This window comes from Ovis aries, chromosome 9 (assembly GCF_016772045.2).
Source record: "Ovis aries strain OAR_USU_Benz2616 breed Rambouillet chromosome 9, ARS-UI_Ramb_v3.0, whole genome shotgun sequence".
Taxonomy (NCBI): domain Eukaryota; kingdom Metazoa; phylum Chordata; class Mammalia; order Artiodactyla; family Bovidae; genus Ovis; species Ovis aries.
This window is the reverse complement of record NC_056062.1, coordinates 69,316,064-69,604,421: the sequence shown is the minus strand read 5'-3', so window position 1 is coordinate 69,604,421 and position 288,358 is coordinate 69,316,064. Positions and strand designations below refer to the sequence as shown.

Sequence of the window (288,358 nt, the reverse complement as noted above, 5' to 3'; positions counted from 1 at the left end):
ATTCCTAATGAACAATTAGATGATCACTCATAATGCTGATAAATTACGAGTCCCTGGGCAACAATTTAATCAATTGTAATAAGACTCTTTGCGACCTCATGGACTGTAGCCAGCCAGGCTCCTCTGTCCAAGAATTCTTCAGGCAAGAATACTGGAGTGGGTTGCCATTCCCTTCTCCAGGGGATCTTCCTGACCCAGGGATCAAACCTGTGCCTCCTGGATTGGCAGGCAGATTCTTTACCATCTGAGCCACCAGGGTAGCCCTTGAGAAAATTTAACTACATGACAATGATAACTTCTAACCGTAAGATTCAAAGGAAAAAAATCTCTATGCTAATGTTATCTTATTTAATAACTACACTGCTTGTCTCATAGGAGTATTATACTGTTGTCAAAGAAGATACAGGAAGTTAGGCTAAGTAGATAAAAGGTCACCATTTCATTTGATGTAGAAATACCATTTCAAGTTGATTGCTTGGAAACTGAAACATATTTTGCCCTATAAATGTGTTATAAATTGTTATTAAATTCCAAAGTTCATTTGAAATGTCGTTAGTGGGACTACTCTGAAAAAATGGCAACTGGGTATAATCAGCCAAGCTCCAGAGAAGGGCTGTGTGGTGATAGCTGTACATTCAGGCAACTGCAAGTCAATCACAGGTGAAGGTCACACACACAAAAAAAATTATGGACAAAGGCAAACTAGAGTCTTGATGCTGGAAAAGACCTTTGATTTTCTCACAGGATGATGACACATCATGGGCTAATTTCCCTTGGGAATGTAACCAGATGCATTTCAGAGTACTGGACGTAACCCCTTTGAGGGATCTGATTGATAAGTTGTTTTTTTGTTTGTTTTTTTTTTTTTTTCCCAAATGCCAAAGAAGCTAATGAAATGAGATAACTTCCAGTCCTCCCCCAGCAACCCAATCCACATCCTCCTGAGACTGACCGATCAGCCATCCTCATTTTGGACATCTGTATTTCTCTACCAGGAGATCTCAAAAAAACTAACGATAAACACCTTCAAAGATAGTCCCTTTATCTAAGCTCTACAATGAGAAGGAACTTGATTTTGATCTCTTCCTTTGGCCAACAGAACTTGGAAGTTTTGTTAGGGTTAATGATCCCTTTTGCTTTTTCCAGTAAGTAGAGCTTATCCCTCTCCTCTCCTCAAGGGTTTCCTTCAATTAGAATAAAACACGGTGATCCAATGCAAGTTCCACCCTCTCCACAGAACCTCTCCCTTTATTGTATAGGAGGGCTACTTATAAACCTGATGTTTTAAATCAAGGAATACTTGAATTCTACCAGTTCCAAAACACAGAAGGAATGTTATTCTCATTATGAGTGTAGAGTGTATGTGCTCAGCCATGTCCAACTCTTTGCAACTCCATGGGCTTCAGCCTGCCAGGCTCCTCTGTCCATGGGATTTTCCATGCAAGATTACTGGAGTGGGTTGCCATTTCATACTCCAGGGGATCTTCCTGACTCAGGGACTGAATCCATGTCTCCTGTGTCTCCTGCATTGGCAGGTGGTTTCTTTAGCATTTTACTACCTGGGAAGCCCCATTCTGGTTATAGTGGTGGCCATATTGATTTGCAGTGTGTATATATGTGTTCCCATAATGAATCTCTGCTATGAATTTTTCTTGTGATTTGCCCCACTTCTATAAAAATTAAAATTCTGATATAAGAGATTCTATTTGTGTGTTTCAGAGCCAGAGGCAATTTGTTCCAAATAAAAGAGTTATTTTAAATAGGGGTGTGCATGTGTGTGTGTGCATGTGTGTGTGTGTGTGTGTGTTAGTCAACCAGTCATGTCCAACTCTTTGCAACCCCATGGACTGTAGCCTGCCAGGATCCTCTGCCCATGGAATTCTTCAGGCAAGAATACTGGAGTGGGTAGCCATTCACTTCTCTGGAGGTTCTTCCTGACCCAGGGATTGAACCAGGGTCTCTTGCATAGTGAGCAGATTCTTTACCATCTGAGCTACCAGGGAAGTTCTTATATTATGATACCCCTATTTAAAATAACTATTTTATTTGGAAACAATCTGTGGTTTAATTTGAGTTAGGAATTAAAGTAAAATGATGTCACTAAAGCTAGTTTTATCCTACCTACTAGGTTAGATACTTGGCTTTTATTAAAATGATTGTCCTTTCCTCTATTTCCACAGGAACATCTCACACACATCTCCAAATAAAATCTTTTCAGTCCTTCCTGTGCACTGCTGACATCTCAAACACTGTTCCTCCCAGTGTTCCTTATTTCAATCAGTGACACTGCCATCCTCCCAGGTGTTCAAGCAAGAAAGGTTTATAGTCACCTTCAACCTCTCCATCTCAATTAGGAAGTCTTGGTGAGCGAGAAGAATCATGCTTCTTATTTGCCACCATGAACAAGTCACTGTCAATTGGGTTTTAAGTGATTTTGTAATTACCCATCTATTCACTCTTAGGCAAGAGACACTTAACCTTTCCAAACTCCAGTTTCTTCATCAAGAAATTCATATATATGGACTATAGAAATATCTCTGAGGTTCTCTAATACAGTGCTGCAACTGCATTCATACAAAGCTTTCTCAACAAAAAAGTCAATAATTAGTTACCAACACTTTTATATGTAGTTTGCTTATAGGTTGGTTTCCTGTTCCACATGCTTTTCAAGTACCCTGCATTTGATTCTATTATAACATTTATCATTCTCAGGTACAACTTTGTTTGTTATCTATCGTTCCAGTAGATACTGAGATTTCTGAAAATTAAAATTCATACATACAGACTATGACCTTTATCATTTACCTCCCCTTTCTATCAGCGCTTTTCATATAGATCATCCAAAATGGATTTGAAAGCATTTGAATCTCTCCGTTCACACTGGCTACCCCTCCTTCTTCCCCAAGATGACTGACAAGCCTCTTTGTTGTTGTTTAGTCACTAAATCTTGTCAAACTCTTTTGCAACACCATGGACTATAGCCCGCCAGTTTCCTCTGTCCATGGGTTTTCCCAGGCAAGAATACTGGAGTGGGTTGGCACTTCCTTCTCCAGGGATCTTCCTGACCCAGGGATCGAACCCATGCCTCCTGCATTGTTAGGAGGAGTCTTTACCACTGAGCCACCAGGGAATCCCTGAAAAGCCTCTTTAGCTGTCTGCTATCAGTACCCTTGCCTCCTTGTATCCCAAAGAGCAAAGCGATGTGCCTAAAACCCTTCCTTAGCTTACCATTGCATTTGTAAAAGGCTTCAAAGTCCTTCTTGTGGCTTTACAGCTGCCCACTGCCTACTTCACAATCTCAGCTCCTGCCACTCCTGCATTTGTTTATCTGCTGCAGACATACCAGCCTCTTTTCAGTTCCTGTCTCAGTAGCTCTGACCATGCTCTCCTATTGGCCTGGAACCCAGGGACTTAGATCACCTAAAAAGATATATGATATACTTCGAATATAATCTTATTGTATGAAATTGTCTAAAGAAGTAGCACCTTAACCTCTTTTTAAGCTCTTCTCTCCACAGTTGCTTTTCTAAAAATGACTAGAAGTTAACAATGTGATTCAGGAATATGTTTGTCTTCAGTTCAGTTCAGTCACTCAGTCGTGTCCGACTCTTTGCGGCCCCATGAATTGCAGCACGCCAGGCCTCCCTGTCCATCACCAACTCCCAGAGTTCACTCAGACTCACGTCCATCGAGTCCGTGATGCCATCCAGCCATCTCATCCTCAGTCATCCCCTTCTCCTCCTGCCCCCAATCCCTCCCAGCATCAGAGTTTTTTCCAATGAGTCAACCCTTCGCATGAGGTGGCCAAAGTATTGGAGTTTCAGCTTTAGCATCATTCCTTCCAAAGAAATCCCAGGGCTGATCTCCTTTAGAATGGACTGGTTGGATCTCCTTGCAGTCCAAGGGACTCTCAAGAGTCTTCTCCAACACCACAGTTCAAAAGCATCAATTCTTCGGCACTCAGCCTTCTTCACGGTCCAACTCTCACATCCATACATGACCACAGGAAAACCATAGCCTTGACTAGACGGACCTTAGTCGGCAAAGTATTGTCTCTGCTTTTGAATATGCTATCTAGGTTGGTCATAACCTTTCTTCCGAGGAGTAAGCGTCTCTTAATTTCATGGCTGTAGTCACCATCTGCAGTGATTTTGGAGCCCCCAAAAATAAAGTCTGACACTGTTGCCACTGTTTCCCCATCTATTTCCCATCAAGTGATGGGACCGGATGCCATGATCTTCCTTTTCTGGATGTTGAGCTTTAAGCCAACTTTTTCACTCTCTTCTTTCACTTTCATCAAGAGGCTTTTTAGTTCCTCTTCACTTTCTGCCATAAGGGTGGTGTCATCTGCATATCTGAGGTTATTGATATTTCTCCCAACAATCTTGATTCCAGCTTGTGTTCCTTTCAGTCCAGCTTTTCTCATGATGTACTCTGTATAGAAGTTAAATAAGCAGGGTGACGATATACAGCCTTGACACACTCCTTTTCCTATTTGGAACCAGTCTATTGTTCCATGTCCAGTTCTAACTGTTGCTTCCTGACCTGCATACAGATTTCTCAAGAGGCAGGCCAGGTGGTCTGGTATTCCCATCTCTCTCAGAATTTTCCACAGTTTATTGTGATCCACACAGTCAAAGGCTTTGGCATAGTCAATAAAGCAGAAATAGATGTTTTTCTGGAACTCTCTTGCTTTTTCCATGATCCAGCGGATGTTGGCCATTTGATCTCTGGTTCCTCTGCCTTTCCTAAAACCAGCTGGAACATCAGGAGGTTCATGGTTCACATATTGTTGAAGCCTGGCTTGGAGAATTTTGAGCATTACTTTACTAGCGTGTGAGATGAGCGCAATTGTTCGCTAGTTTGAGCATTCTTTGGCCTTTCTTTGGGATTGCCTTTCTTTGGGATTGGAATGAAAACTGACCTTTTCCAGTCCTGTGGCCACTGCTGAGTTTTCCAAATTTGCTGGCATATTGAGTGCAGCACTTTCACAGCATCATCTTTCAGGATCTGAAATGGCTCTACTGGAATTCCATCACCTCCACTAGCTTGTTTGTACTGATGCTTTCTAAGGCCCACTTGACTTCACATTCCAGGATGTCTGGTTCTAGATTAGTGATTACATCATCGTGATTATCCAGGCCGTGAAGATCTTTTTTGTACAGTTCTTCTGTGTATTCTTGCCACCTCTTCTTAATATCTTCTGCTTCTGTTAGGTCCATACCATTTCTGTCCTTTATTGAGCCCTTCTTTGCATGAAATGTTCCCTTGGTATCTCTAATTTTCTTGAAGAGATCTCTAGTCTTTCCCATTCTGTTCTTTTCCTCTATTTCTTTGCATTGATCGCTGAAGAAGGCTTTCTTATTTCTTCTTGCTATTCTTTGGAACTCTGCATTCAGATGCTTATATCTTTCCTTTTCTCCTTTGCTTTTCGCTTCTCTTCTTTTCACAGCTATTTGTAAGTCCTCCCCAGACAGCCATTTTGCTTTTTTGCATTTCTTTTCCATGGGGATGGTCTTGATCCCTGTCTCCTATACAATGTCATGAACCTCATTCCATAGTTCATCAGGCACTCTATCAGATCTAGGCCCTTAAATCTATTTCTCACTTCCACTGTATAATCATAAGGGATTTGATTTAGGTCATACCTAAATGGTCTAGTGGTTTTCCTACTTTCTTCAATTTCAGTCTGAATTTGGCAATAAGGTATTCATAATCTGAGCCACAGTCAGCTCCCGGTCTTGTTTTTGTTGACTGTATAGAGCTTCTCCATCTTTGGCTGCAAAGAATATAATCAATCTGATTTCGGTGTTGACCATCTGATGATGTCCATGTGTAGAGTCTTCTTTTGTGTTGTTGGAAGAGGGTGTTTGCTATGACCAGTGCATTTTCTTGGCAAAACTCTATTAGTCTTTGCCCTGCTTCATTCTGCATTCCAAGGCCAAATTTGCCTGTTACTCCAGGTGTTTCTTGACTTCCTACTTTTGCATTCCAGTCTCCTATAATGAAAAGGACATCCTGCCTGCAATGCAGGTGACTTGATCCCTGAGTTGGGAAGATGCCCTGGAGAAGGGAACAGCTACCCATTCTGGTATTCTTTCCTAGAGAATCCCATGGACAGATAGCCTGGTGGGCTATAGTCCATGGGGTCACCAAGAGTCTGTCAGGAGTGAGTGATTAACACTTTTACTTGGGCTTCCCAGGTAGGCTTCCCAGTCTATCATCAGACTACATAGCAACACCTGCTTTATTACTAAAAGGTAGAAAATTCACACCTAATAAAACAGTGTGACATTCATGGGGAAATTTCTCAGTGATGATTTCAAATATTTCCAAGAAGATAATATCTTAAGGAGAAGAAGCCATTGCTCTGATCTGGTCCTTTCTTGATTTGAAGATTTCAAGAATATGTATTCAGTCCTATAGTTTTAGTAAGTGATTTTCCGCTGCCAATGAAATCATGTTTTGTTTTTTTTTCACTTGCTTAGAAAACCTAAAAATAGCACATACAATACTATCAGTTTGTTTACACTTAAAATCAAGCATCAAGTTTCCCTGATGGTCCAGTGGCTAAGACTTGGCCTTCCAATGCAGTGGGTATGTGTGTGTTCAATCCCTGGTCGGGGAGCTAAGATCCTGCATAATGCATGGCCAGAAAGCCAAAGCAAAACAGAAGTAATGTTGCAACAAATTCATTAAGACTTTAAAAATGGTGCACATCCAAAAAAAGAAAAAAAAAAAAATATATATATATATCAAGCCTTCCCTCATGAAAATCAATGTTATTTTTTACCAAAGCATTCTTGAATTTGGGGGAAGTTATATGAATTAGAGGCTATTGGGTACTTCTCTTTAGGTATTTGTTTCCTATGTTCGTTAAGTACTGACTCCAGAAGGAGGCTCCTGCAATCACTAAATAATAGCAGCTCTTACGTAGGCATAAACAAAGGCCACAGCCCAGACACCAACTGTCAGAGGCTGCCAAATCTGATGTGAATTGTTCTAAACTATGTAGAAACTGAAACAAGCCTTGACCCTTGAAGTACCTGGGAAAGAGGCAGACTTCCTACTAGTCACGCTGGGCCTCTGTGTGCTCTGCCCTGCAAATGCGTTTACACAAGGATTAGTTTTCCTGACAACAATCCGGGTTTTGATTTAGAAACTGAATAGGACTCTGCCACAAAGAGCCACTGGATCACAGACAGTGTGTTCTTTTAATTTACTTCCATAAACAGGCAAAAATTGAAGTCAGCTGTCAGCATAGACCAAATCAAAGAGCAGAGTGTCAGAGCCACAGTTGAATCAAGATGAGTTTTTGAGGCGGGGTGGTGGGAGCTTGGCTTTTTAAGCTTCCAAGGAAGATATGCTGTTAGGTGCAAAGTTAAGACTTTCACTCTGTGGTTTAGATGTACTGTGCATTGTTTACTTTTCAAAAAATTAGATTTAGACTGAAACTAATATCATTCCTAAAAAAACTTTTCTTACTTACGTGATGTACAGGATCTCAAAATGTAATACGATAAATGTGCAAACCATAACTATCCCTAATTATGGCAAATATAGCTCAGTCAGCTAGGCTTGTGGGCTGTGTATCTCCTGGATATTGCTCATCATAAACTCTTAATGCTTCTTTTAATGACTTTAATGATTACTCTAATTCTGTCCTGGTTTTTTTTTTTTTTTTTTTTGCTTCTCTTGCTATCTCACAGTGACCCTGCTTCTATGCCAGTCTGATGAGACAGAACATTGTATTTGTTATTGGTGAAGGAAAGGAAGCAAAATCTCTAACCTGGAACTTTTGATCACTCAGTAAATAATACAGGCATTCATCACATATATTAAGGTAAGTGCAGACATCTATGACTATGTGTGGTGGCCCAAAATTTGGTTAACATCAGTATGAGTGTAATTGGGCAATACGCCCTAGTAGTTAAAGTACATTGGGTATGCAGTCAGATATGGGTCTATTTTCAACTTTGCCATTTATTAATAAGTTAGTGCATTTCCTTGAATTTTACTTTTTTTATTTGTGAAATAAAGATAATATTTCACAAGATTGCTTTGAAAAATGAAGTATGATAACATATACAGTGTACTTATATAAGTTGGGTATATGGAAGGCACTCAATAAAATCGTTATTCTCATTATTTTATTATTAGCTCAATTCAGTAAAAAGATTGTTAAGGCCCATGATGTGTCCAGCCCTGTGGGATACACAGAAGAAGTAAGAAATAGTGTTCCTGTCCTGAAGAAGCTTATAATCTAGTTGTTTGTTTTAATTATGGAAATAAGCTATAGTGTCTGGAAAAAGCAATGTTACTTTTGGGGGAAGCATCTAAATGAGTGAGGGAAAAAAAGAAGAGCTGCAAGAGGATCAGAGCTAGAAGAGGTGACCGTTAACTGAGAGAGTGGAGATACCCTGCGTGGAAGTTGTCAGAATGATGATGAATCTTGAAGAGTGGGCTTTTTGCCTGTGGACTGATTGATTGAAAGGCTACAGAAAGGAAAACAACCTATTTGGGGAATAAGCATCTTCACCACAGCAGTGTTTGTGCTGGAAGGAAGCAAGGATCAGGTTGTAAGGAGTGGCATTGTACACTGTGTTCTAGGAGATGGTGTACTCCTGCTTTATTTGACCATGAAAAAACTCTCTCCCTCTATTCACCTTCCCTGTCCCCCTCCCTGCAGCCCATTTCCTGTTCCTTCTCTTCTTTTCTCCCCTCTCCTTTCCTGTCTTCTCCTCTTTTCCTTTCCCATCTCTTTCCCCTGCTCCTCTTCCTATAGAACTAAGAAGTGGAAACAGTATGGGAAAGGGCTTAGAATAGAAAAATTAAGCACTGGACCCAAGCTTGTCTGTCTTTGGAAGATTTGAGATACAAAGTTTATTATTATATCTGTAAGGATTTTGTCTCCCAACAGCACTGTTCTGTGGATCAGTAGAAAACAGGAAGTAAATTATACTAAAGCATCTAAAAGAATCAAGACAGACACAAAACAAAGGTACACCTATCTTCTGATACCCAGGAACCAAGACATTAAATAAATGTTTGTTGACCCACTGCTCTGGGAACACCCATGTGAACTTGGATGATTGAAAGAATTTAACCTTTTATAGGAGATGTTGCCTATATGTTTGTTTGTTTTTTTCCTTTTAGCCATCAAAAGCATAGATTCAAATGTTAATTGAGTCCAGTCAATTCAGGCATATTTTTAAATGATAGATAAGAGGCTCTTTTAAGTCCAGACTTCATCAAGATGACAAAAGAAAGTAGGTAAGGATGCGTAAACGTCCCTATGGTATGAACTAAACAGTTAATGTAAACACACATACACACATCATAAGTAGTTGTGACCACATTGCACTTCCATTACAAATTCCAATCACACTTTATTAGGATAAGAATGGCTTTAAGAGCCAGTCCTCGTCTTCTCCATAGTAATTTATATGATTGGTCTATTTCTGCATCCTTCATTTGTCCTGACTGACATCCATCTTTATTAATTCTGTCAATAAAAAACTTCTCACTTTTTTATGTGAGAATTATACATAGGCATGTTTTCTTATACATGAGGAAATTCTTAGTTGCTTTGTCTGCAGTTCTTCAAGTAAACAAAATATATATCAACTATTTTTTCAGCATTTGTTATTTCTGTTCCTATGTTGCTACTATACAGATAGCACTGGAAATTCAAGCCCTATCCATTCTGCAAATTATACCCATTGTGTCTGGCCAACTTCTCCAACCTGACTTACTACAAGATGTCTATACTTTAGCAAGAGAGGGCTTATACACCTTTCTACACTTAGACAGCAAAGGTCCCCAAAAGAATTCTACTGTGGGTGCTGACTTCAAAATTTCTTCTCACTTCTTTTCCCCAACATAATATTTTTAATTCAGTTTCTTCCTAGTGATTTCCATTGTGGCACCCTAAAATGTACCCCTGACATCTCCCCAAGCAGCCCTAGCTGCAGATTTAAAATGTGAATACTTTGTTACATGATTGGTTTTTAATCATTTCATGTTTACTCTAGGAAGAAGAGATACATTCATATATACAGTCAATAAAAACCAATAATTAATAACAGCAAACATTACTGAGAGCACTGTGTGGCAGGCACTGTGTTAAGAACTTTGCGACACATTAACCAGTTTAATTTATATACCATTCCCGAGGTTTATCATTCACTTAATGTCTAGAGTCATCTTTTAGAAGACTAAACTGACCCATCGACATGCTTAAAGTATTTTTAAGTGTAAAATTGTTTTATCATAGTCTACGAAGTCCTCCATAATCTCCCCTTTGCCCATCTCCCCAGCCTTATTCTCTTCCTTGTTCATAGCCCTCTTTCCCTTCAGTAGCCAACCTTGTTCCTGACTCACTGCCTTTACATCAGGCTTTCCATCATCCCCTTCCTGGACTTTCCCACAAGGCCTCCTTATTTGTATCATTTAGGTTTCTAGCTCAAGTGTGCTTTCCCTGGAGGGTTCACCTTGGCTCATCCTAACTAAAGCATCATGCCCTCTCCCTTTGCCACTCTTCCTCTATACCATTTCTGTTTTATATTCTTTACAGAACATGGCATGATCTGAATAAGTCTGCTGTATTCATTTGTTTATGTACACCTCTCTGTCCATCCTTGCTCAAATGTTGCTGTTGTTCTTCAGTAACTCAGTCGTGTCTGACTCTTTGTGACCCCATGGACTGCAGCACACCAGGGTTCCCTGTCCATCACCATCTCCCAGAGCTTGCTCAAACTCATGTCCACTGAGTGGTAATGCCATCCAACCATCTCATCCTCTGTCATGCCCTTCTCCTCCTGCCTTCAATCTTTCCCAGCATCAGGGTCTTTTCAAATGAATCAGCTCTTTGCATCAGGTGGCCAGTGTTTTGGAGCTTCAACTTCAGCATCAGTCCTTCCAATGAATATTCAGGATTGATTTCCTTTAGGATAACTGGTTTGATCTCCTTGTAGTCCAAGAGAGTCTCAAGAGTCTTCTCCAACACCACAGTTTGAAAGCATCAATTTTTTGGCCCTCAGCTTTCTTTATGATCTAATTCTCACACCCATAAATGACTATTGGAAAAACTACACCTTTGACTATATGGACTTTTGCTGGCAAAGTAATGCCTCTGCTTTTTACTATGCTGTATAGGTTTGTAATAGCTTTTCTTTCAAGGAGCAAGCATGTTTTAATTTCATGGATGTAGTCACCATCTGCAGTGATTTTGGAGCCCAAGAAAAGACAGTCTGTCACTGTTTCCATTGTTCCCCATCTATTTGCCATGAAGTGTTGGGATCAGATGCCATGATCTTAGTTTTCTGAATGTTGAGCTTTAAGCCAATCTTTTTCGCTCTCCTCTTTCACTTTCATCAAGAAGTTCTTTAGTTCCTCTTCACTTTCTGCCATAAGGGTGGTGTCATCTGCATATCTGAGGTTATTGATATTTCTCCCAACAATCTTGATTCCAGCTTGTGGTTCATCCAGCATGGCATTTCACATTATGTACTCTGCATGTAAGTTAAATAATCAGGGTGACAATATATAGCCTTGACATACTCCTTTCCCAATTTGAAAAACCAGTCTGTTTTTTCATGTCCTGTTCTAACTGTTGCTTCCTGACCTGCATACAGATGTCTCAAGAGGCTGGTCAGGTGGTCTGGTATTCCAACCTCTTTCAGAATTTTCTACAGTTTATTGTGATCCACACAGTCAAAGGGTTTGGCATAGTCAATAAAGCAGAAATAGACGTTTTTCTGGAACTCTCTTGCTTTTTCGATGATCCAGTGGATGTCGGCAATTTGATCTCTGGTTCCTCTGCCTTTTCTAAATCCAGCTTTAACATCTGGAAGTTTATGGTTCATGTATTGAATTTTGAGCATTACTTTACTAGCATGTGAGATGAGTGCATTTGTGTGGTAGTTTGAGCATTCTTTGGCATTGCCTTTCTTTGGGATTGAAATGAAATCTGATATTTCCAGTCCTGTGGCCACTGCTGAGTTTTCCAAATCTTTCAGGATTTGGAATAGCTCAGCTGGAATTCCATCACCTCCACTAGCTTTGTTTGTAGTGGTGCTCCTAAGGCCCACTTGACTTCACACACCAGGATGTCTGGCTCTGTGTGAGTGATCACACCATTGTGATTATCTGGGTCATGAAGATCTTTTTTGTGTAGTTCTTCTGTGTATTCTTGCCACCTCTTCTTAATATCTTCTGCTTCTGTTAGGTCCATACTGTTTCTATACTATATTGTGCCCATCTTTGTATGAAATGTCCCCTTTGTGTCTCTAATTTTCTTGAAGAGATCTCTAGTACATCCTTGCTCAAATGTTAGCCCCAGTGAAAGCAGTATTTTTATGTTTTATTTAGAGCTCTGTCCTTAGAAGAGAAAATATTTTTGACTAAATGAACATTTAGTGATGGCAGTGGTATTAATTTTCTCCCAAATTAGGGAGACATGTTTGTGATAAGTAGTTTATCCACAGTCATTCATATGATGAGTTTGATCTTGGATAAGTCACTTACCCTAACTCAGGACTTCTCATGTTCAAATCCTATGCCTTTAACACCTAGGCTACCCTGTATGAAGTTATAATAGCTCTGTTACTTATAAAAGCTGAACAATTCTGCCTCACTTTCAGTAATAATTGGCTGGGTAAATTGTATAAAAAGAAGGTGTTTTGCTCTCCTACCCTATTCTTATCTGAAAAGAAGAGGACCTAAATACTCAGGATTATCATACAATTTTGCTTCATTAAGGAGAACCTGCCAAAGAAGCCAGGAAAAAGAGGGAAAAGAGTAAACAGAGATATTTTCAGTCCCTGCCTTTTGTGAGCCATGTGGTAAGTGTTATGAAGTGTAACACCTACATGGCTTGTGACAAACACCATTGCACAGATGAAGAAAGGGGATTTAGAGAGTTAAGAAACACACAACTTGGTGATAGTGGAATATGAATCCTGTTCTTTAAAAACCCACGTCCCGTGAATGTCCCACTACCACTGGCTTAATGAGTGGTAGCTATGTAGTTAAGACTAAAATGTGAAGATTTTCACTGTTAACACCACCTACATTTCTTCTTTTTCACTGACATTTGAATATTCCCAGAATATAATATGATATTTTTTATCAAAAAAACCTGACTTCACTCTTGTTCAATAATAACAAAAAGTTATGCCAAATTAAATAAAGCCACATTACTTAAACAGCCTCACCAGAAACAAGCCAAAAAGGCTGGACAGTGCTCAGCAGTGGATGGAATTTTGAATCTCCCAGGCAATTAAGAAATTAATTTTTCCCTGAGGCAATATAAAACATGAGCCATCTTCTCTCTTATAAAATTAAATCAAGACCAATCTGTGTGGCAATTTTGCCTAGAACTCAATGGTCTCAAATCAATCAAGTTCCTTTTAAACTAAAGTCTAAGTTTGATGCTCCTCCTATTTTCCTGGAATGTGAACCAAAGAACTACACACAAATGTCAAATGACCAGCCTAGAACCATCAAAATTTGAAATCAACACTGAAAATTCTACTTGAGGAAACATCCATTTTCCTGGTTTCTCAGAATCCTGAATGAAGGTCCCTGAATTTAGAGATAACTGAGGGCAATTTGGCCTTAGCAATGTTCAGGCTCCCCGTGGAACCAAGACTTTCAGACAGTGGCAAGGTGAAAGTTATTTCAATGCCCTTCCTCAAAATCATGACCATGAACAATGAGATCATAAGAAAGATACTTGCAGTTGACGACATCTCTCCCTGTCGGCAACTTCTCATTTCCCGATGAACCATCCATTCCCCAGTCCTCACGGAAGCATAGCTCTTACTTCATCCACAACATCTATCTTTTGGCAAGCTCCTCACCCTAGAATTAATCTCTTTTGAAACGGTTTCCCTTCTTCCTTGGATTTCCAAATGAGAGTGCTTCCCAGCAAGTGTTCTCCTGGCAGCCTCTGTCTCTTACTTTAGAGACATATTTAGCACTCTGTTCTGGCCAGCAGATCACCCATGACAGTGAGCAGCAAACAAAGCTCAGATGTGAAGGCGTGGAGAGTGATGAAATACCACGCTGTTGGCTGCCTCCCTGCCAGAACCAGCTGTTCCCTCCATACAATCCACATCTGCTCTGAGAGCCAACAGAGAACTCTACAGGGCATTCTGCTGAAAGCCAGGCTCCAGGATTGTCTGGTGCCATGGAGGACCCATCGCACTCCTATTGATTCAGGATTGCTATAAAAACGTAAAACTACCTTCTGCTCTCTGCCCTTTTCAATACAATACTCTTCTTTCTGAGGTTTCCAAACAAAAAGAAAGAAAGAAAGAAAGAAAGAAAGAAAGAAAGAAAATGTCTTAAAAGATCTTGCCTAATAGGAAAACTCAGGGTTTGGTGTCTGGAGAAATGATATGGCTTTGCTGGTATGTCTATAACATCTAGTCTTGATTTTTTTCTTATATAGAGCATGGCATCATTTAGATCCTGAAGCAAAAGAAAATTCCATGGTATTTAATCCCTTCATTATCATCTTTTTCTGGTATGAACTGAAAACTCTCCTCTGGGAAGCTGGTTCCTGACCTCTAAATCAATTGAAAAGAACCTGGAGGACATCCATGGTGGTACAGTGGATCGGAATCTGCCTGCTAATGCAGGGACATGGGTTCAGTCCCTGGTCCAGGAAGAGTCCATATGCCACAGAGCAGCTAAGCCCCTGAGATGCAACTGCTGAAGCCCTCTCACTCCAGGGGCCATGCTCCACAACAAGAGAGGCCACCACAATGATAAGAACCCCGGGCACCACAGTGAGGAGTAGCCCTGGTTCGCCACAACTGGAGAAGGCCCACATGTGGCAACAAAGACCCAGCACAGCCAAAAATAAATAAATACAATTTTTTAAAAAAAGAAAGGCACATGGACCCTTTCTTTATGAACAAATAACCCCTGTGAATCTATCAGCCCTTCCCTCTGATCTTTCATTCAAATGAGCCCTCCTATCCTGGGCTTTCTTAAAAGGTATTGAGCCTTTCTTGGCTCATTCTCTTAAACATTTGTTCTTCTCAGGGGCAAACTAAGGGTGCAGGTTGATCCAGCCACTCTGGCCTTTGGCACAGCTCATCAACAGGTAAACTAGGTTTGTGTATTCTTCTTTGAAAGTAAAAGTTGCTCAGTTGTATCCAACTCTTTGTGACCCCATGGACTATCCAGTCAATGGTATTCTCCAGGCCAGAATACTGGAGTGGGTAGCCTTTCCCTTCTCTAGGGGATCTTCCCAACCCAGTGATCGAACCCAGGTTTCCCACATTGCAGGTGGATTCTTTACCAGCTAAGCCACAAGGGAAGCCCAAGAATACTGGAGTGGGTAGCCTATCCCTTCTCTAGTGGATTTTCCTGACCCAGGAATTGAACTGGAGTCTCCTGCATTACAGGCATATTCTTTACCAACTGAGCTATCAGGGAAGTGTATTTTGTAGTTTTCTGAATTTAGAATTTAAAGTATGTAGTAGACTAGATCATCCAGATCCATGCAGTTGTAAAAAGAGTATGTTCAATCAACAGTATGTGTACTAATGTCAAGTAGTACACACTGAAATATACTAAGTAAAAAAATAAAGTTTCAGAAAATGGAAGTGACTTATCCTACATGTTTATTTCATTTGTGGTAAAAATATACATTTTAATTACAAAAATAGTACACATTCATGGAAAAAAATTCATGAAGGCACACTTCTTAGATGTCCATAGATAGGAGGAAAATTTGTACTTTTCACTTTACACAATTTTGCTTTCCTTGAATTTGTACCATAAGCTGGTATTCTAAAAAAATAAAAGTGAATTAGCAGTAATAATCCTAAACTGGTGGGGGACTTGTCAGATGTCACAGCGAAGTTGGATATAGACTAAAGGAATTTTTAGCTTTGTTTTTTCCTGAATCAGTTGTTGTACCTACTTTCAAAATGTGTTTGTAAGTAGCCCCTTGTGAATAAATGCTGTCCTATTTGTCTCCTTGATCTACTGTGCACTTAGATTAACCACAGAACTTTTTTTCTCCTGCACATTCTAACACAGCATCCATTCTGCACTGAAGATGTTGCCACACTACCCTTACTCTGACTGGTCTATTCCATGTTCCCTCCCTTCTTATGGAAAAGATGGACTTTGCAAGTCAGTTTTATCAACACCCCCTTATTGATCTATGAGCCTCTATGAGGATAAGACAACCAAGGCCCTTTCTTCTTGCCTTTCGTAAACTGTCAGAATGATCATTGATGGGTTTGATGAGACAGACCCTCTGAAACCAAGAGATTCAAAATCTCAGCCTGTAGAAAGAGGCTGTAGTTTGAGGACTGATCCCAGTGGAATGAGTGTCATGATGCTAATTGTAGTAAGCAAACAAAGCAGGTTATCCAGAGGCTCTAGTGACAGCAGACAGTTTGGTCAGTGATAAAACAAAGCAGGGTAAGTAGTGCCAGGAAGTCAGGATCATGGACAATTAGAGGAGGATATTGTGCTGTGGCCATGGGACACGGAGGCAGAAAAATAGAGCCCTGGGCTCAGAGGAGATACCATATTGGCTGATGATTAAGAAAAAGATAGAGATGAGAGGTTAGTTATACAAAGTGGAGTGCAAGCTCAGAGATGCACTTGCAATAGGGCTGACTCATGCTGACTGGCTTCACTGACCAGATACAGGCAGCTTTTAATCCCTCTGACCGAGGAAGGATGTCAGTCCTCTGCCTGCAATGAGACAAGAGTCTTTAGGGTCAAGTGAGCCAAACAGTGAGAGAGCTGAAATTTGCAAGGCAGGTTAGTCAATGCATTATATCAACCAGAGTGGGGGATAAGGGCCAGCTGGAGGCCATATAGCACAAGCCACAAGTGGGGCCAGCAACAGCCGACTGTTGGCATCAATTTGAAAGTTTAGAAAAAGATAAAATCTATTCATTTTGCCTTTCTTCTGCACATTTAGGGGATATTGGAACTTGGAATCAGAATGCATGTCCTGAAAGTCTTAAGCTGTGAAGCAAAACAAATAAAAAATACAACTAAACAAAAAAATAAAAGCAGCAGAATGACATTCTGCAGTCTTTGAAGAGAAAAGTGATGACTTGTATGGAGCCCACCATGAGGACCATCCACAGCATTTAACCCTGGTTGCAATTTTCTTTTTATGTCTGGGTTAGAGGAACACACCCATTTTCTTTAAGTCACATTTAATTTGTTTCTTGGAGGTTCTAACATATTCCAAGAGAGCAAATTCCCGCCATTGCCAAAGTCTCCTCTTGGCCTGATCTTTCTTGTCTCAGGTTTTAAGGCATTGTCCATTTCACGTCTCAAAACATAACACACAACATTACTCACTTCGTCAGATGGCCTAGATAAGGTGCAGTATTTTCCTATTCCAGGACTGAGCTCTTGTTTATTCTCTGAGTCTTTCCAACAGCAGGCTGCTTGTTGGAAAGAGTGAAAGAGTGGGGTGTGGGCAGGAGGTAGTTAGACTATTACATTCTTTCCTTTAGCTGCCAATAAAAGTGTTGAACTATAGACCATCCAAGAGGGCCCTGTTAGAGCAGTTATATTCTGGGACCACACCAAATGGAGCTCGAACTGTTGGTAATATTTAATTCAGGGATACAAATTGCAGATGGAGAAACAAAAAGCAGCTTTGGGCAAATTTAGCAAGCCGTTTCTTGAGGTTTTGGAAAACTGAACACCCAGTGAATCAAAATGGCTCCAATCTAGCCCATATTGGAATTTTAAATAAAACTACTCTCATTTTGAAGAGCACTTAGTACTGAAAGGCCGTCAACCTTCCTATTCAAAATCTGGCTAAATACATTAAGGACTGTCATTCCTATAGTATCCTTGGTCCAAATACTATCCTGACATTACCCCCCAGGACTTTCTTCTGGTGTGTTTCCATGGCTATGAATCTTCAACAAAAATTCCTGGGATATTCCTCCTAACCCTATTCTCATGAGTTATTACTCATGAGCTAAACACATGATGGATCCCTTTCCTACTTAATGAACTTCCTCTTTACTTTTATTGGCTATTATCTACTAAGTCATTTTCTTCATTATCTAAATTTTCACTGCGTGCGCATGCTGCATGCTAAGTCACTTCAGTCGTGTCCAACTCCATGGGACCCTCTGGACTGTAGCCCACCAGGCTCCTCTGTCCAGGCAAGAATACTGGAGTGCGTTACCATGCCTTCCTCCAGGGGATCTTCTTGACCCTAGGATCAAACTCATGTCTCTTACGACTCCTGCATTGGCAGGCAGGTTCTTACCACTAGCACCACCTGGGAAGCCCAGTTCACTCTATAGACATCTATTAACCACTTTGCATGTATGTGTGATCTAGGTGCTTGGAACAGTAAAAACCAAGATGAAAAAGGCAAGAGCATTTTGTGCAAGATAAACACAATGAGCATCTATTGAGTCAATAATTATAGGGAAAGGAATGAAGTGATATCACTAACAGGGAGAAAAGAATAATCAGCTCTTTTTCAATGAGTAAAGGAAGTTTTCAGAGAAAAGATGCTTGAACTTCTTGAAGGATATGTGATTTGACAGACCAACTGTAAAAGTGTTATGGACTCATGAATGTTTGTGTTCTCCCAAAATTCTTATGTTGAAGCCCTAGCATCACCACAACGTGATGATATTTGAAGCTGGGACCTTTGGTAAGTAATTAGGTTTAAATGAGGTCATGAAAGTGGGGCTCCTGTGAGGAGATTTGTGTCTTTACGAGAAGAGGAAGACAGACCGAGAGCTCACTCTCTCTCTTTCATTGCAGTGTGAGGACACTGTAGGAAGGTGGCTGGCAGCAAGACAGGAAGTAGGCTTTCACCTGGAACAAAATCTCCTGGCACCTTGATCTTGGGCTTCCCATCCTCCAGGACTGTGATGAAGAAGTTTCTGTTGTTTGAGCCTTTGCATCTGTGGTATTTTGTTATGGCATCCTGAGCTGATTGAGACAAAAAGTAAAGGAAATGGCATTCCCAACAGTGGTTAGAGTTCAGCATGACATAGTGTAGTGATTTGCAATGGTGCAACCACACCAAGCAAATGGAAACCTTTATGCTGCTCCATCACAGTGGGTGTGGGGAGGTCAAGGGCCACCCCCACCCCGCCATTGAATGTACATCATTCCAGGGGGAGCACCATCTTTTGCCTTCCCTACCATATTTATAATGGGTACTCAAGGTGGTGTTGTGGCCTTCAGATATTTTAAGGTGATTAGTGTTAGTCACTCAGTCGTGTCCAACTCTCTGTGACCCTATGGACTGTAGCCTACTGCTCTTCTGTCCATAGGATTCTCCAGGCAAGAATACTGGAGTGGGTTGCCTTTCCCTACTCCAGGGGATCTTCCTGACCCAGATATCAGACCTGGGTTTCCTGCATTGCAGGTAGATTCTTTACCATCTGAGCTACAACCTGTTGTAGCCATCAGATATTTTAAGGTAATTAATAGATTATTATAAGTGAAGTGAGACAGAGAAAGACAAGTATCATATCGTTTGCATGCTGAATCTAAAAAAAAGAGATACAAATGAACCTACTTACAAAACAGAGAAGACTCAGAGAATAAACATGGGTACCAGGGAGAAAGACTCCAGGGGATGGTGTGGGGAGAAGGGATAGATCGGGAGTCTGAAACTGACCTATACACACTATGATATTTAAACTAGATAACCAACAAGGACCTAAGGTATAGCACAGGGAACTCTGCTCAGTATCCTGTAACAATCTAAATGGGGAAAGAATTTGAAAAGAATAGATACATGTATATATATGACAGAGTCACTTTGATGTACACTGGAAACTAATACAACATTTGTAATCAACTATTCTCCAATATAAAATAAAAATTTTAAATTAAAAAATAAAGACTCTGCTTTACACTTGAAAAGTGGCTCCTACACATTAGCTCATTTGATTTGTTGCCGCAGCTTGGTGTGGTAAGTGACATTATCCCCATTCTTACAAATGAGGAAACTGAGGAGGTAAGTACCTTGTCCAAGACGTGGTAGAGTAATTTGCTTTCACCTCCTTCCTCTCTCCACAGCCTTGATGAGAAATTCTACTATAATTCATGCCTCCCACGGTGCTTTAGAATTCTGTCTTCTTGAGGAAAAGATCCTGCTTCACAAAGGTGAGAACTGTTTCTTACACCCCTTTTTATCACCAGGACTGAATTCTATGACAGAAAAAGATGCTTAGTGAATAACTGAGAAGGGAGGACTAAGTCCTTTCATTCCAAATCCCATGTTTTTCCTCTGATTCCCAGCAGGGTCATCACACCCTAAGTCAGGCCTACTAACTTGACTGCTTCCTGCTCTGTGCACTTGCTCTTTCCTCTGTGCCTCATCAAAGTACTGTTTTCCCTCACCAGTTTATGCATTTCTTCATACTTAGCACAAAGAACTGGCAAGCATCTACTATAAAATTAAATTTACTTTCCACTATGTAATGATTAAAGATAATAACCTAAGGCTAAAACAGTTGCTTATATAGATTTCAGATGTGTTGACAACACCACTTGGAGAGGGTCACTGGGACCCTAGATACCAAGACAAGGTGTTCACAATTTGCTTTGTCCACATCTAGTAGAAATGTAGAGTATAGCTCTTCTGGTTCTGAAATTCACACGTATTCCATATTTCCATAACAGTGCCCAAATGACACTTAAGACTTTATTGACTTTCCTGTTCCAATGCTCTTGATCATCCCAATACGTTTAACTCTGCATAATAGGTACATTTCTGAAAATGTGGATGTAAACCAGATCTCGACTATTTTATACTCTTGGAGGCAACATTTGATTTTAAACATGATTCAATAGATGTAAGATTTTTAAAAATGCTTGTTTTAATTTTTCTTACTTATGAACTACCACCTATGATAATAAACATGTTATTTAAATATGAAATATATTAAAATAAATATGTTGGGTATTACATTAAATATATTTAAAAGGGGAAATTCAGTAATTTTTAATCTCATATCTTTTGTATAAAATGTAAAGTTCTGGAGAGGAAATAGGAAAATATTATACGGTAAAACGTCTGTTTTTCCTGGGGTGAGAGTCTTATAAATTTTTCCAAAAAGCTATTTCTTCCTACATAGATTATGAAGAGAGGATTAAAAAGGCCCACCACACATCTTTAGCAGGCTTAAAATTTAACATACAGATGACCAAAGTATGCTGAAAAATAACTTCTTTATTTTCTTTAATTTTGTTTTACTGATGGCAGAAAAAAAACTCAAACTTGCCACTGAAAGACCACTCTCCCAGGTTTAAAATAGTCTGTTTTCATTGAACTCTGGTTTAGTTTTATAAATATCCAGGCAATTTAAATTTCATACTCCTTACAGGAGCTTAACTAATGTTCACAAGGCTCAGGCCAGTTTTAATTATGCGCAAAAGATAAAAAACAACCCAGAACATTTTGGGTTGCATTGTGTGAAAGTATCCCTTTCTGGCGCTAGGTTTCCCCAACACGGCCACACTGCCCTGTCCCGAGTCACATGGAGTCTCTTCTGTAATCTTCCACTCCCCTGGATCTGGGGCTCTGCGCTCTGGATTCAGACTTCCTGGGTTCCAGTCCTTTTGACTTAGCTTACTGACAGGCTAACTGTAAGTAAATTATCTCAGTCCTCAGCTTCCTTAGTTGTAAAGTAGTCAATTACTTCATTGGAATTAGTGGTGAGAATTAAATTAAGATAACATACATAAGGGACTTTGATGCCACTGCCTTGCAAATCATCTATGGTGAAGTCTGGGGAGATTTTTTAATTCTTTAACAGCTGTGGAAGAGAATGCAATAAAATGCATTATTAGAAATTCTACACACACACACACATAAAGGCAGTATATGTACACAACGTTTTTGTGCTTTTTTTTTCTTTATTTACATGTAAAGGCGAATAAATACACGACAGAAGCTCAAATTACTACAAAGTTTCTGGCCGCTTTAATTTTTGTATTCATCTCATCATCACAGGTAATAGTTGATGGGCTGAGGTCTGCTGGCCACTGTTTGAGAAACAACACCTTACACAATGCCTAGCACAAACGAACACTCACTCATTAAATGTGAACTATATTTGTTGAATCTGTTAGAAAGAGCAGATGGAGAATCAAGCATGTTATCAGTTAATGAATAAGAAATATTCGTTAAAGATGGAGTAAACATGAAAACTTTCAAACCATGACCACACCTCTAACCTCTGTCCATTTATTTTAATTAAAAACAAACAAACAAAACGGTTTGGGATCTCATTTTATAAATGAGAGACCTGGTAAAGAGCTGACTGACTACACATGAGAATCACTTGGGGAGCTTTTAAAAATTACTGCTGCCCAGGTGCCATTCCAGCCAGACAAGTTAAATCAGGGTCTGGTGTTAGCACATGGACATGGAGACTTTTGTAAAGCTCCATGTATAATTCTAATGTGCAGGGCTGGGTTTCTGACAGAACACATTCCTGGACAAGACAGGACTCTGGTGTCTCTACCTACTGTCCACACACTGAATCACTGTTACATTGGAGACCTCCTGCAGGGGGACATTTCTTTTCAGACAATTCAGATGAATCCATTCTGTGGAAATGAAATTTAGGGTAGAAGGGGGGTCAATATTAAACAGCTGACTAATGAAACTTACTCATGACCAACACAAAGGCACCTAACTTGGTGTCTCTAAACGCCTACCTGGGTGTTTTGTGAAGTCCCAGGAAGACACACAGATAAGCCCAATTATTAGTAGAAGGGTAATATGGTGTACTCTACATAACCTTTTAGATTCAGCTGGAAATTCAAGGCACATTTTTTTTTCTTAAATGAAATATCCTATTTCATCCCTATTTCCAGAATTGTAATCAGAACTCTGGCTTTTATGATGTATTATTTTTCTCATTTGGTTTCCCTTGGAAGAGAATGGAAACTTTGAGTCTTGGCCACTCTCCGTCACATTCTGATTTCCCCATTTAGTGGGCCAGAGAGCTTCATGTACTTTCTTTAATATCAATGGAATTAAGCTGCCTTCTGAGGAAAATGTACAATGGAGATTTATAGACTTCAAAAACATAATAAAAATTAAGCTAAATGTTGAAGTTTTCTTAAAGGTAGAGGTACTACATTTGAAGTGCTTGCCAATGTTGAGTTTTGGGAAAAAGCATTTAAACGTTCCAAGGCTGCCTTTATTTTGTTTGTATTCAAAATATTGGTTCCTAGACCTCCCCTGTAGTGTAGAACTCACTCTGAGCCAGTCAGAAAAGTCTTAGGGGGATACGATAATGAGTGGGGTAGATTTGATCACATCACAAGCCAAGTTGTTTGCATAATCTACTACTGCAGAAGATGATAGTGCAACCGAGAATAAATTCTCGGAAGAATTCTGCTGCCCACTTCTTGGTTTGCCTCCCTCAGATTTCTCATTCAGTCCTACCTGAAATCTCACTGTCTTTGAGAGTTCTTCTGTTGCTTCACAAATTAGTTTGAATCTCTGTTATGCTACAGGTTTTTGAAGAAACAAATGACACTTATCACGACTATATTTGCTTGTGTTTTCCCTGCTAGATTATAAGCTCCATGTTTATCTTGTTTTATTTCTAGCACCCCAGTTCCCAACACAGTGCCTGACACTGTGTGGGTCAGTATATTTTGTTGAATGAGTGAATATGCCTCATACCACCATCACTTCCCAATCTCTCCACGCACACATGCACATTGTTTAAGGGATTTTAAGTATTTGCCAGAAGAGTAGAATATACTCATATTAAAACCTTTGTGATGTGTTTAAGTTCTGCTTTATAAAACCCACAGACTACACAAACTTTGTGCCATCATTACAAAATCTGAAACCACATTTGAAGACAGTTAGATGGGCTGAAACCTTAAAACTTGGAATCTGACTTGGGCTAAAATCTTGAGTCTTGCCACTTGCTAGCAATTTACCTAATTTCACAAAGCCTCAGTTTTCACATACATAAAATGGCAAGCAGTAACAACAGTAATGAATAACATACCACAGACCACGGCTGTAAGGGTGGAATAAGATAATATATAATTTAAAAGCTAGCAGAGCTTCTGGCACAGGGTAGGTCCTCAGTTAATGCTTATTGAATTTGAAAACAACAGCAACAACAATGGCCATTTTGGAAGGAAGTTTTCCAGGTAAAAATCCATCTGAAAGTCTCAGATGCCATTCACCCTGACTGCTCCCTGGGGCTCCCGGGCTATGGCTCCTGCAGCACTTTATTCCACCTGTGGTTTCTGGAGCTACATCAGAGTTTGGGGTAATTTCAATTAATATCCCTTCTATAACAATATCAGGTCATCTGAAACTTCTCTAACTCAAAATTATTCTAGAAACTACAGTAGAAATAATATATTGGTATACTACTACTTATGAAATTAGTCCTAAAATGTTTACCTGTTATACAGGAGCTCACAAACTCAGTTTTAAAAGATCTCCTTGATTTATTTCAAAGAGTACTTTTGTACCTACTTTTCCCTATGTAAGTCTTGCTTTTTGCAAAATCAGTAACATTTTGAACTGTTAACTTTTGAAGTTTGTGACCTTAAGTAAATTATTAATACTTTCATGGCATCTGGTCCCATCACTTCATGGGAAATAGATGGGGAAACAGTGGCAGACTTTATTTTTTGGGGCTCCAAAGTCACTGTAGATGGTGATTGCAGCCATGAAATTAAAAGACACTTACTCCTTGGAAGGAAAGTTATGACCAACCTAGATAGCGTATTCAAAAGCAGAGACATTAGCCAACAAAAGTCCGTCTAGTCAAGGTTATGGTTTTTCCAGTGGTCATGTATGGATGTGAGAGTTGGACTGTGAAGAAAGCTGAGCACCAAAGAATTGATGCTTTTGAACTGTGGTGTTGGAGAAGACTCTTAAGAGTCCCTTGGACGGCAAGGAGATCCAACCAGCCCATCCTAAATGAAATCACTTCTGGGTGTTCTTTGGGAGGACTGATGCTAAAGCTGAAACTCCAATACTTTGGCCAACTGATGCGGAGTTGACCCATTGGAAAAGACTCTGATGCTGGGAGGGATTGGGGGCAGGAGGAAAAGGGGACGACAGAGGATGAGATGGCTGGATGGCATCACCGACTCGATGGACATGAGTTTGAATGAACTCCGGAAGTTGGTGATGGACAGGGAGGCCTGGCGTGCTGCGATTCATGGGGTCACAAAGAGTCAGACACGACTGAGCGACTGAACTGAACCTCTTTAGCCAAGTTTCCTTAATTGTTACATGTGAATAATGAGTGCTTATCATTTAGGGTGGTTTTGAACATTAAATATGTCCATTTATGTGAAGCAGATTCATAGTGTCTGGCACCTCATAAGAATTCAATATTTGCTACTTTAATACAACTGAATGGATAGGCTACGCATGCACACACACACATACACACAAAACCATCTTGGGATATATATAGTAATTACTACTTAGAGTGACTATCTGAAAATGTCACCATCTGAGCTTAGTTCATTAAGGTCAGATTGTATATTAAACATATTTTTAATATTATGTTAAACATATTAAATGTTATTTAATATCTTCAAACTTCCATGTAGTTGAGGACCAGTGCATATTGAGCCTTTAAAAATCTCATTACTGCAAGGAAATATTCCTGAGTACTCTGTAAAATAGAGTTTCTCCAATTGTAGTGCACTGACCACCCCCATCAGAATACCTCTGGGGCTTTTAAAGATTGCCTGGGCTGCACGCAATCCTATTGAATGAGAATCTGTGGGTATGGAGCCATGAAATATGCATTTTAAACAAATTCATTAAGCAATCCCTATATATCCTAAAATTTGAAAATAGCTACGAGACTAACAATTTGTTACTTTTTTTTATCACTGTGACTTGTTCACTAAAATGTCAATACCTTCCTGTAATAGGGAATACAAAAAAAATGCAATGTTAGCCTAGGTCATAGAAACCAAGGTCAGTCAACAGTTATTGTATACCTCCATGTATCAGGCACTAAGTGCTGAATGTTTAAAGATATATAAGTCCTGGTGTTGTCCCTGGAGATGCTTATACTGCTTATAGCCTAATTTCAGAAACTACTTCTCCTTGAAATACTCTTTAAAAGACTGTGTCATGTAACCAAGATCCAGACCATCATAGCTCTTGACCAAATGTAATGATTCCTTTATTTAGGGACTATGTTCTATTGTAAATACACAATCAAAGGAAGAGAAATCCATCAGTTAACCAACAAACATATATAATATGCTTGATAGATCACACAGCAGTATGCTGACAAATTTTAAGAAGAAAAATAAAATCTCTCTGGCACGGAAGTAAGGTTAACAACAGCATATAAGCCCATCATGAAATATATGAGGACTCTGACCCATGAAAAAGCTAAACACAGTTCTAGAGGAAGCCTTGTATCCTAGTAGGTACACTCAGTTTTCCCTGGGGTGTGGGATGCTCCTGGGTATTGGCTGTGAAGCCAGTGTGCTTAACACTGAGCTTCCTGCAACCATTTGTAGTAAGATTATAGTTAACACTGAACAGTAAGCTGGAGGGAACTCAGCTCTAACAGAAATCTCTAACATGTTCAAAACATTAGATTCCTCTGGAACCTGAGAGATATTACTGGAGGTCATAGGCACACTAGTTCCTCACCAACAGACCCCTCCCAAAGTTCAAGAAAAGCCTGGAGTCAGTCAATGTGAAGTTTGTCAAGAATAGTATATAAGTGTGTTAGTGTTAGTCACTTCAGTCGTGTTCGACTCTTTGCCACCCCACGGACTGTAGCCTTCCAGGCTCCTCTGTCCATGCAACAGTACTGGAGTGGGTTGCCATTTCCTTCTCCACTGTATATAAAAGGAGCTGAAAAAATGGGGGGAAAAAACTATAACTAAAATAATTCTTTTAAAAGGTCAGGTGGATACAATAGCTTGAAGCAATAATCCTCCGTGCTAGGTTGTCCTAGGAAATCATAAAATTTAAACTCAGCAGAATTCATTTTTATAACACAAATATTGAATGGCTTGACTTTAATAATGAAAAAACTCTCTGATATTTCACTTTTTCTTCTACCCCTCATAAAAAGGTGATTTTCTTCTTACACTGAAATGTAAGAAGAAATTCAAATTCTTATTTGAATTGTTTATTCTTGAACTGTTATTCTCAAATTCTTATTTGTGATTTGTTTAGATACTAAGAGGAACAGGTGGCAAGTGGATAAAAAACAGAAGGCTCATTTTGAGCTTTCTTCAACTTCTAAAATTTCTCTATATTTGAGAAAAAAATAGAAGGCACATTTCATTTGCATTTTCACCCCTAATTGAAGAACCAGTTTCTAATGGAAGAACATGATGCTGAAAAGGCGCCAATGAAATAGCTGGATTTCATCTGCCGTGGGCTGCTTTCTCAGTACAAACAGCATTTGTGGTTTCTAACACAGAGTCTCTGTGGCTGGGTTAAGTGAATAGCAACTCAAATCAAACTTTGTGTAGCTGTTTTGACAAGCAGGAAATGTGTTAACATTTTCAAAGCCACCAAAGACTGTCAGGTAAGGGGAGGACTGCCATGCTTCTTTTCTGCCACCAAGTGTCTCCCTCTTCATTCCTTGCTCGCCTGGTCAGTTTCTTCAATTCAGAATCTAGTCATCTTTCATCTTAGGACTGACCTTAATTTGACATTGTATGCAAACTATAATAAATAACACATAACTATTAAGCAGTCCCATCCCTATTCTGAAGTACTGTTTTAAGGTCACTGAAAAGTCCTTTTAAAAAAGGAAGAATAAAAAGGCAAAAGGAAGAAAAAGAGAGGAGAAACAAGTCGGGAAGGAGAAAGGGGAGGAGGAAGGAAAAAGATACACAAAAAAAGGAAATATCAATGGGATGATAAAGTTTTGGGTTACCCTGTAGAATACCTTTAAATGCTTCCAGTATTAGGGGAGGCTGTTTGCATTAAAGGCAGACTAACTCAGTGACTGAGACAAAACTAAAACTCAGATTTCCAAGTCTCAGTTCCAGGGCTCTTTTTTGCTCCCAGCCATCTCCCACCAGGCCATATACAAGAAAGTGTTTATTTATTGCTCTATTATGACTGAAACCAGCATTATTTGGTGGTTACTTTCCAAAAAATTTAATGTCAAAACTTCAATTTCATGAAACAACGGGTTGGGTCAAAATGTCTTAGGAGTAACTTCTTTTTCTCATGGTATTTCCATGGCTGGTTCTAGCCAAAACCCAAACTGCATACCCAGATGAGAATAAACATAAATCAAAAAAAAAAAAAAAACCATCCAAACCCTCAGAAGTGGTCTGAGCTTAGTGTGAAGAGTGAACGAATGATGACTTAGGTTAGCTCATATTTTATCTGAACTTGATCCTTGACTTTTTTAACTGGTTAGATCAGGATTTCTTTTCATTTCTTGTTGGGGTTTAAATATCCTTGATTTTTATATGAATAAAATTGTTATTGTACTGGTAAAAAGAAATATTCAGAAATTTAGCCTACCCCTCTAAATGTTAGGCAAATTCCGGTGATTGACGACATATTGCAATTATTTCCTCAGTTGTTCCTGGTAGGGGGTCTAATTAGGAATTGAGCTTTCTTTATAAAATAAAACAAAAGGAAACCTTGAGTCTCTAACTTCTCAAATCACTCATTCTTAGGGAAAATATGGTAGCACATTTTGTGAGCTGTACCTTAATGTTAGAAGTAACTGAGTCAGAAGTTCCCTGGGTTCTTTTTTATTAGTTTGTGGACTTGGTGACCTTTCTTTTTTTTTCTAATATGGACCGGATGAAGCACATAAAAGCATTTATTAAAGGACATATTTTTGCCTAAAAACCAGCCCTGTTTCTGCCCCCACAGGATGTTGGTGCTCTCCACAGACCTCGTGTTGATTACCCTCTGTGGGAAGCAGCGGTCAACTCTAATTAACTAATTTACTTTCAACAAGTGTTTAATTAGGGCTTTTGCCCATATGTTGTGCTCTTTTGAAGATTCTGCACAATGTAGGGGCTTTATTAAAATACAAAGAATTAATCTGGCTCTCTGACGTGAGAGGCCTTTGACCACATAGAGAATAATCTGAATCAGTCGACAAGTATTAAACTCAATAAATATATATGAAACAACAGAGGGCATTGAGCCAGCCACCATGGGGATAGAATACTGAGCCTTCAGATGCTGGGCTGAAGAGAAGTACATGGAAACCAAAGGGCCATATTCCAAAGAGGCAGAATTGTGATCACTGCTGGTGGATTGAGAAGAAGAATGAATTGTTTTATGACTCATCACTGTGTGTCAGATACTTTCTTCACTCTATCTCATTTCATGCCCCTAAGAATCCTACAGTCAAAAATCATTCTCATTTTGCAAGTGAAGCAACTGAGATAAGAGAGTTTAAATAACAGGCGAAGGTTACAGTTGGCAAATTGCAAACTTGAGATTCCAACTAGAAGAGTTGGGGATGACAGAGTTACTTTAAAGAGGTGCTTCTCAGATGTTGATGCCCATTAGGACTCACTAGTGTGTGTCTGCTTGTGTGTGTGTGTTCGCTCAATTGCTCAGTCATGTCCAACTCTTTGCAACCCTTATGGACTATAGCCTGCCAGGATCCTGTCCATGGAACTTTACAGGCAAGAATACTGGAGTAGGTTGCCATTTCCTACTCCAGGGGATCTTCCTGACCCAAGGATCGAACTCATGTCTCCAGCATTGGCAGGCAGATTCTTCACCACTGAGCCACCTGGGAAGCTCAGGATTCAGCAGGGAATCTGGTGAAATTAGATTGTAATTCAGTGGGTCACAGGTGGGGTCTGAGATTCTGTGTTTCTAAAAAGCTCCAGGTAGTTCTCATGCTACCAAACTTCTGACCACACTTTCAAAAGCAAAAACTTAAAGGGACCAGTGAAGATTTCAACAAACTAAAATGAGGTAGAGAACATGCCGGCAGCTCTTGAAAGTTAGAGGGCATCAGCAAACTAATTAATGACATAGAGCTAATAAAATTGCAGATGAAGTTCTAAAGCTCAGATCCAGGACCAGGCACTGTGATTAACCCTTTACTCTTTCCCCCAAGCACTAAGACTACGTGATTATAAAATGTGATGTATTGGAAGTAATGACTGCAATTGGAATTTAACAATTAACTGCCTCTCTATGGTGCTGTCACATCTCAAACTGATTCCATCCCAGGTGATCATTGTCCTTGAAGATGGGAACATAGGAGGTAGAGTCAAACTTTTAAACACTGCATTTCAATAAACTGTCCTAACAATGAGTAAAATGGAAGCACCACTGAAATCAGCTGTGCTCTTTCCCCAGAGGAAGCAGATCAAGTAGGCCCTCTGGCTTGAATCCCGGCATTGCCTGCTAGCTGTGTGACCTAGGTTGAGTTGCTTAACTTCCCTGTGCTTCTGTCTGTAAACTGAGGATCATAGTAGCACCCACCTTTCAAGGTTTTTCCAAGTATTAAATATGATATTATTGAAAAGTGCTTGAAATAGCTCTTAAAATGAAATATCTATTAGTTAATGTCAATTTGTTCTGATTTGCAGAAACTAGAATGAGCTCTGACACACCAGTGGGGAAGTGGCAATGGTAAAAAATGAACCAAACTAAGGGAGAAAATAAATTATTAAAGCTTGGCTCTGCTAACTTTGAACAATTCACTAGATTTTCCCGAGCCTTAGTTTTTTCACTTGCAAAAGAAAGGATGTTGAGTAAACTGGATAATTCCAAACATTTCTGCCAGATATAGTAAAGTAAGAATCTATGATTCCATTATGAATGAGAAGGGAGGGGAGGGGCATGGGGATAAAAATATTTGCAGATCTTTGAATAAAGCTGTTCAACCACACTCCACAGACTGCTAGTCACCCCCCAGCTCTGCCAATTTAATAAATATACAGAAATATAGCTGCATTTTAACAAGTACCTCACCCAATTCTCATGTATGTGATCCTTACTCTTTGAGAAATCCTGTCCTAGGTAACAGAGAAAAAAAATCCAGTCTAGAGTTATAGTTTTTGAAAATAATCCTTACATAGGTGATCCAGATGTAGATAATGAAATATAACATCCAAGGTAATGGCAGCTATTTACTGAGCATATACTCTATGCCAGTGCAATAAATATTAGATATTATATGTATGTGTATGGGTATAAGATATCTATTTTTCACAAAATCCCTGTAGCTTTTTTTGAGCTATAATCCAAGTTATCTGAGCCTATTAATTCCCTTTTCACTTAAGCCATGTTGAGTTAGGGTTTTAGCTCCTTGCATCTCAAAATACCTAACTAATTCACATGCTTTATTTCAGGCACTATGGGTTTAAAGTGAGTTTCCCCAAAAAGCTCAGGAGACTCATGAGAGGGGGAAAGGGTGTCAGACTAGCAAAGTTGTGATAAGTTTCAAAACAGATTTATTTAAGAAGCTATGGAAGCGCTGAGGAGGCATAGGAATAGTTTAGGCTCGCCTCTCGCCTTAGAAGGAAGGCCTGAATTAACTGCTGAAAAATGAGCAAACAAAACACATGAGAAGAACGTTGCAGGCAGAGAGACTGACTTGTGTAAAGGCGCAGAAGAGAACATGGGTCTCATGTGCAAGTTGGATAGGGTAGATTATCAGCAGGTCCATTGAGGCAACAAGAAAACATCTCCCCTAGGCACCACGTGGAAGAAGTACCTGGGATGATATTATCTTGAATCTGAGAGATCTGGGATTAAATCTCAGCTTTGCCCTTCCTTAGCTGAGTGATCCTGAGTAAGTTGCTTAACCTCACCAAGCCTCCATTTCCTTGTCTGAAAAGTAGGGTTAATGATGTCTAATTTGCAAGTAAAGTTGAAAAATGAGGCATAAAAAGGGTTTGCACCTATATTTTTGCTATTAATTAGATTATGATTACTATCTTTATGCTAAGAATACAAAGAGAAAAAGACATTGCACCTGCTCTTGAGATGCTTAACACTTAGTTAATATGCAAGCAGATAGTCCTCTGAGAATGGGAATGCACAGGATAAGTATGAGAAGTACACTTTTGAACTTAATAATAAATTTGGTAATAAAGTATTGATTGGAAAATGATATAAACATTTTCATTGTTTTGAATAAAGGTTTTTTCAAATAACCTTTCAAATAAAGGTTTATTGTCTCAAATAAAGGTTTCATTTGAGATCATGGTTTCCAGAGCTGCATGGAGAATTGATTGTCAGTAAAGGCAGCAGATTGGTTAAGAGACTGTTACAGGGAGAGGTGAGGAGAGAGGGTGAGTTAGGGGTTAGCAGTGGAAGACAGAAAGCTAGATAGATTCATGATATATTTAGTAGAATTGACTGGATTTGGATATCATGCCTCAGCTGCAAGTCTGGGACGATGCTCACATTTCTAATTTAGGAATGTTTACTACTGATGTCATTCTCCAGAATCTGGAATGCCAGTGGTAGAGCTAGAATCACCGTCACGTGAAAAGAAAGCAAAAGATGTTTTAAGTTCATGGAAGCAGGTGTCTTTACCTCCAGATTTCTCCATTCAGGCATCAGCTGAATCAAGGCTCTGACCTCTCCCAGTGATGAACACCAGAGAGTCATAATTCTGGGCAATCTAGAGGCTTCTCACTATTCACATCAGTTGACCTGGTTGAGCATCTGTCATGTGGGAAGCTTCAGCAGTGGGCTGGAATAACTTGGATAACTTGAACAGCCCCCCTATGTGTTATCTGTAACTCCCTCATCAAGTTACGGGTCATAAATTGTGGCAGTGATTTCATCAATATACTTATCTCCAAATTCAAGTTGTATACATTTAAACATATACAGCTTTTTATATGTCAATTGTACCTCAATAAAGTGTTCTTTGCTAAAAGCAAAATAGAATCACCATCATTTTCCCATTCTCATTTTCCTCACCTGATTCACCCAGCGCTTAGCTAACAGTTAATTATCCTTCCCCTGCAATCTGTGTTATGCAATTTCAGCACGCTGCCTTCTATCCTGGTACGTTTGCCTAATTTTCAGAGGTTTTCAAAGTTCAGTCCTTAAGCTAGCAACATCAGCATTATATGGGAACTTGTTGGAAATGCAGATCCTTAGGCTGTGTTCCGGAGAAGGCAGTGGCAACCCACTCCAGTACTCTTGCCTGGAAAATCCCATGGATGGAGGAGCCTGGTAGGCTGCAGTCCATGGGGTCGCTAAGAGTCCGGACAGGACTGAGCGACTTCACTTTCACTTTTCACTTTCATGCATTGGAGAAGGAAATGGCAACCCACTCCAGTATTCTTGCCTGGAGAATCCCAGGGATGGGGGAGCCTGGTGGGCTGCCTGAAGCGACTTAGCAGCAGCAGCAACAGGCTGTGTTCCATACTGGCTGGATCAAAAGCTTAGAGGCGGGGCCTTCGCAGGCCAGGTGATTACAATGCACGTTGGGTTTTGTAATCACGGGTCTACAGAAACCATCGGCCTTCGGCCTTCGGTGATAGGTAGCGTCCTGGCGTGCACGACCGGAAGCCTCGCCAGCAGCATTCGGTTAGTTTCCAGGGAGAAAAAGCATGACTTCCCATGGGCAGCAGTGGGGCCCCAAGGATGGAGCCGCCTGACAGCCCTCATGGCAAACACAGGTAAGATTCTGCTGGGAGAATTACGATGAGTTGGGGCAGTTCTGTAACCAGTTTGGCTCAACCTGGGTTTTCTTCCCTATTTAAGGAATATCGAAACTCATCGAGTAGCCATGATCTGTGCTACAGACTACCTTAAGTTTAGTCCAGTATCCATGCCCCCAACTCCCCTCAAAGAAAAAGTGAGGCCCGGTGAAATATAGAGGAAATCAAAAGGAAAAGTGTCCCTCAAACATGCCCCTCCCGCACGCGGGTACATTCCACTATTCTTATGGACAAGACTCCTCAAACTCCAAGAGACAAATATAATAGCCCATCATGCCAGGTCAATGGGTAGAATTTCAAGGGTCAACAAGCCACGGTCTTAAAGGCTCCAATTACAGCTTGACCACCACACAGATGCTCAATTGTCTACTGGCCTCTGTGGCACAACTCTGTGCTTCTTGGGAAATGGGGGAAGGTCCCTTGGCTCTTTCTCAAGGAAAAGGAATTAATCCTATCATGACCTCTAGGTCTCAGCTCCCAACTGCGCATTAACTCTCTGACTAAGTGGCATGCCTGGGTGGGCTGCATGGTTTGCGAATTGCTATGAAATCGCTTCCTATCCATTTCACAGTAAAATCTTAGGTACAGGGGTGTTTCCTTTCTCATTAAATCATTTGTTTCCTCATCCCCAATGAGCTCTTTTGTTGAAATATTGCTGAAAATACTTAAACTGTCCCATCCCTGATGATACACAACTGCAGTTGGAAGAGCTCCTTTCTCTAACGGCGAGAGGCTGTGTTAGACTCTTGAGCTAAATGCGTGCAGCTGCCAACCATCGTGCTGCCTGGTTTCTCACAGTTCAGCTCCTCCCTGACCCTCTTAGCTGATTACACTCGCAGCCCTGCTCGCAGTTAGACATCTAGGGACAGGATCTAGACCTGTAGGACTACCCAGAGGTCAAATGGGAGACTTTTCATCTGTTTGTTTTTCTCCAGTCTTACTAGGAATTGTTAATTGCAAGTAGTCAGACAGCTAATTCTGACCCAGTCCTTAGGGACACCACGTTTCCCTCTACTCACTCTGTCATTCAGTGCTGTTGCAATGAAGACCTCTGGACTCTCAGAATACACTAAACTCTGACTGAGTGACAAGGGTTTAATTAATGCAGTCTTCATTTCCTCATCTGTAAAATGGGGGTAGTTTTGAACATTAAATAGAAGAATGCATACAAAGTGTTGAACCTAGTACATGGTGCTGGAAAAAATGTTAGCGCTGAGATGATGATAATGTGGACTATTTTGGTGCTCCCCAGAAGTACCCTGATATTTTCTGTGTTTTCCCCCAGAGGCTTTTAGCCAATGACTGGTGGGTATAGGAATATGAAAGCCCCAGGACCCACTGGGACCACAAGGTTTCTCTGGAATGAAAGAAAAAGAAGGTGTCACAAAAATGAGAGAAAAGATCCTCCTTGCTTTAACATAATGGCTTTGGCATAGTTTTATGTGGATAATTCTTGACTTTGTGGTCTTCAGCAGTGTCAGTACTCATACCAACGGTGCCAAAGCCAGTGCAAGTGCCAACTTAACCTGATGGAGGAAGCTGTAACTTCATGAGTGGGCCAGCAGCTTCCAGGATATGGTGGGGACTACAGTAGGGGTAAATATTAATAAATCACTGGTAGCCAAGAGAAGTGTGGACGGTTAACAGAAGTTTGAAGGACTTTATTTGTGAGCTCTGAAGGTTCTCCCAAAATAACTAGGGGATCTTTGATAGTAATAATAAATTATTGTCTTTGATAGTAATAATAAATTATCATCTTTGATAGTAGTAATTACTATGTATTAATAGTAAATAGTAAATAAAAAATAGTACCAGAAAAAATTTAATACACTACTGAATCAGGACAAGCTTTTTCCATGACTTTTAAGGTACAAGAATGGCAGCTATAGAGCTTCTGACCTCCCTCCACCTAACCCAGCTGGACCACAGATGAGAAAGCAGGAGGAAGGATTAGGAGTCCAAGGTGGTCTGGCCCAAGAAGAACCACAGGTTCTTTGCCTGGCCCAGATCCTTCCTGTCCAATGTGATGTGGCTCACTAATAACTGATCACCTCTTGCCTTCCACCTCCATTGCAGAATGCTCCTATGCAAATTATCAGGCCTACTAGTGTATGATATTGGGCTTCCCGGGTGGCGCAGTGGTAAAGAATCTACCTGCCAATGCAGGATATGTGAGAGATGCAGGTTCAATCCTTTAGGCCAGGAAGATCCCCTGGAGGAGGAAAAGGCAACCCACTCTAGTATCTTTGTCTGGAAAATTCCATGGACAGAGAGGCCTAACGGACTACAGTCCATGGGGTTGCAAAGAGTCAAACATGACTGAGTATACACACACATACAGTGTATGATATTAGAGTCTATAATAAATTATTATTTATGTTGATAATTTCTTAATTTTTCTAAATCAGTTCGATCAAAGTCAACCCTGCAGAACTCATGGGAAACCCAGTTGCACTTATCTTTTATAGGTCTCTTTCTCTTCCTATGGTTGTATGAGTCTTGGCACTTCCTGGTGATAAATCAAGCTTATGGACTCTGCTCTGCCATTTCTGATTAACCAGACCCTTGTGGCTCCCTGGAAAGTATTTTCCTACAGCAAATCTGGCCTCCATGGCCTTTGACCAGGCTCCCACAGCCGTGGAACTCATACTAGTTCTCATATAGTTCTTAATACAAGTTCCCTAATACTCACATGGTCACCTTATCTAAATTCTTGTCACCTCCAGGGTCCCATGTGTCTCGTAGCTCCAAGTGTCAAGCAATTTCACTCACCCCTCAACGAATGGTTCCATTCTTCTAGTCAGTCCTCAAGAACACCTGATCTAGAAAAATTTAGCTCTAAGATCTTATAATAATAGCATCAGCAATAGCTGACGTTTAGTGAACTTTTTAATATTTCCAGAACTATGGTAAAAGCTAAAATTATACCAGCTTATGTGGTATTAAAGAACTTACCTACTCTCTTGATTTATCCCTCCCTCTCCTCCCCTCTGCTCTGTCCACAAATCTGTTCCTCAGCATTAGAACATATACATTACCATGGATAAAATAGATAGCTAGTTGGGTTGCTGCTGTATAACACAGGGAGCTCAACCTGGTGTTCTGCGACAACCCGGAGGGGTGGGAGGAAGGTTCAAGCAGGAGGGGATATGTATATACTTATGGCTGATTCACGATGTTATGGCAAAAACCAACACAACATTGTAAAGCAATTATCCTCCAATTAAAAAGACCTTCCCTAATTAAAAAACAGAAAAATATATAAAGAACTATAAAATATGGTGCTAAGTTCTGACATTTGTTGTTCAGTCCCTCAGTCGTGTCCAACTCTTTGCATCCCCATGGACTGCAGTATGCCAGTCTTCCCTGTCCTTTGCCATCACCTAGAGCTTGCTCAGACTCCTTTCCATTGAGTCAATGATGCCATCCAGCCATCTCATCCTTCTGTCACCCCCCACTTCTCCTGGAGAGTTCTGACATAGTAAAATTCATATAGCAAAAGAATAAGAGCGTCCGTTTATTGAGAGTTTACGCAGTGTGCCAAGCTATGCATTTATACGATATATACCTTCTTTTATTTTTTCCCCATAACAAACTGTTTTAGGTTCATTTTGAGGTATATGAGGCACAGAGGTTAAGGATCTTGTATAATGTCCTCAGATAGTAAGTGACAGGGCTGAGATTTGAATCCAGATCGACCAGCAAATCCTGCTACACCTTATCCCCTTTCCCACCCCACCATGGGCACATAATGAGAGATATTTAGTCTTGGGGCCTAGGGAGATCTTTCTAGTGGAAAGAATGGAAATTATATTTGAGAAGAGACCAAAAGAGTACCTAGGGGTTGGCCCATGACAAGTGCTGGTCTGTGTACCCATGTTGGCAGTGGAGAAAGGAGGTAAAGAGTTCCCAACAGAGGGGACGGTAAGTGCAAAAGGAACAACAAAGAGCAGCGCTCATTACTGAGATTCTATCTGCTGATACTCTGGAGATGTAAAAGATCGGGAAGTTAAAAAGTTGAGGAGTTTGAACATTGCTTTGAGGGTGATGTGGAGCCAGTGATATATTTTTAAGGTGAGATTAACAAAATAAAATGTAGAAAGATGTCTACATTATGCAATAGGAACTGTAGTTGGACACGTCTGGAAGTGGGGAGGTCTTTCTGAGTCTTCCCTTGAAACATGCATGTATCTTTTGTGTGTTTTAGTGTGTAACTATGGGGATACACTGTATCTTTGTGTTCTACAATTTTTGCTGAATCTATTTATTCAACAAATATTTGCAGAGTGCTCTCAGGTAAGGACATTACAAGGAATGAGGATTACGGAACAATATCCCTCATGAATATAAACACAAAGAATATATACGCAAATCAGACTCAGCAATATTTAAAAGAATAATACATCATGACCAAAGGAGTTTTATTTCTGGGACTTTAGGTCGGATTCGCATTAAAAATAAATAAATTGATGACAGTGACATTATCAAGATAGGTCATTCCTGACTTTCATTCCCCTCAGGAGAAGAACAAATAACATCTATTCAAAAAAAGACACAACTGAGAGAATCCTAGAACACAGATGCAGCTGAAGCAATGCTCTGCAGCACAGAGACCAAGGCAGACTGCATTTGAAGGTAAGAGAAATGGCTACATGTTGATTGCATTGTGCCTCCCCCAGGATAATGCAGCACCACGTGGGGAAGATCTCCCCTGAGCCTCTGACTCCCCTGGTGGAGAAAGAGACCAAGAGGGGTCAACCAGCCTTCTCCAGCTTTTTAGGTCTCTTTACAGCAACTTTTACTGTGACCTCACACCATGGAGATTACAGGGGAATCCAGGAGGCCCAGTCACTGGGAATATGACTGTGACAGAGAAGAGGGGTGGGATTTGCAACAACCAGCACACGGGGTTCGGCAAATGCCCAAGTAGTAATTCCAACCCAACAGCTTTGTTCATCTGCAGAACAAAGTCAGGGGTATACTCTGAACAGGAAACGGTGGCCGTACACTTCTGACTGATTTGAATTCTCAAATAAGGAGTTTTGCTGACCTTAGAGCCCAGTTTGCCCACACCCGGGTGGGGTGCCAAGTCACAGCCCTACCTGCTATGGAGAGTGCCTTTAAGCTTGATCTGACCAGGAGGGCTAGTGACAACTCCTGGAAGGTGTGTGGACAGGTGCACTTGAGCAGAGAAGCAGGCGGTCAAGGCTGTTGTCCTCAGAGCAAAGCCAGTACTGGGCCTGAAGTCATCTCATGCTACATACAGGCAGGGGATTAATTACAGCCAAAGCTTAGGGTACCTCCTGGCCCCTCCCAAACAGAGAGCCTGTTTGGGAGATTGATGGTAGTTTCAGGGTGGTGAGAGAAATAGAGGATGCTAAAGGGATATACAATGAATAAGTCATGGGGATATGATGTCTATATAGGGATTATAGTCAATCATTAACTGGTTTTATTGCAGTGATCATTTCGTATTGTGCTTATCATTTCATAATGTATAAAATATCACATACTATGCTGTGTACCTGAAACTAATATATTATTATAAGTTAATTCTAACTCAATTTTAAAAAGAAAGTGAACCAGTAGCCTAGAGTGGCAGCTCCTCCTCTCTCCCCTGCAAAAAATAACCTAAGATAGTTCCACCTACTGTAGAGTCTTCAAGTCCCATCAGACCTGAAGGACTGACCTGAGTTGTGGCAAATCCTGGGAGCTGTACAATTCACTGGGTGTCAAGCAGAGAGAAAGGCAGACAGAACCAGTAGTTTATAGAGCAAATACAGTGGCCCTATTCACCCAAAAAACTTGGGGAGTGGGTTCTTGGCTTGAGTTGAGACAACAAAGAAAGGGCTTTACTGGTTTCAGAGCTGCTTCTCCAACTGTGCCTGGGCAGGGAATTGAATCATGGTCCTGCTCATCACTGAATATAGCTTTCAGCCTGTTTGATTAGAGAACCTAACTAGAGCACGTAAGAGGCTGCCTAGCCCAATGAACAGCTCTTTGTACAGTGGCACTGGAACTAAGAACATAGCCCAGGGCTTCCCCATCTGTAGAGCAAAACTGGTGGTGTCAGCTGACCAGGTAATTCAGTGCACACTGAGGCCTGATTTGGGCCCCTAAATAATAAGCTGTATAGGCTGCGGACCCTGGCCTACTGCCCTTCCAGGGCATGGGAACTAATTCAGAGCCCTATCTACTACTGAATGTAGTACACAGTCCCAACCATCTAATAAGCCTGACTAGAGAATCCAGGCAACTGTGGAGCCCATTCTGCAGCCTTTTGGGTAGGGAACCGTCTAGTAGTCCTATCCAGTTCTTCTCAACCAGTGGCACACCCCCCAGTCCCTAGCCTCAGAGCTCAAGGAGTTGCCTTGCCCCAAAATAGACCATAATAGCAGGTCCCACCCGCCTAAAAAACACAGCCAGAAACTCAAACTGATGTGACTAATTTGCCAAAACAAATACACAAATTCTGGAAGAGAAGCCCTGTTACTCAAGTGGGCAGATACCAACATAAGGAATCATGAAAAATAAGGTAAATATGACACCACCAAAGGAAACTAATTAAGACCAAATAAGTGACCCTAAAGAAATAAAGATCTATGAGCTGTCAGACAATGAGTTCTGAATAACTTCTTAAAGAAGCTTAGTGAACTACAAGAAAACACAGACAGCTAAACAAAATTAGAGGAAAGGAAATAGCAACCATCTAAAACAAACAGAAATCCTAGAGTTGAAAAATACCGTAACTGAGCTGACTGTGGCTCAGATCATGAACTCCTTATTGCCAAATAAAAATTCAGACCTAAATTGAAGAAAGTTGAAGCTGAAACTTCAACACTTTGGCCACCTGATGCAAAGAGCTGACTCATTTGAAAAGACCCTGATTGAAGGTGGGAGGAGAAGGGGACAACAGAGGATGAGATGATTGGATGGCATCACTGACTCAATAGACATGAGTTTGAGTAGACTCCGAGAGTTGTTGATGGACAGGGAGGCCTGGCGTGCTGCAGTCCATGGGGTTACAAAGAGTCGAACATGACTGAGTGACTGAACTGAACTGCATTGAGCTCCAGGGAAGAACAGAGCACTCATTAGGAATAGCAGTAACCATTTCTACTGGGCCTTGAGTTAGGTCACCTCTGTATTTCTGAGCCGTAATTGAGTCCTTCAGGATATCCCATTGATCATGTACATTTACAACACCACTTTGATAGGATCTAGAAAACAGGAAGTAGCAAGTATTATTGTTGTTTTGTAGGACAAAAGGTAGGAAGTAAATCTACCCCCCACCCCTGCCAAATAAAAGGATTTTGTACCTTGATTAAGTTTCTGGGCATCCATGGCCTGGAGTCTGCATGGATTTTTCTCTCCAAAGTGAAATACAACTTGCTGTACCCAGCAGTCTACATGTTGAAAAGTAATGATATCATTTGTTAGAACTTTTTGGACTTTCGAGATATGACATATTTTGGTTTAGTGTTCTGACTAATATATTAAGTGACCCAAAAGGCTGCTAATTCTGACCAGAACCTGAAGCCAGGGTAAATTCTCTAGCTTGTCTAGGTATAAACTTTGGATGAGATATAGGAAAGGATATCCTCCTAGTGGGCAGAATCTTCCTAATATCCTCTTTGTACAGCACCTTAGGACTGAAAAAATGACGCTGCAAGCTGTAACTGTGAAAAGCGATGTTAATCATCAAGGGGAAAAAGTTCTGTGAACTTTAAAATTTTTTGTCAAACATTAAAAACTCTGTCAATTATAAATTCATAGGCCAATAAAAAGTGACACTAATATTTAAGTAATATTCTGTAATTTAAAGTATTAGAAACATTGAGAATTAGAGTGTTTTATTTCTTTGTTTTAAAAAAAGCTTATCGAGAGTAATTTGAGCAGTGATTGCCTTCTTTTTATATGACTTGCAGTATGGAAAGAGCGTCTTTCTATGCCTTGGTGAATTGCCAAACTCCTTTTTATCCTTCTAACATTTTATTCTTTGCACTTACACTGTCATGAAATATATCTGAGTGTTATCTCTGTGATGTGTTTTTTGTCAGCACCACTTCCTCTGAAATTGTCTTAACCTCTATCACAACCACTTTCCTCGCTTATGTCCATAAGTTTGCCTTCACTAACTTCCTTTGACTACATATCTAGAGTCTCTCAAATGGTAAAAATCTCAAAATTCCTAAGGTTAGCCATTTTTTCCCATAGCTCCAGTTACATTTTATTTGAATTTCCCAGAGTTATCAGTTTTTGTTTCTTTGCTGCACATCCATTTTTGTGGGCCAATTTCCTTTTAGGATTATCCAGTTTTGTAAGTCACACAGGTTTATCACTGGGAGACGAGGAGGCAACAAGTGACATGCTGTGTTGTTTGTGTGAACTGAATAGCAGATGAGAAATGACCATTGATAGACATTGAAAGAAGTGACATGATCAGTCACTGATTATTAGGTGCGTCTGTTGTTTCCTTAGTGATCTGTGGACCAAGAGCTGGCAGTGAAGTTTGTACTTTATGTAGTCTCTCAGGGGAAATAGACCACAGTAACTGAAATTTGAACTGTGTTATTGGGGGATTGTTGTTAAACCGAGATAACTGGAATTTGTGCATGTAGGTTAGGGTCTGCATAGTTTTATGCCACGGGAGGACCACTGGTACTTTTGTTGTTTGCCTTGAAGGATGCATAGTCAAAGGCAAGAGCCTATACTGATCTTTTGGCGTGGTTTGACCATTTAGTCAAAAGCAAGAAATTTTAGCAGATTAGTGACAAAGATGTTTTGGAAAGGATCACATGATGGTCCTCTCAGAATGGGCGCAGAATGAGAGAATAATTGCATCATACGTGTTCACTAAAGGTCCCCTTTGTGAAAGAAGCTTTCGGTAATAACATGAACAAAATGATATACGCCATGTTCATCAAGTCACCCATTCTCAATCCCCCTAATGTTTGATTAATGGATTCCTAAAAGTGCCGTGATGGCAGGAATATATTATATGCAAGGTCAGCAACATAGACTGCTCTCACCAAGCCTAGTCAGATTACCCCCACTCCTGGGTATGCCATATTCTAAAAACAACCAAAAACCGAGTCCCTGGAGAACCAGCCAGTAATTCGGTGAAATGATATTTCAATCCTGCCATCATTGTGTTAGTCTGTTTGCACTGCTATAAACAAACAAACAAACAAACAAAAAAATATATATATATATATCCCCAGACTAGGTAGCTTATAAACAACAGAAATTTATTTCTCACAGTTCTGGAAGCTGCAGGTCTGAGGTTAATTCATGTTCAAGAGAGGGCCCTCTTGCAGGTCACAGATTTCTTGCTGTGTCCTCACACATATAGTGGAAGGGGTTAGGGGACCCCGTGAGGTCTCTTTTATAAGAGAGCTAACCACCTCCCCAGAGCCCCACCTCCTGATGCCATCACCTTGAGAATCAGGATTTCACCATATGAATTTTGAGACAACACTTCCATTAAGACCACAGCAATCATGGAAGAAAAAGTGCTTTGTCTTTATGATATTTCTAAATTTGGGTTTGCCTCCCAAGGAAATGGCAATCCACTCCAGTACTATTGCTTAGAAAATCTCATGGACAGAGGAGACTGGTAGGCTACAGTCCGCGGGGTCACAAAGAGTCAGACATGACTGATCGACCACACACACCCACACACACACACACCCACACACCCACACACACCCACACACACACACCCACACACACACCCACACACACACACACACACACACACCCCCCCACACACACACACACACCCACACACACCCACACACACCCACACCCCATACCTAGGCTAAAAGTTACATCTAAACTTCTCTGTTAGTTACATCTAAACTTCTCTGTTAGTTTTCTTCTCCACAAATATCTTGATCAAGAAACTAATTTTTTCAGCAAAAGAAGTGAGCCTGTAGTCACTAATCATCATGGAGTTCAGGAGTCTTACTGTGTACCTCATTCAGTTCTGTTCAGTCACTCAGTCATGTCCGACTCTTTGCGACCCCATGAATCGCAGCACGTGAGGCCTCCCTGTCCATCACCAACTCCTGGAGTTCACTCAGACTCACATCCATCGAGTCAGTGATGCCATCCAGCCCTCTCATCCTCTGTCATCCCCTTCTCCCCCTGCCCCCAATCCCTCCCAGCATCAGAGTCTTTTCCAATGAGTCAACTCTTCGCATGAGGTGGCCAAAGTACTGGAGTTTCAGCTTTAGCATCATTCCTTCCAAAGAAATCCCAGGGCTGATCTCCTTCAGAATGGACTGGTTGGATCTCTTTGCAGTCCAAGGGACTCTCAAGAGTCTTCTCCAACACCACAGTTCAAAAGCATCAATTCTTCAGTGCTCAGCCTTCTTCACAGTCCAACTCTCACATCCATACATGACCACAGGAAAAACCATAGCCTTGACTAGACAGACCTTAGTTGGCAAAGTAATGTCTCTGCTTTTGAATATGCTATCTAGGTTGTTCATAACTTTTCTTCATATGAAATAAAATTTATCAAAGATTCAGTACAGCATAGTTGGCAATCAGTACCTTGCAAGGCTGGGGCATGGCATATACTCTGAACCAGTGACTGAGATGAGGTGCTGTTACTCTCAGAGTTAGAACACTTGGCTCTGGAAACCCAGGGTTGGATGTGAACATTACACCTCTCATTACTCACCTTATTACTCACTTGCAAAAATTTTCCTCCCAGTCCTCAAACTCTGAGATTTGCTGTTTGGAGAATTTAGCATCCTGAGAGAGAAATATTTCCACAGTGGGGCATAGCAACTGCAGCATTGAACTGGGAACTGCGACTGACCATTGCCACTGGGGATTTTCATGGTATTTGACAAACAGGAAGGAACACGCTATCCTTGTTCTGCCTGGGTAATTGATTCAGATGAGGGGTCTTTACTTTTTCCATAAAGGAACAGGTAATTTTTCTGGTTTTGTGGGGCATATGTTCTCTGTCACAATTACTCAACTCAACTGTGGTATGAAAGTAGTCATAGTCAGTACTTAAATAAATGGCCACAGCCATATCCTTACCAAATACGAACAAGACACAGAACCAAAAGATGCAAGGGTCTCTTCCTTCCCCTAAGTCATCCCCATTTGAAACACAGAAGTATCAGTTATCCTTTCAAATTCTCCATGTTCCTGACAGGGCCAGTAAAATGGGAATTCCTACTCTCTGAGAAGTATTGGAAAGAAATGCTCTCCATTTTTTAATCGATCTTACATTCATATCTTTCTCAAGACTTGAGGAGTAACTGAGCTCAGCTTCCTCTGGGCTTTGCCTTGTGGGGGAAGTTTCAAATATCCATTTTTTTTTCACATATAGTCTTTACTTCTCTGATTGCTTCTCTATAGTAAGGTTAGTGGGGGAAGGTCAGACCCTGCAAGAGAAAATAGGTTTGAAGGATGGGGAATTCTGCAGTTTTGCAACTGCTTTTGCCTGTACCTGGTAGATAAACTTGGAGAAGGCAATGGCAACCCACTCCATTACTCTTGCCTGGAAAATCCCATGGATGGAGGAGCCTGGTAGACTGCAGTCCATGGGGTCACAAAGAGTTGGACATGACTGAACAACTTCACTTTCACTCTTCACTTTCATGCATTGGAGAAAGAAATGGCAACCCACTCCAGTGTTCTTGCCTGGAGAATCCCAGGGACGGGGGAGCCTGGTGGGCTGCAGTCTATGGGGTTTCACAGAGTTGGACACGACTGAAGCGACTTAGCAGCAGCAGCAGCAGCAGCAGCAGCAGCAGCAGCAGCAGCAGCAGCAGCGGATAAACTTAACTTCTTCTTTAATTACCTCAGTCCTTGTGTAAGGCTCACTGTTTTATTCACTGATTCCCCTCCCCTAAACCTCTGCTCTATTCCAGGGTAACCAAAAACAAATTTAAGACTTTTCCTCAAGTGATAGTTTCTATAATACCGAAAGTGTCTTGCTATTGTGAACCATGAGTGTTTATATTGATAATGATCCCCATGAGCATCTCTTAGAGTGAAGATGGGAGAATATAAACTTCCCAGGTAAAAAGAAGGTTAGGGATTTTGGAAGGCCAGGAACCCAACAACAATTTATTAACAACAACAAAAAAAATAGTTCTAGCTATTGATCTAGGCACTTTAGATATATTACCTCATTTAATTATTTAACCATTTAAAACTTAAAACAACCTAAATATCATATCCTCACTTCAGATGAGAATATTCAACACCTCACTACTTAACCAGAAATGTTAAGTAACTTAATATAACCTATGCAAACTGCATGTGTGCCTGCTCAGTTTTTGTGACCCCATGGACTGTAGCCCTCCAGGCTCCTGTGACCTTGGGATTTTCCAGGCAAGAATACTGGAATAGATTGCCATTTCCTGCTTCAAGGGATCTTCCTGACCCAGGGATCAGACCTGCATCTGTTGAATCTCCTGCATTGGCAGGCAGATTCTTTACCCCTGCGCCCCCTGGGAAGCCTCATGTATACAAACTAGTAAGCAACAAACCCAGAATTTAAACATAGGTTTCTTTGACCCTCAAATTTGTACTCCTAATCACTGTGCCATATCAGTGATTAGTGGATGAGAAGCTAAAACAATTAGCCATGATCATTTGGCAGCCAACCCTTCCAAAACAGAGATAATTCTGTGTAGCAGAAACTACCCGAGAAAGACAGGTCGTTCGTCTGTGGCCATTCCTAACTGAAGTTGAGCATTCCAGTAATCAAATATCTTCCTATTTATAGAAACCTGACTTCAGACTCTACTACAAAGCCACAGTCATCAAGACAGTATGGTACTGGCACAAAGACAGACATATAGATCAATGGAACAAAATAGAAAGCCCAGAGATAAATCCACACACATATGGACACCTTATCTTTGACAAAGGAGGCAAGAATATACAATGGAGTAAAGACAATCTCTTTAACAAGTGGTGCTGGGAAAACTGGTCAACCACTTGTAAAAGAATGAAACTAGATCACTTTCTAACACCGCACACAAAAATAAACTCAAAATGGATTAAAGATCTAAATGTAAGATCAGAAACTATAAAACTCCTAGAGGAGAACATAGGCAAAACACTCTCAGACATAAATCATAGCAGGATCCTCTATGATCCACCTCCCAGAATGCTGGAAATAAAAGCAAAAATAAACAAATGGGATCTAATTAAAATTAAAAGCTTCTGCACAACAAAGGAAAATATAAGCAAGGTGAAAAGACAGCCATCTGAATGGGAGAAAATAATAGCAAATGAAGCAACTGACAAACAACTAATCTCAAAAATATACAAGCAACTTCTGCAGCTCAATTCCAGAAAAATAAGCGACCCAATCAAAAATGGGCCAAAGAACTAAATAGACATTTCTCCAAAGAAGACATACGGATGGCTAACAAACACATGAAAAGATGCTCAACATCACTCATTATTAGAGAAATGCAAATCAAAACCACAATGAGGTACCACTTCACACCAGTCAGAATGGCTGCGATCCAAAAATCTGCAAGCAATAAATGCTGGAGAGGGTGTGGAGAAAAGGGAACCCTCCTACACTGTTGGTGGGTATGCAAACTAGTACAGCCACTATGGAGAACAGTGTGGAGATTCCTTAAAAAAGTGCAAATAGAACTACCTTATGACCCAGCAATCCCACTTCTGGGCATACACACCGAGGAAACCAGAATTGAAAGAGACACATGTACCCCAATGTTCATCGCAGCACTGTTTATAATAGCCAGGACATGGAAACAACCTAGATGTCCATCAGCAGATGAATGGATAAGAAAGCTGTGGTACATATACACAATGGAGTATTACTCAGCCGTTAAAAAGAATTCATTTGAATCAGTTCTGATGAGATGGATGAAACTGGAGCCGATTATACAGAGTGAAGTAAGCCAGAAAGAAAAACACCAATACAGTATACTAACACATATATATGGAATTTAGGAAGATGGCAATGACGACCCTGTATGCAAGACAGGGAAAGAGACACAGATGTGTATAACGGACTTTTGGACACAGAGGGAGAGGGAGAGGGTGGGATGATTTGGGAGAATGACATTCTAACATGTATACTATCATGTGAATTGAATCGCCAGTCTATGTCTGACGCAGGATGCAGCATGCTTGGGGCTGGTGCATGGGGATGACCCAGAAAGATGTTATGGGGAGGGAGGTGGGAGGGGGTTCATGTTTGGGAATGCATGTAAGAATTAAAGATTTTAAAATTTAAAAACTAAAAAAAAAAAAAAGAAAGAAATCTGAACGTGGGCATATCCTAATTCACGACTCTTCAGCAGAGTGTCAGTTCCTGACTTTTCCCCATTACAGTGATCCATACATGATGAACACAACCCATTGATAAACTGACAGAATAAAAGAACAACACATAGGATTCTGATATGAAGAAATCCAGTGAGGGAGACCTTTCATGGTCCAACTCATGAGTGTCACATTTTATACTGTCTCTTTCTGCTTTGGTTGTTGGTGTTGTTCAGTTGCTAAGTTGTGTCCGACTCCTTGTGACCCGATGGACTATAGCACAGCAGTCTTCCCTGTCCCTCACTGTCTCCTGGAGTTTGCCCAAGTTTATGTCCATTATGTCAGTGATGCTATCCAAGCATCACATCCTCTGCCACCCTCTTCTTTTGCCTTCAGTTCTTCCCAGCATCAGAGCCTTTTCCATTGAGTCAGCTCTTAACATCAAGTGGCCAAAGCACTGGAGTTTCACTTCAGCATCAGTCCTTCCAACGACACTCCAGGACTGATTTCTCTAGGTTTGAATGGTTGGATCTCCTTGCTGTCAAAGAGACTCGCAAGAGTCTTCTTCAGCACCATAGTTCAAAAGCATCAATTCTTTGGCACTCAGCTTTCTTTAATGGTCCAACTCTCACATCCATACATGACTGCTGGGAAAACCAGAGTGTTGACTAGACGGACCTTTGTCAGCAATGTGAGTTACTTTTTAATACGCTGTTTGAGTTTGTCATAGCTTTTCTTCCAAGGAGCAAACATATTTTACTTTCATGGCTGCAGTTACCATTTGCAGTGATTTTGGAGCCCAAGAAAAGAAGTCTGTCTCTGTTTCCATTGTTTCCCCATCTATTTGCCATGAAGTGATGGAACCGGATGCCAAAAACGTTCTTAGTTTTTTGAACGTTGGGTTTTAAGTCAGTTTTTTTCACTCTCCTCTTTCACTTTCATCAAGAGGCTCTTTAGTTCCTCTTAGCTTTCTGCCATTACAGTGATATCATCTGCATATCTGAGGTTGTTTATATTTCTCCCAGTAATCTTGGTTCCAGTTTGTAACTCATTCAGCCCAGAATTTCACATGATGTACTCTGCACATAAGTTAAATAAACAGGATAACAATATGCAGCCTTGATGTATTCCTTTCCCAATTTTGAACCAGTCTGTTGTTCCACATCTGGTTCTAACTCTTGCTTCTTGACCTGTATACAGATTTTCAGGAGATGGGTAAGATGTTCTGGTATTCCCATCTCTTGAAGAATTTCCATAGTTTGTTGTGATCCACACATTCAAAGGCTTTAGCATAGTCCATGAAACAGAAGTAGGTGTTTTTCTGGAATCCCCTTGCTTTCTCTCTGATCCAATGAACGTCGTCAATTTGATCTCTGATTCCTCTGCCTTTTCTAAACCCAACTTGTTCACTCTGCTAAACTAGGCAGTATTCTCAAAGTCCCCCTTTTCTATAATTCCCATAGTTTTTTTTCTGGAGAAAATTATAGAACCATTCTGATTCACTGAAAATCCATGATACATATAGCTTAGTTGATGTTCTACAATCTTTTTATACTTATTTTATTGGCTCTTAAATACCCTCCTCCACAGCAACTAAACAAAAGGTCCAGTCTCCCCAGATATTTCCACTTAAATAACTCCACCTATTTGTATTGAGAAGGAAGCCATATGACATATTTCCTCATTTCTCTTCTTTGAAGTGTGTCTTGATATCGTACCATGATTGGACTGTCTTTGTAAATACAGAAAGTGAGAACGCAAGGTACACAATAGACAATTACAATGATAGACTGCTTTTATATATAGCTAAAAGTTCATGTAACTGCTCAGCCATCTGGCTTATACATGGAAGAGAGTATACTTACAGAATTGGCTGAGAAACACAAGAGGAATCATCTGGTCATCTAACAAACATAACTTGAGTTCCTAATCTGCCAGGAACTGTACCCAAGATTGAAGATAATAGGTCGGTCCTATGGGGCTCCACACAAGAAAGGCTTTTCCAGTTTGAATTCTCTAACAATCATCTAGTCTATCTTGAAAAACCTATGAATACTCCATTAGCCAACTAGATATCTACTGACCACATCAGATATAGTAAAAATGAGGGGCTTTCTTTTTTCACCCTACTGTAAGAGATAAAAATAATTGAGTTGTTTTTTAGCTCAATATTTGTATGAAATGACAATTCTAGGTCCTTTATCCAGTATTCACTTTATACCCAGCACTGTTTTTATTTTCCCATTGCTTTGAAAATGGACCTATTCTCAGAGTCACCTGTTTGATGATGACTTTTCAGTGGTTTCTTCTAGTCCTGATTATCCCTCTAAGCACTCGTCATGCTGCCTGCTGGATATTTCCAGCTGGTTGTCTTGCTGTCTTTCCAGTTATTTAATCAAATTTGTCCTTAACTCGAAACTAAGTACTATTTCTAAAATTTATATTTCTATCAATAGCACCATTTTATTCTTTCAGTGATTTTGTCACAGAGTTTGGTAGTCACCATTGATGTGCTGTGTCTCTCAAGCCTGAGAAATTATTAATCATTGATCATGTTGGTTCATTATTTCTACTGTTTTCTGATCCACTTAAAGAAATGTTCTACCCACCCTTCCTAGTTGTTGACTCTATTCCTTAGGACGGTTAAAGAGTAGGGTACAGTATCCCTCAGTCTCTCTCTTTCTTTCTATTTCTTCATATAAGCACATCCACACTTTTTATTTTAAAGTTTTGCTGCCTATTAATTATAGTTTTTATCACAATGTAAATTAGTTTTGACCGTATTTCTCTATAGCAACTGAGAGGGAAATTCATTTCTCTCCATTTCAGTAAATAGCTAATAAAATAGAAAAATGGAAGTATACCCCTAAAATATGTAAGTCATTTACAATTCAGAAAAACTGTTTCATTGTTGCTTATTTTTATACATACGAGTCAAATTAGACCACTCTTTACAACATTACTGTCTCCATGGGATTTTTTTTATAACTCTGACTCTGAAAGGCTGGGCCTTACCTGGATGTATAATTTCCATCTCTAGGATTAGCAGAAGATTGACATATGGCTAGTAGTAATCCCATTTTCTTGCACTGATTGATGGTAACTCTTCATTAGACTAGCCTATAAGAACCCTGAAGGATGGGACCTTGTTTTCAAGTATCTGGATTCTTAGATCCTAGCAAAGAGCATTGCATTTAGTGAATTTGTTCGATAAAGAAATACTGATTTTTGCTTTTTGAAGACATTGTTAAAAGAATAAAAAGACAAACCACAGACTTGGGGAAAATAGTGGCAAATGAATTGTTAAGCAATTGTATTCAGACCTCATGAAACAGTCCATAGCGTCGCAAAGAGTCAGACATGACTGAGCAACTGACATAAGACACACATTCAGAAGATACAAAGAACTGCTCAAAACTCACTAATAAGAAAATAATCAATCTAATGTTTTAAATGGGCAAAACAATCAAGCAGACACTTCACTGAAGAAGATATAAAGATGACAAATAAGCACAGGAAAATATGCCAACAGCATACTAGCTAAACCCAATGATATACTACTATACACCTATTAGAATTTCTAAAATGAAGAGAGAGGAAAAAAAAAACAAAAACAAAACCCTGACCGTATCAAGTGTTGGTAAGGATGTAGACCAACTGGATCTCATACACTACTGAGAATGTAAAATAGTAAGATCACTTTAGAAAATAACTGGTCAGTTTTTAAAATCTTAAACCTACCATAATACAGAGCCATTCTACCCTTAGGAATCTATTTAGGGGGAAGAGGGTTTCCTTTGTGGCTCAGCTGGCAAAGAATCCACCTGTAGTGTGGGAGACCTGGGTTTGATCCCTGGAAGATCCCCTGGAGAAAGAAAAGGGTACCCACTCCAGTATTCTGGCCTGGAGAATTCCATGGACTGTATAGTCCATGGGATTGCAAAGAGTTGGACACGACTGAGCAAGTTTCACTAAGCAGTTAAAAAAGCTCACATTCTCACAAAGACTTGCACACAGATGTTTCATGGTAACTTTTTTGGGAATAGCCAAAAGCTGTAAAGGACCCAAATATCAATCAGCTGGTAAATGGACAAATTGTGGTATACTCTTGCAATGAAATTTGTTGCTCAGTTGCTCAGTTAATGTCCAACTGTTTGCAACCCCATGGACTGCAGCTTGCCAGGCTTCCCTGTCCTTCACTATCTCTCAGAGTTTTCTCAAACTCATGTCCATTGAGTGGGTGATGCCATCCAACCATCTCATCCTCTGTCGTCCCCTTCTCCTCCTGCTTCCAATCTTTTCCAGCATCAGGTTTTCCAGTGAATTGGCTAATCACATCAGGTGGCCAAAGTATTGGAGCTTCACTTTCAGCATCAGTCCTTCCAACGAATATTCAGGGTTGATTTCCTTTTGGATTTACTGGTTTGATCTCCTTGCTTTCCAAGGGACTCTCAAGAGTCTTCTCCCACACCACAATTCAAAAGCATCAGTTCTTCAGCGCTCAGCCTTCTTTATGGTCCAGCTATCACATCCATACATGACTGCTGGAAAAACCATAGTTTTGACTATATGGACCTTTGTCAGCAAAGTGATATCTCTGCTTTTTAATGTGCTGTCTAGGTTTGTTATAACATTTCTTCCAAGGAGCAAGCATCTTTTAATTTCATGGCTGCAGTCACCATCCACAGTGATTTTGCAGCCCAAGAAAATAAAGTCTGTCACTGTTTCCATTGTATTTGCAATGAAATACTACTGGGCAAAAAAAAAAAAAAAAAGGACTAGTATAACAACATATATTAAATCCTAAAATAATAATGCTGAGTGAAAGAAACCAGGCATAAAAGAGTACATACTGTATTATTCCATTTATATAGAATTCTAGAAAATTTAAATAATATATAATGACAAAAATCAGGTCATTGGTTGCCTGGGGACAGAGCATTGCCAAGGGGTATAAGTATGCTTTCAGAGGTGATGAATATGTTCATTATCTTCATTGTAGTAATGATTTCATGGATGTATACATATGTCAAATGTTACCAAGTTGTACACTTTAAATATATTCAGTTCTGTGTATGTCAATTATTCCTTCATAAACCTGAGGGAAAAAAAAGGAAAACTCTTACTTTCACTGTATTTGAAGATATCAATCATAAGGGATAAATATGTCACAGAGGGAGACTTGCATTTTTTTAATGAAAATCTGACTAAGGATTATTGCTGCAGATGTAAGATGGACTCATTCAGTCACTTGTGCCATGCTTAGTTTCTCAGTCGTGTCCAACTCTTGTGACCCCATGGACTGTAGCCTGCCAGGCTCCTCTGTCCATGGGATTCTCCAGGCAAGAATACTGGAGTTGCCATTTCCTTCTACAGGGGCTCTTCCCAACCTGGGGATCATACTCAGGTCTCCTGCATTGCAGGCAGATTCTTTACTGTCTGAGCCACCAGGGAACCTATTCACTCATTCACTTAGTATCTACTTATTTAGGACTTATCTTCTAGGTGCTATTCTAGGCACCAGAAATATATCCTTGAATAATGAAGGTAAAGTTCCCACTTTCTTGGAGATTAAACTTTAGGGGTAGGGGAGATGAAATACTTATTGCATAGACAAATTGATTCCCTGTTTTTGTCAGAAAGAGTGCAGCAGGGGAAGCAGATAGACAGGAATGATGTGGGGTTGTAGGGACAGGTTTCTATTTTAATTTGGATGGTCAGGGAAGATCTGACAAGGAACATTTGAGCATACAACCTTTTCCATACATCAATGCTTTTAATTCACAATTTTTCATAATTTTTCATAATTTTATTTTTTGAGATTTTGGATAGGGAAATAATGTTCTGGAGAGTAATTTATAATTCCTTGATCCTTTATGTGACTTACTTCCTCTATCTTAAGAAAGAATTTGGGGGGTTTGGTGGTAGGGGAGTGAGCTACAGAAAGTTAAACAAAATGTATATAAATTAAAGGCCTGTGAGAATTCTAAAAGCCAGACACCAATTAGGGAGCTAGTTTAAAATTAGAATCATCTCTTTAATTACAACTTGGAAAGGAATTACCTTGCTCCCCATAATAGAACATGTAGTTCCCTTTCATTTTGCAGCTGGGCCTAAGCATTCTGTTTTTTATTTACCTTTTCTTGTCTGTACTGACTTTTATGTGATGAAATCAACACGTTCATATCAAGAATGATGAGATCATTTCTGTCTGAGCATATTGGCCCCTCTGGGTTATTGTCTACCATTTACCATCAAGCCAGCATGTACTAAGCCCCTACTATGCTCTGTGCATGAGGCTATGGAAATGAATCATACATAGACCTTGAACTTGAATGGCTAATATTGTCTCCTGTAAATATATGTCTTCTACATATATTTATATTTAAATATATTCACATATAAATATAAATACATTTACATGTATTTTTAGTAGATACATGTAAATAAGTGAGAAATGAAATTGTCAGAGGTGTTGACTTATAAGATAAAGCAGAAGGAGAAAGGGGCTTGTCATGCCCACTATTATGGGTGTGCTTGGTGACCTTTCTGTGAGGTGGAGTTTTCTCCCCCTCACTGTGATACCATGTCTTTAGCTCTTTGGAGCCAAAAAATCTGTTATATCTTTAAATATCTTTCAGGTACTTAAACCTCTTCCAGCTGTTTACCTATAAAGTTGGAGATAGGTAGCAATAAAGAATTAAAATATACAACAAATATAAAGTGTCTTACAGATTAAATGTCCAACCGATGTTACTTTCCCTCATGTTTTGCTCACCCTAAAAATCAAGTCTGATTTTACATTTCAAAGGGTCTACAAAATTATGAAATGTTTCAGATACAAAAGAGTTTAAGGAATAAATCAGTAAACAGCCTCAGAAACAAAATATTATCAATATAGTTGACATCTATGTATCTGACTTTTCCATCTCTCTCCTAATAGTTCGGTCGCTCATTCGTGTCCGACTCTTTGTGACCCTGTGAATCGCAGCACCCCAGGCCTCCCTGTCCATCACCAACTCCCAGAATTCACTCAAACTCATGTCCATCAAGTAGGTGATGCCACCCAGCCATCTCATCCTCTCTCGTCCCCTTTTCCTCCTGCCCCCAATCCCTCCCAGCATCAGGGTCTTTTCCAATGAGTCAACTCTTCACACGAGGTGTCCAAAGTATTGGAGTTTCAGCTTCAGCATCAGTCCTTCCAATGAACACCCAGGACTGATCTCCTTTAAGATGGACTGGTTGGATCTCCTTGTAGTCCAAGGAACTCTCAAGAGTCTTCTCCAACACCACAGTTCAAAAGCATCAATTCCTCAGTGCTAAGCTTTCGTCACAGTCTAGCTTTCACATCCATGCATGACTGCTGGAAAAACCATAGTCTTGACTAGGTGGACCTTTGTTGGCAAGGTAATATCTCTGCTTTTGAATATGCTATCTAGGTTGGTCATAACTTTTCTTCCAAGGTGTAAGTGTCTTTTAATTTTATGGCTGCAATCACCATCTGCAGTGATTCTAGAGCCCCCCAAAATAAAGTGTGACACTGTTTCCACTGTTTTCCCATCTATTTCCCATGAAGTGATGGGACTGTATGCCATGATCTTTGTTTTCTGAATGTTGAGCTTTAAGCCAACTTTTTCACTCTCCTCTTTCACTTTCATCAAGAGGCTTTTTACTTCCTCTTCACTTTCTGCTATAGGGTGGTGTCATCTGCATATCTGAGGTTATTGATGGTTCTCCCAGCAATCTTGATTCCAGCTTGTGCTTCTTCCAGCCGGTGTTTCTCATGATGTACTCTGCATAGAAGTTAAATAAGCAGGGTGACAGTATACAGCCTTGACGTACTACTTTCCCTATTTGGAACCAGTCTGTTATTCCATGTCCGGTTCTAACTGTTGCTTCCTGACCTGCATATAGGTTTCTCAAGAGGCAGGTCAGGTGGTCTGGTATTCCCATCTCTTTCAGAATTTTCCACAGTTTATTGTGATCCACACAGTCAAAGGCTTTGCCATAGTCAGTAAAGCAGAAATAGATGTTTTTCTGGAACTCTCTTGCTTTTTCCATGATCCAGCGGATGTTGGCAATTTAATCTCTGGTTCCTCTGCCTTTTCTAAAACCAGCTTGAACATCAGCAAGTTCACAGTTCACGTATTGCTGAAGTCTGGCTTGGAGAATTTTGAGTATTACTTTACTAGCATGTGAGATGAGTGCAATTGTGTGGTAGTTTGAGCATTCTTTGGGATTGCCTTTCTTTGGGTTTGGAATGAAAACTGACCTTTTCCATTCCTGTGGCCACTGCTGAGTGTTCCAAATTTGCTGGCATATTGAGTGCAGCACTTTCACAGCATCATCTTTCAGGATTTGAAACAGCTCAACTGGAATGTCGTCACCTCCACTAGCTTTGTTCGTAGTGATGCTTTCTAAGGCCCACTTGACTTCACATTCCAGGATGTCTGGCTCTAGATGAGTGATCACACCATCATGATTATCTGGGTTGTGAAGATCTTTTTGTACAGTTCTTCTGTGTATTCTTGCCACCTCTTCTTAATATCTTCTGCTTCTGTTAGGTCCATACCATTTCTGTCCTTTATTGAGGCCTTCTTTGCATGAAATGTTCCCTTGGTATCTCTAATTTTCTTAAAGAGATCTCTAGTCTTTCCCATTCTGTTCTTTTCCTCTATTTCTCTGCATTGATCACTGAGGAAGGCTTTCTTATCTCTCCTTGCTATTCTTTGGAACTCTGCATTCAGATGCTGATATCTTTCCTTTTCTCCTTTTCTTTTCGCGTCTCTTCTTTTTGCAGCTATTTGTAAGGCCTCCTCAAAAACCATTTTGCTTTTTTGCATTTCTTTTCCATGGGGATGATCTTGATCCCTGTCTCCTGTACAATGTCACGAACCTCTGTCCATAGTTCTTCAGGCACTCTGTCTATCAGATCTAGTCCCTTCAATCTATTTCTCACTTCCACTGTATAAGGGATTTGATTTAGGTCATACCTGAATGGTCTAGTGGTTTTCCCACTTTCTTCAATTTAAGTCTGAATTTGGCAATAAGGTATTCATGATCTGAGCCACAGTCAGCTCCCGGTCTTGGTTTTGCTGACTATATAGAGCTTCTTCATCTTTGGCTGCATAGAATACAATCAATCTGATCTCGGTGTTGACCATCTGGTGATGTCCATGTGTAGAGTCTTCTCTTGTGTTGTTGGAAGAGGGTGTTTGCTATGACCAGTGCATTCTTGGCAAAATTCTGTTAGCCTTTGCCCTGCTTTATTCCACTTTCCAAGGCCAAATTTGCCTGTTACTCCAAGGTGTTTCTTGACTTCCTACTTTTTGCATTCCAGTCCCCTATAATGAAAAGGACATCTTTTTTGAGTGTTACTTCTAAAAGGTCTTGTAGGTCTTCATAGAACCATTCAACTTTAGCTTCTTCAGCATTACTGGTTGGAGCATAGGCTTGGATTACTGTGATATTGAATGGTTTGCCTTGGAGACGAACAGAGATCATTCTGTTGTTTTTGAGATTGCATCCAAGTACTGCATTTTGGACTCTTTTGTTGACCATGATGGCTACTCCATTTCTTCTAAGGGATTCTTGCCCACAGTAGTAGATATAATGGTCATCTGAGTTAAATTCACCCATTCCAGTCCATTTTAGTTCGCTGATTCCTAGAATGTCAACAGTCACTCTTGCCATCTCCTGCTTGACCACTTCCAATTTGCGTTGATTCATGGACCTAACATTCCAGGTTTCTATGCAATATTGCTCTTTACAGCATGGAACCTTGCTTCTATCACCAGTGTCATCCACTACTAGGTGTTGTTTTTGCTTTGATTCCATCCCTTCATTCTTTCTGGAGTTATTTCTCCACTGATCTCCAGTAACATATTGGGCACCTACCGACCTGGGGAGTTCCTCTTTCAGTATCCTATCATTTTGCCTTTTCATACTGTTAATGGGGCTCTCAAGGCAAGAATACTGAAGTGGTTTGCCATTCCCTTCTCCAGTGGACCACATTCTGTCAGACCTCTCCACCATGACCCTCCCTTCTTGGGTGGCCCCATGTGGCATGGCTTAGTTTCATTGAGTTAGACAAGGCTGTGGTCCGTGTGATCAGATTGGCTAATTGTCTGTGATTATGGTTTCAGTGTGTCTGCCCTCTGATGCCCTCTCACAACACCTACCATCTTACTCGGGTTTCTCTTACCTTGGACGAGGAGTATCTCCTCACCGTCACCGCTCCTGACCTTGAATGTGGAGTAGTTCCTCTCAGCCTTCCTGCGCCCCTGCAGCCGCCACTCTTTGGACATGGAGTTGCTCCTCTCCTAATAGTAACCCCTTCCAAAAGTAATTTCTATCCAGAATTTGCAGTCTTCAACCCATGCATTTCTTTATATTTTTCCTACTTATGTATACATATATACTGCATGTGTGTACAATGTTGCTTTGTATGTTTGCAAAACTCTACATAAATAGCATCATATTTTAGGTATTCTGAAAACCAAGATTTTCCTGCAAACTTGTCTGTGAGATGCATCCTTGTTGATATATATAGAACTGGTTCAATCACTTCTCTGAGCTCTTCTTTGAAGTTATGTTATGACACACACACACAAATACACAATAGAATATAACCCACAAAAGCAAATAAAGTCAGTGAGTCTATTTCTGTTTTGTAAGTAAGTTCATTTTTAGATTCCTCTTATAAAAAAATCATATAAAATTTGTCTTTCTCTGACTTACTTTACTTAGTATTATAATCTCAGGTCTATCCATGCTGCAAGCGACATTATTTCATTCTTTTTAGTGACTAATATTCCATTGTATATATGTACCAAATCTTCTTTATCCTTTTGTCTGTCGATGGACCTTTAGGTTGCTTCCATGTCTTGGCTGATGTAAAAGTGCTACAGTGAACACTGGGGTGCATGTACTGTTTCGAACCATGTTTCCCTCTGGTATACGCCCAGGAGTAGAATTGCTGTATCATATGGTAGCTCTATTTTAGTTTTCTGAGGAAGCTCCATACTGTTCTCCGTAGGGCTGCTGCTGCTGCTAAGTCGCTTCAGTCGTGTCTGACTCTGTGCGGCCCCATAGGCAGCAGCCCACCAGGCTCCTCTGTCCCTTGGATTCTCCCTTTCCATTCCCACCCACAGTGTAGGAAGGTTTCCTTTTCTCCACACCCTTCCCAGCATTTATTGTTTGTAGATTTTTTGATGGTGGTCATTCTGACTGGTGTGAGGTGATATTTCATTGTAGTTTTGATTTGCATTCCTCTAATAATTAGCAATTTTGAGCATCTTTTCATGTGTTTCTTAACCATCTATCTGTCTTCTTTGGCAAGATGTCTAAGTCTTCTGCCCATTTTTAATTGCGTTGTTTGTTTTTTGGATATTAAGCCACATGAGCTTTTTATAAATTTTGGAGACTAATCCTTTGTCGGTCACATCAAATGCAGATATTTTCCCCCATTCTGTGAGTTGTCTTTTTGTTTTGTTTGTGGTTTTCTTTGCTGTTAAAAATGTTTAAGTTTAATTAGATCCCATTTATTTATTTTTTATTTTATTTCTATTACTCTGGGAGACAGATTGAAAAGATACTGCTGTGATTTATGTCAGAGTGTTTTGCCTATGTTTTCCTCTAAGAGTATTACAGTATCCAGCCTTACATTTAGGGCTTTAATCCATTTTCGTTTATTTTTGTGTATGGTATTGAAGAATGTTAGTTTCATATCTTTTACATGTAGCTGTCCAATCTTCCCAGAACTATCTATTAAAGAGACTATTTTTTCTCCATTGTATGGTCTTCTCCCTTTTGTCATAGAATAATAGACTGTAAGTGTGTAGGTTTCTTTCTGGATGTTCTATCCTGTCCCATTGATTTATATTTCTGTTTTTGTGCCAATACCATATTATTTTTGATGACTAGAGCTTTGTAGTATAGTGTTAAATCAGGGAGCCTGATTCCTCCAGTTCTGTTTTTCTTTCTCACATTTACTTTGGCTATTTTGTGTCTTTTGTGTCTCCAAACAGCTTTTAAATGAGGTGACTTCAGTGGTTAAAAAAAAAAAAGTAAGTGAAATCCTGCCATTGAAAACAACATGAATGGACCAAAAGAGTATAAAGCTATGTGAGATAAATCAGACAGAGAAGACAAATACCATATGCTTTCACTTAGGTGTAGAATCTAAAGATCTAAACAAACGAACATTTACAACAGAACGGAAACAGAGCTGTAGATACAAACAGAGAACAAACAGGTAGTTGCCAGAGGGGAGGAGAGAAATAGGTGAGGGAAGTTAATAGATACAAACTTTCAATTACAAAATAAATGAGTCAGGGTGATGAAATGTACAGTGTGGAAAAAAAACGTTTTCAAATGAAAGAGTGTGAAATGGTAATTCAGTATGGTTTCAACTGACATTTTCCTTTCTACCGGTGGAGCTGAGCATCTTTTCATGGGCTTAGTGGTCATTTGGGTTTCTTCTCATATGAATAATTTTTGCCAGTTTTTTCCATGCGTCTTCATAGCAGAATAGGATGCAATTGAATCTTTTGGAATATATATTTTTAAAAACATAAATGAGGGAGATTCTTTATGCCCTCTCAGTGTCTGTGCTGAGAGCTTTGAACCTTCCTCCTCTCTAATAAATCCTATTCACTTGGTACCATGAATGTTTGCATGTTTGTGGATTCCGTTCTTTGGCTGCGTGAATAAGAACTCAGATTCCTGTTTCATCTTTTGGGAGCTCATCTGGGATTCCTCAGTGCTGACTCAAGCACAGACACTCACTCTCAACTGTGTCATTCTGTAAGTCCTGCCTTTGGGGGGACTCTACCCGGTGTCAGTGTCTATGCCAAGAACTCTATACTTTATTTCTAATAAATCCTATTTGCTTGCTACCATTAAAAAAAATAAAACATAATGAGATTTTTCCTGCCACCTTTATCCCCAACCACCCAGTTTTCCTGTTTATAATTAACTTGTTTTCAAATTTGAAATCTGTAAGCAACACATGGGATTATTGTTTTTACCTGGTGGTTGTTCCATCTGTGCAGTGAGGGGAAATATAGAAAGTAGAGTGAAACTTATGGTACTGTGACAATTTTTCAAGGACCAGAGAGACCAGAGTCAGTCCAAAGGCATTTATTATCCTTGTGCAGAGAGAGACAGGGTGAAAATAAAAGAGAGAGAATGGTCATTGATGGTTGAAAGTCACAGAGAAAATTGAGAATGGAAAGTTTCATCCCACTGGAGAGCTTAGGCTGGAACTGTCCTTGAGTACAGCAGTCCTAGGACCCATCATCTTGGGTATGAACCTGTCTGTCTGAATACAAGGTAAAGAATATTGGGTTGTACAGAGATGAGGGAGTCCATACCTGGTATCCAGAGTTTCTTTACAAAGCCTGTTGAGTCATGCAACATGATGGATGTTGCTTCAAGGTTCTCTGACATTATAATGAATAATATGCCTATGGCTTGTATTTATTAAGTGTTTGTTATATAGGAAATACTTTGGAGACTAGCTCATTGGATTTATCAATACTTCTAACAGATTATTGAACCATTTCACAGATGAAAAACCTGAGGTTCATACTGGGGAATAGTTTACCCATAGTCATAACTGATAGGTTACAGCTTGCCTTGTGATGAAGTCTAGATTCATTTAAAATTCATTGGGAAGGAGAGTTTAGTTATTCTCAAGTTAAAGTTGTTGAATCACCCACCTGCAAGTGAGAATGACCAGTTTATTGGGAAATGGCTGGGTTATTTCACACCACACCTCGCATAGCATTTCTTTACAATGAAGGTATCATATGTACAGAGTATATAAATCTCAGAAGGGTGGATGCCAGGTCACCACTGAGAAAGATCTGACTGGAAACCCAAACAGTTGAATATTTCTAAACATATAGCACTTCTTCCTTAGTGCTATCATCCTCAATCATCTCCCCCTGGATATCAGTAGAGGGAAAAGTTACTCTTATGTCGCAGCTTTCTGGATTTATCATAAAAATGATGAAACCTCAGATGCTGGCAATTTTCAGTTCTGCAAGGAATTTTTAACAACCTAGCTCTATGATCCCACACTTGCATATGCTAGCCAAAATGAACTCCTCCAGGATTTTCTTTCAGGGTTCCCTAAAACATTCCCCACTCTCCCAAGGTCACCTATCTCTGAGGCTGTGAGAAGTACTTGAGTGTGAACTTGAGGGTCTAACTGCCAGTTGTTGTTATTTAGTCACTAAGTTGCGTCCAACACTTTTGCAACCCCATGGACTGTGCAGCTCCTGTCCAGTGGGAGCCTGGCTCTGTCCATGGGGTTTCCCAGGCAAAAATACTGGAATGGGTTGCCATTTCCTTCTCCAAGGGATCTTCCTGACCCAGGAATTGAACCCACGTCTCCTGCATTGGCAGGCAGATTCTTTACCACTGAGCCTCCAGGGAAGCCCTAACTGCCAGTGCTAGAAGGTTAATTACTACTAAAAGAAGTTTCTCAGATGAAAATTCAGTGTCTTTTATGAAAAAAAAAATTAAACATGTGTTTTAAAAGATAATTTGTTCTCCCTGAAACGCTTTGTGCTTTTCAGCAGAATGAATCAAGCCAATTTGGTGGTGGGGGGTGGCAGTGCGTGTTCATCTTTAAAACTCAGGTGGCCGCTAATCCACATAAGGGGTTTACTCCTTTGAAGTTTCCTTTCACTCTGACCTGACAGTCAAATCTGGCTTTAGGAGACCTTCAGAGATTATTCTCTGCCTAGGTTGTGTCCTCTCTGTGTAGTGGTTGAGCCCTTGGCTTAAATTTCAAGGGGAGAACCAAGTTGCTGAAGTACAAGGCAGACTGGGGGAGATTTGTTTCCAGTTCAGGTAAGAGGGTGTGTTTTCAGTTCCAGTAAGAGGGTGTGCGTGCGTGTGGGTGCGCGTCTGTGTGTACGTGTGTGTGCGTGTGTGTGTGCGCATGCTGCTTTGGTTTTACTGGAGTGAACCCAGGAGATATGTATTGAAAAGTTTGTGTGCTTAGTGTTTTCTAAACATTTATGTTTATCAGATCTAGAAATAACTTTGTTTCCAAATGGTAAGGACTATACAATGGTTATTCTCTATATATCATTCTTTCCCCATGAAATTCTTACCTAACTTGAAATAATGATGAAATAATCTCAGTAAATTATCTAATAAAAAGTGTCATGCCAAATTGACGCTGAGCAGCAATGAAAAAGTAGCACATAAAAGTGGTTAAGCGTATTACCCAAAGTTCCCATTACTGTATTCAGCCATCTCGCTTTACAAAGCACTAATATTTCTCTTAAATAGGGTCATGGATCATTAATTCCCTGCCTGGCCTTGCAATCTCTTATTATTAAAAGTGTTACTTAGCAACTTCTAGACATTGAAGTTAATCCAAGCACAAAAAGCCAAAAGGTCTATTGGTCTCTTCACTCTTATTGTGAAAAAACGATTGATGTCCTGTGCTGAAATATTTTTCATTTGCTTTCTTAGAATTATATTGTATTGACTGGGTTAGGGAAAAAAAGGAGTAAAATGTAAGTTTCCTTGGCTCCCATAGATGAGAGAACAAAATCACAAGCATATTAGGTGTTCATCTCATATGTCTGCCTCACTATTCTTCATAAATGAAAATTATTTTCTTCTGTCCTCCAAATGTTGGATTCAGTCTTTAAACAATACATACCATGTAATATCTAGCTGGTAATCCAGCAGGTCCAAATATGCCTATTGCTTTTTCTGCAGGTTTGATTCAGTGTCTTTAATTTTTTTCCTGAAAACAATCAGGTTTATGTTGATTACCATATCCTGACTGCTGGGGCTACTAGAACTGTCCAGAATGAGAACTCCATTTCCACTGCAGGATGTGAATTTAATGCTGCACATGCCTATCTTGAAATTCATATGTTTTCAAGAAGATGATCAACATTTTTTGTTTTGTACAGATCTCCACATGTTATGTAGCTAATCCTGCTTACATGTCTGTCTTCTTACTGGAGTTGAGCTATTGGAGGGAAGAGGTTGGCCAGCTAACCCATGTTGCATGGATCGATTGTTTCATGGAAAGAAGAAAGTTTTGATTACTCATAGTACAACCTGATAATACATTATTTGTTTTAAGTTTTGAACAGAAACTTTTTTTTTCAAGTTGAAGTCTATACCTAAATGATGCAATCAATGTATTTTAAGTATCTCAGTTAGGTTCCTGAAATGCTTTGGGTACCAAGGCATGGAAAATTAAGGATAAAAGACTGTTTTTCTCAAGAGGAAGTTTAGAATTAAATGTGATAGCATAGCTTTCTACCTGAGAGGAGAAAGCATCTTATTATTAAGGTTTTAAAATCTCATTTAGATGGTTATTAAAACTTGTGGATTTAATAACATAACTGCTCTTAAACAGTGGCTATTAGCTATCATCATTCTTTTCTCTGTGCTCTGCATATAAAACATACTTGTATTTGTTACTTTTTTCCTTTCAACTAGATCTCAAAATAGGATATTTTCATGCACTATTGGTAGGAATAAAAATTATGATAAACTTTCTATAATGTAATATGGAATAATAATAAAAGTCTTAAAATATACAAACTCTCAACTGACCAACATTTTAATTCCAGGATTTTCTCCTAAAATGCATTACATCTATAACAGTAAAATATAGGAATAAATAAATAGTTTATTTAAAAATAATATATATTATATTATTTTAATGATTGAGGGCAGTTACAGAATAATTATAAATAAATATAAATTATAAAAGAGTTGTAAAGCCATGCTTAAATTTTTATTATTCCAATATTATTTTTCAAAGCATAAATGCATTCAGTTCAATTCAGTCGCTCATTCGTGTCTGACTCTTTGTGACCCCATGAACTGCAGCACGCCAGGCCTCCCTGTCCATCACCAACTCCCAGAGTTCACCCAAACCCATGTCCATTGAATTGGTGATGCCATCCAACCATCTCATCCTCTGCCATCCCCTTCTCCTCCTGCCCTCAATCTTTCCCAGCATCAGGGTCTTTTCAAATGAGTCAGCACATTAAGAAGTAGAAATAAACATACTAAAATACTAAAAGGAATGCTCTTTTGGAAGAAGGGATTATAGATAATTTTTGTTTTCTTTTTAATTTCTATATTAAAATATAGAATATTTTATAGAAATATATTAAATATATAGAATATATTAAAATGATTGTTACATGTTTTTAAATATTAGTTTTCAACATTTGAGGTTGCCTCCTTCTTTGTTAAAGATGTTAATCTAAAATTATATGCCTGTGTATCAAAGATTGTATTTAAACTACAAAAACCCTTAAGTTATATTTGAATTTTTCAGGAATGGATGTAAACCCCAATGAATCCTTAAATGCAATGATGTTGAATTCGGAAAGGGTTCCCTTATTCCATTCTTTCAAAAAACATTGCCTGAGAATCAGCATCGTGGGCAAACACCAACTGTCCAACTTTGCAAGTCACCTTAACACTGCAGGAAAGCAACAGATATTCCCTGGACTTGGGAAAGAATTTTATAATGATAGATCCATAAGTAAATATGTAAGACTGGGTCTGTTGAACTGGTCTCTTTGCACATGGTGGCAGAACTTTTGTTTTAACAGAGGAATTTATTCACAGCTCATTTTTAACACGTTGCAAAGTGTTCAAGTATCACTTTGCAGGTCTGTTTTCATTGCTAACTTCATGCTGCTTGAGGGCAGGCATGCACCACATATTTTTCACATACCACCCCTCCCAATGCATAGCACAGGCACTGGCAGATAATAAGACACTATATATGTTTTGAGAATGAGTGAGGAATGTGCAAAGGCAAGGCTTATTTATCCTAATGTGGGTCATGTTTCTTAATCTTTGGTGTTCAATAAAGCTTTATAAGTGCTTTTTATATTTAAGTTAAACAGAACTAAGTTTGGGTGTCAAACTTTTGAATAAGATGATGGAAACAGGCCTTAAATTTAGTTATAATAGCTGTTTAGTCCCAGAGGAAACACCTCTACAGTTTCACAGATCATTTGGCTGCCAATTTCAGATTCATTACTGAACAAATGTTAGTTGATAGCCTGGTATAAAAAGAACCATAGATGTAGATAAATTACTCACTCATTCTGTTTCCTGTTGTGTCAAATGGGAATACCACTATTTGCTTGTTGTACCTCACAGTCTTGTAGAGGCCAAATTTTAAAAATAACAAAGCTCTGCAGAAACATTACTTATTATAAGCCCCATGTTAAATGATCTGGGAAAGCAATCCTTTAAACCCCAAATTCCTATCTTCAGGGAATTTATAATCAAATTACAAGTTTGAATTGTTCAGTCTAACAATGGTGGGGGAGTGGTTAACAATGGTGGGGGGCAATTTATTTGTTTTTTTGGATCACAGAGCAGAAGTACCTCCATGATAAATCAATCCATCAAAGCCTCCTATTTCTACTATAAACTTTGTGAACCTGTGCTTTTTAGCTGCTCAGACTTTCAGACAGTTTGAAACCTTAATTTTCGTAATTTTGCACATTTGAAACAATGACAAGAGGCAAAGATTCTTATTGTTCTTTTTGAGTTTTTTCTGCTTTGAATAACATATAATTTCCAACAAAAATCATGGACCATAACTTTTCCTGAATTGTTTTTCTCAAGTTGAGACAGATTATGGGAAAACAGAGGGGCTGGTGGAGTGGGAAAGAAAGAGACAGAAACGGAGAGAGGAAGAAAGAGACAGGGAATATGAGGGGCAGAAAGGGAGGGTGGGAAGCTGATAGAGTAGAATCAGGACTTTCTGCGAAGGTTGCATTAGCATCTTATATTCATCCTCTTATCTCCTAGGCTTGTGAAAAATTTACCATATTTCCTGAATGAGGACACTTGGTAAACATTTTAATATCTTCATATAAAATAATTTTTTAAGTTATAATAAGTTTTCTCAAAATCATTGTCGTCATTGCTACCAGAGGAAGGGAGAGGTTATATTTAAGGAATAAGTCTATACAGTAGTATAGAATTGGCATCACCAAGAAATTCTGTCACTTTAGGTAAACTTGAGCATGTCTAAGATATAAATTGAATCTGCCTTCAATTGGGACAGTTTGAGTTTTACCTGGAAGAACACAGAAGGAATTGCTCAGGTAATAATAGCCCAGAGATTTATGCAGAGCAGATGTGGGATGTGAGGTAGTGGGAAAAAAAAAAAAAACACCACTCCTATCCTTCTTTTATCTGGGCCCCAATTTCCTGTAACTCCATTGTCTAGGGAGTCCAGACCAGTTTCTGGACTCACTATAAACTTTACCCAACCTTCAACTACACTCATTTTTATGTAGTTTTATATTAAATCATCCAAGGCCCTCACAGAATCATAGGGTGAGTTTGTGGTAGCTTTTCCCCCAAATTATTCTGGAATGTGTTTGGATTGGCATTTGAGCACCAGTTTTATTTGTCTCCGAGTGTAAATCAAAGAAATAATCATTTCTGGGTAGAGCCAGATCCAAATATCTCCAACACAGCTGAAGTATACATGCAGTCAGTAGAATGTTATTTATTTTAATTCATTTTTATAAAATACTGTTTGTACATAAAACAAGTTTTAAAAACAAATCATGTCAGCACTTAATCAGTACTGTGAAGTTAAAAAAAAATCATATAATCTGAGAAAATATGTTTAATAATTGGTGCCAATTTTTAGATGGTGGTCTTTTGAATTTTCTAAATTTCCTAATTAGGGTGTAGTAAGTTTAATGACAAAGAACTGCACACAAGCACCTAATTATAGTGGAGCACCACTGATATTGAAAAGCTAAAGAAAGGGTAACTGACATACCATCCATTTTGCCTGTTGCTATTCCGCAAAACACATCAGAGTTCAAAACTATAAGATGAAACACATTCAGCCAGCCTATTTTCAAAAGCTCAATTGCCTGTGTTTTTGAAATGCACTAATTTAAATTTAAAGACACATATTTAATGTTTCCCCTTTGTAGGCTTTTCAGCAGCAAACACACGTGGCATCACCATCTGTTTTCTGCCTGGTTCATTACCAATTCATCCCCTGCTCTGTGTGATCAGATCAAGAGGGTGGACGTAAATTTGGCCACCTGGGCACTGGTGTCATTAATGGGCAGTCCAGCCACACACTCATAAAGTGGTTTTGCTTGGAGCTATAGCTTCGTGGTGCTTCCTTTTTCCATTTGATCAATGTTGAGTTTTGCTCAGTAAGCTCTTAATAGTGTAATTTCAGGACAAACTAAGAACCAAGAGCTTTTCAGGAGTCCTACATATCTAGGAGAAAATAATTAGTGTTTTCAGGGACAAATACAGATTGACAAAACTCGCAGGGGTAGAGTCAGAGAGAGAGTAGAAAGGCAGTGAGAGATACACAAAGACACACAAACGGGAACAGAGAAACATACACAGGGCCTTGTCCCTTTTATTTTAATGAATATGTATATGAAAGAGTTCAGACTATTTCAGTATAATTCTGAGTATGGTTCATGATTGAAAATGGGTGAGTCCATGTTTTTCCTTTGTTGTAATAGAAACCCATAGCTATTCATCCCAAATCACTTAGTTCATCACAAAATAAAGATGTTATATTTAAAACAGATGTTTTACATCCCTAATTAAAGCTTTAACTGACCAAATATCACATTGCAAACTACAGTGAATGGAGAAATAATATGATAAATTATGAAGTCAATTAAGACAGATAAATCACCCTGTTTCCTTTTTTCTACCTCCTTTAAACATTGAGCAAAATCACGGAAACCCAGTTGTCTTAGAGATACGATAGAAAATAATTTATAGTATAGCAATCACAGAAATTTAATATAATTGAAAAATCTTACAATTAATATAAAAATTATAGCCTGTGAATCTCATAAAAACTTTCTTGTGGTTCTGAGAAGTCAGATTTTAATAATCAAAAAATCAAAGCATGTACCATTAACCAAATCCTTTAGTGAAAGCCTACTATGTATGCAATTTTGAGAAATAGAAGGATGAAATATATAGCATGGACTTTCATCTCAAGGATTTACAATCAACTGATGAGATTATTCACTTGAAAAAGTTATATTAACTCTCAAATCATTTTTACAGTGGAAATTCAGAGAAGGAAGGTATTGTAAGTCAGGAAAGTAAGAGTACATGGAGGAAGTGATAAGAATTTTGTGAAGGCTGGTAAATAGTCTTCTAAAGTTACCAAAACAAAATACCATAGACTGGGTGGTTAAATAACAGAAATTTATTTCTCTTAGTTCAGAGGCCAAACGTCTAAGATCAGGTATTGGAAGGTTTGATTTTTCTTTAGACCTCTCCCCTTGGTTCACAGGTAGCTGTCTTCTCATTGTGTCCTCATATGACTTTTCCTCTGTGCATGCATGCTTTTGGTGTTTCTCCTCTTAAAAGAACACCAGTCTTATTGGATTTAGATCCCTCTTATAACTTTATCACCTTCTTAATGGCCTTATCTCCAAATACAGTCACACTGAGGGTTACAGCTTCAATGTATGGATTTTGATGGTGCATAATTCAGTGTGTAATAGCTGGAATTTGGATGGGGATATTTGGTGGGATGAGTGGTCAGTGATGCGATACACGATATGATAAGGCAGTCAAAGATCAGCCTCATTAAAGTAGAATAATTGCAGGCTATTAGTTTCAGTCATTTTTTCCTTTGGCTTTATTGAAGTATAATTGTACATTATTTGATATATATTATGGTATATATTATGAAAAAATTCCCCCCATACATTACCTCACATATTTATCAATTTATTGTGTGACAGAACATTTAAGATCTACACTCAGCAAAATCCAGCTATACAATACAGTGTTATCAACTGAAAATCACCATTAAATACAGATGGTCCTTGTGATTTTCCAGCTTTCCGGTGGTATAAAAGTTCTATGCAGTCACTAGAAACCATGTTTTGAATTTTGATTTTTTCCCTAGCTACTGATATTCAGTACAATTCTCTTTCTGTTTTTCTCTCTCTCATGATGCTGGGCCACAGTAGCTAGCCACAGCTTTCAGTAAACCATGCAATCTTGAGGGTAAATAACTACTCTGCACCCAAACAACCATTCTGTTTTTCACTTTCAGTATAGTATTCAGTAAATTACATCAACTATTTAATACTTTATTATAAAATAGGATTTGTGTTAGATAATTTTGCCCAGCTATAAGCTACTACAAGTGTTCTGAGCACATTTAGGTTAGACTAGGCTTCCCTATGTATGCAGAGTACATCATGAGAAACGCTGGGCTGGAAGAAGCACAAGATGGAATCAAGACTGCCGGGAGAAATATCAATAACCTCAGATATGCAGATGACACCACCCCTGTGGCAGAATGTGAAGAGGAACTAAAGAGCCTCTTGATGAAAGTGAAAGTGGAGAGTGAAAAAGTTGGCTTAAAGCTCAACATTCAGAAAACGAAGATCATGGCATACAGTCCCATCACTTCATGGGAAATAGATGGGGTAACAGTGGAAACAGTGTCAGACTTTATTTTGGGGGGCTCCAAAATCACTGCAGATGGTGACTGCAGTGATGAAATTAAAAGACGCTTACTCCTTGGAAGGAAAGTTATGACCAACCTAGATAGCATATTCAAAAGCAGAGATATTACCTTGCCAACAAAGGTCCATCTAGTCAAGGCTATGGTTTTTCCAGTGGTCATGTATGGATGTGAGAGTTGGACTGTGAAGAAGGCTGAGCACCGAAGAATTGATGCGTTTGAACTGTGGTGCTGGAGAAGACTCTTGAGAGTCCCTTGGACTGAAAGGAAATCCAACCAGTCCATTCTGAAGGAGATCAGCCCTGGGATCTCTTTGGAGGGAATGATGCTGAAGCTAAAACTCCGGTACTTTGGCCACCTCATGTGAAGCGTTGACTCATTGGAAAAGACTCTGATGCTGGGAGGGATTGGGGTCAGGAGGAGAAGGGGACGACAGAGGATGAGATGGCTAGATGGCATCACTGACTCGATGGACGTGAGTCTGAGTGAACTCTGGGAGTTGGTGATGGACAGGGAGGCCTGGCGTGCTGCGATTCATGGGGTCGCAAAGAGTTGGACACGACTGAGCGACCGAACTGAGGCTTCCCTGAAGGTCAGAGAGTAAAGAATTTGCCTTCAATGAGAGAGACTTAGGTTCGATCCCAAGGTCTGGAAGATCCCCTGGAGAAGGGAATGTCCACCCACTCCAGTAACCTTACCTGGCAAATTCCATGGACAAAGAAGCCTGGTGGGGTTGGGAAGAGTTAGACACTACTCAGCAACTAACACTTTCACTCTTTCTCAGGTTAAACTATGTTCGGGTAGGTTAAATGTATTAAATGTATTTTGACAATATTTTCAACTCATAATGGGTTTTTGAGGACCTAATTACGTAAGTCAAGGAATATATTTGGATATTATGCATCATGTAACTAAAAATTTGTACCTTTTTACCAACCATTTCTTTTTCCCCCGCCCCTGGCAACCACTCTTCTACTCTCAGTTTCTCCACTTATAAATGATGCCATGCAGTATTTATCTTCATCTGTCTGGCTTATGTTGCTTAGCATAATGCTCTTCAGATGCATCCATGTTGTTACAAATTACAGAATTTTCTTCTTCTTTTTAAAAAATTTGTTTCTTGTTTTTTTGGCTGTGCTGGGTCTTCATTGCTGCGCTGGCTTTTCTCTAGTTGCAGCAAGTGGGGGCTACTCTCCAGTTGCAATGGCTTCTCAATATAGTGGCTTCCCTTATGCTGAGCATGGGCTCTAGGGCACGTGGCCTTCAATAGTTGTAGTTCCTGGGCTCTAGAGCACAGGCTCAATAGTTGTGGTGCATGGGTTTAGTTGCTTTGCAGCATGTGGGATCTTCCCAGGCCAGAGATCGGACCTGTCTCTCCTGCACTGGCAGGCGAATTCTATACCACTGAACCACCAGAGAAGCCCCACAATTTTTTTCTTTTCTAAGCCTGAATAATATCTCATTATATATAATATATATATATACACATATATATATACACCCACACATATATATATGCATTTTTTCCCATTATCCGTTCATCTGTTGAGGCCCACTTAGGTTACTTTCATACCTTGGCTATTATGAATAATGCTGCAATCAATGTGTATGCATGCTAAGTTGCTTCAGTCGTGTCCAACTCTTTTTTTGACCCTGTGGACTCTAGCCTGCCAGGCTATTCTGTCCATTCTCCAGGCAAGAATATTGGAATGGGTTGCTATGTCCTCCTCCGGGGGATCTTCCCAATCCTGGGTTTGATCCCGGGTCTACTTATTTCTCCTGCATTGGCAGGTGGGTTCTTTAACTCTAAGCATGTTCTCTACCTATAAGCATGTTCTTTACCTCTAAACACCATGGGAGTTTAATTATTTCTTCAAGATAATTATTTCCTTGGAATTTATAACCAGAAGTGTGATTGCTGGATTATATGATAGTTCTATTTTTATTTTCTTGAAGAAGTCTCCATGCTGTTTTCCATAATGGCTATACCAGTTCACTTTATCACCAACACCATATAAGCATTCCTTTCTCAGCTTATCATCTTGATTTTTTGATAACAGCCATCTTAACAGGTGTAAGATGCTATCTTATTGTTGGCCTTTTAGTTTAGTTTTGTTTTGGTAACAAGAATCATTTTAATGGAGATTGGATTCTGGAATAAGTTAATATTAGTTAAGAGTGAGTGTGAAGTGTTGTCTTTTTAATTCACTCTTGGGATTATCATTTTCATTATTCAACATTTTTTATTTTTTCCAGTTTTACTGCATTATAATTGACATATGACATTGCATTAGTTTAAGATATATAACATAATGATTAGATATGTCTACATTGTGAAAGGATTATCTCAATAAGTGTAGTTAATATTCCTCACCTCACAGTTACAATTATACTGTCCTAGTAACTTTATAGTACAGTATTGTTAACTATGGTAATTATGCTATAGACTATATCCCCATAACTTTATTTTATAACTAGAAGTTTATACCTTTTGACCACCTTCATTCATTTCCTCTACTGTCACCCCCCGCCTTTAGCAACCACCAATCTGTTATCTGTTTCTATGAGTTCAGATTTTATCAAATTCCACAATTAAGTGGAATTTGTGTTTCTCTGTCTTATTTACCTCACTTAGCAGAATACTTTCAATTTCCATCAATATAGTCACAAATGACAGAATTCCATCTTTTTTTATAACTGAAAACTATTTCATTGTGAGTATACATACACATATCACATTTTCTTTATCCATTCATCCCTAGATAAACACTTAGGTTGTCCCCATGTCTTAGCTATTTTAAGTAATGCTGCAGTGAACATGGAGACACATGGATGTGGAGATATCTCTTTGAGTAGTAATTTTCCTTTAGTCGAATATTCAGAAGTGGGATTGATGGATCACATAGTTCTTTATTTAATTTTTTGAGGTGATGTCACACAAGTTTTCAGAATACCAGTGAACAGGGGTTCTCTTTTTTCTCTGTCTTCACTAGCATTTGTTATCTGTTACTGGTTTTTTATGACTGCCAGTTTAACAGATGTAAGATTATATCACATTTTGCTTTTGATTTGCATTTTCCTAATGATTAGTGATCTTGAGTATCTTTCCATAAATCTCCTGGTCATCTGTATGTCTTCTTTGGAAAAGTGTTTATTTGGGTCCATTATTCATTTTTTAATTTGGTTATTGTTTTGCTATTGGTTTTTATGTGTTTCTTATGTATTTTGGATATTAACGCCTTATTAGGTGCGTGTTTTGCAAATATTTTCCCCCATTCCACAGGTTGTATTTTCATTTGATTAATGGTTTCCTTTACTGAGCAGAAACTTTGGTTTGATGTAGTCCCATTTGTTTATTTCTGCCTTTGTTGCCTTTGCTTTTAGTTAAATCAAAAAAAAAACAAAAACAAAAACAAAACACCAAAAAAACAAAAAAACCCACTGCCAAAACCAATGTTAAGGAGTTTACTCCATATGTTCTCTTCTAGGAATTTTACAGTTCAGATCTTATTTAAAGTCTTCAATTTATTTTAGGTTTATTTTGATGTATGGTATAATTTAGGGATCTGGTTTCATTCTTTTTCATGTGACAAGTTCCTAACGCATTTATTGAAATGACAACCCTTTTGCATCATATATTCTTGACTTCTTTGTCATAAACTAATTGACCATACATACATGGGTTTATTTCTGGGTTCTCTATTCTGTTGCAGAGAGCTATGTGCTTGTTTTTGTACCTGTGCCATATTGTTTTAGTTAATGTAGCTTTGTAGTTTAGTCTGAAGTCAGGGAAAATGATACATACAGCTCTGTTCTTCTTTCACAATATTGCTTTGGCTATTCAGGGTCTTTTATATTTCTATAAAATTTTAGAATTATTCCTAGTTCTGTGAAAAATACCACTTAATAGGATTATATTAAATCTTACCTGTAGATTGTCTTGAGTAATATCATCATTTTAATAGTATTAATGCTTCCAGTCCATGAACAAAGTATATCTTTCCATCTGTTTGGATCCTCTTCAGTTTCCTTCAGCACTGTTTTATAATTTTCCTTTTACCTCCTTAGATAGATTTATTCCTAGGTATTTTATTCTGTTTTGGTGCAATGGTAAATGGAATTTTTTTTGTTTCTATTTTTGACAGTTCGTTGTTAGTGTGTAAAAATGAAACATTTCTGTATATTAATTTTCTAGGTAGCAACTTTATCAAATACATTGAGCTCTAGTAATTTTTTGGTAGTGTCTTTGGGATTTTCTGTATATAGTATCATGTCATCTGCAAACAATTTGGACACCTTATTATCCTTTTTTTTTTTTTTTTGGTCGTTGGTCTAACTGGGACTTCTACTCCTGTGTTGAATAAAAGTGGTGAAAATAGGCGTTTTTGCCTTGTTCATGATCCTAAAGCTTGCAACTTTTTACTGTTTAGCGTAAGATTGGCTATGGACTTATCATATACAGCCATTTTTATGTTGAGAAAGATTCTACTATACCAAGTTTGTTGAGAATTTTTATCATAAATGGATGCTGAATTTTGTCAAAAAGCTTTCTCTGCACCTGTTGAGATGATCATAGGATTTCTATTCTTCATTTGTTAATGTGGTGTATCACATTCATTGATTAGCAGATATTGAACCAACTTTGCATCCCTGGGTAAATCCCACTTGCTCATGATTCATGATCTTTTTAATGTATTGTTAAATTTGGTTTGCTAATATTTTGTTGATGATTTTTGCATCTTTGTCCTTTTTTATTGGCTTGTAATTTTCTTTTCTGTGATATCTTTGGATTCGATATCAGGGTGATGCTGGCCTTGTAGAATGAGTTTGGAAGTGTTCCTTCCTCTGAAATTTTTGGTAATAGTTTGTGAGGATAGGTGTTAACTCTTCTCTAAATGTTTTGTAGAATTTACTCTCTGGTCATGGACTTTGGAAAATATTCCTCTGTCATCTCATTTTGCCTAATTTGCTGGTTTTTTCCTATGTATCTGGTAGGTTGGTTATGTTTTCTGACTTGGAGTAATCGCCTTTTGTAGAACTGTCCTATGTGTCCCAGTAGCACATTCTACTCTGATCACCAGAGATATGTTCTCTAGGGGTAGCCCCCTGTGGGGTGTGTGGGTACTTCTATTGTGGTGGACTGGCTACTATGGGTTATCTGGTAGACATGGCTGGCCCCTGGTCCAATCGGTTGCCAGACCCTTCCTTGTACAGAGGCTGCCATTTCTAGTTTGCAGGGCTAGGTCATGAGGCAGCTGGCTACAGAAACCCAGGGACACCCAGAGCTACTGTTGGTTCACTGGTGGTAGAGCTGACTCCTGGGGTGGTTATTTTCAGGGTCTGGATTCACAGATCTAGTGTCAGCCTGCTAGTTGGTGGGGCTAGTTGCAGACATGGTTGGCTTTGAGTTCTGAGGTATCCCAAAGCTGGTCTACCGGTGAGTGTGGCTAAGTTTTAGTGTGGCTCATCTCCTTGAAGGAGATCAAGGTGTCTCAGAGCTGTTGTTTGTTGGTAGATGGATCTAAGTCCCAGCCTCTGACTGTAGACTCCTGGAGGTCTCAGAGCTGGTGTCAGCCCATTGGTGTGTGGGGCTGGATCCTAGAGTTGCTGGTGGAGAGACTCAAGTTGTCTGAGAGCTCTTGCAGCCCTGCTGGTAGGCAAGGTTGGGATATGAGGGGTCCCAGGTCTGATGCCATTCTGCTACTGTGTTGACTGTGTTCCAGTAGGCAGGCTGCAGAGGCTCAGGTGATCATGGGGCTGGTGTCCACCCACTGGTGAGAGAAGCTGGGTCCCAGAGCTAGTGCTGGCCCACTTGCAAGTAGAGCCAAATCCTGGGGTCTCTGGTGCAGGGCTTAGGTGTCTCTGAGCTGGCTTAAAACTATTGGTGGGTAGGTCCAAGGCCCAGGGGTTTCTGGGTGTAGTTCAAACTGACTGGTAAACAAAGCTGAGTCCTGGGATCTCTGTCTGCACAGCCCTTAGGGCCAGGAGCTAGTGTAGGCCTGCTGGTAGGTGGACTGTTTCCTGACAGCTTTCTGGGGGTTCTGGGGTGTCCAAGAGCTTGTGTCAGTGTGTGGTAGCTGGGACCAGATCCAGGGTTCCTGACTGAGGGGCCAAGATGTATCAGAACTACTGTTGGCCTGCTGGTGGGTGTGGCTGGTCCCAGGGCAAGGCTTTGGTGGGTGGGGCCAAGGCCCAAGAGGTTGCAGGGCTAATGATAGCTCACTGGTAGATGCAGCCAGGTCTCAAGTTCTCTGGCTACAGGGCCCTGTGTGTCCTAGAGTTGGTGTGTCCGCCCCCTAGTGGTGGGGCTGGGGCCTAGGATTTCCTGAGGTTGGTATTTGCACGCTGGTAGGTGAGACTGGTTCTGAGACTGGAGCTGGATCACTGGGGGTCAGAGCTGAGTCCCAGTGTCTTTGGCTGTAGGATCCTGGGTGTCCTCGGGCCACAGTGCCTACACACTGGTATGTGGGGCCAGGTCCTGGGTGCTTTAGTGATCAGGATTGTATCCCAGCATGATTGTGGGCTTAGGAGGTCTTAAGGCAGCCTGCCTACTGGTAGGTGGGGCTGTGTTGTTGCCCAACTAGTTGCTTAGCCTGAGGTGTCCCAGTGCTGGTGCCAACAGGCTGGTGGGTGGGGCTGGGTCCAGGTGCTAATAAGCTGGAGGGAGTTTTCCAAAATGATGCTTGCCAGCACAGTGTCCATTTGATAGAATGAGCTCTCTATAATGCCTGCCACCAGGGTCTATGTCTGCAACATGAACTGTAGTTTTTCCTTTCTCTGCAGGAGACTTTACAAGAGCAGCAAATGGATCTGACCCTTGCTTCTTTCAAATTATTGCTTCTTCCCTGGGTCTCAGAATGTGTGAAATTTTGTGTGTGCTCTTTAAGAGTGGAGGCTCTATTTCCCACAGCCTTCTGGGTCTCCCCAAAGTAAGCTCCACTGGCTTTCAAAGTCAGACATTTTGGAGACTCAGCTTTGCAATGTAGGATCCTGAAGTTTGGAAGCTCAGTGTGGGGCTCAGGCTCAGCGCTCCTTGAGGAACTCTGCAAGTTTAATTATTCTCCCATTTGTAGGCCACTCATCCTAGGGTATGATGCTTGACTGTACCACAACTTGTTTATATCTTTAGTTATATAAGGTTTTTTTGTTTTGTTTTGTTTTGTTTTGTTTTTTGCTAGATTCTGGTCTTTCTCATCAATAGTTAAAACTTTGGTGTGCCCATGACAGGAAGTAAACTCATGGTCTTCCCACTCTTCCATCTTGGCCTGGACCTCTCTTTATAGTTATATTTAATCTTTATACAACAGTTATAAGTGATTTACCCACACACATTATATGATAGTATTTTGAATTTAACTATATGTTTATATTTACCAGTGAGTTTTATACTGTCATATATTTTCTTGTTACTAAACAACATCCTTTTGTCCCAGCTTGAACAATTCCTTTTAACATTTCCTGTAAGGCCAGTGTAATTGGGATGAACTCCTTCAGCTTTTCCTTGTCTGGGAAATTCTTTATTTTTCCTCTTATTCTGAAGGACAACTTTGCCAGGTAGAGAATTTTAGGTTAATAGCTTTTCTTTTTCCTTTTAGCATTTTGATTATGTCATTCCACTCCCTTATGGCCTACAAAGTTTCTGCTGAAAACTTTCAGAGTCTTATGGGGGTTCCCTTATGCATAACATGTTGCTTTTCTCTTACTGCTTTTAAAATTTTGCTCTTCTCTGTAACTTTTGACAATTTCATTATGTTTCTTGGTGTGTGTCTCTTTAAATTTATCTTATTTGGTTCTCTCTGGGCTTTCTAGATCTGGATATCTGTTTCTTTCCCCAGGTTATGCAATTTTTCAGTCATTAGTTTTTTGAATAAGTTTTTTGCTCTCTCTTACTTCTCCTTCTGACATTGTCTATAATGTATATACATTGGCCCACTTGATAGTGTTCCATAAGTCCTTTAAGCTGTCTTCCTTCTTCTCTCTCTCTCTTTTTTTTCTTTTCTTGACTCTTCTAATTGGATGACTGCCCTGTCTTTGAGTTCACTGATCCTTTATTCTGTTTTACCTTGTCTGCTATTGAACCCCCTCTATTGAATTTTTGTTGTTCAGTTGCGCCGTCGTGTCTGACTCTCTGCAACCCCATAGGATGCAGCACATCAGGCCTCTCTGTCCCTCACCATCTGCCAAAGTTTGCCCAAGTTCTTGTCCATTGCATTGGCGAAGCCATCCAGCCATCTCATCCTCTAATGACCTCTTCTCCTTCTGCCCTCAATCTTTCCCAGCATCAGGAACTTTTCCAATGAGTCAGCTGTTCGCATCAGATGACCAAAATACTGGAGTTTCAACTTCAGCATCTGTCCTTTCAACAATTCACAGTTGATTTCCCTTAAGGTTGACTGCTTTGACCTCCTTGCTGTCCAAGTAACTGTCAGGCGTCTTCTCCAGCACCATAACTCGAAGGCATTAATTCTTTAGTGTGCCACCTTTACAGTCCAGCTCTCACAACTGTACATGACCACTGGGAAGACCATAGCCTTGACTATATGGACCTTTGTTGGCAGAGTAATATCTCTGCTTTTCAGCACACTGTCTAGATTTGTCATAGCTTTCCTGCTAAGAAGCAAATGTCTTATGCTTTCATGGCTGCAGTCACCATCCACAGTGATTTTAGAGCCCAAGAAGAGGAAATCTGTCACTGCTGCCACCTTTTCCCCCTCTATTTGCTATGAAGTAGTAGGCCAAATGCCATGATCTTAGTTTTTTAACATTTAGTTTTAAGCCGGTTCTTTCACTCACCTCCTTCAGCCTCATCAAGAGGTTCTTTAGTTCCTCTTTGCTTTCTGCCCTTAGAGTGATATTATCTGCATATCTGAGGTTGATGTTCCTCCAGCCTATCTTGATTCCAGCATATAATTCATCCAGCCCAGCATTTCTCATGATGTGCTCAGCATAGATTAAACAAACAGGGTGACAGCAGACAGCCCTGTCCTACTCCTTTATCAATCTTGAACCAATCACTTGTTCCATAGAAGGTTCTATATTTTTAGGTTCAGTTATTGTATTTTTCAGCTCTGTGACTTTTGTATGTTTCTATATTTTCTCTTTGTCAAAATTCTTGTTTTGTTTGTAAATTGCTCTCATCTCTTCAGTGAGCATCTTTATATCATTACTTGTTGTTTTAACAGTTAAAATAAAGGGATTTTTTTTTTTCTGAGCCAAATTGAGGATTATAACCTAGGAGACAGATTCTCAGAAAGCTCTGAGAATTGTTCTGCCTGTTAGAAGTCAAAGTTCCAGTTGTATATGTTTTTGAGAGTAAAGATTATATATCAAAATGATATACTAATATTTTACATAACATTCATCAAAATATATTGTCAAGGTAAGCAAAACAAAGTGAGCAATAAAACATTATGACTTTCCTAATTTAGGTTAGCAAAACTATGAGGCTGCACATTACCAAGAGATAAAGAAGCTATTTGAGTAGAAATACTGTTTTAAAAAAAAACTATAGTTAAAAAATTTCCTTAAAAATTGATATAATTTACATCCATATAATTTATTTGTTCTTAACTATCATACATAGATTATTCATGAAAGTTTTATGATACATTAAATAAGTCTTTATTTTAAAGATCTTTTTTTCATTTTGCTGACAAATTTTGTAACAGATAAAAATGAGCCTATTTGATTTTACTTGACATAGATATAATAAATATGCATAATATGCATAATACTGATACCTTTAAAGACATTAATTTCATCAACAGAGTTAAACTAGCTTTTATTTAGCAAAAATAAATTTATTTATAATTTTATTTATATTTTATTATAAAATTATATTTTATTATAAAATTTTTATTTATATTTTTATTTAGCAAAAATAATCCTAGATCATATGAAATTCAAAAATAGTTTGCTTAGCTTTATTATATTTTTTAGAATCTATATTTAATTGTCTAATCAGTATTTTGTGTATATATACAGACATACCTAGATAAAAATAGACACAGGCAGAAATCTCATAGTTTTTATTTAAAACTTTAGGAGTGTTGTTGTTGTTCAGTTGCTCAGTCATGTCCACATCTTTGTGACCCCAGGGACTGCAGCACGCCAAGCTTCCCTGTCCTTCACTATCTCCCAGAGTTTGCTCAAACTCATGCCCATTGAGTTGATGAGGCCATCAAACCATCTCATCCTATGTAGCCCCCTTCTCCTCTTGCCCTCAATCTTTCCCAGAATCAGGGTCGTTTCCAGTGAGTCAGCTCTTCCCATCAGATGGCTACAGTATTGGATCTTCAGCTTCAGCATCAGTCCTTCCAATGAATATTTAGTACTGATTTCCTTTAGGATTGACTGGTTGGATCTCCTTGCAGTCCAAGGGACTCTCAATCGCCAGTCTATGTCTGACGCAGGATGCAGCATGCTTGGGGAATGCACTCTAATGTCGATGCTGGATGTGAATGTCCTACAGTCCAGTTCCTGTCATCCAGGTTAGATTGCCAGTTTTTCTGTGCCACACAAGATCAGACAGGGCTCTTCAATAAACCCTTCAAACTTGAGTCTCCTCCAACACCACAGTTCAAAAGTATCACTCCTTTGATGCTCAGCTTTCTTTATGGTCCAACACTCATATCCATACATGACTACTGGAAAAACCATAGCTTTGACTTTACAGACCTTTGTTGGCAAAGTAATGTCTCTGGTTTTTAACACACTCTATAGGTTTTCTTCTACATCATAGCTTTTATTCTACGGGGCAAGCATCTTTTAATTTCATGGCTGCAATCACCATCTGCTGTGATTTTGGAGCCTAGAAAAATAAAGTCAGCCACTGTTTCCACTGTTTCCCCATCTATTTTCCATGAAGTGATGGGACCAGATGCCATGATCTTCGTTTTCTGAATGCTGAGTTTTAAGCCAGCTTTTTCTGTCTCCTCTTTCACCTTCATCAAGAGGCTCTTTACTTCCTCTTCGCTTTAGGGTGGTGTCATCTGCATATCTGAGGTTATTGATATGTCTCCCTGTGATCTCAATTCCAGCTTGTGCTTCATCCAGCCCGGCATTTCTCACGGTATACTCTGAATGAATATAAGTTAAATAAGCAGGGTGACAATATACAGCCTTGATGTACTCCTTTCCCAATTTTGAACCAGTCTGTTGTTCCATATCTGGTTTTAACTGTTGGTTTTTGACCTGCATACAGGTTTTTCAGGAGGCAGATAAGGTGACCTGGTACTCCTATCTCTTGAAGAACTTTCCAAAGTTTGTTGTGGTCCACATAGTCAAAGGCTTTAGTGTAGTCAATAAAGCAGAAGTAGATATTTTTTCTGGGATTCTCATGCTTTCTCTATGATCCAACAGATGTTGGCAATTTCATCTCTGGTTCCTTTACCTTTTCTAAATCCAGCTTGAATATCTGGGAGTTCTCAGTTCACATACTGTTGAAGCCTAACTTGGAGAATTTTGAGCATTATTTTGCTAGCATGTGAATTGAGTGCAATTGTGTGGTGCTTTTCACATTCTTTGGCATTGGCCTTCTTTGGTATTGGAATGAAAACTGACCCTTTCCAGTCCTGGGGCCACTGCTGAGTTTTCCAAATTTGCTGGCATATTGAGTGCAGCACTTTCACAGCATCATCTTTTAGCATTTGAAATAGCTCAGCTGGAATTCCATCACTTCCACTAGCTCTGTTCATAGTACTGTTTGCCTTGACATGAACTTTTTTAAAATTAATTTTTATTGGAGTATAGTTGCTTTATAATGTTGTTTTAGTTTGTACTGTACAACAAAATAAACCAGCCATATATATATATATATATGTGTGTGTGTGTGTATGTGTGTGTGTATATGTATATGTATATGGGGAATTATGTAGGTAAGCCCTTTCCTGGGAGAACTTGGGGAATAGTCATTTTCACCTGTTCACTCAGTCTGGGCTGGGGTTTTAGCCATCATGGGGAGGGGAAGGAGGTATTCTTCTATACCCACTAAGAATCACTTCTTTGCTGCATTTGTGTGGGATCATGAGTGCCATCCCCATTGGCTCTTAGAGCCAGGAGATCAGAGGCCTGTCCCTCAGGCAGCAGCCGTGAAAGCTGGGGTGTCCGATGTGAGTATGGCTCCCCTCATGGAGATACTTGTTACCTGGAGTGGCCTATGGGGAGAAAATGGAGGAGGTGTCCATCAGCTTCCCTGGTCTCCAAGAACAACAGTTGTCAGCCCCTTAAGTGCATGTTAAGTTAAATGTCTGGCCCTCAGGCAGAAGCTTTTAAAGTATGCAGATTTATTCCTTTCTGGGAGAATAGGAATGGGCATTTTTGCCTCTTCCCTTTGCACTGAACCTTGGGGGATAGCCATTTAGTAACAGTTTTTGTGGGTTTCATGGGTGGAAGCGCTATTGGCTGTCAGAGCCAGCTAATCCAGGGATCCGTTCCTCAAGCGGCAGCACAACAGCAGGGGTGCAGGTATGTCTAGAAGCTCCTTCCGGGGAGATACTAGTGATTTGTAGCCAGCTGCAGGATGACAGGGAGGTGTCTACTGGTGTCTGTGGTCTTCAGGGATGATCACAGACAGCCCCTGGATGTCTGATAAGTTAGGAACATAACCCTCAGATGTGTGTGTTAGTCCCTCAGTTGAGTCTGACTCTTTGCAACCCCATGGACTGTAGCCCACCAGTCTCCTCTGTCCATGGGATTCCCCAGGCAAGAATATGGAGTGGGTTACCATTCCCTTCTCCAGGGCATCTTCCTGACCCCAGGATTTAACCGGGTCTCCTGCACAGCAGGCAGATTCTTTACCATCTGAGTCACCAGGGAGGCCTCAGGTAGCACCTTTCAAACTATGCAGATGGACCTCTCTCAGGTAAAAACTGGGAGATGAGCAGTTTGCTTCTTCTGCTCCCTCTGCACTGAGCCTTGGGCAGATAGCCATAGTGAGAATTTGTACCAGTTAACAACTGCTTCTTTGTTTGCTATAGTCTTGTGGGTCTCATGGACAAGAGCTTCACTGGCTTTCAGAGCTAGGTGTTTTGGGTGCCTGACCCTCTGGTGGGAGTCTTAAAAGCTGAGGTACTAACTTATAGGGTCAAAAATTCTTCCATCTTCAGGAAGAACCTGGGAGTTTGAAGCACCCTCTCAATTGTATGGTGCTATCCTGGGAGTAGGGTTTATGGTAAATGTATGTCTCAGCCTTTCCTATCCATTTCACAGTGGGTATTCTCTCACTTGCCCGATGTGGAGGAGTCATTCCTCTAGTTGATGGATCTCTTTTAGAGCTTTTACTCTGTAGCTGTACATTCAGTGTGTCTGTGGGAGAAGGAGGACTGAAACTCTTGATCAACCCCCACTATTGGCATATTATAGGCTCCCTACACCTGTTGCATAGGGTAGGTGTGTGGAGACAAACTATGGCGATCATGCGTTGCCTTGAATATCTAAGAATATTTTATGAGCCTTTGAGAAAGTATGACAACAAATTATTGCACCATCATTATCAGAATGTCAATCTCTTACATCAAAATGAGACAGTTCACTAAAAGTATATGTCATTGTTCTAATTCTAAACTTACACAAGCTGATTATTTTGGCCAAATATCCTTTTGATTTTTCTGCTTTTGTGTATCTACTGTTTGCTGCTGCTAATTTGCTTTAGTCGCATCCAACTCTGTGCGACCCCATAGACGGCAGCCCACCAGGCTCCCCCGTCCGTGGGATTTTCCAGGCAAGAACACTGGAGTGGAGTGGGTTGCCATTTCCTTCTCCAGTGCATGAAAGTGAAAGTGAAAATGAAGTCGCTCAGTTGTGTCCAACTCCTAACAACCCCATGGACTGCAGCCTACCAGGCCCCTCCGTCCATGGGATTTTCCAGGCAAAAGTACTGGAGTGGGGTGCCATCACCTTCTCCGATCTACTGTTTAGGTTACAACTAATAAGTAAGAGTTTCTTGATCCTAATAAAAAGTGAAACACTACTCTGAAACCAAAGAATTGATGCTTTTGAACTGTGGTGTTGGAGAAGACCCCTGAGAGTCCCTTGGACTGCAAAAAGATCCAACCATTCTATCCTAAAGGAAATCAGTCCTGAATACTCATTGGAAGGACTGATGCTAAAGCTGAAACTCCAGTACTTTGGCCACCTGATTGGAAGAACTGACTCATTGGAAAAGACCCTGTTGCTGGGAAAGATTGAAGGTGGGAGTAGAAGGGGATGACAGGGGATGAGATGGTCAGATGGCATCACTGACTCAATGGACATGAGTTTGAGTTGGTGATGGACAGGGAGGCCTGGTATGCTGCAGTCCATGGGGTCGCAAAGAGTTGGACACAGCTGAGTGACTGAAATGAACTGAACCCTGAAACACTGCATTATACAGAGTAATGTGAGACCATGCAAGGTAACTGATGACTTCAGAATCTCAGTGGATTAATACAATAAAGGTTTATTCCTTGCTTGTGCAAAATCAGAATTAGGTTGACCAACTACCCAAGGCAACTGTTTTTCTGTGCATTGACTCAGAAATCCAGGCTTATTTCATCTTGTGATTCTGCCTTTTTAGTCACAGCCAAAGAAGAAAAGAAATCATGAAGAGCATATATCTGCTTTTAAGTGCCCCAGCCCTGAAATGACACATATAGTTTCCTGCCAAATTTTATTGGTTAAAGTCAATCACAAGACCCCACCTAACTAAGAGGATTGAGAAATAGAATATTCCTTGAAGGTCAGAAGGAGAGAACTGGATATAAGTAAGCACTAGGTTCTCTACCACATTTAGTTTTTCCAGATAGTAGCAATATGTAGGAGAGACTAAACTTAGGAGAAGCGTGTGTGATGGGAAAAAAAGATTAGAAAAGCAAAAGAAAAACACACACAAAAAAATTAGAAACATATTTTTCATTTACAAATGTAATAGAAGGACTTAAAACTTTAGCCATCCTATTTTATACAATGAACACTGAAAAATGTACTCTGACACTTGTCTTGTTTTCCAGTCAAGTACCATGATTATGTATGTGTGTGCAGTACCTAACACTGTTCAGACATGTATGGTCTTACATCAGAAAGCTGTTACAAAAGTGGCCCAATAATTACAAGTTTAAAAAATCCTCACTGTTCAAAATTACAAGCCTAAGGACCTATAATTCTCGGAAGTCTGTTTCTTGCTATTCACTTGATATATTTCATTAAATTTTAAAGAAATTAGAAAATTCTTAGTTGGGTCATTGAAATAATTATTTCGTCATAAGTATAGATGAAATTGGTATAGTAAAATATGGTAACCTGAAATTAAGTATCATTATCACATTTATGTAAATAATTTAATATAGTTTTTAAGAATTTACTTGAGTTCATTCTATATCAATACTGTTTTCAAGGAAAAATAAAACTATTGGTAAGTTTCACTTCTGGAATGTAAAATGAGGGAAAAAAGATTGAAAAGACCAAATTCCTTGATTATTACAAAATTTTCCTAATTGTCCTCCACTTCTTCTGGTGATTTTTCCTAAAATGAAGGGGAAAGGAACAATGTAAGCCTTAAATCCCAGCTCTTGTGGTCTCTCTTAGTGACTGACAGATCCTGGTTTTCATCCCTGGACACTTTCTCACTGTCTTTTACTGGTACTTCCTTTTTTGGTTGATGTCTGAAGGTTGAGTGAGTCTATGTTTCGTTGCTCCTCTTTGTCCATTCATTCTCTGCATCAGCCCACAAAGTTCCTTGGTGCCAAGTGCCATCTATACACTGATACAGCTCACAATTATATCTCTAGCCCTGACCTTTTCCCTAAACTCCATATTTATATCCAGCTGCCTATGTGGTATCTCCATTTAGCTATTTAGCAAGCATTTCAAACTAAGCATGTGAAAAATGGATTTATTTATGCTCCAGTTTTCCTTACTTCTCTATATATCCTGTTGCATAGGGCAAGAAACTTAGGGGACATATTCTGTTCTTTTATCCCATGTTCCTCCTGACTACCCTCTAGCAACTTCTCCCTTTGGTCTATACTTTGATCATGCTGACCCTTTTCGCACCTCAAGACCTTTGCACCTCAAGACACTGGTTGTTTCCAGTGTCTGCGCTACTTCTTTCCCAGATCGGCATACACCCAGGGTCCAGGCTTCATGCCAAAGTCCACCACTTGAGAGAGATCTTCTTGACATTTTTGCCATTATCACATAATCTGTTCTGTTGTCCATAGTAGAAGAGCACAGGATGACACAGTCTAAAAATCACTGAGCAGCCAAAATGAATAAGCCGGAAAACAGGCGCACTACAATCATTGTCTATAAAATTTTGGTTTTAAAAAGACATGGCACATTCGGTTTTCATAGGCTAATACGGTAAATGAAGCCAAACTCTAATGAAAAGAAAAGGCACTAAGATAATGGGGGAATACAATTAAGGAATTATAGTCCCTAGAAGTATAAATAAGCCAATATGTGTAATCAAATAATCATTTTGAAAAGTGTCTTTTGCTGTGTCTAAAATGAGTCCACTTCTATGAGAACAGAGTACACCACTGACATCTGTTACAGAAAAACGATGGGGACGTCTTGATGTTGAAGGGACAGAAGATAAAGTATAGGTATGATTCTCTAAACAGAACACAAGGGCTCCGCTATGCTATAAGATAGCTGCCACAATGAAGTTATAAAGGAGAGAACTTAGAAAAAATAATTTTACTTTTTGAGGTTTTACTATTTCACTTCAGGTTTCGGCCAGAAATATACCAAGAGTCTATGGCCAGTAAGAAATAAAACTAGAATTGGAGTGAGATATCAAGAGTGGAAATATCAATTCTGTACTTATCACCATACACAGAGTGGTTTTAAAATGGCATATGCATTCAGTGTATTTATTGGATGCCTCCAGAGGCAGAGTGTGAAGAGCTGAGGCAGAGTTAGAGGCAGCCTCTCAGAGAGTTTGCAAGGGGAGTCCACGAGCCAACAAGTTATCTTCTGTATCAAGGATTCAGGATAGTCCTGGACCAACAAGGGTCAACAAACCCAGCCTGTGGCTAAATCCAGTCTCCCATTTATTTTTATATAACTGGTGAGCTAACAATTTTACATTTTTTAAATGGGTGCAAAAAAGTCAGAGGAAGAGTAATATATCAGAACATGTGAAAACTGAAATTCATATGTGTTTGTACATAAAATTTTATTGCACTATGCTGCTGCTGCTGCTGCTAAGTCACATAGCCATTTGTTTATATATTGTCTTGTTTTGTGCTACAAGAGCACAGGATTGAGTAGTTGTGACTGAGACATGTGGCTTGTAAAATCTAAAATATTAAATCTCTGGCCCTTTACAGAAAAAAATCTGATAACCTCTCTTCTCCAAAACAGACATAGGGAGGAAGGGTTGTGGTTGAACTTTATATTGATAACTAAAGTAAGAGGGAGAAAGGGAACCAGTAGGAAAGAATTAGAGTTGGATGTGCACCCAGACAGCATGCTGCCATGGAAGCTAAGGTTATAAAACCCATGGAGGAGTGACCTGGTTAAGACACTAGAGAACTTCAGAATACCACCAAAGGGCCACTGCTGAGTTACTTAAAGGGGGATATGCATTTCTTCAAGTATAAGTGACTATGTGCCAAGGAGTATATGAAGCCACAGGACCCATAAGCATGAAACATCATCTTGGAGCATGATTTCACTCCAGGTTTGTGGAGGGGTGGGGGAATGCTAAAGGCTGGGGGAGTGGTTTTATATATAAACATTTTACTGAGTAGAATGCAAAATTTGCATGATGTTTTATATTAAAATGTTTATGTTGCATAAATAATTTGTATATTTAAATCAGGATGCTGAAACACTTCAAATTTTAAATAAGTCGGCTCCATGTTAAAATCCTAGAATTGTAAGTTCACTTTTCTCTGTCTTTAAGGGTACTTTTATGGGAAGGTTTGAAAAACAGGACATGGAATACTCGAGAAGGTATTTCTGAGAGACAACAGTTGCCACCATCTAAGGCTTTAAGTTGACCTGGAAATCAAAACTATTATACCTCCGAAAGGTTATGACTCCTCTGTCAACTCCAGTCTATTGGTAGTGTTTCCTTGGAAGAGCTTCGCTGGGATGGATTCTGAGACTTGTGTTTAGTTCAGCAGTGTTTAGATTAGCAATGTGTTCCAATGCTGGGGGAGGTGATCCATGGCAGTTTGCTTTAATGATTCACTATAGATTAATATGAGAATCTATTTAAATCTTTGACACACTTTTCATACTGTTTAACCGCTTAATCAGAGTTATGTTAAGCATCTACTTTCAAAGCCAGAGTTGCCTTTATGTCTCTGCCTTCATGATTCAGGGGTATCAACAAACATGACAAGCATATCCAAGTTTACCATAAAAGAATCCTTGAAAATTTTACAGTAACTATCATCCCAGTCCATTCTTAATCCCCACAAAATAATAAGAAAATTAAAAGGACACTATATCCCATGTGAACATTTTAAATATTTTATTATACAAGGACAGGATAGCATTTCGGAGAAGGCAATGGCACCCCACTCCAGTACTCTTGCCTGGAAAATCCCATGGGTGGAGGACCCTGGTAGGCTGTAGTCCATGGGGTCGCTAAGAGTTGGACATGACTGAGCGACTTCACTTTTACTTTTCACTTTCATGCATTGGAGAATGAAATGGCAGCCCACTCCAGTGTTCTTGCCTGGAGAATCCCAGGGACGGGGGAGCTTTGTGGGCTGCCATCTATGGGGTCACACAGAGTCAGACAAGACTGAAGTGACTTAGCAGCAGCAGCAGCAGGATAGCATTTGAGAGGCTAGCAGAATAAATGTATTAATAGAAAAATAAATGAAAAGTCAAGTGACATTGGGGCAAGAATATTTAGGATAAAAATAGGAAAGTTCAGAAGAGAGACAAAGAGGATCAAACAGGCTTAAGTGAAGAGGTAGGGAGAAATTCAAGAGATGTTTCTAATGTAGACTCATTAGAATCTAGTAGCAGATTTGATGTATAGAACAATGATAGTAAATGGTGAATACAAGAGTCTTAGCTTAACCAACTAGGTGTGTAAAAATGTCAATTATTAAATGGGGAAAGCAGGAAGAGGAATTGATTTGGGAGGTGGGTAAACCAGTGATTATGCCATAGCATCACAGAGAACTACATTATCCAGGGTCCCTGGTTTCCAAGCAAGTGAAGACAGGTGCTGTTGCAAGACTGGGAGTGAGTGTAGGGAGAAGCTAGGGTATTTCTTAGTCTCTCACTTTGCTTCAGGCAGCATTTCTCCTGGTGACTGGAATCTTTTCCGAGATTTCGCTTCCTATTAGACAAGCTTTCTGTGTTTGGTTCCAGCTTCCCTAGTGGCCATAGCTCTAGCCTCAGCTACAACTCTAGCTCTAGCTGGGTGGCTTTGCCTTCTGGATTTTGGAAACTCCACCTCATCCTGTTACCCCTCTTGATAATGGCTTTCTGCTGTTGCTAATCTGGTTATCTTGTCACCCCAATTTTAGTTTCTCATCTCATTCAACACTGGTATAAGCAATTCCCAATATTAAATTTCCTGTTTGAAATACCTAGACTGTTTTTTTTTTCCTTAACTTAAACCTAAATGATAAAGTAGTAAATTCAGTTCTAGAAATATTGAGCTTCAGATAAGTATGGGGCCCCCTGGTAAAGATATTTAGTGGAGGCTTGGAAATAGTTAACAAAGCCCTGGAGACAGAGATAACAGACCTACAAGCCAACAACTGCAGGTGGTAGTTAAAGCCATAAGATCTGATTTCCCAGGTGGAATGAAGAGGTAGAAAGATTAAACCAAAAGGATTAAGCAGTGGGCTAACCCCTGAAAAGTCAATATTTTTTTCTTTTAAATCAGGAAAGAACTGAAGACTGAAAAGGAGTAACCAGAGAAGTAGAAACCCAGGTTAGGAATGTCACAGAAGCCAAATGAGAAACAAAAGTCCTTAAGGAAAGGGCCCAGTGGAGTCAAATTAGGTGGAAATAGCAGATAGAACACATTAAAGGATTGAGGCAAATAAAGCAAATATTTTCTTTTGTGTCTAGCAAAGGGACTGTATTGCTATGTCTGTCAGAACAATTATAATACAGTGGCGGAAAGAAACAAGATTATGAGTTAAGACACAAATAAGGATAGGAAGAGGTTGACCATGTCAAGGAATGTAGGCTACTTTTTCAGGATTCCTAATGATGAAGACCTTGAAAGAAAGAATACCTTAAGTTGGAGGGAGAGAAAGGCCTGCAACTATGAATGGAGTGGATACTGAAGGTCTCACTGAAGAGGGGATGGGTCAAGAGTAGAAGCAGAATGGTTATCCCTTTTGAAATAAGGAGGATAATATGGGTGGTCAACATGTTCAAGGTTACTAAGTCTACTTTTTGTAACATGGTATTATCAAGAAGTATCCATCGTGCACTGCTGCTGCTGCTAAGTCGCTTCAGTCGTGTCCGACTATGCGACCCCACAGAAGATAGCCCAGCAGGCTCCGCCGTCCCTGGGATTCTCCAGGCAAGAACACTGGACTGGGTTGCCATTGCCATTGTGCACAGATTTCTCTAAAATGAACAGAAGTACCATTCACTTTTGCTCCCCTCTAAATCACAACAAAAATGTAGTCCATTGAAAGAATCATGATCATTTTTATATATAAATCACACCCTTGAGGCTGAGTGTTAACTCTTCTCCAAATGTTTCCACCAAGACATGAAAATTCCACATTTTAAATGGGTGATATGCGCATTATGAGAAAGAATAAAGATATATTCATAAAATTGGCTTTCCTAAGTGCTAATCTGTCAAACTTTTTTCTCTTGTGATGAGGTCATTTAAGATTTACTCTCTTAGGAACTTTCAAATATGCAATATTTTTTTGTGATACAAATCTATTAACTACAGTCACCATGCTGTACATTACATCCCATGACTTATTATATAACTGGAATTTTGTTGCTTTTGACCTCCTTCACCCATTTCACCCATCCCCCACTCACGTTTTTTTTTTTTTTTAATTGAAGTATGCTGCTGCTGCTGCTGCTGCTAAGTCGCTTCAGTCGTGTCCGACTCTGTGCTACCCCATAGATGGCAGCCCACAAGGCTCCCTTGTCCCTGGGATTCTCCAGGCAAGAACACTGGAGTGGGTTGCCATTTCCTTCTACAATGCATGAAAGTGAAAAGTGAAAGTGAAGTTGTTCAGTCGTGTCTGACTCTTTGTGACCCCATGGACTGCAGCCCACCAGGCTCCTCCTTCCATGAGATTTTCCAGGCAAAAGTACTGGAGTGGGGTGCCATTGCCTTCTCCAAATTGAAGTATAGTTCATGTAAAAATATTATGCAAGTTACAGGTGTACAGTATAGTAATTCACATTTTAAAACCTATACTCATTTATATCTATCAAATATTGGCTATATGTCCTGTGTTGTACAATCTATCCTTGTAGATTATTTTTTAATATAGATTTATTTATTTTAATTGGAGGCTAATTACTTTACAATATTGTATTGGTTTTGCCATATATCAACATGAATCTGCCAGGTTATTTTATACATAATAGTTTTTACCTCTTAATCTCCTACCATATTATGTCCCTCCCCTCTTCCTTCTCCCAACTGTACCCACTGATTTGTTCTCTATATCTGTGAGTCTGCTTCTTTTTTTTATGTTCACTAGTTGTATTTTTTAGATTCAGCAAATTAGGAAAACTCAGCAGTGGCCTCAGGGCTGTAAAAGGTCAGTTTTCTTTCCAATCTCAAAGAAAAGCAATGCCAAAACTACCGCACAATTGCACTCATCTCACACACTAGCAAAGTAATGCTCAAACTTCTCCAAGGCAGGCTTCAACAGTATGTGAACTGTGAACTTTCAGATGTTCCAGCTGGATTTAGCAAAGGCAGAGGAACCAAAGATCAAACTGCCCACATCCGTTGGATCATTGAAAAAGCAAGAGAGTTCCAGAAAAACTTCTGCTTTATTGACTATGCCAAAGCCTTTGACTGTGTAGATCACAACAAACTCTGGAAACTTCAAGAGATGGGAAGAGACCATCTGACCTGCCTCTTGAGAAATCTGTATGCAGGTCAGGAAGCAACAGTTAGAACTGGACATGGAGCAACAGACTGGTTCCAAACAGGGAAAGGAGTACATCAAGGTTGTATATTGCCACCCTGCTTATTTAACTTACATGCAGAGTACATCATGAAAATGCTGGACTGGATGAAGCACAAGCTGGAATCAAGATTTCTGGGAGAAACATCAATAACCTCAGATATGCAGAGGATACCACCCTTATGGCAGAAAGCAAAGAGGAACTAAAGAGCCTCTTGATGAAAGTGAAAGAAGAGGGTGAAAATGTTGGCTTAAAACTCAACATTCAGAAAACTAAGATCATGGCATCTGGTCCCATCACTTCACGGAAAATAGATGGGGAAACAGTGGCAGACTTTATTTTGGGGGGGCTCCAAAATCACTGCAGATGGTGACTGCAGCCATGAAATTAAAAGACACTTACTCCTTGGAAGAAAAGTTATGACCAATCTAGACAAAATATTAAAAAGCAGAGACATCACTTTGCCAACAAAGGTCCATCTAGTCAAAGCTATGGTTTTTCTAGTAGTCATGTATGGATGTGAGAGTTGGACTATAAAGTTTAGTGCCAAAGAATTGATGTTTTTGAACTGTAGTGTTGGAGGAGACTCTTGAGAGTCCCTTGGAATACAAGGAGATCAAACCAGCCAATCCTAAAGGAAATCAGTCCTGAATGTTCACTGATGCTGAATATGACTGATGCTAAAGCTGAAACTCCAATACTCTGGCCACCTGATGCAAAGAACTGACTCATTTGAAAAGACCCTGATGCTGGGAAAGATTGAAGGCAGGAGGAGAAGGGGACGACAGAGGATGTGATGGCTGGATGGCATCACCGACTCAATGGACATCAGTTTGAGTAAATTCCAGGAGTTGGTGATGGACAGGGAGGCCTGGCGTGCTGCAGTCCATGGGGTCACAGAGAGTCAGACACTACTGAACGACTGAACTGAACTGATGAACACTGGGGTGGATGTATCTTTTCAAATGACAGTTTTCAAATATATACCCAGGAGTGGAACTGCTGGGTCATATGGTAGTTCTCTTTTTAGTTTTTTGAGGAACATCTATACTATTTTCCACAGTAGCTGTACCAATTTACATTCCCACCAATAATGCATGAGGGTTCCCTTTTCTCCACATCCTCACCACCATTTGTGTTCTTTTTGATGACAGCCATTCTGACACGTGTGAAGTGATAACTCATTATGCTTTTGGTTTGCTTTTCCTTGATGATTAGTGACGTTAATCATCATGTGCTTGTTGGCTATCTGCATTTCTTCTTAAAAAAAAAATGCCTATTCAGGTCTTCTGCCTATTTTACAACTTGAGTATTTTTATGATGTGTTGTATGAGCTATTTATATATTTTGGATATTAACCCTTTGTTGGTCATTTAGTTTGTAAATAGTTTATCCCTTTTGATAGGTTGTCTTTTCAGTATATCAATGATTTCCTTTGCTGTGCAAAAGTTTTTAATTTAATTAGGTCCCATTTGTTTATTTTTGCTTTTATTTCCTTCAGGAAATTATCCTGAAGCTTTAGGAATCAGATACAAAAAGATATTGCTACGATTTATATCAAATAGTGTTCTGCCTATGTTTTCCTCTAAAGGTTTTATGGTTTCTGGTCTTAAATTTAGGTCTTTAATTCATTCTGTGCTTATTTTTTGTACATGATGTTAGAGGATGTTCTAATTCCATTCTTTTACATGTATCTGTCCATCTTTCCCAGCACCACTTGAAGATACTGTCTTTCCACCATGTATATTCTTGCCTGCCTTGTCCTAGATTGGCCAGAAGTCTGTGGGTTTATTTCTAGGCTCTCTATTCTATTCCATTTTTTTCTTTTTTTTAATTCTTATTTTTTAAATGTATTTATTTTAGTAGGAGGCTAATTCTTTACAATATTGTAGTGGTTTTTGCCATACATTGTAATGAATCAGCCATGGGTTTATATGTGTTCCCCATCCTGAACCCCCTCCCACCTCTCTCCCCATCCCATCCCTCTGGGTCATCCCAGTGCACCAGCCCTGAGCACCCTGTCTCATGCATCGAACCTGGACTGGCGATCTGTTTCATATATGATAATATACATGTTTTAATGCTATTCTCTCAGATCATCCCACCCTTGCCTTCTCCCACAGAATCCAAAAGACTGTTCTATACATCTGTGTCTCTTTTGCTGTCTCACATATAGGGTTATCGTTACCATCTTTCTCAATTCCATATACATGTGTTAGTATACTGTATTGGTGTTTTTCTTTCTGGCTTACTTCACCCTGTATAATAGGCTCCAGTTTCATCCACTTCATTAGAACTGATTCAAATATATTATTTTCAATGGCTGAGTAATATTCCATTGTGTATATGTACCACAGCTTTCTTATTCATTCATCTGCTGATGGACATCTAGGTTGCTTCCATGTCCTGGCTATTATAAACAGTGATGCAATGAACATTGGGATACATGTGTCTCTTTCAGTTCTGGTTTCCTTGGTGTATATGCCCAGCAGTGGGATTGCTGGGTCATATGGCAGTTCTATTTCCAGTTTTTTAAGGAATCTCCACACTGTTCTTCATAGTGGCTGTACTAGTTTGCATTCCCACCAACAGTGTTAAGAGGGTTCCCTTTTCTCCACACCCTCTCTAGAATTTATTGCTTGTAGATTTTTGGATCACAGCCATTCTGACTGGTGTGAAATGGTACCTCATTATGGTTTTGACTTGCATTTCTCTGATAATGAGTGATGTTGAGCATCTTTTCATGTGTTTGTTAGTCATCTGTATGTCTTCTTTGGAGAAATGTCTGTTTAGTTCCTTGGCCCATTTTTTTTTTATTGGGTCATTTATTTTTCTGGAATTGAGCTTTATGAGTTGCAACTAAGGTCCATCTAGTCAAGGCTATGGTTCTTCCAGTAGTCATGTATGGATGTGAGAGTTGGACTGTGAAGAAGGCTAAATGCCGAAGAATTGATGCTTTTGAACTGTGGTGTTGGAGAAGACTCTTGAGAGTCCCTTGGACTGCAAGGAGATCCAATAAGTCCATTCTGAAGGAGATCAACCCTGGGATTTCTTTGGAAGGAATGATGCTAAAGCTGAAACTCCAGTACTTTGGCCACCTCATGTGAAGAGTTGACTCATTGGAAAAGACTTTAATGCTGGGAGGGATTGGGGGCAGGAGAAGAAGGGGATGACCGAGGATGAGATGGCTGGATGGCATCACTGACTCGATGGACGTGAGTCTGAGTGAACTCTGGGAGTTGGTGATGGACAGGGAGGCCTGGTGTGCTGCGATTCATGGGGTCACAAAGAGTTGGACACAACTGAGTGGCTGAACTGTATATTTCTGAGATTAATTTTTGTCAGTTGCTTTGTTTACTATTATTTTCTCCTATTCTGAAGGCTGTCTTTTCACTTTGCTTATAGTTTCCTTTGTTGTGCAAAAGGTTTTAAGTTTAATTAGGTCCCATTTGTTTATTTTTGCTTTTATTTCCTTTACTCTGGGAGATGGGTCATAGAGGATCCTGCTGTGATTTATGTCCAAGAGTGTTTTCCCTATGTTTTCCTCTAGGAGTTTTATGGTTTCCAGTCTTATGTTTAGATCTTTAATCCATTTTGAGTTTAATTTTGTGTATGGTGTTAGAAAGTGTTCTGCTGCTGCTGCTGCTAAGTTGCTTCAGTTGTGTCCGACTCTGTGCAACCCCATAGATGGCAGCCCACAAGGCTCCCCCATCCCTGGGATTCTCCAGGCAAGAACACTGGAATGGGTTGCCATTTCCTTCTGCAATGCATGAAAGTGAAAAGTGAAAGTGAAGATGCTCGGTTGTGTCCAACTCTTAGCAACCCCATGGACTGCAGCCCACCAGGCTCCTCCGTCCATGGGATTTTCCAGGCTAGAGTACTGGAGTGGGTTTCCATTGCCTTCTCCTAGAATTGTTCTAGTTTCATTCTTTTACAAGTGGTTGACCAGTTTTCCCAATACCACTTGTTAAAGAGATTGTCTTTCCTCCATTGTATATTCTTGCCTCCTTTGTCAAAGATCAGGTGTCCATAGGTGCATGGATTTATCTCTGGACTTTCTATTTTGTTCCATTGATCTATATGTCTGTCTTTGTGCCGGTACCATACTGTCTTGATGACTGTAGCTTTGTAATAGAGCCTGAAGTCAGGCAGGTTGATTCCTCTGTTCCATTCTTTCTTCTCAAGATTGCTTTGGCTCTTTGAGGTTTTTTGTATTTCCATACAAATTGTGAAATTATTTGTTCTAGTTCTGTGAAAAATACCATTGGTAGCCTGAAAGGGATTGCATTGAATCTATAGATTGCTTTGGGTAGTATACTCATTTTCACTATATTGATTCTTCCGATCCATGAACATGGTATATTTCTCCATCTATTTGTGTCCTCTTTGATTTCTTTCATCCGTGTTTTATAGTTTTCTATGTATAGGTCTTTTGTTTCTTTAGGTAGATATATTCCTAAGTATTTTATTCTTTTCATTGCAATGGTGAATGGAATTTTCCTTAATTTCTTTCTGTTTTCTCATGTTAGTGTATAGGAATGCAAGGGATTTCTGTGTGTTGATTTTATATCCTGAAACTTTACTATATTCATTGATTAGCTCTAGTAATTTTCTGGTAGAGTCTTTAGGGTTTTCTATGTAGAGGATCATGTCATCTGCAAACAGAGTTTTACTTCTTTTCCAATCTGGATTCCTTTTATTTCTTTTTCTGCTCTGATTGCTGTGGCCAAAACTTCCAAAACTATGTTGAATAGTAGTGGTGAGAGTGGGCACCCTTGCCTTGTTCCTTATTTTAGGGGAAATGCTTTCAATTGAGGATAATGTTTGCTGTGGGTTTGTCATATATAGGTTTTATTGTGTTGAGGAATGTTCCTTCTCTTCCTACTTTCTGGAGAGTTTTTATCATAAATGGAAATTAAATTTTGTCAAAGGCTTTTTCTGCATCTATTGAGATAATCATATGGTTTTTATCTTTCAATTTGTTAATGTGGTGTCTTACATTGATTGATTTGTGGACGTTAAAGAATCCTTGCATTCCTGGGATGAAGCCCACTTGATCATGATGTATGATCTTTTTAATATGTTGTTGGATTCTGTTTGCTAGAATTTTGTTAAGGATTTTTGCATCTATGTTTATCAGAGATATTGGCCTGTAGTTTTCTTTTTTGGTGGCATCTTTGTCTGGTTTTGATATCAGGGTGATGGTGGCCTCATAGAATGAGTTTGGAAGTTTACCTTCTTCTGCAGTTTTCTGGAAGAGTTTGAGTAAGATGTGTTAGCTCTTCTCTAAATTTTTGTTAGAATTCAGCTGTGAAGCCATCTGGTCCTGGCCTTTCATTTGCTGGAAGATTTCTGATTACAGTTTCGATTTCCATGCTTGTGATGGGTCTGTTAAGATCTTCTGTTTCTTCCTGATTCAGTTTTGGAAAGTTATACTTTTCTAAGAATTTTTCCATTTCTTCCAAGTTGTCCATTTTATTAGCATATAGTTGCTGATAGTAGTCTCTTATGATCCTTTGTATTTCTGTGTTGTCTGTTGTGATTTCTCCATTTTCATTTCTAATTTTGTTGATTTGATTCTTCTCCCTTTGTTTTTTGATGAGTGTGGCTAATGGCTTTTCAATTTTATTTATCTTCTCAAAAAAACAGCTTTTAGCTTTTTTGATTTTTGCTATGGTCTCTTTTGTTTCTTTTGCATTTATTTCCGCCCTAATTTTTAAGATTTTTTTTCCTTCTACTTTTCCTGGGGTTCTTCATTCCTTCCTTTTCTAGTTGCTCTAGGTGTAGAGTTAGGTTATTTATTTGACTTTTTTCTTGCTTCTTGAGGTAAGCCTGTATTGCTATGAACCTTCCCCTTAGCACTGCTTTTACAGTGTCCCATAGCTTTTAGGCTGTTGTGTTTTCATTTTCATTCATTTATATGCATATTCTAATTTCTTTTTTCAGTTCTTCTTTGAGTTTCTTTTTTATGATTTGTTGGTTATTCAGAAGCTTGTTGTTTAGCCTCCATATGTTGGAATTTTTAATAGTTTTTTTTTTCCTATAATTGAGATCTAATCTTACTGCATTGTGGTCGGAAAAGATGATTGGAATGATTTCAATTTTTTAAAAAATTTACCAAGGCTAGATTTATGGCCCAGGATGTGATCTATCCTGGAGAAGGTTCCATGTGCACTTGGGGAAAAGGTGAAATTCATTGTTTTGTTATGAAATGTCCTATAGATATTAGGTCTAGCTGGTCCATTGTATCATTTAAAATTTGTGTTTCCTTGTTAATTTTCTGTTTAGTTGATCTATCCATAGGTATGAGTGGGATATTAAAGTCTCCCACTGTTATTGTGTTATTGTTAATTTCCCCTTTCATACTTGTTAGCAGTTGCCTTACATATTGTGGTGCTCCTATGTTGGATGCATATATATTTATAATGATCTATGTGTCTGTTTTTGTGCCAGTACTGCTCTGGATTTAATTAGTAGCTTTGTCATATATAGTGTGAAGTCAGAATGGGATTCCTCCATCTCTGTTCTTTCTCAGGATTGTTTTGCCTATTTATAGTCTCTTGTGTGTCCATGAAAATCTTAAACGTTGTCCTAGTTTTTGTGAAAAGTACCATTGCTATTTTGATAGAGATTGGAAAGGAAGATGTAAACTGTCACTCTTTGCAGATAACATAAGATTATACGTAGAAAAATCCCAAAGATGCCACCAAAAAACTACTAGAGCCCAAAGAATTCAATAAAGTTGCAGGATCCAAAATTAATGTACAGAAATATACTGCATTTTATACACTAACAATGAACTACCAGAAAGAGAAATTAACCTCCAATTTAAAGTAAATTAAAAACAACACAAAACAGAAAGTAAACAATCTCATTTACCATCACATCAAAAAGAATAACATATAAAGGAATAAACCTACCCAAGGAGGCAAAAGACCAATAATCAGAAAATCATAAGACACTGATGAAAGAAATTGAAGACAACATAAGCCGATGGAAAGATAGTTTTCTTGGATTGAAAGAAAAATGGCCATACTATTGAAGGCAATCTACAATGCAGTGCAATCCCTATCAAAATACCACTCAAGCTTCTTAATTGAGAAAGTTGTAGTTCCATATTTTGCTTCTACAGATGCTAAGATACCTGAAAATACTAAGAAACCAGTTTCACATGTTCTATTTATATACACTGTATGAAGTATAGGAATGGTATAGCCACTTATGGAAAACCACCAGATCTTCTTTGTATAATTATCCTGAAGCTGTGCATTACACTGTAGTCAGTCAGTCTTTCTTTCTCTGACTCTCTCTCTCTCTCTCTCTCTCTCTCTCTCTCTCTCTCATGAGTGCATGCATGCAGTTTGCTTATAACTGCTGCTGCTAAGTTGCTTCAGTCGTGTCTGACTCTGTGTGACCCCAGAGACGGCAGCCCACCAGGCTCCCCTGTCCCTGGGATTCTCCAGGCAAGAACACTGGAGTGGGTTGCCATTGCCTTCTCCAATGCATAAAAGTGAAAGTGAAGTTCACTTCACTTGCTTATAACTAGAGGCTTAAAAATCAAGTAGCTTTAATCAATTCCTATAGAAGTTTGAGCAAAGAATATCCAGACATCAAAAATAGTTTGAAGGGAATGGATATTTTCACAAATATATTCTAGTGTGTTGATAAGGAAGATAATTTGGGGAATAAATAGCCAAGGACACAGGCAATAAGAGTAGCCAGTAACAACTTGTGTATTGCTTAGTCTATACCATGCTGTACTGACCACACCTTACACAGTTTACCTTAAGACACAACCTTACATGGTAGGTAATACTATTACCTCCATTTTACAGATGACAAAACTGAGACCTGGGAAGACAGTTTGCTCCAGGTTAGACCTCAGGCAGTGTGGCTTTAAAATCCCCACTCTTAATCACTCTTTGTGCATGCTAAGTCTCTTCAGTCATGTCCAACTCCATTGCTGCAATGCAATTTATAGCTAGTTAATCTCCTCAATGTATTTAAAACACAGGTTTTTAAAAGTTGCTTTTTTTTAAAGACCACTATTTGGGGATACAGTTGCTAAAATATTGCTTTCCCCCCCAAATGTATCTCTAAAGAAAAGAATATGTCCACAAAAATAATTTTGAATTTTTTTAATGCACAAAAAGAACATCTCAGAAACAGAACAAGTATTGATTTATTAACGATGAAGCACTATATAAAGAAGCCCCCTCCCCACTTAGTAAATAGGAATATAGTTTAAATAGATGTGAAAGGAAGTGAACACTTTAGGATTAAATGCAAACCCTAAAGTTGTATACAACATTCATATATGGCTTATCTCATAGCAATATTATTTTCATAGTGATGTACATGACATTTATACTTATTGGTAAGATGCTTTTGACTCAAAAGTTAAACAAAAATGCAAAGAGGTAGTTTAGCCAATGCAAGGTGAGAAAAAAGGCTTTTACCTTGCTTTGTTTTTTCCCCTCAAAAAATCTTCAACCATTCCTTTTGGTTCTAATTTTCTTCTGGATCATCCAAGAAAATAATAATGCTTCTGGAAGAAGCATCATTATCAAAACCCTCTAAGAACTGATACCCCCTAGTGGACAACGGTGTTTTTGAAAACAACTACTCTGAAAGTCACCTGGGAAGTCTCCACAGGGTTCCTCTCTCAGTCTTGAATCAGAAATTCTGGTTCAAGGGGGCCCTGTTAAGATCTGACCAGTAATTGTAGGAATTCCTCGTGTTTTCGCCTCCAATTCTATGCATGGTTTCATGAGGTGGTCATTTCAGCACTGACCCAAGAATATTGGTAGGTGCTCTGTCATTGCAAGTCAGGAACTGCTTTAAATAAAAGCTATACATATTGAAGTTTGAAAGTAAAAATTTGAAAAATTCTCTAGCTGGCCTGTGAAACTGCATGAGTAGTAGTATAAGTAACTGCATATAATTGCTCATGCAGTTGTGTTTCATCAAGTCATCACATCTTAAACTCAAAGGCAGTTTTTGGCTTCTGACCTCCAGATGCCTCATGCGTTAGCTATGGTGAGGAGTGGGGAAGGTCTATTGATATTCAAATTGTTTGACAGGAGTCATTTGATCCTATGTACAAACTAGCTTATCCTATCTTTACAATGAGAAATAAGCCCACAGAGAGAAGTTTCAAGGGGCAGCAAAACACTCATCAATTCGCAAAACTAGAACAGTCATTTACGGGACAATGGTTAGAAACCACTAGAAACGGGAGACATAACATTAATTGGGTATGACTTGTGACACAGAAAAAAAGCATAAATATACAGTAAATAAGAGGTTTATATGCAGCCCCAGCAGGGTATGTACACATCCGAGCTGCTGTGAAACTGAGCAGGAATTCCTGCTGCTAAGAGCAGTCTCCGGACACAACAGTTGGAAGGTAACAGATGCTGAGAACAATGTGTGGTAACACTAGGCAGATATCCACATACACTGATGCTTGAAAATGCACAACGTGGGAAACACAGGTCACAAGTGAAACAGCACTTTGCCTGCCAAGGGTCGTCCTTCCATAAATATGCACAAGTCAGTTCTCCAGTCGAGGGGGTGGGGGTTCTGCAGCCTTGCACCTCCGGGCAGGCAGCCTCGCCGCCTCGGGGCACACAGGGAACCCAGTCACACGCTCTACAATTCACTCCTGCTGCCTTGGCTGCAGGTCACAATCGCCCACTTTCACAGTCTCCCGATGCAAATCAAAGCATAAATAACATAGAGCCCACGCTTGCGGGTCCTCCTTTCCCAAGGTTCCTGGGAACAGGTACTGGTCAGAGCAGCACAAATGCCGCCACCACATCCAAAAGTGGAGAGTAGCTGTGTGTACTTTTGCAAAAAAAACACCACCCCCTGCCCTCCACCCAAAACAAAGCAAAACCTCCACCCTCCATGTCTTTTATTTTACTGGTTAGCTCTGTCTGTAGCTAGGAAGACACTGTGTTGCTCCTGGGCTCTTTCTATCAGCTTCCTCTTCTTTTTCTTGTTCTTTTTCTCCTTTGCTTTTGGAGTTCTCTTCCCTACAATAACCGGAAGAGAAAGAAATGAAGACATGTCAGAAAAGGCTCTTGCTCTCAGAAAGAAAACACAAAACATTAAGAGTTTTACACAAAGCCCATCTGGAAAACATCACCTATGGAAAAAGCAGCCTCAAAGAGAAAATTGTTCACATTAATTTTGATGGAATAATAATAATTTACTAAATTGGATATGCTGTCTCAGAGACTGATCTTCCCGTTACAGGGAACTGGCATATTTAAAAACCTCCCAGCGGCCTGATCAGTCTTGCAAATATCATTCTGCCACAAAAATTCCATTTATCCCCTCCTCCTTTTAACAATGCTGCCCTGTGCTAGATATCTTTACATCTTTCTACTGCTCCACATGTCAGTGGGTCAAAAGAAAATAAGCATTTATCTACAGTAAATATACCAGAAGTTTCAAACGCCCCTCTCCCTGTCCCAAGGGAGAAAAAAATGTCTAGCTTTTAACATTATTCCCTCAGTGTTCTCCAAGGCCAATATTTGAAATGACATATGTGGAATACCTCTTTATTTTCTATAAAAAAAAATTCATGGGGACATCATTTATTATGTGGTTTATGGCTTTTTATATAAATCTTCCTAACCAAGGTATTCTTACTGAGAGCAAGAAAAATGCTTGTTTCTGAGGAACTAGTAGGGGTGTGTCTTACTACCAAAAAATAGTCACACCCTGTTATTCCTGTTTCTCCTTTTCACCTTAGCCACTAGGAAGCCCAGACCACAGCTAAATAGTTGAGGTTTTCCTCCATCAGGAGTTTGGGGATGCAGTTTTCCCTTGGTCTCTGCTGTATTTGACTTCTTCCACTTTGTGGTTACCATTTCCAGTCTTCATAAGGTCTCAACATTTCTTTGCAAGTATGTCTACATCGAACTGTGAGAAAAAAGAATAAGGAACATAGATTTTGCTTTAGGTCCTTTGCCCTCTTTGAGTTCTAAGCACATAGGAACCATGGGACTTTGTGAACAGGAAGGAGCTTGAAAGTTCATCTGCATTTGTAGTTTGGTACTGTACACCTTCAGTACAGGAACATTCTTCTTCACAACAGAGTAAAAAGAATCCTCCTGTCAGCTCTTTTTCCCCTTCTACCTGTCCCTACTTCCAATTTTATCATGTAGTTCCACAAAACGTAAGCTTTCTCTTCCTGTGAGGTATAGGTATTTGGTACCACAGATAGAACATCCCATTCTAATCCATGATCTCCATCCTTCCTACGTTTAAGAAATCCAATATTCCTGAGATCCTTTTATTACACAGACATAGCTGGTCAGCTTTTCAATCCAGAGAGTGGAGAAGGTGGCTGATGACACGACCTCTTTCTGATCAGAAATGGTCTGTTTTGTTTGAGAATGGAAAATAGTCTCACTCATGAGATGCTGGCACCTGGTAGGCACATAGTTGGTATTCAATAAGTACAACTTTGCTGAGTTAAAGTTTTTATCACAAGAACAAAGATAGGATGCTATGGTAAAATAATAAGAATATAAGGGTACCCTCATATTAAATTATAAATGTCCTTGAAGTTAACTTCTGGTTCTCATTAAATTCTGGCATTAATGTTATAATGGCATTTTGCCATCTTTAAATGTAGTTAATCCTACCCAGTGAAACTTTAGTGGAAGCCTTCATTAATCAAAGAAACTGTAAAGTTACAACTATTTAGTAACACTGTGTCTAATGATGAGACACACCTAATGAGGGCAGAGAAATATTTAACATAAAATAGTATATTTTAAAAGAAGCTCCACTTATAAAGTTTAATGAAGGTTTTCTTAGTTCTATGTTCTCTCTAAAAAAAAAATATTTCATTAAAACAATTCACTGGTGACTACCATTTAAAAATTCAGTCCATTTCTGTTTCATTTATTTAAAGGCTGGAATTTCTTTTAGAATCAAAACAAAATTAAATGAAAAAATATTTATGCAAACATTCCTAGATTTTAATATTTGTTAAGATATATGCTGAATATACATTATTTAAAGAAAACGTCACAATCATCATTTCAACTCTTCATATAAATTATGTAGTTGAATGTTAAATGTCCCCTACTTTCACTAACAGCAAATCCATGCTTAATGACTGAAAAGAGAAGGTTACTTTCATGTCACTTACCTAATGTATTATTGTGATGTAACTGTAAGTGCCAAGTGTTTTTGTGTTTGCTAGCTGATAGAACACTGTGGGGTAGGGAAGTTATTCAGTATTTGCATAAGGCAGTTCATATTGTGGCAGAAAATTCAGAAATGCTTCTGAAAACTTATTTTATATGATTGTATGATTATCACACTGGTAATAAGTTATATGGTACTGGTTCCAACTAGAGATGTTTCGGGAGATTTTATTGCAACCCTAAAATTTGCCTTAGACCTCTCTCTTAAATGACATCTCTGTGCTATTGGTTCATTGCTGGGCTTTGCTTTTGGTCAGCCCTATTTCTCATGTAGGATATATTGCAAACACCAAAGGCTTAAAGCTGGTTAGCCAAGATTTGACCATGGACAGTCCTAAATGAACTGAAAACATTTTGTGGTCCATAGTAGGTTGTTTTGACTTTAAGCCAACTCTGAGTAATAAACTATTAAAATATAACCTACCATAAGGTATGGAAGGGGTCTTGTACACATTTTCTGAACTCTACTAAGATTTTTAGATATAAAGAATTAGGAAGATTAAACCTAATAAAATATATATATTTGAAGGTAAGTTATATTGGACATGTGAGCATGTTAATTCATTTCCACTTAAGTTCTCAACATCTGTGACTATGAAATTAGACTCAGAGAATAACTTCTGTACTTTCAGATTATTTCACATTATCAAGCACAGTCACCCTAAGCATTTAAGGGCAAATATGATGCCAGTCACCAAAAGAGTAATTCAACTCATGAACCTAACTTTCTTAGTTCACAAGAGAAAAGCAGAAAAGGTTTGAGTTTTATGAGGAGATTGTCAGCCTTCAGGTATGTTCAACTCCAGTGAAAAATTCTGCATATCCTAGGTACTTGAAAGTTGTCTTAAGTCACTATTAGAAGAATCTCTTCAAGGTCAGGCAGAATTTGATCTACAGAGCAAATATTAACAGCCCTGTTATGTAAATGCAAGAAGATGACTGGCCCAGATATTACAATTTTTAAGGAAAACATTGCATTTAATAGAGAAAGGCCCCTCTGGGAGGTAAGAAACCCTGTAGGTAGGCAGTCTTGTAACTGAGTTGTCTAGTAACACATTATGGCTGTGACTTTCAGTTTTGACATTTATAAAATAAAGATACTACAACCATCTTTCCCCTTGAAGCTTATGAGGCATTATGTAAAAAGGTTGTGTTCCTAGGATGAAAAGATGTGTAAAATATCACGAGCGAGACATGATTATCATCAAAATGAACAAAGTTAGAAGGATGCTATCAAAGCTACACTAACCAACATAATGACATTGACTTGCACACATGTGGAAATGGTCCAACAGGATAACCTATCAACTCTTCTACAGAAAAAGGTGAACAGTCCCTTATGGAAATACTCGTAACATCTAGCTGTAGATTGCTGCTATTAGAATCAGAAATAGGATAGATTATTTTGAACCAAGGTATCAGTCAGACTCACAAATTACATGAAGCTGTGAAAATACCGGCTCCACTGCCAGTCAAACATGAATTCCATTCTTTCATAAGCTCCTTAATTCAAGGAAGGTCTTCAAATGATTTTTCCTCTTACTATATTTAGAGTCTTTTCATCATTGGAACAATGGTTCTTGTACATACATTAGTAACATACCGTGGCTGTCTAGGGTCTACATTTTGATTACTAAAGTGCTTTGAGAAAGATTTCCTTATGGTAAATATAATGCCAAAAAAAAATGAAAAATAAATTCAGTAGCTGTGACTATGGAAAAAGATAAAAGCTTCTCTCTGTAGACACACATGTACACACACAACAGGGCAAAGTAAGCCACATTATGCAAATGTAATTGACCATAATTACCATTGTTATAGCCACAACTATGATGAAGAGGCTAATCACCTGAAACCAGTACCAATTTTTACTAAATTTTAATGATAAGTCTGTGAAGTTGACTGGAACCTGGGCTTCACTGTATTTATGAAATTCAGTATGGGGACTTGGAAGTCACCTCCAGTGCTCCTTCAAAGCAGCTGAAACTGAGGACTAGAAGTCTGTAACTACTGACTCAATGAATCTTAGACTTCAGATGGGGTGCTGGATGCATAACATAAGGTTGCTTCAACATCTAAAGCCACAAGGACTGAGATGTAGACAATAAACAGAAATTGAGTTATTTCTCTTTTTTCGTATGAGCAACTTCAGTTTGCCCGATAGCAAACTAAAGCAACTGAGATTTATTTATTCAAGAGTGATTGATAATTCTCTGGAAAAGTGCCAGCTGCTTCCTGAAATACTTTAAAAGCTAAAAATAAACACACAAAAGACAAATATAATTCATAAAGGAAGTAAAATACTATTAAGTATATTTCAAGAATCAAATCTCATAATTAAAACCTCCAACTAGAATGAGTTGTCACTGCAAAAATTCTTAAAATATGTAAAAGCTAGCGAGACTGTGATAAGATAGGCATCAGGATGCATTATGAGAATATAAAATTGATACAGCCTTTTTGAAAAGCCATCTGGCAATGTATACAAAAGCATTAAAAATATTCTTAACTTTTGACTCAGATCTAGAAATCTAGCATAGGAAAGTGACCTAAAGTTGGACAGAGATTTACATGTAAGAGATGTTTACTATTATTCTAGAAAAATTGCAAATTACCTAAATTTTTCATGACTTCTTTTTTTATGATTACAGAAATAATAGTTTGTTTTCAGCTATGAAGTTTTTTGTATTTTAAGGCCATGACAAATTTATTCCTAGGGGTACTACTATAACTTGTCCCTAAAACTTATCATAATGAGTATAAGGAAAAGCCTGTTGTTCAAAAGCATTCATACTGTGGTGGTAAGCATGTTCCTCAGTAGGGGCATCAGTCACAAAAGTATCTAAGCCATGAAACCTTAAGAACTACTACCTAAATATTTTAGACATTAAGCTCACAAAGCTTCTTTTATCTAGAAAGGAGTCCAAAGAGGCAAATATGATGAACATGACTGGGACCTACCCCTCTATATTCTACACAGCCCAAGATTAAAATCTTACCACTGTTCATAATGGTTCAGAACAACATATTGATGGTTATTTATTTACATCAGCTGGAAAGCTAGAGAGAGTGAGCTAGAATAAGTAAAGGAAGTGAGTCTATTTACTCCTTGATAACAGTAGTACAAAGTTCATTAATTGTATTTTTATCTGGTTTTTAAAAAATGCACTCCACTATAAACATTTCACAGAGAGACTGTTGTCTTTTTAAAGGACTAGCAAATTGTTCAATAGTTGTTTGATGACTATGATCCAATTTTCTTTGAGAAAATTTTAGGGACAATCCAATAAACATCATGGTGTTGAAAAATAACAAACCACCTAGTAAGGAAACTTTACTAGACATCTTGAATTTCAAATCATAATTTGAAACTTCCAAGTAGTCACTTAATCTTTTCATCTTTATATATTAAAAAAAGAGCATGTGCTTTTAAAATATGCACACAATCTGGAGATAACTTACTAGTTATCTTGTTCATATTACAAGGCCATTGGTGGAGAGTAACAACCATCCAAAGTAAAAAATAACCAAGAAAATGGGTTTCTCTGAACATATAATGTGAAAATGATTCAGAATTCAGAATACGTACTACCTATGCAGAGTTATACTAACTTGTAAGCACTAATTCAATAAACCAATTCTGTGTATTATCTGTAAAATTTTACTGTTCTTTGTTGCAAAAAGACAGTTACAAAATGGCTTCCTTTCTCTTTGAGGCCTCTCTACTCTTCTCAGAGACAATTTAGTAGGCATGAGGTCTGTTGCCTATTTTGCTGAAAGGGAAGTCCCATTTAGTTTAAAAATCTTATTTCATTGTTCAAACTGATGAGAGTAGAAGAGAAAAAGTAATCCTGAGGTTGACCTAAACCTTTATGAATTAAGTGTATTACCACTAAGATGTCCTGCATGTGGTATTTCAAAATTTCCTCAGTGAGTAGCTCTAGAAAAAATTATTGTTCTTCAGGTATAGGACACAACTTCTATTCCTGATAGAATATTCTATCAGGATATCACAACTATTCCTGAGTCCTTATCAACTCATGTGAAGCAATAGAGATTACAGAAAAGTAACTTGAATAATATCTGAGTTTGTTCTATAAAATATTGATCACTCCAAGTTCTTTGATATCTGGTACCTCAAACAGAAAAGGAAAATCAATTTAGACAAAGTTCCATAGAGTTTAAGATGAGTGAGAATAAACAGAGAGGTGGCTTCAAAAATATCTCAAGTTGTTTTCATAACCACTTTAGATTCACTGTAAAGGACAAAGAGTTTCAGGGTAGAGAAGACTGAAATATCCGGTCCAAAATTTTATTTGTGTGGAAAAACAAATATATAACTCTACCACAAGGGGGCAATAATTCACTTTTACTGTAAGAATATCTCTGGTTTAAAATATACAGGGGAGGTTTTAGGCTCTCACGTCTTAAACACTTTCTTTTAACCCCAACTGAAGGTCTTTTTTTTTGGCTGGCAATGGTAAGCTTTGTAATGGACTAAAGAGTACATAGCATGAGCCAAATGCAGGATGAGGAAAAATACAGTAATTACATTACTATTAAAAAGATGTTTGAAGGTAAAGGAGGTGAAGAAGAAAGAAAACAATTAAGATGAAATCTGCTGAAATTATGCAAACATGGACTTAGGAGGAAAAAACTATTATTCATAAACTCAGGTTTCCACTTTCTTATTAGGAAAGTTAACCTACCTGCAAACAGTAGGCCTTTTTCTCTTCACATCTCTTTATCTAAGAGAATGGAATTGTAAATATAAAAATGATCTTCATTATCTTTTGGTCCAGGAAATGCACGGAGACTTAATATCAAGTACAAAAGCTGATCACTAGGTGATGATTCCTAACCAAGGCTTCTGCTGGTGTTGGCTTCCCAGCCTCAGTCAGTGGGCTGTGTTCAAAACAGTGGAGAGACAGCAAGTATGCCTGACGTCACTACCCTCTGCTCTAGCCCAGCTCTGCTAAATGCTTTAGAAATGAAGCAGGCCAGGCATACAAAACTCAAGTGACCCATCCAAGTTCCTACAGCTAATCAGCAGCAGAGCTGGATTTGGAACCAGCTTTCAGTATTTCTCTCTCAATTTTACAGCTTTAAAAGTCCCTGGATAAGGACACAGCAGTAGTTACTTTTCAAAAGACAGAAAAGCATTAGACAACTAATATTGCTCTGACAGACTTCTAGGAGGAAAGTCCATGACCTCATCTTAACTGAAAACCCTTTATGAACTGGTAAGTACAGCGTACATGACAGCTTATCTGTAACTTAGACTTTCTGTAAATTTATACTGCATTGATTCATTGCTTATTCTTTTCCATACTTTTTATCAAGATGCAATCTATGAAATTTCTTGAGGGGGTAAGTGTATTGGTGAACATTCTGCTCTAGACTACGCATTTTAAGCACTTCATGCACAGTCTCATGTAACTGAACATCATCAAAAAATGTAAGAACCAAACCATTCTGCTGGGATGTCGTACAACCACGCACCCTGTTTACTCAAAATAAATAAAATTTGCAGAAAACCATCACTCTTATTTGCCACTCATAAATTAAGTCAGAAAAACATCAAGTTCTGCAGAGAAAATGATACTGATTTTATTTGATTAGGAGTGATGGGATAAGCAGAGAAGAATTTCAAGTTGCTCCAAAGCTGACTTCATACTGTAACGGAAGGTACCTTTTAAGATAATTCTATTTGAATAAGATGATTTAATCCCTTCATCTTGAACTTCAATCAATAGCCATTAACTAAATGAAAAAAGAAGTCCAAGAAATGATATTTAGGACTATCATCATATGGCAAGCATTTATTTAATTTGGACTCCACACAATTTGGAACTTGAAGACATACCTACAAGTAAAAAGAACAGAAGTACTGGCTTCTATATGGTAGCCACATCAGAGCATGGGTTATCAGTCTAGCCTATGGCACACCTAGGTGTCAGGCCCTACATGAGGACAGTCAACATGGGGTGACATGAGGGGATGGGCGCTCCATAAATGTGTCCCCTCCCCTGTGCCCTTGCAGTACTTTTAACCTCCCTCCCTAAAATATTGGCCACCTTTTGTTGCAATTTTATGTATGCTTGTATTTCATGGCTACTAATTTGTGAATAAGTACAAATAGCCAGAATTTAATGCCAATATGTGTCACAGAATACTGGTTAGAGACTTTCTAAAAATCAGATATTCACTCAAAGTGATCTCAACTGCTATGGTGAGTTAGAGCAAAGATTTTAACACTGAATATGGTCAGGAGCCAAAACCTGACGTCTCTGTCGCCCATCATCAAGTGAACTCTCTTGCTTTTCCTGGGCTCCACAGGGCTTTCGCCATCAACTTCAGTTTACACATGAACTATGAAGAGACCTCTGGCCCTGAAAAAACTCCCTTGACCTTTTAGCTCACCTCCCTCTTACAAAAGCCTCAATCTCTTTTGCCCGAATTACATACTCCCAAGGGAAGAATTCAATGTGCCTTGCTCCCTGTTGAGCTAAAACACAGACAGAGTCATGGATGCCTGGCCAGTCCATGTCCAGCCTGGCAGGGGAGTCCCATGACACTGGATGGGGCATCTAGGACACATGGTTAAGGACATGGGTTTGGGGGTCAGATAATCATAGATTCAAACCAGAGCTCTGCTTCTCCAAAGCTAGTGATCCACTTTTTCTAAGGCTTAGTTTTCTCTTTTCTAGACTGATAATATCAATGGTATCCACCTTGACATTGCTGTAGGGGTAAAGAAAATGTCAAGTTTCAGATACTCTACCTGGCACGTACATGCTAAATCACTTCTAGCGCCAGATGAGGTGCCTCGCGTGTGTTTTCTAATCCTTATGACAGCCTGCGAGGTAAGCATCATTTTCACTTTGCCAATGAGGAAATAGGTTTAGAGAAAGTTAAGTAAATAGCTCAGAATCACACGGCTCAGCAGTGAGTCAAACCAACATCTGGCAGATTCTAAAACCTGTACTCTTTCCACTATACTCTTTGGATCCCTTGTGCCCAGCAAAACGTCTTTGATCTCATAATCATTTAAATGGCTGCTGAACAAACAAATTAATCAGTAAATACTAGACCAAAGAAAGGCATCGACCTCCCCATCCAGTCCCCTGACACATCAGGGTGCTTGTGGGCTGTATTAGCTCCCCAGTGGACCTGGCCTACAATCTCCATTTCTCATATTAATTATTCTCTGGGGTTAAAGGCCTTCAAAGCCTCAGTTTCCTGGGGTCAAGCAACACATTTAGCATTTTGAACTCAGTATCAACAGTGCACCTGTGGTAAAACTCAAGGGAAGATGACACCGGGATGTTTCTTTTTCAGCTGAGAGTTCCAAGAGCTAGATCATGGGCCAGAGACAGTAGAATCCTCCAGGGAGGTGGTTTGTTTTTTTTTCTTAAATGTAGGCTCCCTAGCCATACACTCACTTCTGAATGAAACTTTCAGGAGGGAAAATCCAGAATTTTTGGCTAAGCTTCAGACATGATTCAATGCAAAATCAAGATTATATACAAGTCTAGAACATAAAGCTATGCTGAAAAGGGTGTGGGCAGTAGAGAGAAAGAGCTTTGGAACAGCAGAGAGAAAGGAGAGCTAGTGTGCTCAATTGCTTCAGTCATGTCCAATTCTGCGACCCCATGGACCGTAGCCCACTAGGGTCCTCTGTTCACGGGATTCTCCAGGCAAGAATACTAGAGTGGGTTGCCCTTTCCTCCTGCAGGGGATCTTCCTGACCCAGAAATCAAACGCCTATTCTCCAGGTGAATTCTTTACCACTGAGCAACCAGGAAAAGCCCAAGGAGTGCTAAACATCCCTTTAAAATAAATGGCCTCCTCCTTCCAACTCAGCTGAGAGGTCACTTCCAAATCATGAAATGAGGCAAACCTCTTTGTGCCTGGACTCCCCTCCCAAGGTTCTGCTTGTGGTGATGCTCAAAGAAAGCAGCAGAGATCAAGCTACCAATGTTGGAAGGCATGTTCACACCTTATCTTTTCATTCAAGCTGGGTTATTCATGCTGTAGGTCACTCAGGTTACAGCAGGTTCATTTCTCCTGTGATTATATCCCACAAACTTGCTTCACCCTATAGATGCTATCAATTCACTCAATATATTCTGTTTTGAAAGAATCTATTTGGTTTGCCAAAATTCTAGAGTTGGACAAAAAAAGAAAAAAAATTAAACTTATTATCAACTTTGGAGCTTCTACCTTACTTGGGTACAGATTTGGCACTTTAAACATTGGAAAAACAAGAGAAGTACTCCCTCATACCTGGTGACACAGATACCAGGGGTCTTAAAATGTTATTGGCTGTATCACAGAAAGGAGGAGACATATTACAAATCCTTTTCCTTCTTTCAGAAAGATACTATGAGTTTCCTTCATCTTATTAAATCATCACCACGATGCTATTAGCTGTGTGCCAGGACTAAGTGTTTTATATACGTTATCTCATTTCATACTAAAAATATTCCTATGAAATAGATATTCTCTTTGGTCCGACTTTGCAGAAGATCCAGAAGGTCAGAGAGGTAAGATGACCTCAGGTGACACAGCCAGTAAGTAGGAGAGTCTGGATTTGAACTCAGTCTGGTCCCAAAACTTACCCTCTTATTATCCATTATGCTATACTTTCTCTCATCACCTTTGTGGTGTAATAACTGTGATCTCCTTAGAGGGAAGCAAGTAAGATGGAGTCACTATTACACTCCTCCTTTAATCATAAAGTCCCACAAATCCTATGATTAGGTCATTCAATTAAACAGTTGAACCATTAAATTCCTAAAATGGGGGCTGGGACTATCATTGGTTTGTTACAAGACGATCAAGGGCATATTTTCTTTGTTATTCTTACAAAATAAGCAAAGTAAACAAACACTTGCCAAAATAAATAGTCTCTACAAGTAAAGATCAGACAAATGTTTTGGTCACTGTGAATCTGTGTCAACCACCAGAGTAGCAGCAATGGATTTCATTTAGAAGAAAAATACTTTTCAAGTACTCTAAATAACATTTCACACAATTAATGATGATTAATTAAATCTAAAGAGCATGTTCCACAAATTAATGATGATTAGAGACATCACATTTCTAAGGTTGTAAAAAGTCTGCAACACTTGCTGGGTTATCTTGAATCCTAGTATCTTTGTGATTCAGTTCAGTTCAGTCATTCAGTCGTGTCCGACTCTCTGCGACCCCATGAATCGCAGCACACCAGGCCTCCTTGTCCATCACCAACTCCTGGAGTTCACCCAAACTCATGTCCATCGAGTGGGTAATGCCATCCAGCCATCTCATCCTCTGTCGTCCCCTTCTCCTCCTGCCCCCAATCCCTCCCAGCATCAGAGTCTTTTCCAATGAGTCAACTCTTCGCATTAGGTGGCCAAAGTATAGGAGTTTTGGCTTTAGCATCAGTTCCTCAAATGAACACCCAGGACTGATCTCCTTAAGGATGGACTGGTTGGATCTCCTTGCAGTCCAAGGGACTCTCAAGAGTCTTCTCCAACACCACAGTTCAAACGCATCAATTCTTCAGCACTCAGCTTTCCTCACAGGCCAACTCTCACATCCATACATGACCACTGGAAAAACCTTAGCCTTGACTAGACGGACCTTTGTTGGCAAAGTAATGTCTCTGCTTTTCAATATGCTATCTAGGTTGGTCATAACTTTCCTTGCAAGGAGTAAGTGTCTTTTAGTTTCATGGCTGTAATCACCATTGGCAGTGATTTTGGAGCACCAAAAATTAAAGTCTGACACTGTTTCCACTGTTTCCCAATCTATTTCCCATGAAGTAATGGGACTGGATGCCATGATCTTCGTTTTCTGAATGTTGAGCTTTAAGCCAAGTTTTTCACTCTCCTCTTTCACTTTCATCAAGAGGCTTTTTACTTCCTCTTCACTTTCTGCCATAAGGGTGGTGTCATCTGCATATCTGAGGTTATTGATATTTCTCCTGTCAATCTTGATTCCAGCTTGTGCTTCTTCCAGCCCAGTGTTTCTCATGATGTACTCTGCATAGAAGTTAAATAAGCAGAGTGACAATATACAGCCTTGATGTACTCCTTTTCCTATTTGGAACCAGTCTGTTGGTCCATGTCTAGTTCTAACTGTTGCTTCCTGACCTGCATATAGGTTTCTCAAGAGGCAGGTCAGGTGGTCTGGTATTCCCATCTCTCTCAGAATTTTCCAGTTTGTTGTGATCCACACAGTCAAAGGCTTTGGCATAGTCAATAAAGCAGAAATAGATGTTGTTCTGGAAGTCTCTTGCTTTTCCAATGATCCAGCAGCTGTTGGCAATTTGATCTCTGGTTCCTCTGCCTTTTCTAAAACGAGCTTGAACATCTGGAAGTTCACGGTTCACGTATTGCTAAAGCCTGCTTGGAGAATTTTGAGCATTATTTTACTAGTGTGTGAGATGAGTGCAATTGTGCAGTAGTTTGAGCATTCTTTGGCATTGCCTTTTTTTGGGATTGGAATGAAAACTGACCTTTTCCAGTCCTGTGGCCACTGCTGAGTTTCCCAAATTTGCTGGCATATTGAGTGGAGCACTTTCACAGCATCATCTTTCAGGATTTGAAATAGTTCAACTGGAATTCCATCACCTTCACTAGCGTTGTCCATAGTGATGCTTTCTAAGGCCCACTTGACTTCACATTCCAGGATGTCTGGCTCTAGGTGAGTGATCACACCATCATGATTATCTAGGTCGTGAAGATCTTTTTTGTACAGGTCTTCTGTGTATTCTTGCCACCTCTTCTTATTATCTTCTGCTTCTGTTAGGTCCATACCATTTCTGTCCTTTATTGTGCCCATCTTTGTATGAAATATTCCCTTGGTATCTCTAATTTGATTGAGTTCAGTTCAGTCACTCAGTCGTGTCTGACTCTTTGTGACCCCATGAATTGCAGCATGCCAGGCCTCCCTGTCCATCACCAACTCCCGGAGTTCACTCAGACTCACGTCCATCGAGTCAGTCATGCCATCCAGCCATCTCATCCTCTGTCATCCCCTTCTCCTCCTGCCCCCAATCCCTCTCAGCATCAGAGTCTTTTCCAACTCTTTGCATAATGTGGCCAAAGTACTGGAGTTTCAGCTTTAGTATCATTCCTTCCAAAGAAACCCCAGGGCTGATCTCCTTCAGAATGGACTGGTTGGATCTCCTTGTAGTCCAAAAGACTCTCAAGAGTTTTCTCCAACACAACAGTTCAAAAGCATCAATTCTTCAGCACTCAGCTTTCTTCACAATCCAACTCTCACATCCACACATGACCATTGGAAAAACCATAGCCTTGACTACACGGACCTTAGTCGGCAAAGTAATGTCTCTACTTTTGAGTATGCTATCTAGGTTGGTCATAACTTTTCTTCCAAGGAGTAAGCCTCTTTTAATTTCATGGCTGCAGTCACCATCTGCAGTGATTTTGATTACCAGATATCAAAAGAGCAGAACATAGCTAATTATATTTTCCACAAGTATCTTACTGTTTAATAAAATGAGTTTACTTCCCCACAACTGAAAATGGCATTTCACTCTCCAGAAAGTATACTTAGACTGTTAAATATATAAGCTAAAATCAAAATAAACTACTTCACATACATACACACACATATACACATAAATATCTGTAGTATTTCCCAAGTGCTGCTTATGTTCGTTTGTATCACTATGTTCTAATCAGTTTTATTTGACTTATGTGTTAAATAAAAACATGAGAAATGAAAAGTTTATGTATAACACGAAAAAATTTAATGTAAATGATTTAAAATAAATCATCACTGAACCAGATATATCCAAGAGGAGACTTGCATTCCAAACTACCATAATTTCAGTAAAGACATCACCTGAAATTTAATAAAAACTACATTTCAAAGTCCTGTGTTGAAACTTGACCTAAAGCTTCAATATGAAAATGGTTATTTTAAAAAGGACTTTTGAGAAATACTACAGAGAATCAAAAAAGATGTAAATGGACATAGGATATGTTAACAATTATCTTTTAAAATAGATCTGCTCCTGACCTTTCTACATTGTTGCTAATCAAAAATAGATATTAATACAATTATAGCTACAGAGCTATCATACAACCATGTGAAGTGAAAGTCACTCAGTCATGTCTGACCCTTCGTGACCCCTTGGACTGTACTAGTCCATAAAATTCTCCAGGCCAGAATACTGGAGTGTGTAGACTTTCCCTTCTCCCAGGGGATCTTCCCAACCCAGGGATCAAACCCAGGTCTCCCTCATTGCAGGCAGATTCTTTAACAACTGAGCCACAAGGGAAGCCCAAGAATACTGGAGTGGGTAGCCTATCCCCTCTCGACAGTATCTTCCTGACCCAGGAATTGAACCGGGGTCCTCTTGCATTGCAGGCGGATTCTTTACCAACTGAGCTATCAGGGAATACAACCAAAATAATTTCTTTATCTCTTGAAGTTAGAGAGAACGTTACTGAGAACAGATGTGAAAAGCTTTCTGCTTTACCACTTTTCAAAAATTGGGTTACCATTTTTCAAAAATTAGGTAACCATTTTTCTGACAGTAGCTTAATTAGAACTCAGTTGGAAGACAAGGGATGAATTCAGAAAACTTCTGGAAATCACTTCCCATCAGTTTGATTCTAATACAAAACAGAAATAAATGTGTGGGTGATAAATGTAAGATAGTTACTTATACTTTGATCCTTTTTAGAAGTAATATTAAATTACCCTAATGTGTTTCCACTTGGTTACCTGATGAGAAGAGCTGACTCACTGGAAAAGACCCTGATGCTGGGAAAGATTGAAGGCAGGAGGAGAAGAGGATGACAGAGGATGAGATGGTTGGATGGCATCACTGACTCAATGGACATGAGTCTGAGTAAGTTCTGGGAGACCTTCAGGACAGGGAAGCCTGGCGTGCTGGAATCCATGGGATTGTAAATATAGGACACCACTGAGCAACTGATGTGTTTCCAAGTCTTCTTGTAGAAGAATTTAAAATTCTACCAAAATAATACCATTGAAATATCTTAAATTCTGGTTCACTGAAAGTCTCAGTAGCAATGAGGTATGCAACCAAAATTACCAGGAACAATTTCTCTGAGGTGCGTGTGTGTATTTAAGTGCATGTGTATCCAAAATATATGCTCCTCCATAGACTATCTAAGCATATTAGTTGAGAGGCCAGCTTACTTTCATGGATGTGTGTTCGTCTTACAGCATACAATTGTATATTTTTGGATTATAACCAACAAATTACAAGTTTGTTTTAAAATAACACTAACAAATTCTGGGGAATTTAAAAGTTGTAAACTGAAGAAGGCTTGCAAAATTCCTATGGTAAACGTTTATGACTTGGAGTCATCAATAATCAATGCTATTTTTCTGGCTCTGACAAAGAACATTCTGCACTGAACAGCAAAGTTGCTTTAAGGGGCTAGTTTTCATCCATAAAATACAGGAAAATGATTCCTATTAACTTAGGACAGAGCACAACTTAAGATCTCTCTTCCAGTTCCTGTGCTCATAAATAAAATATGGAAATGACCAAAAATATGGACAAGAGGAAGTTGTGTGGTGACTGGGAAGAAGAGAGGGAGGAAGGAAAGAAAGGGAGAGGAAAATGATTGATCATTATGGCTACCATTCAACTCAAATGCAAATTGGTCTAGGGGACCATTTTAGAAATATTTCCTCATTTAGAAATCAATCACTGATGTAACTCAAAGACAAGGAGACATTTTCATCATGATAGGATATGATTTTTGAAGCCTTACTAAACTACTACTTGTTAGAGCTTATAAGCTTATATAAAGATTGCTTTGTCATAGGTCCTATCCTAAGGATTTCCATTATAGAAACACCAATGAAACTAGATCATAAGGAGGTTCTGAACACATGATCTGCTAGGGAAGTGTTCAAGGAAGATGTTACAGAAACAAAATGGCAACATTTGGGTCATATGCATTTTGTTCTAAGCATTAAAGTAAAAAGGCATATGATGACTATAGTTACTAACACTGTAGTGTGTCTGTGTGCATACTCATGTCTTACTCTTTGCAACCCTATGGACTGTAGCCTGCCAGGCTCCTCTGTCCATGGGATTTTCCTGGCAAGAACACTGGAGTGGGTTGCTGTTTCCTCATCCAAGGGGATCTTCCCAATCCAGGGATCAAATCCATGTCTCCCATATCTCCTGCATTGCAGGCAGATTCTTTAATGCTGAACCACTGGGGAAAATTTGCTAAGAGTAGATTTCATGTGTTCTCATCCAACACACAGAACAGTAGGTATGTGAGAAGACATGTTAATTAGCTAAACTGTACTAATCATTTTGTATATGTAAATCAAATCATCATGTACACGCTGCTGCTAAGTCGCTTCAGTCATGTCCGACTCTGTGCGACCCCATAGACGGCAGCCCACCAGGCTCCCTGCTAAAGATATACAATTCTTATTTAAAAACTAAGGAAAAGAAAATGGCCATTTGATTTGGTCCCTTGGACACCATCAATGACCTTTAAATCAGGAGTTCAGAGATGCTGAATGCAGAAACCAGGCTGGCTGCATTAAGTCAGAAATGAGGGAGTCAAGCAGAGAACATAAAGGCTTCACTAGAAAGCGCTGTTCCAAGAAAGAGATGGAAGGAGCAAGCAAGGGATTCTTCAGAATGGGGAAATCTGAGCTTATTGACACCTGAGGAAGAGAAGCAAACAGCACATTGGAGATGCTTTCTATGGCTATGATGTGTCTGGCCACATTCACACAATCAAAGGGATATAAAAAAGCAAAGAGAAGGGACTCTCTCCAGGCAAAACCGCATTAGCACCTTATCTGGTAATATTAGACTTAAGCAAAGGAAACTATTTAATTCCTGTGTAATTCGCTCTGTATCTGGAGTGCAGGGAAATCCAGAGACCATGGACATGTTTAATAACTTTGGTTCCTGATCCCTTCCTCATACTGTCATTGTTAGATCTCTTTATAAGAGAAAGCCAAAAAATTAATGGTCTTTCCAGCAGGAAAAAATTGAATTAATGTATTCTCTGTGCAAAACTGTGATAATAAAAAGTAAATAAAAGAAAAAGAAAAGTAATATTTGAGCTTAAATCCTTTTCCAAATTCATTTCACGTAACTCTACAAATTGTGCATTACACAAGTTGAGTACACTGATGAAATACTGTGGCTTTTCCATTGAGTAATAAATACTCCCTAATGCCAGCAAAATTCTATTTTATAGGTAGAAATTAGATCAGTTCCCATTAAGGGTTATCTGAATGTATAATGTTATGTAGGTAAAGTGTTTTTTCCCTAAGTGTTACTCCATGGGAATTTTATATACTATCAATTACAACTGGTATGTACCAATAACATGTATACATTCAAAAGTAAGTGCAATAAGTATGAAGTAGATTAAAAAATAATGAAGTATTTACATATATGTCTGGTTTAAGTGTAAAGTAATACAATCCTTCTGAAAGGAGACTTTTACCTGTTTTCTTCTAGGAATTTTACGTCTTCAGGTCCTACATTTTGATCTTTAATCCATTTTGAGTTCATTTCTGTTGATGTAAGATAGGGGCCCAAATTCATTCTTTTGCATATGGATATGTAGATTTCCTACAGCCATTTCCTGAAGAGACTATCCTCCCCACATTGAGCATTCTTGGCTTCTCTGCCAAATATTAGTTGACCTGATGTGTTTGGGTTTACTTCTGTGTGTCTGCTCTTATGCCAGTACTAAACTGTTCTGATTGCTTTGTACCATAGTTTGAAATCAGGAAGTGTGATGCCTCCAGCTCTGTCTTTTCTCAAGATTGCTCTGGCTATTTGGGGTCTTCTATGGTTCCACATGAAAATTAGGATTGTGTTTTCTATTTCTGTGAAAAACAGTGATGGAATTTTGATAAGAGATTACTCTGAATCTATAGATGGCTTTGGGTAGTATCAACATTTTAACAATATTAACTCTTCTGATTCCTGAATTTAGGATATCTTTCCATTTGTGTCTTCTTCAATGTCTTTCGTTACTGTAATTTTTGGTGTGTAGATCATTCACTCCCATGGTTAAATTTATTTCAACAGTATTCCCTTTTACTGTTTTTGATGCTATTGTAAATGGACTTATTTTATTTCTTTTCCCAGTAGTTCATTCTTAGTGTACAGAAGGGTATGTTTGTATGTTGATTTTGTATCCTGAAAGCTTACTAAATTCATTTATAAGGTATAAAAAAATTTTCAGTGGAGTTTTAAATTTTTTCTAGGAACAAGATCATACAATCAGCAAACAGCCAATTTTACTTCTTCCTTCCCAATTTGAATGCCTTTTATTTCTCTTCCTTGTCTAATAGATTGCTCTGGCTAGGAATTCTAGTAATATGTTGAACAGGGGTGGGGCAAGTAAGCACCCTCTCAACCGCATGGTCTTTGGTGATGCTCCAGGAAGAATATCTGCAGTGGCCACAAGGGCAGTTGGGGTTCTCAGAGGTGAGCCCCAGTTCAGAGGCTAGGGACCAAGGCAGGCAGCAGTAGTGGCTGGAGCCTGTTGTGAACACACACTCGGCTGTGGCAGGGGCCAGCTGCAAACACACACACAGTGGTGGGAGCCAGGGCAGGCAACAGGGGCTGCAGCTACAGGTGCACCAGCAACTGTGAGGATTCTGGCTGTCAGTGTGACTGTCCCAGCTGCTGACTCTGGTCTCTAGGGCACAGCAGTGGAGCCTGGTGTCAGGAGTCAGGCTGGTAGCATGTGACATACAGCTGGAGTGACTAGCTGCAGGTGCGCAGTGGTACAGGCCAGTGATAGCAGACAGGGCTAGATCCAGATCCACAAGCAGCTGTAGGGGCCGTGCTATCTGCACATCCTCCTGTGACTGCATGGTCTCTCCCTGGGTGTGCACATAGCAGTAGAGGACAGTGATGGAGGCTGGGCCAGAGGTATGCAGCTGTGCAGCTGGAGGGGCTAGCTGCAGGTGAGTCCACCCAAGTGGTTCAGGCCAGTGACTGGGCCAGATCCAGGACCACAAGCAGCCTTGGAGGTCTTGGCTATCAGCATGCACCTACATGGCTGTAAGACCTTGTCACAGGTGCACACATGGCCATGAAGGCCGATGATGGGCGTGAGACCAGCAGTGTGCAAGTGCACAGCAGGAGGGGCTAGCCTCCAGGTGCCCAGAGAGCACACAGAGCAGAGAGGTCAGCTGGGGGGCTCCAGGCTGGAGTCAGCCAGGCACACAGCCACAGAGGGTCCCCAGCTTTTGCTGGGGTGGGAGGGGCCAGGGGAGTGAGGAGGGACTCGGGTGGCTGGTGTCAGCAAACACGAATACTCTGGGGGTGAGAGCCCAGTGAAATCAGTGGTGACTGTGCAGGCCCCTGGCTCTTCGGTAGCAAAAGCTGCTGTTCTCATCTGCAGGACAGGCCAGTGGGCACCATTCTTTCTTCCTCTGCGGATCTGACACTGGAATACTGGCAGCCGTCTTTACGGGTCACGCCCCAGCTCTGCTGGTCTCTGGTTGGGGAGACTGAAGTGGGTCCTTCAAGTAGTAACCCCGAAGGGCAGGAGAGCTGGTCACTCAGCCCACTCTTCCTCTCCCTGTGGGGGGAACTCTTTCCAGCTGGGGAGTCTCCTTTGGTGCCAAGAATGTGGCCTTGAGGGTCAGGATGATGAAAGCAGAAAAGAAACGTTCTTCCTTCCCTTTTTGTGGGGTTTTCTCAAGTTGTTTTAGTCAACTGAGTTGCTGAAGTTTCTCTGATTCCAGAGCTCTCCCAGCACTGTTTTAGTTTGTGGATAGCTCTCTACTTGATTGATTTTTGTGGAGGGATGGAGGCTGAGGATCTCCTACTCTGCCATCTTAGTGAAATCGCTGATAACTCTCTACTTTATAAACAGAATGGTAGAGCGCAAGGATGACTTTATCATTGTTCTTTAAATTGTACATAGAGGTTACATGCACTTTTCAGTACGTATAGTATTTCTCTAAAAAAATACAAAAATCACCATAAAATATCCCCCCAAAATAGAAAAACAACCCTCAGAAATAACTTGTTAACCAAAAGTGTATGTATCTGTATATACATACACACACACATTCTGTAAACAAAAGTGTTACCATTCATAAATGCCAATCAACCACTTGGTTTCTTACAGTGTTTTGCAATGTTTTTTCAAGAAATGAATACACCGGCATTATATTTTGTAATTGTCATACATTTACGTATATCTCTGTCCTGTCACTACAGTAATCCTCACTATCTGAAGCTAATTCATTTCTGAAAAACAGGCTGGATGGCAAATTTTGGAATAGTGGAAGCCAGTCTTCCATTTTTGAAATGGAAAAAGTAATTTATTTCCAATTTACGAAAATATCCCAATTTCCCAGAATATCTCTAAAATCCTTGAAAATATCTATGTAACAATCCAGCCAAGGCTTTCTGAATCAAAAAAAAAATAAAATAAAATAAACAAGTCATTAGGTTATTTCATAAAATTCAATCAACTCTTTAATGTGTTTGTGTTAACCAAGCAATGATGCTGTATAGTGCTGAGTTCAGTTGTTCAGTTCAGTTGCTCAGTCGTGTCCAACTCTTTGTGACCCCATGGACTGCAGCACACCAGGCTTCCCTGTCTATCACCAACTCCTTTACTCAAACTCATGTCTATCATGTGTAGTGCTGAAAGCATTCTAGACTGGGAAATAAAGTGAGCAGTGAGAAACAGTATAGTGATGTGACCCCAAGAGAGCCGCCATCATTTTCTTCCTTTCTTGTTCCCATATGCCATCCTCTCACCCACAGGAGTCTGATCCTCCACTCCCTTTGAATCTGGGCTTGCATGACAGACACGATATTCTGGGACTTCTTTCACTAGAATCATTACAGCTCCATTCTAGGCCCACCATCCTGTAAGGAAATCCAAGCTAATCATGTGGAGAGACTATGTGGATAAAGAGACATCAGTCAATACTGACTGTTCCACCCACACCAGCCTAGGCGGCAAACACAGGAGTAAGAAGCCTTCAGATGGATGCACCTTCAGGAGTGACTTGATACAGCAGAATGAGCACCCCCAAACGAGAGCCTCCTCGCTGCAACCGGTCTATGCTTGGATCCATGCAAAATTAAACTTCTTGATTGTTAGCTACTAAATTTTGGAATGTTTGTCATGCAGCAATGCACTATCCTATTGAGAAGACTAAGTGAGGTAGGATTGAAAGGCACTGTACCTCTTTCTTGCTTGGAGTCACATCATTGAAATCTTTTTGCCTGGCAAGTGCAAGTGCATCTGAATCCATCACGACAGAGTTTGACTCAAATTTGGAGTAAAACTTTTGCAAGTTACAGAAATATCCCCTTAGTGACAATTCATGATTGTCACTAAGGTAACACAATATGTCAGTAAAGATAACTTAGCTGGGTTACAAGATTATAGGGTTAGATTCTTCATCTTTCAAAATTTAAATGCTATTTCTACTACTTAACAAACAAAACACCAAAACTGGAAGCCTGAGGACAGCTTGACTTTGATTTTTGTCCTTTGGATGTAAAGTACTTTCTTTAGAATTTTCTTTTTATCCTTTTTTCAAAATTAATTTATTTTTTATTGAAGGAAAATTGCTTTACAGAATTTTGTTGTTTTCTGTCAAACCTCAACATGAATCAGTCATGTTTTTGCCAGGCTATGACTATAGGTAGATCTCTCTTTAACATACTAAGTTCTTTGTCTTTATAAAACCGGGCTACTTTTCAACTCAGATTTTTTACTGTTAATATCTATCATCTTTTCCATCACCATTTTTAGCAATTTGTCCTTATCTGCTAAAATTCTATTCACTTCTCAAGTTTTTCCCCTATATAATTATTCTATTTCCCAAATGATCAATTCTGTACCTGACACTCTCCAGTGAACATGTTAATGTGACCATTCTATGTTCAGTTTCTTTCAACTTTTTATCTTGCCTGACCTCTGTTTATCTCAGTCTATTTACTATTACTTTCTAACCTATTTTATGAATATTATGTTTTCCCTGTATCTTTCTGAGGACAAACTTTCCCCCTAATTTTTTCCTCTATCTTATAATACAGTATCAGGAATCTGAACTTTGCTATGTTTTAGAATGATTTCCCTCTTATTTTATAGTAATTATTCCATAAATTCATATTTTCCTCCAAAAAAAGTATAGTCTACTCAGATTTAAGGGATGAATTGGTGGGACTGCCTTTAGAGCTTCTCTTTGCCCATCTTGGTGTTGATTAAATTCCATATTCATCTCAACTCTTGAACAGTACTTGATTTAGCCAGCTCCCAACCTAATCAGCCTTTTGCTGTGCACCAAAGAATTGATGCCTTCAAATGTGCTGCTGGAGGAGACACCTAAGAGTCCCTTGGACTACAAGAAGATCAAGCCAGTCAATCCTAAAGGAAATAAGTTTTGAATATTCATTGGAAGGACTGATGCTGAAGCTGAAGCTTCAGTCCTTTGGTCACCTGTTGCAAAGAGCTGACTCATTGGAAAAGACCCTGATGCTGGTAAAGATTGGAGGCAGGAGGAGAAGAGGACGACAGAGGATGAGATGGGTGGATGGCATCACAGACTCAATGGACATGAGTTTGAGCAAGCTCCAGGAATTGGTGAAGGACAGGGAGGCTTGGTGTGCTGCTGTCCATGGGGTCACAAAGAGTTGGACAAGACTGAGCGACTGAACAACAGCAACCTAGTCTGTGCTTCCCAGGTGGTGCTAGTGATGAAGAATCTGCCTGCCAGTACAAGAGATGCAGAAGACACAGGTTGATCCCTAGGTTGAGAAGATCCCCTGTAAAAGGAAATGGCAACCCATTCCAGTACTCTTGCCTGGAAAATTCCATGGACAGAGGAGACTGGCGGGCTACAGTCCATAGGTCCACAAAGAGTCGTCAGACATGACTGAACACACACACACAACCTAATCCAATGATTAGGCATTTTTTCTCTGCTATGACTATGCTGAACTAAAATGGAACCTTCTCTAAATGACTGTCTAGATTTCAGACACAATAAAGAGAAACACATTAAATTATGATCTTTAACAATCACTCCCATCAGGTTCTTCCTGGCACCCCCTGACTTACAGCAGTTAAAGGAACCACATTTTCCAGGACCCAATGTGCATGCTTATGTAAATGCTTATTTTCTGGGAACTGGTATTTGTAAGAAGAGCAATACCGATAGACTTTAGAGAGAAAGATGAGGGAAAGAAGAATCTGGCTTCATAGGCAGTTTATCCTTGTCACTAGGAGCACAGGCCCTGAAATCAGACAGTGCAGATTCAAATTCTGGCCCCATTAGTCCACTTGCTCAAACCACACAGTTAATGCTGATCATCTCTGTGCCTCTATTTCCTCATCTGGAAATCAAGAACAACAACAGAATCTAACTCACAAAATTATTATACTAATTAAACAAGCTAATGTATTTAATGGACTATTGTAAGTATTTACTATTAGGTATATCACTATTTGTTACAATGATCATTTTGTTGTTATTAAGCTGAGGCCACACAACAAAAGGACATGCCCCCAGTTTTCTAATTGACACGGAACTTTCATTTCTGACCCAGGAGCCAGTCGGTTGCAAGTGCAGAAAGTATTTCTAGCTTTCAGGGAGACATAGTCAGCAGCAGCATAATGTAAATGACCCTCCACTTATGTTTTTTTTTTTTTTAAGAAAGAAAATTTATATTTTATTTATAAAATATATTAGGTCATTTTTGGAGAATACAGTATGTTTACACCTCTAAACAGAGCCTCTTTGTTAAATTATTTTAAATTAAATACCTTTGAGGGTACAATGTGTTTTTTCTTAGGGTCCTGACTGATATCTTGCTGGTGATTTTTATCACCACTCACCCTGGATAAATCATTAAAATGCTATGCATGCTTATTTCTTGACCATTTACCATATCCCATATTCTGCTGATATAAGTGATTTTAAAAGCAAACTCATTTGGGGGAAAATACTAGATTTGGTTTGGGAATTTAATTGATGACTTTTTGAATTAGGCATTTTGTTTTTTAGAAGCATTCCCATTAGATTAAAATGTGTAATGACTCACAGTCACTTAAAATCTGGAAATTAATATTTTATTTGTATATTGTCAATTTTGTAATCAGTAAAAGAGCTAGTAACAATCACAATTATTTATCACAAATAAAATACTTATTAAATCAAGATCTTATCTATGTATATATAGTATATACATTGGTTATCTTTAGGAGATGGGATTATGAGGCTGTTAATATTTTTTCTTTAAATTTTCTAAATTTCAGATTTTTAGAGAACTATTTATTTATTTATTTATTTATTTTACTTTATTTTACTTTACAATACTGTATTCATTTTGCCATACATTGACATGAATCTACCACGGGTGTACATGCGTTCCCAAACATGAACCCCCCTCCCACCTCCCTCCCCATAATATCTCTCTGGGTCATCACCGTGCACCAGCCCCAAGCATGCTGTATCCTGCGTCGGACATAGACTGGCAATTCGATTCTTACATGATAGTATACATGTTACAATGCCATTCTCCCAAATCATCCCACCCTCTCCCTCTCCCTCTGAGTCCAAAAGTCCGTTATACACATCTGTGTCTTTTTTGCTGTCTTGCATACAGGGTCGTCATTGCCATCTTTCTAAATTCCATATATATGTGTTAGTATACTGTATTGGTGTTTCTCTTTCTGGCTTACCTCACTCTGTATAATCGGCTCCAGTTTCATCCATCTCATCAGAACTGATTCAAATGTATTCTTTTTAATGGCTGAGTAATACTCCATCGTGTATATGTACCACAGCTTTCCTATCCATTCATCTGCTGATGGACATCTAGGTTGTTTCCATGTCCTGGCTATTATAAACAGTGCTGCGATGAACATTGGGGTACATGTGTCTCTTTCAATTCTGGTTTCCTCAGTGTGTATGCCCAGCAGTGGGATTGCTGGGTCATAAGGTAGTTCTATTTGCAATTTTTTAAGGAATCTCCACACTGTTCTCCAAAGTGGCTATATTAGTTTGCATTCCCACCAACAGTGTAGGAGGGTTCCCTTTTCTCCACACCCTCTCCAGCATTTATTGCTTGCAGATTTTTGGATCGCAGCCATTCTGACTGGTGTGAAGTGGTACCTCATTGTGGTTTTGATTTGCATTTCTCTAATAATGAGTGATGTTGAGCATCTTTTCATGTGTTTGTTAGCCATCCGTATGTCTTCTTTGGAGAAATGTCTGTTTAGTTCTTTGGCCCATTTTTTGATTGGGTCGTTTATTTTTCTGGAATTGAGCTGCAGGAGTTGCTTGTATATTTTTGAGATGAGTTGTTTGTCAGTTGCTTCATTTGCTATTATTTTCTCCCATTCCGAAGGCTGTCTTTTCACTTTGCTTATATTTTCCTTTGTTGTGCAGAAGCTTTTAATTTTAATTAGATCCCATTTGTTTATTTTTGCTCTTATTTCCAGTATTCTGGGAGGTGGATCATAGAGGATCCTGCTGTGATTTATGTCGGAGAGTGTTTTGCCTATATTCTCCTCTAGGAGTTTTATAGTTTCTGGTCTGACATTTAGATCTTTAATCCATTTTGAGTTTATTTTTGTGTGCAGTGTTAGAAAGTGATCTAGTTTCATTCCTTTACAAGTGGTTGACCAGTTTTCCCAGCACCACTTGTTAAAGAGATTGTCTTTACTCCATTGTATATTCTTGCCTCCTTCGTCAAAGATAAGGTGTCCATATGTGTGTGGATTTATCTCTGGGCTTTCTATTTTGTTCCATTGATCTATATTTCTGTCTTTGTGCCAGTACCATACTGAAGACTGACCGAACGGATACAAAAACAAGACCCCTCTATATGCTGCTTACAACAGACCCACCTCAAAACAAGGGACACATACAGACTTAAAGTGAAGGGCTGGAAAAAGATATTCCATGCAAATAGAGACCAAAAGAAAGCAGGAGTGGCAATACTCATATCCGATAAAATAGACTTTAAAACAAAGGCTGTGAAAAGAGACAAAGAAGGACACTACATAATGATCAAAGGATCAATCCAAGAAGAAGATATAGCAATTATAAATATATATGCACCCAATATAGGAGCACTGCAATATGTAAGACAAATGCTAACAAGTATGAAAGGGGAAATCAACAATAACACAATAATAGTGGGAGACTTTAATACCCCACTCACACCTATGGACAGATCAACTAAACAGAAAATCAACAAAGAAACGCAAACTTTAAATGATACATTAGACCAGTTAGACCTAATTGATATCTATAGGACATTTCACCCAAAACAATGAATTTCACCTTTTTCTCAAGTGCTCATGGAACATTCTCCAGGATAGATCACATCCTGGGCCATAAATCTCAACTTGATAAATTCAAAAAAATCGAAATCATTCCAAGCATCTTTTCTGACCATAATGCATTACGATTAGATCTCAATTACAGGAGAAAAACTATTAAGAATTCCACTTATGTTTTTAAATATAGTCCTTTCGGTTCTTACTGAAACTTCCCTCTGGATTCTGATGACAAGTTGCCGATTGGTTTTAGTTTACAGTGTCATCCATTTCACCCTTATCAGGGTTTTAGGGAGAAGTCAGGAGGGGGGGTCGCAAGGGCAAATCCATCTAGATACCATTCTAAACCAGAGGCCATTGATCACTAATCCTAAATATGTTCAAATGCTAAAACCTCAAGTTTACATGACTAACGACAGCTCTCAAGTCCAACTCTCTTATGTTTACACCAATGGCACATGTCAAATTCTAAAAACCACCTCTCACTAATCAGAATTATTAAATGTGGACCCTAAAAATATCACAGTGCTGGCCAGGACATGGAGAACACATCTGCTCCATCAATCTGCCTGTATCCATTTATCCTGGAAAAAAGCAAATTAGAGACCCAAAGGAATACTTCAGTTCAGTCGCTCAGTCGTGTCCAACTCTTTGCGACCCCATGAATCGCAGCACGCCAGGCCTCCCTGTCCATCACCAACTTCCGGAGTTCACTCAGACTCACGTCCATCGAGTCGGTGATGCCATCAAGCCATCTCATCCTCGGTCATCCCCTTCTCCTCCTGCCCCCAATGCCTCCCAGCATCAGAGTCTTTTCCAGTGAGTCAGCTCTTCGCATGAGGTGGCCAAAGTACTGGAGTTTCAGCTTCAGCATCATTAAAACCTTAAGTACCAAGGAGCTCTTGATTATGTGAATTCCAAGCCTTCTCCTGTGGTTATACAAGTACCGTTTTTCAGAGAGAAAAGTAGTTGGCCACTGGGTTCTGTGTAATCTTTATGTTCTTTAAACCTTATTAGATCATCCTTTACTGCCCTTTTTCTCAAGTATATAGTTAACAGCCGCTTCAAGTGAAGTCACTCAGTCGTGTCCGACTCTTTGCGACCCCATGGACAGTAGCCAACCAGGCTCCTCTGTTCATGGGATTTTCCAGACAAGAATACTGGAGTGGGTTGCCATTTCCTTCTCCAGATAGTTAACAGAGGCACTGCTTAACTGAGAAAGTTTGCATAAATAACTAGACTTATGTAAATACACCCATTCTTCTTTGGAAATGTCTCATTTATCGTAACAAGAAACTAAAAGTTTAGTCTTGCCAAATTATGTAACTATCTCTCCAACACTGTTTCTGGCCTCACCTTTTGATTCCTTTTACTGGAGGTACTTACATTATATAAAAGTAAAGGAACTGGGAGAAATGCCATTCCAAATTTTTACGTATACAGCATTTAAAAGTGGTACGTTCCTAAAGTGGATACTTTCCAACAGTCGACTGAGTTCAGGAAAGCAACATTGCCTAGGAGGTTATCACATGCTCCTTAGAGACTGAGAAACGCAACGTAAATCTGCGCTCTGCCACATTCATTCATCCACAGCCTCATAGCTGGTATCTTCTAAGCCTCAGTTTCCCATTTTTTAAATGTAAGAAATAGTTGTTCCTAGCAGATAAAGTTGGGGTTATGATTAAACAAGGAAATAAAGTTTTAGCCCAGTTCATGGCAAGTACTGGGCTGCCCAGAAAGTTTATTTGGGTTTTTTCATAAGATATTATGGGGGGAAAAAAAAACAAACAACAGAACAAACTCTTTGCCATGCAAACAGTAAGCACTGACTGTATGTTAGTAGTGGTGGTGGTGATGATAATAATAATAACAAAAAGACTATACATGAGACAGATAGGAAGAAATCTCCTTAGCATCCCTTAAACCAGCCACGTGAAACAAGCTGACTCACAGCCAAACCACAGGGGAGGTTTGATCACATGCCCGACACTGCCATAAGCCTGTCAGGGCCCTTCTGTTCCAGCTCGGATGGACTGTTAGCTTTCTGACTTGTGTTAGAAGTTGCTCTTCCTCCCACCTCTGGATGGATGGGAACTGCTGCTTTGAATGGGATTTACGTTACATCCTCTGACTTAAACAGCTTTGCAAAAGTAATTTTTCCTTGTTTTGAGAGGATAAGTAATCCTACAGAAGTACTTGGGTTCAACAAAGTGATGATCATGCAACAAAAGGCAAACACCCAAAGGAAAACAGAAGTGTAGAGGAGATAAACTCACTTCAGGATGGACGACCAGAAAGAGATACATGCACAGTTCCTGCAGCTGGGGCCAACGGCAAGCTACGTGCCCCCTGTCTAGCAGCTGAAATGCAGCCAGGTCCTGCGGCTTGGCTCCCTCACAAACTTTAAATACGCGGACTTGCAGAACCGCACCCAAGGAAGTAAATGACATGCAAACTGCTTTCGGCTAAGAAGAGAGAGAAAAGACAGAAGTTTTTCAGTAACTCCAAGCTTGAAGAGATTATACAGATAAATGGGTTCAGTTTTGCCAAGGTAGAAACATTCAATTAAGTTTTCAAAATCTCTAAAGGATGCCTTAAAACTCTCTTCTCTTGCTTTGTCTCTCCCATCTTACAACTAGCTAAGATGGGTTGTAGGACATTTAGATAAATTTAGTATTTTAAATAGCTGCTTTTTCTTCTACTTTTTTCTACTCACCCAAATAGGTTTCCCTGGTGGCTCAGACGGTAAAGCGTCTTGCTTACAATGCGGGAGACTTGGGTTCGATCCCTGGGCAGGGAAGATCCTCTGGAGAAGGAAATGGCAACCCACTCCAGTACTCTTGCCTGGGAAGTCCCATGGACAGAGGAGCATGGTGGGCTACAGTCCACGGGGTTGCAAAGAGTCGAACGCGACTTCACTTCAAATCGGTTTCCCACTCTGACGGGAAATGCGAAGCAATTCTGTCTATACTATTAACTCTGATATTTTTAAGAAGCTGTAAGGCAGAATATCTACCAGTGAGGAAAATTTTGCCAGTGGGGATTATGTGATCTCTTTTCAGCTAAAGTATTCATAGAAAAAAATCTACGTGTCTATTTTGCTACCTATTTTAAGTCATCTGGTTGATTCTGCTGTGCTCTCCTTATATTGGATCCTCTCTCTAGATGAGTGCCATTAAAATTGTTTTATCTGTCTTCTTTAATTGGACTGATATTACCAATATCCTTATTAGTTAACATCCATGTGAGGTATTATACTACGCCAGGCATTTCACATGTATTGATCCACTTAGTTTTCATTACAACTTTGGAGGTGGGTGTTATCATTTTACAAATGAGTAAACGAAGGACTTGAAGTTGAGCAGCTACAAGTAAAGGAACCAGGACCTAAATTTCAAAGCTTCAACAATATGTCATCATGCCTGGTTAAGTGAAAGTTTCAAGAGTTCGAAATACAGTAGGAGTAGAGAATAGGAAACCAGATCTGAAAGAATAACAAAGAGGATTTCAACTTCCCAGGCTCTGTTAGCCCAATCTCTATCAGTCTAATTGCTGTACTATCCCACTGTCTCCAGTTCTGAAAGACCATGAATCTTTCAATTGCTCAGTTGATGAAAATGGTGAGTCCATCACACATCTGACCTAATAAATGTCCTTCATGACACCATGTTGCCAGCAGGATTTCTCGTGAATGGCAGAAGCAGTCTGAACCACGATGAAGAAAAATACCAAAAATTATGTAGTCTTGGTTTTGTAATGATTTTGAAGAATGTTGCTTCATCCCTAAATAAGTCATCTAACTCATGGCAGGCACTCAACAAAGCCTTATTGAAAACACACAACTCTGATCTCGCACTTGGAGAAACTGCTTCCTGTCAGGGGCCCAAACACCATCCCCTACGTCAACAGCGGAGCCATGCACTGAGGTTGAGCTGTTACCAGATTGGTCCTGACCACTGTGTGACTATGATATGGTTCAAATCCTAACTTAACTAATTGACATGCTAAACTACCAAGTAGGATTTTATCATCTGATTTGCTGCTCATCATTTAGGCAGCTGTTTTAACCAAACTGGGCTAACTTGTTTTAGGACATACATAAAATCCATCATTCCTCTACCCAGGCTAGAAACATAATAGCACTTTGCCAGGGAATAAAAAAAGCTGAGATGGCTCCCATTAAAACCTGTGACACGAAATTAAGCTAACTACAAGATGCAAACTTAAGGCTTAAATTACTTAATAATTCTTATTAATCTTACACTGAAAATTGAAGCTAACAATGGACAAGAGTTACTTTGTGTAAACTCTCTTCAAATTAATGCTACTTCCTTTATAGTAAAAAGAAAAGTTAATATAAAGTAGGTCTTTATTCTTCACATACCCTCCAAATCATAGCTTTGCAACACTTATTGCTCCAAGATAGCCAAAGTCCTGTAATGCCCTTGGTAATTTGAGATCTGTAGTACACTTTTGACACAGCCTCCTTTATTTTCCCTTTAAATGCTGTCAAAACACATGAATGTTATCACTCCACATTACTTATGTTTGGATGCCTGGTGCTCCCAAAATGAATTGAATCATTTTTGGTGTCAAGTTACAGAAACAAATATTGTACCAAAAATAGAAAAGCAAAATAAACCTCACAAAAGTCCAGTTACATAAAACTAGAAACTAACAATGAATATGAAACAAGATGTTGGCTAAAATTTAAGGTGAGGTGATACTAATAGAATAAATGCAACATGTATTTTTTAAAAAAGACTATCATGAAATAATAGTTAATCTAGAAATGTCAGCAACATTTTTAAAATGTGTATATTTGTTTCAAGGTAATACCTGGATGAAATTAGATTCTAATTTCACATACTAAATAGGTACTCTTCTAAAGTTAGAGAGGGGAAAAGACCAGTCAAGAAACTACTAAGGTAGTCAAGGTGGGAAAAACAAAGGAAGAGTGAGACTGAACGAAGACAGGGAGTGCTCAATAAGTTGTTGAGGTGGTAGAATCAAGTAGAAAGTCACTCAGTTGTGTCCGACTCTTTGTGACCCCATGGACTACCGTCCATGAACTTCTCCAGGCCAGAATACTGGAGTGGGTAGCCAGCCGTTCCCTTCTCCAGGGGATCTTCCCGACCCAGGGATTGAACCCAGGTCTCCTGCATTGCAGGCGGATTCTTTACCAACTGAGCCACAGAAGAAGCTCAAATCAAGGAGAATCAGTGACCAAATGAATATGGAAAATAAGGATAACAGAGGAGTTGGAAGATTTCCAGGCCAAAATGAGTCAGGAGGTGATGCCAGTCTCTAAAATAGGACATAGTAGGTGGCATAGTTTATTTGAAAGAAGAATTAGAAGTCATTTTAAATGTTTAAAACTTGAAGTACGTCAATACAAGTAGAAATGTTGGGTCGGGGATTAGGGTAATGAAGTCACTGAGAGGGAAGATATAATAAAGAAAAGGTCATGACAGATAAATAACACCTTGAGGAGAAGGGCCCAGACTCAGAAATCCTGGGGTAGCCGGGAAAGAAAAAGGTTTGTCTTTTTCATGAGAAAAGACAAGTTGAGTAGGTACAGTATTTGAAAACATACACATGGAAAGAAAGGTAAGGAAGTTTAATTGTCTGTCCTAAAGGGAAGATGATGTCATCTGAAGAGTCAAGATTAGGAACCGCTTCTGTAAAAACTGAGAAAGAGCTTAGAGACTAAGAGGTAACAGGGTCTTCCATCTGGGCTGAGGAATTCGCTAGGATTGTGAGGTCTTCTGTACACATGGCTTGTGATTTCCTCAGCCTTAGACTGAATCAGGTTTGGAGGATTCTGAAGGATTAGAAGATGAGGCTAAGTTCCAGCCTATCCTACTGAGCCTGCCATTCAGTCACAGAAAGGCTAACAGCCGTTCTGCAACCTCCTCAGAACACTGCTTCATGGAGTTTCCACTTATATATACGTACGCCTCTCTGATCTGATGCTGAGTTTAAGTGAACATTGTCACTATCAACATGAAAAAGATGGCATCATTTTTCCAGTATTACAACCAAAACCACATACATGTTCAGTCTGCTGTAAAAGTAAACTTAAACTCACATAAAGCAGTCAACTTTTAAAAAGAAACTGGCCAAAGAGACTGCATATTTGTTCATGTGAAATGTTGTTGTTGTTGTTGCTAAGTCATGTCTGACTCTTTGTAACCCCATGGACTGCAGCACTCCAGGCTTCCCTGTCCTCCACTATCTCCCGAAGTTTGCTCAAAATCATGTCCATTGATGCTATTTAACCATCTCATCCTCTGCCATGCATATTTCAAACACATATGAAATATACATTTATTGAAATGATCCATTCTCTTTCCATCAGTGCTCCTTAAAGAAATGCTGGTCTCCAATTTATCACCCATATAAATAATACAAATTGATGTTTAAAAAAAATCGTAAGTACCATCACATGAACAATTCTAAAAAATGTTGAAACCTATGAACAGATTTCTGGGGGAGCACATATGCCAAATTTTACCTCAAAGGAATATTTTAAAATTCGTTTTCTTAAAACAATTTTTCAAAAGAAAAGCTTAATTCTTTTTGTTTTAGCCGCTTAATTTAGCCCCTTAATTCTGTTTGTTTTAACCGGCACTACTCAAGATTTAGAAAGCTTAGAAGACAAGAGCAGAAGCTAAAACTATCATTGTACAACACAAAAGATTAGAAAGTCAACATTTTTATGCAACTTTGTACTCATCTCAATCCATCTAAAAGTTAGAAACTTTATACTTAGACTGGACAATCTATTCATAAATAACCAGCTGTGATCATTTCAAAACTCTTTTCCACTGGTGAAGGTTTTAGACCTTCATCTTAAAAAATAAAATGACCACATAATTCTTTCTATCTCTTTTCTCCTAAGCTTCTTAATAAATACACGTTTGTTGCCTATCATGGGCAAAGGTTCCAAAGACAATTCACAAAAGACGAAGCGCAGCTGGTAAACAAAGGAGTAGAAGAGGGAGCCCCTCATTAACAAATGAATATAATGGAAAACAGATGAAATATTTTTGAAAACATAATTATTTTAAAATAGAACACGTAGTTCTGGCAAGTTGTAGCACAAGGTTAATACTATTTTGCCAATAGCACAATAATACACACAGGTCCTTTGGGAAGACATTTGGCAATATGAATTTGGCTAAAAAAAAAACATTCTTTGATATAGTAATTCTACTACTCAATCTAAGAAAATAGTTCAAAATATTAGTACATTTATAATAATAATCACAAAAATATTTTCTTGTAAAATAACTTTAGGGTATTTTTTCCTGATTATAATACTAAGATAATGTTATTCATGCAAAATTTTAAAAACTTCAAAAAAGTACAAAGGAGGAACATTTTACATAGCTACATTCATTCAGATATTTCCTGACTACCTACTTATATAGGGCTTCCCTGATAGCTCAGTTGGTAAAGAATCTGTCTGCAATGCAGGAGACCCCGGGTTGATTCCTGGGTCAGGAAGATCCACTGGAGAAGGGATAGGCTATCCACTCCAGTATTCTTGGGCTTCCCTGGTGGCTCAGCTGGTTAAAAAAAAAAAAAATCCACCTGCAATGTGAGAGACCTGGGTTTGACCCCTGGGTTGGGAAGATCCCCTGGAGAAGGGAAGAGCTACCCACTCCAGTATTCTGACCTGGATAATTCCATGGAATGTATGGTCCATGGGCTTGCAAAGAGTTGGACACAACTGAGTGACTTTCACTTTAACTAAACACTGAGGACTGAGAAGTGGGTGTGACAATCCTTTCCATCAGAAATATAAACTGTGTTGGCTTATGGTTGATTGGCTAATGCTTCGAGGGATGCTATTGATTTTTTTCATGACAACTCTCTTTTTGTTTAGGAGCCTTGTTGACCAGAAAAATAAACTCTCCCCAAATGCAGGAAAACCTTAGGTGCTCAAATTTATATTTAGATATGGTAAAAAAAAAAAAAAAGGATTTTACCTACAAGGTGTCTTTTTATTCCTATGATTATATCATATCTTCCTAAGATACTTATATATATGTGTAAAGTAATTATATATATAATTTAATATATATTTTATACAATAGACTTTAATATGTATAAAAATGTCCAGATACACAAAAATTATGTACTACTGCAAATCTATAAGCTAGTAATTCTAAAACTAGTTTCAGAAAACATAGTAGTAACACAAAAGCTGCCTATCATATGATAAGGCTTTGAATTTTGCCATCTCATGGCTTCCTGCTGAGTCTTGGATTTGTGGGAAGTCCTTACACCTGTGGGAGGATAGTCAAGATTGGGGGAAACCATGACCAGGTCTGAATTAAAGACAACTGCCCGACTAAGTGAGCAGAATCAGAAGACATAAAGGCATAGGACTGATGCATCAGGGCCACAGAATAGTACTAAATACTTACTCAGTGGCAGAAGGTGCCTGAGGGCCTCATGAATAAATGACCTAGGTTTATGTGTCTAAGAGAAGGAGCTAGGAATCTGGAATAGTATCACTGCTTTCTAGAAGCCGAAACTCTCTAGCATCCTAGCAAGTCATCCAGGGTCGGCTGGAGGAGTTGACAAACCCACACTAACAAACAGTAAACATTGGGAGACACGAGCTATACACAGACACCATGTACTCTCTCTCCCTAAAGCCTGAAAGGTCCCACTTCATGGGTCCAAGGACAAATAGTTAATGAGCGGTAGCCCTGGTGAGACAGTCTCCAGACGTGCAACTGCAAAGCCTTTACTGTCTTTACTCCGCTGCTCTTTCTGCCTCTCATCATTTGAGGGCTGCAAAACATAGAAACAGAAATAGCAGGTGGCCCTACAGTAGAAGCCCAGGTGGTGGTGGCATCAAGGCTGAAAGAGGGTGACACCAACTGGAGATGCAAGGACATCGAGAAGCAAGACGGTTCACAGGTGGGACACCAAAATATTCAGCCCTGGAAATGTAACCTGCAATTCTACATTATGACTTTTCTGGATAGTTTTATCACCAAGCCTTTTAGTAACTGAGTATTTCACTGAATGGATTTGACCCATACTACTGGGAGAGTTCCCCCTCCATGTTTTCAGCAGACCACTTAAGAAAATATACATCTTGGTCACATAGACACATACAGAGGGAATATGAATGAATGAGGTATATAAATACTGATATTTCTTGTATGTTCTCTTAAAATCCTGAACCTGTCCACAATAGGATTCTTGAAATTGCAACCTAGTAGGGCTTTTTCAGGCAACATTCTCGTAACATAAAAATTTAGTGTCCTTTAGAGTTTAAATGTCAAGTTAGAAGAGATTAAGACATTTAATAGACTCAGCAGTTTTATTGCTACAGATAAAAATGTTAGTTTTGCTGCATTTCTTGGCATGTTTATTGAATCAAATATTTGACTTCTGTTGTCAAGTGTATATGAATTCAGAACTTGAATATATTAAGAAATTAAAATTAACCCAGAAAGGTCCAAGTAATTTCATTCTTGTGACAGTTCACAACTACCCACCATTTTTCAAGGCAATGCTCTTGGAACCCTCTTTAAAACACATTATCTTAAACCTTCCAGTTATGAATTCCTGCAGAATTACTTAATGTATTGAAGTGAAAGGTTTTCTTCTCAAAATATACAGTCTCTTTGCCCACAACACTATCAGCACAAAAGGTCATTTATTAAAGCTGTAATATCCCACCCACTTAGTGAAAATAAATAAATACAATAAAACAGACCATAACACCCCAGCCTATTAACCAAATGGATTAAAAATTGGGTAACTCACCTGATTGTGGCTCTAGAAATGTTAAATGTATTTGGAAGCTAAACATGAAGCATGGGCTCAGGAAAAAGGAGCCCCTCCCAGGAGGCATATAGCCTCTGAGGAGACAGGTGACAGATGTGCCTGTGCACCAAAATAAAATAAAGATCTGGCTGACCAAGCTGAGAAGGAATCTAAACACAACAGAAACTCACGTTAGCACATGTTGGTGCCAAATGTATTCTGAAATCTTTGTGAGTAAAGCATTTTGATGAACTGAGGCTGTAAGTCATGGACTTGAAACGAAAACCTTCTAAGCACCTACCCCTGCCTGCCGGCCACAAATGCTCCCCACATTTTGCCATAACACAGGCTAACATTGTACTGTGGCAAGAGATTTGAGGTTCTGCTGTTATTATGTTTTCAATGAATGGTAGGAATCAAAACAAAGCTTTGAAACAGCACAGAATACATGCTGAACACATCTCTCGAAGAGTGAAGCCAGGTCTCAGAAAAGACCAATGTGTCTACAGAAGATGAGGAAACGTGTTGTGGAGAGAGGAAACATGTTTGTGAGCAAAAATAAGATTACAACTCTTGTTATTAACTCTGGCCAAGCCTAAACAAACTTTTTTTTTCTTCTAGTTATTATTGAGTCATATGGCCACCGGCAGGAACTGTTATCACTTCATTTTCTGCAGAATGTTTCAGAAACTTGAAACCTCCCACACTTTCCCCCATGTGAATACTTTGGATTTTTAAACAACCATGAAGTGTTTGCTTCCAAAATTGAATACATTTGATGGCCTGGTAGTACAGCTGATCCCTCACAAACTGTTTAGCAGGGAGAATGAGGCAGCAGAGAAGGTACCTAGAAAGTTACTAGACCAAAGGGCACAATGATTTAAAAGTTATTCTGGGACAGCTACATGGAACAGCAGTTTAATTATGAGCATTAAAACTGTCTTCACTGTGCCTTAGCCTCTGCTTTGCTGTTCAGTCACACAAAACAGAGAACATTTGCTAGAGCACAGCCTGGAACACAAATAAATTTGTTGTAATCTTCCTCGCGTTACTGACCTCTATGAAGCACCTGCTCATCTGTACAGAAACATGAAGATGCCAAGTAAGTTAAATGCCAAGTATTCTGCCTATATCCTATGAACATTAAAAAAAAAAAAAAAAGCTATCTAGAATCTCAAAGGCCAGTGTGGGCTGCTGCTGCTGCTAAGTTGCTTCAGTGTGGGCTACAACCTTGGTAATAAAAAATAAATCAATCCTTGATTTTTCTACAGCTGTTTTAAAAATAAAGTGCCTATTTGGGGTGTTTTTCTCTAAACATCATCTCTCCCCTAAACAAAACAAACTACAATGCTTAATATCATCTTTGAACTAGAGATAACTTTAAGGAAATCTCTGATACCAACAGATCCAAACTGACCTCTCAGAAGTCAACACAGCAGAACACAGCTTCCTCAGCCTCATAGCTTGTAGCCCCCAAACCCTTTTCATTTTGCTATCATAACATCATATTCGATTTCAACCAGTTTGAAAGGCGTCCTGCCTTTTGCCACTGACCTGGCTAAAGAAACCACTTTGTCCCAAGGGGGTTTCCCCTCACGTTGGTCTACCCTTTCCTGAGCTCAGGGCTAGTTCTTAAATTTTCACAGAGGTGGTCGTTTCTGCTTAGAAGGTCAAGTGTTGAATTTTGCCTAAAAGGAACCTGAAATGTGAAACACCAGGTTTCACAGCTCCAGCCAAGTTAAGTATGTGTGCTTTATAACAGATGCTAGCCAGAAATGCAAAGGATTTCTGTTAAGTTTTAATCCTGTTATCAATCCCTTGAGACACACCCCCTTACCCCTGATCTCTCCCCTAGCTATGGTTCTACATTTTTATGGCATGTTTTATAAAAGAAAAATACTAGTAAAGATACCCTAGTTTCTGGTTTAGAAGTCCCAAGAGATGACACCGAGGTGTAGACTTATGGTTTTCTAATTAAAAAGTCAGATGATCTGTTTCTCTGAGAAAAGCTTCAGTTCCCAGTATGTGCCTGTGGGTGTTTTGCTCATGGCCTCTTGGCCCAAAGCCATTTAAGATCTGCCTCAACAAGCCCCTTCCTGAAGTTGGGTCTCTCAAATGGAGAATCAGGATATCCAAGAAGATTTGTATACCTTAAATATGTACTGTTTTATCATAATTTTAAAAAATATATTTTAAAAGAACTTGGAGATCTGAAGAATATAAGCCCAGTTTTGAAAGGAAAGTCATTATATAGAAAAAGCAACTTGAAAAATTTTAACAAATAGATTAAAAGGAATGAAATATACTGAACTGTTTTAGCTATTGATGAAAACACTAATCACACGTCCCTTCTGATAATCTTTTTTTTGGGGGGGGTTAGGGTGGGTGAATTGAAAGAGCACCATTGACATGCATACACTACTTTGTGTAACATAGCTAGCTAGCAGGGAGCTCCCTGAACACAGGGGAGCCTGGGTGGTGGTGGGAGGGAGGCTTAAAAGGGAGGGGATATATATATACTTGTGTTAGTTTCTAACACAACATTGAAAAGCAATTATCCTCCAATTGAAAAAAAGGGTATAATATAACTCCTTTATGAACCTCAAGCAAATTGCCATCAACATTTTTCTATGGTGCCTATTCCCTTCTTTCAGCATTTGGTTCTTGCTTTATAATTTCAGCTGTAGAAGCTTTGTTTGAAATCTTGAATCACATTTTAATACGGCTTGTGGTTTGTAGAATATCCATTATAATAAGAAACCATGCATCTTACCAAAAAAATGCATATTTTATTAATTTCTTTCAAGCCTGTTGATCAACAAACGCTTACACCAAGAAGACAGCAATTGTATTCAGAGTAACTATTTTCAACTCATCTGGAGCTGTGGCGTAGACTACATTCAGAACCCATTAAAGAGCCTGAGACACAGAGCTGCTACAATTCACTGTCTTATATTCTTCATCTAGAAATTATCTTCTGTGGTGGCTTTCTCTAAATCAAACTGCATGGAAGTCTAGGACTTGGGTATACAAAAGCTTCACCAGATCTTTGGTATAGATTGTGGATAACAGTAACAGCTGCAACAACTAAATATGTTAGTCACTCAGTCATGTCCAACTCTTTGCAGTCCCATGGACTATAGCCTGCCAGGCTCCTCTATCCATGGAATTCTCCAGGCAAGAATATTGGAGTGGGTAGCCATTCCCTTCTCCACGGGATCTTCCTGACCCAGGGATTGAACTCCGGTCTCCTGTACTGCAAGAGGATTCTTTACCATCTGAGCCACCAGGAAAACCCACAAGAGCTAAATAAATCAGTACCCCCCCAAAAAAAATCCGTATAATAAAGAGTACATTGAAATCATTTATAGAGGTAATTTCTGCACGTGGTACATAAATAAATATGGAACATTTTTATTTTGTGTTTTGGGGCTACATCTGTAAAATCCACTAAGATAACCCTTGCCAGATAATTCATAAATTACTTAAAATATAAATGCAATGAAATTTACACCACCATAAGATACCACTCTGATAAAGGCTTATTTCCATCAGAATGGGCATCAGTCAGACCACGAGTAAACTTAACAAGTGAGGAGTTGGCATTTAGGTGATCCCATTCTGTTTTTAGTGGCTTCCCTAGTAGTTCAAATGTTCAAGCATCCACCTGCAATGCAGGAGACCTGGGTTTGATCCCTGGGTTGGGAAGATCCCCTGGAGAAGGAAATGGCAACCCACTCCAGTATTCTTGCCAGGAGAATTCCATGGACAGAGGAGTCTGGTGGGCTACAGTCCATGGGGTCTCAAAGAGTCAGACATGGCTGAGCAACTAACACACACATTCTGTTTTTAAATAGAAAAGCAGCTTGGTTTCATAGTTGGCAGAACCCAGTAATTCTGTAACTCTGAAGTGGTCCTTGATTGAACACTCTATAAACAATGTAGTAAAACTAATAAGTGAACTCTTAATAGTTAGTGTGTAATAGATCAGGTAGGTTATGCCCACTGAAAACTGACCCAGGGAAAAAACATGAAAAAGAAAATAATTTGAATTAGGTTATGCAAAAATACAGAAACAGATTATTTTGAAGCAATGTAACGTACGTAACTTTCTTTCGGGGCTATAGAACTGCCTTGAATTATCAACCACCAATTATCTGTCTTCCATTAAACTGCCGCCATCTATAAGCATTTTTTAATTTACAATACTGTATTGGTTTTGCCATACATCAACATGAATCTGCCACGGTTGTACACGTGTTCCCAATCCTGAACCTCCCTCCCCATACCATCTCTCTGGGTCATCCCAGTGCACCAGCCCCAAGCATCCTGTATCCTGCATCAAACCTAGACTGGCAATTAGTTTCTTATATGATTAGTTTCTTATACATGTTTCAATGCCATTCTCCCAAATCATCCCATCCTCTCCCTCTCCCACAGAGTCCAAAAGACTGTTCTATACATCTGTGTCTCTTTTGCTGTCTTGCATACAGGGTTATCGTTACCATCTTTCTAAATTCCATATATATGCGTTAGTATACTGTATTTTGAGTGGGGATGTTCTGTGCCAGACTTTGCAAGTCAAAATTCTAAAATCACTTTAGGGAATCGACTCAAATCAGAAAACTGAGATAAGTATCTCCAAGTGTCCAAAGAGCAGCCCCAGTCGTTTTAAGAATTGATGCGGGTGGCTGCATTGTCCATGGTTACGGAATGAAAGCAGGCTATCTCTTCCAATTCTACAACCAATACACATTAGATTTAGAAGCCTTGGGGACACCAGAAGACTGCTGGCATCCTATGTAAATGGGGAAGATATATTAGCTGAAGAGCTAAATGTCCTATTTCAGACTGTGTGAACATGTTGAAGATCCTATTGTACAATCGTGGCCTAAACCTCTTGAAATTCTAGCATTAGCCTTTGACTGTGTGGATCACAATAAACTGTGGAAAATTCTGAAAGAGATGGGAATACAGACCACCTGACCTGCCTCTTGAGAAATCTGTATGCAGGTCAGGAAGCAACAGTTAGAACTGGACATGGGACAACAGACTGGTTCCAAATAGGAAAAGGAGAATGTCAAGGCTGTATATTGTCACCCTGCTTTTTTAACTTATATGCAGAGTACATCATGACAAATGCTGGGCTGGAAGAAGCACAAGCTGGAATCAAGATTGCTGGGAGAAATATCAATATCCTCAGATATGCAGATGACACCACCCTTATGGCAGAAAGTGAAGAAGAACTAAAAGCCTCTTGATGAAAGTGAAAGAGGAGAGTGAAAAAGTTGGCTTAAAGCTCAACATTCAGAAAACGAAGATCATGGCATCCGGTCCCATCACTTCATGGCAAATAGATGGGGAAAGTGTCAGACTTTATTTTGGGGGGCTCCAAAATCACTGCAGATGGTGGCTGCAGCCATGCAATTAAAAGACGCTTACTCCTTGGAAGGAAAGTTATGACCAACCTAGATAGCGTATTCAAAAGCAGAGATATTACTTTGCCGACTAAGGTCTGTCTAGTCAAGGCTATGGTTTTTCCTGTGGTCATGTATGGATGTGAGAGTTGGACTGTGAAGAAGGCTGAGTGCCGAAGAATTGATGCTTTTGAACTGTGGTGTTGGAGAAGACTCTTGAGAGTCCCTTGGACTGCAAGGAGATCCAACCAGTCCATTCTGAAGGAGATCAGCCCTGGGATTTCTTTGGAAGGAATGATTCTAAAGCTGAAGCTCCAGTACTTTGGCCACCTCATGCGAAGAGTTGACTCATTGGAAAAGACTCTGATGCTGGGAGGGATTGGGGTCAGGAGGAGAAGGGGACGACCGAGGATGAGATGGCTGGATGGCATCACTGACTCGATGGACGTGAGTCTGAGTGAACTCCAGGAGTTGGTGATGGACAGGGAGGCCTGGAATGCTGCAATTCATGGGGTCGCAAAGAGTAGGACATGACTGAGCAACTGAGCTGAACGGAATGATCTCCAAAGAGACACACTGGTCTCCCATTCAAGTACTAACCAGGCCAAACCCTGCTTAGCTTCTGAGATCAGGTGAGATTGGGCATATTCAGAGTGGTATGGCCATAGACTCCAAAGAGAGACATTGGTAACAATGGTATCCCCTAATTTAATCACACAAGAGTTCAGCAAGTTTTATTCCCTCTATGTCATAAGAATCAGAAATTAAGATTTAACTTTAGGAGTCTTTTGACTCCAAAATTCTTTGATTCCTTTATTGTACTGGCTTTGTAGCGTAAAATATCAGTAGGAGGTACAATTTAAAAGTTCAGTTGTTTCCTTGGTTGACAAAAGGGAATATCATCTTGTATTTAATATACAAAATATTTTTGTCCACCTTGGGAAAATCCAGATAATGGGACATGAAACCTTTTTTCATGGTCAACAAGAAAACTATTTCTCTAAGTTCATGGCTGAGGGTAGTTTTGGCTAATAGCTAATTCTGATTTTATCACTATTAAAAGGAATGGATGCTAACACTTTTTAAAAAAGAAGTCTGACTCCACCAGAAAATTACTAGAGCTCATCAATGAATATAGTAAAGTTGCAGGATATAAATCAACACACAGAAATCCCTGGCATTCCTATACACGAATAATGAGAAAGTAGAAAAGAAATTAAGGAAACAATTCCATTCACCATTGCAACGAAAAGAATAAAATACTTAGGAATATATCTACCTAAAGAAACTAAAGACCTATATATAGAAAACTATAAAACACTGATAAAAGAAATCAAAGAGGACACTAATAGATGGAGAAATATACCATGTTCATGGATCGGAAGAATCAATATAGTGAAAATGAGTATACTACCCAAAGCAATTTACAAATTCAATGCAATCCCTATCAAGCTACATTTTTCACAGAACTAGAACAAATAATTTCAAGCTTTGTATGTAATCTTGAGAAAGAAGAATGGAACTGGAGGAATCAACTTGCCTGACTTCAGACTCTACTACAAAGCCACAGTCATCAAGACAGTATGGTACTGGCACAAAGACAGACATATAGATCAATGGAACAAAATAGAAAGCCCAGAGATAAATCCACACATGGACACCTTATCTTTGACAAAGGAGGCAAGAATATACAATGGAGTAAAGACAATCTCTTTAACAAGTGGTGCTGGGAAAACTGGTCAACCACTTGTAAAAGAATGAAACTAGATCACTTTCTAACACCGCACACAAAAATAAACTCAAAATGGATTAAAGATCTAAATGTAAGATCAGAAACTATAAAACTCCTAGAGAGAACATAGGCAAACACTCTCTATGATCCACCTCCCAGAATGCTGGAAATAAAAGCAAAAATAAACAAATGGGATCTAATTAAAATTAAAAGCTTCTGCACAACAAAGGAAAATATAAGCAAGGTGAAAAGACAGCCATCTGAATGGGAGAAATGAAAGAACTAAATAGACATTTCTCCAAAGAAGACATACGGATGGCTAACAAACACATGAAAAGATGCTCAACATCACTCATTAGAGAAATGCAAATCAAAACCACAATGAGGTACCACTTCACACCAGTCAGAATGGCTGCGATCCAAAAATCTGCAAGCAATAAATGCTGGAGAGGGTGTGGAGAAAGGAACCTCCTACACTGTTGGTGGGAATGCAAACTAGTACAGCCACTATGGAGAACAGTGGAGATTCCTTAAAAATTGCAAATAGAACTACCTTATGACCCAGCAATCCCACTGCTGGGCATACACACCGAGAAACCAGAATTGAAAGAGACACATGTACCCCAATGTTCATCGCAGCACTGTTTATAATAGCCAGGACATGGAAACAACCTAGATGTCCATCAGCAGATGAATGGATAAGAAAGCTGTGGTACATATACACAATGGAGTATTACTCAGCCGTTAAAAGAATTCATTTGAATCAGTTCTGATGAGATGGATGAAACTGGAGCCGATTATACAGAGTGAAGTAAGCCAGAAAGAAAAACACCAATACAGTATACTAACGCATATATATGGAATTTAGGGTGGGATGATTTGGGAGAATGACATTCTAACATGTATACTATCATGTGAATTATATTTCATGTTTGGGAATGCACAAAAAAAAAAGAAGTCTGAATGTGTAGACAGTAGTTCTGAAACAAAAGTATAAAATCAACTTCTCCTGTCGTTCCTTTTTGTGTTTGAGCCATCTTTGTTTCCTACAGGGCTTCTATCTCCAGTAGCAGACAAAAGCTCTAATTTTCTCAATATGGAAAATGCCAGCATTAAAGCCAAATAAAGTCGAGTTTAAGATAATTACACTAGATTTCATCAACGCAACTTGGCAGTCATCAAAATTCAATCCCAGTTAGCTGATGCGATTTCATCAGGCTGCTTAAGAAGCAGGGAAATAAACAAAATGGAGAGACAATGAAAACAACGTGACAACTGTCAAACAAAATGCCGAGTGCAATGTTGAACATTTCCCTGAATGCAGCACGGAGGGCACTAGCTCTCAGCCCCACCACGCGCGCACGTAAGTGTGTGTACAAGAAAAAATGACCTCAAGTTTTGAATTTTCAATCCATCTTTCATTGTGCATTCATTGCATAACACTGATTGTGGAATCACTGGTTACCAAATACTAAAAGTTGCATAAGAGATGAACAACTTAAGGACTGTCCGATTGAAAAAAAAAAGGGGGGGTTTAAAATATGGGTGTCTAAGAGGTCACTACCCTTGTTTGAACTCCTTTAAGCAAGTTCTTAATAAATGTAAGCTATTATAAAAGGCATGGTTCAAATTAGGCTACTACCGATGTTATAGTTCTGCAACCAGATATGCTCACATGTCATCCACCTGGTGGAAAATTTCACATAGTGGTTCTTGGGATATACAGGTCTTATGTTTCTGATAAAGCAGAAGCAAACTGGTAACGGCAACACACTGCACTGCTTCAAACAAGGCTACAGAAGTTAGCCAAATAACTCTTAATTCAAAGCATATCTGATGACTGTATTAGGTCAGTCTGTGAGCTTAGAGCTGACAATTACACCAAGTAGAGGAAGATCTGAAATGCTACTGACACTTGACATTTGAAGCAGAAATTACTTTAAATTACTAAGGTTATCAATACCACTCTCAACATGAAAATACAAGAATACTGCAAGAAATCTTTGCACACATGCAAGACATCCGTGTGGTTTCCTCCTATGGTTTTGATGTAAAATGAAAAGAGACGAAAGGAACAGGAGTCTACACGATATACATCTTACAGGAATTAGCATTAGTTACTTTTTACCATTTCATTTCATCAGAGGTTTATTTCCTTTAGAATTTTCAAGAAAGGGATAGTTTGGAAAGTAGGTATTTTTATATACATAGATATTTTTTAAAATAGGCTCTTTGTATCAGCCAAAGTCTGTTGTAAATTTTCTCCAAGATAATAATCAAAGGCTTATTATGAATTCAAGTTTCTAGTTTTTGGTTATTATCTAATAATTAAATCAAGGCTATATCAATGACAAAATGACCATAGGACTTTTTCACCAAAAAGTGAGCAGAAAAGATGTAAGACCTGCCAGGATTTTCCCCTAGGAACAAGGGAAGATAATACCTACTGAGTAAAAATGTTAAAGAGACAGCTCAAGATGAAATGAAGTTGTGTTTGGAGAATATCATGTGCTTGTCCATCTAATACCATATTTAACTCTATGTAATTTGCATACCCAATTAGAAAAACTGTAAACTAGCTAAAGGCAGGGTTGGGACTGTCTTATTGGTCCATCACAGAATCTTGTACAGTCCACCTTAATGAAAAGCACATACTTTATTGAATCAGCCTGAGCTGAGTTTTATACCACTATTTGGAGAGAGAACACTGCCAAAATAAAGTGCCAATCAATACAGGAGATGTATGTATGCAAGAACATGAAAATCCTAGTCATAGCACCTCTGAGGAATTCCCAGAGATAACTATATGCTGAATAGAAAAGAGGCTGTGTGGGTGCTCTGTGATGACCTAGAGGGGTGGGATGGGAGGGAGGCTCAAGCAGGAGGGGATATATATGTACTTACAGCTGATTCACTGTTGTACTGCAGAAACTTAACATAACATTGTAAAGAAACTTGACTCTTTTTTTTTTTTTTTTTTAAAGGAGGCTGTATGGAAGCAAGAGCTCTAGGTTTGGTGTCTAAGCCAGAATCAAGCTTTGCCCTTATCCTCTGTTACCCTGGGGAGTTCACTCATCCTCTCTGTACCTTAGCTTCTGCCATGTAAAGGAAGGGATGTAAATGAATGCAACTTAAACTTTTGTGTTAGAGAGAGACAAGTTCCCCCTACACCAAAGGAAAACACATGAAAAAAAAAAAAACCCAAAACATAAAAAGGAAAAACGTAAAGTTATTCTCCCTCAGCCAGGGTGAGAGACCAGATACTTCCTTGCCGGACCTCCTCCTCACAAGCCATGAAGCAACCCACGTCCTGTGAAAACTTGCAGAGAATCTAGTTTGGCTACTCCTGGATCTATGTCTAGAGACTTCTTCCCTTCTATGGATCCCATCTTCCCCTCAACCTATGGATTTCACTCTCTCAAGATTAAATGACTAATACATAATGGGTTTAAGAAATTGAATTCCCATAGCAAAAATGTCTTTAGGTGCAGTGAAGCGACATGCATTACTGTATCTGTATACATCCACACCCTATACCCATCTTTCTTTCTGAGGATGAGCTTTGAGGCTTGTAAATGAATCATCATAAATCAGCAGAAACTCTCTTCCTTGTGATAATTCTTCAGTTCGTCTCAATTTTTTTCTGGCACCAGTCAATCCATGAGGCTCAATTTGGTAACATTAATTTTGAGGAATTTACTGGGTTCACTTGTTGTCTTTCTATTCATTTTGCCCCAATTTTTCCTTTCTTTGCTTCCTGACACATACATTATATCAAGTAGATGCCCCATATCTACTTATATGGTAGCTATACACATCCATTTTTCATGTTTTTGCTCATTTGATCTTCTCCCTCTACTCAATTTTACTTACTCAAATCCCCCCATGACTCTAGATCTATATTCTGAATGTATCACCTTTTCAGCCACTATTAACCTTTCCTAGTTATACTGAAACCTTCATCTCTTTCAACATTTGAGGCTGGCTCTGTCCTAGACCCTGTGCTAATCAGGACACTCAGTAGCTGTCCCAGCCATTTCTAAAACTGTTTCAGTTTTACCACTGAGATTATACTATGTGTGCACGGATGCTCAATTGCTCAGTTGTGTCTGACTCTGCGATGCTATGGACTGTAGCCCGCCAGGCTCCTCTGTCCATGGGATTATTCTGGAAAGAATACTGGAGTGAGTTGCCAAAATGAGGTTAAAATAGTTTAATGTTGAATATGCTGAAACAACTGTTAACTGGGATGCAAATTAACCTACATTCTCTCTGCCTACCAAAGGATATTACAATCTTCTAGGTAAAGAGAATAAAAAGGCTTTAAGTCGAGTAGAGATGACAGAAATAAAAAGGAACAGTGGAGAAACAGAACTGGATAAGCAGTTATTTTAAAAGGATGAAATAATAACAACCCATATTTTCTGATCCCATACAAAGCAAGGTACGAAAACCCTCTTAGAACTCCTATGCAGCAGGCATCTATTGAAAGGCATCTATTATTATAGTCCAAATATAATACATGCTGGAGTGTAGAAAGATTAAGTAAACTTTTCAAGTTTTCAAACTTTTTAGGTGGCTGAGCAAAGATCTGAGCTTGATTTGTGTGAATGTGAAGAAGAGATTTAAAGGCAGGGCTGAGGTCCTAGGTAAGTGGGAAGCTAGTGATGCCTTTAGAAATGTTAGCCATTCCCAGAAAAACAAGGTTTTGCAAGGATAGTAAGGTAGGTTTCAGCTGTGCTTAGTTTGACGTGCTGGCAGGATATCTAAGGAAGCATCAATGGCCAGATCTGTGGGTTTGGGGCTCAAACAGGAGATGGATGATTCATGTTGAATGAGAGCGTGACTAGGTAAGAGTAAACCCTGGGAAGAATGGAAAATACAGCAGAATTAACAAGGAAATTACAATAAAAAGTAGAGAATAGGAATTCATCAACTTGCATATATGCTCATTTACTCCTCACAACAATCCCTTGACATAATATCCCCAGTTCGTAAATGACTAAGTTTTAGGAAATTAAGTAATTTGACTAATTCCATTCAACCAATATGGGACCAAGACCAGTATAAACCAAATTTACAACTCTTTCCACTAGTTTTTCATACTGCTTTTTTCCAATATACATTCATTCACTACCATTAAAGGTATAAGATAGAAGGTTGATGACTATTTATCAGAGATAGCCAAGTTTGTGTTGGGGACTTGGAGGATTAGAGAATTAGTGGGAATAAATACAACATTACTTTCCATCCCACACCATGAACAGTGCAAATTGATAACTATACAGTTTTCTCCTAAACAGCATTTAACTCAGATTCCTTCTCAACCCAGCATTCCAGGCAGCTGCTAGTAAACAACATGCTAGATAAAACCATCTTAGATTATACGATTGAAATAGGATCCAGAAGAATCAATTCATCCTTGCCCTGAATAATATTTGATTTGCATACTTTAAACTGTCAGAATACTCCAAGATAGCTGGTAAAGGACATCCATTCGAAGAGTAACATCATAAATTAGAAAACTAGGAAAAATACATCCAAGGGTCTTGGTAAGTGGCAAATGGAAGCGGCAGTTAGAAAGCAAATATAGTTCAGTTAAAGTATTAGTCACTTAGTCGTGTCTGACTCTTTGCAATCCCATGGACTATAGCCTGTCAGGTTCCTCTGTCCATGGAATTCTCCAGGCAAGACTATTTGAGTGGGTAGCCATTCCTTTCTCCAGGGGATTTTCCCAACTGAGGGATCGAACTGGGGTCTCCTTGCTTTGCAGGTGGAATGTTTACCATCTGAGCCACCAGGGAGGCCCATAGTTCAGTTAAGATGAATGCAAAATGTGTCTAGATCTTAAAAAAAAAATGCACTAATACAAACTGGGGAATGGCTTGGCCTAGAAAGTTGGCAGAAAAAGATTTAAGGGTCACAGTGGACGGCGAGTCAAGGCAAAATCCTGTGCTCTTTAGAGAAGCAAGCATTACAGAAAAATGCATAAACATCAGAACCCAGAAGTATTCTCTGGGAATTCTCCCAAACTCAGACTCTGCTTGATGCCCTGCCCCAGATCGAGACAGGCGGTTTACCTCCTTCTGTGTGTATGCGCTCAGCTGTGTCTGACTCTCTGCAGCCCCATGTGCTGTAGCCCACCAGGCTCCTCTGTCCATGGGATTTTCCAGGCAAGAATACTGGAGTGGGTTGCCGTGCCCTCCTCCAGCGGATCTTCCCCACCCAGGAATCAAATCCGCATCTCTTGGATCTCCTGCGTTGGCAGGCAGATTCTTTACCGCTAGCCCACCTGGGAAGCCTGCTGCACTGTACCAACACACCCTCAGCCACTCCCACCTTCAGTCAGCGTTCTACCAAAATACTCCCATGCTCAGAAGTCCTCTAGGACTCCCCTTTGTTCAAGATAAAATTCAAAATCCTATTCTTTCCAAACAGGTGCCTCACTCAGTTTACAACTTGTATTTTTGTTGTGAGCTGCTTAACGACTGCCATCCTCAATATCTGAACTTCAGCCAGGCTCTTCTGCTCAGCCTCCCTTGGACACAAGAGGTACTCGTTGGCATCTATATCTTGTTCCTACAATGTTCCATCTCAAATGATCTCCCTATTCAAACATGTTTTTCACCCGCCTCTCCTATATGTTTTGCTCCTCAGGAAACATTCCCTTGAACAACAGCTAAAACAGGATATGTTTCCTATCATTTCAGGGCCTATAATACTACTTATATTTACAAATTCAATTTTATTTCTTTGGTTACTTTACATGTTTCTTTATATTACTTTGTAATGTGCATTTTTTTTCATCCCCAACTAGACTATAGACATTTGTTTCTATCACCTCCCACTCCCAATTTGCCCATTTCTTTAAAACATAAGATTTAAATAGTTCATTTGATGAACCTATGGACATAGCTAGGGGAAAATCACAGACTGCATTCGAAACTCAGCTCCACCTCTCAATACCTGAATTATATAAGGGAAGTAGACCTGAAAGAGGCATTAGAAGGTACCTTGTAACATATTTTAATAAAGTCAATTCAGAATTTCCCTGGTGGTCTAGTGGTTAAGAATCTGCCTTGCAATGCAGGAGACATGGGTTCAATCGCTGGTTGGGAACTCAGATCCCACACGCCATGGGATGACTAAATCTTGATTGATTGTATAGTTCCATAGAGAGAAAAACAGTAAACAAACTAGAGTCCATGCATTGCATGATGCAATGAAGAAGATCCCGCATGCCACAATTAAGACCCAACACAGCCAAATAAATATATTTTTTAAAAGCTTTAAAAATAAAGTCAATTCAACTCAGTAAGAATTTACTCAAGATCCACATGGTTCTCTCATGTCAAACCACTTTTAAAGGTTAAAATAATTGAAGGGCAGGCTTAGAGAACAAATATCACAAAAAGGTATTTAAAATGTTAGGGTGGGGGCTGAGATAATCACCAGAAGTAACTCGGCGTCTAAATACACAACTTCTGAACTTAGTTAAGAACATCTTACCAAGTAGAAAAGACACTTGGCTTATTGAACAAGCTCAAATCATAGTTGATCCTCAGTACAAATGCTCATTTTCTAGATTCTCTGGATACCATGAAGTTCTCAGAGGATTGAATATTCCGACTGTATTCAAATGTAACTGGTAAGTCAGAAAGTCCTGATTCCATGATGCCTGTTCCTCCGTAGACTCATATTTCACTATTAAGCCTTCCCCCTTCACTGAGGTATAAACACTCCCAAGTTGCCCTCCACCTCCAGAAACATACATATGTTTGACATGTGTGTTGTTGAAGACACTGTCTGCCGTACTCCTCCTTGTTCTTGATAGGCTTTCCCACTTGAGAAATCTGTTTAGTGTTTACCTTCTCATGGAACTAGAACATTCCCCTTACTGTGAGAATTATTAGTTTCCTTAATTCTGCAATGTAAGTCTCACCCCCTATGCACACCTTAATGTGTCTGAAGGTGAAGTATACATACATGTCCTGTGTGTGTCATGTATAAATGTGTGAATATGCATATACATTTATATATACATGAACGGAGAAGGTGATGGCACCCCACTCCAGTACTCTTGCCTGGAAAATCCCATGGACAGAGGAACCTGGTGGGCTGCAGTCCATGGGGTCGTGAAGAGTCGGACATGACTGAGCGACTTCACTTTCACTTTTCACTTTCATGCACTGGAGAAGGAAATGGCAACCCCCTCCAGTGTTCTCGCCTGGAGAATCCCAGGATGGGGGAGCCTGATGGGCTGCCATCTCTGGGGTCGCACAAAGTTGGACACGACTGAAGCGACTTAGCAGCATGTGGGCATGTGTATATATTTATGTGTTTGTGTGTAGGTTTGGGTATATATGTGCTGTGTGCATATACATATGTGTACGTGTGGTGATTTTCTCTCCAAAAGCTGTTATTAAATTGACACTATATTTTATAAGCAACCATTTATTTTTAATTAAGATAGAATCATAGCCATGTTTTCCCACTACCTGGTAGGAAATCCAATGTCAAATTTTTGGCCCAGTTATTTCACCCAACACGTATTCGTATGGCCCATTCTCCTTGTCAGTCCTGAGCTCTTATTCTAAGTTTTTCCTAGTTCTGATCTTTAACAATTTGTCTTGTTTTAGCATGTTATCAAATACTTTTTACATTAAGTTATCATTAAATCCTTTGAGTAACAGGCAGGCTGTAGGTTATGACACCAATTATTAACGTCTCTGTACTTACACCAGTTCAAATAATTTTACTCATTTCCAAAGTCCTTAAAAACAAGAAAATAAGCCTGCTACACAGAATATTAGGTCCAAATATTACACAAACAAGTCAACTGTAAAGCAGAATCTACTGCCCTTAACATTTTGAGTTTAAACTGGAATCAAGTTTGCCACCTGAACTTTGCCCCCCTCTGCAGCACAAAGTAATTTTGTCGTCTTAACCACTTCTGTACGATGACAACATGAACCACGCTGGGATTTTTGTAGAACTCTGTCATCATTTCCATGAAAATGTTTTCTTTCTGCGTCCTAATCCTAGAGGAGATCCATGAGTCCAACTGGAGGTCAATCCAGTAGCTGGAGCATTTACAGGAAATCTCACCGAGCGACCCGCCTGTGCTCTTTTTATCAACACCATTTAAAGAGCCCAGAGAGGTGTCTGCTGAGGAAAATAAGTTGTTCCAAGAAACCATTAGGGGATTTATACTTGAGACTCCCTTATCTCATAAGGGAAAAAAAAAAAAAAAGTCTCCTGTAAGAAGGGGAAAAAAAGAAAATCTACCACTGACACCATGTGTGTCCTATTAAAGTTGTTTTTATTTTAGAGTGTTGTAAAAATTGTTTTATATATTTTACATTAAGATCAGAGTAGCTTACTGCTGGGTAGAATTCATAAAAGAAAGCCTCCTCCAAAACGTTCCTATCCTTGCCTTGTTACACATAGACCTTCAGTGGCATACGTAGTTGAGAAATCCTTTTTACGAGCGCCCATAAAAGAGACTAGTACATGTTGCTCCAGACTCTAATTACATGGGGCTCATAGAGATTCCAGACGGGAAGCTGCAGAGAATGGCACAGAGGTGTGGGTTCACTCACTCGCTCCCTGACCCCTCGGGCAAGCAAGCCTGGCCCCAGGACAGGCTCAAAATGCAGCTGGGAGAAGAGGCTGTCTTAAATCCCCTCACTCACTCCATGTGCGGGGCGCTGGTCATGCCCCTGAATTTCTGTGTCTGAGTCCAAGGCTGCACTGCATCTTGCCCTCTCTGGACTTTGCATGAGCTCCCATGCACGGCACACCAGGCCCCACTTTTCTGCTCCCCCATTCCTCAGACCCTTACCTTCTGAAATGTGAGAACTGAAAAATCTGAAGGAAAAAAAAATCATTGCCCCCCATACCCAGAAAAGAGCCCAGACAAGGAAGAATAAAAACCACCACCACTACCCACCACCAGGTGGATAACCAGGTGCCATTGGTTATCCCCTACCCTTTCCCAGAAATAAGTTTAAAAAATGTGAAGATAGTGTGTGGGGGTGGGGACGGCAGCGAGAGGAGATACACCCCAAGACACAGCCTGAAGGCTCATTGTTAATACAAATGAAGCAGGACTTACAGATACTTTACTGAGAGAAATGTTTGGGAAGCAGGTGAATCTTTGTTAAATGTCAATTTTATATGATAAGCATACATTTACATTTAAGAAGTGGCTGCTTATGAGTGACCTCCCCAACTCATAATCAAAATAAACATTACCATTTGCTGCCGTGTGTCCAGAGTACTCTGGAAATAGTATAATTTTCTTAAGGCGACTAGCACAAATCACTGATTTTAAAAGAAACAATTTAGCTTAGCAAACAAAGGGGCAAAAAGAATTCCTGTTTTCTAGATGCTCTCTTCTTCATATAAAAATGTCAATATCTACATTCTTGACAATTCTGAAAGTTTCAAAAGAAAAGAGGTTTTTCTCTTATCCTCTCTCCTCCAAACTACTTTTGAGGTTGGCATGTATAAAACAGACCACATAAATTGCAACTCAAATGTAAACAAAATGTACAGAAATAAAGAACATATGTCTAAAGCATATTTTCTTGACCCCATCTACTGAAAATGTGCTTATTTCCTGCTCTTGGTTTAATCCATCACAATCTACAATCATCTTTGGTTATAGCATCTAATACCTAATCCACATGTTGCTGTCAGTTTATACACAGAAAACAAAAACTAAAGAGGTCTTATTAATATTGCCTTTAAAAAGTAGATGTTTACAAGAGATTCTGGTTCTAGCTTGCTAAATAGTATTTTCTTTTAGATCCTATCAAGTTAAAAGCCAGAGCTTCCCCAGTGGCTCAGCAGTAAAGACTCTGCCTGTAATTCAGGAGATGTGGGTTTGATCCCTGGTGTGGGAAGATGCCCTGGAGAAGGAAATGGCAACTCACTCCAGTGTTCTTGCCTGGGAAATCCAATGGACAGAGGAGCCTGGTGGGCTACCGTCCATGGGGTTGCAAAAGAGTCAGACACCACTTAGTGACTAAAGAACAACAAAGTTAAAAGCCACTTAAAATCACCAAGTAGATGCTGGTCAAATAATGTCACATAAGAGGAGGAGTGAGTTATTTTCAAGTTGAAATCCTAAGAAGTAGCAGTTTTTATATTTAAATTTTAGCACAGTCCTGAGAAAATATGACCTAGGGCTTAAAGCTTGGAGAAGGCAATGGCACCCCACTCCAGTACTCTTGGTTGGAAAATCCCATGGACGGAGGAGCCTGGAAGGCTGCAGTCCATGGGGTCGCTGAGGGTCAGACACGACTGAGCGACTTCACTTTCACTTTTCACTTCCATGCACTGGAGAAGGAAATGGCAACCCACTCCAGTGTTCTTGCCTGGAGAATCCCAGGGACAGGGGAGCCTGGTGGGCTGCCGTCTCTGGGGTCGTACAGAGTCGGACATGACTGAAGTGACTTAGCAGCAGCAGAGCTTAAAGAATTGCTCCATTTGTTACTAACAGCTGCAGTATGGTACGCAGAGGCTGCCATGAGCAAAAAAGACAGAAGGCCATCTGTGCATCTGTCCAAGCATTACCTAAATTACTTTAACCATCTGATTGCTTAGATGTGTCAGAAAGAGAGAAGCCATTCCAGGCACCGAGCTACTAGAAGTGGGGTTGGGTTCAGATCCAGGGCTCCTGGTTAGGCCAGGGAGCAAAGGGTTAGAGCAGAGTGCTCGGCATGGTTCCGTGGGGACAGCCTCAATGGGAGGGTGACCTTGAAAGACTAAGGATGCAAAGAACAATCTTGCACTCGCACTTTCCCCCCCAACAAACGGAGGGCCAATGATACTAAAATCACGGAAGAAGACGGCCTTCTCCTGTAAGGTAGGAACGGCAAAGCCAGTGACTCAACACTTCGCATTTATAAAATGACCTTTGAGGTATGCTTCACTAGCCATCTCAAGCCGGAAGATGTTGGGAGACGATAGTGATGGCAGAGTGTCATGTTTTTAAGAAACATTTAGTAAAACAAAAATAAAATGATGCATTGAGGTGGAGGGAGAAATAGTTTAAAGTCAGCTACTTTGGTGTTAGACAACTATGGGTTTATCTTTGCATTTTATAATAAGGAACAAGGAAAAGGTACAAGTAAACACGAGCTTCCCACTCTTGGCTTTACCATTAATAACTTGCTACATCTCTGGGGCCCAGGAAAAGAATCCTAGATCTCAGTCCCTTGCTCTTCTCTAATAGGTAATGGGAGAATCAATGATGTTCAAAAAACATAGCCATTGAGTCAAGAGCTTTAAAAAAAAAAAGAAGAAGAAGAAAATTTCCCTTAGGTCTTCAAAAGATCTCCTTCATTCGGATTTGTGATCAAATGTTACTCCCTCAATTTCCATGAACACCTGACGTAATACACCCCCAATCCAATCTTTCACTTGCTCCTTACCCTGCTTTGCTTTTCTTCACATGACTCCCACCTCCACATGAAATAAAGCACTCGTCCACTTCTCTAATGCCATGATATCCACTAGGAAAAACACTGTTAGAACTGTGTACCAATGATTTGTACACAGCACTGCTCAATAAACACCTGATGAATAAACTGAAGTTAGTTGTCATGGGACTTTACAGAGAGGACAGACTATTTTAGGTTGAGGTGGCATTGGTCAATCCTGTGAAAAACTACTGTCCCCTCCAAATGACATTTCCCCCCACCATACATGAATGTCTCCCAACTTTGCAGCTGAGCAGCCATGATTTTGTTCTTCCATTTGTCACTTAAATATAATAGCATATTCATATTTTTCTATTAATATATTGCCTAATAATACAACATAGTTCAGAATTTAAATTTATTCCATTTAAAGATGCAGGTTATATATGAATAGGATAACTTGGTCCCAACATGATGAATTCTGTTAGTGAGCTCAGGGTGGGAGGGGGAGAAATGAAGACAGTTACATCTGCTAGGGGCCAAGTCTTCATTTTTAGTAGTCTGTTCTTTTATCCCTTGCTTCCTATACTCATTGTTCAATTTTTTCCCTCTAACTCATTGTCATCCTTTCCCTTTTTCCCATTATCTTTTTATGATCCCCCCTCCTCCTGCTCTCTTTCTCCGTATCTCCCACTAACTAAACTATAAGTCATTTGAAGATTTTACAAGAATCTTGCTCAGTCTTTGAGAGTCTTTGAAAAGGAAGGAGGCGAGAGGAAGAGTGTGAACTACCAGATGGAAAAGGCTGCGCGAATGCACAGTTGTAGCTACTGGAAAAGTGTTCAGTTCTTGGTCATAAAACAATCTTCCTGGGCTTACGATTCTCTTCCTCACCCTTCACATGACAACCACAAAATATATTCATGTTATTTTTGGCAATTAGTCTTAGAATCATTGGATTTTAGAACTGGACTGGATCTTCAAGATTGCCTACCCCAATACCCTCACTTTAAAATAGGAAATAGAGGCCAGGAGAGGTTAAGTGAATTGCCAAGGCTCATAGAATTAATGAGCTGATAGGGTGCAGAGACCCAGATCGTCCGATCACCAGATCAGAATCCTGAAGAAGGAATGTCAGAGGAGTGCAAGGAACTCTACAGATTACATCATCAGAAATGAAGGAGAAGATAACTGATCAAGAAAAGTTTGCAAATGGACGCTTACTTCATGTCATATGTCAGTCCATGACTTAAGATATCTTCAAATATCCTTTCATTGTTTTCGAGCAAATAAGCATTGATAGTTAAGAGAAATAGGCTAAAGTATTACATTGTTGTTTTTAAATCTTACAGCCATTTATTGTTTCATTTGTAATAGTTTTTAGTGTAATATCTTATATATTTACTTAGGACTACTCCATTTCGCTGACCTCTAACTTATGCCTTCCAGTAATGAAAAGCAGCTGATTTTAATGTGTCTGTGCTCTAGTGTGAAGGAGGTTAAGGCTGCGTTTGTGTGCAATCAGGTTAAGACTGGCTCCAACAGGAGGAAAATCCATACATATGTTGAAAAGATCTGAAAAATGCCTGTATTCCCAACCTGATTACGACTTACATTTTTGCATGGTTTGTCAAAGCAGATCACTGAAATCAAGTCAAGATGTAAAATGGGATAAAGTGGTTTTCTTCTCCATTCTTCCATTAATCACCGTGACCTACAGAAGAAAGGAACCTTTTCCTCTCTCACCTGAGGCAAGGTGGGATACTCCACTGAAAGTTATGCCAATTTTTATCAATTGGTGCTCAAGTTCCAAAATTAATTTTCTAGTTTTTGTTTCCTTCATTTGTAAATAGAAGTTATTTTATTACAGTCATTTTTCATTTCTATCAATTTTATGTTAGTTCCTTTTTTTATAAAGCAGAAAACAAATTCCAGTATAACTTTTAAACCTAATAACTTTAAAGGTTACTTAAAATTTTAATTTATTAAGTTGAATATGTTGATACAGGGACTAGAGCAATAGCTTATCTCTGCAAATGTCTATCCTAATAAATAATATTTGGCAAAACCTAAATGTGAATTAAGTAAGAGTTCATTACTGGTTCACTTGTCAAAGAAAATATTAACAGATGATACATAAACTTTTGTTTTGACATGATTTTAATTGCTGACAGTGTCAGGTTATATCTCTTAAGACAGTACATTGCTTTTGGAAGCATAAAAAATGCAATAAGCATTATAGGTTAAAAATCTAGCTGTTATCTACAAAATTCTCAGCAAGACCAGGGCTAAGTCAAAATAGTTTCTGAGGGGAGGGGGGCATTCTGGTTCTTGTTACACATAAGCATGTTTGTTATAGGAGCATTTTCAGGTTAATTTTTGCTATTAACGTAAACCACAATTGGGGGACCATGTTGCTGGAAGAGGAGTGGGGGGTAGTTATATAAACAATATACAACAAAGAAAGCCTTTATTCCCAATACCTGAATACATCGGGTTTGTTTTTAGGCATAAGGTTGAGGTTAAATGCTCTCAGCTATCCAAGAAGTGGCTTATTAGTTTTGTAAGAAAATATTTTCTTATATTTTGACTGAAAAATACCCAGTTTAACTGAACAAAACCATCCTTGTTAGTGCAAAGCAGACCCAAAAAAACTTTGTTTCAAAGACTCAGCAAGGAAAAGCAAAACTAATTCAAGAGGAAAAGCTGCCTTCCTAATAGTAGCTTCTGAATCTGGATCTAATAGTTCTCAAAAGGCCGACTGGAGTCTTCAAGTCTTAAAACTTTTGTCTTCCTCCACGGATCACAGACATTCTCTATGAGGCAGCAGAATATGGATATAAATCCATTCTAAGCAGATACATATTCTTCTCTGGGCTACAGCCACAAAGCTGAAAGCTATGCCCCAACAGCAAGAATGAAGGCAAACGAAAGTTTTGATTGTTTCATAGGGCAATTTTCTACATGCAACTTTCTTTTTTTGCTCTTCTATTTTGTGCACTAGAAAAATCCTAACTTCATTTTTGGCAATGTGGCATCCGCTAGTGATAAAATAAACAGTAACAAGAGATTATGCTTTCAGAAGCACAGCATCAGCGCTAAGAACTGCATTTCAACATACTGACTCGGCTCCAGCCAGCACCTGAGCTATGTACACTTCTCCCAATTTATAAGTGGGCCTAATCCTGTTATTACAGAATAATTACTGCAAATCAGCACAATTACTACAAAGACACAAATAAACATACACATACTAGTAGCTGTTTTCCACAAATTATTATCAAAACAGAGAACCGGCTAATTGTGGCAACATTAAGACAATGTTTATTCCTCCCAGTGTTTGGGCAAGTTTATTTTAAGTTGTCATCTTCAACTAGTAGTGATACAGATGATTTTACGGATTCCATAAACTTTTCTAATCTAAACTCTTCTCAACTGAAAGTTGGCTGCTTCTCTTAGAGCAACATCTGCAAAGGCCTGATTTCATAAGAACTGGCTTTTATGGTACATTAGTGAAAAAAAGAAAAAGAAAAACACTGACACACACATACACACACTTTTAGAAATCTCGTTTTAAAAGTTGATTTGTAAAGTTGTCTTCCAAATTACTTTCAAGGTATCATGAAATTAAACAGTCGTTTTATATTCTTCACAATTTAAGCATTTGTCTCTAAGGAAGTTCGATGTGGAATTTTACCCTCTTGCCAATGTTATTATCAGGTTTCCTTCTTGGATAAATATTCTTTATTGGGAGCAAGGGTGGTTAGGGAGGAGGAAAATCCAGAAAGCACATAGTCCACAATAGGGATTATCTGAACTCACCTCCTGGACAATGCCTCATGGCCATCTTACATCTCCTGGATTCAGCAATGGTTGGACATGGTATCGTGTCTTTTGCTGGCTTTTTAACAATTTGCCGTGTTCTGGTTTCCAGACCCCACTTAAATCCACATGTGCGATTATTTCTGCTACAAGTTCCCCATTCACTCCAGTGGCCAACCTCACATCCTTCTAATAGAGAAAAAACAAACACAGATAACAATTTGGTATACATTTCTCCATTGTTACAAAATTTATATAGCAGTATTTCTCTACTCCTTCACTTTCAGATACCAAAAATTAAGCTGTACAGCCCACAAGACCTATATACACCTTTTGGGAAATTTTGGCATTATGGAGTTACAAGTAGTAGTAAAAAACTGCCACTTAAGAAATTTAAGAACTATTACTTTCTTTTTGTCCTGGTTCCTTTTTTGATGAGATGCTAACTGGTCCATTCTAAAGACATTGAGTATATTATCTTTAAAAGATTCAACAGCTAAAACCTACAGTAAAATATACTGTTTTCATACCATGAAGAGGAGACAAAATTTTACAGGTAAATTCTCCATGCCCCCACTGAATTTCACAAGTGTGTTAGTTTTAGTTAGAAGTAAATATTAATACTTCATGAAAAGGATACGGAGTGTTTTTGCATTTTCTGATTATCTCATTTCCTTTAATAGGTGTCTGAAAACCACAGTAGGTATTTATTCCCTAAATTGATGCTATAGTTTAAAAAGTAAACAAATATCAGATATTTGAAAATGTATGTTTTCCCAGGTATGTAAAAACTTTTAGCATTCTTTTTTAACTTCATATAATGAAAAAGTAGGCTACTCTGCAACTCCCCTGGGATAAAAAGAACAAAAATATACAGAGTTACCCTCATCAAATTTACCATTAAAAGCCCCTAGTGTGATAGCAGAGGAGGACTCAGGCACAGAATCCACACACAGTGAATATTTCTTCATCCAGATCTCATAAGGCGTCATGGTGACTCTTAGGTTTTTCAAAGCTATTTAAGATTTTTATCCAGGGGAATGCATAGGACTGCTGTTAATTTGTTAGGACTACTGTTAATATGTTAATGCTTAAAAGTTTTCTAAGAACTTCCTCTGGACTTCTGTAATTGATTTGGGTCTCACCTCTCAAAAACAAATCCAACATTTTGAATGTGCTCTTTTGGTGACTTTTCTATATTTCTCAATAGAGTGTTGCTTATATGCACGTATTAATTCACACATATATAGGAACATAAGCACACATTTCTCCAAAAGTCTCTCATTTAAATGTGTTCTCTGCAAGCTTTCAAATATAGTTACAGACTACTTTGGTATTTATGCAGGAAAGAAGTTCTCAACTGAAGTCTCCATTTTAAAAAGATGGAAAGTCTCATTCATAATACATTGCTCTGTTGTACACCATTTCAGATATAAAACATGGCAAATAAAATTCCGGCATGGTGGGGGTGGTGAAAATTCCATTACACTTGATTAGATTCGGCCATTTATCAAAATGTAGGTACTGACAGAGCTTTACATTTTAATCAGTGGCATTAAAAAATGCCAAAAGGTTTTTTAAACACAACCCCCCCAAAAATTGGTAAAAATATGTATTCCTAATTATTATTTACAAACAGCATATATGTGCAGATTAAATTATGCATTCTACATACCTAAGTTTAGTAAAATTGTCTTAATGCACTTTGCAACATGCAGTCAATCATCAACAAAGTATATGTGGCACAAAAAAAAAATCTCTTCCTAATTGATTTTTTTATACAAATGTGTGGCTAAGCAAGAAGATACGAAATTAATACACATAATGAAAATGATAGACTAACCACATGACGCTGCTTAAACAGTTTCTTCTAAACAAAATGTTCTTCTCTAACAGTTACTAATAAGATAGTTAAGAAATGGATATATTCCATAGATCATAAAAACATTATTCTCAGCATTTCAGTAGTTCAACCTAATGTTCTATCAGCAAATTTTGTAGCAAAATATAATTTATGATACTACCCAATGGCAGAATGACTAAAGAACTCAATAACATACAACTTCAATAATTTTCGGTTCTAATTAATAACATGAGAACCAATTCGTTTTTAGGATGAATACATCCAGCATGCATTTTTTTCCCCCAAGAAACAGGTGTTAAAATAAAAGTGGAAATTTGAAAGTTACATGAAACACTACTCACCCACACATTCCATGGTTTCATCTAATGGTGCAAAACCATCTGGACATTCCTCAAAGCAACGGCCTCTATGCAAATAAAAGCCTACTTTGCACTTGGTACAAAAGTCTTTGCTAAAGCAAGAATCACAGTTTTCTATTCTGCATCCTAAAAACAATTTTAAAGAGAAAGAAAATTTCAGTCAAACAATTTACTGGTTTTGCAAGTAAAACTTTCATAAACTCACCAGTTAGCTCAATTGGAATTCTAGTGGTCAGAGAAATATGTGTTTAGCTCATTAGTTTCCTGATGCCATCTCCTTCTACATCACTCCTACCTCTTCCAACAGCTCACCACATCAATAAGCTGAGACAAAATTGCAGCCTGGGGCCCTAGGCAGCATGAGACCCTTCAGAAATTTTTGCAACTCTAAATGGGATTAAAATGAAGGTTAAAAAGAAAAATATCCCCACTACAAATGACATTGCTGCTGGGATTGTAGTCTGTTCTGCTCTTCCAAAGACGTACTATGAAAAATGCAATGGAAACTATCTAATCAGTCTCTTCTGTTCCAAGACAGTAAATTAAAATTTTGTAATGCATTTGCTTTCATCAGCGAGCGTCAACCAGGAGGGGGACTTTAGGTCATTTTTTGGAAGACCCACAATGTGCCATACATTTTCACTTCACGACAATCCATCAGGGTGAGTGGTAGTACCCCTATTTTGCAAATAAGAAGCCTGAGACTAAGTCAAGAAGTTGGTAGTGGCTGAGTTGGTGCTGAGAGTCCCTACACAGACTGCCTTCTAAATCTATTCTCTATAACACATTAACTGCATTTCGTTGGAAACAGTTGATGAAAGAGAAGTGCTTTCACGTCTGCCAGGTATGGTTGTGACCTTGACTCCCAGCTCTGACCTTCCCAGTTCTTGACTTTGAACAGCTATTTATACAGGCCTCTCTGAGTCTCTATTTCCTCTGTATAAAACAGGGGTGTCACTAACTTTGTAAGGCTGTTGTGAGGATTTGAAATAACACATGTAAATTGACTAGCTTATAATTGGTGGTCTGCACCAGTGGATTAGAAACATATATTTTTCCATCAAACCATTCACATTACAACAAGGTATAAAAAGAAGCAATAATTTAGACTTGTACTCAAGATCAGATTCCCTGGTATGCCAGTAACATCTGGGCCAGAGGTAATTGGCATGTATAGGTGAAAATAAATAGACTCTAAACTACTCTTCAAGGAGAAGGAAGGAAAGGTTGGAGAACTGGTTAATTGAAAGGTGAGGTTTTCAACAGATTACAGTACATTATTACTTGTAACAGATTTAATTGCTGGCAATTAACAGCACATAAAGCTCTATGAAAACTCCCTGGCAACACTTTTACTCATTTAACAAGCCTCTGAGTAACTGTATTTGGTGATTTAATGATTCAGAAAAGCTTTCAAATCTAGTTTCTGCAACCAAAGATATAATTGAATAAAAAATGTAACCAAAACATGAAATCACTGAATTCCAAAATTTTAAAAATTAAGAAGACAAAGCCAAAATGTGGACTATAAACACTAAAAAAAGCTTCTGTTAATTACAATATAAATAATGACAGTTTCTAGACTTATAAAAAGACAGTGGCAACTCATCACCTTTTAATTTTGAGTCTAAACGGGACTTTATGTATTAAATGACCACCCTGAACCAGCTAATTCAACTTCTAAAATGTTACCCAAATTTACAATTGGAAAACCAACTATGTGTGGGTGAAAGTCCATAGTCAAATTATACTATTGCTCTTTTAGGGGAGGATGGTGGGCATAGAAGAACAATTTATCACCCTATAAAATGTTCATCTGTAGTCTTAAATGCTGTAACCTATATTTTAATAGAACAGTGACCTATTGCTGGTCAGTAGCTTCTTAACCATGGTCAAAATATATGACCATCCTGTCCACAAATTGTTGGCTTTCTTGCTACATTTTTTTTTTTAAGCAAGCCGCCTTTTTTGTTAGCAGTATTATTTTCCAAGAAGTAATGATAAACATTCCAAAGTATAAAAGAGAACTAAAGGGTGAAGAGAACAACGCATTATATTTTTAAAAAGAGAAGACTGTACACGTCATAAATCAGCTTTTTATCTATAAGAGCTGATTTTAACCTGGTCTGCACCAACAAGCCTTGTGGCCAAAAAGTTATAACAGTATGCATTTGGAAATAATTTTACAAGATCCTTTCCTGATCATTACTGTTACCTGTAGGTCCCTTTCCTCATTTCATTCCATGCTCCTAATACCAGTGCATAGAATGATAGGTATTCCAGAAATTCCACATTCTCTCTAAAGTCCCTTTTCCAGGTGTAAATCTGGCTAAAAGAAAGTTTAATTATTTGTTCTCAAATTTAAGTACAATAAAATATAGATGCATTCAAATTGTAAAACACTTAAACCATGAAAAAGCACAAGGTGAATTATAAGCAATGACTGAGAATAAGCTCTAAGCCACATCATTAAATGAAAAAGGCAAGTGCAGGGTATATAGAATACGATGCAATAAAACCACGGCATGAGTGTGTGTGTGTCTGTATGGAGTAGCCTAGAGAAGTTAATTTGGGAATGGGAATGTGGAATTTTGAAATGTTAAAAGTTATATTTCTGAGCTATGAATCTTTTAATTGTAATATATTTATGTACTAAAAGTAAAACAAAAGTGATTTTTCAATACATACTTGTGACCTACTTAAATATACAGAAAATACCACTATATTAACATTCCAAATGAAATTCTTTTGATTTTTTACCAGGCAAGACTGAATAAAAAAATACTATCCTATGCCAATTATTTTTTTCAGATTTGGGAGCATGAAATTATACCCCTTATAAAGTGAAAGTGAAGTCGTTCAGTCATGTCTGACTCTCTGCGTCCCCATGGACTATAGCCCACCAGGCTCCTCCATCCATGGAATTTTCCAGGCAAGAGTACTGGGGTGCCATTTCCTTCTAAAGAGGATCTTTCCCACCCAGGGATCAAACCCGGGCCTCCTGCATTGCAGACAGATGCTTTTAGCATCTGAGCCACGAGGGCAGCTATATATGACAGGGACCTACAGGTAACAGTAACAACAATCAGGAAAGGGTCTTGTATATGATAATGGTAAACCTGCCTTAGCCTTCCAAATAATCATTTGACCATCTCTTGCCAGTGTCCTTTGTTTTCACATGTTCAGTGGTGCTTTCCAAATCATTACGAAAATAGCTAAACATTGTTTATTCATTGAAGCATTTAAATAATACACTTGATTGGTGGTAAAGAATCCACCCTTATGGCAGAAAGTGAAGAGGAAGTAAAAAGCCTCTTCATGAAAGTGAAAGAGGAGAGTGAAAAAGTTGGCTTAAAGCTCAACATTCAGAAAATGAAGATCATGGCATCTGGTCCCATCACTTCATGGCAAATAGATGAGAAAACAGTGGAAACAGTGTCAGACTTTATTTTGTGTGTGTGTGTGGGGGGGGGGCTCCAAAATCACTGCAGATGGTGATTACAGCCATGAAATTAAAAGACGCTTACTCCTTGGAAGAAAGTTATGACCAACCTAGCTAGCATATTAAAAAGCAGAGATATTACTTTGCCAACAAAGGTCCATCTAGTCAAGGCTATGGTTTTTCCAATGGTCATGTTTGGATGTGAGAATTGGACTGTGAAGAAAAATGAGTGCTGAAGAATTGACTTTTGAACTGTGGTGTTGGAGAAGACTGTTGAGAGTCCCTTGGACTGCAAGGAGATCCAACCAGTCCATCCTAAAGGAGATCAGTCCTGGGTGTTCATTGGAAGGACTGATGCTGAAGCTGAAACTCCAGTACTTTGGCCACCTCATGCGAAGAGTTGACTCATTGGAAAAGACCCTGATGCTAGGAAGGATTGGGGGCAGGAGGAGAAGGGGACGACAGAGGGTGAGATGGCTGGATGGCATCACCGACTCGATGGACGTGAGTCTGAGTGAACTCCGGAAGTTGGTGATGGACAGGAAGGCCTGGCATGCTGTGATTCATGGGGTCGCAAAGAATTGGACATGACTGAGTGAGTGAACTGAACTGAAAGAATCCACCTGCAATGAGGGAGATACAGGCTCAGTTCGTAGGTCCAGAAGATCCCCTGGAGAAGGGAATGGCAACCGATTCCAGCATGCTTGCCTGGAGAATCCCATGGACAGAGGAGCCTGGCAGGCTACAGTCCATGAGTTGCAAAAAGTTGCACATGACCGAGGGACTAAGCATGAATCCAGTAACAGCCTTTGCTATAACTACAGGCTTCCCTGGTGGCTAAGATGTTGCATAATCTTCCTGCAATGTAGCAGATTGGGTTCAGTTCCTGGGTAGGGGAAATCCTGTGGAGAAGGAAATAGTTACCTACTCCAGTATCCTTGCCTGGAGAATTCTGTGGACAGAGGACCTTGGCAGGCTGCAGTCCATGAGGAAACAAAGAGCTGGGCATGACTGAATAACTAACACTTTCACTTTTCACTTTTGAATGGTGCCAAGTTGTAATGGTTCCAAATCGGGAAAGGAGTACATCAAGGCTGTATATTGTCACCCTGCTCATTTAACTTATATGCAGAGTACATCATGAGAAATGCTGGGCTGGAAGAAGCACAAGCTGGAATCAAGATTGCCAAGAGAAACATCAATAACCTCAGATAAGCAGATGACACCACCCTTATGGCCGAAAGCAAAGAACTAAACAGCCTCTTGATGAAAGTGAAAGAGGAGAGTGAAAAAGTTGGCTTAAAACTCAACATTCAGAATACTAAGATCAAGGCATCTGGTCCCATCACTTCATGGTAAATAGATAGGAAACAGTGGAAACAGTGACAGACTTGGGGGGCTCCAAAATCACCGCAAATGGTGACTGCAGCCATGAAATTAACAGATGCTTATTCCTTGGAAGAAAAGTTATGACCAACCTAGGCAGCATATAAAAAAGCAGAGACATTACTTTACCAACAAAGGTCCATCTAGTCAAAGCTATGGTTTTTCCAGTAGTCATATATGGATGTGAGAGTTGGACCATAAACAAAGCTGAGCGCCAAAGAATTGATGCTTTTGAACTGTGGTGTTGAAGAAGACTCTTGAGAGTCCCTTGGACTGCAAGGAGATCCAAACAGTCCATCCTAAAGGAGATCAGTCCTGAGTGCTCATTGGAAGGACTGATGCTGAAGCTAAAACTCCAATACTTTGGCCTCCTGATGTGAAGAACTGACTCACTTGAAAAGACTCTGTTGCTGGGAAGGATTGAAGGCGGGAGGAAGGAGAAGGGGACAACAGAGGATGAGATGTTTGGATGGCATCATCGACTCAATGGATATGAGTTTGAGTTAGCTCTAGGAGTTGGTGATGGTATGGAAGCCTGGCATGCTGCAGTCCATGGGGTTGCAAAGAGTCAGACATGACTGAGCTGAACTGAACTGAAGTTGTAATGTGATCCAAAGCTCCTCTGACCTTCATACCTTCCTGTTCTCAGTCCCTCATTGCCATAACATAAAACCAAAGCAGGCCACCTACACACTGAGCAACCTGAACTGACACAAGTAATTTAATCATGAACACCTTGGAATTAAAAGTTTTTTTAAAGCTAACAACTGCATAAAACCACCTACCTGCCAGTATGCTTCCTGACAGACTTCAGCCCCTGAAAGCCTTTGCTCCCTGGCTTCAGGTCCAACCACAACCCTTTGCCCAATTCAGCCACTTCTCTTGAAACTGAAGAGAATTCTAGAAAACCACCATTTGTGCAGCCTCATAGATCTGTCCTTTCCCCTCCAGCCAGAAGCCTGTCCCCAAAATTCTTAAGCTTTAATCAACTAATATTCACATCAACTCTATTAACTCATTTTTATACAAAGGTATATTTGTATATAAAAGTAAAACATCCTCATTACAAATAAAAATTCAAAACAATACAGAAGCTTTTACAGAAAATACAGAAATACTCTTTCTTACCTGAATGACACACCATGTCTACTCCCCAGAAATAGCCACTGTATTAAAACATCAGGAAAATCTATGTCCATTTTATAAACAAGTGAGTTTCAAAATACCAGTGGGATCATTCAGTACACTGGTAAGCTTTATAAAACTTCATACTGCCTAAGAAAATAGGTTTATCAAACTTGACTAAACATAGGTCTTGTCTATAAAAATCTGGGCTTCAAGTCCCTGTTCAGAAATACAAGACCCTGCTTTATCCAATGTACATGTTTATAAATTACAATGCCTCCTCAAAAATGTAATCCCCTGAATGAGGACTGCCAGTTTCAGTTTAAGTAAAATACTGTCCAAGTAAAACTGTGTCCAAATGCTAACTGATAGGGCTGTCATTTGGCAAGGGAGGCTTGCTCCAGCCAAGAAACAGAAAAATAGCCCTGGTATCCCTTCTGTCCTCCCACAGGATCCATACTGGCTCCATTGTAACAGTTCTCAAATTATACTCTAGTTCAGTTCAAACATTCTCAAAAAATGGCAGTATGTGCCAGGTATTGTGCCATTTTATGAGAACATAAAATTATAATACTCGTTCCCTGTCCTGAAGGTGCAAAAGCTAAAGAGAAGGGGCCATGTGGCACTTTCAGGGCATTGCAACATAACTTTAGAGATATTAGAAGCATGTGCTGGGTACATTAGAGGCAGAGAAGAAAGATCCATTTCTCTTCTGCTATTACAAACTTGATTTTTTTTTTTTCAATCTGTGTTTCTAACACAGTGCCGGACACATGGTTGAGTTTTAGAGCTTGCCAAGAGAATGCCATTTAAAAACTCAATTCCTTTATATTTAAAAACTCATTTGAATGTTTAATATGAGATGGCTTGCACATGCACTGTAAATATCTTTAATATAGAAAGAAAAACTATGGTTGCTAGTAAAAGACTACAGATCATATTGGAGGAACAAATAGTCCAACATCTGAAAACTATTATAATGAGAATGTAAATATGGAAGTGTGGCAGGTCATAGGAACTATGGAAGTTGGAACCTGTGCTGAGCAGGTGTGAGACAGAGGGGAGAGAAGAATCCAAAGAGGGCAACCCCATCTATAAAACATACTGGAGATGGTTCCCATGGTGTGTGATGGTCCCTGAGGCAAGAACGAACTGCAGGTTAGATGGAGGGAGTTACTTGAGTTTAGATGAATGTGGGTGGGGAATTTCACCTCTTAGTTTGTTTAGTTTCAAAAAAGGAGGTAAATTGTAAACTATCTCTAGTTTGAGTGGTTTTAAGTGTTTGAATAACAAATGAAGAAAAATGAAGTTCAAGATTAGGTCTTTATCTAACTAGATGTAAGAGGTCCCATAGACTGAGCATGGCTGTTTTATTCCCTCACTTCAACAGATAAGGGCCAGATATCAGGATGGTAGCTAGTGTACGTGTGCTAAATTGCTTCAGTTGTGTCCAACTCTTTGCAACCTAGAGGCATAGATAAAAAAAGCAAAGTTCCTGCACTTCAGGATCTTCTGTCTACTAATAGAAAAGGTACCCAGACAGGCAACAAGAAAACAATGTAGCTATGCTAAAGTTTATATAGGGTGAGCTGGGGAGAGCTTATTTTCAGCTAACCAGGTGGTGCTAGAATTAAAGAACTTACCTGCCAATGCAGGAGACATAAGAGATGCAGGTTCAGTCCCTGGGTCAGGAAGATCCCCTGGAGGAGGGCATGGCAACCCACTCTAGTATTCTTGCCAGGAAAATCCCATGGACAGAGGAGCCTGGCAGGCTACGGTCCATAGGGTCACGAGAAGTCAGACACAACTGAAGCAACTTAGCATGCATGCATACAAGCTTCTTGAAAGCAGGAAGAGAGTGGAGGTAAGGAAAAACCACTGAGAGGCTCATACTCTAAGAGCTAACAGCCACGGAAAAAGGAGTTACAATGAATCAACAGAACCAACAAATGGGGTGGACGAGAAGGTGATCCCCCTCATCCCTCTCCTCTTCCTTTGGTGCCTCATGACTCAAGGCCTTGACACAGCGAGAGGGTTTTATTATCTCCCCAGCAAAACCTAGATGACAACAACCATCTCTTATTTGAATATCACTGTGTGGCTAATAATATAAATAGAAAAATGAAAACCTTAAATAAAAAATCAACCTTTGCTTAACTCAACTGTGGAAATGTAATTCGAATTTCTATAGGTTTCAATCAATTATTGGAGAAAGGAAGGAATCGGTGAGGTAGAGAGGACCTCAGACACACACTGAGGAGTCTTATTTCTTGGTCAGCAGGGCTGTGGGCCTCAGGCTCCTCAGTACGTTGTGAATATCTGATTGCGTATGGTTCTCTAATCATCCTTCAGTGTTGGCACCTCCATTCAGAACCTGGCAGACACACCCCACGCAGAAACAGGGCACGGGGGGTAAGGGCAGTCTTCAGGTTGCCCTTGCAAGGATCAAAGAACAGCAAGTCAACCCCTGGAAAACTAGAAGCTTCTCGGCTCAGCGTATGCTCAACTTTGAACAGAAATTAAAGGAACAGGTTGTTCCAAAAGACATTTGAAATTAGACTGTAAGCAGTTGTTTCACATGGAAAGTACCAGACTGTGCAACTTCACATGAGGTTTCTTAAAATTGTTTAAATATTTTTAGGCTTCTCTAACAACTTCAAATACTGCTGTTTAACATTCCTTCTCAAAACATGCAATGGTTTATAAATATCCCTAAATAAAGTTTTTCAGCTTTATGTTACCCAAGTCATTCCTCTGCAATGTGTGCTACTGCAGTAATCCCATTAGAGTAGGGGCTGATGAAAACTTATGACTTAAAATCTAAAATTACATTTTTTCTGGTAAGGTCTAGTTACACATAGCTCATCAGAAACTTCATTACAGTTCAACCTAAAGGAGAAAAAGGACAGATTCAGAGGTTTCAGCACTCAGTGCTTCATACTTAGAACTGCGCTATCTGAATGATGATGCAGAAACGCAGCATTAATTTCACTAAATGAAGAGAAGATCCAGGAGAGAAGTCTGTGTAAAGCCCACCAGAATGGTTTTAAGTCAAGAGTGTCTTTATTATTTAGGAGAGTTAAAACTGAAATTCAACCATGGCAAGTGCAGAAGAGGACACTTTGAACAAGCACCAAAGGCAGAGAATAAGAACTATGCTGAGAATATAGTGTTCTTGCAAATAATATAGTGGTTAGCAGAGCCGAGGTTACAGTCTTGGCTCCTTTACCATTGTGTGACTGTCAACAAGTCAGTAAAGCTCTCTTTGGCTCAGTATCCTCACCTTTAAAAAGGAGGTAACATCAGGCCCTATCTCAGAGTTGAGAAGAGTCAGAGTTTTAACAGAGGCAAAGGTCTCAGCATAATATCTAAGAAAAGAATGTGAACTATTATAAGTGTAAAAACTTGCCAAGGATAGTCTAAGATGTCATGTGGAAGGAAGCTCAAATAAGGTATCAGGATACTGTGTGTATGGGTATATGTGTATATATTTTAATTATATATCCTATACATTCATATCGGAGAAGGCAATGGCACCCCACTCCAGTACTCTTGCCTGGAAAATCCACAGACAGAGGAGCCTGTTAGGCTGCAGTCCATGGGGTTGCTAAGAGTCGGGCACAACTGAGTGACTTCACTTTGACTTTTCACCTTCATGCATTGGAGAAGGAAATGGCAACCCACTCCAGTATTCTTGCCTGGAGAATCCCAGGGACGGGGGAGCCTGGTGGGCAGCCGTCTATGGGGTCGCACAGAGTCAGACACAACTGAAGCGACTTAGCAGCAGCAGCAGCAGACATTCATATAAATTTTAACTCTATACCTGTGAGTATATATGTATACATATGTACTACTCAAATGAAAGGCATTATCCAAAGACCACTGTCTATAATAAACATAGTATATCCTTACTCTTGTTTAGGTCATATAGCTAAACACACTGAATATGATCATTTGTTGAGTATTGACATGGAAAGTCATCTACTTCAAACATTCAGAGCCAGGATTTAGGAAAATTAAGATCTAAATGTAATTTTGAACTTGGTGGGGGGGAAGTTACATCCTCTTTGTGCCCTAGTTAGTCCCTTCACTGTCAGATACGAGGAGAAAATATCTGACTTACCTATATCAGAGTATCAAGTTAAAGATCAGAACATAAGAAAAGGTTAAAAGATACCACATGAAATCTGTATTACATTCTAGAGCCAAATAAACCTAACCTTCAGCAGATTGCTTCAAATATTCAGCATCCCTTTGTAAGCACTATAAAGATGTTCAGTTTATGAAGTGCATTAAAGATGGCATGGCCTTTGGAGTAGTGACAGGATGGGAAAAATCTTGCCCTGACAGCAATTTTAATCCTCAAATTGCAGTTTGGTAGAATGAATGGATTCAGTCCAAAAATGTATACACTGTTTTTTCAGATAACTACAGAATTCTGTTTTATATGCCAAAGTATGTTGTTAGTTGCTCAGTTGCATCTGACTCTTTGCAACCCCATGAAACTGTAGCCTGCCAGGCTCCTCTGTCCATGGAATTCTCCAGGTAAGAATACTGGAGTGGGTTGCCACTTCCTCCTCCAGGGGATCTTCTCAACCCAAGTCTCCTGCATTGCAGGCAGATTCTTTACCAGCTGAGCCACAGGTGAAGCCCAATATCAGAATTGAAGCCTTATTTCAATTTCAGAGTATATATATGTTGTCAAAAATTGTTTTCTCCTGATTTAAAGTGTTACAACACTTCTTTTGAAAAACCCTCAAATTTGTAAAATATGTTGCTGGTACCTTCACTGCAACATCTGACTATTTAAAAATTATATCTTGCCCACCCACACAAAGAAATCTGAAGAAACATTGAGCCTTGTGTAAAATCATGTGGTCAAATAATAAGGAACTATAAAAGTGTTGGCTTCATTTCTCATATGTTCAAGTGATGGATACTTGAAATAACTCTCAAAACAATGGGAATACAAAGCTAGGTGTTTAAAGGGCTTTTTTTTCCCATTTAAAGAATATGAAAGAAAGGGATGACTACCTCAAAATAAAATAGAAAAGGAATGTGATAACAGTGAAAGAAGTTTCAAAAATTATAAACCAAATTAATATTTCTTTTCAGATTTTAAATTCCTGCCAGTAGCCAATCTCTCATGTAGGTTACTCCTGTGCTTTTCTTTTTTTGGTACCTTGTTACCCTTTTACATTAAGGTGGAACCAAAGCAGTTTAATAAATTTCAGACCTGAGACTTAGTTGAACTCTTCCAAATGTTGGAAAATGCAGATCTCTCCACCCAACTAAATGGAAAAGCATATGTAAGTTAATATATGCCTTGCACACCACTCAACCTCCATCCAAGGAAAACAGGAAGAATCTCTCAATTCCTTCACACTCCGAAAAGGTAAAAGCCTTTCACCTTTTCCTGTGAAAGGCCAGACAGTGGGTATTCCAGGTGTTGTGGGCCCTACAGTCTCTGTCTAAACATGATTAGATTAGATGATTACACATGACTGTTTTCCAATAAAACTTTATTCATGAACCCCAAACCTTACAGTATCATTTTCATGTGTCATAAAATACCATTTTTCTGACTTTCTCCAACCAATAAAAAATCTGAAAATTATTCTCACCTTAAGGGTCCTACCAAAAAGATGACAGGCCTGATTTTGCTGCTGGTCATATGATGCTGACTATGAAAGCTAGAAAATGATGGAAATTCATGGGCACATTAGAAAGGGGAAAAAAATAAAAAGAATTTCATTCTTAAAACACCAAATGAAAGCACTTAAGCTTAGAGAGAGATAGAGATGTCTTATACACACGGGCTGCGTAACACAAATACAGTACCAAACAAATATAAGGATGCTATAATTTAGTTATTTCAGCATGGGACAATATTACTTCTATGTTCAACACACTGTATTGATAAATTTAAAAGGATGACTACTTATCAGTTTGCAACGGGTCAAAATTCCACCCTATTTTATAAGCTTTTACTTTCTCAATTATGTGTGGCATTCATTTGTCAGTGAAGGGGTTGACTGAAGAGGAAGAAAAAGAATACTTTCACAAAACAAGATTTTGGCTAAAACCTGCCTCGTGTTTGCATTTAGTGATCTGATCTGATCTATTTACCCAGCTCTGTTTGTGAAGGTAGCTTTGTCACGTCTGCTAACTCGTTTGATGATAAAAGTAGATTCGGTCTTTGCTCTGCCATGCGGTGGCAGCCCACCCTGAGGCTTGTCAGTGGACTAACCTTGCTCTGTAAGTAGGAATAATACTACCACCATCATAGGATTGTTGAGAACAAATGAAAGAATGTACTGGAAAGCACTTTAAAAATGAGAACATAGGCAAAACACTCTCAGACATAAATCATAGCAGGATCCTCTATGATCCACCTCCCAGAATACTGGAAATAAAAGCAAAAATAAACAAATGGGATCTAATTAAAATTAAAAGCTTCTGCACAACAAAGGAAAATATAAGCAAGGTGAAAAGACAGCCTTCTGAATGGGAGAAAATAATAGCAAATGAAGCAACTGACAAACAACTAATCTCAAAAATATACAAGCAACTTCTGCAGCTCAACTCCAGAAAAATAAACGACCCAATCAAAAAATGGGCCAAAGAACTAAATAGACATTTCTCCAAAGAAGACATACGGATGGCTAACAAACACATGAAAAGATGCTCAACATCACTCATTATTAGAGAAATGCAAATCAAAACCACAATGAGGTACCACTTCACACCAGTCAGAATGGCTGCGATCCAAAAATCTGCAAGCAATAAATGCTGGAGAGGGTGTGGAGAAAAGGGAACCCTCCTACACTGTTGGTGGGAATGCAAACTAGTACAGCCACTATGGAGAACAGTGTGGAGATTCCTTAAAAAATTGCAAATAGAACTACCTTATGACCCAGCAATCCCACTTCTGGGCATACACACCGAGGAAACCAGAATTGAAAGAGACACATGTACCCCAATGTTCATCGCAGCACTGTTTATAATAGCCAGGACATGGAAACAACCTAGATGTCCATCAGCAGATGAATGGATAAGAAAGCTGTGGTACATATACACAATGGAGTATTACTCAGCCGTTAAAAAGAATTCATTTGAATCAGTTCTGATGAGATGGATGAAACTGGAGCCGATTATACAGAGTGAAGTAAGCCAGAAAGAAAAACACCAATACAGTATACTAACACATATATATGGAATTTAGGAAGATGGCAATGACGACCCTGTATGCAAGACAGGGAAAGAGACACAGATGTGTATAATGGACTTTTGGACTCAGAGGGAGAGGGAGAGGGTGGGATGATTTGGGAGAATGACATTCTAACATGTATACTATCATGTGAATTGAATCGCCAGTCTATGTCTGACGCAGGATGCAGCATGCTTGGGGCTGGTGCATGGGGATGACCCAGAAAGATGTTCTGGGGAGGGAGGTGGGAGGGGGGTTCATGTTTGGGAATGCATGTAAGAATTAAAGATTTTAAAATTTAAAAAATAAAAAACTAAAAAAAAAAAAATTTAATTGATCACTTGGGTGGGAAAAAAAAAAAAAGAAAAGAAAGTGTAAAAGAGGTGCCATACACAAAGGGAAATAGTGCAAGGTAGCATCTGTCTTTAACAGAGAATGATATTGTTGGACTTGGGTGTATCCTGAAATAATAGGCTCATTCGAGAGAGCTGCAAAACCCACAAGAAAATTAAATGTAAGCTTGAAAAAGAGCTCTTCTGTTAAGTATCAGGACAGACTCTTTCCTAACCTTGCTACTATACTTTAAAATTTTTAAATATTTTATAAGTAGTATTGAAAATCACATAGCTGTGTTTGCCACAGAGAGGAAGCTCTTAGAATATCTATTTGATGTAATCTGTCTTCCAGATCAAATAGCAAGAAAGAGCACCCTTTGAGTTTTCTCTAGAGGTTATCTGATACAATTAAAGCAGAGTCTTTCTTGCTACAAGTAGTCACAGCATGGCTTCCCTAGGTCGGTATAGTAAACATCTGCAGCGTGAAGGTGAATAACCATAACTGGAGTTGTTAATAGTCTCTCCAATCTGGCCTACATCTTAAATCCTTGATGGTTTAAGCAGACTAGTATTTCAGATCACAACGATCAAACTAAGATTGTTTGACTGCAGCTACCTGAGGACTTCTGTGATCTTTCAAAAACACAAGTTAGTTATGTCATTTTCTTGCTTTAAAATTTTTCAGTGGCTCTCCTTCACTCCTGGAATCAGTTCAAACCTTCAGTTTTCAAACACAAGATCCTTCTTGCTAGACATACCATCGATTAATACTACTTTCATTCATCACCCTGTGTACCTTTCACCCTAGCCATGAAGTTTCCTCAAAACCCCTCAAGTCTCCCAGCACCAAGATACCCATGATGGTAATTCTTCTCATAATTGTTAATAACTATGTTCACTATAATCACCCTATTAAATGGAGAGCCCCGAAGAAGACAGAGCATGTCTTATTCTATTCAGTATTCACAGGGCATGGGTGCTTGACACAACAGATGACAACAGATGTATCTGCTGAATGACTAGCAAATTTAACAGTGAATCTCTTTCAGGTTAGAATCAACACTGAAGCAGAATCCACCTCATGAATTTTAATGCAATAACATGATTTTGTTACAAACAAAAATACTTAAATAATAAAGAGCTCCATTTCCAAATTAGGCATCAATTTATTGCAAACTACACTGAAGCGCCTATGTTTCATTTTTTGTCTTTAAGAAATAAAAGTATGCATATTCATGTAAACCAAAAATATAAGGTTTGAAAGGAGAGACTGAACACAGCAGAAAGTAGACTTAAAATACATATAAAGTCACAGAGAAATCAATATTAGAGAAGTGAATGGCCAATACCAGGTAGTACTCCATTACCAAGTTTTTTATAGATATTTACGAGAATTATGAATTAGAAGTTTGTTATTAGAATTATAAATTAGAAGGTTACTATGAACTAGAAGGTTATTATTTCAGAGTGGGTTACACAATTTGTCTAAGTTTGCAAAGCTACAAACTTACTGCAGAAGCCCAATCAGAGCCCAGGAGTTCCTTGTAATACAGTGTTCTTTTAAAGTGATTTTCCCCAAATTGATTTCTTCTAGAAAAACCAAATGTCTTGCAATTGTTAATGGGATTTAAAACATTTAAACTGACCATTCATTTAAAAGAAAACAGTCAAAGAAACTGATATCTTTCTATAATACTCAGGTTTGTAACTGTGCATAACAGTTTTATCTATATTACATGGTTTATTTTTTTTATATAGTTTTTTATTTTTTAAATTTTAAAATCTTTAATTCTTACATGCGTTCCCAAACATGAACCTCCCTCCCACCTCCCACCTCCCTCCCCACAACATCTCTCTGGGTCATCCCCATGCACCAGCCCCAAGCATGCTGCACCCTGCGTCAGACATGAACCTCCCTCCCACCTCCCACCTCCCTCCCCACAACATCTCTCTGGGTCATCCCCATGCACCAGCCCCAAGCATGCTGCACCCTGCGTCAGACATAGATTGGCGATTCAATTCTTACATGATAGTATACATGTTAGAATGCCATTCTCTCAAATCATCCCACCCTCTCCCTCTCCCTCTGAGTCCAAAAGTCCATTATACACATCTGTGTCTTTTTTCCTGTCTTGCATACAGGGTTTTTAAGGAACAGTATAATGGAAAGAATATTCCATTGGAGTCAGTATCTCAGACACTGAGGCCACTCTGCTACTGACAAATTGTGTGATTTTAGGGAAACACTTCCTTCATAAGCCTCAATATGCACATTTGTGGGGGTTGGGGGGTGAAGGGGGAGAAGGAACAGAATCAATTAGGTTTCTTCCAGATCTATGTGTAGTTTTTAATTAGTTTAAAGGAATTTCTACATGCTTGCCAGAGGCCTTGTAGGGTTGTGGACACACACAGATTACTCAGTGAAAGTGTTTATTAATTGAATAAAACATCTTCTCCTTTAAGAACTATTAGAAATATGCTGTTATTATCTGCTTTCCTCACCACAGTGCAATAAGCTATTGCTTATCTTTATCTGAGCTTTGTTTACAGAATGAAAAGATAGGAAATGTCTTCACAGTATAACCAATTTTAAAAAAAAGATTTAAAAAATGAAAAAAAAATTACTCATAGCTAACAACATATTCAGTGGTGAAAAGGTGAAAGCATTCCTTCTCAAGATCAGAAACAAGACAAAGGTATTTATTCTTGCCACCTTTATTCAACATAGTTTTGTAAACCCTAACCACAACAATCAGAGAAGAAAAAAATAAAAGAAACCCAAACTGGAAAAGAAGTAAAACTGTCATTATTGAGCAGATGACATGATACTATACATAGAAAATTCCTAGAGATGCTACCAGAAAACTACTAAAGTTCATCAATGAATTTGGTAAAGTCACAGGATACAAAGTGAATACACAGAATCTATTGAATTTCTATAAACTAACAAGAGGGATTTCTGAAGGCATTCAGAATCCCAGCATGTTAGAGTTAACTTTTCATAGACTCCCCTGGTTTTTATAGGTAAGGACACTGGAGCTCACAATCTGAGGCTCATCAGTTGTCAAAGAGTAAAGCTATAATACCTGATCCATCTCCATTCTTGTGCCAGCTGTAGACAAGGCCAACAGAAGGCCCCCTCTCTACCTGGGTAGTCAGCATGATCCTGCTTTTCTGCCAGTTAACACTCCCCTGCTCTTCCGTTTAAAGTCTGGTCCAAAATAAAAGTTTACAATGCTTCTTCTGCTGCTGCTGCTAAGTCGCTTCAGTTGTGTCCGACTCTGTGCAACCCCATAGACGGCAGCCCACCAGACTCCCCCGTCCCTGGGATTCTCCAGGCAAGAATACTGGAGTGGGTTGCCATTTCCTTCTCCAATGCTTCTACTAGCGCAGTAAAAGTGAAGGTGTTAGTTGCTCAGTCATGTCCCGCTCTTTGCGACCCCATGCCAGTCTCCTCTATACATAGAATTCTCCAGGCAAGAGTACTGGAGTGGGTTGCCATTTCCTTTTCCAGGGGATCTTCCTGATCCAGGGATCAAACCTGGGTCTTCCCACATAGCAGGCAGATTCTTTACTGTCTGAGTCCCTAGAAGAAGCTACTTTAAATCAGAATCTTTTGTCAGAAACTCTGTCCACAAAATCAAAGCATATGGGAATTAGATTTCTAGATAGCAAAACACAATTATAAATTTGAATACCATATATGCCAGAATACATACACTACTGGAATCGTAGAGAATTAGGAAGAGGGAATTATGACAAAGTGGGGGAGGCAGAGAAGGGAGCCAGCATAGAGTCAGGAGCATTGAAAGCCTGATCTGAAAGTGTATTCCACCATGGTCAACTTAGTAGAATCCACAATCAGATATATGATAATTTATTTTAATACACTGATGATTAATGAGGGATGTGGGGAAGAATACTCATCACAATATCCTTATGTGTTTATGCATATTAAAATGTGTCTTTTACTAAGTGCAAAGCCTTCTCTTCCATAATCAGCGATAGAGACAACATAATTATTATACTGTAGCAGTGATTCCCGAGGCCAGCCACGGCAGCATGACCTGGAAACTCATTGAAAAGGCAAGTTCTAGGGCACCATGTCCAATCTACCTAAGCAGAAAATCTAGGGGAGGACTCTGCAACCCCTGTTTTTATAGGTGATTCTGATGTACATTTCAGTTTAAGAATCACCTCACTTAACTCCTTGCTGCCCCTAGAGAAAATTCAAACAAGTAAACTGCTTGCCCAACTTATGGATCCTCCATCCTCATCTTCCAGGATTCCATTCTCAAACTTTCTCCGACTCTCAGCGGACTCCCGCTGTGAATGCCCTTTTTCCTCTTGCTCTTACTCACCCTACTCCTCCTCTGGGATCATTTCAGACGATACACTCTCCACAAAATCTTAAGACTTACCCACCTCCAGGTGCATGTTAACTGATGTCCATGGGTTCCCTGAGTACCCAGGGCATCCCTATCAAGGTTCTTACCACATCGTATTCCCTTGCATTTTTTTCCTAAAAACACACATTGCCCTTGTATAGTGTATATAAGGTAAGCATCAAGTGTGTGCTACATTTGCACACTTTATTACATAGCCTAAACCAACTCCAGAATTATAGTGTGCCCTCTTTCCTCACCAGATAAATACACACTATTAGCACTAGAAAAGTTACTCAAGTCCTTCCCTTACTATTATGCTTCCTTGACTCTAGCACAGCCTCTACTCCAAAATAATTAGACTATGAGAGACTCCTGTGTATCCCTAATCCATTTGCTAGTTTGCTGAAGATCAAACCCAAAGCAAAACAACTCTAACACAATAGTTGATGTAGGACATTTCTGGTTTCATTTAAGTATATAATCAGAATTTCAGTCCCTAAATTTGAATATTATTTTTAGTTGGAGCTATATCACTTATCACCTCCAGATTTCACATCAAGGTCTCATTACTGGCCCCTTCATACTTCATGCTCATGCATGTCCTCTGAATTCCTCCTAGCTCTTCACTACTGATCTAGCCACCAAGGCTAGATGGTGGCAGGAGAGAATATACCTAAGTCACACAATTTCCAGAGCTTTTCATGACTGATCTCACCTAACCACTGACTTATCCCTTTTCTGTTTCTAAGTTTGCCACCCCATGGACTGTAGTCCACCAGGCTCTCTGTCCATGGGTGTTCCCAAGCAAGAATACTGGAGAGGGTTGCTATTACCTATTCCAGGGGATTTTCCACATTCAGTGATCGAACTCAGGTTGCCTGCATTGCAGGTAGATTCTTTACCACTGTCCCACCTGGGAAGACTTCCTTTCTCTATCCTCTGTTACATTACACACCAACCCTACTTGTCTGTGTGCTTCAGCAGCACTTTAGGTAATGCTAAAGTAGTAGTATATTCCTACTGTCTAATTCTGTATCCGTTTCACATGTGCGGCCCAATTGTATATTCAGTCAGTTTGTAAGTGTTTTCCAAATAAAGATTTTAACTTTATTGCTCCTATAAACCCACAAATACTGAGGTTACAACAGCATATCTGCTAGAGGTCTGCATCTTCACAGATCACTGAACAATTGTAAAGCCTTTATGGTACTCAAAGTAATATCTATATCCCCTTATTTATAGTTCAGTTATCCAGATTTGATAAAATATTCTAACCATATTTCTGTTAATTCTAAATACCTTGACCTTTTTTTCAAATGCATCATTACACTGTATTATTCAAGAATGGCAGGAGTTTCCAAAATGGCTGCAACTTGACAATGTAGTAATTTTTTAAAAATACCTAAATGCTGAGCAGCCTGTGGCACAGATCATGAACTTATTGCCAAATTCAGACTTAAATTGAAGAAAGTAGGGAAAACCACTAGACCATTCAGGTATGACCTCAATCAAATCCCTTATGATTATACAGTGGAAGTGACAAATATATTCAAGGGATTAGATCTGATAGAGTGCCTAAAGAACTATGGGCGGAAGTTCATGACATTGTACAGGAGCAGTGATCAAGACCATTCCCAAGAAAAAGAAATGCAAAAAGGCAAAATGGTTGTCTGAGTAGGCCTTACATATAGGTGAGAAAAGAAGAGACTGGAAAGGCAAAGGAGAAAAGGAAAGATATACCCATTTGAATGCAGAGTTCCAAAGAATAGCAAGGAGAGATAAGAAAGCCTTCCTCAGTGATCAATGCAAAGAAATAGAGGAAAACAATAGAATGGGAAAGACTAGAGATCTCTTCAGGAAAATTAGAGATACCAAGGGAATATTTCATGCAAAGATGAGCACAATAAAGGACAGAAACAGTATGAACCTAACAGAAGCACAAGATATTAAGAAGAGGTGGCAAGAATACACAGAAGAACTGTACAAAAAAGATCTTCACAACCAAGATAATCATGATGGTGTGATCACTCACCTAGAGCCAGACATCCTGGAATGTGAAGTCAAGTGGGCCTTAGAAAGCATCACTACGAACAAAGCTAGTAGAGGTGATCGAATTCCAGTTGAGCTATTTCAAACCCTAAAAGATGATGCTGTAAAAGTGCTATACTCAATATGCCAGCAAATTTGGAAAACTCAGCAGTGGCCTCAGGACTGGAAAAGGTCAGTATTCATTCCAATTTCAAAGAAAGGCAATGCCAAAGAATGCTCAAACTACTGCACAATTGTACTCATCTCACACACTAGCAAAGTAATGCTAAAAATTCTCCAAGCCATGCTTCAACAGTACGTGAACCATAAAATTCCAGATGTTCAAGCTGGATTTAGAAAAGGCAGAGGAACCAGAGATCAAATTGCCAACATCTGCTGGATCATCAAAAAAGCAAGAGAATTTTTAAAAAAAACACACCTACTTCTGCTTTATTGGTTATTCCAAAGCCTTATACTGTGCAGATCACAACAAACTGTGGGAAATGCTTAAAGAGACAGGAATACGAGACCACCTTACCTGTCTCCTGAGAAATTGGTATTCAGGTCAAGAAGCAACAGTTAGAACTGGACACGGAACAACAGACTGGTTCCAAATTGGGAAAGGTGTACGTCAAGGCTGTATATTGTCACCCTGCTTATTTAACTTACATGCAGAGTACATCATGCAAAATTCTGGGCTGGACAAAGCACAAGCTGGAATCAAGATTGCCAGAAGAACTATCAATAACCTCAGATATGGAGATGACACCACCCTTATGGCAGAAAGTGAAGAACTAAAGAGCCTCTTGATGAAAGTGAAAGAGGAGAGTGAAAAAGTTGGCTTAAAGCTCAACATTCAGAAAACGAAGATCATGGCATCCGGTCCCATCACTTCATGGGAAATAGATGGGAAACAGTGGAAACAGTGAAAGACTTTATTTTCTTGGGCTTCAAAATCACTGTAAATGGTGAATGAAACCATGAAATTAAAAGATGCTTGCTTCTTGGAAGAAAAGTTATGACCAACCTAGACAGCATATTAAAAAGCAGAGACATTCCTTTGCCAACAAAGGTCTATAAACAGTCAAAGCTATGGTTTTTGACTGTATGGATGTGAGAGTTGAACTATAAAGAAAGCTGAGCACCAAAGAATTGATGTTTTTGAACTGTAGTGTTGGAGAAGACTCTTGAGAGTCCCTTGGACTGCAAGGAGATCCAACCAGTCCATACTAAAGGAAATCAACCCTGAATATTCATTGGAAGGACTGATGCTGAAGCTGAAACTCCAATACTTTGGCCACCTGATGCAAAGAACTGACTCTTTGGAAAAGACCCTGAGGTTAGGAACACTTTAAGGCAGGAGGAGAAGGGGACAACAGAGGGTAAGGTGGTTGGATGGCATCATTGACTCGATGGACATGAGTTTGAGCAAGCTCCAGGAGTTGGTGGTGGACAGAGAAGCCTGGCATGCTACAGTCCAGGGGTCTCAAAGAGTTGGACCCACTGAGCAACTGAACTGAACTGAAATGCTGACCTTAGGGTTAATCAATTAAGGGATGGAGATCAACCCTGGGATTTCTTTGGAAGGAATGATGCTAAAGCTGAAACTCCAGTACTTTGGCCACCTCATGCGAGGAGCTGACTCATTGGAAAAGACTCTGATGCTGGGAGGGATTGGGGGCAGGAGGAGAAGGGGACAACAGAGGATCAGATGGCTGGATGGCATCACTGACTCGATGGACGTGAATCTGAGTAAACTCTGGGAGTTGGTGACAGACAGGGAGGGCTGACGTGCTGCGATTCATGGGTTCGCAAAGAGTCTGAAGTGACTGAGTGACTGAACTGATACATTCAAAATTACCTGATTTTTAAACTTGTGTCTTCATTTTAGAAACAAACTATAGCATTCTCCCAGCCCATAACATATTTTTCACAAAGCATCAAAACAAGGACAGAATCATAAGATATAACAGTGAAAAAAAAGTAGCCAGTTCACTGGATACAGAAGTATGAAATCTCAATTCAGTAATTTTTTATTTGCAAATGATTTTGTTAAAACATACTGTCCCTGGCAATACAAGCATGTATATTATTTTCTTATACATAAAAAAATATACTAGTCCATTTTCTTTCACTTTGGTGCATTTTTGATCCCCTTCCTTGCACATTAATAAAAATCTTGACTGATATGAGGTAGATAGATTCTTTATAGACTGCTGATTAAACAACTATTCTGTTCAAGGCTATTCCTCACTTAGGTTTTAGATCCTAAATTCTTCTGTCTCTTAAATGATCTTGTTTTCCTTACTCATCCCTTTCTCCATCTCAACTGGCTATATTCTGTTCAAACCTCCCTCCACCTCCCCCCACCCTCAACACACACACCTTCTACTTATCATCAGAGTGTCTTTCTCTACAGGCTTAGTGGTGAGGGGAAAGAGAAAGTGTCCTATAATCGTGGCTCCTCCCTAAGACTCCAGGTCCTCTCTGAAACCATAGTAATCAGGATAGCACTCCAACAATAACAGTGAAACAACCTCCACCAAGGTCAACAACTCTTGTTTAAACAGCACGATTTTGGCATTGACCCCTTGATACTTCAAGTCTCCCTACCTGCTTCTGGGACATCATTCTCTAATTTTCCATTTTCCTGGTATTTCTGTCATAGCCTCCACTACAGGCTTGGCTTTGCTTGCTGTAAGAGTTCCACATTCTTCAGGCTTCAATCTTCAGAACTCTTTCTCTCCGTTGATATTGTTTTCTTCTTGTCAATAATTCAGTTCTTTCTCCTTTGACAGCTCCAGCCCCTGACATCCAAATGCTTATTGGGCATCCTCCCCAGGATGTCTCATCCTTTTTCTCAACCTCCTGCTGCTGCTAAGTCGCTTTAGTCATGTCCGACTCTGTGCAACCCATAGACGGCAGCCCACCAGGCTCTGCCGTCCCTGGGATTCTCCAGGCGAGAACACTGCAGTGGGTTGCCATTTCCTTCTCCAAGCTCAAAGTGCCTGAAATCAACCATCCTCCACCACCATCTTTCTCTCAAGCAGATATGCTCCTCTTCCTATACTGTGTACCTTGATGACTGCAGCCATGAAATTAAAAGACGCTTACTCCTTGGAAGGAAAGTTATGACCAACCTAGATAGTATATTAAGAGCAGAAACATTACTTTGCCAACAAAGGTCCATCTATTCAGTTCAGTTCAGTCGCTCAGTCGAGTACAACTCTTTTGACCCTATGAATCGTAGCATGCCAGGCCTCCCTGTCCATCACCATCTCCCGGATTTCACTCAAACTTATATCCATTGAGTCGGTGATGCCATCCAGCCATCTCATCCTCTGTTGTCCCCTTTTCCTCCTGCCGCCAATCCCTCCCAGCATCAGAGTCTTTTCCAATGAGTCAACTCTACACATGAGGTGGCCAAAGTACTGGAGTTTCAGCTTTAGCATCATTCCTTCCAAAGAACACCCCGTCTAGTCAAGGCTATGGTTTTTCCAGTATTCATGTATGGATGTGAGAGTTGGACTGTGAAGAAAGCTGAGCGCCGAAGAACTGATGCTTTTGAACTGTGGTGTTGGAGAAGACTCTTGAGAGTCCCTTGGACTGCAAGGAGATCCAACCAGTCCATTCTAAAGGAGATCAGCCCTGGGTGTTCTTTGGAAAGAATGATGCTAAAGCTGAAAGCTGTACTTTGGCCACCTCATGTGAAGAGTTGACTCATTGGAAAAGACTCTGGTGCTGAGAGGGAACAGGGGCAGGAGGAGAAGGGGATGAGGGAGGATGAGATGGCTGGATGCCATCACCAACTCAATGGACGTGAGTTTGAGTGAACTGCGGGAGTTTGTGATGGACAGCGAGGCCTGGCGTGCTGCAATTCATGGGGTCGCAAAGAGTTGGACATGACTGAGCGACTAAACTGAACTGATGAATTTTACTCTCCAGCTCTCAAGTCAGAGTCCTAAGAGTAATCTTAATTTCTCCCTTCACCTTTGGCCAACACCCTCCAATTGATTAACAAGTCCTATTGATTCTTCCTCAATATCTCTCTCCACTCCTCCACTTCCACTACAATTGACTTAGGTCATTTATTCATTCAGTCTATTTACTAAACACCCACAATGTGTCAGACACAATTATACATAACATGACCTTGAACAATACAGACTAAAAATCCCTTCTTCATGGAACTTACATACTAGCGGGAGAGGTGAATATAGTAGATAAGTAAAATATACAGTGTGTTAGTTACCCATAAATGCTCAGGAAGGAAGGGAGGGAAAGAATGACTGAAAGAGGGAGCAAAGAAGAGTGGAAGGGATAAAGAAAAGGAAATATTGCAATCAGTTCAGTTACTACGTCGTGTCCGACTCTTTGCGACCCCATGAATCGCAGCACGCCAGGCCTCCCTGTCCATCACCAAATCCTGGAGTTCACTCAGACTCATGTCCATCGAGTCCGTGATGCCATCCAGCCATCTCATCCTCTGTTGTCCCCTTCTCCTCCTGCCCCCAATCCCTCCCAGCATCAGAGTCTTTTCCAATGAGTCAACTCTCCCCATGAGGTGGCCAAAGTACTGGAGCTTCAGCTTTAGCATCATTCCTTCCAAAGAAATCCAAGGGCTGATCTCCTTCAGAATGGACTGGTTGGATCTCCTTGCAGTCCAAGGGACTCTCGAGTCTTCTCCAATACCACAGTTCAAAAGCATCAATTCTTCAGTGCTCAGCCTTCCTCACAGTCCAACTCTCACATCCATACATGACCACAGGAAAAACCATAGCCTTGACTAGACGGACCTTAGTCGGCAAAGTAATGTATCTGCTTTTGAATATGCTGTCTAGGTTGGTCATAACTTTTCTTTCAAGGAGTAAGCGTCTTTTAATTTCATGGCTACAGTCACCATCTGCAGTGATTTTGGAGCCCCCAAAAATAAAGTCTGACACTGTTCCCATCTATTTCCCATGAAGTGATGGGACCAGATGCCATGATCTTCATTTTCTGAATGTTGAGCTTTAGGCCAACTTTTTCACTCTCCACTTTCATCAAGAGGCTTTTCAGTTCCTCCTCACTTTCTGCCATAAGGGTGGTGTCATCTGCACATCTGAGGTTAATGATATTTCTCCTGGCAATCTTGATTCCAGCTTGTGTTTCTTCCACTCCAGCGTTTCTCATGATGTACTCTGCATAGAAGTTAAATAAGCAGGGTGACGATATACAGCCTTGACGTACTCCTCTTCCTAATTGAAACCAGTCTGTTGTTCCATGTCCAGTTCTAACTGTTGCTTCCTGACCTGCATACAGATTTCTCAAAAGGCAGGTCAGGTGCTCTGGTATCCCTTTCAGAATTTTCCACAGTTTATTGTGATACACACAGTCAAAGGCTTTGGCATAGTCAATAAAGCAGAAATAGATGTTTTTCTGGAACTCTCTTGCTTTCTCCACGATCCAGCAGACGTTGGCAATTTGATCTCTGGTTCCTCTGCCTTTTCTAAATCAAGCTTGAACATCTGGAAGTTCACAGTTCACGTATTCCTGAAGCCTGGCTTGGAGAATTTGAGCATTACTTTACTAGCATGTGAGATGACTGCAATTGTGTGGTAGTTTGAGCATTCTTTGGCATTGCCTTTCTTTGGGATTGAAATGAAAACTGATCTTTTCCAGTGCTGTGGCCACTGCTGAGTGTTCCAAATTTGCTGGCATATTGAGTGCAGCACTTTCACAGCATCATCTTTCAGGATTTGAAATAACTTAATAGGAATTCCATCACCTCCACTAGCTTTGTTCATAGTGATGCTTTCTAAGGCCCACTTGACTTCACATTCCAGGATGTGTGGCTCTAGATGAGTGATCACACCATCGTGATTATCTTGGTCGTGAAGATCTTTTTTGTACAGTTCTTCAGTGTATTCTTGCCACCTCTTCTTAATATCTTCTGCTTCTGTTAGGTCCATACCATTTCTGTCCTTTATCGAGCCCATCTTTGCATGAAATGTTCCCTTGGTCTCTCTAATTTTCTTGAAGAGATCGCTAGTCTTTCCCATTCTGTTCTTTTCCTCTGTTTCTTTGCATTGATCACTGAAGAAGGCTTTCTCATCTCTTCTTGCTATTCTTTGGAACTCTGCATTCAGATGCTTATATTTTTCCTTTTCTCCTTTGCTTTTTGCCTCTCTTCTTCTCACAGCTATTTGTAAGCCTCCCCAGACAGCCATTTTGCTTTTTTGCATTTCTTTTCCATGGGGATGGGCTTCATCCCTGTCTCCTGTACAATGTCATGAACCTCATTCCATAGTTCATCAGGCACTCTATCTATCAGATCTAGACCCTTAAATCTATTTCTCACTTCCACTGTATAATCACAAGGGATTTGATTTAGGTCATACCTGAATGGTGTAGCGGTTTTCCCTACTTTCTTCAATTTAAGTCTGAATTTGGTAATAAGGAGTTCATGATCTGAGCCACAGTCAGCTCCTGGTCTTGTTTTTGTTAACTGTATAGAGCTTCTCCATCTTTGGCTGCATACAATATAATCAATCTGATTTTGGTGTTGACCATCTGGTGATGTCCATGTGTAGAGTCTTCTCTTGGGTTGTTGGAAGAGGGTGTTTGCTATGACCAGTGCATTTTTTTTTTTTTTTGGCAAAACTCTATTAGTCTTTGCCCTGCTTCATTCCGCATTCCAAGGCCAAATTTGCCTGTTACTCCAGGTGTTTCTTGACTTCCTACTTTTGCATTCCAGTCCCCTATAATGAAAAGGACATCTTTTTTGGGTGTTAGTTCTAAAAGGTCTTGTAGAACCGTTCAACTTCAGCTTCTTCAGTGTTACTGGTTGGGGCATAGACTTGGATATTACAATAGAGAAGGTTAAATTTTATATAGATTGGCCAGAGTCTAACAAGGATACAGCTGATTTTTTGTTTGTTTGTTTTTAACCCAGATGCTTGATCTTGCTACCTTCATTGCAGACCCTCCTCTAGCCCATTTTCCAAATGAAAGAAAAATATTTCCTCAGATCATAACCTTATCATTCCCTTACTTGTCATGCTTCATTAACAGCCTGTGGCTTTCAGGTTATTTCTACTACCTAAATTTAGCACGTAAGGTCTGCACTGACCTAGCTCCCACCAACATAACTAGCACCATTTCTGGTTTTACAGTAGAAATGTACTCAACCACCTGCATCTTACTTCAAAATGAATGATTTTTTTTTTTTTGGTGCATGTATTTTTCCCCTTTTTTTCTTCCTATAATACTTAATCCTAATAATTCTGAAAACATATAGTCTTTATAAGTGGCATCTCCTTCATTGCTGAAATCCACCCCAAACATTAGAAAGTGTGTTTTACTCAGTTGGTAACCTCATCCATAAATTAGAAACACCATAACCTCCTTTCCACATTTATTTGAAAGGTAAGATGAGAAAAAGTACATCTAATAGCATAGTTGGCACAGGATGGGAGCTAAATAATTAGCAGCCTCTACCACATAATACGCTTTATTAACTATCTGTCTCTCCACTAGACCAGGCTTTCTCAGCCTCACAAGTACTGATATTTGGGGCCCGGTAATTCTTTGTTGCAGGAGGCTGCCCTGCACACTGCAGAGCATTGAGTGGTGCCCATGGCCTCTGTCCACTAGATGCCAGGAGCACCGTCATATCCAAAATGTCTCCAAACACTACTAAAATATTCTCTAGTGGGCAAAAATCATCCCTGGTAGAGAATCACTGCACTACACCATAAACAACTCGAAGGACAGAAACTAATTATTACTCATTATTTTGTCTCTAGGTATCTAGGATTGAAGTCAGCACACAGTAGGTGTTCAATAAATGCATATCTCTAGCACCATAGATTAATTTTACCTATTTTTTGAAAAGCATGTAAATGTACATATTATTTTATAGCCTCTTTCATTCAATGTCAGATTATGGGATGTATTTATGATGCTTATGTTGCAGTTCATCTCCAGTTCTCCATATACTTTTTTAGACACTATTGTTTGGACACTTGAGTTGTTTCCAATTTGTAGCTAGTATAATTAGTGTTGTCATGAATAAGCTTTTGCATGGTTTTTGTTACAAGTCAGGATACCAGTTTTGTTGAAGGAGAAAGGGGAGTAATTGGTAAGGATACAATGAGGGTTCTTGGGAGTGCTGTTAACATTTATTCTCGAGTAGTGGTACCATATGTGTGTCCACTTTGTGGTAATTCATGGAATGCTCCATTTATGATCTGTGAATATATCATTCTCTTTTACACTTCATTTGAAGTTTTTATTTATATTACTAAGGAAACAGTTGTGCAAATAGATGGAAAAAGAAGGCCAATGATTCTGGCAAATATTCTACAATGCCAATATTTATGTGAAAAAATAAATGTTTACCTTCATTTGCATCATCAGTTCAGTTCAGCCGCTCAGTTGTGTCTGACTCTTTGCGACCCCACGAAACGCAGCACACCAGGCCTCCCTGTCCATCACCAACTCCCAGAGTCCACTCAAACCCATGTCCATCGAGTCGGTGATGCCATCCAACCATCTCATCCTCTGTTATCCCCTTCTCCTCCTGCCCTCAATCTTTCCCAGCATCAGAGTCTTTTCCAATGAGTCAGCTCTTCACATCAGGTGGCCAAAGTATTGGAGTTTCAGCTTTAGCATCAGTCCTTCCAGTGAACACCCAGGACTGATCTCCTTTAGGATGGACCAGTTGGATCTCCTTGCAGTCCAAGGGATTCTCAAGAGTCTTCTCCAACACCACAGTTCAAAGCATCAGTTCTGTGCTCAGCTTTCTTTATAGTCCAACTCTCGCATCCATGCATGAGTACTGGAAAAACCATAGCCTTGACTAGATGGACCTTTGTTGGCAAAGTAATATCTCTGCTTTTGAATATGCTATCTAGGTTGGTCATAACTTTCCTTCCAAGTAGTAAGCATCTTTTAATTTCATGGCTGCCATCACCTCTGCAGTGATTTTGGAGCCCAGAAAAATAAAGTCAGCCACTGTTTCCCCATCTATTTGCCATGAAGTGATGGGACCAGATGCCATGATCTTAGTTTTCTGAATGTTGAGCATTTGTATCACAGAAAAGCATATTAAAAGAAAAAAGTGTGTTTTATACTTTTTTTCATTAGTACCCATTGTTGGTGAGAAGCAAGGGAAAATGTCTGCTATCAGTAAATATGTAAACAGGCACAACTTTGCCAGAAGACCATTTGGCAATATATATGAAAAAAAATCTTTGAAATTTGCATTATGCTTGTATCTCAATTATATCTCAATAAAGCTGGGGAAATGTGCTATGTTTAAAAGTTTATCTTATGAAAATAAATCAGAAAAATGCATAATACTACATATGTGTGTATAAACAAAATAATCTGTATACAAGGAAATTCTTCATATAACTGCTTATGATGGTAAAAACTGAAAGCAAATTTTCAATAGATGATTAGCTAGATATATTATTGTCATCTATTCAGTAGAAAACACACACTCATATTTAATGACAAGGAAGAATGTTCATAACGCATCAAGTAAAAACAAATTACAAGACAGGATGAAACATTTGTAAGGAAAGAAAGACATAAATATGCACAGAAACAAAATGTCAAGAAAAGAAGCCAGAATATTAGTCAGCCAGGACTTTTGGACTCTGTGGGAGAGGGAGAGGGTGGGATGATTTGGGAGAATGGCATTGAAACATGTATACTTTCATGTAAGAAACGAATTGCCAGTCTATGTTCAATACAGGATACAGGATGCTTGGGGCTGGTGCACGGGGAAGAACCAGAGAGATGATATGGGGTGGGAGGGGGGCTCAGGATTGGGAATTCATGTACACCCATGGCGGATTCATGTCAATGTATGGCAAAACCAATACAGTATTGTAGAGCAAAATAAAGTAAAAATTAAAATTTAAAAAGAAAAAAAAAAAGAAAAGAACAGAATAATGCCACTTGCAGTAACACGGAAGGCCCTAGAGATTGTCATACTGACTGAAGTCAGACTCAGAAAGACAAATATCATATGATACAGCTTATATGTGGAAACTTAGAAAAGGGTACAAATGAAGTGAGTTACAAACCAGAAGGAGAGTCACAGATGTAGAGAACAAATCCATGGTTACCAGGGGATAAGTAGGGGGAGGAATAAATTCGGAGATTAGGATCAACATATACACACTACTGTATGTAAAATAGATAACTAATAAGAACCTGCTCACAGCACAGGACACTCTTCTCAAAACTGTAATGGCCTATATATGGCAAAAGAATCTAAACAAATAGAGTGGAGTGTATCATCCTCTGTATAAAATATAAATAGCATGCAACATATGCCAAGAACCTATGAAAAAGAGCCAATATTACTAAGAACAAACCATGGTCATCTGAAGTCATATACTGAGAATTAAGAAGTAATCTTCCACTTTCACTTTGCTTCACAGGAGCCTTGTTAATAAGCACTTCCTGCTTGTACCAAATAAGTAATGATTTCTAGATCAGTAAATTGCAACATTGATTGCATTCACTTACAATAAGTATAACCATGGCAAACCCATTTTCACATGGAGATTCTCTTTCTAAGGCTGATTTATAGTCACTGCTCTCCTCTCTGTTTCTGAGAAAAGGGGTCACCTTAGCCAAAATGTATGTGTTAACCCCTGTCTCAGAGTGTCTCTCTAAGGAAGACCCTGTTGATAGCCTGAGATATTGCTGAATGACTACCCATTCCAGTTTTCCCAAGACAGTCCTGGTTTATGCTTCGTGTCCCTGCATAATTGTTAAGAGCAGCCACTTTCAGTCCCCAGTGTCCCAGATGGAGCAAAACATTAATGGCCACCCTCCTGTCCATACCCAGTGTATAGAATGCTAAGCATAGAATGTGGAATAAATGCCGAGCCACCTGAACTTGTCTCATCTTCCCTGTACACTGTTCGTCTAGAATAAGCACCCGCACAGATCATTCATGGGCTCAGATCCCCACCGGCACCACTTAGGTGGTCGAAAGCAATCTGAACGGGAATCCATATCAAGTTGGCCCCATTCTCCTATGGGTGGTTCAAAAACTATGAGAATACACATTATTAGCTACCTCAAATCATACACTTTAAGGATAAGGTACATATTTGAAAAATTTGATCTATGTATTGATACTTTGGGGGAGCTATGTCTGTCTAGTTATTAATCCAAATAATTCTATGAAATGGAAGTATCAATACATGCAAATTTCCTGTAACACTATATATTTCTATCTGTGCTAATGGCAAAACTATTCAGCCAATCACCTTAGCCAGAAACCCTATGATCAAATTTGATTCTCTCTGCACTCTGTGAAATTAGTTAGTTACTAAGTCTCATTGATTCTAAATCTCTGAAATTCACTGCCCACAAACTTCTCATCAGAACAAGATTTCACATCTGCAATTGTTACAGTAGGCTTCTCCAACTCATCTCCTGCACTTCTGCAAGAATTATCTTAAATAAAGCAATTGCTCTAGTTCACAGCCTGCTCAAAACCCTCAGATAACATCCAGACTTCTTAACATGGCACTCAAGAACTTTATTATTTGCACTCAAGCCTCCTTTTTCATCCTCAATTCCAACCATACCTCACACAAAGCACATACTACTCAGTGGTTCTCCTCCAGGGGTGGTACTGCTCCCTAGGAGGTGTTGGGAAATGCCCGGGGATGACTTTTATTCTCATGGTGATTTGGGGGAATGAAGATTATTTAAGGAGCAGAGACTAAGCATGCTCAATGACCAGCAGCGCAGGACTTGTGCCTTGTCAAGATGCCAATAGCACCATAAATGAGACTTCTCATCGCCCAAACACATTATTTTTTCAAACGTGTTGTTTCTTCCTCCCAGATTCCATTTAATCTTCCTCTATTAGTTGTGCCTCCTTCCAAAATAACATTGTCCTTGGACGATAAAACTCAAACACTCTTCTTACCTAAAGACCTCAGCTGATTTAATAGTCATGCACAATGTGTTAGAGGTAATTAAGTCCCTCCCATAACACATTGGTTGCCTGCTGATCTAGTGCTCAGTACATTGAGTTATGATTAAACTTCTTACCCATCTGTCATTTCACTCCATGTTCCGCTTCTCCTTACCCATTCTATCCTCTAAAATTTGAGCTGTTTTAAAAAGAGGATGTTCCTTTGTTCTTGCATTTTTTAAACTCCAATTTCTACCATTTACCTAGAAGTTTAGAATCATGCTATAATGATAAATGATTTTTGAATTTGAAAATTGTACTTGCATTCCTATCCATAGAATGACATTCCCTAATGACCTTTTTGTAGTTGCTAAACTTAAAATACTTTGAAGTAAACTAAGTATCTTCATTACATCTTTTATCAGTAATGGTGCTTTAAATTAATGTATTAAATCACAGATTAGACTAATTTGGGTATTACAAACTTAAGTATAAGAGGAAAAAAAGCCTCAGATACTGTGGTAAAACTCAAGAGGATGTTCCCAGTATAAAGGTGTTTAAAGTCCTTTATTTTTTGGTAAGTGCTAAGCAAGTATGTCTTACAAAGATCTGCCTACCATGTTTGTGTCCAAGACACATGTTATGAAAAAGTACTTATGTAATCTTAAAAGTATATGTACAATATTTGCTGTTGTTTAGTCGCTGAGTCATGTCCAACTCTTTTGCGACCCCATGAACTGTAGCTGCCAGGCTCCTCTGTCCATGGAATTGTCCAGGCAAGAATACTGGAGTGGGTTGCCATTTCCTTCTCCAGGGAATCTTCCCAACCCAGGGATCTAACTCATGTCTCCTGCTTTGCCAGGTGGATTCTCTACCACTGAGCCACCAGGGAAGCCCCATGGACAATACATTTCTATACAAAAGATAAAGTAAAAGTGTTCTTATCCCACCCCACTCATTTTTTTTAAAGTTTAAGCTTAAACTATTTCTGTAGTACATTAAAAACATACTTAATCAAAATTTTCAACTTTTAACTCCCCCTAAGTTGCATAAGCAGTAAAATAGGGTGGACAAAAGTCAACTGCTTACTTGCACATCTGTTCATATCTGGGGCTCGATGTCCGTAGTACCCGGATGGGCAGGAATGCAGACATTCTCCATACTGGCGCATGCCTTCTCTTCGAAGAAAGAAGAATAACTTCTGTTGACATCGGCTACACCCATTGTCCTTTGAACAAGACAAGCAACCCTTGCAAATGGGATTTGATACATAACCAGCTGTAAAAGAAAACAGAATACATGCTTAAATATGAATACGGTCAGACTCTGGTCAGCACAACATGCTGGAAAGACAAGTATCTCTTTTCATTTTGCTATAATCACATAGAAATGCTAAACAAAATAACCTTTGCCATTTAGAAAAAAACAAAAAGGTTAAAACACAACCGAACTTAGCAACAAAGAGGAAACCCAGAGGCAGACTTGAGGCTGAAAGCTCAAACTAAACGGCTGGAGATGTTGAAGCAGACAGAGGCAGACCTCATGTTAGGGTCCTGAGTCCAAACCAAGAAAACATGCGTGGCAAGTCACATTGCTGTAAACACGAACTAACAATATTGTGAGAACTATACTTCAATGTAAATAAGTAAAGAAGTGTGCATGTAAAGAGCTAACATTTGTTTCTGTGTAGAGTGGAGTCATGAAGGCTGTTTGTCCATGAAACAAGTATTAGAAGTCCCACCTCCAACTGGCCAGAGAAAACGTTTCCAACCCTGCATTAGGGGGCATACAGGAGGAGAGAAAAATATAACCCATGAGAAATAACTACACCAAATCTACGAGACATCCGAGTGTGGGATCCAAGTTCAAATCATCAATGTAGTATGGGGTTTCTAAGTCAAGAGGTTAGATCCAGGAATATCCGTAAAGAAAAAAAAAAGTATAAAATGACCCTACAGAAATTTTCTGCAACCCTGACACCTGGGACTTAAGGAAAACCACCTTAACATCAAAATGAACAAATCACATGTGCAGGCAAACCCCCATGAGGAACAATCAGTCTGAGTAAAAGATTTCATACCTAAAGAATAAGAAAGAACAATATGAAAATAACCTTAAAGTGAGTATCTTTAGCATATTGGAAGGGATGGAATGACTAGAAATCACGTGCAGGAAGAAACAGTATCATAAAATATGCAAGTGAGAAAGAAATTAAAACTCTTTATGGACAAATTGAATGGCAGACTGGGAGAGGGACTTAGCTAGACAAGTTTTAAAGAACTGTACCACAAAAGGTAAGAAACATGTCAGAAAAAAATAGCATCTGAAATATATAAACCTCATGAGGTTCACTACAGTTAGTGACAAAAAGGATAATTAAAAGAATGCATTCTGTTTCTAGTCCTGGTATAAAATTAAAAAATGATACAACCTGAAATTCCAGTATAATTTCTAACATATGAAAAATTCATGTAACTTTTAGTTATCCTTATACCAAGCAAGGTCATAAATACAACAAGATATATAAGGCCACACTGACTTCATTTTACTGAGTTAGCCCACAAAAGTCTTAAGAAGGAATAGAAAATTCATCAATTATTGAAACTTTCCACTTTGAGACTACAATCCTATTTGCCCTACATATAATCTTTATTGCATAAGAAATAAACATTCAGTATTCAGACTAGCAGCAATACCACGAAGTATGCTGTATACCACACCCATCCTTTACTTAAAATGTTTCAGTATCCGATATATTTACCTCTACTTGGAGCAGTTCTTCTTAGGTTTCAGTTCCACAAACACTCTCTCCCCACTTCTCCTGGGTTCCCTGATCGTTCTTACAGTCTCTCCTCCAGAGAGATCACCAAAACAAGGGCTTAACCTAACATTTCAGAGAAGGAGCCAAAAAAGAACTAAGGTACTCAGCATCAGAAACCAAGGCCAAGATAACCCTTTGCATTGGCCACTGAGGTCTGCTTCTTCCCATCTATTCTAGGACTTTGTTCTATCAACTGTTCAACTGCTTTTATCTACATAGTGAATCTATTTTATGGACTTTTTCTTGCTTGCAAGCCTATCTATGCTTCCCAACTAATTTCTTATTTACCACTTATTTTCTTTAACCTGCAACTGTGGAGCAAAAAAGAAATCAAATGGAAAGTCACCTCCTCATATAGAATTCTTAATAAAATCATAAACTTTTCAGATACCCCTTTATATATGTACACTTATACAACAGTTATAATATGTAACTGGGATTTTTCGTAACTGTGATCAGACTTTACATGAAGTATGATAACTTGCTCAAATTTCATCAGGTTGTAAGCATCCTCTCCTACCAGTGAACCAGACCAATATCACTCATATTTCTTGGAAGTGTCAGTTTTATCTGTAGCCTCTACCCACCAACACCATTCATTCAAGTATGCCCAACACTGTTTTTATGAGGACCACAACCAGTTTTCAGAGCCTCGATTCAAGACCTCATCCTCAGTTGCTGGTCCTCCCAGCTCCTGTGTCTGGGTCATTACTGAAAGTTTTCTTCCTCTTCTAGCTCCCATGATAATGTCTTCTGAAGATGTAGTCTGAACCCTTACTCTTGTGATTTCCACTAATCTTATAGGTCAGCCCCTTGCTACCTCTAGCTTAGACACCCTAACCACCCTACCTCTGCCCCACCTATCTTTCTCTACTTCTCTCTCCATTCTACTGTAGGGTCAGTTTTTCTGCTTCTATTCTCATCATAAGATTTCTATTATGTCTTACTCTCATGAAATAATCACAATTTATAAAGCATTTTCACTTAGCTGACTGGAAATAAAAAGTGAAAGTGAATGTATTAGTTGCTCAGTCATGTCTGACTCTGGACTGTAGCCCGCCAGGCTCTTCTATCCATGGAATTCTCCAGGCAAGAATAATAGAGTGGGTAGCCTTTCCCTTCTCCAGGGAATCTTCCCGATCCAGGGATCAAACCCAGATGTCCTGTATTGCAGATGGATTCTTTACCATCTGAGCCATCAGTGAAGCCCCTGGAAATAAGCCTAGACTATTTACAATTTTCCCAGATGCCTCTGAAGAGGTTTTTATTCTAAGATTTTGTTATTATTGTTCAGAGCAGGGTGTAAGTAATCAATATATATTTCAAAAACTGGAACACAGACTAACTTCCATGCAAGAAGGAGGTAAAGACAGAGTAGGGTGGGTAGGGTGTAGAACATGAGCAAAGGGAACAGAATCAGAAAGACTCAGCCAGCTCTATGATGGATGAAATGACTTTGGCAGAGGAAGTGGTGACTGGGGAGAACCCAGCTCATTTAATTTTCAGGGCTGTCTAAGAACATAACCCACCTTAAGCAGAAAGACCCTTATGGCATGATATTTGGAGATGTAATTTATGACTCTCATGACTCTCTTGTGGGGGGGGGGGGGAAGGGGGAAGCCTTTAAGTAGGAACAACCAGGAGACTAAGGCAAAGACAGGAGCTGCTGGCTAGAGCTCAGCAAAAGGCAGCCCCACATCACAGAGCGCTCTGCAGTAGTTCACTGGTGTCCTTTGCTCTGCAACTTAACTACAAATATGAACATGTAATATCAAGGTTATCCATATCCCAAACAGCTTCATAAGTAAAAAGAGAATTTGGAAGATTTACATATGTAGCAAAATAGTTTAAGGAGAAGGTTCTCTGGACCACAGTCATCACAAAGTAAAAGTGAAGCTACACTTAAAGTTCAAAAGTTAAACACAGAGCTATCACTATAAATCACACTCCATAGTAAGAAGGATGGAGAAAAGAGAATTACAGAGCTAAGAGAATCATTATAAATTAAAGGCTTTTTGTTTTGTTTTATGTATCAGAAGTCAACTTTCATCTTGACCACAAAGATTTCAGAGTCAACAAAGTGTACTCCACATTTTTAAAAAGGTTTTCTTAAAATCAGTAAATGCATTGCTTTATTTACTTGAACCTTAACTGACAATGAAAATGAAGTAGGGAATACTTACCTGAGTCCATATCTTAGATATCATTATAACCCTACATCCTACATAAGAGGAATCCTCTTAAAACAAAAGTGACGTGAGCCACACCCAGCCGTGAGTGCTCTCTCTTCCTTGCCCCAACCTTCAGCAGTGCTCCTCAAAGCTAAGGATAAGAACACATGTAATTTTTGCAGTTTGAAGCTTCATGGCCCAAACCTCAAACACATTTTTCGGTTTAATTAACCACTGTCCAGTGTCAGCTATCCTGGTCTCCTCTATGTTGTAAATCAGCAGCTAAATTCAACAAGAACTTCTTCATCCATTATATGGTGACTATACCAATCTCCGGGCTTCCCTAGTAGCTCAGATGGTAAAGCATCTATCTGCCTGCAATGCAGGAGGCCTGGGTTCAATCCATGGGTTGGTAAGATCCCCTGGAGGAGGATGTGGCAACCCACTCCAGTACTCTTGCCTGGAGAATTCCATGGACAGAGGAGCCTGGCGGACTACAGTCCATGGGGTCGCAAAGAGTCAGACGTGACTGAGCGACTAACACACACACACATACACCTATCTCTATATATCTAAAGCCAAGCAAAAATTAGACCTTTAAACATGACTAGAGTAATTTATTTTGTCAGGATCTTAATAAGTCAAATGGCTCAGCCTATTTCTATGAGATTTAATTCAAGTGTGCAGGTGAATAAACAGATCTTAATTCCCAGCTTTGAAGACCATGTTTATTTGCTCTCCCCGTAAGCTTCAACTTTTCCAACCCTGAAGCCTGCTGAGATCCAGGGCCTCATCATTCCAAAAAAAACACTTTTATAAATCTAGACCCACCCATTTCATTCTAAGGATGAAATATATCACATAAAACATTAAAAATCCTCTAAAAGGTGTTAGACAGTGGTATTAACACAAATCCACACATATCTCCTTGACGGGAAAAGGAATATACCGGTATAGAAAACAAAAAATCATGAGGCAAAAGCCAGGTAACAATTCCTTATATCTCTAATAAGTACACAAGGAGAAAAAAAAAAAAAAACAGCCTAAGTAAAACTCTTTACTCTTAATTCTAATCACGTGATTTGTATTCCTCTTAAATTGCAAAGTTTGGTTTTTTATGAATCCTGATATTTTAAGTTTGATACTTTGTTAAATCAAACCCAGTTATACACATTTTATCCCATAGAATATTTTATGTAGGTGCTGAATGCCCATCTGTTTCTAATATGCTCCTAATACTTCTTAAAAGTGTTCCCCTGTTTCTGTTGTAAGCCCTGCCAAACAAGAAGAAATCTAAATTCTTACTAGCTGAAAGCATCCATTCCTGACAAAGGGTACAGATTTCTAATCCTGAAAAGAATGAGACTGAACAATAGGTTGTTAGCATAGCATCTTAGCCTCATTCCATAGTTTCAAGTTAAATAATGTCACAAGTTCAACAGCTTTAAAAAAAAAATGAACACTTATTATTAACTTCATTGATCCATCCTATCACAAAATTGCTAATATTTATCTCCACCCAATTCCAAATTTAAGATACATATTTGGAAACAAAAACCCTACCTCTGGCACCAATAATAGAGAACTTGCCTGTCAGGTCCGATACAAATCAAGTTGGGCCTAGATCCTTCCACTAGAACTTGACATCACTGGGATAAAAAAAAAATCCTGTAATCATGTATACTACCAAGCTCAAACTTGACTAAGCCATCAAGATTATGAATGAACAAGCCATGCAAAATTTGACCAAAATGAGAAATAGCTATCTTTCAGAGTACTTTATTTTAAATTTTAAATGTTGATAAAAATGAAATATGTAATCTGATCTTTGATGCAAAGACAACAGATTTTAACATGCTAGATATTCACCATTACAATCATGCCTTAGAAAACAGATGTTAAAATGAACAATTTTAATAAAGCTCTGACAGAGGTAAGTTTCTAAATGTCCACTGAAGTTTTAGGGGAGTTAAAATAACATGAGTCTAGGAAAAAAAAATGTGAAGGGCAAACCTGTGCCAACAATTCAAAAGTTTCATAACCTGTAGAATTGAAACACACCTTCTCACAATCATTTTTTTATCTTTTGTTATGAGTGCTTCAATAGATACCAATATTTTTAGGAAAAAGACTTATGAAACTTTTAGCTTCTCCAAGAAGCTTTGAGAAACCCATATCCATTGGGTGAAAATGTTATTAGTCGATAATTAATAATATTGTTTATCCACCTAAAACATGTCAATTAGGAATGAAAGACTGGATATATCCCTAATTTCAGAAGTATTCCTTAGGAAAACAATACTTCTAAAATTTTATAAGCCTCCCAAAATATTGAACCATCTCTGAAAGTGATGACTTCCCTAACGACTTCCCTGGTGGCTCAGATGGTAAAGCGTCTGCCTACAATGCGGGAGACCCGGGTTCAATCCCTGGGTCAGGAAGATCTCCTGGAGAAGGAAATGGCAACCCACTCCAGTATTCTTGCCTGAAAAATCCCATGGACAGAAAAGCCTGGTAGGCTACAGTTCATGGGGTCGCAATGAGTCCGACACAACTGAGTGACTTCACTCTCACTTTATACTTTCACTTTCTGCAAGAAAGTCATGTCTGACTCTTTGCGATCTCATGGACTGTAGTCTGCCAGGCTCCTCTGTCCATGGAATTCTCCAGGCCAGAACACTGGAGTGGGTAGCCATTCCTTTCTCCAGAGGATCTTCCCAGCCCAGGTCTCCCACATTGCAGGCAGATTCTTTACCATCTGAAACACCCAGAGAAGCCCAGGAATAATGGAGTGGGTAGCCTATCCTTTCTTCAGGGGATCTTCCTGACCCAGGAATTGAATCAAGGTCTCCTACATTGCAGGCAGATTTTTTACCGAGATACCAGGTAATATTCTCAATGACATCAGGATTAAAGGAATTTAATTAGATGATTTTTCTGCTCCTACCACAGTATGTATCTTACTGTACAAAAACTCAAATCTACTAGAAGATTTTAAAATATGGAGGGAGAAAGTTAAGTAGAGTTACACGTTTATTTTAACACATGAAGTGCTAATATCGTCACAAAAAAATGAGGAAAAAGACCACAGCTGTAAGCTCCTAATTCTTCTTGAGTGCTAGCACCACATGAGTCATAATCCTCATAGATTGGCACCTCAGAAATACATTTACAACCAAGATTAGCCATGGCTGTTGTGTGGTTAACCAGATGGGATATTTTTTAAAAAACACATTATAAGAAAGCAGAAAGCTTGTATGAGGCATGTGTCATGCATGATTCAAGTCTGAACTAACTAAGATGTCCCAGGGAAGCCCAGAATACTCAGAATGCAGGTCAAACAAAGATGACGAACTAAGATATGGTTGCAAAATAAATGTGGATGGAATCTTACATGAGTTTGTTTGAGGGCACATGGACCTATTCAGAAAACAATAAACACATTCCCCTTCTAATCTAACAAATCATCATTAATATTCAAAGCAGTCTGCTAAAACTGGAGGAAACTGAAATGTTGCACCAAAGCAGTCACTGCAATCATCAGGAAAAATTACTTTGGTGCAACACATTCTACCTTGAGACAAAGCAGTATCCTTTCAACATGCTGCTGCTGCTAAGTCGCTTCAGTCATGTCCAACTCTGTGCAACCCAAGAGACAGCAGCCCACCAGGCTCCCCCATCCCTGGGATTCTCTAGGCAAGGACACTGGAGTGGGTTGCCATTTCCTTCTCCAATGCATGAAAGTGAAAAGTGAAAGTGAAGTTGCTCAGTTGTGTCCAACTCTTAGCAACCCCATGGACTGCAGCCTGCCAGGCTCCTCCGTCCATGGGATTTTCCAGGCAAGAGTACTGGAGTAGGGTGCCATCGCCTTCTCTGATTGTTTCAACATAGTTCACCGTAAAGTAAGCAGCTGAAGCAGATGCAGGTTACACACCTGGTGATGTAAGCCACAGATTTCCCAAAAGAGCTTCGAAATGCACATGTTACATTGCAATGCAAGGTAACTAAGTGTTTTCTGTTTGTTTGTTTGTTTGTAATCAGTACCCATCAGGTCCTGCTCCTGAGAGTTTGGCACCACTGAGTTCTAGAATCACAGTTATCCAAGTCAATGCCCCAACCAGTAATGCTGAAGAAGCTGAAGTTGAACGGTTTTATGAAGACCTACAAGACCTTTTAGAACTAACACCCGCAAAAGATGTCCTTTTCATTATAGGGGACTGGAATGCAAAAGTAGGAAGTCAAGAAACACCTGGAGTAACAGGCAAATTTGGCCTTGGAATGCGGAATGAAGCAGGGCAAAGACTAATAGAGTTTTGCCAAGAAAATGCACTGGTCATAGCAAACACTCTCTTCCAACAACACAAGAGAAGACTCTACACATGGACATCACCAGATGGTCAACACCAAAATCAGATTGATTATATTCTTTGTAGCCAAAGATGGAGAAGCTCTATACAGTCAACAAAAACAAGACCAGGAGCTGACTGTGGCTCAGATCATGAACTCCTTATTACCAAATTCAGACTCAAATTGAAGAAAATAGGGAAAACCACTAGACCATTCAGTTATGACCTAAATCAAATCCCTTATGATTACACAGTGGAAGTGAGAAATAGATTTAAGGGCCTAGATCTGATAGATAGAGTGCCTGATAAACTATGGAATGAGGTTTGTGACACTGTACAGGATACAGGGATCAAGACCATCCCCATGGAAAAGAAATGCGAAAAAGCAAAATGGCTGTCTGGGGAAGCCTTACAAATAGCCGTGAAAAGAAGAGAGGCGAAAAGCAAAGGAGAAAAGGAAAGATATAAGCATCTGAATGCAGAGTTCTAAAGAATAGCAAGAAGAGATAAGAAAGCCTTCTTCAGCGATCAATGCAAAGAAATAGAGGAAAACAACAGAATGGGAAAGACTAGAGATCTCTTCAAGAAAATTAGAGATACCAAGGGAATATTTCATGCAAAGATGGGCTCGATAAAGGACAGAAATGGTATGGACCTAACAGAAGCAGAAGATATTAAGAAGAGGTGGCAAGAATACACAGAAGAACTGTACAAAAAAGATCTTCACGACCCAGATAATCATGATGATATGATCACTCATCTAGAGCCAGTCATCTTGGAATGTGAAGTCAAGTGGGCCTTAGAAAGCATCACTATGAACAAAGCTAGTGGAAGTGATGGCATTCCAGTTGAGCTGTTTCAAATCCTGAAAGATGATGCTGTGAAAGTGCTGCACTCAATATGCCAGCAAACTTGGAAAACTCAGCAGTGGCCACAGGACTGGAAAAGGTCAGTTTTCATTCCAATCCCAAAGAAAGCCAATGCCAAAGAATGCTCAAACTATCGCACAATTGCAGTCATCTCACATGCTAGTAAAGTAATGCTCAAAATTCTCCAAGCCAGGCTTCAGCAATACGTGAACCACGAACTCCCTGATGTTCAAGCTGGTTTTAGAAAAGGCAGAGGAACCAGAGATCAAATTGCCAATAGCTGCTGGATCATCGAAAAAGCTAGAGAGTTCTAGAAATAATCTATTTCTGCTTTATTGTCTATGCCAAAGCCTTTGACTGTGTGGATCACAAGAAACTGTGGAAAATTCTTCAAGAGATGGGAATACAAGACCACCGAACCTGCCTCTTGAGAAATCTGTATGCAGGCCAGGGAAGCAACAGTTAGAACTGGACAGGGAACAACAGACTGGTTCCAAATAGGAAAAGGAGTATGTCAAGGCTGTATATTGTCACCCTGCTTATTTTTAACTTATATGCAGAGTACATCATGAGAAACGCTGGACTGGAAGAAACACAAGCTGGAATCAAGATTGCCAGGAGAAATATCAATAACCTCAGATATGCAGATGACACCACCCTTATGGCAGAAAGTGAAGAGGAGCTAAAAGCCTCTTGATGAAAGTGAGAGAGGAGAGTGAAAAAGTTGGCTTAAAGCTCAACATTCAGAAAAGGAAGATCATGGCATCTGGTCCCATCACTTCATGGGAAATAGATGGGGAAGCAGTGGAAACAGTGTCAGACTTTATTTTGGGGGGCTCCCAAATCACTGCAGATGGTGACTGCAGCCATGAAATTAAAAGACGCTTACTCCTTGGAAGGAAAGTTATGACCAACCTAGATAGTCTATTCAAAAGCAGAGACATTATTTTGCCGACTAAGGTCCATCTAGTCAAGGCTATGGTTTTTCCTGTGGTCATGTATGGATGTGAGAGTTGGACTGTGAAGAAGGCTGAGCACCGAAGAATTGATGCTTTTGAACTGTGGTGTTGGAGAAGACTCTTGAGAGTCCCTTGGACTGCAAGGAGATCCAACCAGTCCATTCTGAAGGAGATCAACCCTGGGATTTCTTTGGAAGGAATGATGCTAAAGCTGAAACTCCAGTACTTTGGCCACCTCCTGCGAAGAGTTGACTCATTGGAAAAGACTCTGATGCTGGGAGGGATTGGGGGCAGGAGGAGAAGGGGACGACCGAGGATGAGATGGCTGGATGACATCACTGACTCAATGGATGTGAGTCTGAGTGAACTCCAGGAGATGGTGATGGACAGGGAGGCCTGGCGTGCTGCGATTCATGGGGTCGCAAAGAGTCGGACACGACTGAGCAACTGAACTGAACTGAACTGACTGAGTTCTAGAAGCTCAAGGAAGGTTGAAACGAGCACTCTGATGTGCCAGTTCTATGCACTCATCCACTAACCATCAAGCAGAAAGTAAGAATTTGAATAAAGTAAATGAGACCCAGAAACATTTTTCCAAAAACAGTCATTAACACCCAACATCAAGTAAGAAGACCCAAGCAAATATGAAAGTGGCTATGTATAGATGCTAATGAAAAATTAAAATCATGAGCCCTTAAGTAAGCATATACAATTCCCCAAAGAATGAAGTATTTCTCATAATGAACACTCACTGTCGAAGTCAAGCCCTTTAAGAATTATTCCTCTTCCCCTCACTCCCACCACAAACTCTGACACAAAAATCTGAATGCATATTCCCAGGCTAAATGTTAACTCTGACAGATAATGGGGGAAAATGTACAGTTAAGGATCTGAACATGCTTATCCCCAAACTAAACTATTAACATGGGCAAAGGCATAAGCTCTTCGGTTTCTACAACAGCTATGGCCATTAACATTCATTCGGTGATGAAGTCAGAGAACAATATAAGATGCTTTGAGATTGCTCATTTGCCCAAAGTTATATGATGTTTTGAAACAAAGGAAGATATATCTTACATTGTATAAAATAAGCCACCAGCTTGAATCTGGACAGAGGAAAAAAAAAATTACTCCATCAAACTGTTCTAATGCCAGAAGATACGTAAGTTTAAAGTTAGAATGTGTGGGATCCTCTGAGCCGTGCCTAGAAACTGCTGTAGTATAGATTACTCACTTCAAGGGTTGGCTGGGACTTTCTCAACATACTTAAAAGACCCTGTGGAAATGTTGACAGAATGTTGGTGCTAATGGTAACTCAAACATGAACAGATCTAAATATATACATTTATGAAGATTGTGAAACCACCACTTTCACATGAGTCCAAGTTTACACAAGGAGATAATCCAATTATTTAAATTAAAAAAAAAACAAACTGCCCATAAACAGAGCTGGACTTCTATTCCATAAAGTACTTAAATACTTCTTATACTAACAGTATTTAAAAATAAGTTATGCATACTTCCTAAATACTGTAAGCTAAGTGCCATAGTGTCTGACCTACCCAACTGCCTATAGGAAACCGCCCCTTCCAAAGGTTAAATTGGTTTTTTATTTAATTTTTTAAATTTTTTTATTTAATTTTTCGTATATTATTATTTTTTACTTTACAATATTGTATTGGTTTTGCCATACATCAACATGAATCCACCACGTGTGTACATGTGTTCCCAATCCTGAACCCCTCCCACCTCCCTCCCCATACCATCTCTCTGGGTCATCCCAGAAACAAGGTCTGATGGAATTCTCACTGTGTACAAGTTACTCAACTGTCTCTCATGTACCATGTGCTTCCTAGAATAGAAACTGACTCCTGCTTATTTCACAATTTTAATTGTAAGACAATAAATGGCAAGCCAATTGGATAGCTTATTTGGTGTCATAAACACAGCCCTCAAGAACCACCAGTGTCATAACTAACCAGATTAAAGAATCCATGTGTTTTAGATGTGGATTATTCCACTGTGTTTTAAAATTGAGAATGAATACTGTTAGCTACACTGTCCTAGAGAAAGGTCTCTTCAAATGAAGATAATAAAAATAAATTTATATTGTCTTAACGAAAAACACACTAGCAAACCCTTAGGGCTGACAAACACTATTGTATAACAATTACTCAGGAATACACTATGATGCAAAAATGAAAAGTGAAAGCTTTATTACACTCGATCTAGGTCACTGTGGGTGAAATGTCACATAGACTTAATTAAAATTAGAAAGATTCACTATTAAATCTTCAGACCTACACAGGGTTTAGTTCTCAGTAGTTTTAAAATCAATCACCTGCATTTAACATTTATCAAAAATACCTTAGTTTGAAATCTAGCTACTTAATCATTCTTGTTCTAAGAAGTTATGTGTATTCAGAACAAGAAGAAATGAAAATGAGGAAAATCAATGTGGGAGGAGAAGAAAATGAACACAGAGGAACACACTATGTGAGAAATCGCAGGCTATATGCTTTCATCATTTTTGAAAGTAGTGCTTATTACTCATAATTTCTGTTTATCAGAAGGGAATAAACAGATTAGAGAGTTAAGAAACCTTTCCAAAGTCATACACTTTGTTAGTGACAAATTTAAATCCAGCTCTGACCTCTGATTTCAAAAGCCAGGCTTTTAATTTCCTCATTAAAAGATATATGTACAGCACCTAGGGAAAAAATGCATTGTACCAAGATTAAAACTGTGAAAACTTTCTTTCAAATTAGGCTGTACCCTTGTAATTTTCTCACTGCCCCTGTGCTCTGTTTTTAGCTACAAGGAAATAATCAAGCATCCTTTTGATGATTAGTCACTAAGAGTACTAAACTAATTCTTTCCTAACATAACTAGAACTATACTAAGTCCCATAAATCAACAAAATTAGGATGTCATCCCCAAGAACACTTGAGTCAAATTGCTGATATAGCAAGAAGGATAATAGGGGAAACTGCGTTACAGGTTTCTTCTGGCAGAAGTTAAAGAGAAATCCTCAAAATTATACATGTAAAGTCTTTTAACGGTTTGGGCATACAGCAAAAGGCCAGAACTTTTAAAACCGGAATCTCCAATTGACAAGTTCAAAAAAACATCACCCCCAAACCATGCAATTTCCTGCAAACGGGCCACTCTCCTCACTGTCTTTGAAGACAAATCCCGCCCTGGACAAGGAGCCTTTGATGTAACACAGCAAGTGTACCTATGTAATTAGAAAGGCTCTGTGCGCCATCCAAATGAGTCAAACTAGACTTTCAAGATGCACTGCAGTGAAGCGGTACAGACTGACAGAGTGACACAGAGTTCAAGAGCCGTTTGCCTCTGCCCCCAGCCATAATTCTCCTTAACTCGTCCAAGCCTAAGAAGCTAAAAGCAAATTGGACATGCACTGCTGGAAAACTGTCGATAGTAGTTGGTCACTCTCAAAAAGTGGCAAAATCGTATGTGCACATGTTTACAGACATGTGCTCACTCAGTCAGGTCCAACTCCTTGAGACTCCATAGACTGTAGCCCACCAGGCTCCTCTGTCCATGGAATTTTCCAGGCAAAAGTACTGGGGTGGGCTGCACTTTCCTTCTCCAGGATATCTTCCTGACCCAGGGATCGAACCTGTGTCTCTGGCATCTCCTGCATCAACAGGCAGACTCTTTACCACTAGCACCACCTGGGAAGCCCGTTTGCAGATATGTATTTGTATATAGATACCTACATTTATGCCTGTATATATAAATATATTCATATACTGTTTTCTGAACCATTTGAGTACAAGTTGTAGATGTTACATTCTACACTGAAATTACACTCTACACTGAAATTTCAGTGTTCAGTACATATTTCGAAAACAAGATATTGTCTTATAATATCTTCCATATTGATATAATCCAATACTATGTTCTAACCACAGTGCATATTCAGTCATCCCAACACTGTTCCTTTATCTAGTTTTTTCCTAGCCTAGAATTCCATCCGAGATTATGCGTTGCAATAGGCTGTCATACCTATCGGTCTCCCTTATTCTGGAACAGTTCCTCTTTTGTGAGCTTGATGTTTTGGAAAAGAACAGGTCAGTTATTTACAGGATATCTATTTGAGTGACTGATCTCACATTTGGGGGATAACGTGTGAACAGATGTTATGGCCTTTTCTGTGCAGATCAAGAAGCACTTGATGAATTTGGTTGCAATACTGGTAATACTAATTTTGATCCCTTGGCTAAAGTTGTACCTGCCAGGTTTCTATATTATCAGGTCACTATTTTACCCTCTGTAACAGGGGCCCCAACCCCAGGGCTGATACTGGCTCTGGACCTGTTAGGAACTGATCGAAGCTTCATTTGCAGCTCCCTGATGGTAGAGAATCTGCCTGTAATACAGGAGACCCAGGTTCGATCCCTGGGTTAGATCAGGAAGTTCCCCTGGAGAAGGAAATGACAACCCATTCCAGTATTCTTGTCCAGAGAATTCCATGCAGAGGAGCCTGGCAGGCTACAGTTTATGGGTTACAGAGTAGGACACAGCTGAGCAGGCTAATAGCTTCACTTTCACTTTATCGCTCGCATTGCCTGAACCATCACTCATGTTACCTGCACCATCCCCCTCCACATTGCTGGCATTACTGCCTGAACCATCCCACCTCCCCTCACTGGACAAACTGTCTTCCACGAAACCAGTCCCTGGTGCCAAAAAGATTGGGAACTGCTGCTCTAGAAGACATAGTTTTTGAGGAGATAGAGTGAGACTAAGTACCCATCCTGTTCTTCAAACTTCCACACTGGTTTAAAACCTTCCTTGATGAGGAGCCATGAAATTAAAAGATGCTTACTCCTTGGAAGGAAAGTTATGACCAACCTAGAAGCATATTAAAAAGCAGAGGCATTACTTTGCCAACAAAGGTCCGTCTAGTCAAGGCTCTGGTTTTTCCTGTAGTCGTGTATGGATGTGATACTTGGACTATAAAGAAAGCTAAGCACTGAAGAATTGATGCTTTTGAACTGTGGTGTTGGAAAAGACTCTTGAGAGTCTCTTGGACTGCAAGGAGATCCAACCAGTCTATCCTAAAGTAAGTCCTGAATATTCATTGGAAGAACTGATATTGAAGCTGAAACTCCAGTACTTTGGCCACCTGATGAGAAGAGCTGACTCATCAGCTCTGATGATGGGAAAGACCCTGATGCTGGGAAAGACTGAAGGTGGGAGAAGGGGACGACAGAGGATGAGATGGTTGGATGGCATCACCGACTCAATGGACATGAGTTTGGGTAAACTCTTGGAGTTGGTGATGGACAGGGAGGCCTGGCATGCAGCAGTCCATGGGGTCCCAAAGAGTCGGACACGACTGAGTGACTGAACTGAACTAGCTTGATGTGCGTGCCTGTGCAGTCACTAAACTAAGTCGTGTCCAGCTCTTTGGGACCCCATGCACTGTAGCCCACCAGGCTCTTCTGTCCATGGGATTCTCCAGGCAAGAACACTGGAGTGGGTTGCCATTTCCTCCTCCAGGGGATCTTCCTGACCCAGGGACTGAACTCGTGTCTTGGGCATTGCAGGTGGATTCTTTGCCACTGAGCCACCTGTGTAGCCCAATGATTCTTGCCTGAATCAACTATTCTTTGGATGACTCTCGAAGGTGATTCTCTAACTCCATCATTCTCCATTTATCAGGGGGCATTCTGGCGTTGGAATGAGCTTTCCCTTCTCCCTCATTTGTTGGTCTGCTTGTTTGTTTGTATTCATAGGGAATCACAGATTTTGTTCATTGTGCAATCACCTGTTATGTTTGTGCTCAAATTACTCTAGATTTGTTCACAGAGAGTCTTTAAAGGTGTTGTTGTTCATTCACTAAGGTGCTGTGGACTTTAAGCTGTATTTTCGGTGCACACTGCCAAGTGCGTAGGGATAGAGAAGAAAGATTCATCCTAGAGAGCTAAGATACAGGTGGTAAGATGACCTGGGTCTTGAAGAGAGACCAGGAGTTTGCCAGCTGGAGGAGAATATCCAAAGAAGAGAAACAGGACATGCACACAGTTGGAGGAGGCTGGACTCTTTGTGCTAGTATGTCAGATAAACCGTGGCCTACCTTTCAGACAACAGCAGAAACAGCAAAAGGAGACACTCAATACTTAACTGGAACACAAGGAAGCATTTGCTGAGAATTATAATGTTAAGTTCAGTTGCTCAGTCGTGTCCGACTCTTTGTGGCCCCATGAATTGCAGCACGCCAGGCCGCCCTGTCCATCACCAAATCCTGGAGTTCACCCAAACTCATGTGCATCGAAGTCAGTGATGCCATCCAGCCATCTCATCCTCTGTCGTCCCCTTCTCTTCCTGCCCCCAATCCCTCCCAGCATCAGGGCCTTTTCAAATGAGTCAACTCTTCACATGAGGTGGCCAAAATATTGGAGTTTTAGCTTTAGCATCAGTCCTTCCAGTGAACACCCAGGACTGATCTCCTTTAGAATGGGCTGGTTGGATCTCCTTGCAGTCCAAGGGACTCTCAAGAGTCTTCTCCAACACCACAGTTTAAAAGCATCAATTCTTCGGCGCTCAGCCTTCTTCACAGTCCAACTCTCACATCCATACATTACCACTGGAAAAACCATAGCCTTGACTAGATGGACCCTTTATTGCCAAAGTAATGTCTCTGCTTTTGTTTTTTTTTGTTGTTTTTTTTTAATTTTAGTTTTTTATTTTTTAAATTTTAAAATCTTTAATTCTTACATGCATTCCCAAACATGAACCCCCCTCCCACCTCCCTCCCCATAACATCTTTCTGGGTCATCCCCATGCACCAGCCCCAAGCATGCTGCATCCTGCGTCAGACATAGACTGGCGATTCAATTCACATGATAGTATACATGTTAGAATGTCATTCTCCCAAATCATCCCACCCTCTCCCTCTCCCTCTGAGTCCAAAAAGTCCGTTATACACATCTGTGTCTCTTTCCCTGTCTTGCATACAGGGTCGTCATTGCCATCTTCTTAAATTCCATATATATGTGTTAGTATACTGTATTGGTGTTTTTCTTTCTGGCTTACTTCACTCTAATAAACGACCCAATCAAAAAATGGGCCAAAGAACTAAATAGACATTTCTCCAAAGAAGACATACGGATGGCTAACAAACACATGAAAAGATGCTCAACATCACTCATTATTAGAGAAATGCAAATCAAAACCACAATGAGGTACCACTTCACACCAGTCAGAATGGCTGCGATCCAAAAATCTGCAAGCAATAAATGCTGGAGAGGGTGTGGAGAAAAGGGAACCCTCCTACACTGTTGGTGGGAATGCAAACTAGTACAGCCACTATGGAGAACAGTGTGGAGATTCCTTAAAAAATTGCAAATAGAACTGTCTCTGCTTTTGAATATGCTATCTAGGTTGGTCATAACTTTCCTTCCAAGGAGTAAGTGTCTTTTAATTTCATGGCTGCAGTCACCATCTGTAGTAATTTTGGAGCCCCTCAAAATAAAATCTGACACTATTTACACTGTTTCCTCATCTATTTGCCATGAAGTGATGGGACCAGATGCCATGATCTTCATTTTCTGAATGTTGAGCTTTAAGCCAACTTTTTCACTCTTCTCTTTCACTTTCATCAAGAGGCTTTTGAGTTCCTCTTCACTTTCTGCCATAAAGGTGGTGTCATCTCCATATCTGAGGTTATTGATAGTTCTTCTGGCAATCTTGATTCCAGCTTGTGCTTCTTCCAGCCTAGCGTTTCTCATGATGTACTCTACATATAAGTTAAATAAGCAGGGTAACAATATACAGCCTTGACGTACTCCTTTTCCTATTTGGAACCAGTCTGTTGTTCCATGTCCAGTTCTAACTGTTGCTTCCTGACCTGCATATACATTTCTCAAGAGGCAGGCCAGGTGGTCTGGCATTCCCATCTCTTTCAGAATTTTCCACAGTTTATTGTGATCCACACAGTCAAAGGCTTTGGCATAGCCAATAAAGCAGAAATAGATGTTTTTCTGGAACTCTCTTGCTTTTTCCACGATCCAGTGGATGTTGGCAATTTGATCTCTGGTTCCTCTGCCTTTTCTAAAACCAGCTTGAACATCTGGAAGTTCACCGTTCAAGGGTTCATAAGTATAGAATATATAGAAACTGCAACAGTAGAAAAAAATCCAAGACTTTATTCAATAAGGTTTCATAGGAAGTCCTCTGATGAATTTAAACATTTAAGCATCATGTAAAAAAGGATATATTCATGAGAAAAACCGAAAAATCACAGAGAAATGTGAAGAAGGCTAAAGTTTCCTAAGGTTTATGGGAAACATTTTTTAAGAGCAAAATTAACAAGATGACATTGTTAAGCTCAACTTTTAAGATATAATAGTAGATGAAGGAGACAGAAAACTTATTTTCTGCTTCCAGTTTATATTTATTAAAAATAAAGACATGAAAAGAGAAAAATATCACAGATTAATAAAAAATAGTGAATATGGGATAGGCAAGAAGATCCTAGTAAACATATCTTTTTTTAATATTAAGATATTGATTCCTGAAAAAAATGGAGGGCTTTAAAGATGGGACATGAATAAATATCTCATTTTCAGTAAGTTGGGAAAACTGAATTTCAAGAACTCCCAATTCTAGAAGATGCTTTAGGACACTAGCATTATAAGCACTTATAGTTTAAAATAATTAATATAAACACATATCTTGGTATTTATAAGTCACTAAGAACAAGTTATTTCAAAATTAGCCTAATTATTTAAAAACATCATAATATCCCTTGCTTTCTCTCCCTACCTATGCATCTATGTCTCTTTCTATATACACAGAGATCTACAGATAGAAAGATACAAGTTGCAGACACCACAATACTTCACATGCAATTATGCTGCACGTACCTTGGGAGAATAAGAACATTGTCTTACGTATTCACAATATCATTGTCAGACCTCAGAAATTTAGCATGGACAAAACATTATTATTAATATGCTGTCTATATCTATACTTTGTCAGCCATACCCAATGTTCTGTTTTTCCATCTATGCAGAAACTAATTAAGAACTGTGGGCTGCATTTGGTTGTTTCTTTAGTCCTTTTAATTTGGAACACCTCCCCCACTATTTTTTGTTTTTCTTGACATTGAGATTTTTAGAATCCAGGCCAGTTTTCTTATGGAATATCCCTTAAGCTGCATTTAAATGACTATGGCCATATAATTTGGGCTTCCTCCTCGATGGCTCAGAGGGTAAAGAATCTGCCTGCAATGCAGGAGGCACAGGAAATGTAGGTTCAATCCCTGGGCCTGGATGATCTCTGGGAGGCAACCCACTCCAGAATTCTTGCCTGGAAAATTCCATGGACAGAGGAGCCTGGCAGGCGATACAATTAGACATGCCATTTTGCCATCATTGATACAATCATTTAATTCAGGCAGGGACCATCATCAACTAATACCATTAGGTAAAAGTTAATTGGGAAAAAAATATTGCCCAGGAGATTACTTACTAATTCCAAAGGGCGGAGCTGCCTTTATAGTGAAGAGATTTGGTTGAATCCATATTAACAAAGGGATCAAACTGAGTATCACCACCAAAAACAGAACAAGTTGCCTTATGTGCTTCCTGATGTGGTGAAATGAGGAGTCATATTTGTCAAGAATTTTTGTCAACAGGTGATACTTCTTCTGATCACTTTGTAATCACCAAGTCTCCATTTCATTGTCAGGGATGCTCAACTTGATATTGCAGAGACACGTTTCTTCCTCTTTATTCTTTTCATTTTTACTTATAGTACTCTGAGAGCAACGTATTTCAAAAAGGAGTGGCGCCAAAAAGGAAGAGAAGGAGCCAGTAGACAGATGATGAAGGACTGTCTGCTCTCATTAGGAAGCAATTATCAGGCCCATACACACAGGCTCTTGTGCAAACACAGACACATATATGCATGCCCATACACCCCAAGCAAGCGGGCTGGGGTGACATTATCTTTTGGGAAAATCAGTCTATCATTGTGGAATAGAAGCATTTCTAAGGCCACCACATGAAGTCGTACATTACAAAGCTCTGCCGCCGCTGCTGCTGCTGCTAAGTCGCTTCAGTCATGTCCGACTCTAGGGGACACTATTTACGTATAGCAGTTCTGCCTCGAAAGAATATAAAGCAGAGATTCCCACCTGCTGGCCATGAGCCCTAGGCAGACTATAGAAGGACTTTGTTTTCCCCCTAAATTTTTTTACTGGAAATTCAGCTTTCATGTTTTTTCTTGAATAATCAGATGGTATGGGTATCATACCATCATTCCTCCTTAATAACCATCAACTGAGGGATATGGCAGTTGCCTCCCTCAGACATGCCCTGTCCATTTCAGCTCATCACTCTCCATGGTCTAGCACGTGACCAGCTTCACACACAGAGCAGCCAACTGGCCTCAAGGATCACCTTCCATAAAAGAGATAAGACACCCAAGTTCATGCTCTCAGTGATGACATTTTCCTAACATTCGATTCACTTACTCCCTGGGAGATGTACAGCATCTCACAAACCACTGTAACTTCCTCTCTGTGAGTTAATAATCATGAAATGGCAACTTTTTCACTGTAGCCTAGTAGAGACCAGTTGGCATAAAGAAAAATAGTATTATTACATAAGAAATATCAGTGAAAAACAAAATTAGATTCAAGTATTAAACTAGTATAAACATTTAAATGTACCTAAATTTCACACATGTGATAAAAAAAAACACACACACACACACTTTGTAAAACGGCTTGCTGCTGCTGCTAAGTCACTTCAGTCATGTCCAACTCTGTGCGACCCCATAGACAGCCTCCTACCAGGCTCCTCTGTCCCTGGGATTCTCCAGGCAAGAACACTGGAGTGGGTTGCCATTTCCTTCTCCAGTGCATGAAAGTGAAAAGTGAAAGGTAAAATGGCTTATCTATTTTAAAATCTATGTTCACAGAGCAAAAGAATCTCCTGAAAGGCTGTGTGACAAAGTCAGAAATTGCAAAAAAAAAAAAAAAAAGTGCTTATTAACAAAGAAACAAATTGGAAAAAATTATAGCAACACACAGAAAGTACATTTTTTTGTGTATTGAATACTTGTAGATCAACGTGGAGAATGGTTCTCTTAGAAGAGGAAGCAGGGAACTTAAACTGCTAAACATTGATCAAAGAAATGGAAAAATGTACATGAAAATATGTTCAACCTCACTAGTGACAAAAAATGCAAATTAAAACAAGCAGTCAACCTCATGATATATTAAAGTTTAGGAGCTGGCTGATTAAAAACTATCAATAAGCATTTAGAAAATGACCTCATATACTCCTGGTAGTAATGTGAATTAGTACAGATCTTCTAGAGTATAATTTAGCAATACTGTAGTTTTCCTTTGACCCAGCAATGTAACTTTCAGGAATCCTACAGAAAGAAATGGACAAATACATAAAGGTATAAAATTCACATCACAGCATTTGTTTTTATAGTGAAAGGTAGTCAACTGCCAAAATGTCCACCAATAGAATACTGAATAATTTATATTAGATCTAAAATACTGATTTTAAAGATCATTTGTTATATATAGCAATGTTATCATGCAAAGAAGGCTCTTTTGATATAGAAAAATGTGAGAAGGCAAATTATAAAAATGATACAGGACTCATTTGATTTAAAAACACATACATGTGTATAATGGCATTACATTCTGGAGTATAACTGATTTTTTTTTCTTAGTCCTTAGGTTTTTCTTTATTCAAATAAACAAGTGGAATTCACTGGCTCAGGGAAGAGTTTCTCAAAGAAAGAAGTGCAAATACTCAAACTTTAAGTTTCCAAATGAGATTTTAAAACACTTAAAAGAAACAAAACCTTCCCATTCCTTTCATTTCACCACGTTATGAGACACTGGGTTTTGACTTTCAAAAACAGGAGGCAAAATTCACAGAGAACAAAAGTTTCTGTCCTAAATAAGCATGAAAGATTATCAGAGCCAATTACCTGCTTAGACAGGATAAAGACCTCATGAATTGCCAGGTGGGGGAGGAAGAAGAGAACACTCAGTTTAGGCAGAGTGTGTCTCTACCAAGGGTTGTATGCCCTAACCTTAGGGGAATGGCTGCACAAAAGAATATTCACATCCTGTCCAGATAAGCTAGAGAGTCAGACCAGAAGATATATGTGAAACCCAAGAATGCAGGCACATCTAGGGTTGTGCTTCCAAGCTGGACACTTAAGAGCCACAAGATGGAGACATGCGAGTGAGGTATGGAGAGCCTGCGAAGGCCTCTCAAGCCCAAAGCAGTCTAGGAGACCGTCCGAAATTACCTCACATGCCAAGAAGAGCTCAGATGGGGCTGAGAGAGACCACAGGTTAGGGCCAGAGACCTTGCGAGCATGAATTGAGGTCCTGGCAGTAGAGTGCAGGGCTAGCCATGGAAGAGTCAAGACCAACGCTGACCACGCACAGCAGTGCAGAGTGGCGCCAGGATGACGGAGGCCCCCCGCTGCTTTTTCTCCCCAGACAAGCCTGATGCAAACCTTGCTGAGAAGCCAGCGGTGGAGACAGAGGAAAGGGCAGCACTCATCTGGGGATGAAAATGTAAAAACACTTAACTGACAAGTACTCAAATATACCAGGATTAATTTTCCACTACTAAGAAGAACAAGGCTTCGAGACAGACACCAAACTCAAGTGTAGAAAATAAAGCAACTTTGCTGCACCTTTGGGCACGCGTCTTAGGAAATGTCTATATTTTAAATACACACAGAAAAAATATCTTAGAAATACAGATGCAAAAACATTAACAGTGGTTAATGCAAGGAAGTAGAATGAATCCATCATTTTTCTGTATACTCTTCGGCATATCATAAAGTCTTGCAACAAACCCATGTTACCTTAATAGAAAACAAAATTACTTTGGAAATAAAAGTTAAGTGACAATTATTCTGCCTTAAAATGTTTTAAAGAATTGAAAGTAATAATTACGTTTTTAAAATAATTTTGGTAGCAAAATACAATGGACTACTTTTCTCCACTTCTTAGTTTGTACTTTTCATTATCCTACTTTCCCATATGGAGTGGAGGAAAAAAACAGTCCTTAATGTCTGTGATTCATCTACAAGAACAAAGTTGCCCATGTGCCGTTTGCACCATAGGCACTGAACGCACATGCATACCCCAGCAAAGGTCATAATTTTTCAGGGAAGTGTTACTGTCTCTTTAGAAAAAATAAAAATTTTAATTTGCTTAAAATACACACAGAAACCCAAAGGCCTTAATAACCATAATTACAATTTCCTCCAAGTAGAACATTCATAACCCTTAAATCTCTTTACTGAGTTTTATTGCTAGTAATTAGGCAAAGTACACAGAACTAAAGAGTGTGTGTGTGTGTTTGTGTGTGTTTAATTTAATAATATCAAGAAAGATTTGTGTCATTTAGCCCTCACTTTTCAATACTGAATTGAAATATTCAAGAAGGAAAGGGAAGAGAGATGGGAAGAATTCAGAAGAGGTAGAAAAGAAGGACTTTCTAGATTAGTTCAACATCCAAATAAATGTAGTATTTGGACCCTGCTCATATAAGTTATTTGTTTTAATTATTCCCTAAACTTTCCAAAAACATTTAGTGGGAAATCTGAAACCAAGATTGGTTTTTCAAACTACAGTGCTATATTAGCAAGTGGTCCTTTCAAGTCCTGCTCTGCAAAATGTGGTCCTTAGACTCCAGGCAGCAGCATCCTCTGGAAGCAGAATCTCAGGCCTCCCCCTACACCTACTGAATGCAAATCCATTTCCAAACAAGATCCCCGCCTTGACCCCTACACACTACTCTAATGCATTCAGATTCAAGCTTTGAATGTAGCACCTCCCTCCAAAATAAAAGTTATAATAAGGAAAATTAAACTCTGTACCTAAAAACACTAAACCTACCTTTTGTGCTTGCCTACACATAGATTATAATCAATTCAAAGGGGAATTTTATCTATCAGAAAAACCGAAAATCATAATTAAAATAAAATATTTCCATTTTAGTTTTTCAGTCTTAAACTGCAAATTAAAAATGCGTTAATGTGCAAAAGAAAGGTGGGTGTAAGATTTATTTTCCAAGGTTATTTGTTGACCCTATTCAACCCTCAGGATAGGAAACTACTTGGTTACCAGGTACCATCCTCGTCAAATAAAAGCTACATAATAAGAGATCTCAAACAGTTGAAAGGCGAGGTTTAAGAGTATATTATATAAAGAACAATGATTAGGAAATATAGAAGTTAGGATTTTCAAGTTTTCATTCATTGAAATTTACAACCCTCATATTGGAATTTACCCTAAATTTACAACCCACACAAACCTGGCACAGAGTCTACTGGGTCTTGCCACATTGGATCAGACTCATGCTTCTTCCCGTCCAGGATTCTGATGATGGCACCGAGGGACACGCTGTGGGAAGAACGGCTGTTCTTTGATGTCAGCCTCAAAGGTTAGGAGTGTACCCAAAACATCCTAACTCTCTGTAATAACCCATTAGCAAGCTGTCATCCACAAACTCAGTTAATCATTTTTGAGGTTATTTATATTTTCTACCCCTACTTCCTCTTAGAGAAATCAGTTCTGTAAGTTTGTAACTAGTTGGGTAAGGTGATGTTTTCTAGTCCTCAATTCAGTTCAGTTGCTCAGTCGTGTCTGACTCTTTGCGACCCCATGAATCGCAGCACGCCAGGCCTCCCTGTCCATCACCAACTCCCGGAGTTCACTCACACTCGTGTCCATCGAGTCAGTGATGCCACCCAGCCATCTCATCCTCTGTCATCCCCTTCTCCTCCTGCCCCCAATCCCTCCCAGCATCAGAGTCTTTTCCAATGAGTCAACTCTTCGCATGAGGTGGCCAAAGTACTGGAGTTTCAGCTTTAGCATCATTCCTTCCAAAGAAATCCCAGGGTTTACAGCTCAACAAAACAGAATAAGGCAGTGTCCATACTATCAATACTGTTCACATTATCCATGATGTAAAAGGAAAATGGCCACGTGTCCTCACAGCACTTGCGTCCATTGATGCCTATTGTTTTCTTTTCTTTTCTCTCCACGGGCAGGCATTTTCTATTGTGACCATTTTAGACTCCTTGTATCTTCTCCAATTTCATTATAGAGCTTTTGAGGAGAGTATCAGTCTATTACAAGAAACCAGTGTACTGCTAACTTGTTCACGGACAAGAGAATGCTCTCCACTTGATTTCAAAATTCATTTCCTGACAACTTACGACTAAACTCAAATTCTTAGAGATGCTGTAACCCGTCATCAAAATTAGAAGCAAACTAGAAACTTAACTTCCCCACTGATAATTTTCCTTCTTCACTAATTTGTTTGTTGGTTTTTCCTGGTGGCACTGGGGAGCTTCTCTCTTATACTTGCCTACCATTGTGAACATAAGTTCATCCACCTGTTTCTGTTTCTCAGGTAACCTCTTGAGAAATGAGTTAATGTGCAAAAATTTCTCTTCTTGTATGGCTCGACCTCGTAGTATCTGGCAGAGATGAGCATTGGCAGCAAAAAGTAGAACCTGCATACCCTTTAAAAATAGTAAGTTTTATTGACCATCGACTTTTAAGATACCCAGCTTGGCACAGACTTTAAAGTTGAGCCTAGTTCTAAACTAAAGTCTCTTTTATCACAAAGCAAAAGTTCCTAAATAAAATCTGCTTTTTTTTTTTTACCACTTTACTGCCAGTTCTAGTTTTCTTTAACAACCACAAAGGAAAGAAAAAGATACCAAGCACAGGCACCTATGGTAACTTTTAAGGGCTTCTCTCGTGGGCTCAGTCCATAAATAATCTGCCCGCAGTGCAGGAGATCCAGGTTCAATCCCTGGCTTGGGACGATCCCCTGGAGAAGGAAATGACAACTCACTCCAGCATCATGCCTGGAAAATCCCATGGACAGAGGAGCCTGGCGGGCTACAGTCTATGGGGTTGCAAGAGTCGGACACAACTTAGCGACTAAACCATGGTCACTTTTGAAGGTGAGGGTGCAGAAAAAGAAAAGATACCCTTCTCCAAGGGTAGAAGCGCATTCTCCTAACTTCAACCATCCACCCGGGTGCTAGAGAAGAACTCGAGAGGAAAGAAATTAAGAGAGTTAGATACAGTGAGTGCTACCACAGAGCCTAGCCTGAAGTTCAAATATGGGAGTGAGATGGCTATAGAAAGTCTTCAGAAAGTATCCAGAGAATCACCCAAAGCAATCAACTTTGAAGAAGAATAAAAACATTTTCTGACATGTAAGGCCCCCAAAATATATATTGCATTACCTTTTCTCAGTAAGTTACTGAAGGATATGCTCTACAAAAATAGGAAACAGTGAAAGTGTTAGTCACTCAGTTGTGTCTGACTCGTGACCCCATGAACTGTGGCCTGCCAGGCTCCTTGTCCATGGAATTTTCCAGGCAAGAATACTGGAGTGGGTTGCCATTTCCTCCCTCAGGGGATCTTCCTGACCCAGGGATAGAACCCCAGTCTCCTGCATTGCAGGGAGATTCTTTACCGTTTGAGCCACCAGGGAAACCACAAAAACAGGGGAGTAAGGTAAAAAAGGAGAAAGAAAGTAAAAGATGGAATCCAGGAACCAGCACATTAAACACTAATGCAAGGCGGAAGGAATCGCCAGAACAATTACCTGTGAAGCAGCATATATAGCAATCAGTTTAGACTGTACCATATCAGAGACTCCGAAGTTTCTTCAAAGGTTACAATTAGGAAAATAGTTAATATATTCTAACATACTAGGAAGAGATTCAGGCAAGCTGAAGAGAAGAGTTGAATTAGGGATGCATATATAAAGGAAAAACCATCTCCAGAAAAAAACACGTTCTGCAGGAAACATGTAATAAATATATATATACACACATATTATGTGACTCAGCTGTGTTTGCATGGTTATAATAATATAGACACTGGTTACTCATCCTTCTAAAATTATACAATAACCATATGGGAGGATAGGGAGGAGAAGCGAGCTTGTTCATAGTGAGGAAGGGCAGTAAGGAAAGTGAGCTAAATCCTTATCTCCCATAGCGGAATTATGCCCCAGATAGTGCCCCAAACTAATATGAATAGCAGAAACAATGAGAGCACGTTGTGGACAGTTAGGACCATAAACACCCAAAGATTCTAAAGGCGCTGAAATTAGTCAAGAGAGAGTTAGAAGGTGGGAACTGGGACAAGGACAGTAGTTTTTCATAACAACCTTAGTAGAACTATTTGACTCTAAACCATATGTGTGTTTAACTTTGGTAAAAGATGAAAGATGTGGTATTTCCTTGTGATATTAGTAATGGGTGATTTATCTATACTTAGGAATTTTTTAAATGTATGCAATTAAATTAGAAGAAATTACAAGCTAAAGATTTAATTACATAGCACTTACAAAGTCAAAGAGAAATAAATATATAGCTGAATGGTAGTATTTTGTGGGTTGTCAGCAGTCAAAACCACAATATTCAAATTCCCAGATTTGTTCTAACTGCTAGCAAGTAACAAAAAGACTTCAGGACCTCAAGGCTCATTGTACAGTATCTTCCTTCATTCAGCAATTGAACAATTTATTTGATGTAGAGGAAAATATTATTTGCAATAATGTTTTTATTTAATTATGGATAAATTATCCCCTTCATTCACATTTATATTTCCCAACTAAAAGACAAATCTTGGCAGAAAGCAAATCTCAAGATGGACACAAAGTTCATCTCATTCTGTGATGAACCATTTTAGAGGGGGTGTCTCTTATTTTACTCAGAGGGAATGAACCCAGGTTATTGTGTGTGTTCTTATATAAAATATTGGGTTTACAAGGAAAGAATGCCTGTACTAATGACACATGGCATTTGTAATAAATCCTTCTCACACTGTGGTATATTAACCAGTATTTCCCAAAACTCCCTTAGGTCAACACAAGAGGCCTCAAACAGCCAACCAGATTAACTAGGACCACATCAAGTAAAACCAGGCCACACAGGAGTACTTCCCTACATAAGAGACAAAACAATACATGTATGATTTCAATAGTTTCTCAAGCTGTTCCAGTGTTGGCTAAAACTTACATCTTTCCAGACTTAGCAAAAATACAGACATTATCCAGGCCTGAGTTTCATATTCAGTAAGAATTAAGCCTCTTTGTTCCTCTTTGCCAAGATGTCTCAAAGTCTTAAATAGAAATGGAAAGGGGGTAAAGATGTGATAGAAAATCCAGATAAAGCATTAAAAGTAAATGCATGTATCACCAAATGTGAAGTTTTTTCTGTAAAACATGAAGAATCTCAAAGTGCCAGTCTCTGAATTTCATGCCTTTATGATCTTTTAGTGAATTTGGTTTTCAAATTAACAATTCATTCTTTAAAAAAACAAACTTTATGCCAGCCCAAGAAGCGCACATATGCTATTGCATATACGTTTGAAACAGTTTTGAAAACTGACATATGGTGGTAGAGTTAAGTGTAGCCAATACAGTATAAATTATAAATACAAGAGAGGTGTATATAAAAGCAAACTTGATGGAAGATTTATTATTTTATTCCCAGTCTATGGACCTCATAGTCTGTAATATTTTCAAGCCTAACAAAATGAATTCAATTCAAAATGTTACTGTGAACTACCCAACACTGACTCTTGTCATTAAAAAAAAAAAAAAAATATATATATATATATATATATATATATATATAAAACCCATACAAATCTTTTCATTTTATATCTTTATTACATTTTCTACAAAGCTGACCCAAGCTCCACGGTAGCCTTTCCCTTCTGGTGGGCTTCCCTCAGCCTTTTGGTCTGAGCCACATAATAATCATATATTTACATGCTGCTTTTAACATTCGTTTGGAAGGTTTTTTATTTTCTCGGGTTTTTTTTTTTTTTTAACTTTTCATTCAAAGCAAGCTGGGTGACAAAGACCATAATCTCCTCCTTTCTTTTTTGTTTTTCTGTCTTAGGAAGGGTTAGTCCCTGTTGAATGAGTACATGTTAAAAATATGACAGTCACATTTTTCTTGCAAATACTGTAATGCCCCACTGGTACAGGATGTTTTCCTCAAAATGTTCTTCAGAAGAATAGACTTGGTGCTTCTTTGTTTAACACTGACATTAAGAAGACTAACAGGTCACTCACCACCTCTCTGACATTATTAATTAGCTGTTTACCCTTGTTTCAGGATCCCAATTCTCTTTAGGAAGGCAATAGGCTTGGTAAAAAAAAATTTCCTTCCCAGACCTTCTGGTAGTTAGGAGGCATTTGTTACATGGCACATTATGCGTGGGTGCAGGCTAAGTCACTTCAGTCATGTCCAGCTCTTTGCAACTCTATGGACTGCAGCCTGACAGGCTTCTCTGTCCATGGGATTCTCCAGGCAAGAATACTGGAGTGGGTTGCCATGCCCTCTTGCAGGGGGTCTTCCCCACCTAGGAATCGAACCCACATCTCTTATGTCTCATGCTTTGGCAGACAGGTTCTTTATCACCAGCGCCATATCTAGGCAAGGACAAAGGTATATGCCATTCGAGTTTCTCTTATTTTTAATAAGAAACCAACAGCTTTTCCCAGAAGCCCTATCCAGGAGATTTCTGCTTATATCTGAGAGACCAAAACCTTTATCCATCCTAGACACCCATCCCCTCACCACAGTCAGCTACCGATTCCTAATGATCACTTACCACGCATGCATGCTAAGTCACTTCAGTCAGGTCTGACTCTTTGTAACCCTCTGGACTGTAGCCCACCAAGCTCCTCTGTCCATGGGATTCTCCAGGCAAGAATACTGGAGTGGGTTACCATGCCTTCTTCCAGGGGATCTTCCCAACCCAGGGATTGAACGCATCTTTTATGCCTCCTGCATTGGCAAGCAGGTTCTTTACCAACAGCACCACCTGGGAAGCCCAGTCTTTATTTTCCAGTACATCCTGTACTCCGATCCCTCTTCAACATAGCTATTACCATATTTCTAACTGCAGCAGTTGGGCCATTCCAACAGCCTACAAATTTTCAAGCTTCCGCCTCTCACCCGCCTCCATCTAATCCCTTCATGAAACTTTCAGAGGAACTTTTAAAAATTAAAATCCTGTCACTCCACCTGTCTAAAAATCCACTGTGGTCTCCACTACCCAAAGAACAAGTCCAGTTGCATCTCTGAGCTATGCCTCAACCTCCACAAAGCTCCAGTTCCAAACTCTTGAGTTTCTGTTTCCACTCTTCACCATCCACCCCCAGAATACCTTCACCCTCACCATCCGCCGTTATTTTTCTAGTTACTTTATATTTGTTATTCAAGTATTATGTCAGGTTCTATTTGATTCATTAATTCAACAAAATTGACAATAAACTCCCCCCATAAGATGTGGAGTAGAAGACGTGTGCTCATCTTCTCCTGCGAGAACAACAAAATTGCAAGGAACTGGTGAACAGCCATCGACAGGAGAATGTTGGAACCAGCAAAAAAAGATATCCCAAGATAAAGGGCAAAGGAGAAGCCGCAACAAGATGGTAGAGGGGTGCAATCACATTTAAAATCAAACCTCATACCCGCCAGAGATGCTTGGAGGGAACAAACAAAACCTTGTGTATACCCAGACCAAAAGAAAGGAGCAGTGACCCCCACAAGAGGCTGGAACAGAGCCACCCGTGAGCGTCTGAGAGTCTCCTGCAGAGGCATGAGTGAGCGGTAGTCTGGCGCGGGGATAGAGGCTATGGCAACAGCAGTCCTGGGAGGCACCACGTGTGGCCCGAGTCCCCTTGAAGGTCGCCATTAGCCCCACTAGAGAGCTGCTGGGCAGGCAAGTCACAAACTAGAAAACAATTGTACCAAAGAAGTTCTCACACTGCTGTGAAAATTCTAGGCCCCATAACAGACTTCCCAACCTGGGGATCTGGCAAAGGGACCAAGAATCCCCAGGGAACCTGACTCGGAAGGTCATCAGATTTGATTCCAGAACCTCCACAGGACTGGGGAAGCAGAGACTCTTGGAAGCACAAACAAAATCGTGTTCACACCAGGACCCAGGAGAAAGGAGCTGCGACCCCGCAAGAGACTGAGCCAGGCTTGCCTGTGTGCTCTGGGAGTCTCTGGCGGAGGTGTGGGTTGACAGCGGCCTGTCACGGGGTCAGGGACACCGACTACAACATCCTGGGAGGCCCGGCATGCTGGTTTAAGTCCTTTTTCTGAAGGAGGTGACCATTACCGCCATTACCCCCACCACAGTTTGGCCTCAGGCCAAACTACAGAGAGGGAACGCAGCCCTACCCATCAGCAGAAAATTGGATTAAAGACCTACTGAGCATGGCCCTTGCCCACCAGAACAAGACCCAGTTTTCCCCACAGCCAGTCCCTTCCATCAGGAATCTTTCGCAAGCCTCTTACCCTCTTCCATCAGAGGGCAGACAGAATGAAACCACAGTCACAGAAAACTAACCAAGCTGTGAATACATGGTCCACAGTCTTGCCTAACTCAATGAAACTATGAGCCACGGCGCGTAGGGCCACCCAGGACAGATGAGTCATGATGGAGAGTTCTGACAAAACGTGGTCCACTGGAGAAGGGAATGGCAAACCACATCAGCATTCTTGCCTTGAGAACATCATGAACAGTGTGAAAAGTCAAAAAGACACAACAGTGACAGATGAACACTTAGGTTGGTAGCTGTCTAATATACTACTGGAAAACAGTGGAGAAATAGTTCCAGAAGGAATGAAGAGGCTGAGCCAAAGTGGAAACAATGCCTAGTTGTGGATGTGTCTGGTGGTGAAAGTAAAGTCCAATGCTGTAAAGAACATTATTGCATAGGAACCTGGAATGTTAGGTCCATGAATCAAGGTATTGGAAGTGATCAGACAGGAGAGAGCAAGAGTGAACACTGACAGCTTGAGGAATCAGTGAACTAAAATGGACAGGAATGGTCAAATTTAATTCCAATGACCATTATATCTACCACTGTGGGCAAAAATCCCTTGGAAGAAATAGAGTAGTCCTCATAGTCAACAAAAGAGTCCAAAATGAAGTACTTGGGTGCAATCTCAAAAATAACAAAGATCCCAGTTCATTTCAGTGGTAAACCATTCAGTATCAGAGTAATCCAAGTCTATGTGCCAACCATTAACGCTGAAGAAGCTGAAGTTGAACGGTTCTATGAAGACCTAAAAGACTAGAACTAACACCCAAAAAAGAATTCCTTCTCATTATAGGGGACTGGAATGCAAAAGTAGGAAGTCAAGAGATACCCGGTGTGCATCTGCATGCTCAACTGCTTCAGTCGTGTCCAACTCTCTGACTCTATGGACTGCAGCCTGCCAGGCTCCTCTGTCCATGAGGATTCTCCAGGCAAGAATACTGAAGTGGGTTGCCATGAACTCCTCCAGGGGATCTTCCCAACCCAGGGATCGAACCCAAGACTCTTATGTCTCCTAAATTGGCAGGCAGGTTCTTTACCACTAGTGACACCTGGGAAGCCTGAAGAGATACCTGGAGTAACAGGCAAGTTTGGCCTTGGAGTACAAAATAAGGCAGCACAAAGGCTAAAAGAGTTCTGCCAAGAGAATGCGCTAGTCATAGCAAACACCTTCTACCAATAACACGAGATGACTACACTTGAACATCACCAGGTAAATACTGAAATCAGATTGATCATATTCTTTGTAGCTAAAGGTGGAGAAGCTCTATACAGTCAGCAAAAACAAGACTGGGAGCCGACTGTGGCTCAGATCATGAACTCCTTATTGCAAAATTCAGATTTAAATTGAAGAATGTAGGGAAAACTACTAGGCCATTCAGGTATGACCTAAATCAAATCCCTTATAATTATACAGTGGCAGTGACAAATAATTCAAGGGTTTAGATCTGATTGACAGAGTGCCTGAAGAATTATGGATGGAGTTGGAAACATTGTACAGGAGGCAGTGGTCAAAACCATCCCTCAGAAGAGTAAATCCAAAAAGGGAAAATGGTTGTCGGAGGATGCCTTAAAAACAGCTAAAGAAAAGAAGAGAAGTGAAAGGCAAAGGAGAAAAGGAATGATAGATCCATCTGAATGCAGAATTCCAGAGAATAGCAAGGAGGGATAAGGAAGCCTTTTTAAGTGAAAAATGCAAAGAAATGGAGGAAAACAATAGAATGGGAAAGACTAGAGATCTCTTCAAGAAAATCAGAAATGCCAAGGGAATATTTCATGCAAAGATCAGCACAATAAAGGACAGAAACGGTAGGGACCTAACAGAAGCAGAAGATCTTAAGAAGAGGTGGCAAGAATACACAGAACTAGATGTTAATGACCCAGATAACCACAAAGATGTGATCACTCACCTAGAGCCAGACATGCTGGAGTGATGAGATCCACTTAACTCAGGAAGCATCACTACAAACAAAGCTAGTGGAGGTGATGGAATCCTAGCTGAGCTATTTCACGTCCTAAAAGATGATGTTGTTAAAGTGCTGTACTCTATTTGTCAGCAAATTTGGAAAACCAAGCAGTAGCCACAGGACTAGAAAAGGTCAGTTTTCATGCCATTCCCAAAGAAGGGGAATGCCAAAGACTGTTGCAACGACCGCAAATTGCACTCATTTCACATGCTAGCAAAGTAATACCCAAAACCCTTCAAGCTAGGCTTCAAAAGCACACGAACCTCTGGATGTACAAACTGGATTTAGAAAAGGCAGCAGAACCAGAGATCAAATTGCTGACATCTGCTGGATAATAGAAAAAGTTAGAGAATTCCAGAAAAACATCTACTTCTGCTTCATTGACTACACTATAGTCTTTGACTGTATAGATCACAACGAACTATTGAAAATCTTAAAGAGATGAGAATGTCAGACTACCTTACCTGCCTCCTGAGAAACCTGCATGCAGGTCAAGAAGCAACACTTAGAACCGGACATGGAACAATCGACTGGTTCAAAATTGGAGGAGTACAACAAGGCTGTATATTGTCACCCTGCTTACCTAACTTATATGCAGAGTACATCATGTGAAATGCCAGGCTGGATGAAGCACAAGCTGGAATCGAGATGTGAGAAGAAATATCAATAACCTCAGATATGCAGTTGACACCACTGCTATGGCAGAAAGTGAAGAGGAATTAAAGAGCTTCTTGATGAGGGTGAAAGAGGAGAGAGAAAAATCTGGTTTAAAACTCAACATTCAAAAAACTCAATCATGGCATATGGTCCCATCACTTCATGGCAAATAGATGGGAAAAATGGAAACCGTGACAGACTATTTTCTTGGGCTTCAAAATCACTGCAGATGGTGACTGCAGCTATGAAATTAAAAGACGCTTGTTCCTTGAAAGAAAAATACCCAGATAGCGTATTAAAAAGCAGACATTACTTTGCCGATAAAGGTCTGTATAGTCAAAGCTATGGTTTTTCTAGTAGACATGTACAGACGTGAAAGCTGGACAATAAAAAAGGCTGAGTGCTGAAGAACTGATGCCTTCAAACTGGTGCTGGAGAAGACTCTTGAGAGTCCCTTGGACTGCAAGGAGATCCAACTAGCCCATCCTAAAGGAAATCAGTCCTGAAGGACTGATGTTGAAGCTGAAGCTGCAATACCGAGGCCACCTGATGCAAAGAGCTGACTCACTGGAAAAGACCCTCATGCTGGGAAGGATTGAAGGCAGGAGAAGAAGGGGACAACAGAGGATAAGATGGTTGGATGGTATCACCAACTCGAAGGACATTAGTTTGAGCAAGCTCTGGGAGATGGTGAAGGACAGGGAACCCTGACATGCTATAATACATGGGGTTGCAAAGACTCAGACGTGACAGAGCAATGGAAAAACAGCAAATATTTATAATTATTACCTACATCACACACACTAGGGACACAATGATAAGTAAAATAAATTACCATTTCCCAACTGGAAAAGAAACATGCAGCCCCCATCAGGAAGTTGCCTCTGATACCTGAACCACTTTTAAAGGGTTTAAGGGCCACTACAGTTTGCCCTCAGACATGCTGGTCATCTACCACTATGTTTGCAACATTATGACGAAATTAGCCAGCTGTCTATACATCCTCCCCAGTGGAAGGTAAGCTCTTCAAAGGCAGATATCACCTCCTGTACATTCTGACATACTCAGAGTCTACTTTATTTCTTCACATCTAGCACTGCTGTTCAATCACTCAGTCATGTCTGACTCTGCGACCCCATGGACTATAGCACGCCAGCATCCAGCTCCTTCACGCTCTCTCAGAGTTTGCTAAAACCATGTCCAATGAGTCAATGATGCCATCCAACCATCTCATCCTCTGTTGCCCCCTTTTCTTCTTGCCCTGATTCTTCCCCAGCATCAGGGTCTTTTCTGAGTTGGCTCTTCCCATGAGGTGACCAAAGTATTGGAGTTTCAGCATCAGTCCTACCAATGAGTATTCAGGGCTGATTTCCTTTAGGATTGATCTAGCATACATATTTTCTATTATGCAACAACTTAATTCTCAAATGCAGTGTCTTTCAACTAACACATTTCAGTGCATACTCCTTTAGTCAGCTTGTTAGAAAATAAGACTCCGGTTCTCCAGAAACTACTTTCTAATTCAACAGGATATAAATATGTATGTCCCATGGAAAAGAAATGCAAAAAAGCAAAATGGCTGTCTGGGGAGGCCTTACAAATAGCTGTGAAAAGAAGAGAAGCAAAAAGCAAAGGAGAAAAGGAAAGATATAAGCATCTGAATGCAGAGTCCCAAAGAATAGCAAGGAGAGATAAGAAAGCCTTCCTCGGCGATCAATGCAAAGAAATACAGGAAAACAACAGAATGGGGAACACGAGATCTCAAGAAAATCAGAGATACCAAGGGAATATTTCATGCAAAGATGGGCTCAGTAAAGGACAGAAATGATATGGACCTAACAGAAGCAGAAGATATTAAGAAGAGGTGGCAAGAATACACAGATAAACTGTACAAAAAAGATCTTCACAACCAAGATAATCACGATGGTGTGATCACTCACCTAGAGCCACACACCCTGGAATGTGAAGTCAAGTGGGCCTTAGAAAGCATCACTACGAACAAAGCTAGTGGAGGTGACAGAATTCCAGTTGAGCTATTTGAAATTCTGGAAGATGATGCTGTGAAAGTGCTGCACTCAATATGCCAGCACATTTGGAAAGCTCAGCAGTGGCCACAGGACTGGAAAAGGTCAGTTTTCATTCCAATCCCAAAGAAAGGCAATGCCAAAGAATGCTCAAACTACCACACAATTGCACTCATCTCACATGCTAGTAAAGTAATAACCAAAATTCTCCAAGCCAGGCTTCAGCAATACATGAATCGTGAATTTCCAGATGTTCAAGCTGGTTTTAGAAAAGGCAGAGGAACCAGAGATCAAATTGCCAATAGCTGCTTGATTGTGAAAAAAGCAAGAGAGTTCCAGAAAAACATCTATTTCTGCTTTATTGACTATGCCAAAGCCTTTGACTGTGTGGATCACAAGAAACTGGAAAATTCTGAAAGAGATGGGAATGCCAGACCACTTGACCTGCCTCTTGAGAAATCTGTATGCAGGTCAGGAAGCAACAGTTAGAACTGGACATGGAACAACAGACTGGTTCCAAATAGAAAAAGGAGTACGTCAAGGCTGTATATTGTCACCCTGCTTATTTAACTTATATGCAGAGTACATCATGAGAAACCTGGGGCTGGAAGAAGCACAAGCTAAAATCAAGATTGCCAGGAGAAATATCAATAACCTCAGATATGCAGATGACACCACCCTTATGGCAGAAAGTAAAGAGGAACTAAAAAGCCTCTTGATGAAAGTGAAAGAGGAGAGTGAAGAAGTTTGCATAAAGCTCAACATTCAGAAAACGAAGATCATGGCATCTGGTCCCATCACTTCATGGCAAATAGATGGGGAAACAGTGGCAGACTTTATCTTGGGGGGCTCCAAAATCACTGCAGATGGTGACTGCAGCCATGAAACTAAAAGATGCTTACTCTTTGGAAGGAAAGTTATGACCAACCTAGAGAGCATATTCAAAAGCAGAGACATTACTTGGCCAACAAAGGTCCATCTAGTCAAGGCTATGGTTTTTCCAGTGGTCATGTATGGATGTAAGAGTTGGACTGTGAAGAAAGCTGAGCACCAAAGAATTGATGCTTTTGCACTGTGGTGTTGTAGAAGACTCTTGAGAGTCCCTTGGACTGCAAGGAGATCCAACCAGTCCATCCTAAAGGAGATCAGTCCTGGGTGTTCATTGGAAGGACTGATGCTAAAGCTGAAACTCCAGCACTTTGGCCACTTCATGCAAACAGTTGACTCGTTGGAAAAGACTTTGATGCTGGAAGGGATTGGGGGCAGGAGGAAAAGGGGACGACAGAGGATAAGATGGCTGGATGGCATCACTGACTCGATGGACATGAGTTTGGGTGAACTACATAGTTGGTGATGGACAGGGAGGCCTGGTGTGCTGAAATTCATGGAGTCACAGAGAGTCAGACACAACTAAGTGACTGAACTGAGATAATAAGGAGAAAAATCTCTAAGGTTTGGTCTCAATCATTTTGAACAATCTTACAACGGTGTATTATAGATCATGGATTTGAAAAACACATCAGCTGTATGCATCTCTTTTCCAAACAAACTATTAACCCACTTCCTAAGACAGTCTGACTGACTGATATGTAAATAAACCACCCCTCAAACTGGCTGCCATCGTCTGTTGCCCTGAATACTCACTTTCTAGTCGGGTATCAGTTCCCTAGGCATGCTGATCAGAATCCACAAATGAAAGCAAAATAAATTTATTATGGCAGTTCTTGAATTTTTAAGACCTGTTCCTTTTTATTTTAAAAATCAATTTAAATTGAATATGCTGCTGCTGCTGCCAAATTGCTTCAGTCGTGTCTGACTCTGTGCGACCCCAAAGATGGCAGCCCACCAGGCTCCCCCATCCCTGGGATTCTCCAGGCCAGAACACTGGAGTGGGTTGCCATTTCCTTCTCCAATGCATGAAAGCAAAAAGTGAAAGTGAAGTCACTCAGTCGTGTCCGACTCTTAGCGACCCCGCGGACTGCTCCCCACCAGGCTCCTCCATCCATGGGATTTTCCAGGCAAGAGTACTCAAGTGAGGTGCCATTGCCTTCTCCAAAATTGAATATTAAGCCAAAGCCTTTCCTCCATTCCACACAAACAGGCAGGAAAAGTCTAATTCCCCAACATCTATGGTATACAGGGATTGGCTTCATTAACTCCCCATTGAGCTACAGAGGAAAAAGAGCTGTCTTAAAGGATAGGGTTTCATCCCTCTCATTAGCTGGCCTTAGTTGTCTCATTGCTGATGGGCTCAGGATGGAGGAGTGATGAGGCCACCTTCATCAACAGCAACCTTGTCAGGGAGGGCCTCCTGCCCATAGCAACTTCCCTAGGTGTCCCTTTACACACTTCACCAGGCCTTCCGGCTGACACTGTCCACACAGTGTCCCCTCAATGCAAGCCTTACCTAGCCCCCTCCCAACCACGCTGCAAAGGTCCCATCAAGCCCATAATCCTAGTCTCATCCACTAACCAAACATGTAGGCTGCGTCTTCAGCGTTTCCATCTCCCAGTCTCCTTTCTCTTCTTCAGACAGAAAGACGACAATGGTGAAATGTCTAAGCAGCTTCCAGCAGTGGAGGGAGAAGTCATTCTCCTCTTTCTGACAGCAGCAACAAAATTTAGGAATAATTTTCTAAAAGTCCCCACCCTTGTCTTTGGGGAGTCATTGCCCCTTCATCCTCAAGCTCCCAAACTTGAAGAGTTTCTATCTTGTGTGTGTGTGTGTGTGTTAGTCACTCAGCCATGTCCAGCTCTTTGTGACCCCATAGACTGTAGCCCACCAGGCTTCTCTGTCCATGGAATTCTCCAGGCAAGGATACTGGAGTGGAATGCCATTCCCACTTCTCCACAGGAACTTCGTCCTCGAGCTTGCAAACTTTAACAGTTTATTGTGAGGGTACAAATGTATAGAAAATATAAGAAATTGACATAAAATAATAGTTGCATGTACAGAAGGGTAATGAACGGGCACACTGGAGACAAGCTTTTCACTTTGTTTTCTTTCTTCATTTTCTTTTGTCTTTAATAATAAAGATGTATCTATATACAAGTGCAACTAAATGAGGATGAAAGGAGAGAAAGAAGAAAGGAAATGGAGAATAGATTGATTGCTTCCTTATAATGAAATGACTCAATGATCAAATTTTCGAGTTAAACTCTTTTTGTGTTCACATTGCTGTTTATTAATTTACTCTTTAGAAATAGAACAATTCTTCTTTGTGGTTACTGCAAACAAATAAAATCACATCATCTTAATCAAATACAACAAATTCAGAATTAAGGAAAACTTCATAGGATTTGAACATCCCTGAGGAGTACACCACGTTACCTCTAGAGCCCATTCAAACATGAAGCTTAGGAAGCACCAGCTTCTGGTTAAAGTCAATCAACTCAGAAACAACAGCGTCTTTGTCAAGGAAACCCGAGTTCAAGTGCGTGAGGATCACATAAAACACAACACATGGCATCTGAGCTAAAATGCTATGCTTTGATTTTAGATTAGATGTTAAGAAATCAGCAGAATGTGAACCCTTAAGAGAAAGGATGCACAAATAAAATTAAGACTGGCTTCCTCTTAGATGGTGACAGTTGAACAGGAAAATGGTAATAGTAAAAAGTGCTATAGAGCAGCCCTAAAAACATCTTTACTTGTAAATTCACAATGTAGTGAGTTTTACTTAATAAGACATTGTACTATGGTCACAGATAAGAGATATTAGATAACCAAGTGTTTAGAAAGTACACTGTTTGGGAGACTACTGATAATAAAAGAACAACTATTAATTCGGAAAAGCACATGGCCCTGCTTGTGGTCTTTAAGGCCTGTATCCTGTACAAGGAGGAGGAAGTGGTGGATGGAAGGAGTTATGCAGAGTTGTGTCTCAATTACGGCTATAAAACCAGCTCCCCAAATTCTTTTAGAACCTCTCGTTAGAAGCTACTCAGATTACCTAAGATAATAAAAAGCCAGGAAGCATAAGGGCTCTTTTGACCACACATTAAACATGAATTAAATTACTGAAATTTCATGGTGAGTAGTCCCAATACGGTGTGTTTCTGTGTTTAAAAGTAGGAGAATTTAACAATTTTATATACTGAAGATGCTTCCAAAGGAAAAAAAAAAATGTAACTCCAAAATTCTCTTCATCCCAGAAAACTTAGGCAATACTTGGATTAAATTGCTTCAATGAAATAAAAATTATATCAATCTGAAAATATATTTGTACAAAGTTATTCTCTGTAGCATTGTTTTTCCCTGCAAAATACTGGAAACAACCTAATTGTCTACACGCCAAAGAGTAAGTGGATAAATGAGGATACATCCACAGGACACGATAGAGCACATCCATAAAAAAGAGGGAGGGAGAACTCTAAACTTAAATGAAATGATTTCCAGGATGTAGTGATAAGTTAAAAAAAAAAAAGAAAGAAAGAAAGAAAGAAATCAAAGTGCAACAGGGTAACTAATGCATGTTACCTTTTATATCAGGGGAAAGGAGGTAAATAAGAAAAATGTTAAATGTCTACTCACTTGTGCAACATATACATAAGATAAATTAACTAGAAGCTAGTGGAACAGGTCACAGCATTAGATGGGTGAAATGGAGTTAAAAAGATAGGAGAATGTAAGTAGGTTAGAAGGGGTAGGGTATGGGAAAGGCAGACACCTCTTTTATACTGTTCTGACTTTAATAATCATGTTAATATTTGACATACTCAAAAAATAAATGCAAACAGTAAGGATGGGGAAGAGGGACTCCTCCCACTAAAAAAGCCCAATCTAACTGAATTTCAGATGAACAGAACCACACTGAAATGAGAGAACTAACCTAAGTAACTTTTGAACATAATATTTTGACTCCATATCGTTAAGCAAAAGTCAAAGAAAACTGTAAACAAATACTGACTCTGAGTAGGTTGCATTTCCCAGTGGTGTGGGTTAGCATCTCTAAAAGCCTGCTATGCAGATTCTCAAATTGAACAGATGAGTAAATATATTGTGGATGAGAGGTTTTTCATTGCTAGAAATGAGTTCGAAATATGGGAAAAGATCACACTAAAATACATCCTGTAATGCTGGGTTGGAACTAGAGGTTACTGCATCATGAAGCCATTTTTAATATGTTCATAGAGATGGATTATATATGTATATACGGGCATACACACAGGCATACACACAGACACAGAAATACATGCATATGTTTTCTAGCTTTGTTTACTGAGAAATTCTAGGGTTAATGCCATTCCCAATAGCAATGAACACACCAAGTGTCCAGATTCTGTTTTACAATTTCTATTCTCAGTTAAGCTTCCCAGGTAGCTCAGCTGGTAAAGAATCTGCCTGCAATGCAGGAGACCCCGGTTCAATTCCTGGGCTGTGAAGTTCCCCTGGAGAAGGGATAGGCTACCTACTCCAGTATTCTTGGGCTGCCCCAGTGGCTCAGATGGTAAAGAATCTGCCTGCAATGCAGGAGACCTGGGTTTGATCCCTCGATTGGGAAGATCCCCTGGAGGAGGGCATGGCAACCCACTCTAGTATTCTTGCCTGGAGAATCGCTGTGGATAGAGGAGCCTGGTGGTCTATAGTGCATGGGGTCACGAAGAGTCAGACGCAACTGAGTGACTAAGCACAGCACATTCTCAACTAAAAGAAGCTGTAGCCTCCTGGAGAAATGGTTGATTCAAAGGTGAGGTCAGGGAAAGTACAAAATCAGCCTGAGACACCTTGTGCCAGAAAGCAGAGAAGTCTTCAAGGAATGTTGGAAACATGCCCAAAAGTACAGAAGATTAAAAGAGCTCCCAGTGGCCCAATCTAGGACAATTTGAACAACAGAATTATACTTAACAGATTATAATCCATAGAAGAAAACAACAAACCATGAATATACACTGCTAAGAATGAATGAATGAATGAGGGAGAAGAGCTCTTTGTAGAATTCTAACTAAAATAAAATATGTAAGGAGATTTCCCCTACTTGGAAATCACCATAGTAATAATCATTTTAGGCACTAGAGATATCAAGTACATAATTGATGAGTAAAAGATTTTATAGCATCGAAGCATTTCCAACAAAACACTTTTTTCAGAGAGAGAGGTTGTAACTTTACAAGACACCTTAGTGATCAAAACTAGTATCACCAAAAATGGGACAAATCAGTACCAAGTGCTTCTTGACATGATGCACTGAAAAAAAATTACATCATTTCTGTCATAGCCCTGGCAAAAACAGAGAACTTCAATCTAGTCATGAGACCACATCAGACTATCCACATTGGGAATTTTATATAGTATAACCAACCAATACTCTTCAAAAATGTCAAGGTCATGTTGTGAAAAGGCTGAAGAACTGGTCCAGATTAAAAAGCAAATAAACATAAAGTAATGTGTGATCCCAGATTGGATCTGAAACAGACTTCTCTTCTTTTACTACCTAACACAATAGTGGGACAATTGGTAAAGTTTGAATAAGCTCTATAAACTAGGTATCAGTGTATTTCAGTGCTATTTTGTTTTAATAAACGCACTGTTGTAAATTGGGTTTTCATTTTTAAGAATGAAATGATGTCTTTTAAGGAGCTTCATGTCTCTACTTTACTCAGTTTCAGAAAAAATAGATAATATGATATAGCAATTATGAAGTGTGGTAAGATCATACTTAAGGAACCTAGGTAAAGGGTAGATAAGATTTCTTCGTACAATTTTTAATCTTTTCTATAACTCTGAAATTATTTCAAAATAAGTTAAACAATATAAAGATTCAAATTTAGGCAGAAATAGCAATAACCAATTCATTTCAAAATAATTGACATAATAATTACCTATTTAAAAACTATAGCAATTAATACAAAGAAGTTTTATGAAACTACTTCCAGTTTTCCAAGGAACCAGATTTCTATTTCATGTCTATATTCTGGAGTTCTTGAGTAACTCATAAAAACCATCTCTGATATTTCTTAGATAATAAAGCTTATTACTTAAAAAGACTAGAATACTCTAACATTGCAGTTTCCTCTTAGATTTTTCAGTAGCGGGAGTTATGTACCTGATTAATTAACAAATAGTTATTGAATGAGAGACACTTTCTAAATGCTTAAGCAGATAACATCTACATCTAGTTCATCCAGTTCTGGGCCAACAACAAACGACCATACAAGTGTTACCCCGCTGTCTTTGCCAAATGAATTATCAGTCTGGTCAGTCTGGTAGGACTACCACATACCAGCAGAACATTCAATACAGTCATGATAATAAAGCTATTCTTGAATAATAATTTCAAGGAACTTACTAGAAATGCATCCTTCAATGCATTTTTATCTAGGAAAATACAACAGTAGAGAGTTTGCATTTAACAACAATAACAAACAATCCATGAGTTCAATTCACTATAACAATTCATTCCTAATCACAATACATTAGATTTTTTTAATTGTGGTGTAACTGACTTAAAACATTGTGCAAGTTTAAGGTGTCCCATGCATTGATTTTATACATTTATATATTGCAATATAATTACCACCACTGCGTTAGCTAACACCACCATAACATCACATAAACCTCTATCCATTAGAACGGACAGATCAGGATGGATGTAGATTTGGGAAGTGAATTCTAAGTAGCTCTGAACAGGAACAATACAAACGGATCATACAGCTCTTAGAGTTTCATCCTTCTCAAAAATAGAATCCTTCTTGATGTTTCAGTTTACTCTCTAAAATATTCTCATCTAGTTTATATTCAATAGTTTGCAAACTCCTTTCTACATATTTGCCATACTCTAAGATTCAACCCCATATCCTTCAAGAATTCTTCAATGGTTCCTAACATCTACCAATAGTAGCCTTTGACCTCTCACCTTTCATTTTCAGCCTAGTGAGTCCCTTAAGGAAGTAACTGCACGACCTGCCAAAAATGTAGCCATTTCATATATTGTGCATGTGTGCATGGTAAGTCGCTTCCGTCGTGTCTGACTCTTTGCAACCCTATGGACTATAGCCCACCCGGCTCCCCTGTCCGTGTGATTCTCTAGGCAAGAATACTGTTGCCATTTTCTATATATTGTACCATCCAACAGACTTAAGTTTCAAGGGCCTAGCCAGACACTCAAGAGAACAGCCATCCCATTTGTACAGAACTGAGGGGTTTCCTCAGATTCTAGACTTCAAGGTGTCTCAGACAAATCAAGGTGTTACATCATGCTAGCTCTATGACCTAGCAACTGACCTCTAGATATCCCAAGTGCCCCCCCTGCTCTTTATATTCCCTTTCTCTGGCTCATCCTTCCCTGTCATTTCCACATATCCAAGTGAAAATTATTCACATACTTGTCTAAATGCCACCTTCTTGGTCAAACATTTCCTTCTCTCTTATCCTGGAGGTAATTTCTCTTCACTATAAATTTCAAAGCATCTCAACTGTTTTCACCCTTGTGGAGCTTGTATTATGTTGGGGGAGGAAGAGGTGAGTCACTTACTCCCTACATCTGGTGTTCCCTTTCTCAAAGGGTAGGGGGCAGAATATCTTTATATATTGTGCACATTCTCCACCTTTTCACTAATTCTTTACCAAAAAATTAAGAGGAAGTCCTCTGGATGGGGAATTTGGGACAAGAAACCATGTACCTTTGTCCATCTTTCCTCTTTGGAATTGTCTTGCGTTGCCAAAGTGTTCCAACAGGGGGCCTCTTTGCGGAGTCCTGTGGTTGTGTACGCTGCCTGCGTCTAGCCAGATGGACTCATTCAAATCCAAGGTATGGGATTGGGAAATTCATGGTATGGGATTGGGAAGTTCATTTTCACTGAACATCAAAGCCATGCTCTCCAGTAAGCTATACCATTAACAAAATGATATTTAATTTGTCAACTGAAAACCCCAGTCTCTCTTGTTATCATTTATAACTTAGGCAGGTAAAAGGAATGTTATTTATCAACTTCCACCTGCTCTAAACTGTAGGTTCCTGTAACTGGGCCTGTATCATCTCCAAAGCATACTGGACAGTGTCTGGCATGTAGTAGACACTCCTAACCAAATGGGTAGATAATAATCTCTCATTATTAATGTTTTTCACTACTGCCAGAGTGAAGTCAATTTATGCTACAGAGAAAGACAAATACTGTATATCATTATATGTAGAATCTAAAAAGTACAACAGACCGGTGAATACAACGATAGAAAAGCAGACTCACGTATATGGAGAACAAATTAGTAGTTACTAGTTGCAAGAGGGAAGTAGGGAAGGGTCAATTTAGGGAAAGAGGATTAAAAGCTTCAAACTATTAGATATACAATGAGCTATTAGGATACATTGTAAAAACATGAGGAATATGGTCAATATTTAAAATAACTATAAATGGAATATGACCTTTAAAAAATTGTGAACCACTATATTGTATACTAGTAAATTCTATAATATTGTACAGCAACTATCCTTCAATTTAAAAAATCAACAGGATTGGTACTTCTTAGCAAGGTGGTCTTGGGTAAATCTCATCATCAGAGTCCCATTTTTCCTCCCAATTAAGGAGTTGTTACAGAAACTTATTAGCCATAAAGCCTAAAATATTTACTCTTTGGCCCTGTACAGATAAAGTTAGCCAATCCTCCTCTAAGAAATGATGTGAGGATTACAGATCAAATGCTATTTACTAATAGTGCCTAGCATATTTTTGGCTGTTACCAATTTAAATGTCATGGTAATACTTAAAGTAATATTTTTAAAAGAAAATTTCTATGGACATACAATATTAATAGCTCAAACATGCTATAATCAGATTGTCCACACCTAAAAGAGGGGAAAACAGACCATAAGAATCATCATTTTTAATTTGCTACAAATTACGGGGCTCAGGAAGCATTACTGACCACAGAACTCTTACACTGCAAAGCATCTGAAACATTTATCACTGTGTTCCCAAGAACGATGATGACTCAAGAGAAATAGATACACTAAACATTTTTCCCACTAAAAGGGAATCTTGGAATAGAACTTGAGCAACAAGAATATTTACATATTTAATATTCTTTAGTGGATGAGAAGCAAAGGGTACTGATGAGAGTTATTCCAGCTTAGAATAAGTTGTGAAAGCTATTAAGTCTGACCAAGACACTGCAATAACTCTTCCTCCAATTAACTTTGACTTCTTTAACTTTGTGTGAAGTGCCATGGATAGATAGTCCTGGCCCTTGCAGGATTCAAAGTCCAGTGAGGAACACGAACATGCATTTAACAAAGTTATCTAAACTCTCCAAGCTGGAGTTCAGTGCTAAGCTAAGAAAGCACTTTCTCAACTCTGTATTGGTTTTGTTTGGCATCAGGGATGAAAGGGAAGAATTTTGCAAGGGAGGGTCCTAGGACAGGTAAAAAGACAAGACAGCTAAGCTTGTGATGCTGGCCAGCCCCTTGGACTGGATTTTAGTTCCTGAAGTAGGAGAGAAATCCTAGCCAGATGGCTGGCAGAGAAGACTGCGGAGAGACAGTATTCATTTACACGATCAAAGTACAACTTAGGGTTTGGGAGAGTGCCAGTCTCTCTGGCTATGCATGGAAACCAGCATGGCTCCAGAACTCTACAGGTTGGCAACTTGAGATGTTTCAGAAGCAAGTCTTTGGTCCTGCCTGGTACCTGCACTGTCCTAAGCAGTGCCCGTGGTGAGGCTCCTTCAAATGACTTCATAAACCAGACATTGACTAATCCTGTCTACAGGAAGAAAGCCATAATATAGGATGCTATATGGTGATGACCAGTGATGCCCAGAAATAACTGGACAAATTGATAGGGAATGGAACCCACAATCCTTTAGTCACTCCTTCACTGGCTTAAATGTACCTACTCATTTAGGATATATATGAAAATAAAACTAGTACATTGTGCTTAGTGCTATGATAGAGGTCTGCACAAGCTCCTGTGGGAATCCAGAGGAGGGGTTGCAAATTCAACCAGCGGAGGCAAGTCAAAAAGAACTCTGAGGAAGATCAGTTGTGTTCTTAAAAATGTAATAAGGAGAGCCATTGCTTACTGTGAAATGGTTCTCTTTCCACATTTCTATCAGCTATTCAGTTTCCTCTCTTCTAAAGAGAACAGTGTGACAATGGGATATATTTCACCAAGTATATCTTTCATTGAAATCCTTGTATGAGGTCCCTAAAGAATTGGCAAGCACTTTGCCACTGATGATTATACACCTGTGTTAGTATTTTTGAGGCTCAAGATGACTCTTATTGCTCTCTGAGAGACTTAGTGTTTCCCATTTATTGAGTTCTTTCAGACACAACCAATTCCATTGTTAAATTATTCTCGTGTCTCACAGGATATGCATCTAAGTTATATTTTCAAACTGGAACAAGCATAACTTGAACTGGCCTCTTAATAAATCTTTCTTCAAATGATGGCTGTAAAGAGGGTACTTAAAAGATCCAAAAGACCTTGCATCACTAATGGATCACCATTACATGGTGCAGAAAACGTGACTCAGGAAGTTGTAAGAGTCAACAGATGGGGTCCATTATAAGCTTTCCTTTCTTGTGGTGTAACTGAAGGGCCTTATTATGCTACCAAGTTGAAAAAATAAATTGTCGTGTTAATTACTGATTATTAGAAACACCATGCATTTTGAAAAACAGAGAGTAGATTGTCGATCCAAATCTTTAATGTTTGTAAGCACCTTTTCAGAATAAGTGGAATACACGTATTAAGTGTCACCTGGATGAGAATAAGAAATAACAAAAATTGGAGAATAAAAGACCATAATTTTTTACAGTAAAAATTCAAGATCAACCGTGAATGAAAATGTAAAAATATTTACTGACGCTAGGAATGCTAAAAACTGAACCTTTGGTTAGACTTTTGTTTCTGCATTTTTTCCCCTTGCTCTGTAAATGGAAAAGGGAAAAAAAGTGACCTTGACCTTAAACCAAGAGATCCATTAAGCTGCCAAGGTTGTTGACAATCTTTTGTAGACAGAAACTAGTGTCTCCAATTTGGGGCACTAAGAAAAGAAATGTGATAGAATGAAAAAAGGATTGGTGCCCTACACCTCACTCGTAACCCAACTGGCCCAACCACCACGATGGTGGCTTAGACTGGCAGAGACCAGTGAGTGGGAGGGGACAGAGGGAAAGTTGTCACTCCCAGCACCAGCAGCCAGCTTGTACAGGAGGCTGCCCCAGCCCAGGAACTATGCCTAGAGCACAGGCATGAGAACAAATAGAAGTGCTGACCCCAATCCCGCCTCTTCAATAACTTCAGTTGAGTATCTTACACACTCCTGTTCTAACTCTAAAGTTAAGATGTTTTCTAAAGGAAAACAAAAACAGGAGAGAAAGGTAGACAGGATATTATAGAAAAAAACTGGTTTTACCATATCTAGGCCTAATTATACTCAGAAACATTTAACAATTACATGATTCACATGTAGTCTATCCCTCTCCCTACTCATTCATCTTCATTCCTGATCGAGTATGAACTTCTTGGGGCAGACACTCTTAAATTTGTGTCACTGACACCTTAATAAAGTCTCTATTACACGAGGGTTGATCAGATAATCAGTTGATCTATCATGTGTCCTGGTCACACTTCCTAGATATATAGGGAGCATTTCTTCTTGGCTGACTCTGGTTTCAAAGTGAGGGCATCAAAATTAAAGAAAAAAAAAAAATCAAGCCCCTGCATCAATTTTCAGGTTTCTTCTCAAAAACATAGTAAATATATTATTGTGTACTACAACACAAATTCTTGGTCACCCTGTTTTCATTCCTCAGATCCAGTAAGTTACCAAGGTAAAAGTGAAAGTGTCGGTTGCTCAGTTGTATGCCACTCTTTGCAACCCCACAGACTGTAGCCTGCCAGGCTCCTCTATCCATGGGATTCGCCAGGCAAGAATACAGGAGTGGGTAGCCATTCCCTTTTCCAGAGGATCTTCCCAATCCAGGGTTCAAACCTGGGTCTCCCACATAGCAGGCAGATTCTTCACCATCTGAACCATGAAGGAAGCCCACCAAGGTGTAAGGATACTTCTAAACCTTTCTAGCATCTGTTCTCGTGGCCCAATGCTAGGACTCTCATCCAGCTGCTAATTAACTTGTGCTACACCTACATCAAGAGCTTTCAGGTAACCTCCCTGATTCAGCTTCCTCCCCTCCAAACCACCAGTTTTCCCCATGCCCCACTTCCATCCCTCTTGGAAGACAGTTATGCCTGGAAGGCAGGTGCCATGTCTTACCAATTCAGTGTCCCTTTCACATGTTTGCAATAAAAACTTTCAAGTGCTTCATGGACCAGGGTACCACATGAACATCAATGTATTTTCAAAATTAGACTTCTTTGAACTCATTATTTTATGTAGAGTCTTACGAATCTTTGTAATTGCAAGGGAAGAGATCATTTACTTCTTATTAGGAAGCAGCTCCGGAGAAGGCGATGGCACCCCACTCCAGTACTCTTGCCTGGAAAATCCCATGGATGGAGGAGCCTGGTAGGCTGCGGTCCATGGGGTCGCGAAGAGTTGGACACGACTGAGCGACTTCCCTTTCACTCATCACTTTCATGCATTGGAGAAGGAAATGGCAACCCACTACACTGTTCTTGCCTGGAGAATCCCAGGGTCAGGGGAGCCTGGTGGGCTGCCATCTATGGGGTCACACAGGGTCGGACACGACTGAAGTGACTTAGCAGCAGTAGCAGGAAGCAGCTCTTTCTATAGATCATCTATATTCACCTGTATTACCACTCACCTGTGTACTGTGCTTCTCAGACTCTTGTTAAGTCTCAAAAATAAATAAATAAACAAGATGAAGAAAAGGAGGCTGGATGTGCTTGGTGCTGGTGTGGAAAGAAAGGCATGGGGAGCAGAGAAATACAGCACTAAGTTGAACATTCTTTATGCAATTCCATCATAATTGGAGAGCTAAAAATGACAACCCACTGGCAACACCCTTCGCTGAGTCACAGTATTTTGTGTGTGCATTTTTCTACGAGCAATCAAAACGGTAATTGCAGGACTAACTTTAGAATATGAAATCACTGTTTCTGCACCAACATGGAATGCAATGTGAAAAGTAATCTCTCATTAAACCAGAAACTGTGGTTTACAGTGTTTAAAAAGTGCCTTGGGTCGCTCATTCTCAGGGGATAGATCATAGTGCTCCTTAAGGACAGAAAACTTAAAGAAAGTATTAGCTCCTGCCACAAAATACTTAAGAAATCCCATGAGGTTCTGGGTTTTCCCCCCACTTGTTCCAATTATATCAGGAATAAAACGTTCTTCATGCATGTCTTTAGCACTACTCCTAAAAATGTCCTGTTCCCAAACTAGGTTCCCAATTCAAATAAGCAAACTGTAAAAAGCCATTTTTGAAATAATCTGAGAAATTTGATTGCAGTAAGTAATAAATGATGCTGACGAATTGTTAATTTTGTTAACTCAGGAAATGGTACTGTGATTATAAAATAGCCTCATTTTATTAAATGATGAGGTATGTTAAGGTAAATTTTATTTAAAATACTTTATCAGATAAAAAAGAAAAAGAATATATATATATATTAATTAATATTGAGTCTGAGCAATGACTATAGGGGGTATTCCCTATTTTTGGTTTGGTTTGATATGAAAAATTCATAATAAAAATGCTTGTAATGTATACAATAAAAACATTTGTAAAGTTATCTTTCCATTTTGTGTGGGACTCAGAGGAATGACTGCAGTAGCCCAGTGGAGAAGGTGTTAGGCCACAGCAGCATCAAAGCAGAGAAGATTTGGGGTGATCAGGCTGTGGCTAAAGTCATGTGATGATCAGTGCGGGAAGTGTCCTAAACAGAAAGTCTAGGAGAGATGTGCACGTGTTCACAGTAACAATCTTGCGACGACCTCACATGACCAAGCAGACTCCTACACAGAAGAGAAGTGCTATTTTCATGTTTTGAATGAAATCACTAACTTTCCTCCAAGCATTCACTTTGGTTTCCCCCCCAACCATAACACGCATGTGTTTTACACTAAATAATTGAAACCTACTGAAAAGTGCCTCCCGGTAAACACACCCTCCAAGTTTTGACCACTGCTCAGTGGGGAGGGGAAAAAAAGGAGGTGATAGGAAGGGACAAGATTAGATCCTTTTCCAAGAAAATAATAAGGTGGACACAAAAGACCAAATGATTACCCAGGGATCTGGCATTAGCAAGAGAACATGAGAAATCTCAGTCTCTTTTCTGAATGATATTGTTATCTGCAAATCACTGCCTCTTGAAGCTGCTTCCTAGGAAAACGTACCAGATAAGTGGGCTTCCCAGGTGGCACCGGTGGTAAAGAATCCACCTGCCAATGCAGGAGACATAAGAGATGAGGAATTCCATACCTGGGCTGGGAAGATCCCTGGAGAAGGGCAAGGCAACCCACTCCAGTATTCTTGCCTGGAGAATCCCATGGACAGAGGAATGGTGCATAGGGTTGCAAAGAGTCAGACATGGCTGAAGTGACTTAGCATGCATGCCCATGCCAGGTAAGTGCAAGTCAAAGTCTTCTCGATACTTCCTACTGAGTTCCAACTCTGTCTTCTCACTGTGTTTCGTTTCACTTCTGAGTCTTCCTTAGTTTCACAGACACAGTGAGTTGTTTCCATGTCAACAGCACAAGCTCACGGTGACCACTGGCTTCTCCCCCAGTTCTCCAGCACCTGTGACTCCTGGATGCAGAGTCTGAGTTTTTCCTCAGAGAGTCTGCTTCAGTTTATCTGGAAGGAGGCCCAGGCTTCCCCATCATTAAATGCTCCCCGGATGATTCCCACCATTATCAGGTTTAGGAACCACAGACAAAAATCTTTGTAGGGATTGCCTAATATGGAAAACTTTTTCTTGATTTTGTTAAATATATTAAAAAGACAGAGATACAAGGGTATCCTGTGAATATGTGCATACTGCCCTCCAAGTATTAAAAAGTAACTTTTTTAAAAGTTGGTTCTAAAACCAAAGATATTTTATGTAACAACAACAACAACAAAATCCCAGAATATTTGGTATAATTAGCATTCCCTTCATATCAACTAAACCACAACTGGCACTTTGCTGTCCTCACAGACCTTGGTAAAGCAAACAAAACAAAAAATCCCACCTGACATCACTGAGGTCTACAGCAAAAGATGCACTCTGTCCCCTCTGTAAAAGTCTGACCACTTTCAAGACTCAGCTACTCCAACACCATAGAGGCCTATGGCACATCGTATATATCTGTGTCCACAGCACTTAACATTGAGCTGCAGTTATTTAACAGTTTATCCTAAAAAGCTGAGCATCCACAAAATAAAAGCCATGTGTTGCTCATCTTCACACTACCAGCATCTAGAAGTACTGGGTCAATGCTTTGCTCAGTGTCTACTAGTGGTACATAATCATCCATGTTCTAGAATGGTTTAAGTAATTAACTCAGTTGCCTGGTGCCTTGGTGTATCTGACAGTCTCCCTGGTGGCTCAGCTGGTAGAGAATCCACCTGCAATGCAGGAGACCTAGACTCAATCCCTGGGTTGAGAAGATCTCCTGGAGAAGGAATAGGCTATCCACTCCAGTACTGTGGCCTGGAGAAGTCCATGGACTGTATAATCCATGGGGTTGGCAAAGAGCTGGACACAAGTGAGCAGCTTTCACTGCACTCAGTCCCTGGGTGTATATGACAAACCAATACGAGGCTGGATTCCTTAATTTTCTCTGATATTTCCATTCATCTGCTCTTTCACTATGCTCTATATCTTAAGGGATTTTAGATCTTAAGGGTACTTATCCTCATATGTTAAAATCATCTTGTTGCTGTTTAGTCGCCAAGTCATGTCTGACACTTTTCTGACCCCATAGACTGTAGCCTTGTCAGGCTCCTCTGTCCATGGGATTTCCCAGGCAAGAAAACAAGAGTAGGTTGCCACTTCCTTCTCCAGGGGATCTTCCTGACCCAGGGACGGAAACCCTGCCTGCATTGGCAGGCAGATTCTTTACCATCTGAGCCACCAAGGAAGCACTGTGTAGTGCCTTAGCACACTGGAAAAAAATAGATCCATACTAATGTCTATTATCTTGCATTTTCTGAACACTGCCAGCAAAGAGAAAATTCCACTCATTTTCAAAAAGAAAGTACATAGAAACAAATTCTAATATATCCATTGCTTGTACCAATTCCCTCATTGCTTAATAGTAGTAATATTAATTGCCAGCATTTGAGAATATTTTGCCATATTTAATATGTTCTGCATGTATTAACTTATTATTTTTAAGCACATTATGAATAAATTATTATTCCAATTATACAGAGTTAAAGTAAAGCACAGAAAAGGTTATCTATTGGGTTGGCCAAAAAGTTTGTTAGGGTTTTCTGGCAAGATATGACAGAAAAATCCAAACAAACTGTTTGGCCAGCCCAATATCTTGCCCAAGGCCATTCAGTCACTAAGAGATGAAGCCAGGATTCAAACCCAGGCAGCCTGGCTTCAGTGCTTCAAGTGTGTTTTCTTGTGTATTTAAAAACAGATGAATAAAATGAGCATTTCTCATAAGGTTCCTTTCCAAAAGAAAAGAATGAGTTGGTAATGAAGAGGTCTGAGATCGTCCATGCATCCCCACACCGGGCCAGCCCAGCTCCTCTCGCTTCCATCAATCTCAAGAGCCCCAGTAAATACCGAGCTGCCAAGCACATTTACCCTTTCTCACTGCTGGCCAAATAATAAATAGTATAAACAAGGGATTAATCAAGAAACTAATACTGAGCACCTGTTGCTAGAGGACTCTGAGGAACTGGAGAATAGAAGACAGAACTGAAGTCCTTGAAAAGCATCCAGTTTAAAGGGCTGTATGAACAGGCATTCGATCGTCTACCCTACTAACAGGCGCTAAGTGTAACAGAAATTTCCTGCTTTAATCCACTACTTCCTCAACTGGGATGATCACTGAATGCGTCTGAACTGGGTCTGGTGGGCTAGACTTCAAACAGAAGGAAGGTACGAGGAAATAAAGGTATTTTAATTGCCAGAGTAATATTATTTCTGTTTATTAATAAACAGAAAAAAAAACCATGTAAGCAAATGCATGCAAACAATCCATCCTGCAATTCAGCAGAAGCACAAATGGTCTCAGAAGACAGCTGAAAAGGTAGGTTGAGTCCCAACCAGACAGACATGGAATATCACACTGAGTAAGAAAATTAGTGTCCCGACTGATAAGTCCTTAAAAATCTGAGCAGGAAAGTGATATGATCAAAGGGTAGTTAGAGAAGGACTAATCTAGTTTGATGTCTAAAACTTAACAGATGGAGATGGGTGATGAATGGAGACAAGAATCAGTTAAGAGGCTTTTGCAACAATCATGACTAAAACACTGATTTGGGCCAGAGCACTGGCGAGCTGAATTTTGGACTTGATTCATTATGAACTAAAACTAAGAAGGATAACAGATGAGTGTGGAGATCTGAAGGAGACAGAATATTTGAAGATGTAGTCAAAATTTTCAACCTGGGGAAGAGAATGGAGGTATCACTTAAAACAGCAGCAAAGTCAGTGACAAGCTAGGTGAGTACAGTGTGGATTTCATCGGTTTAATTCTGACCAGGGGAGGAGGTACAAAGAGTCCACCTTTTAGGAGAAGTTAAGTTGACCATGAAAATGAAGCTCCCCAGGATGCAAATGAAAACACAGGGCTTGTCTACAGAGAGATTTTAAAGTTATTGAACAGTTTAGGAGGGGAACCCCAAAGCATGAACTAAAATCAGGTCTTTTTCACTCAGTCATGTCCTATTCTTTGTGACCCCATGGACTGTAGCCCTCTAGGCTCCTCTGTCCATGGAATTCTCCAGACAAGAATACTGGAGTTGGTTGCCATTCCCTTCTCCAGGGGATCTTCCCAACCCAGGGACTGAACCTGGGTCTCCCACATTGCACGCATATTCTTTACCCTCTGAGCCCCCTGGGAAGGCACAACATTTTAGAACCAGATAAATCCTGAATGTGTGACAAGAAAGAAGAATCTGACAGGGACCGCAGAAGATTTTTTCCCCAAAGGCTGAACAATGGAAAGAATGCAAAATAAAGTGGCAAAAGGGACCATTTTAAGGATTGTAGAGTCAAAGGTATTTTTATTGTATATGTAATATGGAGGATATCTAAAAACTTTTGATAAGTAAGAGGAGACAGTGTCGAGGAGGAGAGACAGACAGATGAAGATCAAATTTAAGAGATCCTACCGGAGAAAAGCTCCCAAAAGGGAACACAGGGCCAAAAGTACAAGCAGTAGTAGTGAAAGCCACTCAGCCATGTCTGACTCTTGTGACCCCATGGACTGTAGTCCGCCAGGCTCCTCTGTCCATGGATTCTCCAGGCAAGAATACTGGAGTGGGTTGCCACTCATCTGAGATAGGAAAATATATATATGAAAGAATGGGTGACATTTTTAAAAGAAGCTTTTAAGCAGAGTAGGGTATGGTAACAGAAAGGTACAATATGGTGAGAATGAGAGAAAAGATTAGCGAGCTGTCATTGGACAACTCGGATTTTCCTCAGTAAATTAAGTGGTGAGGTTGTTATCTGAGTGATAACAAGAGACTGCATGTGTTAGGGGAAACACTGACCGAAACCCCCACCCTGGCCAGGCACCATAGGAACCATTTGCATGAACTATTTTACAATAGGAGGTCCTAAAGAACATGGAACTAATAAGCTGCCACCAACTGGAAGAGTTCAGGAAAGGTCAAAAGGAGACGCCATGCATCCTACCAACCTTCCAGAGTCCTTCTCACTGGAACCCATCTTGGCTGAGCAATGTGCGCACCCCCAGGAAGGACCCTGAGTCAGAATGATTGGCCAGATACAACCCAGAAACTAATCCCATCACCTTAAAACCCAAGAATGCAAGCATATGGCAGAGCAGTTCTCCTGGGTTCCCTTACCCTATTGCTCTCCACTCAGGCGCCCCTTCCTAATAAAGTCTCTTGCTTTGTTAGCTCGTAGTCTCCTTGGACAGTTCATTTCTGTGTGTTAGACAAGAGCCCACTTTCGGGCCCTGAAAAAGGTCCTCCTTCCTGCAGCACATGGACAAAAAGACCAGGACTGCAGAAAAACATTTGAAAGAGTTACTATTAAAAGAACTGCAATGAAGAGTCCCAAAGGAGTAATGAAGAGGGTTTCCATGGAGTAGGAAATCCCACCTGTGGACAAAGAGCATACCAAATCCCCCATAGCTGCGTGAGATCTGCACCACAAAAAGGCAAAGGGAAAAAGCATTAAGATAATAAAGACAGCATTTTGGAGGGATTGAACGTTTATGTCCTCTCAAAATTCCTATGTTGAAACTGTAATCCCAATATGACAGTATTTGAAGGTAGAGCTTTGTGGGGATAGTAGCGGGGGCGGGGGGCGGGGAGGGCAGTGGTGGTGGATATAAGATCATAAGCGTGCAGCCCTCAAGAATAGGACTGGTGCCCTTAAAAGAAGCAGAGACTTGGCTAGCCTTCTCTCCATCATGTGAGGATACAACAAGAAACACTGGAAGAAGATCCTTGCCAAACCCAATCATGCTGTCACCCTGATCTCAGACCTCCAGCCTCCAGAACTGTGAGAAGTAAATCTCAGTTGCTTATAAGCCACCTTCTCTATGGTATTCTGTTATAGCAGCCCAAATGGACTAAGACAATGACCATAAATCCTGTCAGAATTCTGAGTTTACCAATACGTTGACAGTCCAAGTGAAGTCGCTCAGTCGTGTCCGACTCTTTGCGACCCCATGGACTATAACCTATCAGGCTCCTCTGTCCGTGGGATTTTCCAGGCAATAGCACTGGAGTGGATTGCCATTTCCTTCTCCAGCGGATCTTCCTGACCCAGGGACAGAACCCAGGTCTCCCACATTGTAGACAGACGCTTTACTGTCTGAGCCACCAGGGAAGTCAAATTTTGGACTATTAGCAGTTTTTAGACCTGTGGCTACCAAAGGTCAAAGAACAAGCTCAATTACTTTATGGTAAGGAAAGGTTAAGCTATATAAGTTGTAAGCCAGAGAAGACACAAATTTGAGAACTGGGAGTTAGAAGGGTTTTGAGATGCAGTCACTTTACCAGGTAATTAAGGAGAAAATGAGATCAAGGACAAAACTTCATGGGTTACCAACATGATACCTACTGGTGCTGAATTTAGAGGAACCTCGTAGGATCCCAGTTTGAAGCAGCTAATGAAAGATGGTGAAGGAAGATTCTGAATCTACAGGCATGGTGACAACGTGCAGAAAGCAGCAGAAATGACTGTAGTAGATTACAAAGAAGGAGACTGTTAAATAACCATGGTCAGAAACAGTGGTGAAGATGAAGCACAGAAATGAGAAGCAGGCCTTCCTTTTCCAAGGAAGTCTAGAAAGGCGGAGGAGGGTGGGTCCTCTACAGGAGGCAGGCTCCAGAAAAGAGGCAGTATGCTTTACCCAGATTTCCTTACAGCTCATTAAATGCCGAGTTCACGAATGGCAAGAAGATGCAAGGAGTCATTATAAAGAAACAGAAGCAGCTTCCCTGTTAACATAGCTTTCTCCTGATACCTGGAGAACCAAAGTGACAAAATGGGGAGCACGGAAAAAAGAGATTCTGAGTTCTTAAAGACGATGACTAGCACAGCGGCGGATGCAAGATACACTTCGTGTCTAGGGCAGCAATGATGGATAACAGATGAAGGGAGTAGCAAAGTGGCAGAGCAGGAGGCTGCACAAGATGGGAAATGGGGGGGCGGGGATCAAACACTTTGGAGTCAGGCCCAGCCTCAGATCCTGCTTCCATCACATGTAAGCTTTAAGAACTTCTCTTACCTCTTTGCTCCCTTCAACTCCTAGTCTACGAGTTTCCAAGATCCATTCCAAACTCATGTGGCAACTGCAAGCCATAAATGAAATAATGAGTACTTGTTAAGTACGCAGCTGAAACAAACTACGTACACAAACACAGTAAAAATAAATGACAACTATCATTATGAGAAGGAAAGGAGCACGGAATAGTCTCATACAGAGGCTGTGAAAAGTGAAAACAGCCTTGGGCAGACTGTGGATGAAGGACAGGAGAGGAAGAGAGTGAATGCATGACAGCAAGTGCCTTGATAATCAGAGCTTTTAAACCTTAATGGTGAGTGCACTCAATTTGCAGCGGGGAGTTTGTTTTGATGAAAACCCTTGTTCTGTTTACAGGTAATGTTAATGCTTCATCACCTGAAGATTTTGCACTCTAAAATCCTTCTTGTCTAAGTCTTAGAGAGATTTAGGCAGTGGGTGGTGAGACTGCCACTGATGTCTCTTCTCATTTCAGCAAGGTAAGGATTATGTTTCATCCACTCTGAGTCTCTAATGGTGCCAAATAAGTAATACTATTTCATTCCTATTAAGGAATGAAAGAAAGTATTTAAGTTGTGTCTAAAACACTATGCTACTCTTTTTGCTAAATTACTACAGGAGAATAGCTACTTTTATTTGGTTATACTTTTTACCAAGATACTTTGGTGGGGGTGGGGAGTAGCATCTTGGGAAAAAAATAAAATAGTGTCAGCACCTCACACCCTGAAGCAGGCTAACATTGTCTCATTCCATATTTAATTCAAAAGAAAATTACAGATATACCCATGACATTTTGGCTGAATTTATAACTGTGATAGCAAATCAAGAAGCACAGGCATCCAAAAGCTCTGCAGCCAGCCAGGGTTATCCCAACAGAGGTAAGGACAGGAAAGGAGTTTCTGATGGGCGCGGATGCTCCAGAGAAAAGTGGAATGAAAGAGTCACTGTGCAGGTCATTGCTTTGATAACTAGGAATTTTAAGGGATGTTACAGGGAAAGAACTACATTTGAATTGTTACCAATAGGAGCTTTTAGAGGGAAAATAATGCTTAGATTTCCACTAAAATTTTTTAATATAAAAGCAATGTTTTTACTGACTGACAAAAAATCATTTCTAGCACAACACCTGACACCCAGCAGGAATCCAGAAGAGCTTTTCTCAGTGATTCCATGTCCCGTGGAAGAGTGGATCCATCCTAATGATTACACCACAGTTCTAAAATGGGCTTACGTACTGTCACAAATGTCACTGATTCTGCAGTCCAGAAAAATAAAAACAAAACTCTGGATATTTACAATGTGCTCAAGAAAGAAAAAACTCTGATTTTAGAGGTCAAGAAGTATCACTAGTATCTACACCTCTAATTCCTCAAAAAGCTAATAAAAGATTAATTTTAAACACAAATGTTTCTCGGTCACAAAGCCCATGCGTTAGACACCTGGATTCAAAACATCACAAAATCATCTCAGAACATTACATCATTTTAAATTCCATATACATAACACTTGTATTTCTTTCATCCAATCATATTCACTTTCATTCACATATATAACAATTGACATCAAAAGTACCCCAAGCATTCATTACATCAAATGTTTTGTCTGGCTGCGAGCAGCTGGCACTGTTGGTACTGGGTCAGTTTAGACACAGTAGTAAGCATTGCTGTAGCAAGCAATGTCACACATGTAGCTATGCATCACAGTCATCTTTTCTAGACATTAGAAGATAGCCATCTTGTCTGTGTATGTTACACTGATATATACATCTTAAATAGTAAAAGATCTTTTCAAACTACATCTACTTAAGTGAAGTTGCAAGGGGAAACATGAACAATTTGCTAACTGCTTATTCCACCCAGACCGCCATAGAGTCGGCACTCCAGGATACATAGATATGGTTGGAATTAAGCTGTGTAATATAAAACACAGCTATGTTTTTAATCTGTCCTCCTACTTCACCATCTTTAGTCACTAAAGTGAAGAATCCCTGTATCTCAGGTTCACATAAATCAATATTCAATAAAACATGAAATGCTTCTTATCTTGGAGAAGCAAAAAGCCAATGCAGGTAGAGTTAAATGCTAAATGCCTCCTTTTTCCAGACAGTGTGAATGATGCCAGTGGCTGCTTAAAGAAGGCTCCCCTGCACACATTTCACAGAATATGGAAACCATTTGTTAATGAGAAGCCATAATTTAGGCCTAAGGCCTTATGAAAAGAAAACGTTTATACATTTGCAGAACAGCATAATGAGATCTCACAAATGCAAAGATAAAACGTGCTATCATTTATCTTGGATTAAACTATCTGGGGTTTGACTGCCTTGAGAAAAGTCCAAATCAAGAACTATTATAGATTTTTCTCACACCACATTCACCATGAAACATTTAACAAATACTTCTTTTAGACTACTCAAAAGATTAGAAAGAAAATGGTCTATTCAGTGGCAGTCAAAACCAGTAAGAGGGCAATACAATATGAAGTACAGAAGAAAAACAACGAGAACTGAGACCAGCAGCGAAAAAGATCAGTGGTCAGTGTTTTCACCCTTGCTTTAGGGGAGGACAGTCTTATATCCAGCCATGCAAACTTTTCTCTTGGGTCAAAATTGGCACCTAGGGATAAAAAAACATCATTTGCAAAATACATCTCTTTAGCTTCATGGTTTGTCAGTGACCTGAAACACTGTGTGCTTCCAGCCCATAATTCAAGTCTGGCCCAGTGTGTTAATGCAATTCTGCGAAATTATACATGAAATGGACAAAAACTTTAATATTCATCCTATCAATCCCCTCTCCCAGAACAATTGTCAAGGGAAATACTCATTAACCTTTCTAGAAATAAGCTAAACCATTTGGGTATGCAGACAAAATACTAAGAGACCAAAAAAAAAAAAAAAATTCAAGAAAGGTTAAAAAAAAAGAGGAAAAAAGGAAAATAGCAAAGATGGAGATTGGAAACTGCATGAGTCAGGATCTCAGAGTAGGATGTAGAGACTGAGTGTTCAGCAGGACTCCACCCACAGCCAGAAAGCCATTTCTTTTCCAGTGGTCACCCGTAGAAGCAGGGCAAGCAACTGGTAATAGCTTTAACCACCTTCCTGCTCTCCAGTACTACTTAATATAAACTATAGGCATTATCTAGGACATGAAATATTACTAATGAAGGTGAAATTTAATCATGTACCAGAAAACATCATCTGACGCTTTCCCATATTATAAGTATCTGAATTGTAGTCTTTAATACCGTGCATGACAGAGGCCAGGCCAAGAACATTAAGGGGAATTTTGGGGAATTTGTGACCTCATGTCTTGTCAGCAAAAGTGCTATATCCCAATACCAGTGGGAAATCTGAACGCTCTACTGCGACATGCTCTTCAAAACACCTCAGGAAAATTCTTCAAAGGCAAGTTCTTCTTACTCAGTGAATAACTTGGTAAAATAAAAAAGTGCCTGCAATTAGAGAGGAAGCCTGCAATTCATTGCGTTTATAACATTCACCCAAAGTAATGGGATAGATAAGGGACTGACACCCTAAAGATTTCTTTATTGTAAAAAGAAAATAACTGTATACAAGGGAACTGCTTCTGTGTAGTTGCTAAATATTTCTGCTTAAAATTAATGATAGCCAGAACATTTTTTTGTCCTTACTATGTGCTGGATACTATGTTAAGCACTTTTTAAGTATCGCTATCCAGGCTTTACAATTACCCTAGGGAGGCAGGCACTCTTAATGTCCTTTTAACAGATAGAAAAACTGAGGCCCAAGAGGTTGAACAACTTGAAGACACACAGCTTAGACCCTAGGGTGCTATCCATTAAGCACCCTGCCTCTCTTTACGCGCCTCATGTCAAATTATGAGAAAGAAAATTTTAAAAAAGCAAATTCCTGAGGAACTTTAAGAAAATAAATTCCAGGGCCACTGGGAAAGGGATTGGGACTGACCCATCAACATTTATTCACATTAATATCCCACACTAGGCTTCATGATAACCCAATAGTTAAACTTAGAAATAACAGCCAAAAAAAAAAAAAACCGTGAAATTACAGAAAATCTACTAGAGCCAGGAAAACAGGAAAAAGGACATTGATTTTTCTAAGTTCCAACACTTAAAATAATCATTTTCATTTACTTGGAATCTTGGCTTTCTAAACTGACTTATTCTCTGCTGTACCTTTAAAATCCTAACGTTTAGAAAGAACCATAAAACTCATCCTATTCACATTTTTTTAACCCCAAGCTAGTAATTATAAAGTTTTTTTAAACATCTATCTGGTACATAATTCCATAATCTCAGAATAAAAAAGAAAACACTAGACCACTCACTGTTCTTTTTCTACTACAGTTAGTCAGCACTGGGAAACCTTTAGAACCCTCCAAACCACTTGTGTTTCCAGGATATATTTGTTTTAAATCTATTACATTTTCAAACAATTTCCACAGGCCAGAAAAAAAGGCTTTCCAATGAAAACAAATTGCCTTTTACTTATATATATTGAAGTGCTAGAATGTTTGCTTTCATAAGATTTTGGACTTAAGGTATAGATCTGTTAATCAGAATAATGCTTAAATTTAAGAAGAGTTTATACAAGAGTAAGATCCATCCTTTTGGGTAATTTGCGACTTCTTTCAGAGCATGGAACTAAACAGCTCAATTTATCTATTAAAAATTAGTAACAAAAATATGTATATACAGAAATAATGAAGCAAAGATAACAAAATGGTAACTTTATTTTCATCTGTGGGTATGGAGATGTTTATTTTCCTATTCTTATGTTCCTGATTATTTCCAATTTATCAAAATTAAAAGTGAAAAATAGATTTTTCAAGTAACAAAAGCTATAAGGTGGAATTAATAACATCTCATTTGGAATGAACAAAACAAAGAAGTAAATTGCAAGCATGAATAAATAAAACAAGCTCCAGGGGGAAATGCTGCCACTCCCTGGTCTGTGTTAAGCAGGACCTGAAACCTGGCTGGGCTGATCACCAGTTCCCATCTCATCACCCTCTGTGGCTGGAGAGGGGACCAGCAGCACATACAGTCTATGAGATGAGGGAAGAGAGTACGTTATCTACATCCCCAAGCATGGAAGAATCACCTTTAAAAAAAAAAAAACAAAAAACTGATGCTCTGCTGCTTTGTCCAGGGTTCCTTTTTACTGACTTGAACCTTCAGATTTCTTGCTGGGAGATTAATTACAGTAACAGCTACAGCAACATACCACAAATGAATCAAGAAGTGAAGTACCCTCTTACACCATAAAATCAAAACCACATGGAAGGATGCGTGCAAGAGCTGAAGAAGGCCTTGGGGCTTTCAGCAATGAGCAAGCATCACCAGCCCCACTGCACCACTATGCCACCAAGAATACGCCTGGTGAAGAAAAAGAAAACTCATTGAAATGTGAAAGGAGAGAATCAAACCTGGTAGTTATTTTTTTAAGCTCATCTAAGTACTAAAATAGACGCTGTGACTTGTCTCACTGGCAGTCAACAAGTTGAGAGTGAGCGCTGCAAAAGCAGTTTTAGGGGTGGGAGCAAAAATCAGGACTTCAAATTCTGCCCAGTTGAGATTTGGGTTGAAGGGCTCCATCAGCAGGAAAAAAAAAAACGGCAGAGAAACTTAAGTTTTCTTTTGAAGTGTCTTCATTCACTGGACAGAAAGTATGAGTACTAAGAGATGTCAAATGATTTAAAAGAAATTTTTTAAATACTTACTAGCTGTTGCCTGAAAACCTTGTCAATAGAGATAGCAATGCACAGAGAAAACACATGAATGTTTCAAGACTGGTACAGAAGAGTCTTGATCTCATCAGGACTTGTTTTTAATATGTTAAATATATCTTTTTAAATTTTGTTTTTATTTTCAAGATTTTTTTTAATGTGGACCATGTTTAAAGTCTTTATTGAATTTGTTATAGTATTGCTTCTGTTTTATATTTTGTTTTTTGGGCCATGAGGCATGTGTGATCTTAGCTCCCTGACCAGGGTCAAGTCTGTACCCCTTGCATTGGAAAAGCAATGTCTTAACCACTGGACAATCTCCCCCCCCCCCCCCCCCCCCCCCCCGCCCCAGTGCTTGGGAAGTCCCTTATTAGAACTTTTGAAAGGACAAGTGGAACAGCTGAACTAAGTAAATTTGAATATTATCCCAGTAAATGAAGACAGACAGGGAGTTAAGTCTTAATAGGGAGTTAAGTCTTTAGAGACAAAACATGGAAGAACATGAATCCGCCACAGGTATACGTGTTCCCCATCCTGAACCCCCCTCCCTCCTCCCTTCCCGTAACATCCCTCTGGCGGGTTCATGTTGATGTATGGCAAAACCAATACAATATTGTAATTAACCTCCAATTAAAATAAACAAATTTTTATTTTAAAAAAAAGTCAAAATTCAGCGGTAAAAAAATAAGAGATTTTAAAAGTTTCCAGGGTAGAATTTGGGAGAAGAGATTGTATACAAAACAAATAAACAACCAAACCAATTAAAAAAAAAAAAAAGGTGGAAGAACATTCATGAACTCAAATTCAGTCTTTGCACACAAGGCCCAAAAAGATTCAAGGTCTATAGTCATGGTGAGAGCTGTCGCTGCACTGGAACTCTAACCCAGGACTCCTGACTCTTAAGCCAGTGGTTTTCTACTAAACTGTCTCCGCAGAATTCAAATCACAGGCACATCAGCAAGCTCCGAAACCTATTGTTAGCACAGTGCTTATAACTAACAGCCCTGCATCGTGTGCTTAACAGTTCACTAAGAGGGTCGATCTTATGCTAAGTGCTCTTATCACAAAATAATAACAATAGAGATGGGAGGGAACTTTGGGAGATGATGTGTATCTTTACGGCCTTGATGGTTTCACAACATACATGTCCCCAAGTACAACTTCTCACATGTCAATTATGTCTCAACAAAAAGCTTTTTTTTAAATTACATACACACCCAAGGGGAAGTCAGTCAATTAACTTTTTTTCCTGTATTTTTCTTGGGTATTTTCGTCCTGGTTCTTTGGTAACCTTTATCAAACTAAAAAAATGTACATAAAATAAAAAACATGTTTAAAAAATTTTTAAATGTACATGCTTATGTATAACTTTTAAAAAGTAAAAGTTCCGTTAATATAAAGAAGGAAAATTTTAGCTTTTTCAGCTGGGGAAGTATTTGAAATGTGACTCATTTTCAAATTGAAAAAACTATTTATATAAACTGGATCAAGCAGGAACGAGATCATACAGAAAGCCAGCAAATAAACCACATGCTGACTTAGGGTTCTAGATTAAGGAGTTTCTCTGAACTCGTTACATTTTGAAAGGTGACCTTTGCAGTTTAGCTCACATTTGGTATCTCTAAGCCATGTACATTTTCTGTTCTTCACCAAAATCTGTCAGTTTAAAAGAAAAAGCGCCTTCCTTTGAGAAATTTAAATTGATCTATGATTCTGAACAAACTTCCAATAGGAATGTATTCCTTGAGAATTCATTAGAATGAACTGTTATTATTTCATTTTTTGGTCATAGCTAGCCAATGGTATTTTATTAATTCTTTCTTAGTATCTAGAATGAATTTTTTTAAAGACATCATTTCATGGAGTTTTTCAAAACCATGAATGGAGAATTTGTTAGAGACCTAGGATGGGAGCAAATATGAGCAAAGACACTGAGTAAGCAAGGAGGAAACAGAAACAGCAGCAGCAAGGGCTCACTGCTCACTGCCAGGCTCTTCTCCAAGGGCTCGACATGGACCCTCTAATTCTTACAGCAAAATCATCAGCTAGGTAACTCCCATTTCCTCCTCTTTACAAACAGCAACACTGAGGCAGAGAGATATGAAATATGCTTGATGTTACAAGGTAATTAAGAAATGGAAGAACTGCAAGTGCAAAAATTTGGACCACAGGAAGAATAGAAAAATGAATTTTATTGTTGAAAAGATTCTGGGGACTATTTAGTCTAAATCTTGTATTTTAAATAGGCAGGATGTCTGGTCAAAAGGTAAATTTAAGGTCTGTCTCTTACACACAGAGAGAGTTTGTGGCAGAGCTAGTGAAGAGTTACTTGTCAGGGCTAATTCAGGTACAGAGAGCCCTTCACAACCATTCCCACCAGAGTGTGACTTACCAGTGACTTTAGAATAAAAGTAGGAATAAAAGCCTCCGATTTTATATAGTCTAGTCTTAATTAGGGGCTTCCCCAGTGGCTCAGCAGTAAAGGATTTGCCTGCAATGCAGACAGGTTCAATCCCTGGGTTGGAAGATCCCCTAGAGAAGGAAATGGTAACCCACTTCAGTATTCGTGCCTGGAGAATCCCATGGACAAAGAAACCGAGCAGGCTACAGTCCATAGGGTCACAAGAGTCAGACATGACTTCTTAGCAATGAAACAATGGTCTTAACTCTGGTACAGAGCCTTATACCAGAATCTTCTAATGGCTCATAAATCCTGAGCCATCTACTGCCATCAGTTTATCCTGTTCTCAGGGGCTCGCAGGGTGTGCTTCTTGGTGGAAAGGTGTCCACAGCGAGTGGTACAAAACTCCTTCCATCCCCACCACCTGCCTGGAAACTTCATTAGTAGTAATCATCACTCTCCTCTTACCCATCCTCCTTCACATCCACAATCTCAAGACTTCCCAGAAAATAAAAACACGTTCTCTTCTTAAAAGGGTTTAAAGAAACCCTTAATCTTAACCAAAAATCCTTCCCATTATCAATAGTACAATGCAACACAATGCCCTTCCCCAGAGCCTATAGACATTTCTACAAGGAATGCCACCAGACCCTAACCCTAAACTGGTGTTTATATCACAAGGCAAGCAAAATAATCTATTGAGCCTTTAACACTAAGGAATTTCCCTGCATCAGTAATAAAAGTAGACATTCCTTCTCTGTTGCATTTTAAATTCCTAAAAGTTCAAATATATATTGGGCACGAAAAGTGAAAGTGTTAGCTTCTCAGTCATGCCTAACTCTTTGCGACCCCATGGACTGTATCCCACCAGGCTTCTCTGTCCATGGGATTTTCCAGGCATGAATACTGGAGTGCCTAGCCAATCCCTTCTCCAGGGATCATCTTGACCCAGGGATCAAACCCAGGTCTCCTGCATTGCAGGCAGATTCTTTACCATCTGAGCCATCAGGTATAATCAGTCAGAAATAAAGACAAGAAATTTTCAACATTTTCCAGTCATATTAGATGAAATTATATAAAAATTACATAATGTAATATATAAAAATTATATTTATGTAAAAATGATTAGATATAGTAAGCTGTTAAATTTTGTACTTTTTATGTGAATGTACTGTGCTGTACATTTAAGTTTCCGAAATCTCTATGACTAAGAAATATAAGGACCACTTTATAAATTGTGAATCTTATGTTTAAGATTCCATGAGATCTTTTCCTAGAGCATCATCCATTCCTTCTCTTGTGAACCCAGATGTTTCCCATCTGTATTCTCCTTTCAGCATTCTATCCTGAATTTCTTGTATACTGCTATTGATAGTCTGCATTTGTTCAAAAAACATTTGACACTCACAGCCTAAGCACTGTACTGGGTACTACTGATACAATGTGAACAAGGTCACCACAATTTGGAGCATGCTTCAAAAGCTCTGGTGTGAGTAAGGGAGCTTGTATCAGTTAAGGCAAGAAATGCTAGCCCCTCCCTTTTTTTTTTTCCAGCTTAAAGTATAATTGAAAAATTTGTAATATAAAGTATACAATGTGATATTTGTATACAGTGTGAAAGGATTCCCCCAATCATGTTAATTAACACATTTAATTTGCATGTCTCACATTTACTTTTTTTTTTGGTGAGACTATTTAAGTTCTAGCAAATCTCAGTAACAGTATAGTGTTACCAACTATAGTCACATTACACATTAGCCCCTTAGAACATCACTTTTTTCTCATATTTAGTTTTTTAAAAAATGTTTTACAATGCTGTGTTGGTTTCTGCAGTACAACTCAAATCATCCATAATTAGGCATATATCCCCTTCCTCATGAGCCTCCCTCCCCTCCCCATCCCAGCCCTCTAGCTCTTATTCATCTTAGAGCCGAAAGTTTGAACCCTGTACCAACCTCTCCCTCTTTCCCCCACCCCTCAGGCCCTGGTATCCACTTTTGTACTCTGTTCCTGTGAACCTGATTTTTTCTTTGATTCCACATATAACTGCTACCAGGCAGTCTTGGTCTCTGGCTGATTATTTCACTTAGCATAATACCCTCCAGATTCATCCACGTTGTGTCAAATGTCAAGTCTTGGTGGCTTTAACACAAAAGGAGTTTGTTTCTTGCTGACACGGGGTCGGGTGCAGATGTGCAGTAGAGAGGCTCACAGGGGGTCACTCAAGGACCTAAGCTCCATGCACCTGGTGGTCCCGCCACCCCCTGGGGGCTCCGAGAAGGGGGCTGGGTCCTCTGCACCAAGATGGCCAACTCAAGATGAGAGACAGTCTCTCTGGCAGGAGGCTTGGGGGACAAGTCCAGAGGCAGGAAGAACATCCCTTCTGCGCATTTTCCAGGACAAACTGAGGCCATGGCCACACCCAACTCCAAAGGAGGCTGGAAACCAGAGTCTAGCCAGTGACGCCCAAGAGGCAAAAGAAACAAATGATGAGTGTGGAGTGTTCGCTGCCACAGGAGCAAAGAAAATTCTACTGTGTTTAAGAAGTAAATAGCTGATATAACAGAATAGGGCTGGGACTCAAGTGAGGTGAGCAAGGCTCTGACAGGAGGTGCTGAAAGTCACTCTCTCTCTGTCTCAGGCAAGTACACTCTTTGGATCTATGTTGTGGGCGCCCCTCTTGCCTCACTGTATCCTGCCCCTGATGGTTTAACTGCAGAAAACAGATAACCACGCTGCTTCAGAAACAGTTACTGGAAAGGAATTTGTCACAAAGAGGATGAGAAAAGAACTTGTTCGTCAGAGTACACAGCAAATGCATGGGCCCAAGTCAGGAACCATTGATGCTGTCTGAGAAACAGGAAGAGTCCGACAGGACTGAGATAACAAACGGAGAGCTGGAGAAATAAAAAGTGACCAGCTCACACACAGACATTCCAGCTGAGTCGAATTTGGGTTTTATTTCAAATACAATGGAAATGTACTGAAGCATTTCTATGGCAGAATCAGATGCTCCAACTTTTGTTTTATAAGCAATTGCTCCAACTGCCTGTGGAGAATGGATCACTGGGAGAGGAACTGGAAGGACACCCGTGTGGTTCAGGAGAGAGATGGTGATAGCAAGTGACATAGCAAGAGTGAGAGTCTAACAAGCGGCAAAAGATACAGAAGAAGGATTCAAAATATACTGGAGAGGGGTCAAGAAATCATAAGCATTGCGAGAAGCAAAGAAAAGTTTATGCAACTAAGTGGACATTAATGTTATATGAAGCCAGGGGGAATGAAAGAAAATGTTTTGTCTGTTCTAAATAGTGAGTTTCTTGAGAGGAAGGGAGATGTTTCTTTCTATCCTCAGTTGTAGGACTAATCCAACAAGATTTTTTTAAATTATTTTTAAATTGAAGGATAATTGCTTTACAGCATTGCCAACAAGACGTTTTTTAAAAATAGAGTATCAAAGGCTCAAGGCAGAATGCACACCATCTCCCATCTACAGAATAAGAATCAGTATCATATCCTGGAGAACAACTGGCAATAAGATCACAAGCTTCACCTTTCCATCTTGGTATGTTGCCATGAGTTCCACTGATGCCAGCTCTATTAATGAGTGCTGTAACTTTGGGCAAATTATTTACTCCCCTGTTCATACACATCTGTCCTTTTGTAAAATGGAGAACAACTAGAGCCTATCCTCTCACAAGGTCATTTTGAGGATTAAAGCTAAGATGGAGTATGCACAGAAGATTCATGGGACTGTGCACATAGTAGGTGCTCAATAAATGTCATGGTTAAAGAATTGTTATCACTCATTCTGCAAATGACTCCTAAGGAAAAAGAGTGATGGAAAAAGCCATGTACAAAGATGTTCACTGCAGTAGCAGTTATTTGTAACACAGAAACTTAGAGCTTTTTAACTGTCTAAATTATGGAATGTGATTTTATGTCTTGTTTTAAAGGAGTGTCTGATGATGAGAATGTGATCTAGAACAAGATGTTAATAGTATAAAGACCATATCACCATTGATATAAAACAAGACGTTCAAGGCTCAAGGCAGAATGCACACCATCTCCCATCTACAGAATAAGAATTAGTATCATATCCTGGAGAACAACTGGCAATAAGATCACAAGCTTCACCTTTCCATCTTGTGGTTAAGGGTATGGCTGAGTCAAAATCCCCTGTTCCTGCAACTCTTCCTTTGTAAAATGGAGAGAACAATAGAGCCTACCTCACAAGGTCATTTGAGGATTAAATAAGATAACATGTAGCACGAAGATCTGTGACTGGCACATAGTAGGTGCTCAATAAATGTCATGGTTAAAGAATTGTTATCACTCATTCTGCGAATGACTCCTAAGGAAAAAAGATGCGGAAAAAGATGTACAAAGATGTTCACAGTAGCATTAGTAACACAGAAAACTTAAGTTGTTTAACTGTCTAATTGACAGTATTGAAACATGTATATTACCATATGTAAAATAGATGACCAGTGCAAGTTCAATGCATGAACCAAAGCCCATTCTCTGGGACAACCCAGAGGGACGGCTTGGGGAGGGAGGCGGGAGGTGGGTTCAGGATGGGGGACACATGTACACCTATGGCTGATTCATGTCAATGATGGCAAAACCACCATAATATTGTAAAGTAATTACCCTCCAATTAAAATTAATTAATTTAAAAATAAATAAAATATGAACAATGACTTATGAAATAAACATCATTAAAATAATTATGACTGTGTACTTGATGATATATTAAATTTGAAAGCCTTTTATTTATGTACAAGGTGAGGAAATACCTTGAAGGAGAAAAATCAAAATGTTAACAGTGATTACTGCTAAGTGGAAAGATGACTGGTAGTGTTGTTTCCTTATTGTTTTATTCTCTATTTTCCATATTTCCATCAATAAATTAATGCTAGAATTATATCCATAATAAACTCTGCAGTTAGTGGTTTTTAAATGAATGACTTACATGAACACAGTATAAAGTCTTTCCCAGTTGCTTCCAAGACAAAACACCTCAATATTTCAACAAGATGGGGATTTTGTACCAAAATAAATCTCAAATCTAAATGAAGAAAATGGGACATGAACTACTAGCCCTAATTAGTGAATATAGCTCATTTTTTCCTACTTTACACAGATTGAAGTGAGGCACCTTGCCAGTTCTGTTTCCCTGACTTCCAATATAACCAATTTCTTCAGCTCATAACACTTTCTGCTCTCTTAACACTGTGAAGGCACTTTACTTCTAAAAAAACCACATACCTACCAAGTTGTTTTGCGAGCCACGCTCTAAATGTGTTTATATTCATATTCAAAAAACTTTTTAGCATGCTCTTATCTACTCTTCCCAATAGACATTTGTGGGAGTAAATCTTCAATTTCACTAAATAAAATTAGGGAATGTAGATATTATACTATTTTTCAACAGGTAACACAAAAATGATACCAATGGTAACTTAATAGCAACAAGCTAGGTTTTTAAATGGATAAAGGAAAGATTTCTGTAATTAGCAAGAACTAGCCGCAGCTAATAAGTAGGAGGAATTGTTTTCCTACAACTTTTACTGCCACTTAAGTGCTGAAGACAATCTCTAGATCCTTCCTTCACATACCTTCAAGTTAAAGACTGCACAGCTAAAACTTAGCCGTCAATGGGCATGGGGCGCCCATTCTAAGTGGCATGCAGCCATTCAGGTCAACCTTTGAGGAAACTTTAATCCTTCTCAGGTGACACTACTTCTCTTCTACAATATCCAGTTGATCTCCTCAAATACTTTCCTTCCTCCCCTCCCTAAGCCGTCCAGCAAGTGTTTAAGTAGCACAAAGTACTGTTTTTCTACCCAATGAGTGTCAGATTACACTAGGCTGATGCTACTGTATGTTGACTCACTACCTTCCCTGGAAGCTGTTAACAGAGAACATTATCAGGAGATGTCTAATAGAATTCAGGTTTTCAGAAGGCTTGCATTTCATTTCTGTTAGCAGAAGCCAAAAAAGAGGTGGGTTTTTTGTTTTTTTTTTTTTTAATGTCATCCAGCACTAATGTTTCAGTAAGCAGAAACTACTGGAAGACTTCACCTCCCCATCTGACAGGCCATGGCTGGACACAAATCAAAGCTGACCCATTGGCCAGCCAAACATGCATCAACTCCTCACTCTGAACATTACTCTGCAATTAAAGAGGAAGAATTAAGTACTGCCTGCTCTCTCTAAGAACTGTTGCATAGTTAACAAAATAACTATGGTTGAAAAGGAACAGTTCTTTTATATTGAATTTCATGTAATAATTGTGGAAGGAATAAAAACAGAAGACAAACAAAAAAGTTATTTTACAACCCCTAAAGTAATTGATGCTTCACACAAAGATCAATGGGAGAAACTATTACACGAAAAGTTAATAGGAACCTCAGTATGGAAGAATCGGGCTGTTACCACATGAACCTACTGGTTAACCTTAGCATCACTAAGAATGGGATGTTGCGTGCTTCCTGACACATTATAATATGAGGTCCACAGCAGCAGCTGTAAGCATTCTAGTCAAAAGAGTTGAGCCTGACTGTAATTAAACCTTCAAGGAGAACTTCTAGATTACAAAAACATGGCAGATAAAGGATATCAAATTACCCCCACAAGGAAGTGAAAGGAAAAATCCAAAATGTCAGATATTTTGTAGAAAACAGATCTGACCTTTTCAATAAGTCAGTGATACGGAAAACTGAGTGGGAAGAAAGCACTGCTCTAGAATCAAAGGAACTTGAGGAACATACCAAGTACAGCGAGTGGGTGTTACGTCAATGCCAATTCATGCATATCAGCTGTATAAAGACATTGCTGAGGCAGCTGATGAAGCCTGATGACATTCTGATTATGAGGTGTTACCAAGGAATAAGAAACTTAGTCAAGTACGTTAATAACATCATGGTTTGCTAAGAAAATGTTCGTATTTGTAAGAAATGCATTCAGAAATAGGTAAAATGGTATAATATCTAAGATTTGCTTTATAACATATAGCAATAAAAACATAAGGATATGAAGAATAGATGAAACCAGTGTGATGAAATCTCAATACTTGTTCAACCTAGGTGACAGGCAGTCATTATGCCACCCTCTCTGCTTTTGTGTATGTTTAAAACTTATCACATTCAAAACATGAGAACATTTAAGTATGTTCTTCCTAGCCCTTTATATAGAGCACACAAGTATGAACAGATCCAGCTCCCGTGTGTATGCTCAGTTGCTCAGTCATGTCCCACTCTTTGCAGCACCATGGACTGTAACCTACCAGGCTCCTCTAGCCATGGGATTTCTCAGGCAAGAATACTGGAGTGGTTGCCCCTTCCTGTTCCAGGGGATCTTCCCCACCCAGGGACTGAATCCTCATCTCTTATGTCTCCTGCATTGGCAGGCAGGTTCTTACCACTAGCACCACCTGGGAGGCTCCCAGGTAGTGCCAATATTACATACTACTCAAAATCAGAGGGAACTAATTTAAGATACCTCTAACACCAGAAGTATGTTGACCATGTTGATATTTGAGTAATTGACAACATTACTTCATAAAGGATTCTAACAGCTCCTGGAGTTCTGTAAACTTCAAAAAAAGGCAGCTGAAGAGAATTCTCAGGTTTTTTTTGGCTTCCCTGGTGGCTCAGAGGGGAAAGCATCTGTGTGCAGTGCAGGAGACCTAGGTTCAATCCCTGGGTCGGGAAGACCCCCGGAGAAGAAAATGGCAACCCACTCCAGTATTCTTGCTTGGAGAATCCCATGGATGGAGGAGCCTGGTAGGCTACAGTCCATGGGGCCACAAAGAGTCGGACATGACTGAGCAACCTTACTTTCACTTTCTTTCTCAGTTTTAGCCGAACAAGAAGTCAATTTGATTCATGTATTTATCTGAAAATGTAAATCAACACACTCAGGTGGATTTGTGCAATTTTGTGGAATTTTAGCAGCAAAAAGGAATTTGTGGGTCCCATTTCAAAACCTATACACTTATAAACCATGTCTAAAGCATCCCCATGCCCAGGGCCACTGTGTGCACAAGTCCAGAGGTGTCATTAACATCATGCTTTATATGTAGTACACAGTCTACATACAGTGGTCTAAACTCTAGTTATTAATATTATACTTCTGTTGCCAATATCTTTAATACTATTGTTATGGTATAATTAATAATACTTATTTCAGAGTTTTGAAAATGAGGATTTAAAGAACCTAAAAGGTCTGACACAGTTTAAGACCTATAGGTTGAGTGGTACTCTCCAAAATATGTGCTGAAGTCATATACCCCAGTACCCATGAATGTGAAACATTATCTTTGCAGCTGTAATTAAGCAAATATGGGGTATCCTCCAACATAAATGGAATTGTTGTAAGCAGACATGAGAAACCAAACACAGAGGGATGACAGCCTTGTGAAGATGAAGGAAGTGATTGGAGCTAGGCTGCCGCAAACTAAGGAACAGCTAAGGCTCCCAGGAGCTGGAAGAGACAAGGAAGTGTCCTCCCCTATAGTCTCAAAGTGGGCATAGACCTGCTGACACCTTAATACCATGCTTCTAGCTTCTAGAACTGTAAGAAAATTAATTTTTGCTTTTTAAGTTACCTAGTTTGTGGTACTTTGCTACAGGAGCCCTAGGAAATCAATGCAGTATTATAACGTGTGCTGCCAATTCTGAAAGTAGTGACATTTAGAGAAGGATCCTGGTGTGGGCTGAGGACCTTCACCTACCTCATTCTTTAATGTAAGTAAACATTTCTCTTAATGCAACCAACTCATTTTTGCAACTATATCATTACTATATCCCACTGTCACCTCAGGATCAATCAAAAATGAATGATAACCCCTTCTCTCCAACATCCTTTTCTTCCATAGTCGGTTTCTTCAACTTAAGATCTAAACTCTGTATTTTCTTGGTAAGATTTCATTCAGGGACTCCCTTGGTGGTCCAGCGGCTAAGACTGTGCCCCCAGTGCAGGGGGCCTAGATTCGATCCCCTTCTCAGGGAACTAGATCCCACCTGCTGAACCTAAATTTAGATCCTGCATGCCACAACTAAAAACTGAAGATCTCGAGTACTACAGCTGAGACCTGATTCAGCCAAATTAACCGACCAAATTCAGCCAAATTTTTTAAAAAAGATTTTATTCATAAGTTCCTCCTGCTATTATTCCCAGCCATCAGGATCTTTTTGTACCCAACCAACATTTAATGTCCTCTTCAACTTCATATTATGCAAAAGTGTGGTTGACATGCCATCTGTATTCAACCAAATCATTAAGAAAATACTGTTCCAAACAAGACTGAAGAGAAGTCCTTTATTGTACCAGAATGTGTATCAATCGTTACTCACCACTCTGTCAAATGTAATTCAAGTAAGTAACATAATCTTAATATTGCATAATATGCATGCATCTCTGTGTTCCAAAAGAATTTTTAAGCCTATTATGCTTTCATAAGTGCAAAGTAGTATGATTAATAAATTTTTTGTCAAATGCTTCTTTATCTTCCAGTCTAGTCACCCCATTAAAGAAAGCAAAGTATTTGTATGGTAAAACCCATGCTGGTTATAGCTGCATTGAAATCTGACTTTCTTACAATGAAATGTTCTTGAAACTGACATCATGGTCATGTACCAACTGAGAAATATCTTTTGCTTTTTGAGAATTCAGATTAAACTTCAACATGGATGATATTTATCATTGAAGCTTAGACTCATAACTCAGAGGAATGAGATGCAGAATCTAAAGAATTTTGTTTAGTGTCCTCTATTTAGGAAGGACACAGTTAGGTCTTATAATAATTTGAGTCCAAATAATTGCCAGCACAAATTTCTATTTACACACCTCTTAGATATCAGCAATACGTGAACCGTGAACTTCCTGATGTTCAAGCTGGTTTTAGGAAAGGCAGAGGAACCAGAGATCAAATGGCCAACATCTGCTGGATCATGGAAAAAGCAAGAGAGTTCCAGGAAAACAGCTATTTCTGCTTTATTGACTATGCCAAAGCCTTTGACAGTGTGGATCACAATAAACTGTGGGAAATTCTGAAAGAGATGGGAATACCAGACCACCTGACCTGCCTCCTGAGAAATCTGTATGCAGGCCAGGAAGCAACAGCTGGAACTGGACATGAAACAACAGACTGGTTCCAAATAGGAAAGGAGTGCGGCAAGCCTGTATATTGTCACCCTGCTTATTTAAGTTATATGCAGAGTACATCATGAGAAATGCTGGCTGGATGAAACACAAGCTGGAATCAAGATTGCCGGGAGAAATATCAATCACCTCAGATATGCAGATGACACCACCCTTGTGGCAGAAAGTGAAGAGGAACTAAAAAGCCTCTCGATGAAGGTAAAAGAGGAGAGTGAAAAAGAAGGATCATGGCATCCGGTCCCATCACTTCATGGCAAATAGATGGGGAAACAGTGGAAACAGTGTCAGACTTTATTTTTGGGGGCTCCAAAATCACTGCAGATGGTGACTGTAGCCATGAAATTAAAAGACACTCCTTGGAAGAAAAGTTATGACCAACCTAGATAGCATATTCAAAGGAAGAGACATTACTTTGCCGACTAAGGTCCATCTAGTCAAGGCTATGGTTTTTCCTGTGGTCATGTATGGATGTGAGAGTTGGACTGTGAAGAAGGCTGAGCGCTGAAGAATTGATGCTTCTGAACTGTGGTGTAGGAGAAGACTCTTGAGAGTCCCTTGGACTGCAAGAAGATCCAACCAGTCCATTCTGAAGGAGATCAGCCCTTGGATTTCTTTGGAAGGAATGATGCTGAAGCTGAAACTCCAGTACTTTGGCCACCTCATGTGAAGAGTTGACTCATTGGAAAAGACTCTGATGCTGGGAGGGATTGGGGGCAGGAGGAGAAGGGGACGACAGAGGATGAAATGGCTGGATGGCATCACTGACTCGATGGACACGAGTCTGAGTGAACTCTGGGAGTTGGTGATGGACAGGGAGGCCTGGCGTGCTGCAATTCATGGGGTCGCAAAGAGTCGGACGTGACTGAGCGACTGAACTGGACATCAGATGCGTTACAAGTGTGCTCATCATGGCTCTTACAGTGTGAGTGGCCCTCCAATATTTCTCTACACTCAGTACAGCCACTGTTTTTACAACACCCTTAAGAGATATGCTCTACTGTTGGAGAAGGGCAATTTCCAATGATTCAGGGCATCAAGGAGTCTTTTACATGAACGGATAGTTTCTTAAATATAAGCCATACTCTTCCTCCCTGTGAGCCTCCATCTTGCCTGAATCCCCAAAAAATGAATCACATCCTTTTATTTAAATTACATTTGACAGAGTGGTAATGGATTGAAACACACGTTGCAGGAAGGCTCTAGTATAGACATGCCTCAAGTCCTGGAAAGAACTGATCCTATTTTTGCTCTTTCCTCCTCTCACTAGGTCCAAGCTCTCCCATTTCTTCAAAACTCCCTCAGAATTCAACAACAACAACAAAAAAGAGGATGACTCCAAGCTTGCCAAAGCCTTTAGAACAGTTATTATTTACGTTGAGTCACTTTTGAGTCAAAATCATTGAGATCACCCACAGCAGCTGCGAAGTAGTAGTTATTTTCACTTCTACATAAGAACAATTAAATTGCACAAAATTTATAACTTTAAACAATCAATTTTCAAAGGACAATTGTTCAGCCCTAAATCAATTTTCAGGGTAGTATTATTTAAAGAGGGGACAGAGAAATCTTTCATAATTGACAGATTCGGTCAAGAATCACATCAGTCACTACATGACTTACTGACCACCGGGAGTGGTGTGAATAGCTACCCACGCTCCGCAGCCAAACTAACCTCAACCCACTAATCACACTTCTGGGAACCACCGCTGTCCACTATCAAACAACATTTGGTTTTTCAAATTAGTCTCCTACCCCTAACAACTGGACTGCCAGGGAATTTCAAAAGCTATCTTTTGACTACAAGAAAAAGGCATTACAAAATGAAATAGATTACAAAAAGGAAAAATACAAAATGGAAGGTGATCAACAACAAGGGGACAGAACTAAGTTTTCTATCAGACTTTATTACATGAAGGGGAAAGAGAACTTAAAAAAATTAAACTTTGGATTTTCAAGATAAGATCGGACAATTTTTACCATTTTCAAAGGGTTACAACGTGAGAGATCTGTTGAATGAAATGGGTCTCTACATAAAGATTACAGAATTTGACAAACAATTGATAAGTATTAACTTGAAGTCGTTTGGTCAACTCCAAATTTTACCAACTGCTTACACTTTAAGGCATGTACCATATGGTAAACCTTTTTTAAAAGAAAAACTAATGTTTTCCAAAGTAGCTACAGAAGCTGTAATGCACTTCCAGGTTAACACAATCTCTAGGCTTAATCTCTGCCTCACAGTTATTAAAATTGTGAGGTTGGTTAAGTTTGCCTTTTGGTGAGAAGGTCTTGTCATAAGGAGTCTAGGGACCAAAACCAGACATTTCAGTAAAACTGAAAGCTCTCTTCATGATTCTTTTCCCCTTCCTCTCCATGAGGAAGTCAAGTTATTCACAGTATCAGTCTTACTGGAAATTGTAGAACAGGTTTGCCACCTGAACCTACTGGACAGAGAGAGCAAGGCAAGCACAAAACCTACAGAACTTCCTAGAACAAAGCACGAGGAAAAGAATGCAAAGTGCGCCCTCTATCGGTCTGTTTTAAAAGCTGGTAGCTGGTTGGATCGCTCAGTCCATCGATAGGTAAGAGACTAAGGCCATCAGAGCAGGAAAATTCTAAGTGTGGTGACCCAGCAGCAAAAATCTAGTAAAAGCATGCTTGGTCAGAAGTCAAGAGTGCTCTGCCTGGTTCTGACCGGTCTGTGAACTGGCAGCGTGATACATACAAATCCCATCAATGCCAGCACTGCACATCGTCAGCTGGAAAATTGCAACACTGATTTCTAAAACTTTATATTACTGTTTAGTTAACGAGATAAAAATTAGACCATACGAGAAGTTTTAACAGAGCCCCTTATTTTGTTTATTTTGTACTTTTATAAACTTTTTAGGGAATAGAGACAATATAACAACTATTGCCTTTGAGAAAGGGAATATTAGCCAAGTAATTACTTACTGAAATAAGTCTTGAGGTAGTGTTTCCAATGTGTCCTCATATTATGAAGTACACACATGGCAAATGGCTAGAAACCCACACACTGAAAATAAACTTTTAGGAAACAAATATCTATGTGAATTTGAAGCAGCCAACGGGCATCATGCTCATTAATACGGTCTACCTTCTACTTCTTTAACCAATGCTTCTTAACTGCTTTAAGGAAAGATAACCATGGCCACTTTAAGACTGCAGTAAAAGCTCTAGAATCTCTCTTTATGCTCAAAAAAAGAAAGAAAATATTTGGAGACTCACAAAATCCCTGACCCCATCTCTGGACCCCAAGTTAAGAAGCTTTGCTCAAAAAAAATGTGTAGAGCCAGTTGTTTTATAAGCGCTTTTAGTGTCTTTCAGCAGCTGATGAAAAAAATCAAATGGCTTTAAGTAAATTGTAAAGGTTTTCCCCAAAATGACTAGATAAGGTGAAGAACTACCTAGAATTATAGTTTCTTGACATTTTAGAGTAAAAATACTACTTACTAGCTTTCCTCTAACTTTGATTGACTATTCTGATCATACGATGGTTTCATGATATAAATGTGTATATATATGTATATATTATATATATATACACATACATGCACACACCTACCACACACATATTTATATACAAATGCACAAGCACACCCTCAGAGACACGCACATAATTGTTCTGGCTATTGCTGCTGCTGCCAAGTCACTTCAGTCGTGTCCGACTCTGTGTGACCCCATAGACAGCAGCCCAGCAGGCTCCCTCGTCCCTGGGATTCTCCAGGCAAGAACACTGGAGTGGGTTGCCATTTCCTTCTCCAATGCATGAAAGTGAAAAGTACAAGTGAAGTCACTCAGTCATGTCCGACTCTTAGTGACCCCATAGACTGCAGCCTACCAGGCCTCCCTGTCCTTCACTATCTCCTGGAGCTTGCTCAAACTCATGTCCATTGAATAGGTGATGCCATCCAACAATCTCTTCTTCTGTTGTCCCCTTCTCCTCCTGCTTTCCATCTTTCCCAGCATCAGGGTGTTTTACAGCCCTAAACCTCAGTTTCAAGTTCCTTAACACCAGTTATGTTAGCATTATTGAGTTGCAGCAAGTTCCGAGACTCAGTGAAACTCTGGATCCAAAGAGCATTTGAATGACTTCAAAGGTGATTCCTTCTTTTACAATGAATGCTTATGTTGAAACTGTACTTTGTTCAGGAAAAGTCAGTGAGTTCAGGAGGGCTGGGTTCTAGTTCTAGCTCTCTTCCACTTAACTATTGGGTTCTTAAATAACACATTTCAGTAAGCACCTCAGCTTCTTCGTTAGTCAAGCCAGTCTCACTTCCTTCAAACGGCAGCAAAATGTCTGTGTTCTCCTGGTAGGCACTGGACAGAAACTATGTAGCTGTATTCACATGTATACCGAAATTTGTAACACACACACACACACACACACACACACACACCTGTCTCTCATAGGTATGCCTACACAGCTATATTACTCTGAAGTTATAAATATTAAGATTGAATGTCTGCCTGCACTAATTTATGTTATTAATATGACTGCCTTTTAAGAAGATAAAAACTATTTTCCTTTTGGTCTAAATAATTATTCATACAGACAAAGAGTTTGGAAATGAAAACCCCTTTTGGCCCTTTATTTAGAAGTATTTTTATTTATAATTTTATTTGTTTTTATTTTTTGTTTGTTTTTCTAGAAGTATGTTTAGATACAGGTTACTCCCAGTTTCCCCTCCCCTGCCCCAACTCATCCTCTATCATCCACATAATAAACAGGTATAGGAGAACACACAAGGGCACTCGTGTATTCTGTGAAATCCTGAGGACCATCAGAGGCTTCAGAATAAGGCCAGGCTGGGGATGCTTTCATATATCAGCACTGCTTATCTTTAAACTCTAAAGAACAGTAAATAATGAAGTTATATCTATTATCTAATTATTCATCCAGACTTCAACTATGTGCAAAGAACTTTGAATTTAAAACAAAAAACATTTTTAATGCCGTTTGCAGCCACGTGGATGGACCTAGAGATTGTCATACTGAGTGAAGAAGTCAGACAGAGGAGGAGACACATTACATGAAACCCCTTACATGTGGAATCTAAGAAGAAATGACACGAATGAACTTATAAAACAAAGATTCACAGACTTAGAGAATGAAGGTGCAGTTTCTTGGGGGAAAGGACAGTTAGGGAGTCTGGGATGGACATCTACACACTGCTATAATTTAAATGGATAACCAACAAGCACCTACTGTAAAGTGCAGGTAACTGCTCAATGTCATGTGGCAGCCTGGGTGGTGGGGAACGGGGGGAGAATGGACATGTGTCTATGTGTGGCTGAGTCCCTTCATTGTTCACCTGATACTATCACAACACTGTAAACCAGCTATACCCAATACAAAATAGAAAGTTGAAAGCTGACCTCCCCCCCAAAAACAGATTTCTCATTAAGTAATTAGCATTATTTTAAGAGCAAACAACAACATCTCAATGACTTTTTTGTTCAGACACAACTTGTGGAGGAAGCACTCTATTTGGCCTGGTTTGAGCAGTATGACACCACCCTTAATGGCAGAAAGTGAAAAGGAACTAAAAAGCCTCTAGATGAAAGTGAAAGAGGAGAGTGAAAAAGTTGGCTTAAAGCTCAACATTCAGAAAACAAAGATCATAGCATCTGGTCCCATCACTTCATGGGAAATAGATGGGGAAACAGTGTCAGACTTTATTTTTGGGGGCTCCAAAATCACCTCATGCGAAGAGTTGACTCATTGGAAAAGACTCTGACGCTGGGAGGGATTGGGGGCAGGAGGAGAAGGGGACAACAGAGGATGAGATGGCTGGATGGCATCACTGACTTGATGGACAAGAGTTTGGGTGAACTCCGGGAGTTGGTGATGGACAGGGAGGCCTAGCGTGGTGCAATTTATGGGGTCGCAAAGAGGTGGACACAACTGAGTGACTGAACTGAACTGAAGATGAATGTGCCAAAGTTCTGCCCTAGAGGAGCTCAATATATAGAAAAGTAACCAGAATAAAGATAAAATGAGAGTCCTTTAGGAATAGCATGAAAAGCTTAGCAAGCTTTTAGGGAAAATTCCAGGAAGGCTTCACAGAGGCAGTGACAATTTATTTAGCTGGGCACCACCGCATGTTCAACACAAAAGCATGAAAACACAATGGTATGGTTGAAAATGAAATAATTTAGTATAGCTTGAGCGTACAGTACTTTCATGGTGGTGGAAGATTAGAAAAAGGCTGTGATCAGATGGTGGAGTGCCCTTGAATGTAAAGTGAAAGAAGCTGGAACTTATTCTTAAGTCAATATGGAGACCTGGGAGGTTTGAGGTTTATTAGCAAAGAAGTAACATGCTCAGATCTGTGGATCACATTGAGAAAAATTCAGTGTGGCAGCATTGTAAAGGATGGAGTGAGGAGGAAGTGGATGATGAGAGATGAGGAGTGACTGAGGATCTGAACTAGGAAATACCTTTGGGAATGGAAAGTGTCGGGTAGATACAAGCAACATTTCTGATACCTCCTCCTAAGACTGAATAAACCAATAACAGAGACAACGGGAAAGCCAAAGACTGCAGTGAGGCTTCCAGCCTTGACACGCAGAAACCCGTGACCAGGAAGAAGGAGCACAAGCAGAGGAACATATCTGGGAGAGAGCCCGAGATGGCTGCATGGCATCACTGACTCGATGGACGTGAGTCTGAGTGAACTCCGGGAGTTGGTGATGGACAGGGAGGCCTGGCGTGCTGCGATTCATGGGGTCGAAAAGAGTCGGACACGACTGAGCGACTGAACTGATAGAAGAGGGACTGCGTTGTCAAGTTTAGTGTGCATGGAATGGAGGATCTATCCACATGAGGGTGTATGAAGTATCTATCCATATAGCAGCAGCTGGGAAATCAGAAAGTAATATAACCTGAAGCTCAAAAAAAATGGGGGATAGAGCCAAAGGACTTTACATGGAAAAAGCAGTTGAGCATACAGGGATGGATAAAATCCTCCAAGGGAAAGAAGAAAAGTAAGGAAATACTAGCATACTCCGACTGTGAATGAGACCACCAAAGAAGGAAAATGCACAGAATATGGGAGGCAAAACTAGAGCACCGTGTCACTAAGAGAGAAAAAAACCGTGGAAAGGAGTGATCATCTTAGCGACGGGAGGGGACCGGAACGACATAGGCGGTGTTGGCGTTGAGGTGAGTACTACTGAGCATGGATGACCACTAGGAAAATCCTCCCCATAAAACAGAGGTAGAAGCCAGGCTGTGACAGATTGGAGAGAGTGAATGAAAGAGGATCATAAGCAAGACGAGAGAAGGGCTGACGTGAAGCAAAAGGCTGGAAAGAAATACGAGGAAGAAGGAAATTTCAGGACAAGAGGGGTAGCAGCCTGCTTGAAAAGAGGGCTACTCATACAGAAAGGTCCTAGAGGAGAGAAAGACAGGGGAGGGGTGGGCCTTGGAAAGAATTAGAACACTGTGTCCTTACCCATTCCCTCTCCTAGTCCTCAACCCCTCACCTACAGCTTTCCTCTTGACCCCTGTCCTGCTCCTGAGAACAAGATGGAAAATGGGAAAGATGAGCAAAAGTCCCTTTTAGTTACAAAAGGCCAACCATTCATGGTCATACTGTCCCCCCTCCACACACACCTACATATACACACACGTGTAAGCATGTAATAGATATGCCTTCCCTATCATATATGATTATACATTATTTATGTACTGTATTAATTAGTGCCTTCCATATGCATTCCAGTTCAAAATGTGAAAACTTACCAATACGACACGCGACACTCTTTATCTAATGGTCAATCCTTGACTGTGGCAGATAATGGAGGGGGAGGAGAATGAACATCACAACATTTTGAAAAAAGAATATTTTGAGCTTACTACCTCCTTTTAGCAGTGTGGTTCTGAAATATTATGTCGAGTGATTTGTCTGTCATTTATTTCCTGAATTTGGGAGGTGTAAGAGTGCTTATTTCCAGGAAAAAAAAAAAAAAAGGTTCAAACAGCAGTCTGTTGGGAGAAAAGGAATAAAAAGTGGCCGGGACAATCTATAAACTGGCCAGTTAGTCTCTGAATAAATTAAGAGGTGGCTGTTCATTAAGAAACTAGAAGTGTCATTTCTAACTTGTGATTTCTGCAAACATTGGATTCTACCCAAGCTGAATTTATAAACAGTTAACAAAGCCAGAATTAAGTGGAGGCCTGACGAAATGTCACCTATTCTTAATCACTTCCAAATTTCAGGAGCAGAGTAAGATGTTGGCTGGGACATGGCAACTTTCTAACCTCTGCGCATTGGTAAGATACTAGCCAGAAAAACTCAGAATTATGTTGAAAGAAAACCCCATTAACAACAGAAGAAAAGAAAGCATGTATTTATGCTACAAAGTTAAACATCACACCGAGCTTTTCTGAAACACTCTGGAACTTAAAAAGGCAAGCATACAAAATGTATTTTGAAGCTTTTAAGAGTAGGTTAATATGTTCCATGTGCCATTTTTATTTTCAAAGAATACTGTGAGAAATAAGCTATCATTAAAAGTACTTGTGAAACTTGTAAATATCTCCACATCTTTTCATTCAATTTTTAAAAATAAAATTAATTCAGCGCTACAAGTTTTAAGAGAAAACATGAGTCTTTTTTTTTTTAAACCAAAGTTGCCAGAAACATACCATACTATTTGTGATAAACATTTGTTTCATGGAAGAAGCCAAGGCTAATCATATAGGAAAATGCGCAGTTATGGAGGGAGAAGCTGAAGCTTCAGTAGGGAAAAGGCTATAGCAGGAAACACTTGTCATATCGCGCCCCCTACCATCAGACCACCAGAAACACAATTACATGTCTGGGAGCCTTGCTGCTTTTAACAGTTTCATGAAGTTTTCACAAATCCCTGGCAAATTTGTGACCGGTAAAAATCACTGGGACAAAAGATATACAAAATGAAATCACTAAATTCTAAACTCAAGAAATCCTAGGAATACCATAATAAAGTCATGATATCTATCCACTTTTCAGTAATTCAGCCTGAAATGTGACTTACAAACAACCCCCCAAATAAAACAAATTGAATAACCCAGTTTACCACGCAAATAAATCTTAAGAGGGCCCAAGACAGATTCAGGCTATAGGGGTTAACAGTAGCTAATAATGACTGTATTTTCAAAAGGGACTGGGAAGTGAGAGGGCCAATGAGTTACGACTGTTACCACGTAGACAAAACAAGGGTTGTCAATCAGCTTTTCAAAACATTGGCATGTGTCTCCCCTCTATAAGAAATCCATTCACACTATTGTGTTTGTGCCTTACTTTCGAATATATTGCTGCCAGGCCCCAGCAGTCACTATCAAATGCATTTCTATTGTCTGGTTTTGTTTTCTAAATAAGCAGACAAAAGACTCGTAGGTGGCTAGTGTTGTTTATGATGGTCTCAAGTTTTATCTGATATTCTAGTCTCTAATCCTCTGGCCATATTTTGAAATAAAGCATAGAGTTAAATGATATATTTGCTCTCTATTCTAGACTGGATGCAATTGATTTTAACTGACTAAATTATCTGATCTCTGCCAAGAATTTTATTTCATTAAGAAAATGATATTATAGAGCATCTGAGATCATAGAGCAGACTAAACATAATGCCAAAGGAGTTCTGAGAATGCTCCACAGTGAAGGTTTGATTATTTGCAGATGGAATATGAAAAAAGGAAAAGAATCAGATCCCAGGCATTAGCCTAACCAATCCTGATATCATTGCTGCCGACATCACAGCACAAAGTCAAGAAAATAACTGATCTAAGCCACAGCACCTTTTTTTTTCAATGGTACTAATCACTTTTCTTCCTAGAAATACTTAACTGCCACCATCCAAAACAAAGGGAAAAGGGGAAATGTTGGTACCACAATAGGCTCCAGCATGTCAACTGTCACTACTGACATGATTTGGCTAGTACTCAAGCATTCACCAAGGAACTAATTTAAATCAATCTCCTTTGGGAAAGCCAATTGTTTGGTATGCGCAACAATTGGTGTATGATCAATCAGCGGACATGAGATCAATTAAAACCAGCTTAAGCCTGTGAAGAGGGACAATTCACACAACCTGAGTTAGATCTCTATTCATTTCAGTACTCTCACAATGCAATCCTTAAGCTTCCTTGCAAAGCAGAAAAGCTACTATCACCCTACACTGTCTAGCCAGCCCTTTAAGTAGTTCCACTTTTAATTAAAAACACAGTATGCCTTTTGTTGGCACAGATAGTGTGGTCACTTTTAAGGACCGAAGTTATTTTAGCCAGCAGCTTGAGGTTTGGGAAGGGACATCTGTTAAGGGAAACACACACACTTTGATTTTTTTTTTTTTCCTTTACAACCTTACTAGTTTATATGTAGTTTGAAAGCATTTGAATTTTATTAAATTGAAAAGTTTGTCTGGCAAAAGTTACTACAGTGGCAAAAGTTGCAGACTTTAGAATTGGGTTTCTAAAGGTCAGCACTTGGGGATGTAGCTGTAATTGCCATGAGATTTTGCTAAAGCAGCTTTGAAACAAATAGGTTTTGCATCAGATACTTGAGGCGGCATAGGCAGAACTTTAGAGATGGCACTGCAAATAAAAGCATGCAGTATCGCTTCTGGCCGCAGGGGTGCTGTAAAGCCATGCTCCACCAAAGAACATCTATGTGTTAAGTTCTACTAAAGCAACAAGCTCAATTGCTCCCCATCCAACCACAATGCAACAAGCAGTTTGGATCAGAAAGACATCGCTGAATTAGCAAGTCATTTAATAAACAAGAATTTGGCGAAGGGTTTTAGCTCTTTCTGTTAAGTTGAATGTTAGTCTTTTCAATCAAATAGACTGTAACCTTTATTTATAAGGAGGAGGGTTGGGGGGAACCTCTCCAAACACTTTGACCACAGTGTAATCAAAACCTGCCAGCTCTACCAAGTGATACCTGGAAAGAAAATACTGGGGTGGAGAAAGGAAAAGGAGGTGAAGGAGATGGAAAGGGACTTTTGCAAGTCATAACAATATTAAACTTTCACAGCCTCTGGGAAGAAATTCCTCCCTAATGTATTTATTCAGAAAAACTTGTGAAGATAAGCATTTTCAAAATGTCAGAAACGAGAGACCAAGAGTAAGAGAAACGGGGGTTGGAGAAAAGGGTGTCCTTTTTAAGCACAGCTCCATGGTGTCAATTGGAGAGGGGAGGCGGCGGAAATCGCACACGACCAACTGTCCTGGGCTCTGCCCTCAGGCCGGCCAACCTTCAGCCCTGCGGGTAGGTGAGAACAGCTTAACGACGTCCTAAAAAGCTTTGAAAAAATAAGGGCGCAAAAAGCTCTCTCCAAAATCTGGATGCAAGACTGGAGAGTCCATAAAATGAGTCAGAAACAACCCACATCACAGGTCGAGCGAGACGTTCACATCCCAGAACAATCCAAATCTGTCAACCTCAGGACAAATTCTAACTGCGCATAAGTCCAAATTGCTAGACCAAGATGGATAAGCTCTGGGGAGCTGCTGTCCACCTTCCGCGAGACAGTAGTGCAAGGTGAGTGTGTGTGTTGGCGGTGGGAGTGTTGTGGTTTGTGTTTAAATCCTTCAGGAGACTTAATTGTGTTTAGCAGCCCTGCCCCTAAAATGAAGTTAGATTAGCTGCAGCCGTAGCAGGACTCAAACACGGGCGCACTAAATCTTCGGGGAAGCTAGGTCTCTGAAACCGTTCTGGAGGCTTCCACTGGCCTTCAGGCAGCGCACACAGGTGATGGAGAGGGAGAGGCGGCTAAAAAAGCCATAAGTGAGTGTCACCGAGGCCAGGAACCTCAGAAATAACTGCTTGTGAGGGAAGTAAACGCAGAGGGCAAACTCAGGCCTGTCCCCAAAATATTATGCCAGCGAACGTCCCCCCCTCCCCGCCACCCCCCGCAACAAACAACCTGCGCACGAGTTGCTGCTCAGTGTACCAAGTTCAGCGAGTCCTTCCACCTCGTCTTAAGGTCCAGAGGAAGACAGTATTGCTCTTTTCCTGGAAATGCAGATCCTCCACAGCGACTTGGTATCCCTCCCCAGCCCTCTCGCTCGCGCTTTCTGGCCCACACGCGCGCACAGACACAGCACAGACACACACATACACACAGAGTTGTAGGTAGGCCGTGTCGAAAACCATCTGGGGACAGGGTTTGGGGCGCACGTGGGTGGCGAAGATAGAGAAAAATGAGAGCAGGGGAGATAGTTGAGAGGACTAAAAAGAGAAAAAATAAATAAATAACAAGAAAAAAAAGGATGCCAGATTAAAAAAGAGAGAGAGAGAGACCTAAAGCGAAGAGTTCAGAAGTAGAAGCTCGACAGCTAACGTGGGTGCGGACCGCACCTCTCAGCCCGGAGCGCCCGCAGGAAGCCCGGCTCACCCGGCTCGCCGCGCCTCCGTCTCCGGAGGACAGAAAAGACCGAGCCCTCGGCAGCGCCCCGGGGCCTGGAAAGTGAGGAGCCCAAAGGCCGGGTGGAGGGCACGTCCCTGCCCACCTGAGCCCGGGTGCGAGTGCTGCCGCCGGCGCCCCCGACCCCACGCGGCTCCGGCAGAGTAGAACCCACCTCTCTTACTGCGTCTCCATCGATTGCCTTGGCAGTGGCTGTAATCCATACAGTTCAGGATGATGAGGGCAAAGGAGAAGAGACGAAACTGCATCTGGGCGGTCGGGCGGGGGAGAGACGCCTCTCAAAGTAGGGGAACTGGAGGGCTCATCCGAGGAGCCGGCGCAGCCCGCGCTGCTGGGGAAGACGCCGAGGGGGCGAGCCTCCGCTAGCCAGGGGGGCCGCGCAGGTCAGTTCGGCATCTCTCCGCCTTGAACCTGAGAGACGAGGAGGAAAAGCCGGGTGGAGAGAGGCCCAGGGAGGCAGCTGCCTCTTCACGCGTCCCAATTTAAGAAGGGAAGGGAGGGGAAAAGCGAGCTCACTGCCTGGCGCGAGCCGCGGAGCGGCTTAACCCGGAGCGCACAGCTGCAGGCAACTTGGAGAGCAAGGTGATTACAATCAGTGAATTAGCAACCTCTGCGGACCTACAGGCTGCGACCCCGGGGAAGGGACAGTGCGCGGGCGCTTCGGGAAAAGAGCTCCACGGTCCCCGAGGGTGCAGGGTTAAAGGAGCGCTCTTAGGTCCTTTGGCCCAGCAGTGGGGTGCCCAGGCGCTGCGGCCACGGTGGCGGGCGCGGGTCGCCTGCCGTGAGCACTCACGCCTCAGGCTGCGCGGCGTGCCTAGGCGCGGCGCTCCATCCCGGGATCGGGAAGAGAGACACCTCGCTAGCACGTGGACTGGGGAAAAGTTTGCCGAGACCCACAGGGAGCGCGTGGCAGCTCTGGGGTGCAGGCGGCCGCGATGGGTTTGAAGCGCGCAGAGGTTCCTCCGGACTGACCGCGCCTAGCAGGAGCGCGGCTGGGCGGGCGGGACCGCAGCCTCTGGGATGCTGCGTCCCCGCCGGTGAGTGCGATCCTCAGGCGAGGGGCACGCCCGCTCTCACTCTCTGGATCCGTATCCAATTGTGCGGTTTCCAGAGCTCTCTCCACGGCCACTTTTCAGCTAAGGTTTCTCCCTTTCAAACTGTGGGAGACAGAACGCTCCTGGGAGGGCGAAGGGATGGCGAGCGCACTTTCCGATGGAGATGCAGCCGGGCCCAGGCTCGGGATGCTTCTATAAGTAGGTGGTGCTGTGGTCCAAGGCAACTAAGTCAGGGCTGCCTTGGAGTTCCTGGGTCCTAAAGCCAGAATCTCTCGGGTTTCCCTGAGGTCCTAAAGAGCGCTGACAGCCTCCAGAGAGCCTACCCCCAGGCGAGTCCCTCTGCGCTTTCCTGGAGTAGGTAGCTAAACTGAAGAGTGGCTGAGATGGAGGCGCACCCCCAGACTGTGCCGGCCCTACAGCCCAGCTGTCTTCACCCCCAGGGCGTCTGCTCTGGAGCTCCAGGGCCGGTTCCAACCGCGACGCCGACCTTCCTGCGGGAAGACCTGACTGATGGCTTCTCCTAGACCTTCCTTTCCGAGCTCTGAGCCGGGACTGCTGTTTCTGAAGCGGAGTTTAAACTTGAGCCTCATCCGAAAGATGCCACACCTCTGATACTCTTACATTTACGTCTTGGCTTAGTTTTATAGGAAGATGTCTTAGCACAGCTGAATCTAAAACGCGTCCTCGGTTTAGGGAAGGAAAGGGGTGTTCCAATCCTTTGCTTATCCTTAGAAGTTTTCTTTCTTGACTTTGTGCCTCCTCCAGAAAAACTTCCAAAAACCTTTGATCCCTTGCTTGCAGTATTCTAGAAATTAGGGCCTTGCTTCTTCAAAGAGAAGTTCAGTTCTTACTGAAACACTTCTTATTCATAATCCTCCTCCCTCCCCCACCCTCGAAGTCTCCTGAATTGAACTTTTAGGTGCTTTGAGTTTAGGGAATACTCTGTTTAACGAAGTGCTACATACTCTTGATGCTATTAGATTTCATTCTGGTGAAATCTTAGGTTCTGAAGTCATTACTGTAGGAATGAATTTACTGCCTAGGCAAAAGATAAGAATTTATACTGC

At 39.7% G+C, this 288,358-nt stretch overlaps 1 protein-coding gene across 1 annotated transcript; it reads right to left on the bottom strand.

Moving 5' to 3' along the window:
- Window positions 1-100,710: 100,710 nt before the first annotated feature.
- On the bottom strand, window positions 100,711-287,462 carry RSPO2 (R-spondin 2). Its single transcript, XM_060393483.1, has 6 exons — window positions 287,209-287,462; window positions 286,391-286,647; window positions 197,517-197,705; window positions 164,558-164,701; window positions 162,353-162,541; window positions 100,711-102,627 (listed from the first exon to the last, which is right to left on the bottom strand). Exons 2-6 carry the CDS (start codon window positions 286,482-286,484, stop codon window positions 102,512-102,514), a joined length of 732 nt encoding a protein of 243 aa, XP_060249466.1. The 5' UTR covers window positions 286,485-286,647; window positions 287,209-287,462; the 3' UTR covers window positions 100,711-102,511.
- Between the last annotated feature and the right edge of the window lie 896 nt (window positions 287,463-288,358).

Coding starts and splice junctions, on each gene's coding strand:
- RSPO2 (XM_060393483.1), bottom strand. CDS start 286,484: ATGCAGTTTCGTCTCTTCTCCTTTGCCCTCATCATCCTGAACTGTATG. Junction 164,702..197,516: donor AGATATGAACAGATGTGCAA/GTAAGCAGTTGA, acceptor AATTGTTTTTAG/GATGCAGAATAGAAAACTGT. Junction 162,542..164,557: donor TGAAACCATGGAATGTGTGG/GTGAGTAGTGTT, acceptor TTTCTCTATTAG/AAGGATGTGAGGTTGGCCAC.